This window comes from Carettochelys insculpta, chromosome 7 (genome assembly GCF_033958435.1).
Source record: "Carettochelys insculpta isolate YL-2023 chromosome 7, ASM3395843v1, whole genome shotgun sequence".
NCBI lineage: Eukaryota > Metazoa > Chordata > Testudines > Carettochelyidae > Carettochelys > Carettochelys insculpta.
This window is the reverse complement of record NC_134143.1, coordinates 65990110-66233902: the sequence shown is the minus strand read 5'-3', so window position 1 is coordinate 66233902 and position 243793 is coordinate 65990110. Positions and strand designations below refer to the sequence as shown.

General features: G+C 43.9%; 2 protein-coding genes and 1 long non-coding RNA gene across 11 annotated transcripts; 2 read left to right on the top strand and 1 right to left on the bottom strand.

Annotated features, from left to right (window-relative positions):
* Positions 1 to 201: 201 nt before the first annotated feature.
* On the top strand, positions 202 to 135335 carry SHOC2 (SHOC2 leucine rich repeat scaffold protein). 8 transcript variants are annotated; one of them, XR_012646190.1, is made up of 11 exons: positions 202 to 261; positions 46279 to 47211; positions 67009 to 67146; positions 83800 to 83930; positions 89802 to 89990; positions 92057 to 92179; positions 95972 to 96109; positions 98243 to 98360; positions 99519 to 99540; positions 99990 to 100177; positions 100272 to 100408. XR_012646190.1 is itself a non-coding variant. In XM_074999185.1 (10 exons), exons 2-10 carry the CDS (start codon positions 46509 to 46511, stop codon positions 135290 to 135292), a joined length of 1629 nt encoding a protein of 542 aa, XP_074855286.1. In that variant the 5' UTR covers positions 202 to 261; positions 46279 to 46508; the 3' UTR covers positions 135293 to 135335. The 8 variants fall into 8 exon arrangements, 7 of the variants coding, with proteins under 7 accessions (XP_074855286.1, XP_074855288.1, XP_074855281.1 ...); XM_074999185.1 differs by lacking the exons at positions 99519 to 99540; positions 99990 to 100177; positions 100272 to 100408 and adding exons at positions 134085 to 134162; positions 135282 to 135335; XM_074999187.1 differs by lacking the exon at positions 99990 to 100177.
* Positions 117579 to 137883, bottom strand: LOC142015577 (uncharacterized). The gene is made up of 4 exons (XR_012646191.1): positions 137749 to 137883; positions 131845 to 131916; positions 117894 to 118051; positions 117579 to 117750 (listed from the first exon to the last, which is right to left on the bottom strand). It is a non-coding gene; the product is annotated as an uncharacterized LOC142015577 (long non-coding RNA).
* Positions 137884 to 139905: 2022 nt separating this feature from the next.
* Positions 139906 to 144267, top strand: ADRA2A (adrenoceptor alpha 2A). 2 transcript variants are annotated; one of them, XR_012646241.1, is made up of 2 exons: positions 139906 to 140364; positions 143344 to 144267. XR_012646241.1 is itself a non-coding variant. In XM_074999860.1 (2 exons), exon 1 carries the CDS (start codon positions 140735 to 140737, stop codon positions 142073 to 142075), a length of 1341 nt encoding a protein of 446 aa, XP_074855961.1. In that variant the 5' UTR covers positions 140733 to 140734; the 3' UTR covers positions 142076 to 143114; positions 143344 to 144267. The 2 variants fall into 2 exon arrangements, 1 of the variants encoding a protein (XP_074855961.1); XM_074999860.1 differs by lacking the exon at positions 139906 to 140364 and adding an exon at positions 140733 to 143114.
* Positions 144268 to 243793: the final 99526 nt, after the last annotated feature.

The window sequence follows — 243793 nt, the reverse complement described above, 5'->3', positions numbered from 1 at the left end:
TTGACCCTTTAAAAAAAAAAAAAAAAAAAAACAACCCTGACGGTAATTGCCTCAACTGTTGCCCATGGCAACAAAGGCACTTCCGCCCAAATCCAAGATGGCGGCGCCGGGCGGCGCTCTACTTGCCACTCTCTATGGTGCTGCGGAGGCCTGTGGGTGGGGAGTCCCGTGACGGGTTGGTGCGCGGTGACGGCGGCCGGCGGGGGGGTGGTGATGGGGCCGGGCCTGAGAGTAGCTGAGGAGGATGGCGGAGCCCTTACGGTAAGGGGAGCTGGGATGGGGAGGCGAGGCTGGGGGCAGGCCGGGAGCAGCAGGCAAAGGGGAGGCGGGGCGGGATGCTGGGAGAGGGGAGCTGGGGAGGGGGCTCGGGGGTGTGGACGGGAGGCAGTTGGGGCTGGGGAATGGTAGGGCTGGAACAAGGGGAGGAGGTGCGGTGGGGGAGCTGAGGCTGAGGCTGGGGCTTGGGGGGCTGCGGGTGGGGGGAAAGCAGCGGCAGCTCAGCAGCTTAAGGCAAAGGCCGGCTCGAGAGAGACGGGGCTGGAGAGGCTGCTGCGGTGGCGACAGGGTGGCTGAGTGTGTGCTGTAGCACCAGCTCCCGACGCTCGCCGATCGCTCGCTGCTGCCAGGGGGAGCCTGTGGGTGGACGAGTCGCGGCTCCAGGCTGGGCCGAGCCGCCGTTGCTGACAGCAGGCAGGGGCTGGGCCTAAAAGGCAGCAAGACAGAAGAAGCAGGAACAAGAGCCGAGATGGTAGAGAGCAGGAAGCCCCAGACACAAAGCCACTAAGGCCCCTCTCTGAGCAGGTAAAACAGGCTTATGGGGTGAAGGGGGGGGGGCGTGGAGATGGTGCCTCTTGGTTTTGAAATAAAATGCCATGGTGTCATGCTTTAAAAATATATCTTCTGCGTGTTCCCTTCCCACCTCTGCTATAAACAAAGTGAGGGGTGTTGTCAGCTTTTATAATTATTAGAGGAAACCCTTTCCAGTGACTTGTTATGGCCAAGTTCAGACTCTTGCAGGAGGCAAACATAGGAGTCATCGTTTAAAAATATGCCCCCTGCTCCCCAAGGAATAACGTTTATAAACCTTTGTTTGCATGTTACGGGATTGATCAGTTGTATAACTTCTAGGTTTGTGAGCAGGTGGGATGAACTCGTGTTTCTGTGTATTGTGTGCCTGTGTGTGAATTTGTTTAGTGTACAATTAGCACTTAATCAGTGGCGTACTGCCTCCCTACAACTTGGGATACTACTTGTATAATACATCTGGTTCTTCATATTGTGGAATGGTACTATATAAAACAAACAAGGAAGCACAGTTTTTACAACCCTTTCTTCCCTTGAACCTAATATCTTGAGCAGGCTGAAGAGAAATTGAAGATGCCTTATGTATGCGTATGGTTGCAACTAACATACAGAATAATGGTTAGCTAGCATTGAGTTATCATTACATCTACTGTGTGGTTGTGCTAGCTAGTACCACCCCCCCCAGTCTTTTCACATAGGTGTGAAATTCTTTTCCTGTTTCATTGCATTTATTTATTGTGGCCATTCTGTTCGAGCTATACAAGAAGCCTCTTGTTAAAACACCAATATATTCTGGAATCAAATACTTGTTATATTTAAAGTGTAGATGTGTTGTGAAAAATGCTTATTGATACTTCTGATACACGTGTAAAAAGTTTAACTGTGTGTATAAATTACACAAATATATTCTTAAATCACTAGATTAAAAGTAATCATAATTGTATTGGATTGTTACATATACTTGATTAGGGTTGTGTTTGTATGTGAACTACGTAGCAGTTCAGCATGACTGAAGTTTACTAGAGAAATATTGCAATCAGTCTACTGGATTTATAAGAGGAGAGTTTTTTTTTTTTTAAATCATCTAATTATGAAATAGTACAATATTATAATTGTAATTTTAGTTGATTTATTTGAAATCAATATGGATTTTGGAAGCATGCATTTTATGTAATTATGCATGTGTGTGCACAGATATTTTCACAACAGAATATTAATGATAGAGTTTTAATTGCATGTATTGTATGTAATTGCTGCAATGGTGACAGTCTCAGTCCTTTGGAACCAAATATTATGGAACAAAAATAGCCAGATTTTTTTGACAAATTACTTTGGGTGTGTGTGTGTGTGTGTGTGTGTGTGTGTGTATTTATTTACTTTGGTGTAGATATTTCCTGTTTACTTGTTTCTAATAGAAGAAAATCACATTTTTCATGGAAGTGTAGCTATATCTTCATGTATTATTGGATGCATCTGTTAAGGGAATAAAGAAGGTGGTGGTCATATTAAGTAAAACAACATGTACAGCCATATTTTAGGTACAGCTTGCATAATGATCTTAATATAACGCTAGGCTGATTCCTGAAAAAGATTTCTGCATCTTGAAAGTTAGTACTGTATTGTAGACACATTCGAATTTTTAAAAATATCCTGATATTGTTAGCTCTTATTTGAGTTTGAATATTTTGATTTCCTATTTGGTTAATTTTGAGCAATGAGCAAGTAAAATGAAAATGTAGTAGGCTCAGCTGGATCCGTTCAGTTCATACATTGTATACTGCTTTTGTCAAGGTGCAGGATTTCTGTGGATGTAACAAGTTAAATGATCAGGCAACAATCAACTACTTATAATTTGTTGATAAAGCAAATTGATTGAACAAAAAGCATCATTAATATCTTGGATTCCTCCCTTAGCTGGCTTTTCCTGTTTTTTGTCATCATCAGAGCAACATAAAATTTCTTGTTCTACTTTTTATAAAAATGTAAAGCAGAATCCCCTACATCTCATAACACCAGAGGCAGTGATGGTAAATAGTACTGATTGTGACTAACTGCTGATCCTGGTATAGTTCTTTTTCCCTGCATGACATATCTGTAAGGCAAGAGTATGGGGAGGGGCGTTCCTTTGTTATCTTGACAATTAAATAATGCTAATGGAAGTACTCTAATTTAAGAACGCTAGATTATCGAAGTGCTTCTGTCTGAGCATGGATAATGTCTGTAGCTTTCTGCATGTGCTCTTAGTTTACAATAACTGGTTTTCTTTTAACACTCTTTTGTTGTGTGTACTCCCATTAGGAAATCCTTGGCTTTATTGTTACATGACTGTGACATTTTAGAAATGAGCATTTCTACTGAAACAATCTGTGATCATCCTTTTATTTGAGTATTGTTCACTGGTACGTGTGTAATATATGCACGCTATGTCAAGGGCTGTGTAGTACCTTAACTGAATTAAGAATCACAGAGGGGTAGCTGTATTAGTCTGTAGCTTCACAAAAAACAAGCAGTCCTGTAGCACCTAACAAATTTATTAGGTAATGAGCTCTCATTAACAAATTTATTAAGTGGTTTTTAAAATGCTGCAGGACTGCTTGTTTATGGATGGAGAATGTAAAACTAGACATACATCAAATTTTATATTAGTATCAGCCTTGTGTAATAAGTATCTGAAGATTGGTGGGGAAGATGTCCCAGAGTCCAAGGAAACTGTCTTTTGGAAAGACAGCATTTTAAAAATAAGGGAATACAGTTGTCACTGGGAGAGTATTTGACATTTCAGATGTGGCTAAAATATCAGCCTTTATCATTTAAATTTGAATAATAATTAAAAACAGATACTTCTCCTTTGTTACTGGGTTTTCTGAACTTCTGAAGACTGAAGAATTACCGTCCACTCTCATTGTGCTTGGTGGGTGGGGCGTGCTGGGGATTCTCTCTTCACGTCCCTTCTCCCCTTCCCAGCTACTACAGTCAAGTATTCACTGAGTATTTCCTCTCCTTTCCCCCATCAGATCATGATGTCTGTTTCTCTTTCCCCATCCTCAGTTAACTAGGTGTTTGGCTTTTTGAGGGTGTTTCAGAAGAACTTAACCCATACCAGACACAGCAAGGGAGTGTCAGTTCGATTGTGTGGGAACAGTTTGAGGCTTCTGGCTACATTCTTGGGTAAGCAGGGGTGTTGTCAGGTACATGTTGATTCATTGCACTAGCCCACTCTAGTCTGTGCAGTACTTTACACAGATATTTGACCCACTGCTGGCAAGGTGTGTTAATGGGTCCTGATTGATCATCAAGTTTTTCAAGTTCATTATACGTACTTGTTTTGTTGGGGTGGTTGGTTGGTTGTGTATGCTTTTTGGATAGAACAAAGCCTTGTATTCTTTCCTTTCTCTTTTTTTAATATCCATATATTTTATTTTGATTACCCATGGAGTTTTGCTTTACCTTGGGGAGATTGTATTTTTTATGGAGGTATCTTGGCTGGTGAGGAAAGGGACTGTGTGATATAGAAGATTAACAGCCTCCCCAGCAAGCTTGTCAATCCTTGTTTACATTACAATTGCCCAGTCTGACAATACTGCATGTTTTCTGTGTGTCTGAAATAGTTTGGTGTGTTACAAAACATACTGAGATACAACTTGTAGCAATTGGTTATAAAGTCATGTTTGAGGTGCTAACATTTTGATTTTTGTGCTTACTGTGCCTTCCCTACTGAGGTAATATAATACTAAACCACTTTTTGAATAGGGGCATATTCTGGAATCACTCTGTTCAGCATAGTATTACTTTATAAAGAGATGGTTAATTAACAAGAGTTGTACAGTCATTAGCCTCTAGGTCAGGGTCAGCAATCAAAATAGCAAGAAGAGCTATTTTCTTCCAATTCTGTTAAAACACAATAATTCAAGAGCCGCAATGCATGTGAATACCAGACGATCCCCAATAAATAATGTTAAACCATACTTTTTGTAACCCCTATTTTAAGAACAGCGCTCGCACAATGATTTGTTATGTGCTACATGTTTACTTCACGATGTGCACAAACTTTTTACATATTCTATTTCCTCACACTTTGCATGTGTGTTTGCATCACTGTCTTCCTGACTTTCACTCCTGAAGCTTTTCTCTCTCTGGAGGATAGTGGCAGGAGTTATCTGATGTTTCGAGATCACATCGTTTGCTATTTAGATATGAGTTGTTCATTTTGGGGTTTTTAGTTGTTCACCATTTATCAAAAATAATCAGGAGGGTGTTTTGTTTTGTTTTTGTTTTTTTTTTTTAAAAACCTTGCAATTATAATGTCAGGAGCCACAAAGAGGTCCTTAAAAGAGATGTATGCGACTCCAGAGCCACAGGTTGCAGACCTCTATTTTAGGTAGTATATGTGCTTCTCTTTAAAATTGAGTAAATTGTGTTTTGTAAGCGTTTTTAAAAACCTCAGACTTCATATCAAATAGTTGATTTCATCCCTGTAAAGATCAGTACAGAATAAGAAGGATCTGTGGTGTGCTGTAGTGAAATCATATACAGTAATGTTTTCCTAAAGTGGTACATGCTGCTCAGAGCTAAAACATGCTAGGATACCCTGAAGTAGTGTAAATTGCTCCCACTGTGGCTGCTCAAAGAGCTTTTTAATGATTTTGGCATGCCCATTTACTTAGTTATTTTAGTATTTTATAAGCTTACTGTTCATTTTTTGGATGCATCCGAGTCCTTTTGAAATGTAAGAAATAGGAAAAGATTGAACAATTCTAATCTTTCATTCTGAGTTCCCTCCCATGTGTGCTAAAGGATAGCTTGTAGTCTGTGTGTTGGAGAACTTAAACTGCATTTTTATTTTCTAAATACATTTTAAGTTGTGCTATTAATATTACTGTAGTAAAGAAGATAATTCATCTTTGAAAATCATAAATATATTTTGAAAAAAGCTTATATTTAAAATTTGACATTTGTCTGACTGTGGCTATCATCTTGTTGAAAAGCAGTCTGGTAGCACTTTAAAGACTAACAAAATAATTTATTGTTAGTCTGTAAAGTGCTACTGAACTGCTTTTTTGTTTAGATAGAGCATAGACTAACATGGCTATATCTCTGTTACTATCTTCTTGAAAGAGAGATTATTTGTGACACAAGCTGTTAGGGAAATGTGATTTTTTCAGAGCAAACTGGATATACCTTTCTCACACCAGGCTTTTGTGTGCCTACGGTAGCCTCATGAAGTGAGAAACATCTCAAGTGAGGGGAGGGTATATGATGTTATCCATAAGATAATATGCCTGTGGAATCATGCCTGGTTCTAGGACCTGTGTACTTCAATACTCAGAGGCTTATCATTACATATGGCTGCTGATTGTTCTTTCTGTTGCCATTGTGTATAGAACCCAGAAGCTGAGAGTATTACACATTATAATGGCTGCCTAAACATTGCAGTACATCTCAGTTCATTCTCTCAATTCCCAGCCTGTTGGTGTGTTAAAATAGATTCTTTATGTGAACACAGATCTTGTCCATGGCTGGCAGTGTTTTAGAAGAGGATTCTGAAGCACATCATTAAGTGGTGAAGTCTGTGTGTGAAGTACAATTTTCATTTGTTCATGTTCTAGTCTCCAACCTTTTCTGCCCACGTGTTGATGTAGGCTCTTGGAGATTAATACAACTTTTTTTTTAACGCTTTGGTGATTCTTTTCAGCAACTGTTTCCAAAACTATCCTACATATGAGGTTGGAGAACTGTTTTTTTCTTGGAACCTGCTCCTGCATCCTTGGGGTTTTCCAAACTCCTATAGATTTCATTGGAACTGGTGGGTCTGCAAAGAATGCATAATCGGGCTTCCTCATTGTTTAGGTAGCACTGCAATAAAGTCTACATGACTTGGATTAACATTACTAGAGGCATTCTTACTTTTTGTTGACAGCATCTACGCACTGATGTGACTGAACCCAGGCATAATTTGTGAGAACTGAAAGATACAAATGCTTTTACAAACAGAGACTTTGTCTTCACTTGTGTCTGTTAGGAGGTTCCTTTTCAGAGCTCTGAAGAGATGTTAGCTAATGCGGTGGTTTTCAACCCATGTGCGGTGAGAACTGTCAGTGTGCCTGGAATTTTATCAGTTTCCCCTCACTGTGGCTCTTTGCAGAGCCACAGTGTGAGTGAGAGAGAGGGAGAGAGAGAAATTGACAACCCTGCTCTTGTTGGGGCTCACACAGCAAAACTGCCCAAGAACCACCTGATGAGGGGTTGGTTGTTCTCCCCTGTGGTGACTCTGCACCCTGAGGGGAAGTGCCAAGCCTGCAGGACCCCATTCATGTCATGAGGCAGCTGGAATGCTGCCTTCCAGCCCAAATGAACTGCTGGGGAACCCGTTCCCACTCTGTTGTGGCAAAGGGCAGGGAGAGCGGGAGCCTATTGGAGCCGGAATGCGCTTGATTTGTTGCATCCTGGCTCCAACAGGCTAGTGGGGAGGGAAGCCAAGCCTGCTTTTAGTGGCTACTCATTTATTCAACATCCTTTAGCATGCTGTTGAGCAGATTTTGAAAATGTGTCTGTACTCAGCGTCTAAGATGATGTGTTCTCTTGTGGATTAGAAATATTAATGCGTCTTATCCTTGTTTGGCTTGTTGTATGCACTACTACGTTGCAAACCTCTCTTGTAAGACTGTAACCATAGTGAATATAGGTAAATGACGTTTATGAGCTATCAATTCCACTGAAAAAAGTGGGTGTACTGTGGAATTTTTTGGCTAATTGAAGTGTGTTTTACTGAGAAGTCTGGGAACCACTGAATTATTGTCATTTACCTGACTGTATTGGGGAGCAGCATAAAATGACAGTTTTTGCCAGAGTTTGAATTTAGTTGTATTGTTGTAATCATCATGCCAACTCCCAAAGGGAGGTGGCCTCCTTGCACATCAAACAGCACCTGGCTTGATCTCTAGCTAGTTCCTTACAGAGGTCTGGTCATATGTTCAGTTTCTGCCTGCCAGTTTCTGCCTGGCAGTCTTAGTGCACCACTCAATTTTTTTGGTGCCCTCATGAATGCTGGCCACGTAGGAACACAGAACGTAGTTAATTAAAAGTTTGTTTTTCTTAGATACTACTTTGTTTGATGGTATAACAGTATACAGTAATCTCTGTTTTATTCTGGTATTTATCCGGAACTCTCAATGAATATGTGCCCACCCTAGCCATTTTATGGCAGCCTCTGAATGTGTGTGGCCGGCAGCTCCTCCTCTTTCCTGTCCAGTGCCTGTCACCCAGAGCAGCTGCCTGCCACCGGCAGTGGCTCCCTGAGAAGCTACGACTCCCCAAGTGGCTGTGCAGCAGCTGCCCCCAGAGCAGCTCCCCACACAGTGCCCACTGCCCAGTGCGACTCCCCATGCAGCACAGCCATGCCTGAGTCCTGCAAAAAGCTCCCTGCTGTTCCCACCAACAAAGTGATGGGGTACCAGCTGAGTGGGAGCCAGTGCTGGGGGATATGGGGGATGCTGAACTCTATCCAGCATATTTAAACATCCGGCAACCTCCTGGTCTTGCGGCTGCTGGTTATGAAAGAATTTACAGTATACGGGGAAATAGGATAATACAGGAAGTAGTAATCTAATTGTTTTGCTTAATCAACTATAATTTTAGGCTTTGCTGTTTCATATTGTCCACATAAAGTGATGTAAACAACACCCAGAATTATTTCATGTTTGATCTGATGAATTTTTCCTACTTCTAAATGTCTAACGTTAATAAATTGGCATGTTTAAGTTATATAAAAGCGACTTGAATAATGTGACAAAGAAATAGCTAATACATTTAATGAAACTAGGTTTAGACCTGTTGGAATTAAAGATGTTTAATTATAAAAATCGGAGGGGGCCTAAAATATTGCAAAACCATAAAATTTCTCTCAGGTATCTTGCAGTCAGGAACATCTTGATAGTGTCCTGCAAATTGCTGCCAAGCAAGTGTAAGAGATATTACTTGAACATTTCATTTTTAACTGTATTCATGATAGAAGACTCTTGCAGTGTGAATAGCAGGAGTTGAGATTAAGTAACTATGGTGACAACAATCAGTTCCATAAGTGTAAGATTAAAGAGTACTCAGTGAAGGAATTAAAATAATGTTGCAACCAAGAGACTGAGAAACTTGAGCCAATACTTCTGAATTTTCATTTTCATTTGGACTTTAATTATCTCTAGAGTGTAAAAAATATGACCTTCCTGTGGTGTCTTGAAGAACAAGGTTCTGCCATGGGATTTTCAGATTACTAGATCTAGACTATTAGTACTCAAAATTGTCTAAATCGTCACTGCTAGAAAACAGAATAGTCTCTTTAAATAAAAGCTTGACTTTTTAGAACCACCAGTCGCTGTAGTTTTTGCAGATTAAACTGTTTTTAAAATGAATTTCATGCAGTTGCAAAGTTTACAGGATTGTCAGTCAGGCAGTTTTCCATAAACTCTGTGCACTGTGTGGATCATGATGTTGCAAACTTCTTTCCTCTTCTCACCATCCCAGCTCCCACATTACCTAATATTGATAGAAAGGGAGTGCGGTCTCCATCTTTTAGTCAGGGTATGGCTTCTCTGCTGGCTTTGCCAGTAAATGCCTAACAGTGAAATCTGACATCTCTTAATAGTTGAGATTTCCACAGCCTTTTTATAGTCTTTAAATTATATCGCTTTGTGTTATAACCCATGAAATTAAGTGTTTACTAATAACAGAATGGAAGTAGAAACGTTTATATTCTCTCCATGTGTTTCTGATTATTTTATTTTAGCTTCCTTGGAAAAAAGAACTTGCATAGGATAGTGTATTTTTAACAAGAGAAACCAGTTCGGTGTCATTATAATATAAAGCTTGGTACAATAGTACAAAAAGTCTGTATTAATAGAATATTTCAGCATAATTGTCTAATGCTCTCTGTACAAAGTAAATGTGGGATTGTGTAGAACACAAAAGACTAATTCATCTCCTTAAAGAAGCAACAGATCTGTTTCATTCTTGTTTGTTACATGCATTCAGGTAAAATATTTATCTATTTCTTTTCCCTTTAACACATCCTTTAATCAAAAGGAAAACTTTCTTGTTTGGCGAAGATAAAAAGAGCAGTTGCTTGATTCTTACTGTTTTTATTGTATGAATTTTAGTATTGGAGAAGTAACTTTTTGGATTTTGTGCTCTCACACAGTTCCTTAGTATTTTTCCCATGGCTTCAGTGGCTCCATCTGAAAAGGAGAACCATGCATTAGGAATGTTTATTTCATCCTAAAGGATGAGTTAGGCACATGCCATTCCCCTTTATAGTTCCATAAATGTTAAATTCTTTTTAGACGCCCTTTGTTCCAGGGAGCTCACGGAATGTATGAGAGAGAAAATGACTTCACTAGCAAACTATATGGCTCCTGTAAAAGCTGGAGGCATCAGGTGGTTTAATGTATAAACAAAAGTCCATAGCAGCCTAAAATAGGTCTTCATTGAAATAAACAGTGCAAAAATACCTTCTAAACAAAGAAGTGAATAGCTGCCAGAGAAACTGTGTATGTGGTAGTATGTGTCCTAAAAAATACTGATCACAGATGAATGTAAGATTTGCCTTAAAAACCCACAGTCTGACTGTGACAGCAGAGTATTGTTTACATCTGTATATTTTGATGGACAATATGTGAGATTTGTGTAAAATAATTTTAAAACAAAATTTTCTGGTAAATATGCAAAATACTATGCTTCCCACTGTTTGTCCTGGGGAGTGGTGAAACCAAATGATGCAAATAAAAAGTGAATTCATGTGCTGTTGTTTGTTTGTAACAATTGTTCCTAAAACATTTTAAATTTTAATAGCAATCTTTGTATGGTATAGGACTGGCAGAATTTGATTTTTTTTTTTTTTTTAATATTTTCAGTAGATAATTGGTGGTTAATAGTTTTTATTTGTATCTATTTTAAATTTTCACAGTTGCAGGAGATTATGCAGACAATTATTTAACAATAGATGGTGAGATTAAAAAGTTAAATCTTTAAACACACAGTATCAAATGTCAAATTATACAAAGTAAATATTCTTTAAATCAAACTTTGCACCTCAAACTGCATTTGTCTTATTTTGCTTGTCTATAAACTTGTTATCTTCAATGAAAATAGTTTACAATGACATAGATATTTGTCATTTTCAGATAACAATCTAATCCTTTTGAGTTTAGTAATATGCAACATATATAAAACTTAAAGTAATTGAAAAGTGTTTTTTTTGCCAGCCAAACAAAATTTTGTATACAGTCAGTGTTCCAATGTTGTTGAATTTTAAATTCAGTACAAAACTCATGATCCAAAATAATCAGAGTTTTGTTATCTAAACTTTTGGTCAGTCATAAGAGAAGAGGGGTTTTAGTCAGCAAATTATTTGAATTATAACAGTGGGAACTTGCACTGAAGAGGGGCAGATGTTGTTCTGACTTGCACCCTGCATAATTCCATTAAAGATGCTTGAAATTTGTATGAGGTGCAAATTAGGGCGTAATGTAGCCTGTTTGGTTTGTATATCGTTGGTTATGTATTTGCTAGCTGGCATACTGTACAACTGATTAGTAGCATGCTTGATGACATGTGATGTGTTGTGTGGTTTTTACTTGGAAGTGGCAAGCCTGGTGGGGGAAGTAAAACTTTAATTAGTGCTGCCCTGAGTTGCAATTAATGCAACAAGTAGATCAAACTGGCTTATCCATAATTTTATTTTTCTTGTCTTGGGCAGTCATTTAACCACATGTACACAGTCCTAACCATGAGGAAAAAAATGTTCAGAGAAGCGTTGGTTGATTGTTATTACTGTCATAAAAAAAACTTAAGAGAATAATGATTCTAAAATGGCTCTATTCAAAGTTCATCATTCTAGAAAATTTCAATTATACACAATCAATCATTTTTTAGGCTTCAGCTACAAATACATTCTTGTGTTATGTGCAGTCAGATATTGATAGCTGCTTTTTTTCCTTTAACAGGCCCTTTAATCAAAAGGAAAACTTTCTGAATCAGACTACAAGGGAGATTTTCAAAACTAGAAATAGAAATTAGGTTGTCAGCTCTATTTGATTGTGTGCCAATGGGAGGTCAATGTCAAATTTCTATTTGTGTTTTTAAAATTTGCCTTAATGCGATTTGGGCTGCTTCCTGCAGCTCATATTGGCTGGGAATGGCAATCTATGCCCAATGGGAGATGCAATCATCCATACCTGGTGTAGGCGCTGTTAAATACAGCAGTGGCAGCCCACCACTGGCAGGGTTCTCCTAATTTTTCCTATCCATGGGCAGAATAAATTTTTCTACATGCCCCAAAGTATATGGGGATGTGCACCACCAGTAGGAACAATTGCTGCCGGCTCTGAGCGCTGTGGGCATTCTGCTGGTCTGGGATTGGCATGGCTCTCTCTTGGGCAGGTGCCCAAGCACTAATCTTACAGGGAGCACTGACCACAACTTAACCTTGGGGAACTAGATCCAGCCCGCGGGCTGGTATTGGCCAACTGCTAACTTAGAACATCTGACTGCTGATTGTGTGGTTTGACCACTACACAGGTTCACTTTTCAAATGAGTAAAAGCATGGCAAAGCAGCAGGTGTTAGATATTTCAGAGAGAACAGTTTTGTAAGTGGCATTATTTCTTAATGTCTGCATAAATCGGAAAATTTCCTGACAATATCCTGAGCTGGGAAGAAATAAAAATAAAATTTCTAGTTTTCAAAGTCTAGGAAAAATGTTTTGCAGTGTTTCCCTAAGGTGTGGTCAGTCACCAATGACGGGTCTCAAATAGGATCAATTATTTTAAAAAAATCACTTTTGCTTGTACATATATGTATATACACACACGTGGGGGAGGAGAGAAGGGAGAAGAGAGAGTAATTATTGGCCCTGTGAAATAATAAAAATAATGGTGGCAACAGTGACTTCAATGTAAACACTGAGGCTGGATCTACATGAGCCCCTTCCTTTTGGAAGGGGCATGTTAATGAGCGGGTTTGAAAGATGCTAACGAAGCGCTGCCATGAATATGCAGCACCTCATTAGTGTAATGGTGGCCACGGTGATTCGAAAGTGCAGCCAGGTAGGAAGAAGGGGCTTTTGAAAACTGGGGGGTCCTTTCAAAAGGTCCCCATCTCCACAGGCAATGTGCAATTTGAAAGCCGCACTTTCAAATTGCCATGGCTGCCATTTATGCTAATGAGGCACTGCATATTCATGAAAGGGGCTCGTGTAGCCACAGCAGTATGGTTTATGTATACACTTAACACAGAACACTTCAGGTGTATCTACACTCGGAACCAACTTTGAAGTTAAGCGCTACATCGAAGAAGCCAGCAGAGTCTCCACGTTATCCCTTACTTCAAAGCCCAGCTTTGAATGGAGTAGTGCCCTACTTTAGAGGTCGTCCACGAATTCATTTACCTCAGGTCCACCATCACTGACACCCTGTGGTTGGACACTGAGCTAAATAGGAGGATTGGAAAAGCGGCCACAACTCTGTCCAGACTCAGCAAGAGAGTGTGGAATAACAAGCTGTACACTCACACCAAAATGCAAGTCTACAGAGCCTGCATCCTCAGCACCCTCCTTTATGGCAGCGAGACTTGGACCCTGTATGCCCGCCAGGAAAAGAGGTTGAACGTCTTCCACTTGCGCTGCCTCAGGCGCATCCTTGGAATATCATGGAAGGACAGGGTGACCAACACCGCCGTCCTTGAGGAAGCTGGAATCCCAACCATGCACACCCTCCTCAGGCAGCGTCAGCTCCTCTGGCTTGGCCACGTCCACAGGATGAATGATGGAAGGATTCCAAAAGACATCCTGTATGGTGAGCTAGCCTCTGGTAAAAGACCTCCTGGACGTCCCCAGTTGCTCTACAAAGATGTCTGCAAGAGAGACCTCAGAGAGGTAGACATCGAGCTGGACAACTGGGAAGAACTAGCAGACGACCGCAGATGAAGGCAGGGGTTACACAAGGGCCTTCAGAAGGGCGAGATGCAGGTTTGTGTAATGAGAACGGCTGTGTTTTTCTCAATTATGACTTCTGCGCTGAAAGATGTGACTTCTGGTATTTTTATTGAAAATTGTCTTTTTCACTATAGTCTCTTATTTCTGAGTAAGACCCTCAAGAATTTGTTCACAATTGATACTTTATGAAGTGGTTTATTATGCTTTTGAAGATAAATGTTCAATAGTAATCCGGATAATTTAAGGAAATGAATTTAAAAATCATTTCAGGTGCTAAATTCTTCTCCTCTCTATCAAGTTTTTTAGCTTTACAGTCTTCTTTTTTCCTCTCCATTGTTAGTTTGAAAGAGACAAACACAGAAAATGAGGCTGCACGAAGGGCCCTCAACTATTGGGAGGCCCAACCCTTGAAAAATAAATTCTTCGATAATATTCTCTTATGTATATCTTGGGTATTATAACAAAAGTAGAATAAAGTTTTCAGACTGTGTGTGTGTGTTCCCTTGTTGAAAGTGTCTTTTAACCAATGATGACGTTGATTGTTAGAATTAGAAGTTAATTGGATTCTTTTTGCTTTTGTTATGTTTTTTTTTCCAATGACAAAACACTGACTTTCCCCGTCTTTAGAAATTATGATGAAGTCATAATGATTAAAAGAGGCAGACTCTTGTTTGAAAGCAAACTGATATTAAAATCAATCTCTTCCTCACTATTTACGTTACAACACAGTGACAGAGTTGACACAATTTTGCCTTGGCTGTCTGTTTTATTGAGATTTTCCACTCAACTATGCAACGTATATAAATACACTGTTGAGGGAGTGTTGTGCATATTAAATAATAAAGTTGTTTAAGCAAGTTTCATTTTTACAGGTATTGTATTAGTTAACTGCCCCTCAGTATAAACTGCATGCTGTGTGAAGTTTTTGTGTATGCTGTATGAATGAACATTGTCAAGTGATTAATCACAATTTTTAATCAGGTGATTAAACAATAATAGAAAATTGTTTAAATATTTTTGCATGTTTTCCACATTTTCAAATATTTTTATTTAACGTGCTGCACAGAATGCAACATGTATAGTGACCACTTTATATTTATTTTTGATTACAAATATTTGCATCATCAAAAATAATTTTCAGTTCACCTAATAGAAGTACTGGAGTGCAATCTCTTTATTGATAAAACTAAACTTAAAAATGTAGAATTATGTTCAAAAATAAGTGCATTCAAAGATAGAACAATGCAAAATTTAGGAGCCTAGAAAGTCCACTCAGTTCTCCTTCTTGTTCAGCTCAGACAAGCAAGTTTGTTATATTTGCAGGAGATACTGCTGCCCACTTCTTGTTTACAGTGTCATCTTAGTGAGAATAGGCAATTGTAAACCACAAGCAACTATTGTTTTTTTTGGTGGTTTGGGTTCTGTAATTTCTGCATCAGGAATGTTGTGCTCTTAAGACATCTGAAAGCGTCTGCTACTCTTCATCCTTCTCAGATTTTGGAATGCACTTCAGATTCTTAAACCTTGGGTTGAATGCCCCAGCTGTCTTTGGAAACCTTTTAGATTTTGTCAAATCTGCAATGAAAGTCTTCCAAAAATGAACAACATGTATTTAGTCAGTATTTAATTTTTGTAACATGAAATACAGTAGGGTCTTCAGATTCATGAACTTAATGTTCGCTCATTCAATTATTTATGAGCGTCCATTTCTGCCCGAGGCACGGAGCGCCCGCAGCCGCTGCCACTTCCCCTGGGGCAGACTGCTACCGTATTCGTGAAATTCAACATTCATGAGGGTTTTTAACAGGGAACCCTCACGAATGTTGAGACACTATTGTATATGAGAAAATGTGGGTAAAACAGCAGGAAACATAAAGTTCTCCAAGGAGTTCAGTCATAAATTTAAATTAACACATTTTTTTTACAAGCTTCATTAGCAAGGAAGCATATTCTCTGGAATGGTGGTTTGAAGTATGAAGAGGCATATGAATGCTTAGCATATTCTGTCATATAAATACCCTGTGATGCCAGCTATAAAATTGCCAGCATTACCTCCCATAAATATAAACAAATGTATTCCTTTTAGTGATCAGCTGAACAAGAAATAGGGCTGAGTGGACTTGCAGGCTCTAAAGTTTTGTGTGGTTTTGTTTTTAGGTGTAGTTATGTAACAAAAAACCTCCTAGGTTTGTAAATTGTACTTTCATTATACAGGGATTGTATTACAGATTGAACCTCTCTTATTCAGAACTTTGGGTGCCTGACCAGTTCCAAACCAGAGAATTTGTCAGACACGGGAGGTCAACTTAGTTTAGCAGCATTATTAGTGCTTCCACTGTTTACTGGGATCTTAGAAGACATTTGGGAGTAAATTACGGCCAATTAACAGCCCAGAACATTGAGAGCCAGGACTGGGGGCTGTAAACAAATTTTATGGAACTGTGGGAAAATTGGCCACATCCATGATAAGTGTACATTTGGCCACCTAAACTCATGCCAGACTATGGATGCTACCAGACCAGACAGTGCCAGATTAGAGAGGTTCAATCCATACAGTCCCAGTATGGTGAATTGAAAAATACTATTTCTTCATAATTTCTGGAATGCAAATATTTGTAATAACAATATAAAATGAGCACTGTACAATTTGCATTCTGTGTCTTAATTGAAATTGACATGAAAACAAAAAAGCAGTCCAGTGGCACTTTAGACTAACAATTTATTTTTTTAGTCTTTTAAGTGCTACTGGACTGCTTTTTTGTTTTCATGGTATAAAGACTAGTATGGCTTTCTCTCTGTAATCAACACATTTGAAAATATAGAAAAACATCCACAATATTTGAAATATTTCAATTGATTTTCTGTTGTTTAAGAATGCAGTTAAAACTGTGATTAATTTTTTTAATCACAGTTAATTCATGATTAACTCAAAAAATTAACTGTGATTTATCAACAGTTCTAGTACATGTACATAAAATAAAATAAAGAAATGATTCAGTGACCACAAATAAACTAATTTTGAACACTGTTCAGTTGTGAAATTTAGTTTGTCCCACTGTAGAGTTAGGAACTAGCTGTGTAATTCAGCACTGATATTGGATTTTGATGTCCTCACTTCCAAAAGTCTATTTGACTACTATTGGACGATAATGTTTGGGATATTTGGGTGCATAATTACTTTCCCGCTACAGACAGAACCTTGACCACTTAAATGTTGAAGGACTGTCTCTGCTTTTGACTGCTGTTGTGTTGTAGGTCTTTCATTTGCTTTGCACCTGTGGCTGAGTATGAATTTTGTAGCAGAGAATAGCCAAACTTAAAAAATGTTGATATTCAGGAATGAATGGTTTTTATCTCAAAGCAAGAATAATATGATAGTTTTTCAGAGAACAGACAGTGAGTCTGTTCTGGTCTGGGTATGGTCTGAAGAAGTGGGTCTGTCCCACGAAAGCTCACCTAATAAACTATTTTGCTAGTCTTTAAAGTGCTACTTGACTGCTTTTTGTTTTGGTCCAGCAGGGTGATTGATTTCAGTTATTTACAAGTGAAGCTGCTTAATTACTGAAAATCCACTCTTTGATATCTGGTGCTGGAACTGTTTGTGTAATGTGCCAGTACTCATATAAAAGTGCCATCTAGTGATTAAATATACAGCAAGGTTGCGACACTAGTGAGTGCCACATTCCTGAATTTAATTATTTGCGAATGGCTAATGTGTCCCCGGGGCTGGGAGCGCTGGTGGCTGCTGTGTCCCCAGCTCCCTATGGCCCTGCCCTGGGTCTCCGCCTCCCCCCACAGCTGCCCGGGAGTTCGCCATATTTGCAAAATTCAGCAGTTGCGAGAATTCTCAACACCGAACCCTCGCAAATGTTGTGACCCTACTGTAGTCTTTTTAAGTATCTTAAGTTAAGCTACACTTGCAAAAGACTATATTGTGGTTTGTTCTCAACTTGCTTTTGATACTTACGATGGCCATTCAGTAGTTCTTGGTGAAATATGTACATATTACTCAAACAATATAGAAAAAAAATAACTAACAAATTGAGAGCTCTTTGATTGGAAAATTGGGGAGGAAGAAACTTTAATGGCAACAGATGGTATTTTTAAACCCACATAAGATTCACAGATTTGCTGGTTCTTTATCAATTTTTCTGTGGTCTTAATAGCATTTAAAAAAGAACATAAATTCCAAAATCTCTGACTCACTGGGATAATTTCTCATTTCTTGAAACACCTAAAATCTGTTGCTGTGTCGTGGGGTTGTTAAAACGCCTAAGCTAAGCAAGATCAGACTGTTTCAAAACAAAAAGCAGTCAAGTAGCACTTTAAAGACTAGCAAAATAGTTTATTAGGTGAGCTTCCACGAAAGCTCACCTAATAAACTATTTTGCTAGTCTTTAAAGTGCTACTTGACTGCTTTTTGTTTTGATAGTGTATAGACTAGCACGTCTTACTCTCTGTTACTATTCAGACTGTTTCACTATGTGGAAGGAAGTCTTAAATGGAAAATTCAGGTAGTGCTGAAGTTTTGATGCTGGAGATGCAAAGGTGTGGCTACTTGTGGTCATTCAAGATTTTGAGACAGTATTCTTTATCATATTCATCGTTGTGTCTTGCAATAGTTAATTTCCAATTCAAGCTATTAAAATCTGTGAACCAAAAAAATCTATGTGCAGCTTTGTGTGCATGCAGTGTTCTTTATTTTTTGTTCTACTTCCTTCTCTAAGTATGTTAGACAGCTATTGTGTTTCTTTCTACAGGCAATGTGGTAGAGGTGAATGGACATTCACATGATCCCTACATAACTATATCTGCAGCAAAGAGATGTCATGAGGGTTAATATTTGTGACGCTATTTTGAAACCCTCTCGTGAAAGTATTAATAATATCAAGTTTCACTTTAAGGAATAATGACAGGAAGTTTCATTTCAAAGGTTTGTATTTCTACTGCACAAAATGCACAGTGGTTATACCAGTTAGTTAATACTTAATCTGTGCTATTGATATTTTAGCTATATTTAGGGTTACCTTTCTCCCCATAACTTCTCCTCAGATTCAGTAAACAGTGGCCAGCAGTAGATGTATCTACATCATTGTATATTTGGAGTATATGTAAGGAATAAATGGTTGAGTTTACTCCAGGTTCAAGAGGAAAATTCAGGGGGGTTGAAAACTTGTGGTTTTCCTTGCTTGCATTTGGAGTTTTCGCTAGAGCAGCCCTACTGCTAACTGGCTCCTGCTTGCTGAATTTCAAGTGCAGAAAAAAAATACACCTGATTAATCAGTGCTTTCCTCTCCTTTTTTGTGTGCTGATCATCTTTTTCTGCAGTCCTAGTGTATGAGAGAAAATGAAACTGAAATGCCCGTTCCTTGTTATTTTTTCACTCTTCTCCGGCTATGGCTACGTCTACACTACCAGATAAATTTGATTTTGTTAAATTTGATTTTATAATGCTGGGTTTTATAAATTCAATTTTGAGTATCCCCACTTCCCACAAAATCAAGTTAAGTGCCGCCACACTACAGTGGCCAAACATTGACTTCCAGCAGTGCATTGTGGGAACCTATCCCACAGTTCCCTCAGTCCTGCATTCTGCACCCTCCCCATGGCCCTACTGTACCCCCACTACTGGCAGCAGTCACCCTGCTGTCTGGTTCCTGAGTCCCTGCCACTGGTGGGAGCTGGGAAACTGACCAGCAAAGCACCTGGTTCGCTGCTGCACTGGCTTTCCCTGGTCAGTTACTGGCTCCTGTGAGTGACAGGGAGCCAGGTGTAATAGCATGAGTCAGCCTCTAGAGGCTATTGAATTCAATTCAGAGATATGGCACTTCCACACTAGCCTTTGTTCAAATTGTTAAATTAGAACTTGATGTTATATCCACCCAGTTCTGATGATGATATGATATCGATATTAGTGCTCCCTAAATCAAGCTAATGGTATTTAAGGTGAAGACGGTCACTTGGTACAATCAAGCTAACTGCCTTAAATTTGAATTTATTTCGTAAGGTAGATGTAGCCCATGTCTACATGACAAAGCTATTTTGAAATACAGTAAAGTCTCAGAATACGCGACCTCCCTCTTACGCAGCTAACCCTGACTCCTACAGTAAACCCTGGAAATGCGCAATTTCCAGTTGCGCTTAACTCACTTCTCCTCGGCTCTGCACGACCCCGGCTAAGCCCCCCTCCAGCTCTGCTCACCACCTGCACGTAGCTCCTGCTCACCCCCCACCCCCACTTCTGGCTCTAGCTCACCACCTCTCAGGCGCAACTCTGGCTCAAACTCCCTGGCCCTGATTCAACTCCCCTGCCAGCTCACCTCCCGCATGTGGCTCCTGCTCACCCCCAACCCTTGCATCCGGCTCTGGCTCCAGCTCACCACTCCTCATGTGCTGCTCCAGCTCAACTCATCTGCCTGCCTCCCATGCCCTCAACCCACTGCGAGGCTTAAACCTCCACCCCAGGACTTACCTTTCTGCTGTTTCCCTGGCTGCAGGCTGTTCTGCTGGGGAAAAAGCTGCACCCCCACTTTACGTGAAATCCGGTTTATGCAAGGGCACATGGAATGGAACCGTCGTGTACTCTGAAACCTTACTGTAGCTACTCTGTGTCTTTCAACAATGCCTGTTATTTCAAAATATTTTTCCAAAATAACAGGTGCACTATTTTGGTATCCTTGTAGTCTTTGTTGTAGGAGGAATGAGGGATGCCTTGAAATCGTGCTTTATTTCGGCATTTGATGCTGTTTAGACACTTGAAATAAACTAAGCATTTAGGCTGTCAAGTAGATGTAGCCTTGCAGTCTTAAGTATTAAAGCACGAAAATATCTTCAAGCATCCAGTTTAGGATTAGGCTCGTCAAATTCAGACTTCTGAAAATGAGGATAAGATGTAGTCTCTTAAGCTTGATTTTGGAACTGATAATTTTTCAGTTTAATTTCTGCTTAAGTTGCCTATGAATCTCTTATGCTGCTTTACTTTCCCTCATTCACTTTTGAAAATATCAGCAAAGATATGGTAATTTATTAAGATTTGCTTAACTTTATGGTATTTGTGTTTCGTTTAATGCTTCAATTTTTGCTTCCCTCAAGAGTTTCAGAAATCTATAGCAGAGTGGGTTGAGTTCTATCAAGGCAGTTTAAATCTTTGATTAAAATTGCATGTATGCATGCATGCACCCACACGCAGACACACACACACAAAGGTTTAAATCGAGTTACCGAAAAAGCGAAGACTGTGCTTAGAGTGCACTTAATTTTGGAGTAAGCCCCATTGAACTATTTTTTTTGAGGGGGGGGAGGGGAAAGGAAAAAAAAAACCCAAACCAAACCAAACCAAACCAAAACAAATTATAGAATGGGGTTCCTTTGGAAAAGCTGATTTATTCTGAAGTAAAATAGGGAATAGACTTAAGGTATCACCATTATAGTCTGTGGCCCTGATGTTCCAAAATAAGGGGAATGTATTACCTAACATAAAATAACAAAATGGCACATTGTCAACTGGCAACTCTAGATTTCTCTTAGTGCAGCTTTCTGTATTGTATACTTGAGTGATAGATTATAAAGTGTGTTAACTAATTAAACAAGCCATATGGATTAGCTAAACTAAACCTTTTTTTCGAGCAACATCCAACACAGGAAACGGCTTGGGAATTGTCTTGTCAAATCTCACTTATACAGATAGGCATAGAGAGAGTCTTAAAGAATGATGCATTGAAAATTGAGTTATTTAATGTACTAACCAGTTGATCCATTAAGCGTGGTGACCATCCATCCTGTACTGGGGGGGCAGTCCCATATTTGGGATGCCAAAAAGGCATCCTGACTTATTTTTTAAAAGGGACTCATTGTCCTGTATTTGGGGTGTGCCGCTGCCCCTGCCCCCCAGCCAAACTTTTCCGACAGCAGCTGCTCAGGCGAGACTCTGGGAAGCAGGGGGAACAGTTGCTGCTTTCCTGGGACTCTGGGGGATCGCTGGTGGCTGCTGCCTCCTTCATGGCTCTCTGGGGCTTGGAGGAGCAGCCTCTTTCCCCCTCCATATCTTCCTGTCCCATATTTGGGACAGGGAGATATGGTTGCCTTACCACTAAGCTGTATCCCCATCTTGATCCATATCATTTTCTCCCAATAAGGTAAACTGCTTATGATATATCATTCTTGTTACTGAGCCCTACATGATCTTCTTGCGTTGCTGACGCTTGTCACTCTTTTGTTATCCAATTTCAATTGAACTAATTTCTTCAAAAATACTCCCAGATAGGGTGTCTCTTATGCCCAGAAGCCATGATGTTTTTTCTGTGGTAAAAGTGTGGGGGAATGCAGGAAGCTGTGTGTGTACTGAATAATGTCTTCTCTTTTTCTTTCTAGTCCATTCCACTGTTCTTTCCAATGCTGCCTCCATCCTTTCCTGTATATTGTCCCTCTATCTTAAAACAATGTCTTACTAACTCCTCTCCTGTGCTTGTGCAAGGTGCACCAGCACATAAGCACAAAACAAAAACAATCCTATCCAGCTCCTGTCTGTCTTTGCAGATGTTACTTTTTAGGCTGAACAGAAAGAGAAATTGAAAGCCCACAACCTTCAAGAAGCAAGGGTTAGGAGGCAGGCTGGACAAGCTAGAGCCATTAATTTATTTTTGAGACTGTAGGTTTAGATTTAGCATGCTTATGATGTGATTTAATTGTAACTAATTTTTATATGATAGTTTAATCCATGCCTCATTAGCGTCTTCCGATCGGCTCATTACCATACTCCTTCTGGAAGTGGGGGAGCAGCAAGTGTAGATGTGGCTTTAGAGAGTGACTATTCCACAAGTTTAGGAACTAGGAATAAAAGTCTTCTCTCTTCGAGTCACATAGTAAAAATCTGGTCAGTGCTACTCTATTCTCAACACCTGTACAGATATTCTGTGTTTTGGGAATTGTTTAGAAATTAAGACCTAATAAACACTTGTAGTGAAGATCGGGAACAGGAGGTGTGATAGATGCAGGCCCACAGCCAGCTACAGCACCCTGTGGGAGGGGAGATATATAGGCAGCTGGGTGTGCCCTTTTATGTTCCCTAAGGACTAAGGCCCAGGAAGCACCAGCATGCAGCACCAGGGTGAGCCAACACCTGGGGCTGGTTAAGCAGCTGCAGCCAATCAAGGCCTGTGGAGCCCTTAAAAAAGGCTTCCCCCAGGAAGGAGTGGGGGAATGAGATAGAGGACGGACTGGGGAGAGAAGACTCACCAAGGAGAAGAACTGCAGCTATCAGGGGAAGGTACTGCTGTTGTGTTACAAGGGGGTCTGGCGGAAGTGGCCCAGGGAGGCAGGCTGTGGCACTGGGAGGACCAAGAGAGGGAAGCCCCTCCTGCCAGAGCTGCCTAGGGTCCCTGGACTGGAGCCTGGGACGTGTGTGAGGGGACTGGGTTCTCCCCCAGACCATCCCATGCATCAGGCCAGCCCTAGAGGGGCAGCGGGTATGGAGTGAACCTCCTCCCCAGAAGACTGTTTTACGACTAGCCAGTGATGAGAACCGTCCAGTGATGCTGTGAACCAAGCCCTTGCGAGCACAGGAAGCAGTGTGAGGGACACAGCGGGCCTCCGAGGCTGCTTTTAAACAGCCACGTAGTGCAGGGACCCACAAGGACAAGCCTTGAGTTGTCACAGAGAATTCTATATTTTTATATTAGAAAGCCTTTTTAAAAAGGAAGCTGGCAATCTCACAAACTAGATTTTCTCATTAGCTACCTCTTCATAAAGGAAGAGCCACGATCCATTTATTTTTTGTAGCTGCAGCCTTCTGTTTGGCCTTGGATGAGTAAAGGGAACTTTCCCATTTGATTGCAAGAGATTTCTTAAAAACTTGCACTGTTTTTGGAACTTACTATAGGTTGAACCTCTCTGGTCTGGAGAATTGGATGGGCCACAGGAGGTCAGTATAGTTTAGCAGCACTACCAATACTTCCACTACTTACTGGGCTCTTATAAGGCATTTTGGGGTAAATTACAGCTAAATAACAGCACGGAGCACTGAGAACCAGGACTGATGGCTGTGAACAAACTTTGAGACCATGGGAAACTTGGCCACACCCATGATAGGAGGTTGTCCAGCTAACTAAAATCATGACGGATGTTGCTAGATGAGTAAATGCCAGACTAGAGAGTTTCAACCTGTAGTTGAACTGAATAACTGTAACACTTTTTTATTAAAGCACTTATTGCATTTAAACTACTGTTAAGTTCATAATATGTAGCACTGTTGGGTAATCAAGTCAAATTCTAGAGAATGACTTCAGTAATCTTTTGCAGAGACAGTTACTGACTTTGGCATGTGGGATATCTGTCTGTATTTTATCAAACCATTCTTGCAGAGGGTTTGTGCAGCAGTAAACAATTAACTTTTAAAGGAATGTAAAACATTTTTCAGTGGTTCCAGGCACATTCCAGAAAGAGATTCCACCATTATATAGAACTCCACAAAGCAAACATGATTTGTCCTCCTTGCTTACTGTTTTTGGTTCTCTGTGCCTTAAATATTGAATCTGTTCTGGTCTGGCTATGGTCTGAAGAAGTGGGTCTGTCCCACGAAAACTCACCTAATAAACTATTTTGGTAGTCTTTAAAGTGCTACTTGACTGCTTTTTGTTTTGAAAGCAAACATGATGTAGCATTTTTCCTAAACTAAGAATAGTCATTTTGTAGTCTCCTAAAATTTGAAGGTGGTTTTCCCAATATATGCAGCTAGTATTTATCTCTGAGCATCTGCAGATGGGCAAAGTTTTTTCAAATCCAATGGTTTCATAAGTTGTGTTTTATGTGCTGTAGTTGCAAGGTGTCCATGTAGTATTAGTGATAAATAGTATTACAATGGAAGTAAACCATGTGGAACAGGGAGTGAAATGTTGAGTTATATACTTGGAGCACTATTTTTCTTTGAGGAAATACACCTGACACAGATCTATGAAGAGTAGAACTGTCAAGTGATTAAAAATAACTGCTATTAATCATAAGATTAAAAAAGTTACTTGTGATCTTAAACATCAATAGAATACTGTGATGGATTGGATCACAGAAATCCCTTTGGATGTCTCCCTGTGTGCAGATCAAGCTGCTAAGCCTGCCTTCTGGAGTTCCTCACAACTGGTTCTGCTGGGCTAGAAGTTCTGGCTCCCGCAGACAAGGCACAGAGTTGTCCCCCAGCTGAGCAATGCAGACACTGAACCAGCTCTGCTCTGGGAAGGCTCAGCACTCCAGGAATACAGTCCCCAGAGAAGTCCAAAATCCCAAATACATCTGTCTTATTCTGCATTAAAGTTTTACACAAGGAAACTCAGATATTCATCTTCTTATCAATGAGAGAGATGCTGCACAGTGGTTTCTTCCTCTCTCTGCTTCCCCTCCTCCCCTTCACCTCTCTGTAACACTTATTTATACCGGGCTTGATGATAAACATAATGTTTAAAAGAAGTAGGATTTAAGTGATTCCAAATGAAAACAGACAGATCAAAGTAAGTTACTAAATCAAAATAAACAAGATGCCCCTAATTCTAATGCACTAAAAACTTGTTATATGAAAAGTCTTACCCTAAACAGTTGTTCTTATCTTGGGTGAAATGCTTCAAGTCAGAAGTGATCTTTACTCTGGCCTGGGTCTATAGCTTTTTCCAGAGTTTTTTTAGACTTCTTTGTTTTCAGGTTTCGTAATATACATCCTCTTAGAGTGGGCAAGTCAGTTTCAAAGGCCACCTGAAGATGAAGAACTGATTTTCTATTCCTTAGAGACTTTTTCTGCCAGGGCGAGAGCATTTTGGAAAAACACATTCAAGATAGATTCCAGTACCAAGTGGCATGGTCATGTGTCTTTCTAGGACCAACCACAGTTTGGGATTACAGGAAAAATAAAAAAACTTTTGTTAGTGTATAAGGTGCCACAGGACCCTTCGTTGCTGTTACAGACCCAGACTAACACGGCTATCCCTCCGATATAGGAAAAATAAAGCCCTTCATGGGTAGTTGGTCTGAGTACTGAGCCAGTAAGTTCCTTAATGCCTCATTAAGTAACACAAATGGTCCTCATTAACACATTTAGTATTAAAACCAAATCACACTTCATATACCAGAATGATACGTGCACAAAATAAGATACAAAGATTTATGAGGTTATAACTTCAGAATGCCATGTTACATGCTCTGTTTTGAATAAAGCATTTTTGAGTCATGCGTGTTCATATTCATCAGCCAATTTTCATAAAGCATTCTGTGGAACTTGTGGAAAATACCATTTATTTATTTTTTGTTGATGTTTTCTACTTTTTAAAATACAGATTGGACTTCCCTGGGCCAGTCAGGCCCTGAGGGTGCAGGTCCCGAACTTGCCTGACCAGGGGAGGTCACCTGTCACCAGCCTTGCTGCTGGCTCAGCTTCCAGCCCCATACAGCAGCCATTGTCCCAGCTTGGCCCTGCTGCAGCTCCAGTCCCTGCTCCAGCTCTGTCAGCTTTTTATGGCCTGGCTTGCTATGTCCTGCATGGCTGCCCTGGCTCTCCTGATGCAGCTATTATGGCCATAGCCCTGGCTTTCCTGCCATGACTCCCACAGTCCTGACTGTCCTGCTGCGGCTCTGACTCCCAGGCCAGCTGGGCTCTGGGCTGCTGGCTCTCCTGCTGCCTGACTCCTAGTTGCTGTAGCTCTCTGACCCTGGAACATCTATGACTGGTTGCTGGACCAGAGAGTCCCAATTTAGGGAGATGCAACCTGTATATCGATTTCAGTTACTACATTGAATACAAAGCATGCATACTCACTTTATATCTATATTTGATTACAAATACTTGCGCTGTAAAAAAACAAGAATCTTTTTCAATTCACCTAGGACCAGTACTGCAGTATAATTTCTCTATCATAAATGCTTAACTTTTTGTACATAAAGCTACATTTGTAACTACATTCCAAAATAAGTCTTCAGATTATCTCAGTTCTATTTCTTGTGCAGCCAATTGGACAAACAATTTTGGTTACAATTTGAAGGAAATAATGCTGCTAGTTTCTTGTTTATAATAGCATGTGAAAGTGAGAACAGACAATTGTATGGCACTGTTACAACTGGCATCGCAAGACATTTGTGTCAGATGCATTAGATTCACGTGCCCCTTCATACTTCATCCACCATTCCAGAGGACATGCGTGCATGTTGATGATGGGTTCTGCTTGATAAAGCACCAAAGCAGAGCAGACCAATGCATGTTCATTTTCACCATCTGAGTCAGAGGCCACCAGCAAAGATTGATTTTCTTTGGTGGTTGGGTTTCTTTAACTTCCATGTTGGAGACTGCTCTTTTAAAGCTTCTGAAAGCATGTTCAACTCCTTGTTCATTTCAGACTTTGGATGACACTTCAGATTCTTAAACTTTGGGTCAAGTCTATATACTGTCAAAACAAAAAGCAATCAAGTAGCACTGTAAAGACTAGCAAAATAATTTTTTAGGTGAGCTTTCATGGGACAGACCCACTTCTTCAGACCAGGTCTGAAGAAGTGGGTCTGTCCCATGAAAGCTCACCTAATAAATTATTTTGCTAGTCTTTACAGTGCTACTTGACTGCTTTTTGTTTTGGGTCAAGTGTTTGTAAATCTCACATTGGTACCTTCTTTGGCTCTGGTTATGCTAGTGAGTTGTGCCAACAAACTTCCAGTTTTGTCGACAAAACTTGTGGAACATCCACACACAAAATGCAATTTGTTGACAGTTTCTCGACAAAACTCAGGACGCTGGCAACATTCTGTGTCTTAGCCATGAGGCCTAACACTGCTGTAGACATATTCTGTTGTCAGAAAAGTTGTGGGGGGGTTCTGGGAAGGCCCTCTCTCAACAGATGGGGCATCCAGAAGAATGGGCAGCCCTGTCTGCTGTGCTTCCGGGTGTCTGTTTTGTCAAGAGAGCAGCTGGGCAGTCCTGCTGCTGTCGACAGAGGAGAGGCACTCTTCTGGTTGGGCTTTTGTGTGTGGCAACACACTGTCAACAGAAGTTTGTCGGGAGATCTCTTCTGAGAGTGACTTTTGTTAACAGATCGCTGCAGTATAACCTTTGTGTTTTATAAGATCTGCTGTAAAAGTGTTCTGAAAACAAACGTGTGCTGGGTCACCATCCAAGACTGTTATAACATGAAATATGTGGTGGAATGCTGGTCTACAGAGACCTAAATTTTTCTCCCAAGGAGTTTAGTCAGAAATTTAACACTTTTTTTTTTTTATGAGCATTATCAGCATGGAACCATGTCCTCTCAGGAATGGTGGCCAAAACATGAAGAGGCATCTGCGTGTTCAGCAGATCTAGCATGTAAATAGTGTGCAACTCTGACTACAAAAGTGCCATGAAAAAACTTGTTCTTGCTATCAGGTGACTTTGTCAATAAAAAGCAGACATTGTTATCTCCTGTAAATGTAAATGAACTTTTATGTTAATGATTGGCCAAACAAGAAGTAGGACTGAGTAGACTTATAGGTTCTAAAGTTTGACATTGTTTTACATGACTACGGTTTTGTAACAAAAAGTCCTATATTTGTTACTTTTACAATAGACAGAATTTTTAATTTTCCTCATTAGTATTGTAGTGCTATTTTCTTTTTTTACAGTGCAAATATTTGTAATAAAAATAAAATAAGTTGAGCATTGTACACTTTGTATTTTGTGTTTTAATTGAAATAAAAATACTTGGAAATGTAGAAAAATATCCAAAATATTTAATAAATTTCACTTGTTTAACAGTGCATTCACAGGGCTAGCTCTGAGAGACCATGATCCCTTTCAAAGAGGAAATCTGAAAGCCTCCTTCTTGGAAAAACTAACGTTCAGTTTTACAAATATAAAATGCTAGAAGGAGAAGGAAAAAAATCTAAAATATACGTGAGGCTTGACCAAATGCAGCCTGCGGTAAATGGCTCAAAATAATGCTGTAGAAGTCTCTGTTGTTAATTTAGTGATAGGATAAGTGGTAGTATAAATTGGTCATATGCTGGTTTACAATTATGCCTATTTTACCTTGCACAGATTTGGTATGCAAAGCAAATGTAAATTACATGCCTGGAGGTGAAGGTGGGAGTTCAGGAAAGCAGCTAACAAAGGAGTATATGATAAAGGCCTTCATTTCTCCCACACAAATTTCAGTCTACATCATTCCAAGCTGTCATAAAGCCAAATTCAGTGCTCATATAAGCAGGATTAATTTCAATTAATTTCTGTTGAAAGTGCCCTATTTATGCCAGGAAGCTAAACATGTTCCCCGCAAGGTATCATTCCATATGTTCCTCTTATTTTACACAATTTTCCCCTCTTCCAATAACAATATTTTTATAAAAACAAGAAGTCGTCATGACACACCTTATAAGCTAACAGGTATTTTGGAGCATAAGCTTTCTTGGACAAAGACCCGCTTCGTCAGACGTGTTTGACGAAGTGGATCTTTTCCCACAAAAGCTTATGCTTCAAAATATCTGTTGACCTATAAGGTGCCACAAGACTTCTTTTTGAAGATACAAACTAACTTCGCTACTTCTCTAATATTTTTACAGACTTTAGAACTTTAAAATACCAAACAGTAACCAGTTACAAGGATATTTAAGGCAAATACATTAAGCAGTGCACATTTGAGAATTATAAGTTTTTAGCTATGAATTTTGAGTGATGAATCCAAGGACTAACTTGATAGGAAGTGTTTTTTGTTCTTAACAAAAATGTGAACGTCAATCTCTAGAACATGTTTTCTTACTTTTGTTTGGGGTTCAGTTTTATCTCTGATGATCTTCAATTATTCCTTGCACACCAGAGTATTGTCATAGATTGTAAATCCACACATAAGTGAGGTCAGTGGTGTGTATATGTGTACTGTTTTGGATTGCACTTGTTCTGACCCAAGTCAGAACAGTTTAAGGCTTCACTGTTTTACTTCTAATGTTTTACTTCTAAAACTTCATAAGCAGTTTAGAATGGGAATAATCGTGGCTAGTGTGGAAGCATTGAACCCATATGGTCTCAAACTTGTACAGTGTCACTGGATCATTTCTCTAATACAGATGCTGTTTAATGCAAGTGCCCTTACTAGCAATTTTCTCATATGGTAGCATGCCCTGTTGTCCTGAATGGAAAAATTGTGTGGTCTTGGAATGGATTTTGTACTAGTGGTGAAATTCCACAGACCAAACTACATGTGCTGTTTGAATTGTTAATATCAGTCAGTCTTACCTCATTTCTTCCAGTTAATTAATTTAGAAAATATATGCTGACATGGTAGAAAAGTTGCATTTTTCCTTGTCAGTAGTTTCTTTGGTAATAATTTAAATGTTCACAAATAGATTTTTATAAACATGAACAGATTAGATTACTTCTTGCTGAATTAGAATATTTACAAACAAAACACCACTTTTTTTGTCCTTTGCATTAAACAAAAGCAAGTAAGAATAAGTGAATTCATTAAAAATCAGCATGTAATAGAATTTTCTTTGGTTTTTGTATGTCAATGACACCAGTCATATGAACTCCAAAGTAGCTCTGCGCTGCCCTGGAGTTTGAATTGTTTTATTCACTTTTGATTTTTTTTCCTTGGTTAAATTACCGGAAACTTTAAAAATATACAAATTTTGATACTGTTCAACTTTTTAAAAACAGCATAAAAATTATTAAAACATTTAAAGAGTTTTTAGGGCCCATCTGTTTTATAGCAAGAAGAAAATGTTTTTCTTCTCAGTTAACAGTAAAAATGTCACTGAAGACATTTGTTTTGTTTGAGAGGATGCCTCATCCTAGCGGACTTGGAAGAATCTGCTTGGAAAGAATCATGTGTTTTTCTTAAGAAGGAAGGCATCTTGTTCTTGTGAAGTTACTCAATTTATTGTGACAGCATTTTTCAAAATTGTAAGTGTGCACAAACTAATTTCATCATGCTCGTAGCTTGGAAAACAGTGTTCCCTACTATGTTCATCTAAGGTCTTTTTTTGACTTCAAAGTATTTTAATATTTGTTAAACTTCAGATAAAAATTCTGCTTAATGTTTAAACATTATGGTGTTATACTAGGCTTTATATCCAATCTTGAGTGCTAAAGTGGTTCTAGGCAAGAACGTTTTCTGTTGTCTGCATGAACGAGTACCTTAGTAGTGGTGTCAGGTACCTGACCAGTTGTAGGTCTCAGTCCTCCAGGGAACTCTTAAAATTTGATGAGCAACACACTCCATATTTTAAATTTCTAGAATCAAATTCTGCCCTGTTTTGGAATGATGATGGAAGTACAACACTGAGGCCTCAGGTGTTGTTCCCATGAAAGAATGTGGAAGCCCTTTTCTTCAGCTGTATGACTGTCCAGGTCTGTCTGAAGAAGAAGAAAAAAAAATTTGCACAGGTACGGACTGCCTCTTTGGTGTAATGACTTCTCTTTGCTATCTGCATTAAATTTTATGGTGAATATTCTTGTTAGCTTGCTAGGAAATGCCACATAGGCAGGCTGTCCCTTGCTGTGTTCCATTTGGCTATATTCTTATGTGTCATTCCACAGGGAAGTTTTCAGCACAAAAGGACGGCACTGCCAGTCTGACTCTACTTTCTGTTACAGTTTAGGTTTTTGGCTTGGATTTTCTGCGGCTTTCATCTGTTTCAGATTTAGTGGTAATGACCCCTAGTATGAAATGCTGCATGCATCATTTTTAAACCAGCATATCATTGCTAGAGTATTAACCTGCGCTCTCCCCCCTCCCCCCTTAAAAGAAAATACTGCAGATGCCTTACTAGTTCCTATTAAAATGTTCTTTCTCCACTAACGACTCTGTAACTCTCTAGTACAGTAGTTTTGTGGACATGGGTACAATAATTGTTCATAATGGTTTACAAAGCTGATTTGGTCTAAGGCCTAATTTACATGTGATAACTTCTGCTGATATAGCTGGGCTGGCCTCTTAATGTAGGATTTGTCTACTCTGTACAGTTAGGTTGATAAAAAGTTGCCTTATCATCCTAATTATGTCAGTGTCTACCCTACAGCCTTGTTCTTGCCAATATAAATTGTTACCAGATTTGCCTGTTACTTTGAGATACTCTTCTGAGGGGCTGAAAGATTGATAATTCTGTCAGTGTGCTGCTTGTGTTCCTTGTACACTCATATGGAGCTCTGCTTCTCCTTTCAGTTCCAACCCAGTGGAGCTATCTTCTATGACCTAGGTTCCTCAGGGCTGGAGTTTTCCCATCCATCAGAAGCATTCACACCCACTGCTAGAGCGCATCTGAAAGGACTGGCTGACCTGTTTATGCATCCCTAGGTTCAGTAACCTGGGTTGCACGGCAGTGCCAAACTGTGACTTTTGTGCCCTTGGACTCAGTAGCCTGGGTTTAAACAGCACTTTAAGCTGCCATCCTCATACACCCCCAGGTTCAGCACCTCCCTATCCTCATTTTCACACCACAGTTGTTCTGCTAATAATCCACTTGATGAGCAAATCCCACAGGATTTTTGGGTGATACAGGTATCTTTAGGTTGTTCACAGGAAACTTGTTGCAGTTTGAATGGGGAAGCCAAAAACAGCCCCAGATGGAAGGGAAAGAAAAGAGAGAGAGAGGGCAACAACCAGCTCCATCATGAAAGTTACTTATTTCTAGGTTATAACTGTACAAGGGGAGCAAACTCCTTCCCCTACCCCAAACCACCAGTTATAATATTAAATCTAACTTAAGTCTGATTACAAATGTTAGGGCTAGCAAACAGTAAACGATCACACAAGGCAGGGTCAGGAGGCTGTAACTGAAGGGATGGGAGGAGAGAGAAAGTGAGATCTCACCCTTCCATGAATCTTGACTTGATCAGGGTTTGCAGATGGGGATGGTAGTTGAGGGTCCAGAATGTTGGTGAGAGGCAGAGTCAGACCCTCACTGCACTGAGTTAGGAGATGTCAGAACCCTTCTCTTGAATGTGGGTAGGGTTTGTTTTTTTGTGTGTGTGTGTGTGTGCGTTTAAACAGGGGAACAGCAACGGTTCAAGAAGTAACACTGCATTTGGATGGTTCAAGGGAATATTCCAAAGTTGTTTTGTTTTGACTAGACAATAGGAAGTGGTCTTTCCTAGTTCTGTCTGGTGTTCCTTTGAGGGAGCTCATAGTGTATTCAGGCAGTTTCAATATTTTGGACAGCACTGGAGAATTTATTGCTGAACTTGGCCAGATAATTGCTGAGCTGGGTGTGTTTAGGTATGGATTCAGTAACGTCTGGAGCAGAGATTTCTCATCAGGTAATGCTCTCCTTCTTTCTGTGTCTCAGAGTTCAGTGCATTTCTTGCCTTGGAATTGTAGTTCTCCATTCTGTATGCTAATGGAAATGCCTTTTTGTCCCATCTTCCATGCAAATGAAGCTACAGGTGTTCCCTTAATCTTATCACCCTTGTCTGGAAGGGTTTTTTCCCACCATTGCTTTTTGTAAGTCTTCCCTCTCACCTGTTGTGGTTCCAGCAGAGGCTGCAGGGGGAGGTCTTTCTTGAGTTCTGTGCCCTAGCGCCCCAAGAACAGAGCAAGTAGGTAAGTGTCCTATATAACTCATCCTCCACAAGAGGCACATGGCTTATTTTGAATAGTAACAGAGAGGAAGCCGTGCTAGTCTATACAATATCAAAACAAAAAGCAGTCAAGTAGCACTTTAAAGACTAGCAAAATAGTTTATTAGGTGAGCTTTTGTGGGACAGACCACTGAAGAAGTGGGTCTGTCCCACGAAAGCTCACTTAATAAACTATTTTGCTAGTCTTAAAAGCAGTCAAGTAGCGCTTTATGTTTTGATGGCTTATTTTGGTATAGTTAGGGGGAGACAGTGATATTGATGAGAACTGGTCATCTAGAGCCCAGCTGCCTCCTCTGCTTTCCTGGAGTCCTGAGCTGCTATCTAATTCCCAGTTTGGGAGCTGGGCAGCTTCCCCCTGCTCGTTACCCTTCTTCCTTCACTCTGCTCCCAGTTGGGACCGTTGGCTGTCTTGTTAATTTTTGACAATACTGCCCAGCTACTGCAGTGTGGGTGAATGTGGCTCTGGGACAGCTGGATCCTACTTCTTGAGGGGCAAGAATCCCTGGAGATCTTTCCTCCTGCTCCCAGCAGGGTAAGGGGAATTGATGGGGGAAGCAGCCTTCGAGGAGTCTTTATGACAGCTGGGCTTCTGGCAGGGAGATTCTACCAGACTGTCTCTTGTAGCTGATGAGGATGGTTTATAGAAAATGAGGTTTGCCCGTGTTAGGATTCTACCCATCAGTTTAATGGTGTTTTTTTCTCTTAATGGGTTGATGAGTTTTCCTCTTCACAAAGCATTCCTTAGAGAACCAGAGAAGGTGTGAGTCTTGATTTGTGACACGAATATTCTGGAGATTGGGCTCCTTCTGATCTCACCTTCAGATAGTTGGACCAATCATTGAGAATTCTCTGCCCTTGGCTCCTCATTTTATACCTAATGGTGACTGCCCCGGTGGTGATCTGAAGAAGTAGCAGTTCTTGGGAGGGTGTCATTAAAGATGTTGTAAAGTAGAACACTTCAGTAGATCTTTTGGATAATGGGAAATGAGTGCAGGTTGCAGAGCTTTCGTAGTCTGTATTTAGCATTAAATATAACCTTGCCGCCTTGACGTAGGAGCTAAGGTGTCAGCATGGTGAAGAGGGTACATTAGTAAACTGCTTAATGTGACATACCTGAAATAAATGTCAATGCTTAATTAATTATCTCGGGTGTTAGCTGAAGTTAATTCAGGCACTCTTGCCTTCGTTTTAGTACCTTCAAATCGGACATATCAATGTACGTTTTTGGAAATACTGTTAAAGAATAGGTAAACTTTTTATTTCGTGTTTTTCCTACTTTAGCTAGTTGCTGTATGGTGATTGTGGAAGAGGTTAACTCCAGACCCCAAATTGGGAGTTATATATAATATTTGAACAGAATTCTTTTTTGTTACATGCTGGCATAAGGAGATATGAATACAGCAAATTAAGAAGCGGAACAGAAATAGAATTAGTCCTCAGGAATGTTTCTGTAGTGATAAAATGTGCTGTGATTTAAGCCAGTACTGCTATATGCTAGTATGATTTTTAAAAGATTAATGAAAACTTTACAAAGTGAAGAGTATTGCTGGAGCAGTGTTCTTCCATATGTTAGGAATGCCTGGGCTTTAAATATATTGGGATGAGATTCCCATGCCAATTAAAAAACAAAAAAAAGACTTTACTAGTTACAGCTGTATGAACTAGATAGCTTGGTTGTTTAGAATTGTTAGTTAAGATAAAAGCCCATTTATGTATGCTATCTTTTTTGCCCTCTGTATACACATGTGATTTCTGGATGAAAAAGGATTCTGCTGAAGGAATGTGTATACCTAATATAGCCTTAGATATAATGAAGAGAGTCAGCTACACTGGGAATTGGGTACCTATTATCAGTGCTTTGTTTTTAATTAACTTTTTATTTTAAAAGTACCTTATACATTTAATTATAAAATTAAGCATTAAATAACCTAATTAAAAAAAAGACAATAGGAAGGAAGCGTAGGTGAGAGTTGTATGAGAGCTAAAATGCAGGTGGATTGGGCCCAGGATTTGAGTGTTCAAGCCATTAGATGAATTGCCTACAGCGGAGAGGTCCAAAAGATGGCAGTAAAGTTGAAGACGATCCTTCATAAAATTGGATTGTCCATGCTAAAGACAAAGCTTTCTGTTAAATATTCTGGAATTTGTTCAGGAGATAAAGAATCCAGAAAGAAAAGGTAGTTGTTACTATTTGTTCCTAAAATGATAGTCCTATTTCTCACGTGCAAAGGTCCTGAGAAACTTGAAATATAGCTATCAAGGTGAGCAGACAGTGTGAAATTGTATCAGAAGCTATACAGACCATTGTAGTTGAGGTTGATTTCCATTGTAAACACCAGTATTACTGTTTATATTTTTTTATGGAAACTCACTTTTCTGACAGAAATTTTCAAGCCTTGGGTTTTATCAAATGCTACTGATTTACTTAACTCTGTTTAAACTTTAAACTAATCTCATACAAAGCAGGAGGGAATGGGTAGAAAAGCCTCCCCAATTTTCTATTAAAAAAATCCTCTTTAAAAACGAGCTCTAGAGCCCAAATCAAGGGAGAGCAAACTTTTTACATCGAGCCCCACTTTTGTCTCTACAATTAGCAGGGGCCTCCCAAGCTGTTGAAACTGATCAAAATTTTGGTTATGTTCATGTTAAAAAACAAACCCTTTTGGAATGCGTAAGAAAATAAGTTTGTAGAATGTGAACACTTTCTTAATAGCTATGCTCAGTTGCTCTTTGACAGCCCTTATGCAGTCTGGTTGTTCTGTACAAGTTGAGGGGCTGACACATGCTCAGTGCATGCTCTTCAGAGAGTTTAGTTGCCACGTTTGTGATAAGTCTCTGCTGAGCTGGTGCAAGCTGCAGTTTGTCAGAGTTTCATAGTTTTGCAGGATTTTAGTGAATTTTCAGATGGCTGGGAAAAGGCCCACACCCTTGACACCAGAAGACTCTCCTCCCTCATGCTCACCAAATTTCAGGTGCCCGCTTCAAAGTGAGATGATTTCTAGAGCTTCTCTATGAAATAGCTGTAAGACACTTTTTAAAAATGGGCTAAAGGTTTTTTTTCCAAATTTTATTTTTCCAAATTTTATTATTGGTAACATTTGAACTGTTAACTGAAATCCACTTTCCCCTACAAATTCAGTTATAGGCAAACACCAGACACAGAAAATTTCAGACCATGCAGTTTTAAGTATGGTAAAGTTTTAAGCAACTGAAAAGAGGGTCTTATGATGAAAAATGTTGAACTGTAACTTAGAATATTGCTACTTCTGTTGACTGTAGTATGCATGTGTCTGATCCTGAAACTGGGCTTTATTGCTTGTCAGTATTTTAAAATCTGCTTTGCTGTTAGTGACAAACATTTGGAGATTCTGAAAAAACAAACAAACAAATCTTGAGTATAATTTATTCTGGTACCTTCTTCTCACTGTTCATAACAAACCTATTTATATAGCATCTTATTATCTATGGAGTTTCTAAAGCTCTCTAGAAATTGTCTGTGAGGTTGCAAGTTATGAAATGTGGCAACTCTAGCAGAGCGTAGTAATGCTGTACATCAAATTAAGGACAGGAAGCAAATTATACAATATGCAAGTGAAACAGCAGTGAGAATCTAGATAGGCAAAATGTAATTGACCTCAGTGTGATACATCTAGCTGTTAAGATTTGTCCAGGATACAAGAGGTTACTAAAAGAGAGATGAGTTTTCTGTTGGCTACAAGTGACACAGTATGTCATTTTTCTGTCATCAGATGTGGGCACTGACAGCAGCACAGTGCCACTAATATGCCATGCAGGGGCCGTCATAAAATACAAACTCAAGGGAAAGACTACAGTAGTCCCTACTGAATTACCAGAGAGCCTTCTTACAGTTCCCTGATTCCCTTATCTCATCCAGGTGCTGATTAGGCTTGAATCAGTTTAGCTTGTGCAATCTGCTGAAGTCGTCAGAATTGGTGAGGCTGTGGGGAGGCTACTTAAAAATGGTGAGTTGAGCAGCAGTGGGGAAACTTTCTCCATTTAGAATATTCTACCCAGTTTTGATTGTATATAGTCTTAAACGTTTGCGTTTTCTAGATAAACATGAGAAAAGTGTTCAGTTCTTCAAGAAAATTATACTAATAGTAAGTGAAGGTTTCAGATACTCATGATGTTAACAGAATTAGAAATGAGCAATTACAGGGAAAACCATCCTGTGAAGACAGAGGCTTCTAATATATTTTCATATTCAATTTTTGAGTTGGTTCTAATGCATATTGAATATATTTCAATATTGGAAACAGCTGAGACTGGTAATGGTTGTCATGTTATCTTTAAAGAGGATCACAGAATCATAGAATACTAAGACTGGAAGGGACCTCAAGAGGCCGTCTAGTCCAGCCCCCTGCCCTAACGGCAGCACCAAGTACTGTCTAAACCATCCCTGATAGAAATCTATCTAACCTATTCTTAAATATCCCCAGCAATGGAGATTCCGCAACCTCCCTTGGCAGTTTATTCCACTGTTTGACCACACTGACAGTGAGGAACTTTTTCCTAATGTCCAACTTAAACCTCCCTTGCTGCGGTTTAAGTCCATTGCCTCTTGTTCTATCCTCAGAGGCCAAAAAGAACAAGTTTTCTCCCTCCTCCTTATGACACCCTTTTAGATACCTGAAAACCGCTATCATGTCCCCCTCTCAATCTTCTCTTTTCCAAACTAAAGCCTGATTCTTTCAGCCTTTCTTCATAGGTCACATTCTCTAGACCTTTAATCATTCTTGTCGCTCTTTTCTGGACCCTTTCTAATTTTTCCACATCTTTCTTGAACTGTGGTGCCCAGAACTGGACACACTACTCCAGCTGAGGCCTAACCGGCGCGGAGTAGAGCAGAAGAATGACTTCTCCTGTCTTGTTCACAACACACCTGTTAATGCATCTCAGAATCATGTTTGCTTTTTTTGCAACAGCATCACACTGTTGACTCATACTTAGCTTGTGGTCCACTATAACCCCTAGCTCCCTTTCTGCTGTAGTCATTCCTCGACAGTCTCTCCCCATTCTGTATGTGAAACTGATTGTTCCTTCCCAAGTGGAGCACTTTGCTTTTGTCCTTATTAAACTTCATCCTGTTTACCTCAGACCATTTCTCCAATTTGTCCAGATCATTTTGAATTAAGACCCTATCCTCCAAAGCAGTTGCAACCCCTCCCAGCTTGGGATCATCTGCAAACACAATAAGCGTACTTTCTATTCCAATACCTAATCATTGATGAAGATATTGAATAGAACTGGTCCTAAAACATACCCCTGCAGAACCCCACTTGTTATACTTTTCCAGAAGGATTGAGAACCATAGTGACCTGTTCAGATGTACCTTCGTTTCCTGGGAGCAATTTTGATTCAAAAAGTGTAAATGTTTAGTCCTGGAGAAGATGAGTCGCATAACTTGGAAATTCTGGTCTTTTCTTGGAAATCATGTTACCACTAAAACAGCTAGATTGTTTAGAGAAGAAATCAATTGCAGGAGCTTCATACATTTGTATTTAAGCCTGCTGTTAGTGTTGAACTGTTGCTTTAATCTGTTTTTCGCTGCTCCAAACTGATGATAAAGAGTAAAAAATAATTTTGGTTTCAAAGCATTTAATAATACGTGGGGGGAGGTGTATGTAGCTGTATTATGGTATTCATGTAGCACAGGTTTTCTCTCACATTTGTCTAGCAGATAGTCTTTATTTTTCTTGTTTTAATCTTGAGGTAGTAGGACTTGTTTGCATCTTTGAACACAGTTTTCTTTAAAATCCTTATTTTCTGAGAAAAAGATTTTCTTGCTTACAGAAACTTGCTAATTCTGAACAGAGCAGCGCTAAAAATTTTATGCAGTTCTGAACTGTGTAGTATAAGCCAAAACTTGCATTTAAAAGTATTTTGGTGTGGAGCAAACAGGATGTTAGTTAGATCAAACACTCAGATTGAGTAACCCATTTTAAAGTCATTATGCTTTTAGAACAACAAGAAGTCCTGTGGCACCTTAGAGATTAACAGATATTTTGGAGCATAAGCTTTCACGGGCAAAGACGCACTTCATCAGATGCAAAGCGGGTCTTTGCCCACAAAAGGTGCCACAGAACTTCTTGTTCTCGAAGATACAGACTAAGACAGCTACCTCTCTGATACTTGTAAATATGCTTTTAATTTTCTGGAGGAGAGTTTTGTAAACATCATTGTTGGTGGAAACCACAGGAGGATGCTCAGGGGGCAGGTGGCTGAGAAGTCAGTTGCGTGGAAGGTTGCTGTAACGTTTCATCAAGCAATATCTACTAAGAATTTTTTTGTTGCAGCCTTGTCACCATGTGGATTCTCGAATTTTAGAGACAAGGTGGATGAGGCAATCTTTTTTATTGGACTGACTTCTGTTGGTGAGAGAGACAAGCTTCTGAGCACTGTCTCTCATCAGCAGAAGTTAGACAAGATGGGTGTGAATTTTTTTATTGAACTCAAATTGTTTTAACAGTTTAGTCTTGTTTATGTACTTATGTTACTAGCATGGCAAGTCAGTTTTCAAAGAAATTAGGTGTATAATAGAAAGTATATTACGCAGCTATCACGTCCTTTTTTTCTTCCTCTTTCCTCATCCTCTGGTACACTGCTATGTTGTTCGGGGAAATGAATGAGGAAAAGGAAGGGATCTTCTTTTCCATGATAGATAAAGTTCTCTGTTTCCACATCCTTCATCTAAGGAAGCCAATGACATATGTATGCATTGCTCCCTCTTGAGACATTCATATTTAATGGTAGCAAACTAGTAAGTGCCTTATTTAGAGTAGTTGCAGAATCTGGTAACAAGACAATTTCTAGTGGTTTTGATGACTTTTTTCCTCCCACACAGGGACGGAAGAAAGCCTTGCTAAAGCAATATAGTCTTCTTTTGAAAGAGAAATTAACTGCTCTTATTAAAAGGTGTGAATTTTTACTTTTTTCAGTGGCCAAAGGTGACACAGCTTTGAATGATTAAGTCACGTATTCGCGGAAGAGGTACAATACAGGCAGTGCCAATATACTATTTTGTTCTCCAAGGTCCTAAATGTGCCTCAGTCATAGGCAGCACAAACTTAACTCATGCTTGATTAGCTATTGGTCTCTGCCGAGACTGTCAACAACATGTTACTGGTGATGTGTATTTTTATAGAGGCCCTGCCCAGTGTGGAAGGAAATGGTGAGAGAGGCATCAGACACCAATGGGTGCTGAGCGCACGGTTATTAACGATGATGCCCAGTGTGCTCCAGAATCACTTCACACGACAATTTTTACTTTTCGGATTTCAAAATTTATGCAAGATTACACGGTAGCACTACAAATTACCATGGTAACAGTGATACCGCACACTCAAAATGTACTTGTTGAAGAACCACATGTGCAGAAGTTATCAGTGTTTGTGCTAATACAAGCTGCTTTCAGGCATCAGATGCTAAGCACACGGAGTTCTGGTGTTCTGTTGCAAAGCAATGAAAAATGGTATTTTAAGACTGAAACATTGTGTTTGAGCCATGCAGGGTAATAGTTAAGAAAGGACAGAAGTGAAAATATGGAAACAAATATTTAGTAAAAAGATGTGAATGTATGTTAGATTAATACAGAATATATTGGTGCTGTTCTCGTATTTGTTTTCATTATAACATTCTTCATTTTGACAGTACTGGACTTTCCTCATTAGGTTTTTCATATGAAATGGATACAAAAGGGTTGTACCTGTAGAGGGTGAAATGCTTTGAAATTTGAGGGATTATCGTATGCTTTCTGACAAATGTGCGCACACAAATCCAGTAGAGCTCCCGTTCTGGCTTGGACAGTTTCCCAGCCTTTTGCATTTAGACCTTGTTTCAGGAGTGTGAAGCAATCCTGGGCTTGGCATCCCTAGGCATATTCTGGGTACGGATCCTCTGTGTAGCCCCCTCTTGTAAAACTAGGACCCTACTTTCCAGCTGCCTCATGCCTGGAGTTAGAGCTTAAATGTTTCCTCTCATTTTTCCATCCATGTTCAGAATGCCTTTCATTGTGTGCACTGAGGTATGTGTGGATATGTATAACGAGTAGAGTTAAAAAAACCTAGCTAGAACATATATTTTTAAGTTACCATATGGATAATTACTCCAGCTAGCATAGGTTAGGTATGAATTAAAGTGTATGAGAAATAAAAATTATGAATGCATAGAGCAGTCAAAAATTAAAATTAACACACTGCGAAAGAATAAAACTACAGAGAATATGTGTGTGTTGTGGGAAGTACCAAGTACAGTAGAGGGGTCTCAACATTCATGAACCTAAGGTTTGCAAATTCAGTTATTCACGAGTGGTTGCTTCCCGGCACTCTGGGGTGGAGAGCACCAGCAGCTGCTGCTTACCACTGGACAGGGAGCGCTGGCAGCTGGGTTCAAGGTGGGAGCGGCTGCTATACAGTATTCATGAAATTCAGCATTCACAAATGTTCTTAACATGGAACCCTCGCGAATGTCAAGATCCTACTTTAGTAACAATAACTGTAAATAAGTGTATGTTGGGAGGTGTGTGTGAAAGGCAACAGTGTTTGCACGAGAGGGTATTCAGTAAGACCGTAACTATGTGAAGCTGCTTCTACACGTGCCACCTCCCATCAGAGGTGGCATGGTAATGATGCTATTCGAAACAGGCTAATGAGGCACTAGGATGCGTATTCAGTGCCTCATTAGCAGAATGGCAGCTGTACAAATTTCAAAGTGCAGACTTTGAATTGCAGATTGACAGTGAAGATGGGGGCAGCTTTGAAATAAGCACCCCACCTCGACATTCCCTTACTCCCATAAAACTAGAATGGAGTAAGGGAATGTCAAGGTGGGGTGCTTATTTCGAAGCTGCCCCCATCTACGCTGTCAATCTGCAATTCAAAGTCTGCACTTTGAAATTTGCGCAGCCACCATTCAGCTAATGAGGCGCTGAATATGTGCGTTACCACCTCATTAGTCTGCTTCGAATTGCTTCATTACCCTGCCATCTCCAAGGGGAGGTGGCATGTGTAGAAGCAGCCTGCGAGTGACACAGAGAGAGAGAGAGAGAGAGACTAATGACTGCTGCTGGGTAAGTTGCTAAGAGACATCATGTACTATCTCTTTAAGTCAGTGAAAGCTCTTCTGTTCCTGAGCCCTGTTCTCCCCTTTCCCACCCTGTGGAGATGGGGTACATGTGAATGGGATAGAGACTCTGAGAACTGACCCCTGGAGAAATCTGAAACGGTGCACTGTATCTTTGTCACTCACCCTTACTATCTCAGATTGCAGCAGCTCCAAGTCCTCCTGAGTCAGGCTATCCACCCTTTTCCCTCTCCTGCAGAGATGGGGTGGGGTAGGGGGGAGCATCCTGACCTCAACAGTTCCCTTTCCTCCGCTACCCACACTGTGTGCAGCTGGAGGACTGAGTTGTGTGTGTGTGTGTGTGTGTGTGTGTGGTGGGGGGGGTGCACCTGACTAGGTTACTGCCAGTGCATGCTCTGCTTCTTAGCTGGGGGGCATGTGAATCTCTTCTGTGTGGTGACTGCCCAAGAGCTTACCTTACAGAGAACGCAGGAGCTGATACATCAGGCTTCTCCATAGCATAAACGTGCCCTTTCCCCAGATTTCCAGCCATGTGGGCACTCTGAGTTTATCATTTCTCTTCAGAGAAATGTAGCAATGAATGCAAAACAGGCACACTTGATACAGGATTCTAAAACACCACTTACTTTGTGGGAACTCACCTTGCAGTGAGAGAAATGCATGAAGGTGTGTGCTATGTTGTCTCAATACGTGCATTTCTCTCCCTAAGCTTCCTCTTGGTTCTAGAGAATTCTCTTCACAGCAGTCAATCCTATCTGCAGTAGGCCAAGGTCTGAGATTCTGCCATGAGACATTCACCTTACGATGCAAGCAGTATCTTGGCAGCTCTGAAGGGCAGGGGCAAAGTATTCTGATTTCTCCACAAGCAAGGCAGCATAATCATTGTAGTCTTGACTGGTGAATAATTTTTGACCAATCTTGATTCTGGTGCATGTCGTGGTGAGTCTTTATGTCCAGTAGGTAGCTTAAAGTACAGACTGAACAGCTCTAGTTCAGCACCCTTGGAACCTGACCAGTGAGGAATAAGAGAATTTGCCGGACCACAGGAGATCAATATTGTCTAGCAGCATTACCAATGCTTCCACTGCTTATTGGGCTCTTAGAAGATAATTGGGGTAAATTTATAGCTAAATAACAGCATAGAACACAGAGCGGGGACTGGTGACTGTAAACAAACTTTCTGGGACCATAACAAACTTGTCCACATCCATGATGGGTGGACATCCAGCTAACTAAAATTATGCCGGACAACTGATGTTGCTGTGCGAGAGTAGTCCCAAGGTAAGAATTCATCCCAGATGCATGCATGAGGTAGTGTAGAAATTCAGTGGAAGCAGTGAAGCAGTATGCATTCTCCCACTGGTGTACTTGTGAAGAACAGTGCACAAGATTTAGAAGAACAGTTGAGATGTCTATATCTTTCGGTGGGAACCAAAGTGCTGGCGTGTCAACTGCATCAAAAGCCACTTTGCTATCAAGAAATGCCATGTAAAGCAAGTGGCTGAATTCTCCATGCCGGTCAAACAGAAGCTGGAGAGTAAGGACAGAGTCAACTGTTGATTGTGATGGAATGAAATGTCTGTGGAACTAGTCATTAATATAAGATTGAGCATTTTACATGCATGAGTGTTCAGAAGTTTAGGACCAACTTTACCAAAAAAAAAAACCCCCTGAAATTATTGCATTGGAACATCCTGAAATTTCAGATGTAAATATCTGAAACTGTCAAATAGTTTCAAAAACCCTGTGACTGAAATTGACTAAAGTGGACAGTGAATTTGCCAGGGCCTTCTTTTAACCACCTGAAAGCAGGGTCTTATAATGGAAAGTGTCAAGCTATTTTAGTCATAATAGGTGCTACCAGCTCCACCTAAAATTATACTACTAGAGCCCAGAGGACTGATCAGGTGTCAGGGTCCAATTACATTGAATGTAATTTTCCAATATGTAAGATTCCAGGGTAATCAGACTTGGCAAAAGTGTCTGTGTACTCGGCTTCAATTCCTTATTTTTATTGTCTGCAGAACCTTGTTTCTCTACTTAACAGTATCTGTATTCTCTGGTTTCAGAGGCATGTTCTTTGCAAAGAACTTCTCACGAGCTGCTTCCTCTCTGTTCATTTTAACTTTGTCTAAAAATTGCTAATTGCAAATTATGATCAGAGCAGAATAAACATTTAATATGAAGAGTCTTGGCCTGAAAAGATGCAGTGTATTTCCAGTGCAACCTCCATTCTCAAACATAGATAAAATAAAATCCTTAATATGTGTGGCATATTTAACTTTCAACTTTTTCCCATTCTGTACTTTAAATTTACTGTTTTGAATGCATGTTTTTTTGTTGCAAATCTGGCTGTTAGTCTTAAATTTCTGCATGTCTCTTGGTTGAGCAATTGATTGCCTGTGGACATCATCATCTTTGAAGATTGATACCAAAGGTTGAATTTTCTGATAGTGACCCTTTATTGTGTTCTGATCTTGTTCCAGGAATACTTGAAAAAATATTAGATGTGAAAAAATTTAAATTGATAAAAATGAAGGATGTGGGAAGCTTCTCTAATGGTGAATGCGTGTATGTGTTCTTCATGGTTTTATATTTGTAATAAGATCCTTAATCTGCTTCTAAGCAAGTGAAAAAACTGATTTTATCACACACTTGCAAATAATTCAAATGTATAAAAAAAGTTTGGACCCTTCAGGTCAGCCCATCCCTTACACATGGAATGACCTCCCTGAACTATCTCCTCTTCCACATTCTTCTGAGATTCTTCTCAGCTGTGCTGCCTGTAATGTATTAGACAAAACATGTTTGCCATGTTTTAAATTTGATTAGATTGAAAACCTTTTTCTGGGTGGCAGGGACTGTGTGGCTTTTACTGCATCTTGTACAACGGGACTTGGATCCTAAATGGACCTGCAGTATTAACAAACAGATAGTTTTCTGTATTTATGAAAACTTTGAAATAATATTTGATAGGATTGTGCCTTATGCCTCAAAAGGGTTTTATTTTATTGTAATTGTACTAGTAATAATTAACTGCCCTTTGAAACTTTATATTCTGATATTGAGGCAACAGAGCTCCACCTGGATTTGTGTAGATTTAGGATTCTGTCAGTAACTTCCGTGTGTTACCAACATAAAAGCATGCAAATTACATGGTGCTGAAAAACTGTTTAAAATGTAATGTAATGGTGTTGATATGCTAGCACAAAATGCAGGTTATTGCCTAATTTAACAGTCACACAGGAGTCTTTGTAACTGAAAACTTGTCTGATGTTAATTGACCCATTTGGCCCACATGCAGAGGCATCTACATTGGAGATACTTTCTATTACAATTGTGGTTTTTGTGAAGCCCAGGTATACTGTGTCCACTGTCTACATGCTTATTGACTTTAAGACATAGCTGTTCATTCTGATAGATTGATCAGGCATGATTTCCATGCATCATCTTCTCACCAACGTACCGTGTTTAACAGTGTGTCTGATTGTTCTGTTCTTGTCTGTAGTTTCAACTGGTTTGCCTGGTCAGAAGTCAGGCTTGTTAGAATTGTAAGTGTCTCTGGAGTCTTTCTTTAAATATCAGCATTACATTAGCTATCCTCCAGTTATGTGGTACAGAGGCTGATTTAAGGGATAGATTGCATATCAGTCATTCTTAAGCAATCGCTTTAAGCGTTGAATGTTGGGATTTGTTTTTATGTGAAATACATGGGGCAGTTCTAGACCTGATTAGGTATCCACATATTTGCTGTTGAAATACTCAGTATTTAAAATAAAAATATATTATTTACATTGACATTGGTTTTTTTTCCTCTTGTGTTGCAGACATTCTAAGAAAGACTGTTTGACCCTCTGATCTCTTTAAGTGGAACTTTTTGATGTTAAGATTAGGAACAAGTTTCTTCAGGATCATTATGTAGCAAATGGATAGCACTCAACTGAAGTTGGTTCCTAAGACCAACATATTTGTATTTTAAGGACTTTCAGCAGTGAATTGTTTTTTGTTAACCGGAAAAAGTGGGTTTCATGTGGTGCTTGCTAGACATTGAATCACCATGAGTAGTAATCTAGGAAAAGAAAAAGACTGTAAAGAGAAGGATCCAAAAGTCCCATTGGCAAAGGAGAGGGAGAAGGAAGCTAAGGCCTCTGGAGGATTCGGGAAAGAAAGCAAAGAAAAGGAGCCTAAGACCAAAGGGAAAGATGCCAAAGATGGAAAGAAGGACTCCAGTAGTGCACAGCCTGGGGTAGCTTTTTCAGTGGACAACACCATAAAACGACCTAATCCAACCCAAGGCGCTCGCAAAAAATCTAGCAATGCTGAGGTGATCAAAGAGCTAAACAAATGCCGAGAAGAAAATTCAATGCGCTTGGACTTGTCCAAGAGATCTATACACATGCTTCCATCGTCTATCAAAGAGTTGACACAATTAACTGAACTTTATTTATACAGTAACAAATTGCAGTCACTACCTGCAGAGGTGGGCTGTCTTGTGAATCTGATGACACTGGCTCTAAGTGAGAACTCACTTACCAGTTTGCCTGACTCTCTTGATAACTTGAAGAAACTGCGCATGCTTGACCTGCGGCATAACAAACTTAGAGAAATTCCTTCAGTGGTGTACAGGCTAAATTCTCTTGCCACTCTTTATCTACGCTTTAATCGTATAACTACTGTGGAAAAGGATATCAAAAGCTTGTCAAAACTCACCATGCTTAGCATACGCGAGAACAAAATCAAACAGCTACCTGCTGAGATTGGTAAGCATTTAAAGTTTGTGGTACATCTTTTATTTATTTATTTATTTTTTTAAATTTCAGTTTATAATGCATGTAGATGCATACAAATCGCTGCTTTAGGGAATTGTTTATAGATACTGCCCTGTGGTGGTGGTGAATTATGAGATTAGCCACATTACAGCAATGGTAGATTATATGGTGGTATAATCAATATGTTGTGTGTATACTTGTTAATTTTAAAAAGATGTTGAGTTGGACTTGATATTTAGGATTAATTTATGAAGATAAATTATTATTGATATGAGCACATTACAGGCATGAATATGAAGCATTATAGACTATTACAGACAGATTAATAGAATGTATTATGGATGGTCACAGACTATAGTTACAAGAAACCTTTTGATCTATGGACACCGTAACAATCTATAATAATTGGTCAACCATTTATGAAACATCAGGTGCTTATGCATGGGCAACACATTTATTTATAAATGTAATCTGTAAGTGGTTTGACTGCTTATTGGATATATCATTGCTAATGTATAAACATTTTTTGTAGTAATGAAAAGGTATATAATTTGAAAATAACTGTTCTAAAGCTATTCAACAAACTTCATAGTAAAGGTATCAACTAACATAGTTTAGTGATTTCAAGTGGTGATTGATATAGTGATATTCTAGAATTGTTGAACCACCTTCCAACAGGTCTTCTTTATGAAAAGACTCCATTCAGAAAGACATTTTAAGCAATATCTTATAGTATTTTTGCACAAGCTTGAAGTGTATGTACGTGAGTTTAACAAGATTTTTAACAGTATCTCCAATTCTAAAAATATAAGTACTACTTAATGCAATTTTTAAAACCTGAAACCTCCAAGTGATTTAAAATATTTTTCTTCTAATAGTTTAGTCCTAGTCTTTAGGCACAGACTTGTAAAGGTATTTAGGTGTCCCTCCTGTCAGGGCTGCAAGGCCAAAGTTTCATTTTCATAAGTTACTTAAGCACTTTAACTCTTCCTTATTAGTAAACTCATAGTCTGATTTGGTTTAGGGCCATAGAAAGGATCCAAGGTTTCCATCTATTTCTGTACAATTCTGGAAATACAGTTGATTCATCTTCCTCAATGATCTCTGTCAAGGTAGCCTCTGTGAACTATTCATGCATAAGAACATAAGAATGACCATACTAGGTCAGACCAAAGGTTCATCCAGCCCAGTATCCTTCTTATCAACAGCAGTCAATGCCAGGTGCTCCAGAAGGAGTGAACTGAATAGGTAATGATCAAGCGCTCTCTTTCCAGCCAGCCATCTCCAGCCTTTGACAAACAGCAGCCAGGGGCGCCATTCCTTACACATCCTGGCCAATAGCCATTAATGGACCTAACTTGCATGAATTTATGCAGCTCTTTTAAAACCTTGTTATAGTCATAGCCTTCACAGCCTCCTCTGGCAAGTCATTCCACAGGTTGATTGTGTGCTGTGTGAAGAAGTTCCTTTTATTTGTTTTAAACCTGCTGCCCATTAATTTCATTTGGTGTCCCCTATTTCTTATATTATGGGAATGAGTAAATTCTTCCTTGTTCACTTTCTCCACACCACTCATGATTTTATACACCTCTGTCATATCCTGCTTTACTCTCCTGTTTTCTAAGATGAAATGTCGTAGTCTCTCTTAATCTGTGTTCGTATGGGACCCATTCCAAACCCCTAATCATTTTAGTTGCCCTTTTCTGAACCTTTTCTAATGCCAATATATCTTTTTTTTTTTTTTTTTGAGATATTGTACTGTATGCAGTATTCAAGATGTGGAAATACCATGGTTTTATGTAAGGGGAATAAGTTATTCTCTATCTTTTTTTAATGATTCCTGTTTGCCTTTTTGACTTCCGTTGCACACTGCATGGATGTTTTCAGAGAGCTATCCTTGATGTCTCCAAGATCTTTCTTGATTAGTTATAGCTAAATTAGCTCCCACTGTATTGTATGCATAGCTGTGGGTTATTTTTTTCCAATGTGTATTAGTTTACGTTTGTCCGTGTTGAATATAATTTGTCATTTTATTGCGTAATCACTCAGTTTTGTGAGATATTTTTGAAGTTCTCCACAATCTGCTTTAGTCTTAACTATCAGGAGCAGTTAGTGTTGTCTGTGAACTTTGCCGCTTCACAGTTTGTCTTTTTAAGTATTACATTGTTTTAAAGTTCAAGACTCACATCTGGTGGTAATAGTAATATATTTTTTAAAAATTCAGGCCTTACATAACGTGCTGGCTGAGTATGCTCTGCTAGTGTCTGGTCCTTGGGGGATAAGACCCTATTGCAGCTGTCAGCTAAGGGAATTATTCATTTAGCAAAATTGGTAGAATCCTGGGATGAAGGTCTGAGTTGCATCTCTTCTGTTAAAATGTGGAAATAAGTGTTTTACACAATATGTTGGCCTAGTCAGGGAATAGAAACCTAATCTCCAGCATGAAAAGCAGGAGTCAATATTGTCTTGAAATCTTAGCCTTCTGAAGGAGGTGTACTACTTAGAAGTGAACTTAGCATATAGATTTTAGTTGAATTGATGGTTTGTTTTTTAAGAGTAAATGGAATTTAGAAGGGGGAAATAATATAGGAGTACATGACCTTTTCGTAGAAAAAAATACTCAATTGTAGTCAATATTACAATGTGGAAATACTTAGAAATAAACAATGTTAAACATTTAAGATGGGATATTTATCAAAACATACTTTAAATATGCCCACTTTAGAAACTGAAATTAAATTATTTTCCCAATACTCGCTCTGCAAACTCAACCTGTCCTGTGAAAGCTCATCACCCAATAAATTATTTTGTTTAGTCTGTAAAGTGCTACAGGACTGCTTTTTTGTGTTTTTGAAGATACAGACTAACATGGCTACCTCTCTGTGAAAATCATCCTGTTTCCTATTCCCCTTTTGAATTATTACCAATAAAAAAGATCAGCACCTAAGCCCTGGTCTACACTGGAAGGGTTATTTCAAAATAACGGGTTGTCTGATTTTGAGAGGAGTGTCTATTTTGACATAGCGCTAGTGTGGACAGCCAGGGGCTGTTGTTTTGAATTTATTGGCATCCAGGGGCCTGGCACATCTGCATACCTGACCACTCTAGGCAGAGCTATGGCCAGCTCTAGTACTTGTGTTCCCCCTCCCCCAGTCCTCTTCAGAGCTTAAAGGAGCTAGCCACAGGCAGATGATCTGGCTGCTTTTGGCCTGCCCTGAAGCCCTGAGCTGCAATGCAGGTTAGTCAGAGGGAGCCAAGAGCCAGGCCAGAGTTCCAAGCAAGTCCCTTACAGTTGACAGCTCTGCTGAAACTGCTCCTACGGCACCTAGTGCCCTGGGCTGCAGGCGAGTGATGGGCCTCATAGGGCTCTGGTGGGAGGAGAGCACCCTCGAGGATCTCTACCCTAGATGGTGAAATGCTGAGATCTACAAGCCAGATCGCCACCAGCCTGGCAGAGGAGGAGTAAGCTTGGCCCCTAGGGTAGTGCTGACTCAAAATCAAAGAACAGCACCAGGGCTACCACAAGGCCCAGGAGGAGTCCAGCTGTTCTGGGGCAGCACCCCACAAGTGCTGCTATCATGAGCAGCTGGACACCATCCCAGAGGTCATGGGGCAGGCATGTCACCCCCATCCTACACACACAGTAATGGAAACAAAGAGGAGGCCGTGCTAGTTGGTTCTCTGTGCCTTAAATATTGAGTCTGTTCTGGTCTGGCTATGGTCTGAAGAAGTGGGTCTGTCCCACGAAAGCTCACCTAATAAACTATTTTGCTAGTCTTTAAAGTGGTACTTGACTGCTTTTTGTTTACACAGTAATGGAGTCTGGCTGGGACAGACCAGACGTCACTTTAGATGTGCAAGGACAATGACTGGGAGGAGGAGGAGCCCAGCTACTGTACCATGCCTGCCAGTCAGGAGGTCCTGCTGATCCTACAGCCAGCCTCCTACTCTGAGGAGATCCCCCATGATCCCGGCGAGGGTATTTCAGATGAGTTAAAACCTTTCCTGTTGCCTAGGGGGCCCATGCAGTGTCTGGGAAGCCTCAGAACAGCCCGGTCACCTCTCTGCATGAACTGATTTATATGGTTTCATTCCAGCCCTGAAATTCCATAAGTGAGGAGTGATTTTGATGTGCTCATGCCATGGCAGCAGCGTCATCTTCAGAAGTTAGGCATGTACCTTTATATTTGGGGTTAGGAATGATCACAAGAAAATGAGATGGAGTTTTAGTATTTGGTCCATTCGCTTCTTTATTTCCTGTAGTTTTACTTTCTGGTGAGGTATTTCTTTCATCAGTATCTCTTGAAGTGCCTTCCATGTTTGGACAGCATCAGCAAAGCTGCAGCAATTTTTCTGAATTTAGGGCTGTGGATAATAGGTTTCAGTATACTCTACGTTCCTCTTTAATCGAATGTTAGACATTTTAGATGAGATCCTTCTGTCTAATCACAGTTTTCTTCACAGTATATTCTATGAAAACAGACAAATACTTAATAAATTGTTCAGAGCAATTAACCACAAAATTCCGTTGCACATTCTGAGGGAGACTTAGTTGGGATCCTCCTGCTCTCTTGGGTGAAGCTGATACAAAATAACAGAAGTATTTTGTGACTTCAGCACTTTCTTTTATTCCTGGAGAACATGTACTTCAGTCTTTGGCTAAAATATGCATATAAGGGCATTACGCTCACCCATCTTCTATTGTCACAGAGGCAAATATTACCGGATCATTGTTTACATTGCTTCACTCATCAAGGCTTAAACTGGCAAATTTCCCTTAAGTATTTCTTGCACACTGTTCAAGATCTTTCTCATACACTGTCTTCAGCAACCTTTCACCTCTGTTTGCTTTCTCAGGTGGGGTATAGAACTCATAAGAGCTCAACATATTATTTAAGGTGTTTATTATTAACAGTGTAAAAATGAGAATTTGTGACATAAATAAACTCCTCAGTCTTTTCACTTACAGTGTCTTAGTGGTATTTGCTGGTCCTTACTACAAACCCATCCATGGTGGTGGTTTTACAGGATAATTGAAATCTTTGGCTTGCTATTGATACTTTGTTCTCTGAAATATGTTTAGTTGCAGCACTGCTGCTAACAGTACCAACGGATGACTCTGAAATTGTTGTAGATAGTGTAAAGCTCTTTTGCTCAAGTGGATTTTGAATAGTCATTCTCAGTTCTTCTCACTTTATTATTCAGTTAATCATTTACATTTTTCCAGAAGGGATGCAGATCCGATTCCAAGTTACCAAGAAAAGCTAATACTGACTGCAGTTAAAGTGCACTTAATTTTGGAGTAAGCCCCACTGGCATTTTTCCTTTTTGAAAAAAAACAAGTGAAGGAGTGGGGTTCTCCAGAGAAAGCTGAGTTATGCTGAAGTAAAGTAGGGAGTAGACTTATGATATCTCCATTATGGACTGTGACCCTGAAGTTCCAGAATAAGGGGCACGTATTACATAAGAAAATGATGGTATCAGCCTGGCAGTTCTAGATTTTCCCTACTGCAGTGTTCTGTGCCCTGTACATGGATCTTAATGCTAGTTAACTAATTAAATGAGCTATAACAATTATCTAAGCTAAACTTTTTTTCTAGCAACATCTAATGTAGCAAACAGATTGTGATTTAACAGTATTCGAATTTACTTAAAAGGCATAGCGAGAGTTTTGAAGAATGATTCATTGCAAAGTGAATTATTTAAGTTACTAACCAGTTGAGCCACGTTGTTCTTCAGGCACATCTGTCTTCATCCACATCATTTGCTCCCAATAAGCAGTTTTCCTTATGATTCATTCTTGCAGATAGGCCCTGCATCATCATCATCATCTTGCACTGATTACACTTGACACATTTTCCTTTTTTTTACCCAGGGTATGAATTTCTTCAAATCATTCTCAAGCTATGTCTATACTATGAGAGAAACTCGAATTTATTAAAATCAGTTTTGTAATGCTGGTATTTTATAAATTTGAATGAGTGTCCTCACCTCCCCACAAGTTCTCCACAAAGTTGACTTATTGCTGCCACACTTAATCACCAAACATTGACTTTTGCAGCAGTGCATAGTGGGACCCTATCCCACAGTTTACTTATCCCCATAGCATTCTGGGTATTTTGGTTGGTGCAGCTGTGGAAAAAATGCCCTCAAGTGGTTGTGGGTATGTGATGTCATCTTCCCACATTGCATTGCCTTCATTTCCCTCCCCTGGAATGCAAACAGCCATTTTTCCAAAAGGGAAGAAGGAAAAGTGGGGCATCAACAAAGATCACCAAATTACCTGAAACCTCTTGCTTTTATAATGGAATTGTTTTTTATAACTGTAGCTGTAACTGAATTAGCAAAGATTTTACAGAAAGCAGGAGTCTGAATCTTCTCAACTGGGTCTTCAGCTACTATCCTGTTTTCCTTGATTACATATGATCCCTGAAAATAATACAGGAAAAAAGCAAAGCTTAATGAAAGAGTGGGATAGTAGAGGGTTTTTTTGTTTTTTGTTTTTAAAAAAATATTTTTGTGAGGCAGGGTTTTTGGCTTCCTAGCTCATTACACCCAGTTGTCTGACATGAGGGATGAGGCTTGCCAAATTTACACACACACAAATGCTTCTGTGCCCTTGGATCACCCAGGAGTCTGTGTCATTTCAAGTGGCCCTCCAGCCACTCACCCCTGCTTTAAGGGGGCCATTTGATGAGAAATTTGCCAAATAAATGAAGATTGGAAATAAAGCATTGACAAAGATCCCCAAATTAACTGAAATTCCTTTACTTTATAAGTGAAATATCAAAGATCTTACAAAAAGCAGCAGGTGTCTGTGTTTTCTCAGCTGTCCCTCCAGCCATTTTTCCCTGTGTTAAGGGGGCCAAAGCTTGGGAAAGAGGAGGATAGCAAATGTTAGGAAAAAGATTTTTGGCTTCTCACTACACTACACAGTGTTGTCCATCACAGGGGATGGAGCTCATCAAATTTCAACAATCAGTGTTGCTCGGGGAGAGGCAGCCCTAACTAGGGGGCTGGGCCCCCTCATCCCATGGGTGGTGTTTGGGTGGATCAGAGGGTGAAGGGCCAGTTGATGTGGTCCCTTTAGCGCTGCTCAGGCGGAGGGAGAAGGGGAGTGGATGGCTAGCCCCGACTGACTGTGTGGGGACCAGCCCCCCTCATCACCACAGGTGGGTATGGGGTCTGTGGCTGCAGAGCCAGCTGACATGGCCTCCCCCTTGGCAGTAAGCCCCCAGAAAGCTTCCCTGCCTTTAGAGCCCTCACCACACACAAGCCAGGATATGGTGCTGCCTGGCAGCATGGCATACACTGAACAGCAGACATGTCATCTTATTGAGTTGTGGGGGCAGCCATGTGATGTGGATGGGCATAAGAAAGACCCTGACTGCCTATCGCTTCGGGGGGGCCTTCACAAATGTAAACTGCAGAAAAGAAAGAGAGAAAGCCGTACTAGTCTCTCTACTATCAAATCTGATTTGTCAACCTTGATTACTATTTTTGGTTCTCTGTGCCTTAAATATTGAGTCTGTTCTGGTATGGCGCCGATCTGAAGAAGTGGGTCTGTCCCACGAAAGCTCACCACCTAATAAATTATTCCGTTAGTCTTTAAACTGCTACTAGACTGCTTTTTTGCAGAAAATAAGCTTCTCAGCCTCTCATACAAGCACAACACCCCCGCCCCCAACAGCTTATCTCCTTCGTAGTGCAGTGGGGTACTGGCTGGCGCCAGCACAGAAAATTAAATCTAAGTGCTCAGCTTGCAAAGGTAGAGACAGTATCCCGTGCAGGGGCTGTTATTAATGGGTAGATGTGCTCACAGTGCTCATAGCAAAGAATGGAGTTTTCAGTCTCTCATAAAAGTATGACCCCAGAACCACAGGCTTTCTGGTGCAGTCTTCCTGGTGCCGAATTGAAATTTGTGGGCTTCCTATTACCTCATTTTTCTGCACCTGGAGAGTGGTGGAGATGGAAGCGGCCAGACTGGAGGACTGAAGGGCTTTGTGGGATACATATGGGGCACCTCTGGAGGCAAATCAAGTCTGTGAATAGACATGGCACTTCCACGCTAGCATTCATTCAAACTTTTAAATTCAAACTTGATGCTACACCCAGCTGCTATGTTATGATATCGACCTTAGTGCTTCCTAAAATGGAGCTAATGGTATTTATAGTGAAGACAGTGACATTGTAAAATTGAGCAGTCTTAAATTTGACTTTATGATGTGTTATAAACATAACCTCATGTAGGATCTCTTATGCCCTTTCCTACATATTTTGTCTGTCTTTAAGAAAATGTCTTTACTGACTCCTCTGCTGGGCTTGGCTGAGTTCTGCCACAGCATAATCATGGAACAAAAACATTGCTATTTAGCCTGTATCTATCTTTGTGCATGTTACTTTAGTCTTCTGGGAAACAGAAATTGAAAGACCAGAACTTTGAAGAAGCAAGAGCTGGCAGTTAGGCTGGAAAGAGAAGAACCAGGAATTCATTTTTGAGACTGCAAGTATAGGCTTAGTATGTTTGTGGTGAGATTAAATTTATAACTGATTTTAATGAGAACTTTTTAATATTTATTTAGAGTCAGATTTAAATAAAAACTGATTTAAATTAAAATAGTTCTTTAATTAAAAATTGTCCACTCTGGTCTTTGTGGATATAGATGAATTAGTATTTATGGGAAAATGTGCAAGGTGCTTTGTGTACAGAATGAGACAGGTCTTTGCTGGTTTGCATATAGTACCCAGTGCATTGAAAATGCATTATGTACATTTTCACTTGCGTACTTTGTCAGCGTACTCTGTATGCCAGGGATGGGCAACCATTCACAGTGGCTGGGCTGCATGAGCTGCCCTCAGTCACCTCAGCCGGCTGCACCTGCAGCCCCGTGGCCCCTCTTCAAGAGCCTTTCACGCATCAGGGAACCAGAGCCTCCCATTTACCTCCTCTTCTACTGTCCTTCCAGAATTCTGGGAGCATGTGAATTGCCTGATGCATCCTCTGTCCCCACTGCACCCCTTTTCTCCTAGAGCTGGAACTCTGAACAGCTGATTTGGGTCATTCCAGCTTTGTGAGGGAGGGGAGGGATAGTGCGCAAATCACACACTACAAAGGTGCTGGCAGGGAGAGGAGCAGTAACTGTGGGGCTTTGGTGACCCTGTGCATGACAGGCACCTGGGGGAAGGGGGCAGCCAGGGGTCCACACGCTGCAGAAAGAGCTCTAGTGGGCTTCTTGTAGCCTGCTGGGCTCAGGTTGCCCATCACTGCTCTATGCCGTTATCCAAATTGCTGATGAAGCTGTTGAACAGAACCGGTCCCAAAACTGAGCTGTGAGGAGCCCCACTTGTTATGTCCTCCAGTATGACTGTGAACCATTGATAACTACTCTCTGGGAATGGTTATCCAACCAGTGTACCCCCCTTACAGTAGTCCTGTCTAGGTTGCGTTTCCCTAGTTTGCTTATAAGAAAGTCATGCAAGACTGTATGAAATACTTTACTGAAGTCTGGTAGACCCCCACATCTACTGCTTCCCTTACCTGCAAGGATTGTTGTCCTATCAAAGGAAGCTATCAGGTTGGTTTGATATGATGTGTGCTTTACAAATCCATGCTGTTACTCATCACCTTATTATCTTCCAGATGTTTGCAAATGGATTCCTTAATAACCTGCTTCATTATCTTTCTTGGCACAGAGGTTAAGTTAACTGTCTGTAGTTTCCTGGGTTGTCCTCCTTTCCCTTTTTATAGATGAGAACTATATTTGACCTTTGCCAGTCTTCTGGAATCTCGCCCATCTTCCATGACTTTGCAAAGATGATAGCTAACGGTTCAGCTATCTCCTCAGTCATCTCCTTGAGTATTCTAGGGTGCATTTCATCAGGACCTGGTAACTTGACCTCCTAACTTTTCTAAGTAATTGATGCCTAAATAAATTACGTGAATTGATTTTACATACTCAAAGAATTGTTGTAGATTAGAGACAAGTTTATTAACAGAACAGTATTGTGTTGACCATCATATCATATCACAGTAGAATCTTGAAATTATGAACAGCAAAGTTATGACCTATCAATCACACTCTCATTGTGAACTAGGAGTATGCAATCAAGAATGCACATGCACACATGCTGTACAGTACAGTGTTGTGTTAAGCATTTTAACACATGGGTACCTTCCCTGCCCTCTATTTCATTCATAAGTACTGAGTTTATACCATCTGGTCCTGATGACTTCTTGCGTTCAAGAATTGCTCCTGAACCATCTCCTCTCGACAATTTATTTTCCATAACTACTGTTTATTACCTGAAAAAGTGGATTCTGACTAGGTATTTCTTGTATTTGACAACTGATGTTAGGAAATAAGTTAGCTTCTCTGCCATATTCTTATCTTTCTTCATTTCTTTTACCCCAGCATACTCAGCAGTTGTCTCACTGCTTTGAAAGAGGCTTAAAGATTGCATTCTTTATTTTTATGAAAGATACAAAATTAGCACACATGCCTTACTTGCTTTTCAAAATTATTCTTATCTTTAAATTTCCACTTTACATTTTACTGACTATAATTTATATTCCTTTGTTTCTCACTATGGTTTCTTTTTTTTTTTTTTGTAAAACACTTGGGGCAGGTCCACATTGCAAATGAAGCTGCCATACACCCTGTCTGCTGACACTTGTTCACGTGGTTCGGACTGCAGGACTAAATATTACGGCGTAGACTGGAGTGGCCAACCAATTAGGGACTAAAAGCCATAGGGATAGAGTGCAAGGAACTATATATTCTATAGATAGATAGGTACAAATAAATATATAATACATGCCTTAATCCTCCTCTCCTCCCCCAGAGCCAGGCACACTCAGTCCCCAGCTCAAACTCCATGCCAGTGACTCACCAGAGCCGCCACCACTCTTGCCATGTGCTTCTCCCACCGAGTGCTGGGGTGCATGCACAGAACAGTCGACAGTACTCACTGGAGTATGTCTCTGGGCAGGAGCTGCATTTAATTGCTCAAAGAACCACATGGGGCTTGAGAGTCATGGTTTGGCTGCCATCTTCTAGATGTTCAGGCTCAGGATGAAGCCTGGGCTCTGAAACCCCTTGATTGCGACCCATGTGCCATCCAACCCCAAGTGTCTACGCTGCTATTTTCAGTCCAGCAGCCTTACCCGCTCGAGTCAATTGTTCCGAGTGGTGAAGCTTGTTTTTTATTGCAGTATAAATGAATCTGGTTTAGGTAAAATTGTGAAATATTGCCTTGACTGATATAGTCTTCTGTAAAGAGGTAAAGAAACGAAGGTCAGTAAAAATTGCCCTGCAGGGTGACTCCAAGGAGGGTTCATTTTCTTTTCACCTAGCTCTTGAATTGTTTGTTTTTCCATACAAGAATCATACTATTTGAAAATTTTCCTGCCAATAGCTAATGTTGAGGTCTATAAACTTCCAAATGATAACTGTGTGAGTCTGGTTCCAGGGTGAACTCCAGCTTATTCTCCATATTTAGCGCATCTCCTTTCCCTTGAGGTCAGGGTGATAAAAAGTGAAATAGAAAATGCAAAATAAATAGTGAGTTGGGTTATGTACGTGAGAAGTATGAAGAGCCAGAGGAAGGGTGTTAGGGGTTGTCAAGGAAGCATTTCAGTTTGCAATTCTGTTACTTAGGCTAAGCTTGTGCATTCCTTTGTTTGTCATTTTTATTACATTTTTTCCATGTTGCTAGTATAGGACTGTCTTGCATAAAAATATTTATATTTCTCTTTAGAGTGAGAAAATGTGACATTTTATAAAATCTACTTTTCAGTTTACCATATAGATGGCCACGGCTACACTACTCCCTTTCGGAAGGGACAGGTAAATGACAGGGATCGGAACTGCATAGTGAGGTGCTGATATGAGTATTCAGTGTGTCATTAGCATAATGGTGGCCTGTCGCTCTATGAAAGTGCTGCTTTCGAAATGCAAACTGGCAATGTAGATATGGGTGCTTCGAAATAAACCACAGACTTTGAAATTCCCTTATTCCCAATTTGTTTTGGGAGTAAGGGAATTTTGAAGCACACCTGCATCTACATGGCCAGCTTGCATTTCAACAGCTTGAATAGTCATATCATAAGCAGTTCTGATCCCTCTTATTTACATGCTCCTTCCAAAAGGGAGGGGTAGTGTAGCCACTGCCAGATCAGTAGCAAATTTTCAACACAATTGAAATTGCTGTTACATAGCTTCTGGCCTTACGGGCACCAAATACTTTCTCAGTGAATGAAGTATTTGTGCTAGGCTGAAGCTGGCCTGATTTTTGCTGCAAGGGAAATATTTTTGGATTGCACTTTGGGAATCATAGGGTCTGCTTACTCTAGGCCAGGAATGCTTTTTCTCTTGATGCACTAAGTTCACCAAGATTTTGGGCCCATCCCATTATTACACCACTTTGCATTTGGTTTGCATGTGGTCTCTGCTACACCCACAGTCTGTGTTTCTAGAAACTGAACAGGTGGGCACATTCTTTTCCATCCTGATAGCAAGATATCAAGTACTACAACTGATTTTTAGATCAATTCACTGATGGAAAACGGTTATCCTGGGCTGAGTATCTCAAAGTGGGGCCTTTGGTTTCTGTGTAAACTTACAACTCCCTCCCCACCCGACTCGCTTACCCAGGCACAAGTGAAGACTTATTGACCTCTTTCTCCTGTTACCCATCCTAAACCCTGTCAAAAGCCTCTGGTTAAGAATGTCTTCAGTTAAATATTTCATACCTTTAACACATGAACTTAGATTTTAAAATGTGGTTTTGTGAAATGTTTTGAAATGCTTAATGAATGAATTTGAGAACTCAGATTAAATAACTATGCACCAATTGTTTTTCTTTAATTTGTGTATACGGTGTTAAATTAGCTTTGAATATTTTTAAAGGAAATTCCTAAAGCAAAAGTTGACTTACTCCCTTCTTCCCTCCCACTTTCCTCACACTTGTAAGTGACCACTCTGTCACTTCAGATGTCCTTCATCTGCCTTTCCATTACGAACATGAACTGGTTCTGGGCCTCTGTGTGTCAGATGAATTGGAAATTCACCTTTTCTGGTTTCTCATTGGAATTGAAAATTCCCTGTTCCATTCCCATTACAAGCTGGGAATGAATATGCATTCAGGTATATTTAAAGAATCTATTTTGTGCAAGGTTGGTATGGAAGAGAGGCTGATTTGACTGCAAGAAGATGGAAGATTGGTATGAGGACATCAGTGGAAAATTTCCTAACTTGTCTAAATTTTTCAGCCTTCACTTGAACGTAACCGATGTCTTTGTTTACATAGTGCATTCATATAAGCTTTCTCTACCTCAGGTTTCAGGTGAGGAAACAATTTAGAGATTTTAGCATACCCTTCCCTCCTCTCCCCTCCCCCCAGCCCCCTGTTAAGTGCTATTATTAATTTGTTATAAGTTGGGAAGATCTTAAACAACAAGAAAATATTATTCAAGTTCTCTTAAAATATGTATGAAATAATTTTACACAAATGCTATAACCATTGTACAGAAAAAGGTAAAAACAATTATAACTGATTATTCAGCTCATTCTACATTCTTTCTATTCAATGTTTTCCACATAAATGGTATTTATTAATCAAAACCATTAATTTAGAGTTAGCTGTTTCTTAGGATAGTCAGCAATAAACAGAAAGACTCAGTCTATCAACTCTAATGAAGCACTTAAATCAAATGTGGCGGGAGGGGCTAAGTATGTTGTGCTGAAATTATGTGATTACTTTGTAATGCTTTCTATGGTCAGAACTTGTTTGTATCTTTAATGTATCTTGAAGAGCTTTTGGCCAGAGTAGATTATTTTGCTTTGTTCTTTAGCCAGAAAACCTGGTGAGGAATTATTAAATACCACAGCCATGGAAAATATTTGTAATCTGTTGCTGGCACTAGTGAATGTAGCTTATGTACTTTAAAAATAAATTTGAAAGCAATACAAAGTGATACACTGCTTAATAAAACATAAATTTATACTAAAATGAAAAAAATCACTAATACTAGCTCTATCTTCTTTCTTGTGCTATCCATTCCTTCTGCTCTTATGTCATCTGGGCCCGGATTTATCATGTAGCAGAGGATTTCAGAATTTCAATCTTCTTAGATATGGGAAGAGACAGAGGGGACAGTCACAACCTTTAATCCAGTGGAAAAGGGGCTATTGCAAATTGTATGGGGTCTGGAATGGAGGTTGGGTGCAAACAGGAGCTTGGGGTAGGGGATCAGGGTGCAGGAAACTACTCTGACCTAGAAATGGGCCTGGGAGAGGGGATGCAGGGCCTGGAAGGTGGTTGTGAGCAATGTACCCTGTAAGCTATGTGCATGGGTAGCTGCCAAGAGAGATTCAGATACTGCTCAGTTGATTAGGAAAACACCCACACCTGGCAGCTTGTGTTTTTACCAGTCATGCACATCTGCACATGCATGTATGCATATAACAAAATTTATTCCACACATGGATGGAAGAATTATAGGGAACATTGGTTGTGACCTGGGGCATGAGTGCAGTAGGGTATGCAGAGGGTTGGGGTTCTTGTGACCCGGGGTGAGTGGTACATGGTTTGGTTTGTGACCTGTGGGTGAATGAGGGGATGCAGAGGATTTGGTTTGTGACCTGGGGCACAGAGGTGAGCTAAGGGAAGGGGTTGCATGCCAGATGCAGTCTCTGGGCAGGGGATACTTACCTGTGGTGGCTACCAGCCAGCAGCCCAGTGGGACCTTCAGGGAAGCTGGCTGCCTGCCATATGCCTGCATGCTATTCAAAGTATCAAGCTGTGATGAGACCGTCTGTATATCTACACGCCATGCACCCCTGGGGAAGGGCTCTGTGTGTGCTGAAAGCATGGGCCAAGTACCCCCCCATTGGTCAGTTTCCAGTCAGTGGGAGCTGTGAGATTGTGCTGGGGGTGCTCTGTGGAGCCAGCACATCAGGTTTCCTCTCCACCCCACAGCGTGTGCCACACAGAGACGCACACGACCTCTGTAGCCAATTGTTTTGAATGGCTTCTGGGAAAGTGACAGGCCCATTACACAGTGGCAGGCTGAATCCTGTAGTTTGGCAGTCTGGATCTGGCCCCTGGGATGTATTTTGCCTGCCCTTGTGCTAGATGTAGCTGCAAGAGTAAGTTTACTTCACAAATAAGAAGCAGTCCTGTAGCCCCTAAAAGACTAATAGTTCACTTCAATTTGCATGAGTAGGTTTTCTTCCTAAGCCAGTCATTTTACTCTCTTGCTGACTGTTACTGTCCAAAAATTCTTCACAGGTGGAAGTTATTCTAGGTCTTCATCAGAAAGTAATGGGAGCATATCAATTTCCCATGCATTAAAACGTTGTCTCCATAAGGCTAATTTCATTTTCTAATCATCAGACCTGGAATGTTGATAACTCGCGTGCTTGTGTTTGATTCAGATACTGAACATTTCGACAAAGTAATCCAGTTTAGCACACCAGAGTTCACATGAGAGCCAATAAAAGTTGATTCTTCAAGTCCAAATATCAAATTCTTATCTCATCATCCTTTCTTCTGAGTTTGTACAGGAATCTTTTGTTGAGAGAAAGCCATCTTCTTCATGATTCAATATCATACTCACAATTATCTGCCTGGAAAGGCAAAGATCCAAGAATTCAGTTATATCCGAATGAAGTTTATCATCTTCACAGTGTAGTTCACTGAGCATTGTTTAGGCTACAAAAAATTCTTTGTGAAGAATGTAGTGAGATATTGTTACAGTGATAGAATTTTTTTTTTTTTTTAATTTAACCAATGACATAAATACTGTTACTTGTTACCAGAACTACTCTGTGCAGTGTATTTGGGCCAAACAAATGTTTGTTGTTACAGCTAGGTATTTGTCATAACAATGGCTGACCTTTTGGTCCTCCTTTCAAGGGAGCTTCTTATAGGAGAGCATCTGCCCACAAAGTAAATTGTTCAAATTTAGAGCACAACTACAAGTGTGGCGATCTTTGAGTTCCTATTGGACACCACTGCTGTAGGGTATCAGCAGCCTTCACTTAAGTTTTGGGATTGAGTTTACTTAATGAAATGAAGATCTATGGCACATGTCACTTTTTGTACTAACAGTTTGTCTAAAGTAAAACCTGTCGTTAATCCTACACAAGCGAAGCAGCGTCAGTTAAGTCAGACTGCTAGATAGATACTGATACTTAGTTTTCTTGCAAGACTTAAAATCCACATATTCTTAGCACCCAAGGCAGCCATGTCAACAAGAAGAGGGAGAAGAAAGGTCAGGGCTGTATGTGTTGTTGCAAACATATGTCTCTGTCGCCAAAATTCTCAGGAGGTACAAGGAAATGAGTGGAGAGAATGCTGCTCCCCATGTCAGCATTCCTCCGACTTGCGTGGGTTTACGAGATCCTTTCCTCCTACAACCATAGCCATAGAGAATGAGAATTAGATATGATGAAATAGACATTGTTTCACAGCCGGAGCTTGACTTAGTCATTAGTTATAACTTTACTGTTCTGTCTCACAGAACATGAATCTTGTTTCAAACCTGAGCTTTGCTGTTGCTAAATTGAGAACTCGTGCCATAAAATGCTGCCAAGAATCTCCGATTGCCTTTAATTACACATTCAGTATGGTATAAAAACAGGTTAAAGTGTTCCCTCCCTCCATTTTATATTTCATCATAGAAAAGGGAATTGTATTTCCCAATAATCGAGTAGGTGCACAGACTCCCAAAATGTTGGGGGCGCTGTTGCCTACCCTCTTTCTTTGCTGTTTAATTCTTTTCTGTGTATTGTGGGATTGTTGCTCATTGCTCTTGTGTTACTGGCAGGCCTGCTGATTGGGGGGCAGCTTTTGGGGCCCAGTGATTTAAAAGGGCCTTCAGTTACAGTAGTGGCATCGACTGGAGCCCTGGGCCCTTTAAATCACCGCTAGAGCCCCATGTGGTGCACTCTGGAGAATACTGAAGGCTGCCTGTGGTAGGTGCAGGATGCTCTGAGTAGAGCTGAGGCTGCCTGGGAACAGCCAACTGCCTCGCCCGCCAGCTTTGCCCAGGGGTCCGGCAAAGGTGTCAGCCCCACTGGTTGCTCAGTTCATTCCTCTCTGTTTTCATTGCAATACTCATTGGCTGTAGTTCGTAGAGCTGGAAGGGACCTCGGGGTCATCTAGTCCATCCCTCTGCTTCAAGTAGGATCAACCCCCACTAAGTTATCCCAGCCAGGACCTTGTCAAGCCAGGACTTAAAAACCTCGAGGGATGGAGAATCCACCACCTCTCTAGGCAACGCATTCCCATACTTCCACCACCCTCCTGGTAAAGTAGTTTTTCCTAATATCTAACCTACCCCTCTGCCTCTTCAACTTCAGGCCATTACTCCTTGTTCTGCCATCTGACACCGAGAACAGTTTCTCATCCTCCTCTTTAGAGCTCCCATTCAGGAAGTTGAAGGCTGCTATTAAATCACCTCTGTCTTCTCTTCTGCAAACTAGGTAAGCCCAAATCCCTCAGCCTCTCCTTGTAGGTCTTGTGCTCCAGCCCCTTAATCACTTTTGTTGCCCTCCGCTGAACCTGCTCCAGCACATCCACATCCTTTTTATACTGGGGGGCCCAAAAACTGGACACAATATTCCAGATGTAGCTTCACCAGTGCCGAATAAAAAGGAATAACTACTTCTCTAGATCTGCTTGAAATGCTCCTCCAGGTGCACCCTAGTATGCCATTAGCCTTCTGGGCTACAAGGGCACACAGTTTACTCATATCCATCCTTTCATCCACCATAACCCCTGGCTCCCTTTCTGTCGTGCTGCTGCTGAGCCATTCAGTCCCCAGCCTATAACAATGCTTGGGATTCTTCCACCCCAGGTACAGGACTCTACACTTCTCCTTGTTGAACCGCATGCATCGTGGAGTGCAGATCCACTGATGTAGGAGCAGTATAAGCAACATTTTTCACATTTGATGTTGAGAGTGTTTTTGTCAGAATAATGCTAGATTAATAAAGTAGGAAGGAACCTCAAGAGGTTATCAAGTCTAGTCTCTAACACTCCTAGCAAGATCAAGCACCACCTACAACACCCATGTCAGGTGTCTGTCCAACCTGCTTTTAAAAGTGTCTAATGATGGAGATTCCATAACTTTCCTAGGTAATTTATTCCTGTGCTTAATCGCATTGACAGGAAGATTTTCCTGATACCCAACCTAAATCTTCCTTGCTGCAATTTAAGACCATTGCTTCTTGGTCTATCATCAAAGATTTAAGGAGAGTAAATTTTTTACCCTCCTCCTTGTAACAACCTTTTAGATACTAGGAAGCTGTGGTCATGTTCTCCGTCTTGTTTTCCATGTTTAAAAACCTAATTCTTTTGGGTTTTCCCCATATGTCATTTTTTCGACATCTTCAATAATTTTTTGTTGCTCTTCTCCAGACCTTCTCCAATTTGTGCACATCTTTCCTGAAATGTGGCACCCATAACTAGATGTAATACTCCAATTGACGCATAATCAGTGCAGAGTAGAGCAATAAAATTACTACTTATGTCTTGTTTACAATACTATTGTTAATACATCACAGAATGTTTTTTCTTTTTTTGCAAAAAGGTCACATTGTTGACGACTTACACTAAGCTTTGGTCCCGAAGGTGCCAGGTGAGAGAGGTTCAACCTGTAGTATAATTTATGGCATCGGCTCTTACCCCAAGCTAAACCTTGAGGTCTGCAAGGAATCCTTAAAGGGATGGAGATGAATAAAACAGAAGTGAAGTGGGGGGGGGGGTTAGTTCCTAAAACAGGCAGTCTTTCAGCAGCGTCGATTCACTTTCTGTTCCAAAAATTGTCACTCATGAAGTTAGTAGAAATTGAAACTATTAAAATAAGCAGCGTTAATTTCAGCTCAACTGAAATCAGAACTTTTTAAAAAGGTGTTAAAACTATTTTGGATCTTTCGTTGCTTACATTGAAATCAGTCAGAATTTATCCTTGTAGAGATTTGTGCCTTATTCTTACCATCCATACATCAAGGTAAATCAGGCAGGAAGCTTTGCTTGTTTGAAGCAGATAGAAATCAAAAGGGAATCCAGGGCCTTTTAATGTAAGACATAACAAACTACATTTTATTTCAAACTTCCTTACATTTGTAGCTTTGATTGAGTATATAAAATGCATTATTTCAAAGGAATAGCTTTCTTGTATAATTTTACAAACTGTCATTTATAAGTCTCAATCAACAGTTTGGTTTTCCAGCTTGTCAGCAAAATAATTGGTTCTGTTTTGATGTTTCACAAGCTGTTCTTTTCAGCTTGAATGTAATTCTAAGTGGTTTCTTTACCTGTAATTTACTGCAATGATGATTTTAATTAGAATTAGATCTGATTTTTTCCAAAATTCAGTACAAATTGTTTACCTCTATGATGTTCCCAGCTTTGAGAAAGCTGAAAAGGATGAAGGAAAAGAATAATCAAGCTCTTACACTCATGTCATTCCTGAGCTTACACTACCAAATCAAAAGTTGGGATAGCTATCATAGTCTTTTTTTAATTGAGATTCATTCAGATATCTGAAATATGTACTTTATTTTCAAAGGATGCTGATGTGACTTTGAATTGGATTGTACTAGATTGTGATGCTGGTATGTCAGAAATATTACGTGTCCATAATTTTAAGGTACACACAATCATTTATTTAAAATTGTCGCTGTAGTGTATCCGACCATGTATTTTAATTTCCATGTTGCAGTTTTCTTTGTTAGACCCAGACATTAAAAATAACTTAGTTTTTTGGTGTATTCACAGGTGAGTTGTGTAACCTCATAACTCTGGATGTAGCGCACAATCAGCTTGAACATCTTCCAAAGGAGATTGGAAATTGCACACAGATCACCAATCTTGACTTGCAGCACAATGAGCTCTTGGACCTGCCAGAAACAATAGGTATGTAAAGGTGGATTTGGGGAGAGAAGACACTGCTTTCCAAATGTTTAAGTCACTGAACAATAAGAATAGAAAATCCTGAGAATGAAAGATGGTCTATAACTATAGAAGGGATAGGAATTTTGGTGTGGACATTTTCACTATCAAGAACTCAGAGGGATATACACTTTAAAATTTAAGTTCTTGCCAACTCTGACATTGTTAATCTTAACTACTTCAAAAGGTGTTCTGCACGTAAATGGTTCAACCCAACTATCTCACATGGGAGTGTGAAAAATCCACACCTCTGTGTGACAGAGTTTGGGCAACCCAAGTCCCCCTTTCAGCTTGCTAGGTTAACAAAACAATTCTTCCTTGGACCTAGTTACCACCTCATGAGGCTTTACCATTGGCGTAAATATAGTCTACGCTGCAGGGCTGTGGCTACACTAGCCCCCACGCACCCCTTGTGAAAGGGAGATGCTAATGAGACACTTTGGCAGATGCTAATGAGGTGCTGCTATGAATATGTAGCACCTCATTAGCATAATGACAACCGTGTGCATTTCAAAAGTGCTGCTTTCAAAACGCACGCTGCCAGTGAAGCCAGGGGCCTTTTGAAAGGACCCCCAGGATTTCGAAAGCCCCCTTCTTCCCAAAACTGAATGGGAAGGAGCTTTCAAAATCTGGGGGGGTCCTTTTGAAAGGCCCCTGTCTACACCGACAGTGTGCGTTTCGAAAGTGGCACTTTTGAAATGTGCGTGGCCACCATTATGCTAAGAAGGCACTGCATATTCATAGCAGCACCTCACTAGCAGCTGCCAAAGTGGCTCATTAGCATCCCCCTTTTGAAAGTGGGGGGCTAGTGTAGCCACGGCCCAGCTGTTTTGCTGTAGCATTTAAGTTGGGATATACTTTGAGAAGCATGGTCTAAACAGAAGTCTGAGAACAAGAAAATGCTGGGTTTTCTTGGACCTGAGAAAGTTGTTTAATAGAAACACTGTTTGCTTATCTACCACATAGTGAACTTCAGTAGCGAGTAGTTCTTTTTGTTAAAACTATTTCCAGATGAATAGTGTTATATAAATGTTAAAATTTAATAGTTTAAGTATATGTGCTAGCTTGTATTTCAATATTTGCTTTGAGTAGAGAAAAATGGAGATTTACACAATCAATTTCAAGTACTGATTTATTCTTTATTTTCTACTTTTTAATAATATAATTTGTATATCTCTTCCAAGTTCCCAAACTTACTTTCACACTCAGTAAAATACAGCTTTTGGAGTTGGGATTGGAAGTAAGAATACTAAAATGAAGCAGTTCTTTCCTAATTAGCTTCAAAATCTCTCACAGGAGTGCATGGGTGAGGCCTTTTCTGATTTAATTAAATATTTGCCGAAGAGATGCTGGAATAAAACCAATAAGAACATATGAATGGCCATTACTGGGTCAGGCCAAAGGTCCATCTAGCCCACTATCCTGTCTGCTGACAGTGGACAGTACCAGGTGCCCCAGAGGGGGTGGACCAAAGACAAAGATGAAGTGACTTGTTTCCTGCCATCCATTTCCAGCCTTTGACAAGCAGAGGCCAGGGACACCATTCCTACCTTCTGGCTAATAGACTTTTATGGATATGGTATTTTTATTTAAAAAACCAGCCCATCATGGTTGTAAGTTCTCTCAGCCTTGTTGGGGGAGCAAACCACTCGTGCAATATCTAATATTAATAGAGCATTTCAGTATTATTTTTCTGTATATAATGAGGATATAAATAGATGAGGAGCAAACGAGTAAAGAGCCATTTAGAAGCACTATCTTTAGCAGCAAATTATTCACCAGGAAGATATTGGGTCTTTTTACCCAAAGAGTTCTATCTGAATTGAGTTCACATGAATGAAATATGTATTGTTCCTGGTCTTCTCAACTTAATTTTATATTTTAAACCTAAGACACCTCCCTCTAGTTGGAATTTACATCTGATTGTACAATTTGTAAGCAGAGCTCTAATTTCAACTCTTTCATCAAGACTGATGTTGTTACCAAAATAAAATTATCTTAACTTCAGTTTAGAGGTGTAGTGTTCATGTCAACCAGATTTTGACCTTGACCTTTCCAAACTCCTGATTACCTCCCTAATGTACACTAATGATTTACAAAATCTCTTCTGTGGAAGAGGACTCTGTCCATTTCTTTTTTTAAAAAAAAGCTATGAATGTTTCAGACAAAATAGTCTCCCTGCTCCTCTTTCTGTTTTTCTTCTTTGCATCTGTAACTTTTTGTTCCTTAGGTATGAGGCCAATAAATGTAACCCACATATCTAGGGGTATGGTTTACTGCCCTATGTTGTGGCACTTAGAGCATTTACACAGACAAAGAGTGAGTCTCCTCTACAGCCTTACCTCAAGATGTAGAGGCTCATACTCTGAGTTCCAGAGATCTCAAATTTGACTCCACCTGTTGAAGTTACACAGTTTGCGGCTGTTTGGTTTTAACATTTTTTTGTGTATGTTTGCCTAAATAACTGTCTTTTTGTGTTGTATTGTTTTTTACTTTCTACCAATAAATGCTCTTCTAATTGACATCAAAGATGACTCAAAGATTTCTATACACAACTTAGAAATTATAACTGACACACAAATTCCAGAAAATGAGCTTGGATGTCTTAAAATTAATTTTTTCACATCACCGTAATAGAAACTTACCATTTTATACTTGATATTTATTTGTGATTCTCTCGACTTAAGTATGTGGTTCATTCTTTGAAAATTTTTTTACTTTATTTTTTCTATTATTTTTAGACTTTGCTTTTTGTCAGTATAAAGTGTCCATTGAAAAGATTGCTGAGCAGAATTATATTTAAGAGAAATTTTTCTGCCTTAATAGTCTGATGGAAACTATTTGTAAGGGTTAGTAGCAGCTTGCCACCTATAGAACTAAGGAAAGAATTGTCTCCACTTAAATGGCTAATGCCTGTGTGTAATAGGTGACTGCCTACATTTGCCAGCTGGCTACTCTAGGTCATTAGTATTATTTTTGGTACAAAATATTGATACACTAGATCAAGAGATTTATTGAAAGGCAATCATTATCGTTTTTTTAGAGCAGTGTGTGTAAAACTTTAAAATAGGCTATATGTGAAGACCATGCCTCCAGAAGATAGTCTTAAGTGGATATGAAGGAGTCATACAACTTTAGATAATCAGTTTATAGGTTGAGAGGTTTGGAAAATTACTGATGATGCAGTTGAAGTAGCTTGGGCCTCTTTATAGACATGTGGTTTACTGAAAAAATGATAGTAATCTTTAGTATGTTGCTGTCAATGATTCAACTCATCACTTTGCCAAAGAGAGTTTTTTCCTGTATGTTTTCTCGATAGCTTCCCAATGGCATACTTTTGGCTTTTCAAGATGTTTTGTAGCCTCTTACAGATATTTATGTTCTTTACCTAACTATATAGCCATGCCCACATGGTGCTATCTCTACAGAACATCAGTGCTTTGCAGCTCAACAGTCTGCCACGTCAGATGCTGACTAATGGAAGATTACATCACACTTTGCTAACTGTTTGTTTTTGATTTTAGTCTGATTATGTTTTTGCACCAATGGAAGAAAAATCTGATTACTATCAGCCATTATCAGAAAGTTGTATACAAGTGTTTCTGATAGAAGATGAAGCGGTCATTCAAAATGCATTATTTGTTACTATATATAATAAAGTTCAGTATAAGTCTGTTAAAATATGAGGTTTTTCTGGTGGGGGGGCAGAGAATGAAACTCTGCTGTTTGATAATGATCGACCTACATTTATGCATAGTACAAAAGAGGCAGTCTTAGCAAGTTCAGCAGCACTGGCTTTATTTTTTAGCCCTGATGGTTTTGTTACAACATGAAAGCAAGCTGTGGCTTGAATTTTTTAGGTTATAACTTGTTTTGTGGTTAGAATTGTTAGCATGGAGACAGAAATATAGTAAGTTGTCTGTGGCTTTGGAATCTGAAGCTTGGCACTTGCTTTATTTCAGACTTGTATTTTTTCTTAGCTAAGGAACTTTCCAGCTTTTTAATCTTTTTCTTAGTCCTCTTTTGCTCTCCTTTTTTCCACTCTGACGCTCACCTGTTGATTGAGTGCAATGATTTTCTTGCAACATCCACACATTGCCAAGTTCTAGCACATCTGATGTCTAAGCATTGTTAAAGTTTGACTGGTTTAGTCAGTGCAAAAAGAACCTAACCAAAACATGCTGATCATAAATATTTAATTTAGAATCAATCCGTTGTTACTATTTATGTTGCCTTTTCAGTTTGCTAGGCCTGTCTCTCTCCTCACCCCCCCAAAGAAAACATCTTCTAATAGAAACTGATTTTGTTCAGAAAAGGGAAGGTTTGTCAACTTTTGTGTTTATTTGCTGGATGCTTCTTGGGTAAGAAGCATTTACTGCTTGGTTAGCTAGGTGAGCCTTCACTTACCACAAACAGCTTTGTGGGCGTGCACTGAGGTTTCTAATAAAAACAGAAAACTCTTAACGAATATTTCCTCAGATATTAGTAAGTGTACTGGAATGATGAGGAGTTGCTATCAAAAGGGCACCACTGTAATGGTGAGAAGAATGGCAGTGAATGAACTGCACAACACCCAAGATGAAAAAGGACAGCAAAGCCAATTTAGTCACTGTTTGTGTGTAACTGTTACACGTAACACTTTCTTCTAAGTGCACTTTATACTATAACAAATGGCAATTTAGATATTTGTTTTCAGGAAGTGACCTAATGTCTTGTTTGGCAGATATTGGCTTAATGAATTCATATCAGTATTTGTTTGGAAGTAGTAAATTACTTTACATGTAGATCACTTCCCATAAGAAAAATGTGCTTTGTGCAGCAGTCTAGCATTTTCTAAGCACCATAAAGCAAAAGAGAGACAGTATACAGTCAAAATTGGTTATACAATGTGATTGTTTTTAATGAGTCAGTGGTTTTTTCTGAAGAAATATTTGGAAAATACACTTTTTTCTGCTTTTAGTTATGAAGCATCTCATGCCAACATGCAGTGCAGCTAACAACCTGGGGGGAAACATACAAAAGAGGCGTTAAATGAAGGCGAGAATAATTTATTGGCTCTTTTGAGACGGAATGAAATAACGAATTGTCCACTAAAATCCATATTACAATTATAATTTCTCTTCAGCAGTCTTAAATAGTTTCATGCCCTCTATGTAAATTTTGTTAACTTTTTTAAAAAAATGAGAAGTCTGAAAGAGAAATTCAACAGGTAACATTGGAATTCAGGTCAGAAATCGTTTAAAATTGTTTTTCTCTATCTTTCCATCTTTCTCTCCTATTTTCATCATTCTACACTTACACATGTTCATTTAAAATGTGTTTAGCTTGATCATAGTCAGATGTCTTATTTATGAATATTTAGAGCAACAGCCATTTTAATAGGAAAAGAACAGTGAGTAGTAAGTGGAGTAGAGGTAGTGCAAAAATGACTCTGAGAACATCACATGATACATTACTGGAGACATTTTCCATTTTTTGATTTCTGAAGGATGGTCCATCAGTAAAAAGAAAAATCTTCTGAAATTAGACTCTGTTTTACTCCATTGCATTTGAGCTCCCATGCTAAAATGGCAACTCACATGGAACCAAAAATTTTAAGAGGCATCATCCTGAGAGACCGTTAAAATTCTGCTGGTTGCCACTTCAGGATGTTTTAACCTCAGATTTTTATCTGGAAGACTTACAATTGCATCTACATTCGATTAGAGGGATGACGAGAACCAAGTAAAAACAGAGAAACAAAATTAAATTGCCTCAGTGTAGGGTATGTTTAGCTAACTTTCAATGATTATTAATTCCTTTGAAATTCTAAGTAGTAGTCCCAGGTTGTGTTTTACAGTTCGCTGTGGAATTCTATGATATATATTCTAAAACATTTTTAGTGGCTCCCTCACCATAATTTTGCAATGGAAAGGTCAAACTTCCCATATTTTATCTAAAAGTAATCTCCCTATGCAAACAGAATAAATAGTTAATATTTACATATTGTTCATTTGTATAAATTAGATTGACTTCTAGCATCTTAACTGTGGTTTACTAAATGTTTCATTTGCTTTATGTATATATTTTTGATGTTACTTCACATATTATCTGTGTTCGCTTGTTCATACTTGTATGTTAGGGGACAAGATTATTATTTAGTGCGTGGTAGGTACCATCTTATAGATATAGGCATTTAAGCTGCAACTCAGCATTTTTTAAACTGTTTATGCACAGTATGAAGGAACAAATCCCCCAGTAGCTTAATTTAGTCATTCAAAGAGGAGGCATCAGGTGAAGTAAGACAGCTCTGAAGGAACAAGACAGGTAGAGGAAAAGCAAAACTTATATGTCTGCGTGATGCCTTCCAGCAAGCGAGGATTAGGTTGGACATTAAAAAAAACTTCCTGTCAGGAAGGTTAAGCATTGGAATAAATTGCCTAGGGATATTGTGGAATCACCATCATTGGAGATTTTAAAGAGCAGGCTAGACAAACACCTGTTGGGGCGGGCTAGATCATTGGTTCCCAACCTGGGGTCTGTGGACCCTTGGGGTCTGTGAGGGTCTTACAGGTGGTCCATGAAAAGAATAAAAATATAGCTAAAAATGATCATAGAAAATAAGCTTTAAATAAATTGCAAAGTTACAATCCATTATTATTTTTAAGTTAAATATCTTCCAATAATATTAATTGCTGTCCAGAAGTCTATGTTGTGGTTTCCTTTTTCATTTAATGAAGTGTACGTAGCAGCTAGAATTGGCTTTGGGTGTCCTCAGACAGTTTGGGGAATGAGATAGGGGGTTTGTGAATGATTTGGGAGGCTAATCGGGGGCGGGGGGGCAGGGGCGCACTAATGAAAAGGTTGAGAACCAGATTTAGATAATTCTGAGTCTTTCCATCCCTGGGTCTACACGAGCCCCTTCCTTTTGGAAGGGGCATGTTAATGAGCAGGTTTGAAAGATGCTAATGAGGCACTGCCATGAATATGCAGTGTCTCATTAGAATAATGGCGGCCACGGCGATTCCATAGTGCAGCTTTCGAATCGCGCGCCACCCGTGGAGATGGGGACCTTCCGAAAGGACCCCCCAGTTTTCGAAAGCCCCTTCTTCCTATCTGGTGTTTAGACCCAGCCCATGAGCTTAAGGGATTGGTCTAGATGACCTCTCAAGGACCTTCTAGTTCTATGATTCTGTTTGAAGAATGTTTGAATTACAGATCAAGTCTTGTTTCCGTAGCTGTAAAAATATTCCAGAAGCATGTCTATGTCCCACTCCATTACAATCTGGCAACATTGTAAAACTGTAACACAAAATGCAGAGTCCAGTTTTGGCTTTTGGGAGGCTTAATTATGTGTGAGCAACTTATTGAAGTCCATTGCATATGCACACACTTTGAAGTTGACAGTCTTTAATGAAAGTTATAAAGTGCTAAGCAGTTCATGAATCTGCTCTCTTCCTTCCTTTCAAAATTTCATAATTGGATTGTTGTATTATTGGCTTAAATATATGGGCAAGAATATTCTTCTGCTGTATCCTTCTATTTGTATGGGCAAGAATCTTCTTTTGCTTCCTCGTAACTGACACAGTGATTGTGGATAGTGTTTGCTTGACATCTGCAAAGACTAAAGTTTGATACCTACAGACTAAATATTCTTTAGGCAGATTCAAATCTACAGTGCGCCTCACCATGACTGGGAATATCTGAATCACGTTTAAATAGAGAGCTGTAGCCTACATATGTATTACCTCTAGACTGTTCATTGGGTATCTGAATAGACTCTTCACACTTCACCATGGTCCAGTTTTTTTATTTCATGTGAAGCTACCCAACATCTGCTAGAAGGTACCGAACACCATTTCTCAACATTTTAGAAACGCTTAGGTCTTGTCTGCTTCAGGTTTTGTCATCAACTGTAGCATCTTAGTTTGTCCAAACCTGTGTTGCTTCTCTTCTGTGTTGCAGCCTTATACTCTGCAGTGTTCAACTTAATGAATTATAGGTTAGTTTGCTATCCAGCATTTTTCTAATGCAATGGAAGCATACAGACCAACATAAAATAAAACAGGTTCACAGTTCATTGGAACAAGTTACTCTCATATAATTAAAGTACAAAGGTTTACATGATCATAAAACCTGTGCATTTAAGTGTTTCCATTATAGTTCTCTACCCTTTAAGATTTATTGATTGTCAAAGGATTTAAAGCCCATGGTACTTTGCAATAGATAATTGCAACAATACATCAAAGAACATTGAGCTCTATTGAACAAAAATTGTTAAGGGAGCACACTTTGAATTCTGTAATTTTTATAGATATTTTGTGTTAGAATGCACTATCATGCATTGTCCAGGATCACTCATAGATATTGCACCTATAAAAGAGCAACTGATGCCATCTTAATAATAATAAGGAACTAAAGGCACAGATTGAGACAAATTGCATGACATTTTTCAGATGACAAAAATGTGGTAACCGATGTATGACATGTAGACTGAATTCAGTGGACAAACTAATCATTACCCATCTTGTTGTGATGCTTTGCACTTCTGCACTACCCTTACTCAAAAGTTCTGAAAGGGCTTAGAACAACAGAAGGTAGGGGAGAGGGAAGGATGGTGATGCTTCAGTAAGGAGGGGCCTTGTTCAGTACCATAGTGTGTAACAGAGTTGTTGAGTAAATTCAGGAGTTACTACTTCTGTGCTGAGACTTCTAGATCTTGTCTCTTTAAATTCTGAAAAATTTTGAGTAGAATATTCTTCTGTCAAACAGAAACTGATGATGTAGCCAAAACTGATGCACCACCTTAAATAGACTTTCTGCAGATCAGTAATTATGCATATGTACGGTTGTTCATTCTCTTCAGGCCTTCCCTCATAGCAATTGGCTGACAGCAGAAATCATTTTTCCATGTACAGCTGAACACTGAGAGAATTTATTTTACAATAATCTGTTTAGATTTAGATTTCTGGTCATAGTAGCAAATTGGATTTAAATAATTTGAGAGATTTTTGTGCCCCCCCCCCCCCGCAGTTTTTAAATTCACTTTTGTATAAATTAAATGGCCACCTCTTTGTGAAATGTGTAATGCCTGGTTTTGTAGCCGCCCTAATGAAGTGATTGAGAATTCTGTGCTTCAACTGCTGCAAAACTACTACCCCATGAAAAATAAGTAATCCTGAAAACAAATGGAGCCTATTAAGAAGAATGTTATTCTCTGACAATGACAAAATTGGCATTTAGTAAAACAGAACTGAAATAATTGGTACGAAGGTGAATATTTAAAATGTGATTCCCCCAAGGCAATCTGGATCTTGCATGAAGAAGGTTAAGCAAAAATACTTTTGCAGAAGTTTTCTTCGAGTCAGCATCTTGCATTTGAAGAAAAACAAGCTGAAACTTAAAATGGCTTAGACATAATACCTTAAGTTGTATCAAAGATTACAAAATTTGGAATGTAAACATTTTTAGAAGACATTTATCATGGAGAGGAGTTGTTTGTAATACTTCTATTTGCCAAACTAACATGCTCATATGTATCTAATTTTGTTCTCCTTTGAAACATTGTGTGCATATTTTGCAGGGTCATGCCTCAAAGAATTGCTGTGATATGGTTTCAATGATAACTGACTATGAACCTAACCATTCTATAGATGCTGTTTGTTTCACATACTCATCTCCAATAAATGAAGTGGGTATATGACGTTTTTTTACTTTCCATTGTTAGTGATCCAAGGTAGCAGTGTATCAGGCAGATGTCCTGAATATACTGCTGTATGGCACAGAGTCATGGACAATATATCACTGCCATGTTCTGAAACTTGATCAGTTCCATATGTGCTGTCTGAGGAACATTGCCCACATGAATTGGTGGGACAGAACCTCTAATATGGAGGTTCTTAAGCTGTGTGGTGTCATGGGCATGGAAGCAATGCTCATGAACAATTTTGCTGAATTGGTTGTGTTATGAGGATGGATGACAGAAGACTATCTTTGATATCCATTTATGGCCATCTTACTCATGGAAAGCACCCTATCAGTGGTCAGTATAAATTATCTAAAGATATCTTAAAGGCCAATGTGAAATCATGTGGCATATCTCCAAATGATCTGGAAACTTTAGTTCAAGACAGATTGTCCTGGTGGCAAACCACAGTACTGGCTCTTAATAGCTTTGAGAGTCAGCATGTCCAGGCCATACAAGAAGAGTGTAGGATCCAAAAAGAACGTACAATACCTTGCAGCTGACGGTTTTTATGTGACATCTGTAATCGACTCTGCCAATCAAGGATTGGTTTAGTCGCTTACCAGCGGCATCATAGAAGATGATGTCCATCAATCAGTCAACTTAGTGATCATGTGGGATGTTAGCCTTTCAGCAGTCTTAATTCTCATTTTTGTATTTGTAAGGGATATATAAACTATCATACTCCCAGGTCAAGTCTGACATTAACTCAGAGGGGTTAAGAAGAAACATTTCTTGTGTCAAGACCTTGAAATTAAATCATGTCTTAGGGTATTTGGTGCCTTAGATGAACCATGACTTCGGAGCCCCACCTCCCATTCAATACTGAGAAAAGTGAGAAGCGCAGAATGAAATTTCACCTTTATTTACTAGGCATTCAAAATGAGCAATGTAAAAAAATTAATATTGTTTTTTTCACCTTTTAATTAAATCTAACACAGTTATATGGTATAGGATAAACTGTTCAGTAGCTGGCACTTTGAAGTTTCAACTAAATTATCAAAATGGAGAAGAATGATAAAGTAGAATGCTATTTATGTTAAACTAAATGGTAAACGAATCAAAATGGTTAGTAAGAATGATTACATGTAGAGTAAATGACACATGGAAAAAGAGAACTTACGAATTTGCGATGCCACTGGACAATAGAACATGTAGCTTTCTATCTAATGAAACGTTTCCTGGTGCATTGTTATAAAGGCGTTGACATCATATTAACATAAAACTAGTAAACTTCAATTTATTTTCTTTCCAATGTTCACTTAAAATGATTTTCGAAATTAAACAGAAGGTGGGAATTTCTATTAACACTAACAGATGTACCTGGTGTTGCTCAGCTCTTTAACTGAAGTGATTTTTATGAAAATAAATGAAAAATATACATGCTTGTTTTTCAATGACCATGGTTTTTCAAAAATGAAGACAAATGTAGGCTGGGGTGAGGAGGGGCAGGCATTTGGTGGCTTAGGGTAGTGGGTTGATGGGGAGTTGAAAGTGGGGGGCTCAAGGCAGGGGGTGGAGGTGCAGAAGTCAAGGCATGTTGGGGTGCAGAAGTTAGAGCAGAGGCCTCAGGGCAGGGCTGTGGAAGGTGGAGTGGGGGTGTTACTAGCAGCCACCAATGGCAGTAAGGGTAATGCTGCTACGGCAGCAGCTCCATACAGGGGGCCAAGGCAGCCTCCCCCAGCCAACAGCTCTTCCTGAGGAGACAGGGGCTGCGTTCCCTGTCTAGTGACTCCTCCTGGGAGGGAGGGATCCAGGACTCCGTGCTTGTTGCATGGAGGTTGGGGCTCTGTGGGCTGAACTCGGCCTCCAGCTACACCTACTGGTCTGTAGTCCAGACCTGTAGTCGTAGCCTGCTGCTCCCCAGGCCTGCAGGTTCTCCAAGGGGTCTTTGCTTGGGGTAGTGGGTATCCCATCCTGCAGCCCTTTAGGGGGCAGGGCAGCACTCTGTGGCTAGACCCCATTATCTAGCTGTCCCCTGGCCCTGCACCCCCTGTCTATACCCCAGCTTCCAGCAGCCAACTCCATCTTGCAGTCTGTTTGGGGTGTTCCAGGAGCTGACCAGCTTCCAGGCACTGCCTCCCAACTCCAGTGGGGGGCACCAGGCTCTGGGAGAAAGCCTACCTTACCCTGCCACCCTGTGGCCTGCAGGCTTTCTGAGTGGGGAGCCAGGCTCCAGGGGTTACCCCCCAACGCCAGTGCCCTGTCACCTACAGGCTGTTTGTGTAGGGGGGAAAGGTTCTTGGGGCTGCCCGTCACTCCTGCAAACACCCACCCCCATGGAATGTTGATGTGGGGTGTGGCTTTTGGGGCCCCCAGCTTCCTGTGGGCTTCCCTTCCCCTGCAGGTGGTTGACAGGGGCAGGCTCTGGGAGTGGCCCTCCCCACCAGCAGCCCCTCCACAGCCTTCAGGCTGTCTGGGGCAGAGCCAGGCTTCAGTGGCTGCCTCCTGCAGGCTGTCTGGTTGCGAAGAGATAAGCTCAGGGATGTTGCCCCACTCCAGCTGGTCCTCTACACTCTGTAGGCTGTCTGGGGAGGCAAGTTTGGGTGGATGCACACTTCAGCTGCCCACCATGGTCTGTAGGCTCTCTGGGGTGTTGCCTCCCTCCAACTGTTGTCCCCTGACCTTGAGCAGACCCTCCCACAGCCTGTATGCTATCTGGGTACGTCCAAGTTCTCCCCCAGTCTCCAGTGCCTCCTGTGGCCTGCAGGCTGTCTAAGGGTGAGGGAGCTGCCTCCCCTCCAGTTCCATGTCACCGTCCTGGCCCCCACCAAGTCTGCAGGCTGTCGGGATGAGGCCAGACTCTGCTGGCTGGAGAGCTACTTAACGGGGCTTGCCACGCTAAGTATCATGTCCCTTCTGTTTGTGCTTCTCCCTTTCACCTCCCTCATCTTTCTGCCCCCTCCTTTTACGTGTTCTGGGGAATCTTGGGATTTCAGGCATTTGCAACTTTCCAGGTAAAACCAAACACTGACCTTAGTTTACATTAGGGTAAGAGGAAGCAGCACAGCAGATTTTGTGATCATAGCTCTTACGGTTTTGAAGGAGTTCTTGAACAAATATTGCACCAACAGACAGATGGGTTAGATTACTGCAAATTAGAACGGAAAGGAATGTGTAAAGTGGTATTAGTTAACATCAGTCAGGAATTTGAAAATCAGGACTTTACTATTACTTCACAGGCTCATCTACACTAGCCTCCTCCTTTGAAGGGGGCATGTAATTGAGCCCAGTCAGTGAAGAGCAATGAGGTGCTGTGCTGCATATGCAGCACCTCATTAGCCTAATTCTTGACTCATGAACTTTAAAGTTGCCAACTTTGAACCGCCAGCAAGCAGTGGAGCTGCAAGCACTCGAAGTACCCATGCAGCTTCGAAGTTCCCCTACTCCCAAAATGTGTATAATATCTGCAAAGACGAAACTGTGGATCTTCAACCCAAATGTGAAGTGTGTGCTCTTGTATGGATGTCATACTAAAAAGTCTTCAAATCACAAGCTACAAACATTCATAAACAGATGCCTAAAGTACATCCTTCGCATCAAATGGCAAGACTGTCACAAATGAGGAGCTTTGCAACAGAGCAGGGCAAGAACCACTTGACACTGAAATCAAGAGAAGGAAGTGGGGATGGCTAGGCTACACTCTCAGAAAACCATCTTCCAGCATAGTCCATCAAGCTCTTCCATGGAACCTGCGAGGAAAATGCAAAAGAAGACAACCTCGGACAATGTAGAGATCTACTGAGACTGAGGGACAACTGTGGTACTCCTGGAATCAGCTAGAAGTTTTGTCCCGAGACACACGGGAGGAGACTTATAGATGGCCTATGTTCCACTTGGAGCACAAAGGTTTAAGAAGAGGAATCTTACAAGTACTTGTGATTCTTCTTCTACAGTCTTGTTGAAGCCTTGTGCCAAACTTTTCAAGTCGAACACAACACACATTCTTTCTGGGCAAAGTATCTTTGGGATCATGGCGCACAATACAGCAGAACTTAGTCCAAAGTGTCTTTGAGTTATACAAATGCATAAGCCCATTTTCAGAAATTATATGGGGCCCCATGATGATATATTAATATACAGATTTTTAGAGTTTTAAAAAAGCACTTCTCTTTAATTTGGTGTTCCTTAAAGCCTCACTGCCTAGGTGGTCGCCTAGTTCACCTATATGGTCAGGGCAAGCCCTGCTTTAAAATAATTCCGGTGACCATTATGCTTTCCCCTGTGAATCCTACGTCAGGGTATGAGTTAGTGACTCTCCACGTAAAGAGGGTAAAGATGCTAAAAGAGGTATGTAAATCATTAGGACCTTTATTTTCAAAGGTTCTGAGCACCCACCAATGCAGTTTTAGTTAAAGGTACTGCCACATGCTAAATATTTCTGAAATTCAATCACCTGAACTCCAGCCATTCACCTAATCTGCTGCTGAATTAATTTTTGGAATGGAGAAGGGAGGAACATAATAAATACGTGATATTTAAGGTCTTTTATCTACCTCTTTGGATTAAAAAAGCCTTTAGTAAACTGGTGCAAATGTTATGATAACCACTTAAGGTTTGGCATGTCCTACTTCTGAACTAACAGCCATATTGTTCGCTTTGGGATAGCTGCGTGTGCTGATGCAGGAAGGATATTGTGAGCTGCAGAGTCAGTTCCAGGGTGTGATATATTGCAGCCACTAGTAAATGTCTGCCTTTCTTTAGGAGAAGATACATTAATGGAAATAGGTAGAAAGAAATAGGAGATTTGGAGATGGTTTGACAGGTGGTATTTATTTTCATAATTTAAAATTTTTTCCTACCTTATTTTCTGAAAAAGTGTATAATTCTAATCTTCTGACAGAAGCTGCTCTGAGGTTCCATTTTGCCCAAATTGCTGGTGTAGATAGAAATAGTACACCTTGTGTTTACAATATTGTCATTGGCACAGCCTATATTTGTATTACTAATGTCAAGTCAGCAATGTGTGGCCTTTACTCTGCTCCGTATTACATTCTCCTCCATAGTGCCTGGTGACATAATTTCAAAGTATCTCAAAAAGCAAGTCAGAGAGCAAAGAACAAGTGATGGATTTTTGTATTTTGTATGTTTGCTTGCTATTCATTTAGAAATCATCTTGTTAAATGTTAGTTCATTTCTGAGAAGAACTGTTAGAATATATTTTGACTCTACCCTCAAATGGAAAATCTTAGTGCATTATGATAGTGGTACAATGATATGAGTTGTTTCCTAATACATTATAAATTAGGGATGTAATTGAGTATCCAATTACTTGACTAACCAATGAGCATTTGCTTATCTGTAGTTCTACCAGGGACTGGCAGTTCCGCCACTACCACTCTGCATTTAAAAGGCTGAGCTGCACACAGGCTGGCTCAGCTTCTGTTCCCCCTCCCTACCCTATTGCTCTGCATTTACAAGGCTGAGCCAGCACACAGGTTGGCATAGCTTCTGTTCCACTGGCTCTTCCCCCTCTGCTCTCCCCTGCTGCTCTGCATTTAAAATCAGGGAAGAACCTGATCCCGCCTTTGTGTGGGTTCAGCCTTTTGAATGCAGAATACCGTGGTGCGGGGAGAAGGACAGTAACCAAGTAACTGACAGAAATTTTGGCTGTTAATCAGTTACTGGATTACTCGCCCTTTAACATCCCTATTGTAAATGACATTAGGACTTACTAACTCTGCATGTAGTTAACTATTTTAGTTTAGAAATAGAGTAAATATGTAAATGGAATAATTTCTAGAAGAGAATAGACAATTATTTAGTTTTACCAGCTGCATAAAACTGGTTATAGAATTTCTACCTGTATAGTTTACAGTTTGCACGTAGAAGAGCTGTATTGGTAGTACAGATTATTTTCAAAATAAAAAAAATTCACTGCTTTTGCTAAGGAAAACCTCTAGAAGAATTGGTCATTTTGTGTAGAAATAATTTTTAAAAAGAGAGGAAGATAGCTATAATTATAAACTTGCAACTAGCTCAGTCACTATTCCTTTCATTTCCCTAATTTTCACTTTGTCTTCATTAGCAACAAATGAAATATTTTCCCATGCTCTTGAGCAAAATGCCATAGATATCCATTGCAGACATGACTTCTGATTCGTTGGGACTTAAGCCCAATATCTGCAGGGCAAATATTTCTCCTACAGTAAGTGTCTCCTTCAGAGACTCATCACAAAGTCTCTATAGAAATTATGTTGAATCAGAGGTTACAGATGGGAAAGACTTATTAGATCACTTGGTCTCTCTCCTTGACAGTACAAGGACAGGTCCTTTATAATTCACTTTGCCCAGTCTGGTTTCAAAAGTTTAGTGCAATAAGGCTTTCACCACGTTCCTTGGGGAAGTTATTCCCCAGCTTGCAGTTGTCACTGTTGGGGATATTTTCCCTGATATTCAGCCTCTTTTTCTTTTTACTTAACTTCATCTCATTATATCTAAACTGTAATAGTTTGTAATAATAATGTAGTAAAATGACTACAACTGCACTGTTTCTAGTAAAAATACTGTAACTTGTAATTATTTTGGAGAAAGAATGGAAAACTACAAGTAAAAGTTTGACTTCCTCATGAAAAGACCAAAAGGGAAGAATATCAAAAAAATGACTGTTGTGAAACTTCTAGAAAAACACATGCATGTTCTGTTTCTATTGCATATTTCATCTGTGGATCTGAAAATACGTTAATATCAGCTAATATCCTCGGTGTCCCTGTGAAGGAGGCGGTAATTTCATTTTGCCCAAGGGGGAGACTTGAGAACTGGAGAGGTTAAATTACTTGACTAATTGCACACAGTAGAAGAATCAGAAATAGAACAAGACTCCTAATTCTCCTTTTTGTGCCCAAACTACTAAATGACATATACATTAATAACATTTTGTTTTGCATTTGTAGGAAATTTGTCCAGTCTAAGTCGTCTTGGCCTAAGGTACAACAGACTATCAGCAATCCCCAAATCTTTAGCGAAATGTAGTGAACTTGATGAACTGAATTTGGAGAACAACAACATTTCCACTTTACCGGAGGTGAGAGACACAAGGCACTCACTTTGAGGGGAACATTGTAATAGATTCTTTTTAAGTTTTGTGAGCATACCAAGCTATTTCAGATTGATTTTTACATCAAAAACTTTAAGGAATGAGCCTCATTTTAACCTATATTAGTGCGTGTGTGTGTGTGTGTATAACATTGAAGATCTATAATTACTTCAGTGATGCCAAATTGACACATCTATCTAATCAGTTATACAGTAATTCAAATGACACATAATCAGGCATCAAGACAATAACTCATTTTATCTGTTTTCTAAATGTTCTTATGATACAATTAAACAAGGAAGCCAGGGGATTATCATTTTAGCCAGATACGATGCTCCTGTTGCAATTGCGAAGGGGAAAAGGAGGTGGAAAACTAAAAGTAAGAGGGGGGGTGTCTCTGCCCTCTTTACCATGAAGCAGGATTGTTGTTTTGATAAACATATGGTCCAAAAGCCCCTGTATTTGCTTAATTTTAACATTGCAGTGCAATGTAGGAGTTTGTAATTCACAGCATTGTGCTACCAGTGCAGTGCAGCCCTTAGTTGGTGACATACCATGTGGAATCCAAGATAGGTCTGTGCAGGGACCAGCTCTCTTGCTCCTTGCCTTTTTCTACTACACCTGCTAGTCCTGTGCCGTGCCCTCCTTCCCCAGCTGAGTCACAGGCTATTCCACCCTCCTCAGCCCTGTAGAACTGGCAAGTGTTTTAGGCTTTCATGATAAAATGCACAGTTTATTCTGTGTTTTTTTTTTTAATTAGAGATCCAAACATTAGTACAACTTTGTTTAGTCTACCTAACCTGTTCTCCAAGGCCTCATCTGACATTAAATTTGCAAATATCATATAATTAAAATCTAAACCTGATGAGAAAAGAGAGGCTCATGTATAGGGGGGAGGGGGAAAATCTGAACATAAATTAGAGGGCCATTAAAAGCACCCAAGTACAATAATTGCTTTTGTGTCTATGAATTATTAAATTGAGCAACAACTGACTGGAAACAAAAGATAATTAAATATTGAGGTAGAATGGTGTGGAGACAAGTTGCTCAGCTGCTTTTAAGAAAGAAGTTGAACCACCCTACCGAGGAATGTTTTGAAAGTAACTACTATGTGATTACACATGCAAAAGCAGTTGACTGGAGAACTGATTACTTAGCCTAAAATAAGTCGCCTACTAAACAAAATCTACTTTAACAAATAGTGCTACACTAACAGATTTATGTAAAGTAACAGTAAGTTATATCTTGCAACAAAGAAGCAGCTCAAATGTTCATGTAGTAGGGTAATCCATTTAAAATTAAGCTTTCTTGGCTGCAATAGAAAGAAAATTAATTTGCAGAGAATTGCTGAAATGCAAAATGAGCAACAGCTCATGATGCAATGCATAATAAATATTGTACCTTAAAAGGGTAAGTTGGGAAGGGCAGTGATCCCACAGCTTTCATAAATATTGAGTTCATTGTTTTTCTTTAGACCATGTAACTAAGCTCTCCATCTTCCCCTCCAAAACATTTTAATTGCTAGTTACTTGTGAGCTATTAGAAAAATTATATGCACTCAGATAATACATGTAGAATCAACACTTTTTATATAGTCCCAGTCTTTAAAAAACAGCCGTTGCAAATTACAAGGTCAACTTGAAACAATAAGGTTTAAGTGTGAGGCTATCCCAGAGTAATTATTGGAATGTACAGAACGAAAACTTCCTGTTAAATAACAAAATCACTAAATGCAGGATTTCCTCTTTAAAAAAATTATGCTTATTTTAATATGACATATCTTTGCATTTTAAAGTTTTGTTGTTTACAGTTTTAAAGAAAAATGCTGGAGTTGGTTTTGCTGAGAGAACTTTTTTTGTGTTCAGAATGCCATGACGTGTAACACACAGTTGCAATTTGATGGTTAATTATTTAATGTATGTGAAGTGACCCTTAATTTAAAAAAAAAAAACAAAAAACTTTCATTCCTGAAACAACTGTACTGTAAAAATGTTGTTGTAATATTAAAACTGTAACTGGGGTAAAGTAGATATTTCGAGTTGATAGAATTTTTTGTGACCCTGCTGCTATTGTGTCTGTGATTGCAGCATCACGCATGAATCTTTGATCCCCACAGTACCTAAAGATATAGGGCTGAATTAATGCTTCCATAGTAATCAGCAAAAGATAAAATTTCAGCATTACTTTGTGATGGTTATTTATTTCTGTTGTGCCAGCAGTGTGTCTAGTGTTTTACTGAAAAGTAGAAACCTAAGAAACCATCCTGAAAGACCTTACAGTCCAATTAGACACATTTTATAAAACTCGCAGGACTAAAAGTAATTTGAATGAGAAACATTTAGGACCCAGTTGTTTAATTCTAACTTTTCTGTTTTGAACCTGTGATTTTTTTTTCCCCCATACTGGTTTGTCATAAAAAGACTGAGTAACTTTTTAGATTATTTTATGGTAAGAATAAGATAAAATGAACATCACTAAACCTTTCCATGCTGCAGAGTTTAAAGTCACATAACTTTTGCCAACAAAAGTGCTTCACTTAAAACTGTTGTTGCATGTCCACACTAGGTCCTTGTGTCAGCAAAACACATCCACCCTGACCACTGCTTTTGCCTCCACACACAGAGCAGTGCACTCTGGTGGCTATCCCACTGTGCAGTGGGCCACATAGTGCTTTGGGAACAGGTTGCAATGCCCCATGGTACAGATACAGCATGAAGTCATGCAGGGTTCTCAGTTCCTTGATTCCAGGGGCATCTTAGTAGGTGGTCAGCCCTGGGATGCAGAGTGGAGACAGGGGTAGACAGCTGGATTAGGTTGGGGGACACTTCCCATACATCATGCCCTGGCTCTGCTCAGCATAGCCGTCTCTCTCAAAGCAGCCCACTTTGCCTGCCTGCTGATGGGTCTGTATTTCCCCATCTTCTTCTCCCACAGCCTTCTCAGCTGCCAGGGGCGGCATCCTGAGCAGCTCTGTGAGTTCCCAGTGCTGAGAAGTGTCCAAGCAGTGCAGCAGTCGCTCCCACCTCTCCCCGCAGCAGCAGTCTGCCTGCCATTGCGTTCCTGGTGCAGGGCAGAAGAGGAGTCTTTTATGCTAATGTTTTGTTCTTTCTTCTCCAAATGCAGCAGCACCCTCAGCTGCCAGATATTTCCCGTAGCTTTAAAAGGGGTGGGGCACATGCCTGCAGGGAAGCAGAGATTTGAAGAGTGGGCATGGCAGGCAGTCGTGGGATACCGGTGGAAGCCACTTATGTCGACAAAACAAGCAACAGTGGCTATATCAGGGCAGGCAACATACAGCTTGTGGGCCAAATCCGTCCCACCAAACCACTGGATCTGGCTTGCCATCATCCTGCAAGCCTGTGGCCCAGTGAGAGCCTTGGCCAGGCTACTTGCCTGCTGTACTCCTGCATGCTGCTTAAAGCAGCAGGGTATGGGGGTTACATGCTCTCTCTGTGTGTTGCACACCCCTCATGGAGGTGGTTTGCACACTGCCCCCCCCCCCCCAAGCACAGTCTCACAGCCCCCACTGGCCAGGAACCAGTCAGTGGGAGCTGTCTGGTCTGTGCAGGCATTGAGCAGCTCCCCCACCACCCAGGGCTGCATCTTCCCCAGAGATGCACATGGGCTGCACAGCCAGATGCTGTGAGCAGTACCTGGGGGTGCAGTGGGCAAGAAGTCTGTCTGAAGGTCTCACTGGGCTTCTGGCCAGGAGCCACCTAAGGTAAGTGTCCCCTGGCCAGTGCCTGCACCTGGTTCCCTGCCCCAATATTCTGCTCTCCCTTCCCTCCTGCATCCCTGTCCCTTGTCATAACCTAAAGCCTCCGCACCCACACTTCTGCACCTGTACCTTCTCTCAGACCCTGTATCCCAAACCTCTATTCCCCAGGTCACACTGTCCTTTCAGACCCTGCCCCCCCGCCCCACAAACCTCCTTCAGGTCAGAATCGTCTCCTGCACCCATACATGCTCCCAGAGTGTGCACCCCCTCCTTCACCCCAATACTCCGTCCCAGGTCACAGCTCCCTTCTTCACCCAAACTTCTTTCCAGACCCCACACCCTCTCCTATATCCCAGTCCCCTACCCTGAGGTCCCTTTTGCACCCATCTTCCATCTGAGACCCTGCATCTCTTCCATTGATAGCATGGAAGAGTGTGGCCCTTACTCAACCACTTACAGAATTTTTGGAATGTGACCTCCCTACCCCTCACCCCCATCCACAATTATTGCCCACCCTGCTCTACCTTGAAGCTTTGTAATTTTAATTTTGCCACAGAAAGCTTTGTGTCTCATTGAGGTGGTTTTATTTTATAGGCAAAACTTCAGAGGTTTGTTGCTAATAGTGGCTTTGTAGTGTGCATACCTCCATTGTTTTTTCAAGTGTGTTTGAATGCTGAGGGCATGTTTGGGCCTATTTCTGTTAGTATGTGTATCATCCGAATTTCAAGCTGCTTTTAAAGTATTCATCTGCCATACGTCAATGGCTGAAGCTAGAGCAGTAATTACTGTAGCCTATAAAGGGAATTCATGCTTGGCATTGTCTATTTATAGCATAGACTTTTATTGCATCAATACAGGTTTATAATTTTTGCAAAAATCTTATTGAAAAGTAGTGTACGGGGCTCACAGCCACTCCCACCCATTTTCAACTAGGCTGTTCATCAAAGTGAGGATGAGTTTGGTCTCCAGTTCTCTGAAGGACAGACAATTGCCATATTCATAGATTTCACAGTCTAGTCTGATTGCCAGGGTTTCACATGGAGGTAGCATGTACCCTCTCTTCCCAAGTGCATGGGTGGGAGGAACAAGGGGCCAGAGCAGGGGACTAATGGGGGGGTAGGCTGACACCCACAGCAGGGCTCAGGTCCCCCTGCACTCACCGGCAGTCCCAGGGGAAGCAGAGTGACTTGGCCTTAGCTCACTTCGCTCCCCCGGCTCCTGGCTGAGTCGGTTGGGAGAGAGGACAGCACCACTAAACCCCCTTCCCCATTCACTAGTAGGAAGCGGATCAGTGCAGCCAGGTGGGAGCAGAGTGGGCTAGGACCATGTTACTCCACTTCTCTCTGCTTCTGCCAGTGAGTGCAGGGGGTCTGACTCCTGCAGCTGGCACCAGACTCCCCACTAGTTCCTAAGCCTATGTTGCTTGGGGGAAGGGTGTTGGAGGCAGATGAGGGGTCGGGGGGGGCAGGGCATGGGGTGGAGAGGGAGTTGTCCCAGCCCTCCCTGAGCAAGGGGTTGCATGAGGAGGTGTGATGAGGGGGCAACCCTTCACAATGCTTGCTAACTTGTTCCAGTATTGGTTACATCTGATTTCCAGTTTGCATGTAACTTGCATCGTTAGCGGCTTCTTTTCTACACAATTGTATGCTGTGTGTCATGTCAGCACTGGTTGCATTTCCTCCAGTACTGATGACGCTGGTCAAGACTGATGTGATTTTTGGCTGAGCTTTCCAGACAACTTCTGTCTGTACTCTAGGTAGCTTTAGCCAGTGTTATCCGTGTTGCTCAAAACCATCATTTTTTAACAAGTAGAAGATGATTACAAAAAAACCAGCTGTGATTTCAAATGTTGGCACTCTTTAAATACTGGGACCATATATGTGTGTGGAGGGTGTGGGAAAGAATTCTATTTTTCCCTGGTGATTGTAGAAGAGAATGTATGGATGGGAGAGCTTTTTCTGAAGGCTGGTTTATATATTGCAATACTTACCTTGTTGGGTGGTCTGGGGGAAAGTTATTTTTAATGCATCCCAACACAGCAAAAGAGTAAGTGTTCAAATAAATCTAAACACAAATTCAAGTGAAATGATATCTTAAATGTTTGTGTGCGTGGCTCCCTGCCACGCTCTCTTCTTTTCTAGGGTCTTTTGTCGAGTCTCGTGAACCTGACTAGTTTAACATTGGCCAGGAATTGCTTTCAGTCATATCCCGTGGGTGGCCCCTCACAGTTCTCCACAATCTACTCTCTAAACATGGAACACAACCGCATTAGCAAAATTCCATTTGGAATTTTCTCGAGAGCTAAAGTGTTAAGTAAGCTGAACATGAAGGTAAGCCATAGTGATGCTCCACAGTTTGCAACATCCAGAGCAGATTTTGTGAATGGTAACAAATTTAATGATGTAAAGAATAAATGTGTAGGACACAAAAGAGACACGTTCGCACTTTAGTCTGATATCAGACACGTATCCTGTATTAATGTATCATTGATCCATTTCTTTTCTCTTTTTATTCTGTTAGTTTTCCCATTGCCTTCCATTTTGTACCCAAAAAAAAAAAAAAATCAGTGATGCTGCTTGAATTTTGCATGTTCAGGAACTTGAACGGTTGAACTGCAAAGACTGCAGGGGAATATTTTGTTTTACAAGAATTTCATTTCACTTAACAACAGTCATAGAAATATTAAATGACCTTTTTAATCTTAGTTTTTACAAAATCTAAAATTGAAACCTTATTTATTACTATTTTTGGTATGGTAGCCTAGAGACCTCCATAAGACCTCATGCCCCATTGTGTTAGATACTATATATTCTTAGAGAGTTTACATCCCCTGAAGGTCACAATATAAGCATATGATGACAGATTACAGGTGAAGAAGATAGCCTCGAGTGACCAAATACACATTCAGAGATTTTCAATATTTCTTGAAATTTAAAAAGTAGCCTCTCCCATTTCTTGATAAATGCATTTTGTAAAATTTAATCATATCAATAAGTGAGATCTGTTATTGTTTATTTCTAATTGTGACAGCGCCTATAACAGACAAGGCACTTCAAGCTATGAAAGATGGTCTCTTCCCTGAAGTGCTTGTATTCTGAAATACAAAACATAGACTCATAGATTCCAAGCCCAGAATGGACCATTATAATCTAAACTGACCTCGTGTTTAACACAGGTCATAGAACTTCCCCAAAATAATTTGCAGAGCAGATCTTTTAGAAGAACACCCTGTCTGTTTTAAAAAAACTGTCACTGGTGGAGAATCCTTCACAATCCTTCATAAATTATTTTAATGCTTAATTACTTACACTGTTACAAATTGATGCTTTTTTCCCAGTCTGAACCAGATGAAAAGTGCACAACATAAAATAAAGTGGCTGGTGCACATTTTAGTGGTTTCAGAGGGGTTGAAATTTTAATTTTATAGTCAAAACTTACTCTTAACTGTCCTCCAATTCATCTTTTATTAGATGGCTGAACTTTTGCTGGTGTCCTTGTAACAGAAATTAGTCTTGGGGAAGGATTTGAATAGTGAGAGGATAGTGCTGGCACATTATTTGGAGAGAGTTTCTCAAGTGTAGGGGCTATGTGGAAAGATCCAACAAAAGGGGCATCGTCTTTGTTTTTATAATGATCAAAAAAGCTGTCTACAGGTGTCCTTTGGTCTTAAACCTCTCACATGTACCAGTAGTTTGAACAGCCTGCTGTCTTAGAATTTGGTGTCCACTCTTGACCAAATTATATCACTGGCACTCTAAATAGTGTGAATGTCTGACTTCATTCCATTTGGGTTTAGTTGCTAATTTAAACAATGTACCCCTGCTGTCAGCAAACATGGAGTCTGAGCACTGCTAGTCAGTGTTCCAAATACCTGTCCTAGGCCAGATCCTGCAATAATGTCTGACACTTTGTATTATTTCATAATGGTACTGGACCTTTTAGTATTGGGCTATTTTAACACCTTGCACCACTCATATTCTTAAAATTGCAGAACTGTTGCTAGCATTTTTACATGATGTAGTGGTTGCTGAGTTTTTTATTCATGTCCTGTGTGTTCACATTCTGTCCAATAGTACATAATGTTGAAAAGAATAAGAAGTCAAAATTAGCTATTGGGACCTTTTGAAATGTCAAAAGTTCTGCCTTTGTCATATGTTGTTTCCATTTCAGTCCATCGTATTGGTAATACAAATCCAGCTCCACATGTCTAGATTGGGTAGTGTTCATTACATTCTGGGAATGCATTTTAAAGATTAAACCATTTAGCAATTTTTTTTCTTGGTTTATATGAGAACAAATCAGAAATTTAATCTAAATACTTTGTCTTATTTAATCTCCAAGCTACCTTGAACCTTTTGCATGCCAAAACCTACATATTTTATTTGTTAAATTGCAGGACAATCAGCTAACCTCACTCCCCTTGGACTTTGGGACTTGGACCAGCATGGTGGAACTGAATTTAGCCACTAATCAGCTCACAAAAATTCCTGAGGATGTGTCAGGGCTCGTTTCTCTTGAGGTGAGAGGAATACAGATGACCTCTGGAATGCATTATTGTTGTAAACAAAACATGAAACGTAATTCTTCTGCTCTTGTCTTCACTGATTAGACCTCAGCTGAAGTATTGTGTCCAGTTCTGGGGCCACATTTCAGGAAAGAGGTGGACAAACTGGAACAAGTCCAGAGAAGAGTGACAAAAATGTTTAAAGGTCTAGAAAACATTACTTATGAGGGGTGACTAAAAGAATTACATTTGTTTAGTTTAGGAAAGAGAAGACTGAGAGGAGACGTAACAGCTTTCAGGTAGCTAAAAGTGTGTTACAAAGAGGAGGGGAAAACATTTTTCTCCTTAGCCTCCAATAATAGGATGAGAAGAAGTGGGCCTAAATTGCAGCAAGAAAATCTTGTTCATCATATAAAAAGTAATACCGGTTGCAAAGAAATATTTCATATCTTACCCAAATACAAACTTGAAGCCTATTCTTAACTAAAATTTATTTAAAAATAAGAGAGAAAGTATGGATTACAAGATGTTTATGTATACATATGGAATAGAGTTTTAGAGCCATAGCAGATATGGTGAACTAAAGAGTTCTTTCAGAGTTTAGTCTAGTGGTCCAATATCAGGGTGATCCAGATGGGACTGGAAACTTCAGTCTTGCGTCTCAGACTCCCTCAATGACGCTTAAGCACCTCTGAGATGAAAGAATCAGGTCTCAAGAGCCCTTTGTACAATTCCTGGGCAGCCTCTTGACAGCATTCAGTCCTTTGGGTAAACACCAGGCAATTATCCTAGCTTTGCTATAGACCTCTAATTTCCTAAGCATCACTGGTAATTAGCTACATGGATTAACATAAGGCAGTTGTCTATTTCCCATCATATAGTTTGCTGCAAACTTCAGTGAAATGGACAGTTCTTTTAAATGTTAAACATTTTCTTTTGTTTTTGAATTAACAGAGTACAGCCATAGACAGGAACTGTTTGGTTCCATGGTTAACATCTAACAAGATATAACGAAACACACTTAATTAGAATTACTTCTGATTCTCTAACCATACAGGTTTGCATTTCAGATTCTCGTCTAACACAAAATGGTCTATTTACATGCACTTTAGTAGATCTCTAAAAGTTGAATCTGGATCAGTTACCCTTCCTGGCCCTGTGTCACAGTAATATTATCTGTTCTGTTTTTCTTTTAGATACACAATCTATATGAATAATAACGTATTAAATGTGTCTTAAACCATTCAGGATATGCAACACGGCCATATTGTTAATGTCATGCTGACCTTAACTTTGGGGTTTCCTGACTTTAACCGTGCAACTCTAACCTGATTAAGTTTCTCAGATCTGAAGAAGAGCTCTGTGTGAGCTTGCAAGCTTGTCTTGCTCACCAACAAAAGACATTACCTCCCTAATTTTGTTTCTCTAATAATTGAGACTGATGCAGCTGCAACAATACTGCATACAACCCTAATGATGCATTGTTGTAGAATCTTGCATTAACTATTAAACTACTTGTTTTGAGGGTGTTTTTTAATACTGTAAAACAGGGTAGGATTGGAAAGGGGATATAGTGGTTATAGCACTGGATTGAGATCAGTTCTTAGACTCAGGTCTGTCTGGCCTTGGTGATGTCACAAAAGGTATGTGCCTACATTGCAGCAGGGAGTGAGCCTCCCAGTCTAGTTAGGCAGACTTGTGCTAGCAGGACAACAAGCTAAATATGAGTCAACAGTGTGATGCTGTTGCCAAAAAAAGCAAACATGATTCTGGGATGCATTAACAGGTATATTGTGAGCAAGACACGAGGAGTCATTCTTCCGCTCTACTCTGCGCTCCTTAGGCCTCAACTGGAGTATTGTGTCCGGTTCTGGGCACCACATTTCAAGAAAGATGTGGAGAAATTAGAAAAGGTCCAGGGAAGAGCAACAAGTATGATTAAAGGTCTAGAGAACATGAGCAATGAGAGAAGGCTGAAAGAACTGAGTTTGTTTAGTTTAGAAAAGAGAGGACTGAGAGGGGACGTGATAGCAGTTTTCAAGTACCTCAAAGACGGTTACAAGGAGGAAGGAGAAAAATTGTCCTCCTTGGCTTCTGAGGATAGGACAAGGAACAATAGGCTTAAATTGCAGCAAGGGAGGTTTAGATCAGACATTAGGAAAAACTTTCTGTCAGGGTGGTTAAACACCGAAATAAGTTACCTAGAGAGGCTGTGGAATCGCCTTCGTCGGAGATATTTAAGAGCAGGATAGACAGACACCTATTGGAAATGGTCTAGATGGTCTTTGGTCCTGCCAAGAGGACAGGGAACTGGACTGGATGACCTCTTGAGGTGCCTTCCAGTTCTAGTGTTCTGAGTCTATGATTTAAGCTAGCATGTTAAAGTAACAGTGTGAAAGATTTGGCTTGGGTGTCGTCGTGGGCTCTCAAGCCTGCCCGGCCCCCCACATCTGAGCCTAAATGGCTAGGACGAGTCTCCACCAGTGTTCCAACAGCCACACTGCTTAGTGTGTGAGATGGAGTCCCAGTAACACACATCTGTCACTGTCCTGCAGGGCTATGAGGCTTCCTGCCAGCTGCAATGTAGACATAGCCTTTAGTGTATGGATTATCTAAGCACCTGGTGCACTGTTGCTTTAACAGGGATTTGTGAGTGTTCAGAACCACTAAGAATGCATCTCTTCACTTCTGTGTCTCAATTTGCCATTACTACCTCACAAAGATGCAATGAGCTGCTTGTAAGCAACTTTGAGCCACCCTGGAGAAAGATGCAATCTTAGTGCGAATGATTATTGAACTATTTACTTACTTGGGTTCCTCGGTGGCCCTGGTACTTTTACAGCATAGACAAAAACAGATTTTCCACCTGGAGGAGTTTACAATCTGCAATCTTGCCTACATGGCAACACTCAAGAAAATTAATCCAAATAAACTTTCAAAATGGATTAGTTAAAATTTAGTTGAGAAATGCCTGTGTGGACATGCTTATTGAGAATTAAAGTGGACTTAATGTCATGTATTTTGGAAGTGAATTAAGCTAAATGGAATTAATGACACTTGAATTCTCACTAAGCATGCCCACACAGGGATTCAGTGCAGTTTAATCCTCTTTAAATTTACACCCTCATAAATTTTGATTAATTTTTCTACATGTCCTCCTCAGAGCAAGCTATAAATTAAAACGAGAGCCAACAGTAACTGAGAGCACCAGAAGAATTAAAAAGGGGATTGATGAAGGAGGTCCATTATAGGATATCAGCGCATGTGTGTAGAGTAGCCAAGTAATTTTTGTTATATTAGTCCCTTCTCAAAACCCAGTTCTTGAAGTTGGCATATAAAGTAAGAGGCGGTGGGACAGTTTGGCACCTATGGATGGAGTTGGGGTGGTGAGCACAGGAGACGGTAAAGAATATAATATTAAGGCACTGTTGTGAATGGAAGCAAATAATGGGGGATTGTGCAGTAGTCTTTTTCTTGAGTCATTTGGTTAAAATCGGCTCCTGAGCCCTGTTTTCCCACAGTTTATTTTAAAATAAAGTACATTTTTAAATAGTCTTGTTAATCTGAAGTCTATTCTGAATTTAAACTTCAGTTCTGTTACGCTCCATTTCGTAACCTGTTAGTTTTGATTCCCAGTTTAACTTTATCCTTTAGTTCAATTTCACAGTAGTTTTGTAGAACTTACTAAATAGCATGTTAATTTTGCATTGTATTGAATGCTACTTATTTCTGAAGTGTAAATGGATTCCATTTTAGTTAGTACTTGCTTGCTGCATTACTTAACATTTTCCCTATTTTTCAATCCAGGTTCTTATTTTGTCAAATAATCTTCTAAAGAAACTTCCCCATGGCATTGGAAACTTACGGAAATTAAGAGAATTGGATCTAGAGGAGAACAAACTGGAATCCTTGCCAAACGAAATTGCTTACCTTAAAGATCTGCAGGTGAAACAATAATGAGAGGAGATAAACATATTAAGCCTTTTACTTTCAACAGGCTAATTTGTACTTTCCCCTTCCAAATTGCTTGTATCTAGCTCTTTATGGAAAGTTAACCAAAGGAGTTTATTGTTAGCAAAGAGTTGAAAGACTCGGGACTCCTGATTTTTATTCTCGGTAGTGCCCTCTACTGTGTTTCACCTTAGAAACGCAACATTTAATTCAAGTGCAGGCTCTTACATTTATTCCTCATATGGGTACACATATGTGCCATGCCCCTGAGTCTGGCAGTTTTTTCCAAGCAGCAGCCATTGACCTTTTGTGTGCAGCATGTCCACTCTTGCTCCTGACTAAAGGTATAAGAGGTAGTGCAGGTTGATGCCACTCCAGTTCCCTCTTCCCACCACGTGGCCTGAGTTGAAATCCTTTCTTGTTTCACTCTTCCAAGTCTCTAAAAGAGTCTTGTGTATGTTTGCTGTCGATAGGTCTTTTTAGTTTTGAACTACTAGTTGTATGTATAGGATACCATGAGAAAACTCCTCTGTGCCCTCTGCACCAACACTGGGGGGGAAACTGTCTTTATCCTAGGCACTGCACCCAGTTCATGGATTCAAGAACTGCCTCTTCTGTCCTGGCTCCTTTTCCATTGTCAGCAAGGATCAGTGTTGTCTCTATTGTCTGGGCAAGGTGCTTATCTTGGTGAAGTGCAGCATCCGTAAGAGCTTCCTCTCACCCACACATGCACCCAGAATGAGAGAGGCCCAAAAACTCAGCATGAGTAAGTACCCGATGAAAGAGGCTACGCTTAGTGTCATCAGCAAACTTTCTGAGGGTGCCATCCATCCGCTCATCCAGGTCATTAATAAAGATGTTGAACAAAAACAGCCATAGAACTGATCTTTGGAGCACACTGCCTGAAACCGACCACCAACACGAGGGGAGCATGAGGAGGGATACAGTGTGAGTGCAGGTCTACAGGCAGTGCTTGGAAAAGCTTCCAGACTTATTTGCATGTGTTTCTGTGGCTACATCTACACTAGGGGAAAACTTCGAAATGGCCATGCTCATGGCCAAATTGTAGAATACTAATGAGGTGCTGAAATGAATATTCAGCACCTCATTAGCATGCTGCTGGCAGTGGCACTTTGAAAGTGCCATGTTTTGCTCACGTGTGGCTCATCTACATGGGGGGGGTCCTTTTCGGAAAGACTCTGCAAATGTCAAAATTCCCTTATTCCTATCAGCTGAGATTAATAAAGTGATAGGAGTTAGGGGGATTTCAGCATTTGCAGAGTCTTTTTGAAAAGCACCCCCATGTAGGCGAGCCACACGCGAGCGAAATGCAGCACTTTGAGTGCTGCGGCTGGCGGCATGCTAATGAGCCTCTGAATATTCATTTCAGCGCCTTATTAGTATTCTATGATTTGGCCATTAGCATGGCCATTTTGAAGTTTTCCCCTAGTGTGGTCAGAGCCTATATATGGAATACAGGTAGAGACCATACACCTCCAAGAACCTCCACTTACCTTTAGCGGCCTTCTTTTCTCTGACTTTGTTTGATCTTGTATAAACTGAAATAAAACACAGATTGAATCTCTCTTGTCCGGCAACCTTGGGACATGACTGGTGCTGAATGAGAGAATTTGCCACACCACAGGAGGTCAATATTGTTCAGCACATTACCAACACTTTCACTGCTTACTGGGCTCTTAGAAGACATTTAGAGGTAAATTACAGCTAAGTAACAGCACAGAACATTGAGATCCAGACTGGTGGTTGCAAACAAACTTTATGGGACCACAGAAAGCTTGGTCACACCCACGATAACTGATCATCCAGCTAACTAAAACCATGCCAGATTATAGATGTGGCAGGACGAGAGTATTCTGAAGTAGAGAAGTTCAACCTGTAATACACTTCACAGGGTTGTCCTGAGGTTTTAGTAAAGTCTATAAAGTGATGTTATGTTATATCCTTGGAAAAAAGCACTGCCTATAGTTACTTTTAATAATATTTGAGAGACTTTGAATGACAAACTTGTGATAGAGAGATAATCTGTCAATTCAGTACCTATTTTCTGATGTCACCTGGCTCTTTGAAGGTACAGTTAGTAATTTTAAGAACTTATTTCTCCACCAGAAATTGGTCTTGACTAATAATCAGTTGACCACCCTTCCAAGAGGAATCGGTCACCTCACCAATCTGACACATCTTGGCCTAGGAGAGAATCTTCTCACCCACCTTCCTGAAGAAATTGGTAAGATACTGTTTCTTATCAATATGAATATATAGTATGGTTAAGGGAAAAAAACCCTCCAAATACTGCTGGGAAACACAAAATGATAGGGACCAACTGTGCTGATAAACAGAAGCCACAAAATTCAAGAAGGAACTATCGTGAGGAGCTCTGCAGCATTGCTTGAAATTACTGCCCCAATGACAAATACTACATGGTTTCTCTATTCTTCTGAGAGGTGACTTTTAGCTTTTTCTGTTTAGTTACCATGTATATAAAGAACCTGTAGAGGGAAACTGTTTTGGATTAAGTAGTTTCCTGCTCTATCGAGCTCTTGGCCTTTCTGCTAAAGACAAATGTATAGGATTGGGCAATATCAGTTGGTTTTAAGAAGCTTATCTTTCTAACCATTTTCTTGTAAAGACTCGGTAGGAAAAGAATCTGACTAATCCTATGACTTTTGTTTCTGGCAACAATGCAGAAGTAAAATTTTGTATGAGTAGGTGCTGCAGCAGGAATCTAGAAAGAGGCATTTTCCTTCTACAAATCTTTACCTTTGCCTATCATCACACTGCTGCTCACCTTGCTGAGACAAGAGAAGAGGGGAAGGAAATGAAGGGAAAGGAAAGAAGAAAAACACAGAAACCTAAACAAGATGAAAATGAGTGAGAGAGACAGTGCCACACAGCGTGGGAAGAGGGAGGCAGAGATACTTCAGCTGTCCCAGCACCGCCAGTGAAACACTATCGCAGCCAGTGCAAATCTTGCATGTGTGGCTATATGAAGGGCCAAATCTCAGCTAAACCTGGCCCTGCCCCACACATTGTAGATCATAAATTATTTGAGCTCAGGTGTCTTATGGTTTAATCAATATTGTTAAAATAAATTACTGTGTGAGAAGTGTGTAGAGATGGGTTATTAAAGTTTTCAAATTGGACTGCTTCATGTAGAATTACCAGCTACTGCTGAAAGTTCTGCTCAACTATGCCCTTTCTGCTTTGCAGTTGTCCACCCTGGTCCTCAGATTCTCCATGTAGTTCCCTTGCTTGTACCCTGAACCTTTTGCACGCTGTCCCAGGCCCCCCCCCTTCCCCCCCACAATGGTCCTGCAACTTTTCCTTCCTCAACACGCTCTTTAACCCTCTAATACTCCTGTCACCCTCTCTGCTTCTCCTCTAGGTCTTTGATGTGTCACCAAGAGGTGAGTGTTGTAAGGCAGCAGGAGTATTCAGTAGAGATTTACAGAGTCTCATTACTGATGCTATGACTGAACTATTACATGGTAGAAAAAAATTTTGCCAAGCTTAATTACAGTAATACAAATAATACTGAGAGATTTCTGACAATACCCTGCCAGCGTTTCCGTGCAGCATCACTGAGAAGCTTTGGCAAGTCAGTAGTATAATACTCTTCTTCCATTATGAAGAACAATTTATTTTACCATTTTAATTCATCTAAAGTGGAGCTGATCCTCAATCAGAGCAATGTTTATGGTATACATGATCTGTAAGGAATGCAAAGAAAGGACCTCTGTGCCAGGTGTCCTTTTCAAATATGGTTATCTAGTTTGGCCTCTAAGGTAGGTTAGCATTGGCAAAAAAGAGAATGTTACTCTGCTCTCTCTTGTATTGTATTGGTTGATTTATATAGCAGTCACATTAATAAAGGCAAGCTGCCATGTATGCTCTGGGACATCTTTGAATGGAAACCTTGCAGTGACCGTCACTACAGAGAATTGAGGTGAATGTGGTTATACCTGTGGCAAGGAGGCTTCTATGCTTGGAAGTAGAAGTGGACATGACTTGTTTCCATTATGAATTTCCGGTTAAATTTCCCTTGTGAGTTTGAAAACTTCTACACAATTGTTATAAGCCATGTGAAACAAAAGGGATAATTGATTGTATAATATTTATGAATGTTTTTCTTAATCAGGTACACTGGAGAATCTGGAAGAACTATATTTGAATGACAACCCCAATCTGCACAGCCTTCCCTTTGAGCTGGCGCTCTGCAGCAAACTGTCAATAATGAGTATAGAGAACTGCCCACTCAGCCACCTTCCACCTCAGATCGTTGCCGGGGGACCCTCCTTCATCATTCAGTTCCTAAAAATGCAGGGACCATATCGTGCCATGGTCTGATGTAAATTGGATTGTCCCATACACTGTACAAAATACAAACTGCATTGATGTTGTCATTATATATAATATAATATGCATAAAATATTATATTATATATAGACATAAAAAGGCAAATTTAAGACTGCATTATGTGTTTCTGCTAATAGAGGAATCATAGCCATTTAGATTTTTTTTATATACTGTAAAAATGCTTGCCTAAGTTTCATTTGCTGAATTTGATGGATGTTTGTCTGAGTAATCTGGAAATGCCAGTTATCTTAAAACAATTGCCTACGAATTCAAAAGTTGTTACGTTTAAGGGACAAGACTAGTTTTAATTAAATCTACTTACAGTTGGGAAAAATGCTCAATCTTTTTATGATGAACTTATTTCTGTTTTTCTCCTTCTCCTTTGTGTAAAAACCTGGTAGGGTCACGCATTCTGAAGTTGATGGGATTTTCTTTAATTTATTTTGAGATTTGAAACAAGCGGTGTTTTTATATTGTTTACAGTCAGAGTAAATCACTGGATTTTGTTTTGTTTTGATTTGCTCTGTTTTAATCAATTTAGGATTTTATATGCTTCCGTTGAAGAATTTTATCAGCAGGTTTGTATACGCAAAATGTTTAATCATCAAAACAACTGGGAGGTGGAAAAGATGCAGTCAGAAAAGCTTGAATTCTTTTAAATCTTGCTTCCCTGGGTTACCAGTTGTGGGCATAACATATCTGAACTGAGCCTTTTGTGGTTGGTCTTTTCTAGCACAAATAACCTTTTTGGATTGGTAAAAATATTCCATAGTCTCAATGAAGAGCAGTTCTTGTTTTGTGGAGTTGCAAATTCATAAAGTCTAACAGTACAGTTGAATGGCAAGGGAATAATATATATGATCTTTTTGTTTTAATGTGGGGTCATAAACTACAACAGGCAAATTTAAGGATTCCTCATAGTCCTTGTACAATAAATGAATGTCTTACTTTTAAACACTGCAATATATGAAAGTTTTAAGGTTAGTTAACAACGTACCATGGTTTTATATCTTGACATGCCTTGTACCTTCTGCCATTGTCAAATTTCTGTTTCCAAGCACAAATCTTCACACTGTGCTGTTTTGCTGCTGAACTAAATGCACTTTTCCCCCCCACAGCTGGGGCTCTTGCTTCAAAATATTCAGTTCAGTACCATGTTCATTCTTTTTTTAACTTCATCCTGTCAATTTCAGTATTAAAGAATGTTCTCTTAGAAAGAAGCACCTTTTCATTTGCGCGCAGATGTTGATAGTTCAGTAGAAATACTGTAAGTGATTCACTTGAGATTTTATTTGAATTTGCTTGGCTGCTTAGAAAACTAAAGATGCTGCAATTAAATATATCACTCCACTTGCAGTGCCAGTTTAAGATAACTTTATTTTTATTTTTTTAAAGAAGATGGAAACGCTTAAGGGCAGTTACATTTCAGATGTTGACTAAATTGCATGTAAATCAGACATTATAATGGAATTGCTGCTGGATTGTTGTGACTTAGGGAAAACTGTATCTTTGAACAAAATTAAATCAATTGATGCCAGAAAAAATCTGTTTCACATGCAGAAGTTTGGGAAGTATAATTTTTGGCTTTGAAATATGCTTAATTTTATGTACTTCCTTAGTCTAGTTTTTCCAGCATTAACAGTAATTTGTATTCTGTTTTCTGATGTGTTTTCATTAACAAGGAACAACTTTTAAAGGAAAGGCAGGTGGAGATATAAAACCGTACAGGGCTCAAACATGCTGTAAAAGTATTGTAGATGTCACTGGATTTTATCAAGTAATGTCTGTTCCCCTCCCTTATTTTTTTACATATACTGTAGCTTTTCAGTTTAGATTTTAGTTCATAAAAGAAACTAGTTTATTACAGCTCTGCCTGGATTAATCTTTCTCAGCAGTAAGGTGTTAGAAGTATGAAGTTGCAGAAATGTGTTTCTTTAAAGACTGTCATCGAACTTGTGAATTTACTTCTGAAGCCTATTTCTTGCTTTCTCAGTTCACATAAGAAACACATTTTGATTAGTATGATTCCTTAAAGCAAAGGTGGCTGTCCCTGGATCTTAAAACATATCAGTTGTGTTTCCCATTTGCATCCTCAATTGCATTTTGGATGAGAGCATTTACTCTTTACTTTATAAAACTACTTGTGTCAATCTGTTACAGTAGGGTAAGATTTTATTTGTGTAGTACAGTAGGAAACTAGCCCAAGAGAAGTCATTTTGGATGCCTCCTTAAAAGTTTCAAGTAATGTTGCATCTGTTAGCAGGTTGCCTCTTCCTGAAAAGTTCCCGTTGCCACTGCTAGACAGTCTGGTATGGATACTGTTGGGCTGCATTTATGGAATTAAAGTTGTTTAATATGTAACTATTTTGAGCTGATGTAGTCATCTTGCGAAGGTACATGGATAGTGACTGTACAAGTGGAGCTGGCCCCCTCTTCCAGAAAGCTTGGTTGGATGAGAAGTACTTTTTACACTTGAAACAAAAAAAGTCTCTTCATTACACTTGTAGGAATAAAGTAATTAACATTAATGGTTAAAAGCAGGATATTTTTTCAAAGTATCCTAGTGCTAAAATAGTAACTTCAATGCCAAATATACGTACCCGTATCCTGTTTGGGAGTTTGTATTTTTGTATTTTTGAAGTGAATACTTCTTGCAGTGTCCAGTGAGAGTTTGAGTAAAACAGCATGAGATATTAAGGTCTGATGCAAAGAGTTAACTGGAGAAATCCAAGAAGTTTCCTTAGAAAATGAGTTATTTAATTTTAGTGTTCAATGGGTGTGTATTATTGCTTGGAATAAGCTTTAATGTGTAAGTGTGATCAAGCTCTCAGCTGTTTATCTGACACCTTGATCATTAAAACAATTCCACAACCTGACATGACTTTTTTCAAATTTGCCAGATGTGGCAATGTGCATCTGTCAACTCTAAGTACCGATTTTAGGTTGTCTTTAATGCCAGATGTCCTTGTGGCATTTATCTTGTTTGTGTATGTGTTTAAGAATTTTGGCTCACGCTAATTAAATTCAAAATGCGAACAAAGAATTTGTTTCTGACAAATATTTGACATTGAAGCATGAACAAGACAGATGAGTAAGGCTCTAAGGAGGTACTTTTTAAGACTATGACGGTCAAAGGGGTATGCCAGATTTCTGTTTAAAGCTTTTGTCCGTTGCTGTCCTGTTCTGGGTAGTGCTATCTCTGAAGTATATTAGATGAGATTATAAGGAGTGTGACAATCTTTAGAATCAGGGTACAAATCAAATGATGACCTCTATTGCCTGCCTGTGGAATGATCACTAGTTGTATTTATAGGGCACTATCATGAACCATGCCTAGTCTAACACAAGCAAAATACCATGTTATGGAGTATAATATAACAGTAATCTGATGCGTATAATACTGATTGTAAGGGTTATCTATTTAAATGTTGATTAAATGTAAAGGAAGAATAATTGGCAGTGTGACTTAGTTTTGAAACAAGTTATATTGTGTTTAAATCAACTAAAATAGAAATTTTGCTGCTATAACTTGTGGCTTTGAAAAATGCTTGGTTTTCATAAACCAAGTTATAAAAGTAATAATGTTTCCTCTCTAGTTGCCTCACATTTAATTTCCTAAACAAAAGCATCTAGCTGAACACAACGTGTGCAGTTTGGTCAGATGGTTGCATACCTGGCCTTTTTTAAAATTTTCCAGATCTATGGGAAATGCTTCAATTCATGTTACTTTATTTTAAAACGACTTAGTATTGCAGGATATTTGATGCTTCAGTGCCTCTTTTGATTTTAGATTTTTTGTGCAGTTTTGTTCGTTAATGTTGTGTAAGAAATCATGTGTTCCAACTTCTAGAAAGAACAATAAAGGGTTTATTTTTCACTTTAATGGTTTAAAAACACAGTACTTAGAAAAATTGTCCAGCTGGTGAGCCCTTGATCTCATTGCAGTATCTAAAAAGCAGCAAATTCAAGTACCATCTTATTCCTGGAAGTCTGCAAAATACCTTTTTAATGGAAATCTTTTATCAGCTGTTTTCTTCCTTTCTTTCTTTCTCTCTTAAGGATCAATACAAAACCATAACATATCGAGGGACGACATGTCTTTTGTGTTACTAAGGAATCTGAACGCAGCAGAGTATTTTCTTATAGTCTATATTGTACCTCAATTGTATCTTTAATTGGCATGCCAGAACTTGCTTTTAATTAGACGTACAGTTGGCAGTAATTTGCACAACACAAACTTAAAAGGCACAGTTAGGACAATTACAAACAAATGATAGTATCTACAAACAGTATCTAATGGTTTTTGTTTTTATTCTAGCAAAGGTCAGAAGATTACGTTTATTATTCTGTTGTTTAGGTCTTAAAAAGCTCTGCACAGGATTTTTACTGTGGAAAAATACCGGATCACATTAATTTGTGGTCAGAAGCTAAACAAAAGAATGTAAACAGTCTACAAAAATGTACTTTTGATCTGAATTATTGTAATGTTGATTGTTATGTCTATAATATAAAAGATTGCCTTGCTTTTTTATAAATGTCATTATGTATCAATGCATTCATTATAAATAGTATATTTGTAAATGAGCTGCTACTGAGTCTTTTGGAAGTTTTCTAGTGTTAAAATCTAACTTAACCTGGATGTAAATCATACTTTTGCAGTGTCCAAATGATTGAGAACTGCATTTTCATTATATACCTCTTCACTCTTTTGAAGATGTTTTTCCGAGTAAAATATGAAGTTTAATGTATACTGATTTCAGGAAACTTCAAAATTTGCATGACAGTAACTGCTCTAAACAAAAATGTAAATTGCACACCTTTATAAAGCAAATGTTGGTAAAACCTTTTACTTTCATTTTATCATCATTATACAGTTTAAGGCATAAAGAAAACAATATACAATCATTCTCTTTAGAAAGAAAAAAAACAATGGCTATAAATTGTAGTGCAAAATGAGTTCCAAACAACATATAGGAAAATAGATGTGGAGCTACAGTTCTTAGACAAGATATCACCTGGATTTAATATTTGGTTTAATAAAAAAAATTTCCAATGTGACATTATGTAGCTTTGAAAGTTACCTTGCAAGTATGTCTACTTCAAATGATACATGTTCAGTGTTTCAACTAACAGATATTTATATCATGTTGTGTAAATGGAAAAGAATGTGCCTTAATTCTTTGCAATGAGAACCACTTGTGGTTTCAACTTTGCAGCTGTTCCCTACTCCCCAAAATCCCCTCTAACTGCTTATTGTTGTAGGGGATCTTTAAAATAGTGAGACAGTTTCTCAACTAGCATAAGGGTATCACTGTCACTTATCCCTGTATCAGTGCTGCAGCACTGAAGTCAATGTAACTGTGCCAATTTACATCAGCTGAGGATCTGGTCAGTATCTAATAATCATTACATCTTTGATTTATATGTCAATCTGCATACCATGGTTGATCTAGCAACCTAAGCAGAGTATAGGAGACAGGGACTCTTGTGTTGTAATCCCAGCTCTGATCCTTTTCACCCTGGTGGCCTTCAGCATGTCATGTCATCTCTTGGTGTGTCAATTTCCCCATCTTCAAAATAGGGATAATACAGGTATTTCATGAAAATGAATTAGTTAAAGCTTGTAATGGGCTCTGAAGATAAATGCCAAGTATTATATTAGTGGAAAATTATCTCACTATGAAAGGATTAATGTTTAATTTGGGGATAAATCTCTTATACAGAAACTACTGCAGCAGGAGCTATGCTTTTTTGAATTGCCTTAACAGGAAGAATCACACAATCCCCCTCAGTTAATTTTGAGACAAATAGAAATTGCCTTCATTTTAAACAACTTAAAATATTAAGATAGTTAATTGATTTAAAACACAGGGAGAGGAAATCTGTATATTAGTAGTTAAAGTACTTCTCCATATGATTGATGGAGAGTCCATTGTGCTGAAAGATGAGGCTGACGTTTCTTAAGGTTTTAATATTCAGAATGTTTTGAAGCCATTTATAAAGGTCCACGACTGCTGTTTTCTCTCAGTTGCTCCTTTTCCATGGTGGTGGTTTCTCACGGGGCATCACTAAGTAGTTTTGCATTTTCTGTGTCTAGGGATCCCTTTCAGACCAATTCTGTATTTGAAATGTGGCCACTTAAAACCACCATGAAAATAGTAACTGACTGCTGATAATTTGGCATAAGCTAGACTATCCCCAATAACCACTGAGACTTAATGGAACTCAGGAAGGAACAACCTTCTCAACCAATCACGATCTGCTTCTTTAGTCAAATTAGTTTTTTTAATACTGGTAAATTAATAGTAGTAGTAGGCATCCTTCAGTCTACGTAGACTATGGATTGCGCCTTTCGTAGTTCCATTTGGGATCATCATTTGCAGCGTTGACTGTGACTGTGAAGGACCACACGAGAGTGACAGTCCTTGTGCATCTCTTGCATGTGTAGTGGGTGTCTGGCAGGTCCTTACTGTGCTTTCTGTGGACTCGCCTCTCCTCTGCTAGCTGTCTGATCTTCATCTTGCCCTTCTGAAGGCCCTTGTGTAGTTCCTGCCTCCAACCGGTAAATTAATGGGTAATGTGCTCTGAATGTCGAGAAACTGCCTTTGCTAGTATGAAAAATGGAATGAAGTTCCAGTTTCTGGCATTCTGCATCATAAAGATATTGGCATAGAAAGTACACTTATTACGTTTGCAGATGATACCAAGCTGGGAGGGGTTGCAACCTGCTTTGGAGGATAGGGTCATAACTGAAAATGATCTGGATAAATTGGAGAAATGGTCTGAGGTAAACAGGATGAAGTTTAATAAGGACAAATGCAAAGTGCTCCACTTGGAAGGAACAATCAGTTTCACGCATACAGAATGGGGAGAGACTGTCTAGGAACGACTACAGCAGAAAGAGAGCTAGCGGTTATAGTGGACCACAAGCTAAATATGAGTCAACAGTGTGATGCTGTTGCAAAAAAAGCAAACATGATTCTGGGATGCATTAACAGGTGTGTTGTGAACAAGACACGAGAAGTCATTCTTCCACTCTACTCTGTTCTGGTTAGGCCTCAGCTGGAGTATTGTGTCCAGTTCTGGGCACCGCAGTTCAAGAAAGATGTGGAGAAATTAGAGAGGGTCCAGAAAAGAGCGACAAGAATGATTAAAGGTCTAGAGAATGTGACCTATGAAGAAAGGCTGAAAGAATCGGGCTTTAGTTTCGAAAAGAGAAGATTGAGGGGGGACATGATAGCGGTTTTCAGGTATCTAAAAGGGTGGCATAAGGAGGAGGGAGAAAACTTGTTCTTTTTGGCCTCAGGATAGAACGAGAGGCAATGGACTTAAACTGCAGCAAGGGAGGTTGAAGTTGGACATTAGGAAAAAGTTCCTAACTGTCAGAGTGGTCGAACAGTGGAATAAACTGCCAAGGGAGGTTGTGGAATCTCCGTCTCTGGAGATATTTAAGAACAGGTTAGATAGTTGTCTATCAGGGATAGTTTAGACAGTACTTGGTCCTGCCATGAGGGCAGGGAGCTGGACTTGATGGCCCTTCGAGGTCCCTTCCAGTCCTAGTATCCTATGATTCTATGATAAACACTGCCAGGGGTCTGTTCTTGCTCAATTCTATTTAATATTTTTATCTGCAATCTAGATGGCACTGTAGAATGTCTGTGGGTCACATTTGCTGATGAGATAGTAAATAATAAGGTAAGGGGGGGGTTACTGCTACTGAGTGATCTGAACTGCCTAATTAAATGGTCACAAGCTATAAAAGCACATTTTAAAACAGCCACATGCCAGGTAATTCAGCGGGGAATCAAGGATGCAGGTTAAACTCCACTGGATGGATACTATCCAGGAAAGCCGGGACTCGAGAAGGATTTGGGAGTCGTCATGGATATTCACATCAACAGAAGTTCTCAGTGACGTGCTCAGGCAGAAGGGACGTAAGATCATAAGAATGGCCATACTGGATCAAACCAAAGGTTCATCTAGCCCAGTGTCTGTCTTCTGACAGTGGCCAATGCCAGGTGCCCCAAAGGAATGAACGGAACAGGTAAGCATCAGGTTCCCTGTCCTGTCACCCATTTCCAACTTCTGAAAGTGAGCCTAGGATGTATAGACAGAGGAATATCATCTCAAGTACAGAAGTGGTCTTTGTTAGACTGCGACATTCATGTCCACTTCTGGGGTTTACATTTGAAGAATTTGGAAGTACTGGAGAGAGTTGAAAAAGTGTCACAAAAAATTAACTCCGGAGTAGGAAAACAAGAGTCAATTTATTCAGCTTATCAAAGAGAAGCATGAGAGGTGATTTGAGCATTTTGTCTACATTCTTACACAAGGAAAAGAGCTCTGATAGTAGGAGGGTTTTCCACAAGATCCTCTGGCTGGAAGTTTAACTTTGAAATAAGGCAGTTTCCTAGCTGTGAGCAATGGAACAGTTCATTAGGGGAGATAGAGAAGTCGTGCTTGTGTGGAGTCCTTAAAACCCACTTAGATACCTTCGTAAAGGATATGGTTTCATTCAGCTTCTGGGAGGAATCCTGTGGCTTGTATGGATTTGGTTTGAATGGATGATTCTGTTGGTTCTTTCTGGCCTTAGAATCTGTTACTCTATGATGTCCTCTGCTCAGTCCCTTCTGTTATGGGGAGAATGATTGCTTGCCTTACCCTTAATATGCTTGTAACTCTTGTAGCTTTGTGTTAAGAAACTGACTATAAGCAAATGTCATGCTTCAGGGCTTCAGCTAGTCAATTTAGGAGTCTGAAAGGGATTCCTTCCAATAATGCACACTTGGTGTTGACAAGGTATATTCTGATGAGGTTTTTTTTCTTTCTTTGAAGAACCTGAGATTGGTCTTAGATGGAGATAGGACACCAGCCCACCACAGTGAGGTGCTACAGACAATTGTTTTTCCAGACACTTGGCTGATGTCCCTTGCACACATGCTTGGAGTCAAACTGGTCACCAGATTTGGGGTTAAGAATGGATTTTCCTCCTGGTGAGGCAGGTGGGGACCTTGGTATTTTTTTGCCCTTTTTATCAAATGTGAGTTGCCTTTTGGGGTCATTTGGGCATATCTGACCTACACGATTGATACTTGCAGGGGCCTCAGACATTGTTAGCATCTCGTTCTTTCTTGTTCCCTGCCTGTGGCAGGTAACAATTTAGCCTCCTTTGGATTCCAGTGCTTTAGTATAATATGGAATCACTATAAGGGTATCTGCATGAAATTGCTTGTGAGACACAGGAGATTGGACTAGATGCTCTAATTGAACCTGCTGGCCTTTAGGAAAGCTGCAAAATGCAGCTGGTAGCAGGCTGCTGTCCCCAGTCAGAAGCTGCAGGTAAATGGAGGAAGGCAGCATCTGGTCCTTGTTCTTGGAGCTGTTAAAGTTTCCACTAACGCGATATAGGTGTATCCATTTTATACCCATTTAACGTGTGTTCCAAAGCTACCCTGCTTTTTTAAATGCACCGTAGTAAATAACCCTTCAGAGGGGAGTAGATATGAGAGCTTCCTGTGGCTTCATGCTAGTCACATGCCATTGTCAAGGCTATTCTCTAGACCCAGTGATCCTCACAAACAGCCTCGTGTTCAGCTACCTATGCCAGAGCAAAATAGTTCAGAAGCTAGCTCAAGTCTCCTCTAATGTACCTGTCTGATGGGGGCCCAGTGATGGGCATCATGCCACAAACCTTGATGGACAGACGCAGAAAAGATTTGCATATGATTTCCTACCTTTGTTGCTAATTCACTGATACTTGATTATCATGATACTTTTAAAAACACTGTGCTGCCAGGCTGACCAAGGGATGGCAAAGACATTAATCTAAGTGAGGGTGTTGGTGGATTATTGCAGGCCTTTTTGGGTAAGTGATTCAGTGTAGGGTAGATAATTACAGGTGTCTCTGCACTGTAATCTTACATTCTCCTAGTACTTTCTGAGTTTGCTGTTGTCCACACAACTCTGCTTCTATTGGTGGGACACAATCTCACCAGGAGCTCTTCCACCATCCAAAGAGGGACTGTGTTTGGGGGAGTTAGGGGAGGCTGAGATGCCAGTGCTGTCAGCTCATGCTCACCGCTAGGAACCCAGCTGCTCCTGGGGCTTCTTGTCTCTGCTGGGTAGATCTGCACCCAGCATTTGGTTAATGCCATGTTCCCCAGGTTGGGGGACAGCAGTGCTCCCATCAGGGAACCCGGCCAGCAGCCCAAGCCAGAAGCCTGGATGGCAATCTAGCCTGGAGACAGGGACAGAAGGTGAGCTGAGAAACCAGGAGATGGGCTTTGTCAGTTTCATTGCTCCAGTGTAACAGCCAATGTGAAGTAACAGTGTCTGCATTGTCATTGTGTCACACTAACTACAACAACATAAGCCCTACACCTCTTGTGAAGATGGACTTATGTCAGCGTAGAGGGCACTTTTATCAATGGAAGCAAGGCACTAGCAATGTACACTGACATAGTTAGGTTGACACAAACTGCCTGATGTCAACCCAAACTATGACCTAACTAGTGTAGACACAGGCCTAAGATTTGAATAAGACAGAATTTGGGTTAAACAGCAATTATTTCTATGGTCACTCTGTATCGCTACCAATTAGTCATCAGAAAAAAACATGAGTTTTAGTACCCTAAATGACACAGAACATTTTCCATTCCTTACGGAGCTCTCAAATAGTCTGATAATTATCATTAGTTTTCTTGAAGAGCAAGTCACACAATCCCACTAAAAAGTTGTAATTTGTTAGGAAAGTATTAACAAAGCCTACAGCCTGGCCAGTTCACATGTGCATTTCATTCTCGCTTCCCAGTCCCAGAGAATGTTTCATTGAGACTTAGGTTTTTCTGGAGTAGGAGCTTGTTAAATTTGCTGCTGGTACTTGTTGCTATGGTCTCACAACTCCCTAACTGAAAACCCACAATCACTTTTGGTGCAAGATTTACTACAATTTTCAGGAGCTAGTTCAATTCAATCTGATTTTTATGTGACTGACCAGCTGTGCTAATAATAGGAGCCCTAGGCTATCTGTCAGGAGTGTTTGGCTCTGCTGAGGATAGGGTTACATACTTAGGCGGGCAGTTCCATGTGTCCATTTGCCATCACTGTCCAGTCCTGGTCTGATGGCAGGTTGCTCTGTAGTCCAGTAAGTAAAACAGGCTTATTTTGAATAAATTAAAACAGTCTGCCATTTTGGGTGGGGGTGAGCTTTCAACCTGTCCATACAGTCAGGCCTCTGTGTCTGACTTAGGGTGTTCTTTTTCTCAGTGAATGCCCTTGTCTTTTACTACTTTCCTTTGGTTTTCAGTCACGCTTGGACACCATGTGGCAGTTCCCATTTCATTCCTGCTGTAACCCAACAAATCATTCAAGCCCTGTAAGCGGAAAGCCAAGTTCAGGAAAAGTTCAGCTGTAGGCAGTTTTAAGCATTTCTCTTGAAGTTTTTTTTCTTTTCCTTTTTAATCCTCCTGCCATTAGATATGTTACACTGACATACAATAAATAGCATAAGTGGAGGAATAATGTCTCTTCATCCCTGAATGGCCTTGCTCCCAGAATGACTGGGGTGGTGGGAGAGAGAAACAGACCAAATGATTTGTGATCTTGGCAGCGAAATAATTTGATGGGGGTTATCCACTCAAGATGGTATTCACCTAAGTGCAAAAGTAGAAGTGGGGCTGGAGGATTTTGCAGAGCTCTATGCTGGGGTAGAAATGCACACCGTGGGAAGAAGAGAAGATGTTGACTCCAGAGCAACAGAGACTCTTATGTGGTGGGCAGACAAGCAACTGCTGGGCGAAATTTTTTGCACTGACGTTTTCTTTTAAGGGGTGGGAAATGCAGGTGCGGCAGCACAAAGCGTTTGGGGAAATCTGTGTTGCTTTTGCCAAATTGGTTCAGTCAACCATAACAAAATCCATAAGGAACGTGATGAAAAATTGAAAATTTCATTTTTCAATGATTCTGTAAAAGAAAGAAATCAAAAGCATTTTAAAATAGGTAAAATCTAAATAAAATGCTTTAGTTTGTGAAATTTTTCCCTCATTTATTTCTAATTTTTGAAATGGGAAGCCCCACAAAACTATCCACTCTCACCTGGCTCTAACTCACTGTCTTAATTGTTCTGTGACGTTTACATATCTGAGGTGAAATCCTGGCCCCATTGAAGTCAATGGGCATTTTGCTATTGATTTCTGGTGGGCCAGAATTTCATCCAAGGATTTCAGAATTTGGAGAGTTGGAAGGGGCAGGGAGAAGAAATCAGTATCAACAAAATGTGTGAAAATTGTAATGCAAAGCAGTGTCCTTTCTTTATAACCCTTCCACCAGCCAGCCCTGCATCTCTGTCTTCAACAGCAACGAAGGGTCCTGTGGCACCTTATAGACTAACAGAAAAGTTTTGAATTTTCTGTTAGTCTATAAGGTGCCACAGGACCCTTCGTTGCTGTTACAGATCCAGACTAACACGGCTACCCCTCAGATACTCTGTCTTCAATGTTACGCATAAAACACCCGCTGCTGTAGAATCTATCCATCACCCCTTGAGGGCAAGGAGCTGGGTTAGACAGTTGAAAAGCAAGCAGTGATGCTAAATATATGATAAAAGCAGGAAGTCAGCATTAAATTTCACTGGAGCATCTTGTTAAAATAAATCCCTTCAGATCTGTGTGGTAATAAATTTAACACTAGACAAAAAAATTGCACATAATAGAAAATATTTTTTTCTCTGACAATGTATATGAGGTTGAAAAAACCAACACCTGGTCAGAAGATGCCGGTTTGAGACGGAAGGTTTCCCCCACTTTGATCTAGTGTGTAATGTGTTTATCTGTAGTTTGGATATTGTCATACATCTGCTGTCCAGGCCATTCTTGCAGAGATGTTGCCCAGCTTTCAGTCTATCTCCTCCTGCAAGTTTTCACCAGAAGGTATAGCTGCTTGCCTTCCCCTCTCTGAGGCTCCGTCAACACTGTGAGATAAATTCAAATTTCAAGGCTTTAGCTCGATATTAAAATGTGACGGTCTTCAAAAGTAATACTGTTAAATCAAGTTATTGAGCCATAATACCAATTACAGAATATCGATATTATGGGACTGATACAGTCTCTTGAATTTAAAATCTCGAATCAAGGCTAATGCGGAAGCACCATGTCCTTAACTTGAATTTGTTAGCCTCCAGAAGTGTCCCGTATGTGTATCTCAAAGCTATATGGTGACCCTCCAATTATGGCCGCTTCATTGTGCACTGCTGCAGGAAGAAGGTCAAAGTCAGCCCGCAAAGTTTGGATTGAATTAGAATGAAAATTTGAAAGGGAATGTAGCAGCTCAGCCCTGCAAATAAAAAGAGCGTCCATTAGTCCCCTGCATTGCACCACACCAGTAGCCATCGCACTGCACAGGTAGCAATTACTGGTAGCCCTGTACTGCAATCATGAGCAGTCAGGGTAATGATCTGACTAGCACTTCTCAGGCTCACAAGACAGGCCTAGGTTGGACCCACCAGGCGATTCTGGCTCTCATTGACATTTGGGGAGACCAATCGGTGGTGAAGAGACTTGGGGTGGCCAAGAGAAACAAGACCATCTGTGATCAGATGGTGCACAAGATGGCAGCCCGAGGTTACTCCCAGGACTCTCTGCAGTGCAGGTGAAGGTGAAAGAACTCCAGCAGGCCTATCAAAAAGTCTGGGAAGTCAACCAGTGATCAGGGGCAGCTCCACAGATCTGTTGCTATTATCAACAGCTCCACATGCTTATGGGAAACAACCGCACCATGGAGCCCTAACTGAATTACGATACTTGTGGAGGCTCTGGTATGGATCCTGGGTTGAGCACGGAGGAGCAGCGAGGACCGCAGGAAGAGGCCAGTGGAGAGGAGGAAGGGAGCCACAAGCAGAGGACAGAGGATGTCTTTCTGGACAGCCCTGAGCTCTTCACCATGGACTTGGAACTGGACCCTCCACACCCATCCCCGAGCCCTCTGCAGCAAGCGGTTCAGATGAGTCTTTATTCTGCATTCGAGAAGGAGGTTGGGGGTGGGTATAGCTGTAGGGTTTTGCATAGGTACAGGTTTCCTCGCTGTGCTTCTGTGCCCCTCAGAACAGTGTGTTAGTTTCTTGGGATGGAGCGCGTCTCCTTTTTGGAAGTCTCCCTGAAAGCCTCATCCAGTCACTCTTGTATTTTTTTTTCACAAGGTTCTTGGGCAGGCCTGACTTGTTGCGGCTTCCACAGTAGCACGCCTTGCCATGCCAGGCAACCAGCTAGCGATCTGGTGCCATGGCACCACACAGCATTGTAGCAAATTTTCCAGGCTTTTGGTCATGCAGCAGGAGTTGCAGAGGGAATCCCAAACCAGCAGGGCATCAGCTAATACCCACTGGCAGGAGTCCCCTGAGCAGAGGGCACCCACCCCCCTTCGGCGTGGTCCACGCGATGAGTCCCCTGAGGGGAGGTCTCACACACCCCATCAGCGGGGTCCCCGCATGCAGGGAAGGAGGGGAAGGCTACCCTGCCACTCCAGCCCCAAGAGCCATTGCAAAAGGCTATTCAAGCACCCTTGAGAAGGCTGCTTTTTCTGGCCACTTAAACACCTCCTAACCCCAAAATAAAATCATTCCTTTGAGCTTGGTGTGCTTTCTCGTCCTGCAGGAGTGGGTGGGGGAGGGACACAAATCAAAACGGGCGAGTGGGGGGAGCTGAGTGCTGCCGAAGGCACAGCTGGGCAGTGAAACTCCCTTGCTTGCAGCAAACGCGCAGCTGAGGGAATTGGGCATGGTGGGAGGGGCGGTGAAACTGCCTTATCCCACACAAAATGCATTCATTCTTTATGGCATGGTTGATGCATTGGCCTTATGGCAGAGACATACATAGGTAGTATGTGCATTACAGATCATTCATAAAGCTGTTTTTCAAAGTATCCCGTATTACTGAAGCCTGAGGATGGGTAATGCGGGATGGCAGTGTAGATGGCTGCGAGTAAGCCCTGCCTATTGTCTCTGCTTCAGAATGCCATGTAGATGGGAAACTCTCCTGCCTTGATTCACATATGTTGCGCAAAATAACACATGGGCTACGTCTACACGTGCACCCAACTTCGAAATAGCTTATTTCGATGTTGCGACATCGAAATAGGCTATTTCGATGAATAACGTCTACACGTCCTCCAGGGCTGGCAACGTCGATGTTCAACTTCGACGTTGCTCAGCCCAACATCGAAATAGGCACAACGAGGGAACGTCTACACGGCAAAGTAGCACACATCGAAATAAGGGAGCCAGGCACAGCTGCAGACAGGGTCACGGGGCGGACTCAACAGCAAGCCGCTCCCTTAAAGGGCCCCTCCCAGACACACTTTCATTAAACAGTGCAAGATACACAGAGCCAACAACTAGTTGCAGACCCTGTATATGCAGCACGGACCCCCAGCTGCAGCAGCAGCAGCCAGAAGCCCTGGGCTAAGGGCTGCTGCCCACGGTGACCACAGAGCCCCGCAAGGGCTGGAGAGAGAGTATCTCTCAACCCCCCAGCTGATGGCCGCCATGGAGGACCCCGCTATTTCGATGTTGCGGGACGCGGATCGTCTACACGTCCCTACTTCGATGTTGAACGTCGAAGTAGGGCGCTATTCCCATCCGCTCATGGGGTTAGCGACTTCGACGTCTCGCCGCCTAATGTCGATTTCAACTTCGAAATAGCGCCCAACACGTGTAGACGTGACGGGCGCTATTTCGAAGTTACTGCCGCTACTTCGAAGTAGCGTGCACGTGTAGACGCAGCCATGCTGTAATAACGGGTGGGGATGTTAGCTTCAGAAACATACAAAGGGGTCAAGAAACATTCGAAACTCTCTTTCAGATGTCCCGAGGTGCATTCCACCACTGTTATGCACCTGCTCAATCTGTAATTAAACTTCTGCTTGCTGAGGTGCAGGGGCCCTTTGGAGGGTTTCATCAGGCAGGGTTGTCCAATATAACAATCGGCATCTCCACATCGCCAATCCTGATTTTCTGATCAGGGAAAAAAAGTCCCATCCAGGAGCTTTTGGTACAGTCTCAAATTTCGGAGTGTGCACGCATCGTGAACCCTCCCTGACCCGCCAGTGTTGATGTCGGTAAAACGACCTTTGTGATCTACCACCCCCTGCATGACCATGGAGAAATACCCTTTTCGATTAATATCCTCCAATGCCAGATGAGCTGGGGCCATGATGGGGATGTGCGTGCCATCTATTGCCCCACTGCAGTTAGGAAAGCCCTGTGCAGCAAAACCATCCACTATGGCCTGTATGTATCCCTAGGCTCACAGTCTTCGTGAGGAGATGCTGACAGATTGCATAGGCCACCTCCATCACCACGGACCCCACGGTAGATCTACCCACCTCAAACTGATTTGCCACTGACCGGTAACTGTTGCGGGTTGCAAAGTTCCACAGTGCAATTGCCACTGAATTCTGTACTGTTAAAGCCAGCCTCATTTTGGTGTTGCTGCACTTCAGGGTGGGCGCCAGTGTATCACAAAGGTCCATAAAGGTGGACATGTGCACGGGAAAGTTCTGCACCCACTGCTCATCATCCCAGGTCTCCAAAACAATGTGTTCCCCCCCTCCCCAGTTGACACAACTGCTGATCCAAAATGAGGACGACGATGTCGGCAGCAGCATCGCTAGGCTAGACAAGCGCCATTGAGCTTTGGAATTGAAGGACAAGTTGTGTGACAGCCACTGTGGTTGCTGAAACGATCTGTGCTATGAGTTGGAGCGTTCGTGGATCCATGGTTGCGCTGGAATGCTGCAGCAGGAAATGGCGTGATCTCCAGTTCTCTTTTTGTGCAGTTACTGATGTAATGAATCATGGGATGGGGTTGGAATTCTGGGATGCCAACATGAAACACCACAAGCAACTGGGGCTAAGGCACTGTGGGATAGGTACCCACAATGCAGTGCTCATGCTGTCTAACATGCACAGGACAATGGGGATCCAGAGATTCAACAAGGAGAAAAGGCAGGTCAAATTTCAAGAAGCTCTGTGGACACTTTATTCGAATTCATGATATTGAGATTAAGTATTTGATTTTATTGTATATCGAATTTATCTTGTAGTATAGATGCAGCCTGAGTGTATCACCTGCAGCCTTTATTATAGGCCCTAGGGGTACTCTGCCCCAGGGCTGACAGCCCATCCTCTTCAGTGGGGTGGGAGCATTCCACTTTGGTCATAAGTGACGAGGTAGAAATCTCTGGATACTGATTCGTTCCAGCATCCCCTGCTGCAGGCAATGAGAATGACAAGGAGTGTTTAGTGTAATATGCATATCAAGTCTCTATTGCATGCCCCTTTAGTGCCGGGGTGAGCAAAGTCAGCCCTGGTGCTGGATCCAACCCAGCCGATTAGCAGAATGTGCATACTTACAGCCAGCAGCATGTGTTCAGCCGCCCCTCCAGCCACCTTGTTCTGTCTGCAGCCGAGTTGCCCCTAGGAGCCTCCTGCTAGCTGTGCAGAGGGAGAGGAGATGGAGGGAAGAGGGTTGTGTTGAAGTCATGGTGCTCCTCCACCGCTGTATCCCATCTCTGCAGAGCAGGGACCGGGGAGAGGGAAACGGTGTGAAGCATGGATGGTAAGTGACTCTCACAGGAGTGCAGACGGGGTTGGGGGGACAGAACAGATTTTCCTTCAAGAGCCGGAGGGTGGCTTCTCTCAGAAACGGCCCCAGTCGCAGCCAGCACACACTGTCGTACATACCCCTTCCATGCCGCAGTCATGGTCACCTGCACACTGCAGCATGCACTCCACCTGTGTCACAGTCTGCCTCTCTCACATGCAGTGTTTGTCTTTCATACACGCTCCCTTGGGCTCTCTCTGTACCCCCCGCCTTCTGCCCAAGGCCCCGCCCCTTCTGGGGGGTCTGGAACCGACCTGTGACCAGCACCATAATTCATAGAGTGGCCCCTCTGTGAAAATTATTGCCTGCCCCTGCTCTAGTAGGTAGTTCACACAGAGAACAACCTACTACTGGTGCAAATGAATGGAATTATCCCTGCAGCCCATTAGGCTCCATATGTGGCCACCGAGACACTGTTTACTGTTGCATGGAGGAGGGTTGCCAGAGGCTGCTGGTTTCTGTCCATGTTTTGTTTCTTACTGGTATTAAAGTGACACATGCATAAAGCTAGGACATGTGACGTGAGGGGTGTGTTGATTGCCCACAACATTGACTGAGAGGGCTGTAGCTCCCTCTGCAGCCAGTCGGAGGGCTGCTATAGTTCAATCAGCACACCCTAAAAGTTCCAGGCATAGAAGTGCAGTTAGCAAAGCCACCTGATCCTGGGAGCCCCCCTTGCTTGTGGCCCACTGAGGTGAGGCCACTTACGCAGCCCACTCCCTAGCCTAGCTTGCATAATGGTGGGTCACGCAGTAGCGATCTATCCTTTCTGATGGATACAGGTGTTGTGGAGCGTTCAGGTCACCAGGGTCTGCATCCCCATCCGCAGTCAAATGCGACTTCTTCAGTAGGTAAAAGAGAAGTTCTACTGGTTGATGGGGACACAGTGTAAAACAGATTTATCAGGACAGAAACCAGAAGCTATCAGTTACAATCCATCCTGGGGAGAGGGGCCCAGAGGGGATCCCTGAGCTGGGGCCCTGGCCCCCTCCTTCCCTCTCCAGCCACACAAGACTCCCCAACTCAGCTGCCCAGTTCCAGTTCAGGTAGCCAGGCTCCTCCTCCTCCTCCCTATTTTGTCCTGTTCCCCTGGGAAGAAAGGTGTCACCTGTTGCCTAGGTTCCAAAGAGCATGGAGGGCCACTGCCTGCGTGCGAGAAGTTATCACACCCGTCACCAATCATGCCCTGGTACTGGGCCCAGGGAAACTGAGGCACCCACTTCCGTTTATGGCCAGACAGTAGGAAACAGGTGAACTAAAATCCTCACACCTCACTTTGTCATGACAGGTTAATTTGCATGTGTGTTGTGGGGGTGGGAACTGGCAGAGGGAGGGAAATGCATCCCATCCCCTAGCAAAACTGCCTTTGTAAAATCCACACACAGAACAAGCCCAGAAAACAGAATAACTCCTGCTCCTGCATGCGGCTCCAGCTTCAGGTGTACACATGTGACCCACCTGCTTGTCCTGCTGCGAGTGGTGTTTTGGCTTTTGGTTTGAAGAGGACAGAAACGCGGGGAGGAGTCAGGCGCTGTAGCTGGTTCTCTGTCTCTGCACACCTTCGTGGGGCAGGGCCAGAGGTATCGGGACAGTGTCTGCGTTTTTCCAGATACTGGACCCCGTGAATGGTCTGGTGTGCCCCCCGCCCAGTGTTACCTCATTTAGACACAACTTGCTTATGTAATCAGGCATGGAAATACACAAGTGTCACAGCCAGAGTGTGGCTGAAAAATTGCCAACTTTCCTCCTTCTTCACTATAATTGTAAAATAAACCAGTTGGAGTATGAATCCCGTGTTTCAGTGGACAGTCTATAGAGCAGGCCAAACAAATCATTCTGTATGAAACTGTAGTTTGTACTGACTTGGCAAATATGATTTTATGTAGCTTGTTATAAAACTAGGCAACTGCCTCAGTGAGGTTATGGATGACTTCTGTGTACCTCCAGGGGTTTGTGGACCTGTGGGTGAGACCCGCTCCTTCAGAGGCGAGGGAATGGTAGTAACTGGACATGCTTAGTAGCCGTCTGGTAAGCCTGCTGTCTGTTACCTTGGTCCAGCAGCTCAGCACACTCCTTGTGGACACCAGCTGAGAGCTGTAGATCAGAGCTCAGCAGGAAAAGGTTATAAACAGAGGAGTTAGAGCCCGCCCTGTGAATTCAGCTGCTGAGCAAGGTAAGGCTGAGATACATCTGCTGAGAAAGCTGTGTCTCTGACCCTGTGCCACTTCAGATCCAGACTGCTGCCTTCCTGTTTTACTAGCAGCTGAGATGATGCTGTGGACTCAGGGCTGGAGTTACTGCTGACCATGAGGCTCTTTGGGCTCCTTTTGCTGGGGAGTTCTGAGGGAGCTGTGGGCCTGTCCTCTGGCTTGGAGGAGTCCAAGTGTGAGGTGCAACCACTGAGAAGTCACACGTGGGCATGTGCATGTATGCCCTGGGTTGGGGGTGGTTTCTTCTGTGACAATTTTAGGCACCTGGTTCTACAGCTTATGAATTATGGCCAATGTTACGAAGTTGGTCTGAAAACCACTGTAGCTTGAAGCCCTCTCTATGGGTGTCCACCATGCCCTGCCACCTCCAGCCTGAGGACAGTCCTCAACTCCTATCAACGGCTCACGGAGCTATGATGGGAATGTGCCGAGAGATGATTCTTCCTCCTCTTATGTGAGTGGCGGGGAGTGATGACAGCAGTGGACACTCGTGAGCCACAGAACAAAGGATGTCTGGTGTGGGCAGGACTGTGTGTCAAAAGACTCACACAGCTACAAAGAGGGTTGGAGTGAAATGAGAAGGAAGTTGGGAAAGGGATGGTTGCTCCAGGCTCAGGAGAAGTGTCTCCATGTTGCAGGAACCCAAGTTGTACTCACAGCAGAGGAACTTGGATGCCCCTGACCAAAGCATTTGGGGGAGTAGTGAGGAAACTGAGGCAGGGGGCTGTCTGTCTTGTTTTGTGTGGAGCGGTACCTGTCTCCTGGGATGAGCTACAAGAGTGAATCACATGTTAAAGTCTGGGCACAGGGCCTTGTGTGTAATGTGCTTCCCAATGCCATTTGCCTCCTATCAAAACAAAAAGCAGTCAAGTAGCACTTTAAAGACTAATTAAATAATTTATTAGGTGAGCTTTTGTATCTAATAAATTATTTTGTTAGTCTTTAAAGTGGTACTTGACTGCTTTTTTGTTTTGATAGTATATAGACTAGCACAGCTCCCTCTCTGTTACTATTCAACATGTGCCTCCTGAGTGTTAAATGATAAACCAGAAGGGTTCCACCTTTAATAGAGTTCAGGAAGAGGGTATGTTAAGCTGTGTGTGTGGGGAGGAAGGGTTAGCAGTGTCTAGGCAGTGGGACTATAGCAGCCAAGTTCTCAGGAAGAGTAACAGAGAATTGCTTTACACCCCTACATGCACCCACACAAAATGCTGCTTAAGGAGCTTCAGCAGAGAGGTGGGATGAGATGGAGGAACGAGGGGTGTGAACAGTTGTACATAATATAGCATCCTTGTAACTTACAGCATATGAACGTCACATCTGTGTCAGCTCAACCTGAGCAAACCATCCTGAAGGAGCCCCATAGCTCACAGGCTCCAAGACGCCATGTATCACCTTCAGTTCAAGGCTAGCAGCATTCTACCCTACCTGGCAAGCTATCACCTCCAACAAGTGGGTCTTAGTGATTGTACATCAGGAATCACTCTCACGAGTCCATGCTCATGCAAGCAGCACAACTTCTTCTGCAGCTAGGAGCCATAGAGGAAGTACCCACCGAGCACAGGGAAAGGGGCTTCTACTCATGCTGCTACTTCACACAGAAGAAAACAGGGGGTCAGAGAAACAAAAAACAAACAAGGTCTGTGAGGTCTTTGAAGACATCTCCTTGAAGAACTTGATTTCGAGCATGAAGCAACGTGCGCTCGCTGCCCTGGTGCGGTTCCTGTTGGTGATCATTTGCCTCTGTGAACTCCTAGGTGTGGTTTCCATTGGGCAAGACACTCTTGCCTTGCTGTCCTTTTGGGGAGTGTTGCTGTGTGGGGCTGACAGGGTGATGCCATCTGCTGGAGAGATGGTGGAACTTCCGTGGTGGTTCAAGTGAGTCACACCAATCATTTTACGAATTGCTGGGTTGATGTCAGCTGTTTTTATGTTTGAGTTTATGGAGCTAGCCAAGAGGAGTTTATTATGCCTACAGCATACATGCAGAGAGGATAGACAAACAGAAAATGCTCTCTCTGGAAGATTGCAGCATGAATTCTAACACATGAAAACCAAGAGCAGAGAGAGAGAAAGCAGGCTGCTCACTCAACTCATCCCACCTTGCTTTAGGCTGTCCCTGCAGCCTAACTTCTCAAGATTCAGAGTGCACCCTTCCCTTCAAAGCTCCCTTGTCTGCGTGCAGGCACAGGAAACACCTTACCACCAACAGTGCTAACTTTTCATCCAGCTAGCCCTTGGAGAAGTATCACAGGCCGCATGCCGTTGGCAAGAGGTAACATTGCCAATATGATTTGTATTAACATAGACCTACTTGTGAACAAGGCCCCACTGTGCCAGGCGATGTATGAACATAACAAAAAGCTGGTTCCTGCTGCCGAGAGTTTATAGTGAGCCATAAAATGAAGCTGAGACTTACTTGAAAATGGCTGCTGTTTTAACAGGTGAGGGGCAGCTCTTCACAAACCCAAAGCAAGGGTGTTCCAAAGCAGTTGGTTTAAATCTCACTCAGCTGAATTTCTTGCTTGAAGTATGTCGTGTCTGAGGGCTGTCAACACAGCCAAAAGATGTGTTTCACCTGCGTTAGCTAACTCAGGTCAATGCTGAAGTGTAGACACAGCCTCTTGGCTTTTAACTGGAGCTGTCTGCTGGAGTTAAAGCCTTCAGAGGTTCCACTTGAGCACGAACCTGACTTGAAAGCCAAGTTGTCGTGCATGTGCTGCTATTTTAACCCCGGTAAACTGGCCTGAGTACAGCTGGTTTTGCAGTGTAGCCACAACCTGAATGGTGGTAGCCAGATGCCTTCAGCTTGCCCAGTGCAAAAGCTGACACAACGTGGGTGAAAGGGGAGGGCATGCAGCAGCAGAGCTTTGCGACAGCCCTGACCTCTGCACACATGGGTGTGCACGAGGGAGCCTTCTCTTTTCGTCCAGCCTGCTTGCTCCTCCTTTGCTATGGTGTCCCTGCTCAGAGCTTGCTAGCGGCAGACGTCTGCCTGCTTCCAGGGCACCAAGGCTGCGGAAGCAGCTCCCCACTCCCCCTTCTAGCCAGGGCCATAAGTAAGCGCTTTACCCAGGCCGGAGAGAGGGCTTACTGCAGCAGGACCTGCAACAGCGCAGGTAAAAAGTGGTCACGTCCCCTTTTGCAGCACTTCTAAAACCAAGCAGGGGTGGAGAGTCCAGGAAGTGAGAAGAACAGATGAAAATCCCTGGCTCATTTCAAGCAGGAAGGAATCTTAAACAGCACCACCCCTACCTCCCTCGCCACTTTCATATTATGGGGAAAATCCTAGTAGGGCCAAATGCTGCCAGGCTTTGAAAGCCCTGGCCCTGCCTGCCATTGGTGCTGGTGGCAAGCAGAGTCCTCAGCACCTCTCAGAATCAGATCTGCCTGTGTACAGAGTCATGACGCCACATGGGCTCTGATATGTGGCATCAGAGAAATGCATATCTGGTATCACTGACCTCATCCTTTCCTCCTCATTCTCCTTCACCCACAGGCCCTCTTTTGCTGCTAGCGGTGGCGGTTGAGTGCCCCTCTAGGATGTAAGCATGTGCTGGAGATGTTATTGCCAGCCTGTCTACACAGCAATTTATTTGCCTCCCCTTGATGCATTTCCAATGAATTCGGTCCCTGGGAAAGGACAGTGTTTGCAGGGCTGGGCATGTGGGGAGGTTTTACGAGCAGGTTTGACAGCTGGGTGATCCCGCAGCATTATTTCTTTTTTGCCACTAGATGGGGAAATAAGTAATATGCGAATGCACCTGAGCCTTGTAATGTTCAGCTGTGGGGCCTCCTTGCTTGTAAAACAGCTCAGCTGTGCTCTGCTTGCAGGGAACCTGTGATTTCAGCCAATTCTCCTGCCAGAGCTCAGCTGGGTCAGTGGCTGCTGCATCAGCACACATCTGGCTCTTTGATCTTTGGAACCTGACAGCAGTCAGGCTGGAGCTAGTGAAATGGCAAAATCTGTGCAAAAGGTGGCCAGAAAGGCAGGGGGAAACAAATGCCTCTGTCAGTCCAGCTCCGCATGCTAGTTTACGACAGTCAGTGGTGATAGGTGGCCTGTGCCTTTCGGTCAAGGGTTCCGAGGCTGTTCTACAAGGCATAAATTAGGTCCTCGTCACTCCTTTCAACGCCTTCCCCTTCTTGGGATGTGATCCTGGAATTAGAGTCATGTGCAGGGGGGCCAACAGCCGCAGCAGGTCCCAGGGCAAGGTGGGAGGAGTGTGGCTCTGCTTCCTGGAAAAGGCAGGGCTTTGGTGAAAGGGGTGGAGCCAGGGGGCAGCCAGTGCTCACAGTGCCCAGACTGCAGCATTGGCTCCACCCCCCAGCCCTCAGAGGCTCACGGAGTACCTGGCATGGTGGTTCCAAGGGGCCCAGGGCTCCAGCGACCACCACGGATGCAGGAGCAGTGGTAGTGACCTGGAGCTGTAGAATTGCTGGACCCCCAGAGCAACCGCCCCCTTTGTGCCCTCTCTTGCTTCTCAGTGGACATGGTCATGTGGGTGGAGCCACTGGAGCAGAGGTGCCAGGATCCCAGGGTAGGATGTTTTTACCCCTCAGCATGGTCCCCTTTCAGCCTTTGAGACCTTCTCTATTTAGCTTAACAAAGAGAAGTTTAAGGGGTGATTTCTACCTTATGGTCTGTAAGTGTCTACGCACAGAAGAATGATTTAATAATGGGCTCGTCAAGCTAGCAGAGAAAGGTAACACCGCATGTGAATGAAAGTTGGGAATACAATGGACCCCAAGATACGTGTGCTTGAGTTGCACACATCTCAGGTTAACACAACTCTGAGTGGTGGGAGCTGGTGCCTGGCTTCAGGCTGCAGACCACTTAGGGGAGCCAGGAAACTGACCAGTTCTGGTCAGTTTCCTGGTTTCTGTGCATAGCTGTCAGCTGGGATCCAGGCACCCACTCACAGGAGCAGGGAAACTGACCAGCGCTACTGACCCGGCTACTGTCAGGGGTGGCAGCTGAGAGCTCCTGTCCAGGGAGGCAGCCTCCCTGCTCCTGCCAGGGACGGCAACAGTCAGGCTGCTGCCCCTGACAGTAGCCGTTTCCCAGCTCCTGTCAGGGGTGCCAGCCTGAATATTGGCTGCCCCCACCAACAGGAGCCAGGCTGTTGGCTGCCCACCACTCACAGGAGAAAGGAAACTGACTGGCGGTGCTACACTGGTCAGTTTCCTGGCTCCCCCGAGTTATGCAAAATTTGACTTACGTGGGGTTGTGCAAGAATGCAACCCCCACATAAGTCGGAGATCTATGGTAAGGTGTAAATTGTTAACAGTGAGAGCAATTACCTGTGGGAACAATTTACCCAGAGTCCTGGTGGCTTTTTCACCACTGGCCGTTTTTAAATAGAGTGGAGGTTTTCCTAAGCAATCTGCTCTAGGAATTATTTGGGAGCTATTTTATGCCCTGTGTCATGCAGAGACTCAGACAAGAGGAGAGGGATGGTCCCTGGGGTGAATATGTCATCTTTCTAGCTTCCATGTCAAAGATATTTCCACCTGATCCTTTGTGTTTGAAAGTGCACTTTTCTAGAGATGAAACTCTTTACTAGCCTGGGCTGGGCAGAGGTGTTTGGAGGGGGCGTGGGGGGACAGGAAAATGTCCTGGACAATTTGTGTTTGAAATATTTTGGCTCTTGCTGGTAACTGAATGATTATTCACAACCTCAGCTTCTCAGCAGTAGGCAAGTGGTATCATCCCCAATTCAGTTAGGCTAATCTACCTCTGTCCCTCAGAGATGTGAAAAAGCCACATCCCTGAGTGAAGCCAATCTAACCTCTAGTGAAGAAAATACTAAGTTGGTGGAAGAATTAATTTATTGACCTAGCTACTGCCTTTCAGAGATGTGCATTTACCTAGGCTGAGCGTTGGCAGGAGTAGTATGTACACAGATGTTAGAGGCACTATAGCTGTGCCACTGTGGAATTAAGTGTGGATGAACCCTGAGCAATAGTGATAATAAAGGACTTGGAGAAGCTCACAAATGAAGGTTATGGCAGAAGGGGACCTAGCACTCAGGTTTCCTGAGCCATCGGTGACTTCTTTGAGTGCTGACCCATAATGTGTGACGAATACAGACCTCTTCCTTTCCTTAAAAATGAACATAGAAGACAACACTTAGGTCAGGTCAGAATAAAGTGTCCCGTCATTCATTGCTGGAGTGCTTGATAGTCTTGGCATAGGCACCTCTCAGAACTGGGTCTGCATTGACCAGGAGTGGTAACTATGAGCGGGAGGCAGAGAAGGGTCAGGCAGGTGAAAGCGTGTGGTTTCCACACTCTCAAGCTGTGCCATGGAAGCAGCCTGAGAGTGGCCCAAATGCAGCTAGCCCAGACTCATGAGTCTCAGCGATTCAATATCTTTTAAAGCGGAAATAAAAACGAGAGACGGGAGCAGATTTTGAGTTCTGGGGCTGAAATAAATACTAGCAAATATGTAATAATAATGAATTTATAAGATAAATACTGTATGATGCAGCCTTAGAACTCTTCCCTCTCTGGAGTTGTAATCTCTGCCATGGAGTGATTTCTACTGCCCACAAAACTGCTAGTTTCATCTTCTGCCCTGTCCTGAGAAAAGCGCCACTGCAGCCAGAAAGCCCCATGCAATTAAGAATCGTGCCAGGAGAGGTGACCAAAGCCAAACGAAACCTACTGAAATAGGAAACTTGCCAAGAGCAACAGAAAAGCAACGTACAAAAATTGAGAGACTGAGGCCTGACAAAACAATCACTCTGCCTACGTGTCCTCGGCAGGCTCCTGTACTAAGCTGTTTTCAATGGTAGACAGACATGAAAGAGTGGGTAATATTCAGCAGAACAGCCCTGCAACCTGATCTAGACTCCTATGTATGGGGGTCAGAGACAGTTTGCCGGCTTGCACATCAAAACAACGGGCTTAGACATCAGCTCAGATCGCTACATTAAAACGTGTGTGCGTACTGCCTTACTCAAATACCATAGAAAGTACCGCCAGCAGCTCAACAGCCAAGCTTGGTGGAAATACACGGCCACAAACAGGGCTCAGATGCTGTGCATGAATAAGCAAATAGAGTAAGATTAATATGAGAGAACCAAACCCCAGACTAAGTCACGTCCTGCCCAGAGAACACACAGCTGGCTTCGTCCAGTGTCACTAGTTTCTGACAGGACCGCAATCACCCGGCCAGTGCCCTGAATGGGACATGTACAGAGTGTGATGGTTCCTGAGCAGGTGAAGGTTTGTAAAATGAAAGAGAGTTCAAATAATGTCCCCCTTAGACATGACACCTGCTCCTGTTCTCTGACTACGGGCCCTGGCCTAAATGGGAAAAGCTGGATTTTCTTTGCATCATCAGTGTGTGCTCATGACCTGGGCTACTCTGCGTAACCACCACCTCCTGCCAGGCATCTTGCAGTTGTGTCATTAGGTGATGTGCCATTGATGTTCATGGGAGTTCTCCCTGAGTAGGGGCTACGGGATCTGGCTCCAGGAGGGAAAGCTCACAAAAGCCCTGCTTGACAAAAGGAGTCCCTGTTTCCTTTCCCATTGACTTCCATGGGAGAGAGCTGGGCAAGACCTGCATTGCCGGTGTTTAGCTGGCCCTAGCTAGCCTATGGCCAGAGGCCTGAATGGGACAGTCAGCCTGGTCATAGATTTTTAAGTACAAAGGGACATTGGTGAAAAGGAGCCTCTAGATATAGAACCTGGCCCTGGTTTCTTCAGGCCCCACCTGGCCTCCTAGCAGAGCCATCCTTAGGCGGGTGCAGGGCCTGGGAACACCCCTTCCAGCCCAGGCCCACTCATCTCACCCTGTTCTTGCTCTGCCTCATACCACCCTTACACCCTCCCTGAAGTGATCCTGGGAGCCAGTGGAATGGAGCAGGCTAGAGCTCGGTCACTCCACTTCCTGTCCCTGCTGGTGAGTGCAGGGCCCGACCCTACCTCTGATGTCAGTGCCCAGTTCCTGCTAATCCCTTAGGCCACAGCTAGCCCCACACTTTTGTGCCCCCCGGAGCTTGGGGCCTGTGGTAGTTTCCCCCAAACCATCCTCTGGCTCTGTGCAATACAGGCCAAAGCATTCCATCCAGTTACCCCTTTATTGTGCTTAATTACTTGAGTTATCAGTGGTTCCCAACTTTTTCAAGACAGGGACCCATTTTGACAATTCAGTAAGACTTTGCTACCCAAGGCAATTCAAAACTGGGGGTTGGGTGGAGAAAACACGCCCCCACCAGCCCCCAGCTTAAACCCCACTCAGCCCCAACCCTGCCCTCACTGCCACCAGGTTTAATCACCTTTCAGCCTTGTGGGATCCCTGGCTGGGAGGTGACCCCCGCAGCCCCGAGGCTGGGAGCCAGCTGGGTGAGGAGCCCCGATTGGCTCTCAGCCCCTTCCCCACCCACCTCACACAAGTTTCACGAACTGCCCCCCCACTGCTCCTTAGCTGGGCTGCTGCCACAGCTGCTTCCTCTGAATGGCTCCCAACAGCTCTCCTATTCCCGTCGTCTACCTGCAGTGTGGGCACATCCCTGCCCTGCCTTGCTAAAAGGGGTTTAATTGGTTTAATGGCTGGATCCCTGCTCCTAGCTGTTAAGCCCATTAAACTGAATTTCATTTCTGTGCGGTAAGCCAGGGCAGGGACTGGGAGCCTTAGGAATGAGCAGTAGCCGTGGCAGGAGCTGCAAATGGCTCCTTTAAGAGCAATGAGTCTCAGAGCCACCCAGCTGGCGCTCCTTACCCAAATCAAATCATGACCCATGTTTGGGTTGTGACCCGTAGGTTGAGAATCTCTGTTAGATGAAAGCATGTCTTCCAGAAAGGCAGCCAGTCTTGAAATGACTATTTCAAGCAATGGAAAAATCTTCTCCTTCCCTTGGCAGTGTGTGCCAATGGCCAATTATTCATAAAACATTTCTCAGGGAACATTTTGTACATGCTTATCAATAGTTGCGTTGTTCGGATAAATTCTGGCTCCTCATCTAGTCTTCAGCTAGGCCACAGATCGGCCTCAAAAAGGTGTCTGTGCATTCTCCCATCAAGAACTGTTTTCCCCAATAGCTAAGCCCTGATTTGTATCTAGCATTTACAAAGCAGAATAGGTTTGAACCCTTAACTATTGATTGTCATGTTCCCTTATTCCGCATGTTGTAATTCTGAAAACCAATATTTCCTGGAACTGATTGTACAAACTGCAGACTGTTTCTTGCACATGTTCTCATAGTGATTGTTTTTGTGGACTAGCTTACCCTTCATGATTTTCTTTATGGCATTAAGTTAGTAGATGGAAGACAGGTGGAGTGTTTTCATTAATTATAATCCCCGTTTGTTGCTCAGAGGCAGGCCAAGAGCCCCAGTTCACTTGTGTTCTCTAGAAACAACCTCCTGACAGAGCTCATAGAGGAGAGGTATGCACACTGAACCTGCTTGCCTGATTAAGCAAAGGGAAGCTGTAGTTCACCTTGTTTGTGAGGTGTGTAAGAGTGCATGTTCTGAGGGAGGGAGGCAGGGAGAGCTCAGTGGTTTGAGCATTGGCCTGCTAAACCCAGGGTTGGGAGCACAATCCTTGAGGCGGCCATTCAGGGCTCTGGGGCAAAGGAAGAAAAAAACATGTACAAGGATGATGCCTGGTCCTGCTACAAGGGCTGGGGACAGGTCTCAATGACCTCCTGAGTTCCCTTCCAGCTCTATGAGATGTGTGTCTGCTTATGTTTGTAAGCAGGGTCTGCAAGGACTCTCTCCTGAGGGCTGGTGGGTGGGAGGGGTGACTTTAGGAGCAAGCACCTACTTTGCCTAGCTACCGAGTAGACAAAGCTGTGTTGCTTAAAGACAGAAACTTTGGCTGGTGTTGAGTTACAGCTACAGATCACTTTTGTATCAAATGCAGGGGGAGCGAAACGATGTTATCAGTGTTGTCATCTTTACTATACGAGTAAATGGGGGCAGAACTCTGCTTAACTTGCCCCAGATAAGGGGGCCGCTCTCTCTTGAAAGGACTCCATTAAGCCAGAGCTTTGAATGCCAGACCTTGTAAAAGTAAAAATGTGGGGACCGGTATCCTAGCCAGGAGATGTGAACCCTCCCTAAGGATCCCTGCTCTGGTTTAACCTGTTCCTTCTAACTGTCCAAAGACAGAGCTCAAAAGATTCCATTAGGAGCCTTTTGTTATTTTAAGAGCTGACCATCGCTTAGAATCATGGAATACTAGAACTGGGAGGGGCCTTAAGAGGTCAAGTCAAGTTTTCTGTCCTCATAGCAGGACCAAGCTCTAGATTCTAGAGATTGTCCCTGCTAGATATTATCTATGTTGTTAAACATCACCAGTAATGGAGATTCTACAACCACTCTAGGCAATTTATTCCAATGATTGTAGGGGTACAGTGTCTGGGTCCAAACGAAGAGCTGAAAGTCACTGAGAGCTGGGTGGACCCTCAAGAGACTGGCTTTTCAGCAGAGGTTACAGTGGAGAGGCAGGTGGCAGAGTGAGTACAATGGAAGTTGGTGAAGCACTAAGTGGGGTGGAAGAAGTGGCTACCAGGGCAGCCAGCAGAGGGGAGCCATGGTGGACGGCCAGACCGAGTGCTCAGATAGTGGAGCAAGCCACGTAAGTGCCTTCTTCCCTGGGTCTGAGGTGAACCTCACCTGAGTCCTCACTGACCAAAGGCAACCACACAAGAGTGGGTGTCCTGCTCACAGTTTTATGATTACGAATCTTGCTTGTCACAGTTTCCGTGATCTATGTTGGGTGATTTCCCTTCTTTCCTTAAAACTGTCTTTTCTACACTCACAGTGGGTCTACACTAACCTTAAAGTTGATTGTAGATACTCAGATCCAACTGCTGCACTTGAATAGCTGGAGTTGATGCATCTGCGATTGACTTATCTGGCTGTCTTTACTGAGGGAAGTTTTTGATGGGAGAAACCCTCCCACTGACCTCCCTTACTCTTCACGAGAATGAAGAGTAGAGGGGTTGACGGCTTACGCTTGATAGTTCAATTTTGCCCCACTAGGCGTGCAAAATTGAAGCCCGGAAGATTGACCGTGACTGGGTCAATCTCCTGGATAGTGTAGACGTACCCTCAGATCTCTTGCAAGTGGGGAGGTATTGCCTCTCAGAGGCACCCAAAGTGGTGTGTGTTTCTCCCATGTCACTGGGCTCATGCCAGTTCTGTGCTATCCTGTTGAAGAGGAACCCCTAGATATTGAAGTTGGATATATTCTGGCCCCACCTGCAGAAGGGTTACATGTTCCGAGAACTCACCATTCCCTAGCACACGTGCAAATGCCATTGGAATGGGGGTTGGAGGAATCGGCTGATGGCAATCAGCTTTCTGTGGCCCTGACACATCAATAATCTTTGATTTCACTCATTAGCGAAGATAAGAATATGCTCAAAAAAAAGTAATGGCCCCTTCTGCTACTGAGCTGCTCAATGGGTGTCTCTGGGGGAGAAATCTGCTTACTATACCGATAAAATCAAACTCTTTTGTCTCTTACCTGTGTGGCTCCATTATAGCTGTCGGAGAACAGCTGGATTCTGATCCGGAACTGAGCAAATCTGAGCTGTTACTGAGAGAGAGAGAAATAAAAAGGGATTCAATATTCTAGAGTCCCTTTAAAAGCACGCAGCTGAACTCTGCTCCCAAAAGCAACCCCACAAAAGCAAAGGAGAAAAAGGGGACTAGGGTGGCCATCTCCCACCAAGTGCCAGGATATTCAGAACTGGACACTTTGGGCCAGATTCATGATGGCCCTTAGGCTTAGTGTGAGGATGCGGTCGGCCTGTGATATACAGGAAAGCAGACCAGCCGGTCTGGTGGTCTGTCTAAGAGGCTGCTGTGACCCAGCTGGCTGATTTCAATAGGCATTAGGTTCCTAAGTTCAGTTGTGAACATGGCCTTCATTCCCCAATGTTCACTTCCTGGTGTTTGCATCATCTCATGTGATGGAATTTCCTTTCCCTTCTTTCTGGCAGCTCCTGATGTCAAAATCTTGCCCTTTCTGCTTTTCACCCCTTGCTCTGGGTCCCCATGCAGCCGCAAAGGGTGTGATTTATTACACTTGTGCGTGGTCTGGGGAAAGGACAATAATGTTGTCTGTGCATCACAAAGGAAATGGATTCGCTGTCCCATGTGTTCAGCAGGTCAATTAAATTAATGTTGCATTATGCAGTAACGCTGGCAGAGCAGCACTAAATCAATCTGAACAGGATGAAATGAACAGCGAGAAAGGGCGGTGAAGGAGGCTCTGTGTCTTACTGAGTCACCTGTGCACTCTTGGACAAGGGGAGCGACAGTTCTGTGCAACACAGTCAGGCCTGGACATGCTTCCTGGGATGTCACTGGTGCTCCTTCTAGGAGAAACAAGACCAGGATGCCTTGAGTTAATAGTACAGCTCTAGGGCCAAAGGGGTTGAGGTGGGCCCTGCTAGATCCTAGATGAGCGGCATAAGGCCACGAGAGAGTACACCAGTGCAGTTTAGAGACAACATACGTGTCCCCATGCTGCCCTCACTCCCTCCTCACCCACCCACCATGCTGTGCAGGTTGTGCCAGGAGGGCACAAGTCAGGGAAGGAAGGTAAGTGGTCTCAGTGCTGCATCTTATGGGCTGGGATTCTGGGCTGCAGAGCAGTTTCTGGAGTTGCTCCAAGTCACGTTCTTGGAGACTGTGGCCTCTGCCACAGCCCAGAATCTGGGCATCCCACTGATGACATAAAGCCACTTTCCCTCCCACCTTGCCAGGCGCTGCGTTCTTTGTGTTGGGTCGCTCAGGAAGCACTTCACAGAATCTCGGGGAAAAAAGCTATATGCCTCAGTTTCCCCAATGGAAATGGAATAACTTGGCTTTTCTCTCAAGCCTTGTCCATCACATCTAATGATACTGTAAGCACGTGGGGAGTGGGCTGTCTTTTGCTAGGTATTGATACACTGCTCAGTTCAATAGAGTGGTACGTTCATCTGGGCTCGTAGGTGTTTCTCTGTAATAAATAAAAAAAGCGCAGAAATATTTCACCACCATTCCTCACCTGTATCATACAAGCAGCAGGATGTGAATTCCTAGATCAATACCTCCCACCTTTGAATATAACAATTTTGAAAACACACAGGGCATAGCAAGCAGTATGTGTAACAATAAGCCTAGCTTATGATTGTCTACCGTTCTTTCTGTGTTCTCTCTCGGTCCCTGTATTTCTTGTCACCTTTCCTGAGTTATGGCTTTATTTAAATTGTAAGCTCCTTGCAGCAGGCATTTTATTTATCTGTAATTCACCACAAGCACCTGTGCAAACTTGAGCAGTACCGGCAAAAGCATATAATAGCAGCCTGTTTGTAGACATCATGTGAGCTGTACGATACTGTGGTTAACAGATGAGAAGGGGGCTGTGGATTTAACACATTGATTTGTATCAAATTTCCTGTGTCACCAGCAAATAATTTCAACTTTTTGGCTTGCAGTTTCCCATCTGTTAGAATGTGGCTCCTCAGGGTTCTCACTAGAGTAAAGACAAAATATTTTTAAATATATGCTTTGTGAAATGGAATGGTATCACAACAGCCCTTATCAGATGGACAAAGGCAGGTTTTCCATGCAGGTCTCCCTCTCTCTCTCAGGGACTGGAAGATCCACCCAGCGCCTCAGAGATCTTCTGTCAAAATCTTTCTTGCAGTCAATAAGTCTCCACTAAATTGAAATATTCTGACTAGTTTTACTTTCTCTCATGTTTCATCTACTTAGACTGCAAGCTCTTTGGGGCAGGAGGGTGTGTGTGCATGCGTATCTACCGTAAAGAGGCTTTGATCTCTACAGAGAGAGGTAAGCTCTTGAAATTAGTGCAAAATAATGATAAAGTGCTTTCTTTTGTGGCCAAGAAAGTCATCACATTATTCTGGTCACTCACCAAAACAAGATGGAGAGAGATACAGTTCATATCTTTATCGCTTTGTGAAGTTCTATTGTGTCTTGAATATGAAACATACATATGCATTAGACTTTAGCCCCAGATCCTCAAAGGAATGTAGGCACCTAACTTGCATTCAAATTATTTGTGTTCGAAGTTTTTTAATTTATGTGTACCTGCTCTTCAAATTACAGCTGTGACCTCACCCACTAAACTAAACACCAGAAATCAGAGCTTCCTCCATTTGCAGTCTGGAAGGGTTTTAGCCTTAAAAAAACACACCAAACCTGAAATTTTACCTGCAATAGCTAATACGGCCAGTAGGTGTCAGTGCACCCTCACTCTGCCCCAGTTCTTTCTAGCTCAAGCCATCTCAGAGCTACTTGCACAATATCCTCTATTTACACATGCACCAACCAATTCAACTCAAGACATGCTGTGAAGTCCTTTAAAACCAAACAGTATTGCCCTGGTCTGTTCACTCCCTCTGACGTGTCTGGCATTGGCCATTGTTGGAAGAGAGGATATTGGATTAGATGGACTGTTGTTCTGACCCACTACGGCTGTTCTGATGTTCTCTAAATTCTTCCCCCACCCTGTGTTCCCTGCACAATGAGCACTATCCAGATGAGCATTGTTCTAGGTTAGGATTTGCCCTGCATGCTTGCCTCTATAGTTTAGAAAGCTGGTTTCCATCTCATATCACCTCTGACTTCCTCCCATCCCTCCACACAAGCACACTTTGTGGGGTTGCATGGAAGAAAGGAGCCTCACGTGAATCTCCACCCTTGGATTCCATGTACCTTGTTAATTAAATTTTTCAGTGGCTTCAGCTGAACATAATCAAGAATGCTGGAACAACTTGATTGGGGGCATGCTGAGAGCCACTGAACGAAACTGTATATAAAGGAAAACCCTTCGGGGGGAAGAAGCTCCCTCCCCCCACACACACCCTAGTTCCAGCATCTTTGGAAACAATGTTGATTAGTAGTTCTGTGGATTTATGTATTTGTGTGTTTGTATTTCTATTACAGTACCACTGTAAGGCAGCAGTCTGAGCGCTGCTGAAATTCACAGTAAGAGTGCGTATATCTACATTACAGCAGCCAAGGAGGAGTAATTCCCATCACTGGTTCAAAGCTGCTTGCTTTGCTTGAGCACTGGTGACACAATGGGACTATATTTGGGGTGCTTGTCTCAATCGTGGCCCATGCTGGCGGGCGCATACTGCTAGCTTCAGGCATTAGCTCAAGCAGAACTGGTCTGTGTATGCAGTGTCCCTGAGCTGGGAATTACACCTCCTAGCTGCTATGCAGACAGGCCCTAAGACACACTCCTTGTCCTGAATCGTTTGTAATCTGAATACATTTGCAGTAAACTCTTTCATCTCTGGAAGTCCTGGGACTGGGACGTTGTTGGATATTCAAATAGTCTGCATAATAGAAGGTATACCTAGCAATGCATCATGCTAAAGAAAAACAAGATTCAATATTAAGAAACCAGCAAAAATATATGCAAGTTCTTTATTTACCAACAACAGCAGTATTGTACCCTGTAAACTTACACTACATTTGTTGTATTTATTTGCATTTACTTTCACTCTACTATACTTATGGAAAATGTAACTAAAATTTACTTATGGCTAAAAACCTTAGTAATCTGAGAGTTCCAGATAATAGAATACCAGACATGAAGGAGTTTACTGTATTATCCAAGCTCGTTCATACATCACCACTTGGATCACATACTCCATAGTCAAATTCTTTTCCTCCATAATGTCGCTGGGTGGAAGCGGGAAAATAGCAGCTTCTGACACCTGGCATGCTGTCCCTGGGAGTCTGAGTTGATTTAGTGCCAGCATGCAGCACCTGAGAAATGCTGCCAGTTCTGTGCACCTCCCCCTCTCCCAGCCTTTCAAAGGCTGCTGTCACAGCAGCACCCACAGCATGACAGCTAAATCAAACAGCTGTTCTAGGCACACCAGGCAAACTGCCTGGCAAAGCGCCACATGGAAAAGGGCAGTAGTGGACATAGCCAGAGGGCAGCTCCAGGAAGCATTGGGTGTTCTGTAGCTTTTGGTTATACCGGGTTAAAAAAAGTGTAGTGGAGGCACCTGTGATGGTCTGGGGCCCCCTGGGTGAAACACCTACTGGAGGTGTGCTGAGCTCCTTGGGAAAGTGCTGCAACTTAAAGGTGAGGGCAGAACAGCCTCCAGGGGAACTTGGTGGGGGTGAGGGGGTAGAAGGAGGGAGTGTGAAGTGGTTTCTTCATACAGGACTTCTGCTTTGATTCAGTAGCAGAGAGGTAGCTGAGTTAGTCTGTATCTTCAAAATCAACAAGAAGTCCTCCGGCACCTTATAGCCTAACAAAGCTTATGCTATAAAACAAGTGTTAGTCTATAAGGTGGCACAGGACGGCTTCTTGATTTTGCTTTGACTCAGTGACTCTCAGTACCCCCACTATAAAAATTGTTCCAGTGCCCCTGAGGTGCAGCCTCCTTCCTTTGGCTACCTACCTTCACAGAGAGATTGTCAACACACACACAGGAGTGCAACACCCCCTCCAGCTGACACCCACAGGATTGTAACACCTGCCCTCCACAGAAACACATAGCAGAACAACCTGTCCCCTGCCAACACACATAGGATCCCCTCAATATACACAGGTGAGCAACACCCTCACTAGCACACACAGAAAAGCAATACACCTCTCCCTCGGCATATACACGGGAAAATAACCCCCCAATCACACACATAAGGTATCAGAACACCCCCCATCACACACACAAGCACAACACCGCCACTCCTCCCCAGGACTGCACTCCCACGCTAAAACGCACGGCAGAACAACACGCGCACGTGCACAAAGGGGATGAACAGTTCGGAGTAGCCACACGTGCATCCGAACACACCGGCATTAGCTCGCTCAACGCTCTCTCACGACTAATCGCCCCCCGTCCCCGCTCCCAATGCGCGCACACCGCACAAGCACAGTTTTAACAACCCTCCGTCCGCGCCCCCCCCGAAAGACTAACCATCCCCGCCTCCCCCCGCGCTCTAACTATCCCGCCCCAGCGCGCGCGCACCATGTTCTAACAGCCCCCCCCCACCACCCGCCACTGTTCGAACTCCCCCGTCCCCGGTGTTCTAGTTAACACCCCCGGCGCGCGCACTGCTGTAAGTAGCCCTCCGCCTTACCCCCCCCCCCAACGGTTCTAACTGCCCCGGCGCGCGCGCACTGCTGTAAGTAGCCCTCCGCCTTACCCCCCCCCAACGGTTCTAACTGCCCCGGCGCGCGCGCACTGCTGTAAGTAGCCCTCCGCCTTACCCCCCCCCCCCAACGGTTCTAACTGCCCCGGCGCGCGCACACACACACACACGAGAGTGCTAATTACCCCGGCCCCGGCGCGCGCACGCTTAGGTCATGAACAGCTCCCTGCCACCCGCTAAACCGTGGTGTAAGGCCCCCCCTGCCCCCCCCCCGCAGCCCCTCCGCGCTTACCAGGCCTCCTCGCCGCCCCTCAGCCGGCGGCTCGAGGGGCACAGGGCTCCCTCAGGCAGTCGGGGGCCCTCCGGGCGCCGCGCCGGTCTTTGGGCGGCGGCGGGGCCCGGGGCAGGAGGTGTGTGGCGAGAGCGGCGGGGGGCGGGGGGCGGAGGGCGGAGGGCGAAGTGAGCAGGGCCGGGAGCCAACGCTGTGTGTGAAGGGGGATGAAGTGTGTGTGAGAGGTGACCAAGGCTGAGGTGTGGGTTTGTGGTGACCAAGGGGTGTGTGTGTGTGTGTGTACGTGCTTCGTGAGCAAGGATGTGGTGTGTGTTTGTGATGCCCAAGAAGGGATGTGTGTATACGCATCCACCCATAGCAACCAAGGACAGTGTGTATGTGTGTGTGTGTGTGTGTCCGTGCGCATACACCCACATAGTGACCAAGAATGATGTGTGTGTGTGTGTGTGTGTGTGTGTGTGTAGTGACCTGCGCTTTGGTGTGTGTTTGTGGTGCTCAAGGAGGTGGTGTGTGTGTGAGAGAGAGAGGGAGAGAGAGAGAGACCAAGGAGTTTGTGTGTATGCGCGTGTGCACGCGCACGTGCCTGTAGTGACCAGTGACAGCGAGAGCGAGTGTGTGTGTGTGTGTGTGTGTGTGTGTTGTGACCACCGAAGCTGTGGGTATGTGTATGCGTGGTTGTGGTGACCAAGGAGGGGATGTGTCTGTGTGTGCACATGTGCATGTAGTGCTGAAGGACAGTGTGTGTGTGTGCATGCACACTTAGCGACCAAGGAAGGTGTGTGTGTGTTTCACCAAGGAAGTGCGTGTGTGTGGGGGTGACCCTGGACTGTGTGCATGCATGTGTGCACATAGTGACCAAGGAAGATAGGTGTGTGTGTGTGTGTGAGAGAGAAAGAGAGAGAGAATGGTGATCAGGGAGGAGTGGGTGCATCTGTAAATGGTGACCACCAATGTTCCCTCTTTTTTTTCCGTCCATGGATGGAATAAATTTTGTTCTGTCCACCAAGGCATGTGCGGCTGTGCACCACCAATAGAAACACAAGCTGCCAGCTGCGGGTGGCTGTGGCTGCTCTGCTAATTAGCTCGGCAGCCCCTGAATCTTTTGTTGGCCCAAGTAAGTGTTCAGCTTACAGGGAACACTGGTGACCAGGGGTGTGTGTGTGTGAGAGAGAGAGAGAGCGAGAGAGCGAGAGCAAGAGACTTGTGACAAGAGACAGATGTCTGCGAATGATGACCAGGGACAAGCATGAATGTGAATGGTGACCACTGGGATGTGTTGTGTGAGTGTGCGTCTGTGAATGAGGACAAGGGACATGTATGTGTGTGAATAGTGACCAGGGACATGTGTGTGGATATGGTGATCAGGAGTGGGTGTGTAGATGAGTGTGAATAGTGACCAGGAAGAGAGAGGTGTGTGTGTGTGTTTGTGTGTCTGTGAATGGTGACCAGGAATGTGTGTGTGCAAATGATGATGAAGGAGGGCTGCGTGGGATGTGAATGGAGACAAGGGAGAAGTGTGTATGGGTGTGAATGGTGAGAAGAGAGGTGTGTGTGTGTTTGTGAAAGAGAGAGAATGGCGACCAAGGGTGTGTGCGTGTGTGGAATAGTGACCAGTGTGTGTGTGGGTTTGAATGGTGACCAGGGAGGGATGTATGAGAATTGTGAACTGGGAGTGTTTGTGTGTGTTGAATTCTGACCAAGAAGGGGTATGCATGAGAATGGTAACAGGCAGTGAAGTGTGTGTGTGCGGGATGTGTATGTGTGTGAATGGTGACCATAAAGGGATATGTGCGTGTGCTGACTAGAGCGGGTGTGTGTCGCTGTGTTTTTATCGCAGTCAGGGAGGGGAATGTGTGGGTGTGAATGGTGAGTAGGAAGGTGTGTGCATGTGTGTGTAAGAAAGTGTGTATGTGTGATGACCAAGGCGGGGTGTGGGGGGGAGGGGTGTGAAAGGCGCCCAGGGCCGGGACTGTGTGGGTGCGAATGGTAACGAGGAAGGGGTGTGTGTGTGAGATGCCCAGGGCGGGGTGTGGGTGGGGTGTGAATGGCGACTAAGGCGGGGACTGTGTGGGTGTGAATGGTGACCAGGGAGGGGTTTATGTACGGGCGGGGAGGGTAGTTTCCCACGTGGGGCTGACGCCGGCTGCTCAGCAGCACTGGATTGATCCTGGGGCTATAAAGTGAGTCCGCGGCGAGGAAGGCAGAGCGGCGGCGGGCGCGGCTCGACACCCGTGCGCACCCGGGTTCTAGTGGAGCGCGCTCCGAGTTGCACGAGCTCTAGCAAGAGGCAGCTGCGGGGGGCGAGCTGCTGCTCCGCGCCGGCTGCAGCCGTAGGGACCAGCTCCAGAGCGAGAGACCGGGACCTTAGCGGAGAGCTGCCGTGGGACTCGGAGGGAGGCCTGCCGCACCCCCTTGGCTCCTCCACCACTTGTGTCGCCGCCTGGCTGTGCAGAGCCAGCGCCGTCCTCGGTCCTTCGGCTTGCCTCTGATTTGCTTCCCTGGGGGGGCGCGGAAGATCCAGCCAATCGCTCCACCTGGACAAGCCGGCCCCCGCCTCCTTAGCTGGGCTCTTGGTGTAGTATGTCAGACCCTTCCGCGCCTGCCCTGGCTGCACAGGTAAGATGAACTTTATTTCCGAACTCTGGGCTCGTGCAGCTGCTTTGAACAGTCACTGAGAATTCAGGGTTTGGGGTGGAAAGCATCTATTCTCTCCCCTCCCCCCCAGCGCCGGTTGGACATGAAGTAGACTTTGACACCAGGGAGGATCGGTTGTTGGCTGCTTATAAAAGACTCGAACAAAACAGAGAGAGACGCCTGCCTTTCCCTGCTGCTCCTTCCGTGGCTCTAGTAAGCAGAAGTCATGGGCGCTGGAGGTTGCTGCTGCTGATTGAATTAAGCTAGCTCTGCTGGCAGGAGGCTATAGACGTGGCAGGTGCAACAGCAGGGGCTGAGTTTCTCCTTGACGCCAAGCAGGGAGTTGGGTTTGATGTTTAACCTGGAGAACCCGTTCACGGAGAGGGGGCACGTCTTCTCTTCCATGGAATACCAGCATCAGCTGGAAGAGGAAGGCTACCCGCCTCCAGGCAGCAATGGGAGCCTGAATGAGAGTGACTCTGGGCCAAGGGGTGGCACCCCTTACCCTCTCCACACCACTCTGACTCTTATCAGCCTGGCAGGGCTGCTCATGCTTTTCACCATCTTTGGCAATGTGCTGGTCATCATTGCCATCTTCACCAGCCGGGCACTCAAGGCACCTCAGAACCTCTTCCTGGTCTCCCTGGCCTCAGCTGACATCCTGGTGGCCACGCTGGTCATCCCCTTCTCGCTGGCCAACGAGGTGATGGGCTACTGGTACTTCGGCAAGGTCTGGTGCGAGATCTACCTGGCCTTGGACGTGCTGTTCTGTACCTCCTCCATCGTGCACCTCTGCGCCATCAGCCTGGACCGCTACTGGTCCATCACCCAGGCCATTGAGTACAACCTCAAACGCACGCCACGCCGCATCAAGTGCATCATCTTCATTGTCTGGGTTATCTCAGCTGTCATCTCATTCCCGCCCCTCATCTCCATCGAGAAGAGGAATGGGCAGCAGGCTGACCAGAGGGTGGCTGGGTGCAAGATCAATGATGAGAAGTGGTACGTCATCTCTTCCTGCATCGGCTCCTTCTTTGCTCCCTGCCTTATTATGATCCTGGTTTACATACGTATTTATCAGATTGCCAAAAGAAGAACACGGGTGCCCCCCAGCAAGAGGGGCGAACACCCTAGTAAGAGACAAAATGGCATGTCAGACAAGGAGGAGCTGCCAGCCGCAGCCAAGCTTAATGGGGAGAAGGTGACCGAGGGAGGAAGAGGGGAAGGAGGGCAGGAGAGGGAGCTCAATGGCATAGACATGGAGGAGACTTCCTCTTCTGAGCACCATGAGGACGACCAGTGCAAGAAGCAGGGGAGGCCACACAGATGCAAGGGCAAGACCAAGCTGAGCCAGATTAAGCCTGGGGACAGCTTGCCCAGGAGGGCAGAGGAGGGGAGGAATGTCAAAGCCTCTCGGTGGAGGGGAAGGCAGAACCGGGAGAAGCGCTTTACCTTTGTGCTGGCTGTAGTGATTGGGGTCTTTGTCATATGCTGGTTTCCCTTTTTCTTCACCTACACCCTCACTGCTGTCTGCAAGAGCTGCTCTGTGCCTGACACCCTCTTCAAGTTCTTCTTCTGGTTTGGTTACTGCAATAGCTCCCTCAACCCTGTTATCTACACAATCTTCAACCATGATTTCAGGAGGGCCTTCAAAAAGATCCTCTGCAGGATAGACAGGAAACGGATTGTTTGATGAATAGCTCCTTCTCAGTCAGCATGACTGGTGATTAAAGACCCCACCATGTGAGGGTGATTGCATGGCTCCTGTGGGCTGGATTTGCAAATGAATAGTTTTCTCTGACTTGCAGGTTGTACCCCTTTGAAAACTGAGGTGAAACTATGAAAACACTAAGCAACATTAACAAAACAAGCAAGTCAAACACACAGCCTCAATATTTCGGTTTGCAAGTGGACCATTTCTGACTTGCCTTGGCTTTGGATGGGTTCATGACTTGGTGCATGGATGGGTTCAAGCTTGACTCATTAAACTTAATTACATGTCCAAAAACCCAGCTCATTTGGGCCTGTATATTTTCTCTTTGTTGCTGACTTTTGAATTTCATTTATGTTTTTAAATGCCTTGTAAAAATACAGCTCTGAGATCCGTCTTGATATTTGTAAGACCATCATCTTTGAAACTAAGAATGTTTTAAATAGGTTGGACAATTCTGAAGCATAAAAACAATTAGAGCCATCTTATCAACCTTGCAGTTTGATAGTATTACCAAAATTTCCAATGTGCTATTGGATTTTTGGCTATAAAGCTTGTAAGTGAAGACTTGATCTTGCTGGATTGGGTTTTTTTTTTATGTGCCCGATTCAGTTTCCTTTTTGTGCTAATATTTGGTGTTGCTGAAAAGGCAACATTCCTCTTTCACTGCTAACTGAAAAAGGAAAAAAAAGACTAATGGTTTCATAGTACAATCAGAAATGATCCAAAATATTGAAAACAATGAGCTCATTTTGCCTGCAACATGATGCTGTAGAACAAGCAAGTTCTTGAAGGGTTAATATAAGTATCCTGTTACCTTACAGCACGGAAATGTGTTCAATGCTAATTTGTTTTTCCCACCACTGACTGTAGATAGCTAACGCTTTAAAGTAAATACCAGGGTTACATCTATCATATTATCTGATTTGTATTGATTTCTTACATTTTAATTCCTTCTGGGTTTCCAGCACAAGAAACTAGGTTTCGTGCACAAAAGCAATTCGCCTCTTTGAGTAATCTGGTAAGATTTAAGTTCTTAATTTTCTAGTTTCATCTTCAGTGCAAGCTAGTGAACGATCCATTTTTGATGTGAATCTTATACAGCAAAAACCTTTAAAGCAGGAGAAACTTGTATACAGGTTCTCCTATATTTTATAATGTAATTATACTTTTCACAATGTGTAAATAGCATTGCAGCAGATTGGGAAAGAAAGAGTTAAAATTAAAATACCTTTTTTTTTTTTTTCCAGAAGTATCTGCTATAAAACAACAAAGCTAACATCCTTGTGCCAGGAGGAAACTTCCTGAAGAATATTAAAAATGATAAACTACTTTGCCATTCACAATAAACTATGGGGAAGCCTTTTAATATTATAAAAGAGCTTGATTTGAACACTGACAGGTCACAGAAAAGCTGTAGAAAATGAAACAATTTGTTTAAATCACTCCAGTGTAAGCAGAATTTGACTAGACCATCAGCAGCTATGAAATATACATTAACAGGTTTAAAGGAGAAAGAGACCTTTATTTCTAAGAGTATTATATTCCTTTTGTTCTTGTTTTTGACTTTGTAATTAAATCCAAAAGTTCCATGGTGAATTGTGGGAGCTGGATACCAACGCTTACATAAGTTTTCAAAGCTGAATCTTTGAGAGGTGGGAAGAGAGGGAAAAAAAAGAGAATTTTCCTTTCTTTTTTAAAAGTAAAAGTCACAAAAGTTGGTCAAAGATTTTTTTATTAAATAAAAAAGTTCAGCATCAATGTGAAATAAACTTGAATGAACACTGTTATCTATCCTTTCAACAGTTACCTGTTTGGGGAGGCATAACTCAGTGGTTTGAGCATTGGCCTACTAAACCCAGCATTGTGAGCTCTGCCCTTGAAGGGACTATTTAGGGATCTGGGCCAAATAGATTTTAAAAAAAATCTCTCTTAGTGATGGTGATAGGTCCTGCTGTGAAGGCAGGGGACTGGACTGGATTGCCTCTGAAGGTCCCTTCCAGCTCTATGAGATAGGTATATATGCATATTAAATGTTTCAAAACTGCATTGGCTGTGGTCTTGACCCCATTCAAGGAGTCTATTAGATGAGCCTCTTAGGTTGTCCAAAGGATATTGCTGTACCTAATGCTAAAGCCTGGTTTTACCTTATTGCACAGACATATAATATGATATGCTGCTTTCTTTTTTCACACCACAGTAAAAGCATTTCTGTGCTTCTTAAAGAATAGGATTTAGAGTTAAACTGTGAGATTTGTTAACTTATCAAGACCTTTTTCCTCTCAGTTGAAATAGCTATATGGTACAGTACAGTAAACCCCCAATTTAATGGGCTAATTGGGGGGAAGTGGTGTCTGTTAATGCTGAAAGTCCATTATATCCGAACAGTTACACTGTATGATGATGTACTGACCTTCCCAGCCAATCACTCACTCCTGTCCCCTGCCCTTCCCCCCTCCCAGCCCATTCTTCACCTTGCACCTCTCTCTCCCTCTCCCAATTACCAGGAGAGGAGGTGAAAGCCTGTCTGGCCCCTTCAACCTCCTGCAGCGCTCAGCCCTGTGACTCCTCCAGCCCCCAGCTCCGAGCTACATGCATGAGGGCAGAGTGTGGCTGTCGTCAACCTGCCAGCAGGTAGCAGCTTCCAACACCATGGCTGTGGCTCAGTGCCATTGCAGGCAGCGGTGGCCAGGCACCAACATACTCCATGCACACGGGGCTGAGGGAGGATCGCTCCTGCCCCTCCCCGTGGCAGCCGCATCCACTGGCTCCTCTGGCCCCAGAGGCCGCAGCTCCTCCAGCCCCAGTGGCTGCTCTGTTGAGTCTCCAGCATTTTTTGGGGTGGGGGGCGGGTCCAGGAGGGCTGGCAGACAGCATCCGTTATTTCCAAAGTCCATTATATCAGCGGCCATTAAATCAAGGGTTTACTGTACTTAAAAACAAACAGTCAGGATGCTAAATAATTAGGTCATAAATGCAACCAGAAATGGTAAAACTAGAAGAGGATAATTGTTGGGTTTAACTGAACTGGATTTCGTGTTATAAAAGACAACACCCCCTGTCCCAAAGAACTGTTTTTGTTTGCTTCAAGTTTATTGGGAGCAAGATGAGGTGCATATAAAAGTGAATCAGTTAAACCTTGTCCTTTTACCAGAGTGTAGAACAAATGAAAAAATATCTTTCCCTGGTTTAACATGATGTTACTCTTGCTATCACTGCAACACTCAGAGAACCCAAATGAGAGATGAGCATTAGCAAGTTCCTGTACAAACTTAAAAGACAATCTCTGCTCCAAAGTAATTAATCTCGTTAGGCACCAATCTGGCAAACAACTAAGCTGCAACTACACTGCCCCTCCTTTTCGAAAGGGTATGCAAATGTGGCCGATCAAAAAGGCAAACGAGGCACTTATTTGAATATTCATGACCTCATTTGCATAATGACAGCCACCCACCATTCTGGAATTGCTGTTTTCAAAATGCAAAACAGACTTGCAGACAGGGTTTCTTTGAAAGGAAGCCCCCCCTTTTAAAAGCACTCTTCTTCCTGGAAAAAAATTAGGAAGAAGGGTGCTTTTGAAATGGTGGGGCTTCTTTTTGAAGGAACCACATCTACATGGCTGTTTTGCATCTAGAAAACAGCACTTCTGGAACAGCAGGTGGCCATCATTATGCAAACCAGGCAGTGAATATGCAAATCAGTGCTTCATTTGCATTTTCAGTGGGCTGTATTTGCATGCCCCTTTCAGAAAGGAGGGGCAGTGTAAATGCAGCCTTATGTATATGCTTTGCTTTGTTCACATTAAGTCAGTGGGATTAGTCACCTGCTTCTAATTAAAGATGTGCATAAGTGTTTGCAGGATCAGGATGGCTGACAATGGAAAGTTTTAAAAGTGGCTACTGATTTCAGTTGTCTCTGGTTTTGGGCACTCAACCTGAGACTTCTGAACATGTCTGTTGCTATCAGCTGGCGTTTGGGTGCACCGCACTTTAAAAAGCTAGGGCTTCCCTATAAGTACCCGCAAGTTGCTGCTGATGTGGCTCTATAGTTTGTTTTGCTTTATAAACATAAGATCAACAAATGAAACATCTTAATGAGTGGCTACTATAGTTTTGCAGATAACTGGCTGACAAGCTTTGGAGAGCTGCTTCGACAGGGAATGTAGCTCCCTTACCCCTGTGAAGACTCAACGGCCCTTGGTAAGCTCCCAAATTGGAATAAAGCTGGAAAGCTGAAGTGTCATTTTCAAATTCTTAATTCCTTGCTGTGATCCTGAGACTGGGGAAGGAAAAAGGGGCAGTTGAGAAGGAATAAGAAGGAGCATGCCAAAGACATGGGGATGTGGATATCTGGAGAAAATGAGCAACACTAACACCTGAAAAAGCCTCGTGTAAAATGAAAAGCCAAGTGATCAAAATGCTGATGTTATTGAACTGCTGTAGCATCTATTTTCTTTGGGAGATACCAGCTTCCCCACTATGAGCCTTCTCATCCACTGGGAAAAAGCACGTGTTCAGGGCTGTCAAGAAAGCAAAAATCACTGGCTGCGCACAGCTACTGAGCCCACTGAGAATAACCTTGATTGAGATGCTACAGCACTTCCTGGGAGCTGGAGAAGTTGGGTGGCGTGTGGAGCTGGACATGGTTTATCTCATTACTTTGATGACCCAGATCACTTTATCTTCCCTTTCCTAAGTCAGTGTTTCTCCACAAAGGGCATGTGTACCCTTGGGGGTACAACGAGGTCTTCCAGCGGGTACATCAACTCATCTGTATATTTGCCTAGTTTTACAATAGGCTACATAAAAACTCTAGTAAAGTCAGTACAATCGAAAAGTGCGTCCAGACAATGACTTGTTCCTACTGCTTCATATGCCTTCTGCTGAAATATAAGTACAATATTTCTATGTTTATGGCAGAACAAGGAGTAATGGTCAGAAGTTGAAGAGGGAAAGGTGTAGGTTAGATATTAGGAAAAACTACTTCACCAGGCGCGTGGTGAAGCATTGGAATGCGTTGCCTAGAGAGGTGGTGGATTCTCCATCCCTTGAGGTTTTTAAGTCCTAGCTGGAAAAGGTCCTGGCTGGGATGACTTAGTAGGGGTTGATCCTGCTTGAAGCAGGGAGCTGGACTAGATGACCTCCTGAGGTCCCTTCCGGCCCTGTGATTCTGTGATTCCAATTCATTTATTTGATAATAAGAGAGCAGACAGTCAGCAAGTTTTCAGTAGGAGTCGTCTGTGATATTTTTGCAAGTAAATAGTTTTCAAGTGAGGTGCAACATGGTCCTATGTAAAACAAATCTGATTCCTGAAAAGAGCACAGTAATCTGGAAAGGTTTAATGGCACTTGTTTCAAGATCTCAGATTACTTTAGGACCATGTTTCATATCTGGTGGTTGGCGTACCCCTAAGGGGTACACGAGAGAAGTCTGGGAGTACTTATAATTTTTTTTTTCTAATAAGGGGTACTTTTTAAAAAAAAAAGAGGTTGAGAAGCACTGCCCTAAGTAATCAAAACAAAAAAGCAGTCCAGTAGCACTTTAAAGACTAACAAAATAATTTATTAGGTGACGAGCTTTCGTGGGACAGACCCACTTCTTCAGACCATAGCTATACCAGAACAGACTCAATATTTAAGACACAGAGAACCAAAAATAGTAATCAAGGTTGACAAATCAGAAAAAAAATTATCAAGGTGAGCAAATCAGAGAGCAGAGGGGCAGAAGGGGTGTGTGTGGGGGGTCAAGAATTAGGTAAAGCCAGTTATGCAAAAGAGCCCCTATAAAGAGCTAGACAATTCCCATCTCAGTTCAAACCATGTGTTAATGTGTCTAATTTGAATATAAAAGAGAGTTCAGCAGCCTCTCTTTCCAAACTGTTGTGAAAATTCCTTTTTCGTAAAATGCAGACTTTCAGGTCATTAACAGAATGGCCCACTCCATTAAAGTGCTGGCTGGACTGCTTTGTTGTTTTGATAGTATATAAACTAGCACGGCTTTCTCTCTGTTACTGCCCTAAGTGCTAGGACCCAAGCAACCAAAGCAGTGACTGACTGTATAAATTCGCAGGGCTGTGAATGTGGATTCCAGACCAGGGAAGCTGCTGCAGTGTGGACTTCTGGGACAGGCTGGATCTGGGGTCCCATGTTGGTTTGTACAGCTCACGCTGAAGCCTCTGCTGCCCCAGCATCACTAGTTCATACATACCTGAGCCAGCAAAGACAAACTATCTCAGGTATGTCAGCTAGTGCTGTAATCACACCCAGTGGTTCCAGTACAGATGTACCCGGAGTCTGCTAATCAACAGAGAAGGTTTAAATCATGGGAAGGCCTGGGTATGATGCAGCATGTCAATGCTCTGCTTGAGGAGGAGAGTGGGATGTACCGTGTCATTGCAGTGTAGACATACAACTGTCACAAGCAGCATGTGGTGTTGGTGCTGTCAGAGAAAGAGGCATTGCAATGTTGTCAAGCGCTAGAGTCCAAGGCGTAGGAGTGATGCCATGTGACAAGTTCCTCCAGCACGACTTTGGAAATTGCTACACTGGAGCACAACCGTGATTCATCCAGTCCGCTCTTCGTCCACATGGGTAGGTGTGATGCTGGTTTTATGTGCCTTTCCCTTGGATTCTCACCCATTTCAGTAGGGGTTGTACGAGGGCTGCTCACTCAGGGCTACCTCTTGTAAAGTGCTTTGGGACTGCAATAAGCTATAGCAATGTCAGAGAAGCATTAATAAATAGCATTGCCAGCTCAGCCAAGATTTCTGGTAAAAGAATTAGAGGTAGAGCTGGCCCAGTTTACAGCACAGGCAGAGGGAGGTTCACCCACACCAGCAGGGGTTCTCTGTGGCACATACCTCCAATAAGCCATGTTCTCTCAGGATGGGGGAAGAGGCAGGTTCTGCCTGGCTGCTGCAGTTTCCACGTGTAGGCTACAGGGCCAAAGCCCCATGCAGGTCCCACTGAGATTGGCGGCTGCTTGTGGGGAGGAGAAAGCTTTTTTGGTCGAATAAAGCTTTTGCATTTACTGTTCATTCGGCGCTTGAAAAGTCAACATTTGCAGAGATTACTTCTTTATTACAGCCGGAACCCTGGCAGAAGTGCTGCTGCCAGAGCTGTCACTGTTTCTATTGGAAATGACATATCTTAGCTGGATTCTAATAACTTATTTGGGATTTCTGGGTTCAATACTTGTAGCTGAAATTGTTCTGGATGTTTTCAAGCTGTAGGAGAGGAGAAAGAGAAGTGAGTTGGCTGAAAATTTCCTCTGGTCCAGAACTTTAATAATTCACAAGGGCTGCAGTGTCAAGGATGATGATTAAAGCTGGAAAGTGAGTACTGAACTCTATCTGCATATGCTTCCCAGAGAAGTAAACAGGCAACATTCTGATCCCATCTAAACCTATGATACAATTCCCATTGATTTCAATGAGACCAAAGGCCTGGGTAGTTTTTGGCAGCAGATGATCTAACGACTGTTGAGACCTGTCACCTTGAGATGCATTGTTCTGGCTGCCTGCATTGCCTGGCTCCTTTTTATTTTCTCTCAGTCTGTATTTGAGCTGTGCAGTGAATCAGGAGGGTTAACCAAGTGGGGGTGATTAGCAGCTTAACAGGAGAAAGGCTCAGGAGGAAAAACCAGTAGGGAAATAAAGTCAGACCCTGGGACCCAATGTAGTTACCGCTCAAGCCTGATGTTTGGAGTTCCACAAAGTGGCCAGTTAGTGTCTCCTCCGTTCTGTTTCATTTCTGAGTGTCTCTACATTTCTAGCATGCAGTCTTGGCGCAGACACTGGTGCCCTTTAAAGGTTCTTCCTGTGCTGTGGGTAGCTCAGTTAGAAATCCCTGGAAACCTTTTCTGTAAACTTCTGCGCAAAGTTTTTCAGACCTCCTTTGCTTTCGAAACACCAGCCTCCTCCAGGCACCCCTAACTTCTGGCTGCTGAACTGAAACAGACATCCTGAGGTGCACCTGTGCCTGGGTCTGATTACAAATGGCTCCTGGCTGCAAAAAGTGGAGCTAAGTTAAAACTTTTCTAAAAGTTGGGGACGTTCATGGATTTTTTGGTTCTGACCCGTCACTGGACTCAGATACTTAGGGAGCTAATGCTCATAGATTTCAGTGGGAGACAATATACCCTATGTGAGACTCTGCGCTCTCTCCCCAGTTTTGTGGGGAGTTTGTTGCTGTTGTGCATATAGAATATTGCTCACAATGGGATTTGGGGGATTTGGACCTTAATCGTTATTTATGCAAAATGCCTACTGAAATCAATGGGAGTTTTGCCAGTATTAAGTGAGTTCAGCATTTGGCTTCCATTTCTAACTGGATCTGGACTGGTTCTTGGCTCATTCTTTGTAATTAACACTCAAATAATACAAGGCCAAATCACCAGATTCTTACTTAGGAAAATACTCATTGACACTCTGGTGCCAACATCCCCATGGCCTATATGATAATCTTCTTAGGAAGGAAATACCAGCTCCTAACAGGCCCTCTAGCTTACAATGGAAAGATATAGCAAGGCCCAATGACTGGAAGTTAAAGGCTGACAAATGAAAATTAGAAATAAGGCACATTTTTATTAAATAGTGAGGGCAGTTAACCATTGGAACAAACTATCAGAGGAAGTGGTGGAGTCTTCATTTCTTGAAACCAAAGCAAGCCTTTGGATGTCTTTCTGGAAAATATGCTTAAACGCAGCACAATTTACAGGGCTCAGTACAAGCATAACTGATAGAAATTCTGTGGTCTATGTTATATAGGAAGTCAGATTAAATGATCTCATAGTCCCTGATGGCTTTTCAAACCATGAAATCCTTCAGAATTTGGCTCACGTGGTCAAAATACAGATCTAGGAATTAAATCTGCAAAAGCCGCTTTATACTACTTTGCAAGAAAGAGTTGGCGTTCATGCCTACCCTTTTATAAACATTTGTTTTAAATCACCTTGTTTCTTACATAAAAGATTCACTCCTCTGTCATTTTAAACTGTTATCATTTATCAGACCATGCAGTTTTTATTTTTGATATTTTAGCTTTTCATAAGAATTTCTCACCATGGGGTGAACATTTGTGATAAAACAATTCATGCTCAGGCAGTACTGCATTCATTTGCAGGCCGCATACTGTTGCAGTGCATTTGCTTGACACCGAAAACCTCTATGTATACTAGAAAAAAAATAACGTTGCTGGCCTATATGATTTTATATAGAGAGACATTAAACACACTAGCATAGGGGTATGCAGCCAAAATAGAAGAACCATTTTTTTCAAATTCAGTTACAAAATCAATACTACAAGAGCCACAATGCATGCGAATATGAGCCAGTCCTTAATAAAGAACGTGAAAAGGTACTTTTTGTAGCCCCTATTTTAAGAACAGTGCACGCACACAATGATTTGTACCAGTTAGAAAGTTTAAGTTACTTTCACCCCTGGACTGGAGATCAAAAGAGGACGAGGAAAATGCTGTACCTAAGGATAGGCTCTCAAGCAAGAAGGAGCAATGTTTGCATCAATCCTCCATGCTGAGGAGGAACTGGACAACAAATTCCTTGCAGGTGACACTCAGTGTCACACCCGCTGTCCAGGACAGAGAGAAGTGCTGGCCCTGTTTGGAGTCCCAGGAACTGCTGCTGCTGCTGGTTCGAGGCAGCCCAAGTTCCTGTGCTCCCGGGAGCAGCGCTACACAGACAAAGCAGCTGCTTTGTATGAGACCCAGTGCCAGCTCCCTGCTCACCCACCAGACAGCAGCAGCATGTCCTGCCTCCTCCATGTGCTGCCAGAGGCAGGGTGAACCCACCGGAGGTGAGCTCTGTGGCTGGCCCATGCCTGGCGGGCGCTTGTCACCCAAGCAAAGGCAGGCAGAGGGGCCGATTCCCCTTCCATCCCCCATGCCTGTTCTGTCTTCCCCTCCCCTCTCAGCCTCAGGATCTGCCGACCTGCACTGAGCAGAAGGAGGGAGGAGCCATCCAGAGCTGGCCAACATGGAAGGCATAGGTGGGCAGGGGAGGGAGGACATAGAACCATCCCTTCTAGTTTCTGCCTCCAGGGCCAGACTGCTCTCTGCTGGGGCCTGAATGGAGTCTTTGCAGCTCTGGACCCTGCCACTGCTGTCCTAGGGAATGTTAGAGCAGTCGCAGGAAGAGCAGAAGCCCACTTTACTTCTCTATGGGGCGGCCATTCCACCACAATGGGAACTAAGAGACCAGAGTAATTCAAACCTTTAAAAGGAAATGGATAGCTTGAATGCAAAAAAGCCTCCATACCCAAGGGGGCTAACTTTTCTCCCCTATTCCCAGGCTTTACCCTCTTTGTCCACAAACCCACCCCCCCATCGCTAGTCTTTACCCGTCTCAGCACCTAAATCCACTTCCTATCCCCAAGCTTTACCCCCCATTCTGCAACTCTGCCACCAACCCAAGGCGTAACCTTTCTCAGCCCTAAACCCACCCCTATATCGCCAGGATTAACCTATCTCAGACCCAAATCACCCCAACAGGACTAACCCATTCACCCAAAGAGGCCCCTCCAGCCTAACCCTGCTTGAACATACTCTGCCTGAGTTAGCTCCTCCCCATTACCTCACCCAACATGGCAGACAAACCTACCGTAGCCACTGCTGCTCCTCCACCTCTAGTTCTGAGGGCCTGATTTCATTGGCCACCCTATGGCAACATGAGAGGGCAGTTGCAGCCAATGAAAAGTGGGGATCATACAGGAACTGCAGGACCCATCTGGCTTCCCTTTCAGATGGCCATTGGTCGCCCTTACCCTGCCCCCACTGCAAATGCACTGGCTACTTTGCACACGTGCAGTCACTTAAGCGTGTCCAGTCCTCTCCTAGCTTTCGACCTACAGCAGGTTCAAACCCTGTGTCCTGCTTGGTGAGGTGTGGTTGTTGCTTGGTAGCAGCGGCACTGGCTGGGGAGCTTAAGCCGGGTGGCCACATATGCCCAGCAGAAGGAAAGCTGGCTTGGAGGTGCTCCACTGGCAGGTGTGAGCTAAGCCAAGCCCACCAAAGGGGTGTGGCTATTCGAGTAGCAGGGTGATTGAGGGGCTCTCTGCAGCTGCTTGCCTTGGTACCACTGAAATAATGGAACTAAATTCAGTTGTTTTAATGGCTGGATCCCTCCCGCCACCCTGGTGGCCATTAATAAATCAATTAAATTTAGTCCTACTATTTCAGCGACGGCAGGGCAGGGATCCAGAGAGGATTCAGTGGCAGAGCCATGCGTAGCTCTGGTGCTGCAGGTTGCTGCCCCCACCCCCGCCACCCGGCATTGTAACATATTAGAGGGAAAGCTGTGCTAGCCTATATACTATCAAAACAAAAAAGCAGTCAAGTAGCACTTTAAAGACTAACTCACCTAATACATTATTTTATTAGTCTTTAAAGTGCTACTTGACTGCTTTTTTGTTTTGATATTGGAGATAATATCCAAATTTTCATTTGACTTAACAAACCATTAGGAACTGAAACACCAAGTGCTGACTTATGTCTGTGAAAGTGTTTAGGATTAGGATGATTGATTTAAATTCCTGAATAGTTTACTCCTGGCAGAAATTTATAGGGCTACCTTTTAGCTGCTAGTAATCAGCGTGACTATATTGACTTCAGATACACCAGATGAGGCTCTGGCCCTATAGCAGAAGCTATCCATGAATTCACAAGCTCAGGGAAAACAATTAGCACTGGTGTTCTTGTGTGAGGCTGGATTTTGGAGAGATGGTGGTGGAGACACAAAGATTTGACAGGAAAATGGGGAGAGTAATGGTCTTTGCTGGCATTACAAGCCATGAAATCTTTCATAACCGTACTAGATTATTTCCCTTTAGCCTCAGGATGTGCAGTGTTGCAGTCTGTCCTCAGCAAAAAACAGAGTTCACAGGGCCATGGGTCTATGAAAAATCACAGGTAAGATGAATACCTAACTGTTCACCTGTAGATCTCAAAGGAGTTTATAAATGAGGTCAGTTTCATTATCCCCAATCTTACAGGCTTTCAGCGCTCAAGTGCCAGCCTGATCCCAAACGTCTCCACTGCCATTTTATAGCCCTGCAGCAATCTGCATGTGCCTCCTGGGCCCCAGACAGCTGGCCCAGACCAGCTTTTATTGTGATGTAAGTGTGCCCGGTAGGGCTGGATCCTAGTTTTTAATTAGTAAATAAGATCTGACTCAGAATACACAGGGGTCTTTTGAGTAATCAGGGCCCAGAATCTCGAAGGCATTAAGTGCCTATTGCCCTTCGATTTCAATGGGCATTAGGCACCTGATTCTCTTTGAGGTTCTGGACTCAGGGGCCATTTTGACCTACAATAGAGTCTTTTCTCAGCATAACCCCATTTGAAGGTCTAAACAATGTTCACTAGAGGTCACTGGCTTTTCTCTGAAATATCATAGGAGCTGTTGTCACCCGGGCAGTGAATGTAGCAACCTGCACAATTCCACACACCAGGATCTTCTTGCATTGAGGCTGTCATCATGACATATTCTCAGTGGCCACCCAGGGGAGATTCAGGTGCTGCTCTGAGGGGCAGAGTGCCCACAGTGAGCAGCCTGTGTTTCTACTGGTGGTGCAGAGCTGCACATGCCTCAGTGCACAGAAGACGTTTTTCTTCCTGCTCCATGAATGGAAAAAATCAGGGGGAACCCTGTGCCCAAGATTCCCACGTGCCATCCAAGAACGGGATTTATGCCGGAAGGTTAAAATACTGGGAGGTTTATTCCTTTACTGTAATAGCTTTTCCTATGCCTTCAATTTCACGGCTCTGATGTAACTTACCAAAAGGCGGGGAGGCACGGTGGCCCAGATCCTCGACAACATTTAGGTGCCTAACACCCACTGACTTCAATGGAATTAGGCACCTAACTGCATTTGAGCATCAGGACCTTTGGGCCTAGTAAAGGCCCGAGGGCAAAATTAAGGTTTGAGGTACATTGAGTCAAGAGGCAGGTGAGACATGATACAAGCACACTGAACACACAGCTTTTTGAACAGGGCTCAGCTCTAAATGAAGCAGATGGAGGCAAAGAAATTCCAAACCTAGAAGCCATACAGACGACAAACAGTATAAATTCTCCTCTCCATCTCAACTAGGGGTTTCCAGCACATTATATTTTTGGCAGAACTGGGTGTATTCGATGTCAGTCCCGTGTTTATCCACACCAACCTTCAGTTCAAAAAATATGTGCATATACGTGCATCGTCCACTGGTGTCAGCTGGCACATACAGCTTAATGGGGGTGATGTAGTTAGAGCCTCTTCTGAAAGACCCAGCGGGTCAGCAGAACATTTGAGGCAATGGTGGGCAACCCTGTGTGGCCTGCAAGACATTACTGTTGCCCACATCAGGGTTGGTAGTTCTGCTGAGTTCCAGCCAGGTAGGTTTTTCCCTACTGGTATTACTAATGTGACATGCACGTAATGCAAGGGCATGTGACGTGAGCTGTAGGCTGATTGCCCACAACATTGTGAGGTCTATGTGTGCCCCCTGCATCCAATGTAAGTGCTGTTACAATTCAATCCACACACCTACACGTTCTAGGTGCGCAAGTGCAGTTACCAAAACTATCCCACCTCTGGAGAGCATCTTGGTTATGACAATCTTGCAGCCCACTGTGGTGGAGGAGGTCACTTATGTGGCCCGCCACTAGCCTAGGTTGCCGATCACTGCATAAAGGAGACTAGCAACACCACCATTGAATGTGGATAACATCAGACTGATATGGAAGCCGTTGCTGTAATAATTTATTCCCCGTGTTCTCTATAAGATGAACACTTGGGCAATCACCCAGGAGAGTGTCAGATGCCGCCCAGCTGATTAGCAGAACACCTGCAGCCAGCAGCATATGAATTTACCAGTGGTGCACATATGTGCTGGTGCACATAACAAAATTTACTCTGCCCACGGATGGAAAATCTTAGAGGAACCCGGGTACTGACTCTACCCCTTGTCAGGGAGGATTCGTTTTTGCATTATGTTTTCCAGGGTGTTGCCAACTGTTACTCTAAGAGAGAAAGGTGTGGGAGGGTGTAGGTGGACAGCCACTGTTTGAACGCAGGCCCAGGGAATATGAAGGCCGCTGAATTCTAAGCCAAGCTGGTTGGAATTTTTGTTGACTAAGCATTTCCCTGCAGAAATGGTCTATATCAATATGTGAATTTAGGTGAAATTCTGGTGGCAACCAGGCAGGTTTATAATGGCCCCCATCTGGCAGAGACCAAAGAGCCTGGAAGCCCCCTTCCCCTCCGGCTCTCAAGCTCCTTGGTAGCCTGGGGCTTTAGGGTCACAGGGCTTGAGGCAGTCTTGACAGCACAGGTGCCCAGATCTGCGTGACTGAGCATGTTAGGGGCCAGGGCTCAGAATCATTTTGTCCCTGAAATTACACGAACCCCCTCATAGCCAGGTCCCTTTTCGAACCCTTCACCACACAGGTAAGCACGGGTGTAGTTAGCACAGCTCTCATCCCACTGTGGAAAGGGCTTGGAAGTGTGACTCTAAAACAACCCTGCCCATCGTTGGTGAGTCACAATGACAAATCAAGGATCTTGAAGGGAACACTTAATGCAGCCAGCTATGGACTCTAAATGGAACAGACTGGTGACAGAATGAGTTGAGCAGTCTGGCTAGCATACGATATACTGCATGTCAGTGCAGTCATAGTAAGCAAACTGACAATATAAAATGTCATCTTTGTATGCTGTGGCTCAGTTACATGTGTCTTTTGAGTCAGCTCTAATTTGCTTTAGAGATGAGAACAAGTTCTTACGCCTGTTAGCGGTGTCAAGCTAACACAGCTACAGGAGAAGGAGCTTGCTGGCATCTAAATGGGTGTACCTGTCATTAGCAGCATTGCTAACTGCGCCACAGTGGCAGGCTCTACTGCTGGAAATGCTGCGTGTGCCAGAAGGCACCTAGCTCGCCTTTCACAGTGCAGGTGGGGTTTGTGGTGCTGGTACGTGACCAGTTGGCATGCTGGAATTATAGTCTCAGAAGGGGTAGCTGTGTTAGACTGCAGCATCACAAATAACATGCAGTCTGGTGGCATTTAGACACTCACACAATTATTAGGTCATGAGCTTTCCTGGGTAAACCCCGTTTCCTCAGGTCTGTGAGGCCTACAGCAAAGGGCAAAGTGAAGCAAAGTGTTGGGGGGGTGCTCCATGCTCCCCCATAAGGGGTGGAGCCAGGTACAGAAGGGGTGGGGCCAAGGGCAGATGCCCTTAGCAGCTCTGGCACCGCAGAGCTGGACCACCCACAGCCAGAGGCAGACCCCCTTGAAAGGCTGGGTCCCAGGCAACTGCTTCCTTTGCAACCTCCTCCCCTGTTGGCAAGCCTGCCTCAGATGAAAAATGGAGAGGAAAAACAGAATCCAAGGTTTATATAGCAAGGATGAGAAGGAAAAATGAATTACATGTGACTAGCAGGGCCAGTTAACTAAGCAAATTAAGAAGGATGTGTCCCATTCCTGTGAATATCAGGTGGGGCAATTGCCTTGGTAATACATAAGATAGTGAAGATCTCTATTCCCGCCAAGGTTAAAGGTGTCAAATTTGTAAATGAATTCTAATTCAGATCTCTCACTCTGTAATCCTGTGGTAAAATTCTCGTGAAGAAGCATGGCTACTTTTAAATGGGTGTCCGGGGAGGCTGATGCATTCACTTACAGGTTCACGTGTGCGCATTCTTGATGTCAGATTCATGTCCATCCTTTGGTGCAGAAATGCCCAGTTTGTCCAATGTACACGGCAGAGGGGCACTGCTGGCACATAATTTCCATGTCTCCTCCACACCAGTTTCCGTCCTCTGTTACGTGTCTTCTCTTCTAACGCCTTTGGGGCAGGACCATTACTTGCTACACATCTGTGGTGTACTTAGGACAACTGGGCTCTTCTCTGGTTGGCCTGTCCCACAACATAAACATGAAGTGACGAGGAGATCCTCCTGTCAGCTGCAAGAAGACGAGGAATGAGTGGTTCATGGCAAAAATAAACTGCCATCTCAACTCTAGGAGGAATCCCATCAGAGTAACATAGAGGTACAGATTACGATGCACTCAACTGCAGCTCCCTGGTCTGGTCTGGCCGATAAAGAAAGAACTTTATTTCCTAGCTCTTTGATCCTGCCTGCTTCGCAGCCTGACTTTGACTTTTCACGCCCATCCCTATTTTCACATTTGTTGTCCTAATTAATCTGTTGCTTTCTGGGCTGGCTGGAGTGTGGGCTTTCAGTTTTGATTGGCGTGTCCACCCCTTCCCTGAACTCAGACAGGCCAGCATCTTTCCAGTGTGGCGCTCCCCCTGCTGGAAGCTCTTCAGGCTGTTATCTCCGAGCCTCACACACTGGACCTGCGTGGTGTTAGTCTTCCTTTAGTCTGAGTGTGCACCAGCAATGTGTGTTTCCCTGGTGCCTCTGGCATATTTTGTGGGCTCTCTGTGTGTCCGCTACTCCTCCATGGAAATGGGACCTCATAGTCCAGCTTCCCTAGACCCAACGCTTGCAATAACAGAGCAAGCCCACCAAGGGATCTGGGCACATACTCAGAATTCTAGGCCATACAGAGGCCCATGCCACCAGAGCTACACTATTGTTATTACCTGTTCTGGTTAAATTCAAGGTGGCATGGGTAAGTCTGCCCAGATGATCCTCATAACTTCACTTGAGGTGTAGGCTTTGTGGGTTTTCAGACGCAGTGCTAACAATACCTGATCTCTCTGTTCTGCTTCTAGAAAATTTCCATTACTTCAACCCCAGCTTCCTGCAGAACAGCTGGAAAAAACTGGTTTTTATCTAGACTGCTGTTAGTCTTTTGTTCTGCCAGGTCAGATCTATTCAGATACTGATGGTCTTAAATGATCCACTTGTCCCAGGACAGAGGGTGCCACCACACCATCCCTATTTCCTTGGCACAGGGAGGGAGAGACATTGCGCAGTAAAAGACAGCCATAAAACATAGGATTCACGGTGCATAAAATCCAACCAGAATTTGTAAGTATACAGAGTCCTTAGACCATCTTATCTACCATTCCCCAAGCTTGTCAGCTTTAATGCACTAGAAACATGAATATAAATAATTTAATTAAATAAATGCCCTTTTGTTACCAATTGGACATGTATCCACTCCTGTGGGAGCTAAGTGGATTTATTTGTCACGACTGATTATAAATCAGTGTTGGGCTCTTAAGAAACAAGGAACGGGCTGCAAAATTTATAATGTATCTGAATATTTTTAAAAAGAAGTGAGTTCCCATCTCAAAGAAAATTTGAACTCTCCACCAGACATCTTGACAGATTGCTGATACAGCTGGGGGAATATGCCAAAACCAGTGTTCCAAGATTAATTCAGACTCCAGAAAAGTGGGGCACAATCAAATTTAAATTCCTTTTTTCCCAAACATTCACATAACTATTCTTTTTTCAATTCTTCTGTCTCATTTGTACTGATGGCCTCAAACAAAAGTGTTGACATAAGGGTAAGAGAACTTGACTTTCAACCCCTCATTATTTGCATTTTTAAAAAAGTTTCTGTCCTCCAACTAAGTAGATGAAGTAATACCATGTGATTAAATGGCCCAGTCACACACCACATAGTGATAGGTTTGCAACAGTCCATACACTGAAATTCTCTAACCTAGCTGTCTACAATCAGGAATCTAAACCAATGTTTAGGCATCTCCATAGATCTCGGTGTTCACGGGTGCTGAACAATTCTAGTTCCCACAGATTTCCCCGAACTTTTGGGTAATCAACACTTTGGAAAATCAGGCTACTTCTACTGAGGCACCTAAACATGGAGATCCAACACTTGGCTTAAGAAACATAGGTGTGAAGATTACAGCCATTAATTCCTCAATGATAATTGAGAAAAACCATAAAAATCAAAGCCTCCTCCAAAGAGACATGCAAACAGAAAAAAAAATAATCACAGCCAAATTTGTTGGATAATCAGTTCAAGAGGTGTATAATTGGAATGGCTGTGACGAGTGAAATGCACAACAGTAAATACTGGAGGCAATTGGGGTAGACCATAAAACACATTGGTACTCTTAGCACATAATGAATTTTCCAACATGCCAGTTTAATCTCTGCATGATGAAGTTCCCCTGCAAGCAAACCGCTAAGGAGTGATACAGTTTGTTTTTCCAGAGCTAGGGACAAAGGAAATTTCATCTGTGCGGCTGGAGAGGTTTTATTGGCTGTTTTCCTCCCTAATTAAGCAATAACCACCCATGCCGAGAGCAGTTCCCTGAGTAATGACTAGCAGGGAATCACTGATGACCTGAGGGTACAGGGGAGATTAAACATAGTTGCTCCATTCATAGCCCTGTATTGAGCCATAATTACCCCTGGAAACTGAAAATGAAAGAAAGAAATCGTAAGCTGGGTGATTTATTTATTTTTTTAAAAAAAAAGGTGGTTGTGTTTCAGGTGCAAGGAAAATAACATAAAGAAAGATTGACTCTGAAAAATGACTGTAAAATGTCATTGTGGGGTTGCATATTAACTATATTATATTCTGGGCAATTGGGCTCAGTGTATGAGAAAGTGAATTGTAATTCTTGCATGAGCTAGGTTGTGAAACCAGAATGCAATTGACTGCTGCGCTGCTGTTGCATGCGCATGTGGCAAAAGACTAAAGAAGTTAGCCAGGAGGCTGCATGGTGTCCATCAGGCTGAGAACGGTATCTGATAAAGCAGAAGGGGGCCAGACGAGTGTGTCATGACCTGGTTACCAATTATGGCTGTATTTATACTGCAGCAAGGGACCTAGTGGGCCTGAATCCAGTGAAACTTTATCATTGACTTCAATAAGAGCAGTGTTGGAACCAGAAAGAGCCGGGGTTAGAGACCATCCAAGAACTCATCTGTGGTCACCAATGGACACTGCTGGATGAGAAATGCCTCCTCCAAGCAGAAAAGGTTTCCTGGAGGAGAGATGAATTCTGTCTGCACATTAGGAAGCAGGGAAGAAGAGGTAAGGAAGAGCAGGATAAAGCACTTCCGGTCCAGGTCCAAGGTTACATGCTGCTCTTTATGTGAAACAGAACAGCCTTGTCATTGGCAGAGCTAATGATAATTCCTTCATCTCATGGCTGGCCACACTACTGGTTATTATCCTGTAGGGGATGGACTGTGTTGAGACCTGTTGAGATTAGGTTGCCAGCTCTCCCGGACTGGAGCAGCCAGACTCGATTGCTGCAAGTGGCTTCTGGTCCATCCGGCTTGGGAGAACTGACAACCCTCACTGCCCCAGGCTGGGGCCACAGCTGGGGCAGCTGCAGAGCTTGGGCCAATTTGGGACTCCCCACCCCTGGGCTGGCAGGGCTGGTGGGTGCAGGACCCTGTGGACCAGTGGAACCCATAGATGGGCAGGCAGATTGCAGGACCACTGGGGGACAGGTGGAGCTTAAGGCAGGGCAGGTGGGAGCCTGGGGACCTGTCTGGAGCTTGGGACCCAGGGATGGGAAAGCCAGCAGCATGGGTGGCCCTGAGGTGCAGGGAAGCTGGGTGCAAACCTGGGAGTGTTGAAGCACTCCCTATGGGGATGAAGTAAGGTGTTCTCTGCTTTGTGAAGCTATCAGCTGCCCTCATGTGGGCCTCAAAGTTAGTTAATTTGCTGTCGTTCTCTGCTCCTGCCCTGCATCCTGTTTGTGGGGGACTGGCATGTGTGGGGAAGTCCTGCTGGATTTCTTACCATGACAGCAGATACAGCAATTGACTTTAAGGCAACAGTTATTTACTTGTTTCTGTTGGTTGGTGACAGACTACAGAGAAGGAACACTAGCTGTCGCTCATCTTTGCCTGAGCTTCCAGATGAGACCTCTCGATAAGGGTGCCTCTCAAAGCCAGAAATATTCAGTGGGAGAGATAGTTTGTAAGTGTTGAGTGACAGTATATGTTTGCTTTCTGCCTAGTCTACACTACACAGCCACATTGCCCCAAGTGAGGTAGTTAAGACAACTTCACCCCCAGAACAGACAGCGTTAGGTTGACAGACAACTTCTGCCATCCACCTAGCTACTTCAGGGAGGTGGCTTAACTACAGCCACAGGAGAATCACTCCCAATACTATAGTATGTTGTAGCTGTTTTAAGAATACATGTAGTCTGAGCACTGAGGAATGGGCAAGGCAGAAAGAATGGAAGGTGCAGTGGTAGTCACTGGAGAGCATTGAAGGACCCTGTTTCCAAATAATAAAATCCAAGGTGACATCCTCTTGTGGATCTAAAGAGCCACATATTTGTAGGGGTGGAAGGCACCTCAGGAATTCAAGGCCAGCCCCTTGCATTGAGGCAGAACCAAGTAAACCTAGACCATCCCTGTCAGGTGTTTGTCCAACCTATGCTTAGGACCCTCCAATGATGGCGATTCTACAAGGACCCTTCGATGTCTACTCCAGAGCTTAACGATCCATTACAGCTACAACATTTTTTTCTGGTATATAACCTAAGTGGACATTGTGAGGTTGCTGAAGATAAGCCCATTGCATCTCATTTTATCTCCAGCACACATGGAGAACAACTGAAAACAGCTCTTAACAGCCCTGAACTGATTACTATTACCGGAATCTCTCTCTGCCCTTAGTCTTGTTTTCTCAAGACTAAATATGCCCAGGCCTTTTAACTTTTCCTTCTGGATCTGCTGTTCTAGGTCTTTTATCATTTTTGTTGCTCTCCACTGGGCTGTCTCCATTTGGTTCATCTCCTTCCTGAAGCACGGCACCCAGAATTGGACAGAATAATACAGCTGAGACCTCCCCAGTGCTGGACAGAGTGTGAGAATTATTTCCTGAGGAGAGCAACAAAAATGATCAGTCTTATTTCCTGTGTCTTACATATGATATGCCATTTACTGTATTAAAAAGCAATGTACTTGAAATAGATCAAGGATTTCTTTTAACCAGGCACAAATCATAATTAACCCGTGGAACTTGTTGCCTCAAAATATCACTAAGGCAAAGAGCTTAGTGGGATTAGATGTTTATGTGGCTAGTGGGAACATCCACAGCTACCTTAGCTCGTGTGACAAACTCAGGCCAGGTGGCTGCAATCAAGTGAGGGCAGGCAGTCCTAGAAAGGGGAACAGGCCCACTCCACTGGTAACAAGACGTGGGTTACTGCAGTCAGAGGTGGGAAAAGTACCCAAAAAGTTACTTGAGTAAAAGTGCAGTGGCTTTCACTTCTGGGTACTTGAGTGCAATAAAGAGAGGACATGTGTGTTTGTGTGTGTTTCCATGTGTGTATTTTTACTCGCATAGTTTCCCATAGTTCTTAAGTACACTCCCTCCTCTCAAGACAGCTGTACTTTTAATCAAGTAACTTTCTGGATACTTGTCCCACATCTCACAGCAGGTTAGTTAGGATCAGTTGAAGCAGAGCTAACTTGAACCAAATAGGATCAGCTGGTTCCATTTCAGGACTTCCCGAGACCTTTTTAAACTCTCCCCTGTTGGAAAGATGAGTGGTGGAGACATACACTAACAGCCATTAAGCTAGAAACAGTTAGGGAGTGAACAGCTTTGGGGGAGCGACTGAGCACCCTACTTCAGGGGAAGCCCACAAACCTAACCCCCCTGCTTTGGAGGAGGCTGTCTTCCCAGACACAGCAGATAGGGGATGTGTTACCCCTGACCCATCCCACCAAGCAGGGAGAAGTGTAGAGGTGGGGAAGAGAGGCAAGGGTCCTTGCCACCCTAATTACCTCCATCCTTCTGACTACAAGTCAGTCGCTTTAGTGGTGGAGGAAAACAAAATCCTTGGATGTATTTGGCATTTCCAATTGTCAGAGGCAAGATCTGGGCTCTGCTGTACCATAGCTCTGAGCTAAGGTGGCATTTCTTAAGTTCCCAATGATTATGAATGAGAATGTCTTGCAGGAATAAATTCTTGCTTCTGCGAGGCTGGCAAAATGGGTTCGCTTTACTGGGGCCACTTGTGTAAGCGTCACGCTGGGTGAATAGGGACTGCAGAATCCTCCACTTTCTTTGGGAGACAGTGACGTGTGTTTAGCATTAACCACCAGTCTGCTCTCCACTGGGCACTGCTACTAACCTGTTCCAGCTAAACACAGCTCCCAGGGTTCTCAGCTGAAGCACAGCCTTGCAGGGCTGGTTCACTGGCGCCAGATTAACTATGTGACTTCCAGGGGATTAGAGAAACATAAAATCTAATGGTGTTTAATGGGGAATTACCTCGCTGCTGTCCTGTTCTCACATGTACTGTTTTGTCTTCAGATGGGTCTGAAGGGCTTCCCAAACGAAGAAATACCCAAGGAACGTTGCCTGAAGAGTGCTAGGGTCCAGCTGGTTAAAAGAACATGGGGTTTGCCTGAGTGAACTGAAAATTCAATAATGGCCATTAAAAGATGGCTATAAATGGAGTGACCACTCAATTGCCCCATGAAATGAGAGGCAGAGGAAATACAGCTGGCTGTGCTCCTGGCAGGACCTGTAAATTATGCAGGTAGGGGCTAGCTTGTTTGACCTCCTAGCCCAGGGGTCAGCAACCTCCAGCAAAGGGGCCAAGAGCGGCAGGTGAACTGATTTTCATTGGCATGCAAGGCCAGAACTCAGCCCTGTCTCTGCTCCCCACTCAGCTGGGACCTTGCCCAAAGCCAGGCTGCCTGTGATTTAACAAAAGACCAGCTAATGCAACCAACCGCCACCTAAACGGTAAAGCCCTGCCTCTTTATTTACTTATTAATGGCGCTGTGGTGAACAGGACTATTAGTGACTTTAAAAAGTATCACTGGCACTCGGCCTGTACATAGAGGTCAAAAGGTCAAATTTCAGCACTCTGCCTGGGAAAGGTTGCTGACCCCCAACCTAGACAGTCTCTTGGTGTAAAATGCCACCGTTCTTTCCAGCGGTTCAGCTTCCCCAGCACTAGCTATGGCGGGAGTACAGGGTGAACCAACAGCTGGCATTTTTCCCACCCAGCTATCCGACCCTACTTAGAGATTCAGGCTTCCGAGAGCCTGGAGGGTGTTTTGTTATCATGCTGGGTCCATGGTGCTTAAACAAGACCCTCTTTCTCCAGAGCATAAGTTTCTGGAGCAGACCCCACCCCAGGTTTGCTCTCTGGGCAGCTAATCCTCTTGAAGGTGCAGCTCTCCTTGCCACATTGACTTCCCACTGATTTTCAATAGGCGTTGGGTGCCTGTCTTGCCTAGGCCCCTGTGAAAATCCCAGGCCCTAGCCACACTGTCACTCCACCATTGCCGGCACGCCTTGAGCTGAACCTTTGGGAACCATACTGAGAAGTTTTCAGCAGGCTAAAATTTTCAGACACACCTGGGTAGCTTATAGCCAAAGTCCCATCATCAAAAGCAACGTCAGCCCTTAGGGTCAGACTTTCAAAAGGAGTTTAAGCCCCAAGAACTGCAGCAAGGTGCTTTTGCTGAACTTGGATGGGAATCGGTGGCAGTTAGGGGCCTGACATGTTTGTGTCCCTTTGAAAGTCCCACTAGGCGCCTGTCAGTATCTTTCAGCACCCAAATATCTTTGAAAATGGGGATCTTGGGCATGCAAATCTCATTGGAGATCAATGGCCGTCTAAGTTAGTTTTGAAAATGGGACTTGTCTTGTGTAATTTTGGCTCCATGGTCACGAGTGAATAAACTTGTGATCCTACTCAGCCTCTGCCCACACCCACACACACAAACAGGTGATGCTAGTTTTGGGGTCTTTAAGCCTGCTCATGGTATAGGCTGAAACCCAGGTGAGGCCTTCCCTGAGTCTGCACAGTGGGGATCCAGGCTAACCCCCTCGAGTACTGATACTCCTCCAATGCTTTCCTGGTATCCCCTGCCAGCATGTGCTCAGCCAAGTTCTCCCAGAGTTTACTGGGAGAGTAGCTCTCAGGTAGCACAGAACCAGGGGCCGTACCCACTGTTCCCTGTAAGCTGAATGCTTGGGTGGCTGCCCAGGTGAGATTCAGGTGCTGCCCAGTGGATCAGCAGAGCGCTCACAGCTGCCAGGATGTGTTTCTATGGTGGTGCATACCTGGCCATGCCTTGGTGCACAGAACAAAATTTAGTCCCTCCACATATAGAAAAAAAATTAAAGGGAACACTGGCTGTGCCCCCCAGAAATCCTAATCACACCCCTGGGTTCATGCAGCACCAGTAACAACACCATTGCTGTGTTCGCCAAAGCTGGGCGCTCAGCCCCAGGTGCCATCCCTGGAGCTGCAACAAAGGAGTATTCTTAAGGCCTTTTACCCCACCAAAGCCCATCCTAAGCCCCAGGCACATGGCATTGTGCTCCCCCCTGCCTGTTACTGAGGGGTTCCAAGGACGAGCCACTGAACCTAGTGTAGCCATCTTCCGAGCCACCTGCCTGTTGAAACTCCTCTGCCGTTGCAGCCGGGTGCTGTTGTTCCACCCTAGAAGGTACAGGGCTGCTGTGCTCCCAGACAGCTCCTAATTTTTCAGGGCTTCTGGTACATTCTGAAGCAAGCTGGTCTTGTCCAGTCTTTGCAGCAGCACCCTATGGTTTTCTACCGGCCAAACAACTGTTGGTTTAATAGCACCAAGCAAGTGACAAGTAGAGAAGCTTAAGTCTGTGGTTTCTGGGCAATCCTGGGGTGGATTCTCTAGTACTGAGATGCTAATTTCTTCTGCCTGGTCCACCACAAACAATGCAACTGCAGGGTCTCACAGCCATGCCCAGGGTGAGGGGCTGGGTGCTGGCCGACACCCCTCTGGAATTGCCCATTATGGAGTGTGACTTACAGTTTAAAACTATGCTGGACCATAAGCCCCACACCTTGTGTCACCAAGTCTGGGGTCACCAGGTCCTGCACTTCCATCTGTAGTCCAAAATGGCTCTCATTCAGCAGGTAGAACAGCAGGTATATTAAGATACTGGGACACAGTGTAGACCAGACTTGCCAGTGCAGAAACCAGAAGCTGCCAGTACACTCCATCTTGGGAATATGGGCTACGTCTACACGTGAAGCCAACATCGAAATAGCTTATTTCGATGTAGCAACATCGAAATAGGCTATTTCGATGAATAACGTCTACACGTCCTCCAGGGCTGGCAACGTCGATGTTCAACTTCGACGTTGCGCAGCACCACATTGAAATAGGCGCTGCGAGGGTACGTCTACACGCCAAAGTAGCACACATCGAAATAAGGGTGTCAGGCACAGCTGCAGACAGGGTCACAGGGCGGACTCAACAGCAAGCCGCTCCCTTAAAGGGCCCCTCCCAGACACAGTTGCACTAAACAACACAAGATACACAGAGCCGACAACTGGTTGCAGACCCTGTGCCTGCAGCATGGATCCCCAGCTGCCGCAGCAGCAGCCAGAAGCCCTGGGCTAAGGGCTGCTGCCCACGGTGACCATAGAGCCCCGCAGGGGCTGGAGAGAGAGCGTCTCTCAACCCCCCAGCTGATGGCCGCCATGGAGGACCCGGCAATTTCGACGTTGCGGGACGCGGATCGTCTACACGGTCCCTACTTCGACGTTGAACGTCGAAGTAGGGCACTATTCCGATCCCCTCATGAGGTTAGCGACTTCGACGTCTCACCGCCTAACGTCGAAGTTAACTTCGAAATAGCGCCTGACGCGTGTAGCCGCGACGGGCGCTATTTCGAAGTTAGTGCCGCTACTTCGAAGTCGCGTGCATGTGTAGACACAGCTATGGAGCCCAGAGAGGGTCTCACACCCAGGCTGCTTCCTTCCCCTCAAGTCAGCTGAGTCTGCCCAGTTCAAATGCAAACCAGCCAGGTCCCTCCTCCCTCCTTTGTCCTGGTTCCCAGGGAAAAATGGTCACCTGGTTGCCTAGGTTACAAATGGCTGGAGGCCCACTGCATACGTGGGGAGAAGTTATCACACCGAAACTCCCATCACCATCTATACACTGATGCTGTGCCTAGGGAAACTGAGGCACTCACCTGGACAGTAGGACACACATGCAATCTAACCAGGGGAATGACAATCCTAACACATCCCACTTCACACCGTGTCATGCACATGCTGGTTGGTGCTCTTTGAACTAAACAAATTATTATTAGGGGCCTGATTCGTAGCCTCAGTAAGGCTGCTTAGCACAGCTCCAGCAGCAAAAAGCAACCTCAACATTGGCTGCTGGAAGGTCCCCTACCAAGGAGAAATCAGTGCATGGCATCTGGACAGTTTAGTGGCTCACATACCTGTTCCGCCACAAACTTCCAGTGTGACCTTTGGTAAGTCACTTAACTTCCCTTTAAGGGGAGGCCTGGCCAGAACACCAGCTTCTTAACAGCTGCCTGCAACGTTGTGCACTGATGTGAAAGTGGCCCTGTTGGGAGTGAAAACCTTTAGTGAAGCAACACGTGGCTGTGTTCAAGATGATCCTCTTCCTCCATATGCTTTGGGTGGACTGGTTCCCATGCTGTGACGCTAACAGCCCTTTTCAGGAATGTGTGCCTAAGCGGTGACTGAGGTTTTTTTGCTCGGTTGTGACGCTGGTATGTTATTCTTGTCCCGCTGCTTTGCTTTGTCTGTGCCGTCCTTGCTACTTAAAATGGTCTGAAAACAGGCGATTTCTCTCCTGGTCAGCTTGACTCAAGGTTCGTCATTCCTATTGCTTTTGAGTAATGCTGTATTCTTTGAATTCTAAAATATTTTCTGTTGCTTTTATGCTATTTGTGTTATAGGCATGTTACACTGGGTTGTAATGTGTTTGTGTACCACCCCAGCAGGCATGCTTTATAAATAATATTGTTATAACGTGGCATCTTGAGCCAAGTCCCCCTATAAGGCATGAGCCTAAATACAATCCTCTGACAGTCCTACTTGGCAGGTCCGGTTGCCAGTGTCTAAGTGCTTTAGACGCAGTAGTGAAGGACTGTCTAGCTATGCCTGCCAATATGGTGACATTGGAGGGGAACTTTGCCCAGCTGCTCATGGTGTGTCTCACTGATGCATGACCGTTGCTCTCCCTAAATAAGGAGCGGTCACACCTTTGATTGAGAGGGTCGATATATAGCTACAGAGTATTAAATCTATAAATGAATAGCAGTCAAGTAGCACTTTAAAGACTAGCAAAATAGTTTATTAGGTGAGCTTTATTGGACAGACCCACTTCTTCAGACCATAGCCAGACCAGAACAGACTCAATATTTAAGACACAGAGAACCAAAAACAGTAAGCAAGGAGGACAAATCAGAAAAAGATAATCAAGGTGAGCAAATCAGAGAGTGGAGGGGTGGGGGGAAGATCAAGAATTAGACTGAGTTAAGTATGCAGACTTACTTACTGTTTTTGGTTCTGTGTGTCTTAAATATTGAGTCTGGTCTGGTCTGGCTATGGCCTGAAGAAGTGGGTCTGTCCCACGAAAGCTCACCTAATAAACTATTTTGCTAGTCTTTAAAGTGCTACTTGACTGCTTTTTATTTTGATAGTGTGTAGACTAGCACGGCTTACTCTCTGTTACCATTCAACATAAATGAATAGATTGTTGTTAAGGAACCTGCCAAGGCCATTTGGTGGAGCTGCTTGGGTTCACACCTGATGAGGCACCTGGCATGAGACCTGGAGCACACATCAGTTTCACCAGCCCTGAATATATGTCCACTGTTAATTTGTACCTCAGGCATATCTAGACCAGCACTTTTAGGGTGATGCCACCAAAGCAGCTCTTCCTGGGGCAGGAACATGACAGGTATTCTGCTTGCCAGCTGCGTTTGGCTTAGATAATGTGGACTGATATAGGTCTCTGCTAGTAGCCTTGTGAGGTGTCTGCCAGCAAGCCTGAGAAGCAATCAAATATAAGGCATTTGGGTTTGCAATTGGTCCCCAAGTACTAGGGTTGCTTTGATGCAGCATCTTCAGGGGCATGCATGGAGCACGGCCAGCATGTAACCAGCTCCAACTGCATTCCTAGATCTCTCATCCCTCCTGGAGTCATTGGAGTTCAGCTCTTACAGGGAAGGAGCTCTCATGGGAGGTGGCCTGACCTTGTCTTCTGCTTGGTAGCATCACCTGATCCCTCTGCACTGAGCTGGGAGGCAGTAGAACTTTAAGGGGACATAGATCACAACTCTATTTTCCAGGATCAAGGACCCCGATTAAAAATGCGAACACTTGATTGCTACGACCTGGGGGCTGTGGATGTGTGTCACTGCCCTCTGCTGGCTGGAACCAGACCTTCTCAGCTCTGCGTCATGGGCACTGTACTGCTAGCAGAGATTCTGTGTTAGCTTACGTGGGGGGCTCTGTGCTGTTGGTGCAGGAGTCAGCAGGGGGGCATGCTGGGTGGTCATGGTGCATTATGCATAGCAGGGCTAATGAGAACAACACAACTAAAGTGCATGGTGGAATGGGAGCTGCCCTTCCTCACAGAAACTGCAGCTTGCTCCTGGATCTGGGCCTGACCCACAGCCTGAGCAAATACAGTGGGGAGCAGCAGGGTCCTGACTCAATTGGTGCCTCATTTGGCCAAGCTGGTGCACATGGGTTCTTTAGCAGCTTCTGGTTAAAGATGCATGGTACCTCCCATCCTCCCATGGGCATGTCTGAGGAATCTGCCCTTTCCCCGGAGCTCATGATCCACTTCAACCATCTTATTGCCTCACGCTCAACACCTGCCCAGCAGAAGACACACCATGGCCATTGTGGTGTGCAGAGATCTGGTTCCCTCCCTCCCTGGTGCCAGGCTTGCCAAAGAAGCAAAAAACTTAGCCAGGCAGGAGAAGTGATTTCTGGAACATGTTTTTGGGCATCTGTGTTTAATGCAGCCAAGAGCTGCCACTCCATGCTTGGCAGAGCTCACCCTTCAACCCCAGCCAGATGGCTCCCTGCCCGCAGCTGTTTCCTTCCATTTCAGTGGTGGTAAAATGTTTTCTTTTCATCAACAGAATCCATACTTAAAACTCCCATAGCTGGGGAAAGATTAAAATGCCACCCTTGCGGTTAGCCGTGGTGTCCACAGAACTTGGGGAGCTGCCTCACGGGTTCCTTGATTTCAATGGCACGCAGCTGATGTCATGTGGACTAGCTAGCTCCCAAATAGGAGATACTTTTGCAAATCACCTTGGCAACTCATTCCCAGGGATAGCAGAGCGGAAGTCAGACTAGCACTGGGAAGGTCATATTTGTATCCTGAGATAGGCTGAGAGCTGGGGGACTTCAGAATCATGACTAAAGTAGGAAATAAGAGGTTTGTATAGAATAAAGCAAAGGCAGCTATTTTTTGCATGTGGCATCTTAGCTTCTTCTAAAGATACAATCTTGTAAGTCCGTTACAAATGAGAACCAAATGTGATTCAGCATGGCCCAGTGTAGCCTGGCATTTTATACGAAGAGCAAGACGACTCCCACTGCAGGAACAAAATGCATTCGCAGGTGCAAAAGAAATCTTGCATTTATTCAAGAGATACACAAGGTATAGGGAAAAAGGGACTTGGCAACAGGGGTGGACCAGTGTACCGACTCTTTTGCTGTGCTTTGATGAGAGACTGAGTCCATATTTCAACCTCCCTCCCAAAAAAACACTAAAGCCAACCCTCCCAGCCATCGAAACAAACGTAACCCAGTGACACATTCAAATGATAAATGCCTGCTCCATTCACCCCGTGCGTGCCTCTCTTTCCTCCTGCTGATCAGGGACATTTGTGCAAATGGGTCTTTGGTTGGCTACTGGGGAATTGCTGCTCCTTTGGCTGCTTTTTGTTTCTCATAAAGATTTGTACGTCAGAAGGAGGATTTGGTCTCCTTTAGTGTCCTGTTCTTTTTTAAACAAGTGGGGGCAAAACAATGTTAAGGGTCTGGGATCAAGGTATAATCTCTCCTTCTGCAGAGGGTCAGAAGAAGAGAGATGCATCATTTAATCCCAGTTTTACTCCAGAGGTTTAATGGGGAGAAGGGGGGCGCTGAAACCTGCGGCTCTGGCGCCTCATGGTGCCCATTACAGACTTCATTGTGGCTCTCAATGAAGTTAAAAAAACCCTCAAGATTATTATCAATAAATGGTGAATATCTAAAAGCCAAAAAAAATGAACAACATGAACGTGTATCTAAATAGCAAACAATCTGTGATCTCGAAAGGTTGGATAACTCCCCCTGGCATCCTCCAGGGAGAGCGAAGGTTCAGGCGTGAAATTCAGGAAGACAGTGGAACAAACACACATGTAAAGTGTGAGGCAATAGCATATGTAACACATTTGTGAACATCCTGCGGTAAAAATGTATTGCATTACAAATCGTTGTGTGTGCGCTGTTCTTAAAATAAGGGTTACAAAAAGTCTGGGTTGACATTATTTATTAAGGACCATCTGGTATTCACATGCATTGCAACTTTTGAATTATTGATTTTTTTAACTGAACTGGAAAAAAAATTTGCTCTTCTTGCTGGTTTGGTTGCTGGCTCCTGGCTTAGTGGAACTAGAGTTGGTAGTTCTATGTCAACCCTAACAGGAGTAATGAGCGCCATGCGACTAAAGTGCAGGATGGAATGGGAGCTGTCCTTCTTTACCCTGATCGCAGCTTGTGAGTGGATCTAGGTGGGACCTGCAGTCTGGGGCAAATACAGAGGCAACTCAGGATCCTGCCACATCCTCTGCTCCATTTTGGCCAGCTGGCACACATGGGCAGCGCTCGAGCCTTCCATGCACTTCTCAGGAGAATAAATGGAAAAAAAGAGCATCCAGGCAACCAAACTTGCTGACGTTCCCTTCTGCCTCAGGGTGGATTTTGAGGCCTGTACCCAAGAATTGTGGTGTGTGGGAAGAGTGCCTCCCCCGTAACTGTGGACCACAATTTTTTAAAGCATACGTGAGTTCAAAATAGTCATGCAAGGCACGTGCATAAGAGAGGTTCATGAAAAATTGGAGTAGAAACAGTGATTGGTAAAATGATTTTGTGCTAACATACTAAAAAATTATACTGGAATAAAATTATACAGGAATAAAGGTTTTATAGAAATGACCTTCTGGGCTCTTGTTGTAATATTGTAAATGAAAAACCATATTCCCTCGTCCCCCTCCCTTTCCTGTTGCTAGAATCCAAAGGCATGCTGGGAAATGCAGTCCCTTTCCTGCTCCAGAGTCAGCTTTTTTCTAGCCAAGGAGCTGCCAAGGAACTACAGCTCCCAGGATACCTCGTGTTTCCCCATCATGTTCTGCAGGCTGTCCAGCAGGGAGGAAGGGAGAGAAACCGGCTGGGGAGCAGGGGGTTGTGCATTCACACCCCCTCTGCATATGGGTCTGATTTTAGTACCTGATTGGTGCAGACGGAATTTCAGCCTCACCTGAACTGGTCACTTCTGCTGCAGGTTGTGTCTACAGTCACCTTTTTGTTTTCATGAATGGCAGAACACTTTACTAGACCACATGGATGGAAAAACATTGCTGCTCAGCCACCTGCCTGGTCCTTTGCTGGTGCCTGTCTCTGGCTCACCATTTGTACCCAGCTTTGATTAGCCTGGGAGAGCAGAATCTTTTCCTCATCTGCATGTGCAACCCAGCTGGTGAAATGAAAGGGACTTGCCCAGTCTCATTCCATCACAGGCTCTGACCCTGAGCATGTACCAGTCGGTCTGTACACAGTTTGTACACAGTTCTATTTAATTCCATCCATGTGTAGAATAAATTTTGCTACATGTACTGAGGCATGTGTGGATGTGCACCACCAAAATAAACACACGCTGCAGCTGTAAATAGCGGTGGGAGCTCTGCCAATCAGCTGGGAGGCCCTGAAATTTTCCTGGGTGACCACCCAGGCATGCAACTTACAAGGAACGCTGCTCCTGAGCACAGCTGCTGAAGGGAATACTCCCCCTATAAACTAGCTGCTAGCCATAGACAAACACGCATATGCATCAGTTGTCCCCAGATGGTGGGTTTCAACCTTTGGAGCGGGAGTATCCTGGGAAGAGTCCAGGTGGGCCACTTGTCATGGCCACCCCATGCTGCCCCCACATATCCCACCTGCCCTGGAGGAGTTCTCCTGCTCTGCTAGGCCAGCAGGCAGCATGCGGGAGTGGAACTGGGCCCAGCTGTGCAGAAGAAGTGCACAGAGCCAAGGAGCAGACAGTCTGCAGGCTAGCTGCAGTTATCGCCCAGCCACAGGGCGAGGGGGTAGGGACCTGTGGGGAGCTGCGCTGTGACAAAAAAAATCAACCTCCTTGTTGTACCTCTAGCTGCAGACCCACATGTGGTGCCGCTAGTGGCACTGGGAGTGTCAGCTGTGGCAAGGCTCATTAGTTGGTCAACGGGACAATTCAATGGTTTCCCTTCTCACAGCCCTCAGTCTGATGCTTCTCCTGTTGGTAACCGGTTTCTGCCTTTCAACAGGACCAGAGCAGCTGCTGGGAAAACAGTTGGCCCCCAGGCCAGTTATTTGTTTCCCTGTTGGAAAGTCAGGTGGTAAACACGGGCCCCCAGAACCAAAGTGGTGTCCGTAATTGACAACCTGTCCCAAATGGATTTTTCTCACCACAAAGACCAGGGAGGAGATCATGAGATTTCCAGAACATTTTAGTGGATTTACTTGACTTCAGGGTTTTGAGCCTTTAGCTGTTATATTTGCAAGATTCTCCTGCAGTGAGGCAGGCAGCACACTTACTTTTTGTTTCAAATGACAGCCAAGAGTCTTGCATACTCACATGACTCCAGGAGGTGGGGCTTCAAGAAAATGACCCAATGTGACACCAAAAATTTTGAGACTAAGGCTGTGTCTGCACTAGCCCAAAACTTCGAAATGGCCATGCAAATGGCCATTTCGAAGTTTACTAATAAATCGCTGAAATACATATTCAGCACCTCATTAGAATGCCGGCTGCCGCGGCACTTTGAAATTGACACGGCTCGTCCAGATGGGGGCTCCTTTTTGAAAGGACCCCGGCAACTTCGAAAACCCCTTGTTCTGATAGGAATAAGGGGATTTCGAAGTTGCTGGGGTCCTTTCAAAAAAGGAGCTCCCTCTGGATGAGCCGCGCGGCGGCGAGCCACATCAATTTCGAAGCGCCATGGTTGCCGGCATTCTAATGAGGTGCTGAATATGTATTTCAACACTTCATTAGTAAATTTCGAAATGGTCATTTGCATGGCCATTTTGAAGTTTTGGGCTAGTGTAGACAGCCTAGGCAACACTTCCTATGTCAAACACAAACATTTGGGTCATGGTACTTATTCATTTCAGAGGTTAACCTGATATTTTGTGAGTTCATATGTAACACTTAACATCAAGTAGATGAAGTCTTTAAAAGGATGCATGGTCTCACTATTATTTAATTACACACTGTAGATGTGTTTTCTCTTCTTGATGTATATGTAACCTCTGATTATATTTTTAGTTGATACAAGTGTACTGCCAACAGACCTGGGGTTGCTGGCACCAGGGATAGGCCCTGTGTTGGCAGGCTCTAAAGTCCTGCACTCTACCGTATGAGCTAAAGGCCAGCTGCCTTTCAGGCAAGGCTGTAGAGCAGAGACTTCACTCACCGCAGATGAGGTCTCAGTGCCTCTGGGTACTACACAAGCATGGTTTGTTTTTCCAATGCACAGTGTTCCACCCATGAAAGCAGGCTGCACCTGCTAGTCAGTATGTGCCCATTCTGACATCTGTCATGCCCCATTACTAGGTTGCACTTCCACGGGAATCTGGAAGTAGCAGTGCTTCATTTCAGGTATTCTCACCAAGCTGCTTTCTATCATGATCTCTCTGGTATAGGTCTGTTTTTTTGCAACAGGGTTTTTTAAAGAGACAGTGTCAAGAATTTTGGCTCCAAATGGAAGCCAAAAGAAAACTGGAGCTCATTAAATGTTACTTCCCTTACACAGATTTAACATCAGCTGGATTGAGAGAGCCTGGAGACTTTTAATGATCATTAAGTATGATCATAATCAAAGACATTATTTGTATCAAAAGCAGAGAATTTGTCGAGGGTGTGTGGAAATAATAAAAAGATGTTTTTCATCTCAGCAGGGTGTTCCTGTTTTGTAATCACAGGGCGTGAGTGTAGTGAATGGTAATATAGTTTTAATTTAATTAGCTCTGTTACTAGAGCAATGAAACAGAGAACTCTGGTCTGCCACAGCTTCAATGCATTGGTACTTTCATTAGCTAGATCGACGCTGGTTTGGGTTGTAGGGGAGTGTAGCGCCAACACAACATAGGGATGTAGAGAGGGCCAGGACAAGGCCTGCACACCTCACGATAAGGCATAGAAGGGACTTTAGAAATGCAGAAGGTTTGTTCTGGCCTTCTGCTTGGTGGGCAGGGAAGGGAGCACTGTGATTTCAATGGTGCTGAGGGTTGACTGCCCTAGGCCCTGCCCCTTCAGCCCTTGGCCCCACCCCTTCCAGGGGCATGGAGCCAGACCCCCCCCTTCCCGCCTTGCCCCAAAGCCTGTAGGTGCTGTCAGCCCTGCTGCGCCCACCTCTTCCTCTGGAAGCACCACACCACTTCTGGTGAGCACAGGGACAGTCCATTCCCACCCTGGAGCGGTGTGGTGTGATGCTGATGGTGTGTGTGGGGGGCAGCTGGGTGCTGGAGAGTGCACGCGACCCCTTGTGCACCTCCCCACATCGCCCCGATCTCTGCTTTGAAAGGGCGAGAAAGCAGCTCACGTGAGCCATAAACTCACACTCAGCGCTCCCTGCGAACAGCTGGCGGGGCCACCTCTGCTGAAACGGAGGTCAGGGGGCGATTTGTTTTTTTCCCAGAGTCCTATTTCTTAGCCGCAATCGGTGCCTCTCTCTTGGTTTTGCGAGACAAAGTGCCCTCTGTAATGGAAGGGCAGGCAATGGTTTTCTTTCTGTTCTCCATTCTGGATTCTCTTCCTTACGCCAGCATAACGTCCTCCAGGCTGAACATCTTCTAGGCACTGGGTGAAATGAAGGTGCTGTGCGGTTTTCTTCCCCTGTGTGATCCACCCCCGATTAACGCGCCATGAAAGTAATCAGCTCAGACCAGTCTAAGCTGCAGTATTATTAAAGAGGTGATATTACAGGTGCAGCAGATGATAGATTTTTGCTGCTCTTATTAAATTTGCTGGTAAGGCCTTTAGATGCAGCAGGGATAAACGGGGCTAGATCGGATCACATGCCTCATTGTTAGCAATGCCGAGAGTAAAATTAGTAATCTTCTTAAAGGGGCGGGGTCACCATAAACATCGAACTATTCCACTGTTTTCTCATTTGTGTTTGGGCCCAGGTTGGGAGAGGGGGGCCAGTGGGGCTGACAAACATGCCAGGCCCCAGGGCAAGCTAGGAAGTGGCATAGAGGCACAATGCTGCTCCAGCCCCTGTGAACTGCTCCTCTCAGCCAGTCAAAGGGGCCAGAGATCCCAGACGCCTTTGAAGGTCTGGCCCCAGGGCAATTTCCCCTCTTGATTCCTGCTGTTGTATGTGTATGTGCGTGTCTGAGTTCTCCTCTTCCCTCTGGGGTGTGGGTGTGGCTATGGATGGGCTCCCCCTTCCCTCTGGGACATGTATGTGTGTGTGTGTGGGGGGGGCTGGGCTCCCCCCTTTCCTCTGGCGTGAATGTGTGTGTGTGTGTGTGTGTGTGTGTGTGTGTGGCTGAGCTCATCTCTTCCCTCTGTGTGTGTGGGCGAGGCTCCCCTCTTTCCCTCTGTGTGTTTCTGCATGCACACCTACTCTAAAATACCTCCATTAGTAACTGAGGGGTGCAGTGCCATGGTGGCACACACCTGAACAGGCACACATGACCTCAGGATTGGTGCACAAGGCAAAACTCACTCCACTCATGGATTGCAAGATCTTAGAGGAAACTGTACCCCACACCCCATCCCCCTGCCTCCTGAACTCCCCTCCACAGTACATCGTGCTGCCCTGAACCCTCCCACTCCACCCAACACTTAAATTTCTTCCAGGCACTGTTTTATTGAAGCAGCCCCCCAAGGGGAGTTGGGACATAGGTAGTGTACTGTCACAGCCTGTGAGAAATTTGTTACTTTCACCCCTGGTTATGACTAAATACAAAGGATTGGCAGGCGAGTCCAATCCTAGTGTTTCTCTAAGGATTTGAGAGTATAAATGTCGCCTCTGTGACCTTCTCTGAAGGTACTCATGTTTGAGAGACTCTGCTACCCCCCAGAAATATTAAAAAGCTATCAGGAGCTAAGATTACTTATGAGCTGGATGAGAAGGGTAGTACAGGAGACACACAGCTATAAAATGGCTGGCTGTTTAGGGCAAGGATTTGTTGTTTCTGCACAGTAAGCAGTAGCCAAGGTGTTCTGGGAAAAAGTCTGTAGAGTTCAAAAATGCATTGGCTGTCCCACTGAGGACTCAACATTTGTGCATAACCATGTGGGCCCTATCTGGTAATCTGACCCAGCCCACTGTAAGGGAAAGAGTTTCTCAAGCAAGTGTGAGGTGGGACTAAATGGAAGACTAGATGCCCCACCCTGGGTTACCGTGACTCCCCCCAAAATTTGAGAGCTGGGAAAAATGGGAAAGTTTTAAGTGTAATTTAAGCAAAGTTTGTGGTGTTAGTTTCTTGACAGCTGGGACGGGAGGCCATTTTTAGCGCTGTTGCTTTTACAGTGAAGCATTCCTGGGTGATAACATAGCCAGCCTGGGGAAGAGGGAGGAGAGAGGACTGAACGAGCTTTTCAATCAGTGTGGCTGGAGCAGGTGTGGGAAGCCTCAAAGAAACAGCAGAGCCAGTGACAAAAATAGTGTCCTACATTCCTCACACTCTTGAGCAGAGGGGAGGCAAGAGCCAATGTCCTGCAATGGTAGAGTTCTTGGAGGGGGCTGTTGCCCTCATGTGACCTCCCCCCCAGTGATGTCCCTGTTTGAGACTGAACGGTCATTCATTGAGTGACCCAAATGCCCATTGAGTTGGTGCAGGCATTTGATAGCAGGGGTTCACCTCCCTGCCTACAGAAAAGTTATTCTGGATAAAGAGGTTTGCCCCAGAACTCATAAAACTGCATGCTCAGAACAATTTTTGCATGTGGGGTTTTTGGTGGACAAGCACCCAAACCACAGTCTGCATGTCGCTGCCTGCTTGAGGACAATCTCAGCTGTGAGGCCAAGGTGCCATGGCCCTCCAGCGTGATCCCTGAACATCAGGTGTGACGTGTTCGAGCCATACTGGTGAAAATATGGCCACCCCCAGGGTAACTATCTGGATGAATGACAGTTTGGGCCTTGATCCTGAAAAGTTCTCACCAGTCAGGTCTCGATTACATTAATGGGTGTTCAGGGCACTCACAGACTCCCAGAGAACCCTGGGCATCTCTCTTCAGGCCTTCCAGACTTCTACCAGAAGGCTGGGATTTTCACAAACATCAAAGTGTTTTACGCACGAGTCCCATTGACTTTCACTGGTCCTGACTCACTTCTGGTGCATTGTTAAACAATCCAAACAAACATCCTTAATACCCCTGCAACGTTAACAAGTGTCGAAGTGACGTCAGCCGGAGAAGTTGTCATTTTCAAGACTCCTTGCTGGGCATTTCACACCTCCAGAAAGTTTAATGCTATCTTGCTTAGAAGCAGGGAGACCTGAGTGAACTGCTCTGTTACAATTTCTAGTCTACCTCATTGGTGAGGCAGCGAAAGGGAAAAACGGGTTAAACAGACCTCTGGCCTACACATTTCTGTTCTACTGATAAAGTATGAATAGGTTGTCTAAGGTCACAGGACAGAACTACTACTTTCTCCACAGCATGGACTACTAGGTTACTGAAGTTAGAGCCAGCTAGGGCCAATATTGACCTTGCCCCAGTGAACTGCTCAGATGGTTGTAAAATCAAAGGTTAATTGATACAAAAATTAAAGGTAGAGGAAGAGAGTCAGGCCCTTCCTCACGGCCTGTAGGGTAGAGGATCATTCCCATGTCCTATGACATAGTCAAGCACCACCTCTGGGCTGCCCACTGGGCCACACAGAAGAAAGTTACCTGTGAGCTGACTTGGAGTGCAAAGGGTTAATGTCATTTAACATGAGCCCAATCTTGCCAGTCTTGCTCACCCTGTGTGATCCTCTGGGAGTCATCCCATGGTGGGGGACAACTTAAAGTGTGGTCAGTTTAGCTCAAGACCCAGCTGTGTTGGATCACCAGTACAGCTGGAGATTGGGGGTGCAGGGGTCTGGGGAGGCACAGATAAACAACTCTGGAAACCTGGAAGTTTTGAGGCCATGCCCACCAGGCGCTGAGCTCTCTCCATTCCTAAAGAAGTCAGTGGTGCTCAGCACCTCCCTGCAGAACCATGGATGGAGATAATGAGTCCATTCAACTCAAGGTTAAGAACCTGCCTGGCTGATGAGGCGTACGCCCCAGGCATGATCGGGATTATCCTGGCCTCTGCTCTGATTCCAAGAGACAGGTTAGCCTCAGGGCCACTGCTGATCAGGTCCCGCTGCTGGGCTTTTCGTGGGGTCTGGTGGTTAATTTTTCCCCAGGAGCGGGCTGACACAGAGAAGGAGCTGCTGGCTGTCACACAGCACTCACACGGTGGAGGGCATGACATTTGAATGGGCCCACAGTCTGAACGCAGGCCTAGGTCTGTTCTGCCCATAGACACTGAAAAGCTCCAGCCAATAGCTCTTTCAGGTGCCTGGCAAATGTTTGTAGCTGGCTGGGGGCTCCCAGGGGCCTGGGCAATCACATGGCAAGGGGAGCTCCTGCTTCGACAATCAAACGTTCAGCAAAGGGCATGGCCCTGTGAGATACTTCCCATGCTGGGACTTGGAGTGAAACTGAGCAATCTGTAATGGGAGAGGCGGGGTTGGAGCTCCAGCCAGAGCTTCTTTTGCTTAGTCTTGGAAGTCTTCTTGAGTGCACAGGGTGTGTCAGCAGTAAACAGACTGTGCCTCCTTACTGCATTCTCCATCGCCACCCACTAGCCGCATTTTGCTTGTTACTCGGCTGCAGGAAGGTGGGCAGCTGACACCAAAGGCTCTGAGCTTGCTGATCCCAATACCTCCAGGGGATATGGTTCTCCAGTGATTTCTTCTACGATTGTGGCAGCTGGTCCTGGTGAGACCTGGCTGCCACGTGGGCTTGGATCCCTCCCAAGGCAGGAGAAGCCAGAGCAGGGGAAAGGGAGCAAAGCTGCAGATTTCCCATAGAAGTGAGTAAATTCATGGAGATGCACAGGAGTGGTGATTGCACGGGATGGCGAGGCTCTGGGCTACCCTGCATCAAGCCCATGTAAATTACAGATCCTGGCCCCTCCTCCTGGGCTTTGGGAAGTGCATTTGAAGGCTACCTCGGTCCAGTAGCCACAGTTGTGGCTCCTTTCCAAGGTGTGCGCTTGGCCATGTTGTCAACTGCTGCTCCTTTGCCCTCCCCCAACCCATTTCTGTGTACAAAGCCCCACACAGTACGACGTGGATCTGGGGCAAATGAGTTATGTAGGGAATTGGTTCCAGTGCAGAAGGCGGGGGCGGGGGCAGGAGCGGTCCTTGGAAGTTGTCCTTGTCCCAGTTCTGTAATGAACCTTGGGTCACAGAAACTATATCTCAGTTGTATCTTTATACTGGTGAGATCCTGGGCTACCTTCTGCGCAGGCCTGAAATCTGGCCACGCGCTTGTGTGGGCAAACAAAGGCTGAGATGTAGAAAGAAATCGAACGCCTGCCTTTAGGCACCTAATTCTGTATTTAGTCCCAACAGCCAGTGGCCTGGTTGTCCACACCCGCTGGGCCCCCAGCTATGCCCGTTTCCTCCAGCAGAGGCACTGGCTCCCCAACTGAGACTGAGTTCTGCAGATGTGAAAGGCCGGCACATGTTCTGCTGGTGCAAACTGCAGCCACAGGAAGGGAGGAGGCCCTGCTGAAGGAGTTCCTCTTAGAAAAGGGCTTTACTACAGACGTAACTTTAGAAGAATCATATAATACTAGAAATGGAGTCCAGTCCCTGCCCTCACAGCAGGACCAAGCACCATCTAGATCATCCCTGGCAGAGGTTTATCTAATCTGCTCTTAAATATCTCCAGTGAGAAGATTCCACTGATTCCCTAGGCAATTTATTGCAGTGGTTAACCACCTTGACAGGAAGTTTTTCCTAATGGCCACCCTAAACCTGCGTTGCTGCACTTTATGCCCATTGATTCTTGTCCTACCATCAGAAGTTATGGAGAATATTTTTCTTCCTCCTTGCAACACCCTATTTGAAAGAATTGGGTTTGTTTAGTTTGAAAAAGAGAAGACTGAGAGGGAGCATGATAACAGCGCTCAATTGTCTCTCATTGGTCATGTTCTCTAGACTTGTAATCATTTTTGATGGTCCTTCCTGGATCTTCTCCAGTTTTTCCACCTTTGTTCTGAAATGTGGCACAGTGCAGAGTAGAATGGAAAAATTACTTCTTGTGTCTTGCTTCCAACACTCATGTTAACACGCCCCAGAATCATGCTGGTTGTCTTTGCAACAGTGTCACACTGTTGGCTCATATTTAGCTTGTGGTTCACTATGACCCCTAGGTACTTCTCTGCAGTACTCCTTGCTACCCAGTCGCTTCCCATGTTGTAGCTATGAAACTGATTGCTCTTTCCTAAGTGAAATACTTTGCATGTGTCCTTATTGAACTTCATCCTATTTTCCTCAGGGTTTCTGGGATCTGGCAAATTATCGAACAAACTGACGCCGAGGGTGGCAGCCACTGTGGGCCCAGGAACAAGGTGTAGGGGGGCAACTTGACTTTCGGCATTAATGGACACTCCCTCCCCTCATTTGGCCATTAAATTGAGGGTTTACTGTAGTGCTCCCCAAAGTGTGGGCCGTGGCCCAGTACCAGTCCTTGGAAAAATACTAGTCCTTAGAAAATTTACAAATTTTCACGCACATTCCTATTAATTTGTAATTAATTGTAATTAAGGTAATAACAATAAGTTAGGCACTTAAGTACTTTATATCAAGATTTATATTATTATATACTATTATTATTGTGCATAAATAATAAACAGTGAAAATGTATTCATTTTTCATTGTTTGTTTTTTCATATGCGTTTATATTTTTGGGCTAAAAAAAGGTACTGAAAAAAACCGGGTTCCAAATATATAAAGTTTGGGATACCCTGGTGTACTGTATTTGCCATACACACAAGGCACTGTTGGCTAGGTGCATCCTGGAAGTGAGTGCCTGGCTGTGAAAATGGTGCTGCCAGGAAGGCTTTGGCTTCCTCGACCACGGGATGCTATTCCAGGAAGGACTGCTAGGCAGAGATGGTGTTCACCTTTCGAGGAGAGGGAGGACCCTATTTGGACATGGACTGGCTAACCTAGTGAGGAGGGCTTTAAACTAGGTTCAGTGAGGACAGGGTAGCAAAGCCCAGGGGTAAATGGAAAACATGAAGACCTGGGAGATGGGTCAGAAATGGGAGGGAGCACAGGCTATACTGGCAGAGAAAAAGGAGGGTCAGGGCAAAACTGGGAGGCAAGATCAAATCAATATCTCAGATACCTATATCCAAATGCAAGAAGTATGGGTAATAAGCAGGAGGAACTGGAAGCACTAATAAATAAATACAACTATGACATGGTTGACATCACAGAAACTTGGTGGGATAATACACATGATTGGAATGTTGGTATGGAAGGGTACAGCTTGCTCAGGAAGGTCAGATGGGGAAAAAGGGAGGAGGTGTTGCCTTATATATTAAAAATGTACACACTTGGACTCAGGTGAAGATGGACATAGGAAATGGATGTGTTGAGACTCTATGGGTTAGGCTAAAAGGGGTAAAAAACAAGGGTGAAGTCCTCCTAGGAGTCTACTACAGGTCACCTACCTACGTGGATGAGGCTTTTTTTAAACAACTAACAATATCATCCAGGGCCCAGGATTTGGTGGTGATGGGGGACTTCAATTATCCAGATATGTGAAAACTAACAGCGGGGCACAGACTATCCAGTAAGTTTTTGGACTGCATTGGAGACAACTTTTTAGTTCAGAAGGTTGAAAAAGCTACTGGGGGGAAGCTGTTCTAGATTCGATTTTAACAAATAGGGAGGAACCAACTGAGAATTTGAAAGTGGAAGGCAGCTTTGGTGAAAGTGATCACGAAATCATAGCGTTCACAATTCTAAGGAAGGGAAGAAGGGAGAACAGCAAAATAGAGGCAATGGATTTCAGGTAGGTGAATTTTGGTAAACTCAGAGAGCTGGTAGGTAAGGTCCCATGGGAAGCAAGATTGAGGGGAAAAACAACTGAGGAGAGTTGGCAGTTTTTCAAAGGGACATTATTAAGGGCCCAAAAGCAAGTTATTCTGCTGCATAGGAAAGATAGAAAACATGGGAAAAGACTGCCTTGGCTTAACCAGGAGATCTTGCATGATCTCAAAATAAAAAAGCAATAGTATAAGAAATGGAAACAAGGACAAATTACAAAGGATGAATATAGGCAAACAGCACAGGAATGCAGGGGCAAGATTAGAAAGGCTAAAGCACAAAATGAGCTCAAACTAGCTACAGGCATAAAGGGAAACAAGAAGGCTTTTATAAACACATTAGAAGCAAGAAGATGACCAAGGACAGGGTAGGCCCATTGCTCAGTGAGGAGGAAGAAACAGTAACAGGAAACTTGGAAATGACAGAAATGGTTAATGACTTCTTTGTTTCAGTCTTCACCAAAAAGTCTGAAGAAGGAACGCCTAACATAGTGAATGCTAATGGGAAAGGGGTAGGTTTAGAAGATAAAGCAAAAAAAAAAAAGAAGTTAAAATCACTTAGAAAAGTTAGTAATAGAGAGAAAGCCGTGCTAGTCTATATACTATCAAAACAAAAAAGCAGTCAAGTAGCACTTTAAAGACTAAACAAAATAATTTAAAGATCACCTAATGAATTATTTTGTTAGTCTTTAAAGTGCTACGTGGCTGATTTTTTGTTTAGAAAAGTTAGATGTCTGCAAGTCACCAGGGCCTGATGAAATGCATCCAAGAATACTCAAGGACCTGATGGAGGAGGTATCTGAGCCTTTAGCTATCATCTTTGGAAAATCCTGGAAGACAGGAGAGATTCCAGAAGACTGGAAAAGGGCAAATATAGTGCCCATCTAAACAAAGGGGAAGAAGAACAATGCAGGAAACTACAGACCAGTCAGTTTAACTTCTGTGCCAGGAAAGATAATGGAGCAAGTTATTAAGGAAATATCTGCAAACACTTGGAAGGTGGTAAGGTGATCAGGAACAGCCAGCATGGATTTGTAAAGAACAAATCATGTCAAACCAATTTGATAGCTTTCTTTGACAGGATAACAAGCCCTGCAGATAAGGGAGAAGCAGTGGATGTGGTATACCTAGACTTTAGTAAGGCATTTGACACAGTCTTGCATGATACTCTTATCAATAAACTAGGCAAATACAAATTAGATGGGGCTCCTATAAGGGGGTGCAAAACTGGCTGGATAACTGTACTCAGGGACAACAAGAAATCCTGTGGCACCTTATAGACTAACAGATATTTTGAAGCATAAGCATAATAATATAATATCATATATGATATTATATATCATATAATCATATAATGTGTAGTAGCATATAATATCTGTTAGTCTATAAGGTGCCACAGGACTTGTTGTTTTGGAAGATACAGACTAACATGGCTACCTCTCTGATACTCATACTCAGAATAGTTATTAATGGTTTTCAATCCTGCTGGAAACGTATAAAAAGTGGGGTTGCGCAGGGGTCTGTTTTGGGACCGGTTCTGTTCATTATCTTCGTCAATGATTTAGATATTGGCATAGAAAATATGCTTATTAAGTTTGCAGATGATACCAAGCTGGGAGGGGTTGCAACTGCTTTGGAGGATAGGGTCCTAATTCAAAATGATCTGGACAAATTGGAGAAATGGTCTGAGGTAAACACGATGAAGTTTAATAATGACAGATGCAAAGTGCTCTACTTAGGAAGGAACAATCAATTTCACACATACAGAATGGGAAGTGACTGTCTACGAAGGAGTATGGCAGAAAGGGATCCAGAGATTATAGTGGACCACAAGCTAAGTATGAGTCAACAGTGTGATGCTGTTGCAAAAAAAGCAAACGTGATTCTGGGATGCATTATCAGGTATGTTGTGAGCAAGACATGAGAAGTCATTCTTCCACTCTACTCTGTGTTGGTTAGTCCTCAGTTGGAGCATTGTGTCCAGTTCAGGGCAGCACATTTCAAGAAAGATGTGGAGAAATTGGAGAAGGTACAGAAAAGAGCAACAAGAATGATCAAAGTTCTAGTGAACATGAGCTATGAAGGAAGGCTGAAAGAATTGGGCTTGGTTAGTTTGGAAAAGAGAAGATTGAGGAGGGACATGATAGCAGTTTTCAGGTATCTAAAAGGGTGTCATAAGGAGGAGGGAGAAAACTTGTTCTTCTTGGCCTCTGAGGATAGAACAAGAAGCAATGGACTTAAACTGCAGCAAGGGAGGTTTAGGTTGGACATTAGGAAAAACTTCCTAACTGTCAGGGTGGTCAAACAGTGGAATAAATTGCCAAGGGAGGTTGTGGAATCTCCATCACTGGAGATATTTAAGAACAGGTTAGATAAGTGTCTATCAGGGATGGTCTAGGCAGTACTTGGTCCTGCCGTCAGGGCAGGGTACTAGACTTGATGACCTCTCGAGGTCCCTTCCAGTCCTAGTATTCTGTGATTCCAAGAATGCTGTCTGAAGCGGTCAGGTTGTGCTAGTCTAGTTAGGTTCTCGTGCTCTGTCTGGCACTGTGGATGTACTGGGGTTTCCATGCTCATGGGCTGGTTGTTTTTAGTGTCTCCATTTTAACGGGTAGCTGTGAAACAGCTTCTATGTTTTATTTCAGATATTAACCTCAGGAGACCTTGAATTCATGCACAGAGCATGCACCTGGTACAGAGCCCACAACTTACGTAAATATGCCGCATGCTCAGGGAGCTGTGTGCAGAGCTGGGTTTGCATGGAAGGGCTCTGTTCATGAAGCAGGGCTCCAGAGACAATTTCTTTCCTCAAGACCTTACTATCCAGGCCCTTCCAGGCAGTATGCTGGCTAGTGCTAGACACTGGCTATTTTATTTTGAATGGACAGAGGATGAGGTCAGATTAAATGAATCTGATAAAGTGGGTCTTACTCATGAAAGCTCGTTATCTAATAAATAAAATTGTCTGTCTTATAGCACTGCTTACTTTGTTTTGTGAAGATACCGACTAACACAGCAACCCCTCTGACACTATAAAACAGGGAAGGTTTTCTGGAACAGAAGAGCAAATGCATCAAAAGCAGTTTTAATATACACTTGCCCATGTAGGTTAAGAGAGGATTGTGCAACTTTTCTGTGCACAGTTATTATCCGCTACCAACAGGTCAAACTGCAAACTCCTTACCTGGTTTGTACTCATTTCTTACTCAAGCAGATTCCTGAGATTTTTTTTTTCAGTCGAGCAAATGTGTTTTGAGTTAACTGTGAAAGTGAACTGTGATTGACTGGTATCAGAGGGGTTGTCGAATTAGTCTGTATCCGCAAAAACAATGAGAAATCCTGTGGCACCTTATGGCTAGATATTCTGGAGCATAAGGTCTCATGGGCAAAGACCTGCTTCATCAGATGCATCTGATGAACTGGGTCTTTGCCCACAAAAGCTTATGCTCCAAAATCTCTATTAGTTCATATGATGCCGCAGGACTTCTTGTTATTTTTGTGATTAACTGACAGCCTGAATGAATAGTGCTGCCTCTCCTGTCCACATAGCACACTGGTGAGTGTGTGTTACAGGTCCCGCTGTGTGCCACAGACAAGGGACTTCAGGATTTTAATGGCACGAAGAACGGACTGTTGAAACAGACAAGTGGTGCCTTGTCCCTCCCTTGGATTCTTTAAGTTAGGGTTGGACATCCTTCAAGAAAGCAGCTTGTGTGGTCTAAAACAGCATTTTCCAAACTAGTTTGGCCACAGAACACTTTTGGACTTGGAGTATATTGGCGGAACACATACATGCTGGTCAGGGGGCAGGGAGCGTTTCGTACTGACAAATTGCCACATGTAAGGCTCAAAAGTTGATTTAAAAGAGTTGGTTTTTTTAGATGTCTTTTATTTTACAAAGAACAAAAAAAACCCAGGAGAAAATCATCTGAATGAACAACTAATTCCTGCTGATAGGAGGAGGGTTAGCAACCCTATAATTAAGTATAAAAATTAAAAATTAAGTGCAAACCCCAAACAAAACATCAATATAACAACTGAAAGAAGGAAGGCTAGTGTCATTCTTTTGTAAAAAATAAAAAGGACAATATGGTTCAAAAAAGGGTTGTCCTTCCCTAAAGCTTGAAAAACGTTTTTATGAAAAACACAAATCAAATTAGGTATAAAAATATTTTAAAATGTTGTGTTTTTATAAATTTGTTATTTTTACAGAAGACTACTGGAAAATAAAATAAATAACGTGACAGGTTTTTTTTTTACGGGAAGAGTGTTTTTGCACTTGATATGAGGAATGATGTTGGAGAGGTGGATCCTCATATCAGGTGCAGCATTGTATGATTTCTCTGAACATGACTCTTGCTGAAACAATCCCAACTGACTCTGATTGTTTCAGCACAAGTTGCAGAATAGCAACTATCCTATTATGAATGTGCTATACATTTTAATATACCCCACAATTCAGATTTAATATTTTAGAAGGAAAAATACTGCTAGCCTCAATATCATTTCACAGAACATCTATTCGCATTGCATGGAATACCTGTGTTCTACAGAACACAGTTTGGGAAATGCTGGTCTTAAGCCTACTGGACTCAGCGCAGGACTTACCAGAGGCCTGCAACCAGAGCCCAGAGTAGAGAATCATAACATACCTTTAGCTTTAAAATCAGCAGCATTTAAACAATCCAACTGACATTCACCAGTCCTGTTGTGTGGTTACTTTTTCATTTCACTCGGTGTAGTGATCCTTTCACTTCCTGCAGCCACTTTCTGGATCTCATGCGGTGGCACATGATGTTGGTTAGATTTTCAACACATCAGGAGGATTGTTGAATAACCCCAGGGGAAAGAGAAATGTCACATATTTTTATAACACGCTGCCTCTCTTCTCTGCCTTTCAAAAATATTGTAAGACAAATGTGGCACATAGTTTTTAACACATTCTTGGGATCTTCGATAGCAACAAACTAAAATACAGCAACAGATCTGATCATAATGGAAACTGACTATTTATTTTTGCAACAGGAAATAATACTCAGGTGCCTCTTAGCTTTACTTTTCATATGTGCATCTTTCCGTTTTTTCTGTTTGCAATATGAAATGAACATACCCTTTACCTTGCTGAGGTTATTTCTTTCTCCCCTCCCCCAGCATGGGTTTTGTTTTGCCATGAAAGTTTCTGATGGCACCGGTAACTGATCAGAGCTCTTGCTGCTATTGAGGGACTGATTCTTTGCATGCTCAAAACTCCCATGGAAGGGGTTCGCTGCTGATCTGAAAGCTTTGGTCTTTTACTGCTTTTGGAAACTTGTTTCATATTGGATGTAGAGTAGACACTGAACGTGGAAGCCACTGTGGGCCCAGGGACAAGGTGTGAGGGGCAGCGCCACTCCCCAGAAGGGATGAAGTGTCGGATGGAAGAGGAGGGACCAAGGGCAATCAGCTCTTAGTGCTGCCCTGAGCATGGCATTGGTCCCCTGCCCCAGCTCTCAGAAGCCACATGGAGCGGCAAAGGGACATCCCATGGTGTTCTGAAGGGGCCTGGAGCTCCCAGCCACCACCCCTGTTATTGCAGCAGTGGCCATGCTGGCAGCTCTGGGTCTCTTTGAAATGCCAGGCCCCTATGCAGGTGCCTCCCTCACCCCACCGCATTTTCAGGACTGAGCATAGACTTTGGCCCAGTGTGCAGTGGCACAAGGGGACACGTCTCAGAGGTAGCAGAGTGAGGAGAACTGTGTCTACAGGGCTGCTACTTTCCCTCGTCCCATTGGGCACATGGGCAGGAATGAGCATTGGCTCGGCCCGCTGACATGCCAGCTACAGGCAGGGCTGGTGCATACTTCCCCTGCAGAGCATGGAGAAACACGGTAGTAGGTTGTGACTGAGTCCCAGACTGCTCTTGGGCTGGTGCAGCCAGACATGACCCCTTGCTTGAGCAGCTAATGGTAGGGCCACAATTAAACCCTCCATGACTATGAAAAGTCAGGGGAAAAGCTGTTTTGCCTTTAATAGGTTGGCTGTAATTTCAGCACTCAGATGAGAGAATGAACGCTTGAAAGAGTTTGTTGCCACTGGCTCATGGCTAGCGTCGAGGAGACAGGAGTGCCAGTTCTGCTTCTACAGAATCAGTCATGAGAGGCAGTAAAATAAACTTGCTTTGGGACTTGGATGATGCTAACAAACCTGAAGAAGCTGAGGGAGCCAGATGGGCACCAGATGTGGCTGGCATTGATAAAACAATGGGGAAAAAAGTGTCCACATAGAATCGAAGAACGCTAGAACTTAGAAGGGCCCTCCAGATGTCCTCAAGTCCAGTCCCCTGCCTTCACAGCAGGACCAACCACCGTTTAGACCATCCCTGATAGGTGTCTATCGAACCTGCTCTTAAATATCACCAGTGATGGAGATTCCACAACCTCCCTAGGCAATTTATTCCAGTTTTTAAGCACCCTGACAGTTAGGAAGTTTTCTCTAATGTCCAGCCAAAACCTCCCTTCATACAGTTAAGCCCAACCCTTCTTGTCCTCTCCTCAGAGGCCAAGGAAGGTCTTGTAATACTCTTTTAGATACTTGTAAACTGCTATCATGTCCCCTTTCAGCTTTCTCTTTTCTAAACTAAACAAGCCCAGTTCTTGTAGTCTTCCCTCATAGCTCATGTTCTCTAGACCTTTAGTCATTCTTGTTGCTCTTCTCTGGACCTTCTCCAATTTCTCCACATCTTTCTCATGTAACCCTTCTATTAATGCCAGGTGACTGCCAGAAGGGCCAGGTTCAGCTCCTAGGGGTTTTCTGTCAATGATACAACCAGCTGGCTTGAGGCCTCACCCAGTGGCCTGGGACAATCTCACCCCACTTGCTGGGTGCCTGTAAGGCAGTTCTTCCCCTCTCGCAAGCACAGAGTCTAAGATAGAAACAGCTTATTTAATAACGATAACCTAACCCAAGCTTCCACAGTGACATATGCAATACATCTAAACAAAGGAGAGATAAACCCCATTAACAAGATACCATCCCAATACTTTATAGAACCAAGTCTCTCGCTGAGGGCTCTTTGCCTTTACCACCCCCCACCCCCACAGTTACAGGGTGTACCTCTCATGGTTCTGTCCAAGACCCAGAGTCCACAGATACATCACCATGGCAGTGTTAGTTGTCCACTTGCCTGCAGTATCTCGCTGACTGCCACCTGCTGGCTGCACCTCCTACAGGCCGTCCCCCCGTCGTGCCATCCGCTGCTCCTCCTACTGGCCGGCCGCTGTCCTCTGCTCCTCCAACTGGCTTTCTGCTGGTCGTGCCATCTGCTGTGGGTTTGGCCTGAGGCAAAACCCTGTGATTTTAGCTCTTGGTGATCTCAGCTGCCACTCTCCCTGCATCCACATGAGACCCTTCCTTTTGAAAAGGACATGTTTATGAGCAGGTTCAAAAGATGCTAATGGGGCACTGCCATGAACATGTAGTACCTCATTAGCATAATGGCAGCCACAGTAATTCAAAAGTACAACTTCAAAACACACACTACCTGTGGAGATAGGAACCTTTTAAAAGCACCTTTTTCCTACTTGGCATTAGGAAGGTATAGGCAGGGTCAAGGCCCTCAGCTAGCTGGCTCAACTAGTACCGCCCCCCCCCGCCACTTTACAATGGTTTAGAACAGGGGAGCCCTGTGCCATCTTTGTCCTATGTAGTTCTGATGACTACCCTGTCCCCCACAATGACTTCAAGCATTGGTGAGGTTTCACAATTCTTATGCTGAGTGTTAGCATAAATTGTGATTTTACAACAATGTATTTACAATAAAAGAATTCCATTGCTTCCTTGCTACCCACCAGGCTTTGTTTGCAAGGTATCACATATGCACACCTTTGCATTCTCATGCAAATAATCTCTGGGATACACATTCCTCCCAGCCTTCAGCAGCATTGAGCTCCTGCTGGCACATTCCTTGCACTTGAAATGTGGTGCCCAGAACTGGACACAGTATCCAATTGAGACCTAATCAGTGCTGAGTAAAGTGGAAGAATGACTTCCCATGTCTTGCTCTGAACATGTCTGTTAATGCATCCCAGAATCATGTTTGCTTTTTTTGCATCACTGTTGACTCATATTTAGCGTATGGTCTGCTATGACCCCTAGATCCCTTACTCCAATGCTCCTTCCTTAGACAGTCACTTCCCCATTCTATGTGTGAAACTGCTTGTTCCTTCCTTAGTGGAGTATTTTGCACTCGTCCTTATTAAACTTCATCCTGTTCACCTCAGATCATTTCTCCACTTTGTCCAGAACATTTTGAATTATGACCCTGTCCCCCAAAGCAGTTTGCAATCCCTCCCCTTCATATCATCTGCAAACTTAATAAGCTTACTTTCTATGACGGTACGTAAATTGTTGATGAAGTTATTGAACAGAATGGTCCCAAAACAGACGCCAGTGGAACCCCACTTGTAGTGCACTTCCAGCATGATTGTGAGCCCTTAAATACCACGGGTGTTTATGTAGAAGCACCAGGCTTGTGTTACTTCCCTAGGCAAAGCTCCCATCGGCACTCACACAGCATAGTTCCATCTTCTACAGGTGCGTAAATAGAAAAAAAAATTAGCACAGGGCCCTTTCCAGAGGGCTGGATTCTGCTCCCACTGCAGGAATGAAATTTTGGTGTCCTGTCCCTAAAGCCAGTGCCTGTGTCCTAACCTACCTTGAGAAGCGGGATGTGAAAGGACAGAGGAGGCCAGTACTAGCAGCATGGAAGGAGCAGGAAGGGGAGGAGAGGTAGTGGAACAGAGACGAGAACCACCTGGATCTTCTGTCCCACCTGTGTTGCCAGGTCTGAGACACCTGCACTATCAAAGAGTCCTGAGCAGATTTAACATCACATAAACCATTTGCTGTACTGACAGGATGGGAAAAGAGACATTATGTTGAAATTAGGATGGTTTCTATTTGTCCTGACACCAATCATTGTTGTGCATCTCTTATGTCAGCCGGTGACGCCTGCCAATCGGCTGCAAATCATTCAGAAAGGTATAAAGTGCCTCACTGTCATTATCACTTATGTAGCAGATTTCGGAGCAGGGGACACAATATTCCCATGGCAGCTTAGAAACAGGCCCAATATGTGTTTTCTGTTATGACATCACTTGTGTGGCTGGCAGACGATGGAGATACATGAATTAACATTAGGCTTTAGGATTTACTAGCAAAGGCTCAGAAGCTTTAGAATTCATGAAATCATATTGCGCCGAGCTCTCGAAGCTGAGCCTTCATCAGACTTGTATCAGCTTTCAGCATAACCTGATCCTTTTTTAAAATGCAATTCTTCAGTGTGGGGAGGTCGGGTTAGGTTGGAGCCTTTGGAAATAGGTGATATGTTTTTCCGTGCTAGGGACACTGGCTCAGGTGTGATTCCCGGTAGTAGCAGTTTGCCTCACATGGATAGTATCTGATCATCTGACAGCTGTTTGGTGGCTGGTCCGAAGAGGGTTGGTGGTTTGGCTTGTTCTTTGTGGGCAACTGTCCAAAAATTACACAGAACAGCCCTTAAGGTCATCTTCAGCAGCGGTGCTAGAAAAGGAACAGGCCATGCATGAGGGGGAGGGAGGCGACAGAATTGCTGGCCCCCGGGCAAGGTGTGGGAGGGCAGTTTCATGCTCCTGGAAGGGGCAAGGCCTCAGGAGGAAGGGGCAGGTCTCAGGGCTAGCTTCCTCCTGCCAGTCCTTCGATGTCACCTGGAGTGTGCCACCTGGGGCTCCCCCATTGATTTAAAGAGCCCCGGGCTCCTGCCACTACTGCCACAGTAGCAGTTGTTGGAAGCCCCAGTCCTTTTAAATTGATGGCCTCTGGGGCAGTTGCCTCTTTACACACACACGCACACAAACACACACGCACACACACACACACACAGTGGTAGATCTGGCCATGGAGGTTATTGCACGTGAATTTTTTGAAACCAGGGGTGCTGCTCTCTCATTCTGTGGATAAATGAATATCAGCTGTTGTTTCCAGAAAGGTTACAGTCTCATTTTCTGCACACGACAAGGGACAGATTTTTAAAGGCATTTGGGCACCTAACTTGCAGGTGGGTACGATGCACGCGTACAAGCCCAGTTCCCATTTTGGAGAGAGTCAATGCAGCTTGCCATTGGCCAAAAAGGTATCCTTATGCCAAATCAGGTTCCACTGCAAGGCGCTTCTTGGGAACTCACTCCCTAGCTTTGAAAGTTTTCTGTTGCTCTTTGGATGTTACTATTGGTTTATCCCTTGCTAACTCCGCTCTGCCCCAGCTAGCACAACTGCATCTGGCCATGTCTACAGAACCCACCCAGGGTCAATCTGGGGTTCAATTTCTCATCTCTGGTGGGGACACGTGAAATAAACTATCTGCGGTCAACAGTCAACCCCTGTACGTCTCAATATCATGAGGAGTACAGGAGATTGACAGGAGAGTTTCTCCCTTTAACCTCCCTCTGTGTGCACAGTCAGATAAGTCAACTGCAGATAAGTCGATTCTAGCTATGCAATTGCTGTAACTAGAATTGCATATCTACAATTGACTTAGCTGCATAGCGTAGACTTTCCCTTAATCGTCGACATAAAGGGGAGGATGTTAACCCCTGAGAGCCCGAAGTAGATTGTAACAGTACTATGTTGCTTTCAGGATTTCCTATTTTGCAGTTGGATTGCCTCGGCCTCAGCAGTACCTGACAACCACCCATGTGACACCTTAAAAAAGTAGAACAAAGACAATACAAATGTAGGATCTTATTGCTAGTCTCCCCTTTTAATTTGAAACCCATTTTCTGCTCATTTCCTGTTTATGCTTGAATGCCTCCTTGAGCTCATGCTCTGCCTTTACGAACTTGTGCTGTACCATTGCAGCCTGCTGCTGCTTCACAGAACAGAGCAATTTACCCACATTTCCAGGCTCCTGTGAAGTGTGATGGAAAAGATAGCTCTGATGTGCCTCAAAGAGTGGTTTGTGATCATATTCTTCTTGTTACAGTTCTATGGACTGTGAGGTCTCTGGCTGACTTTGTAGTTATTTGAAGCAGTGAATAAATGTGTTCCTCCATTGGTATAATTAATGTGCAGAAATGGACAGCAATCAAGAGTGTGAGCTAAAGGAGAGACAAGTGCAAGAGGTATTTGTGGGCATGGAGCTTACAGTCAGGATAAAAGATGAATTGTACACACACTATAATTCACTTGCTGTTTCACTTGGGTACATTATTCACATGCTCTTGGGAGCTGTTATGTAGTGTTGCTGTCAGTTGTTTAAAGGCTGTCATGTTAAACCTCAGAGCAAGCTGCATTTCACTGTGGGTGGAATAACTGCTGGAAACAGTGTGGTCTGGTGAACAGGGCATTGGATTAGGATTCAGACAACTTGATTTCTAGCTTTGTATGACTTTAGGCAAGTCAGTTCCCCACTCTGTGCCTCTGTTTCCCTTCCTACCCTCCACCTTTCTTTTCTAATAAGACTTGTAAGATCTTCAGGCCAGAGATCGTCTCTTCTGATGTGTTTTTGGTTGCCTGGAGTACTGGGGCCCCAGTGACAGCTGGGGACTTTGTGCACCCCCGAAACACAAATATATAATAATTTACACATCCTAAAAATCTTCAGATTTGCTTGCCCAGCTAAGCAGGCTCCTCAGAGACAAAGCTGGGCCCTGTCAATTGGTGGGTCACAGAGTCGAACACCAGGGCAGTGCTGTTGAGTTGGGCGCTGTGGTGGAAGCAGGCCAGACACACAGATGGATTTTAAGCAGGAGGCCCCAAACCTTTATTCAACTTAAACCCCAGGGAAGGGTGCTCCCCCCAACCCCACTATCGCCTCTGTCAGGCATTTAGGTGGTTGCAGTGTGGAGGTGACAGAACTTGTACCGAATAACCCACTTCTGGAACAGAGCAGGAGGTGGGTCTGCATGGCCTCACTCCAGGCCAAATCCCTGGAGCTGGGGGATGTTGGCCGGTCAGCATCCCTCCTCACCGCTGGCCAATGGGTACCAGAGACTCCAAAGGGGAACTATGTCCTATTCCCCAGCCAGCGTCTCCCTCTCTCCCTGCTGAGGCTGGCCACTTTCAGTGCTGGCCCTGCCGAGTCCTTCTCCTGCCTGGCTGAGGCAGGTGAAGAGTATTTGCATCCATGGAAGGTTCCCAGAGCACTAAATAGAATACACACATGCTGTGCTTGGGAACTCAGGACTCAGGCTTAAGGAAACCTTTCTCTTGACCTACTCTGGAATCGTCCTGCGAGCAGCTTGACTGATTCAGCCACGCTGGACTTTGGAATCTCAGTCACGTGCATGACATTAAGATGACAAATGTTTGTAAGTAGCTATCAGTTATTCCAGCCATAATTTGCAATTCAAAAAACAAAGCCTTAATTTTGTGATTGCTCTTCTGTTGAGCCTGCAAAGAGCTAGACAAAATATTAAATGTCCTCCACCATGTGATTATATCTGTCTGGCTGCAATCAATTTCACATAGTTCTCTGCTGCTTGTCTCGTCCCCTGTTTTGTTGTAAATGACAATTCTCATCACACCAAAAGGACTGCATTGGCTAAGGGGGACTTACCCCTGATTTATACAGGGCAAGTTTGTAAACAGAGGGGCTCCTTGATATACGTCGGGGATAGGGACTGTAAAATTGTGACTTAAAGCGAAATGACATTTAATGAGGAATGTTCTCCCATAAGATATAATGTAAATAGTGGTGGATAGAGACTGCAAAAGTGTAAATTTTGCCCATGTGACCATTTAAAGCCTAATGTACCACTCACTTGCTGTACCATTCATTTAAAGCATTTTAAGCAACATGATGAAATGATCCTAAGCCAAAATACATGTTTAAGCCATTTTTATCTTATGTTCAGTATGAGACAGAGGAGCATTGCAGAGGATGCTGGGAGGGGATGCTAATTTTCCATTTTTTTAACGGCTTAATGACTTCAGTGCAAGGAATTTTTATATCACGTTCCTCAAAGTTTCCATGGCGTGAGTGCGAAACAACTTATATCGGAGTGACTTATATTGATGACAGACTAACATCTCAAGGCAATAAAATCTCAGCAGCTATTTCACGCTGGGTAGAGGTAACAGTAGGGAAAGATAATATTGGTGGGATTGTAATGAAAGCACAAGTTCTTTGCTTACTGATATATGCTCCATTATTTTATGGCTTTCCTCTTCATATAATACCAGCCAGTGCTTTTCAACAATAGATCAGAAATCACAGAATCTGGAAGATTAGGGTTGGAAGACACCTCAAGAGGTCATCTTGTCCAGCCCCCTGTTTGAAGCAGGACCAACCCCAACTAAGTCATTCCTACGAGGGCTTTGCCAAAATGGGACTTGAAAAACTCTAAGGATTCCAACACCTTCCATGTTCCAGTGCTTATGAAGGTGGCCAATGCCATAGTTTCCATTTATACAGATGAGGGATGTACAGCACAAAGAGAGGACATGGTTTGAGGAAGGTCAGCTAGGTGCTCAGTGGAGTTAGAAACTCCTGAATGCTAGCTCTGTGCTCTGTTGGGGGAACCACAGTTGTGTTGTTGTAGTACTACTCAGTGTGTACATCCTGCAGTCTTCTTGCTTGGTTAGATATTTCAAAATGATCTCTTAGCAGTAACTGGAGATAGGCATCTCCTAGAACTGGAAGGGGCTTCAGGAAATCATCTAGTCTAGTCCCCTGCCTTCTTGGCAGGACCAAGCACCACCCCAAATACCCATTTGTCCTTGCCCCTAAATGGGCTCTTCAAGGATTGAGCTCACAACCCTAGGTTTAGCAGGCTGATGCTCAAACCACTGAACTATCCCTCCCCCCCTCCTCTTCAAGGGCATCACTTGGGAAGATACTCAAAAATACAATAAGCATGCTGCACCATCCACCCAAATGCAGAGACGGAGGGTATTAGTCATAACCCCAGCTTTGCCACTCTAATTTTTAATAGTTCACTAAACCCCAAGAAAAAGTCCTATTGCAAAGCTTGCAATCCAGCATTCTAATTATGCAGCAGTTTTAGTCAATCAAGGCCAGGCTTCACATAACCATTGATTAATAATCTAGATTCTGCCACTCTTGCTCATTGAAACCCTCAGGTATTGCCAAAATTTGGTCTTCTGGGTCTGCTTCTGCTGTTTACCGTGGAAGGGCAAATGATTAAAGAAATGCTCCTGCAGGGGAGAAGGGTTCCAGGGTTTTATTACTCATTTCAGGCCCTGGTCTAGCAAAGCACTTAAGCAAATATGCAACTTTAAGGGAGGTTGCCATGTCTATTCCTCGGCTTATAGTTAGGACCTTGCCTAAATGTTTTGCTAGATCGAGGCCTGACCTCTTTTGAAGCTTGGCACAACCAATTAATATGGAAGCTAAATGGTCTATTTTGCTTTTTTCCACAATGTTTCCTTTATTTATTGGGAGGCAGTGTTACCCAGGTGACAGGGGGCTATGGAGTGAGGAGACAGTTTATTCAGTTTATTTGACACTGGCAAGGCTACACTTGGAATTGTGTGTCCACTTCCGGGCTCCCCCATTACAAAAAGGATGTGGATGGATTGGAGAGAGTCTACCAGAGGCAACAAAAATGATTAGGGGGCTGGAGCACATGACCTACTAGGAGAAGCTGAGGGATTTGGCCTATTTAGTCTACAAAAGAGAAGAGTGAGGGGGGATTTCGTAGTAGCCTTTAAGTATCTGAAGGAGGATAACAAGGATAATGGAGAGAGGGTGTTTTCAGTGGTGACAGATGACAGAACAAGGATCAATGGTCTCAAGTTGAAGTGGGGAGGTCTCTGTTGTTTATTAGGAAAAACTATTCCACCAGGAGGGTGGTGAAGCACTGGATGGGTTATCCAGAGAGGTGGTGGAATTTCCATCCCTAGAGGTTTTTAAGTCTCTGCTTGACAAAGCCTTGGCTGGGATGATTTAGTTGGGGTTGGTCCTGCTTTGAGCAGGGAGTTGGACTCGATGACCTCCTGAAGTCTCTTCCAGCCCTCTGATTCTGTGATTCTATGACAGAGCTTCTAATCATGGCTTTGCCGCTGATTCACTATGAAACCTTGGAGAGATGACTTCATCTCTCTGTCCTCTCCCACTCTTATTGTGCTTGTTGCGTTTCAACTGTAAACTCTGTTGGTCGTGAACTGTCATTATGTATGCAAACAGCACCCAGCAGAAGTCTCAGCTGGGTCTGCAAAGCATAAATATAAATTAATATTACTAAAGACAGTGACACACTGTTTGGAAAACTGATGGAATTACTCACTACCCTTTGCTTCTTTCCTCTAAAGCCGGAGCCCTGCAGCTGGCTTTGCTTTAAAACGATGTGAAAGCATTTAATGTGTTTTTATTTCTGGTGCAGGTGAAAACGAGACAGACATGCCGTTTTTTCTCATATAACTAGCATTATCTCTTGTGTTCTAAAGTTTTTTAGAAGATTGGCAATAACCCCTTCTTTGTGCTGAAGAAATTGCTTTTACTGTAATACCAACATGAAATAACTGTTCCAGACGCTGTGCAGTCAGTGAAGCACTCGGTGTATTTAAGGCTGGAAATTTCTGGAGGTAAACAAGCCTGCAAAACCGAGGCTGCCAATCAATTAGTTTTGTTTCTTGTTTTGAACTGGGACAAATACATATATATATATATATATATATATATATATATATATACACACACACACACACACACACACACACACACACACACACACGTTATTCCTTGACTAATGAACCAGCCTAGAGTGACCTGGGCACACCATTTGGTGGCTAGGATGAGTAAACCAAGGAGAATGGTTAGAAGGGACAAGCAGACTGGAGACAAGCCCACAAGTGACAATCCCATGCATGACCCTGAGTCTGAAGTTTGCTCTTTGCCTTTTTGTTTTTGATTCCAACCCCTTGGAAGGGGTCAGACCTGCTATCGCTGGAGGGCTGAGGTGCCACAGAACCTAATCTGTGAGGGGCAATGCTTGGGAACCTGCAATGGAGTGAGTTGTACCCTGGCAGCTCACAAGGGGTCACTGCCTAGACCACCCAGTTATGGAGACATTTACATTTTTAACTAGACTTACAAAAGTGCAAGGGGAACTTACGAACCAGAGGTAAAGTGTCAGTGCTTGAATGAACTCAGAAGCAGCAGGGCTTGATACAAAGACACTGTTTTTGTTTGGCTTATTTGCAGGCCCACTGGCGGGGGGGGGAGGGTGGCAAAGGGGGCAACTGCCCCAGGGCCCAGCAATTCAGCAGGGCTCAAGACTCCAGGCCACCACTGCTGCAGCAATAATAGCAGCAGCCAGAGCCCTGGGCCCTCTAAATGCCTTCCAGAGCCCCACACAATGCACTCTGGGTGGCTCTGAGGCCTAGCTGGGGGCATGCTCCAGGCCGTGCTGAGGGCTGGCTGCCCCCCAGCTCTGCCCCTTCTGCTCAAGGTATCACACATGCACTCCTTTGCATTCTCATGCAAATGATCTCTGGGAGACACATTCCTCCCAGCCTTCAGCAGCATTGCCTTCCTGCTGCCACTTTCCTGACATCTGTATTTCTAAACCAAAACCCCAGCACTGGTTGCTCCCAAACTCTGTATCCAAACTGCATTATTTGAAGCAATCAGCCGTTTAAATCACACATCTTATCTCAGTGTTTTGATTGAGTCATCCCTTCGTGGATTTCTGCCTTCAACAGCTTTACTCTTTCCATAATGCACCTTTGGTTTTCCTATCATGGACGTGTACACACAGTTGAAATAGACTATGTAGCTGGTCCCATGCAAGGAGCAGCGCTAAACTGATTTCTTTTCCACAGTGAGGCGAATCTGTCAAATTGAATATTGCTTTTAGAATGGCTGAATGACAAATTAAAGTAGGTGTTGAAAACCTCATAAGAGCTGTAATCAGAGGCTTGTTTGTATATAAGATACCAAGTAGCTTGGAGGGAGGTTAATAGGTTACAGAGTCTTTTACCTCCAGGGCACACATTTGAATTTTGAAATGCTTGCAGTGAATTATTCATCTGATGAGATAGCTCCTTTAAGGGCTTTTCAACCCAGTAATTTTGTAAGCTCACTCCATTTCCCAATAATCTGGTGTCCACCTATGATTAAAATCACCATCACCCCTTGGCCTTCTTTGCTGGCATAGGGAGGCTAAGAAATTAATGGACACAGAAACCCAGCTGCCTTTTTAACATTACTTGTCATCCCCCTGACAAAGCCCTGAGACATACTGGTCTGCTGCAGTGGTGGGGAAGTGTGAGTTTTTACTGCCTGTGTTGTACCAGTTTTGAGGGCAGGGGACACGGGTCTGAAGTTATTTTGAAATAATGGCTGCTATTTTGAAATACCTTTGCTAGTGTCTATACGATGCAACCACTACTTCTAAATAACAGACAGCTTACATCAAAATATATAAACCTCACTGTGTGAGGAATAGCGTCTACTGCAAAATAGGTATTTTGAAATAGGGGCTGCATAGAAAGGGAATAGAGCCTATTTTGAAATAAGCTATAGTGAATCCAATGGCTCTATTGTGAAATAGGCTTTGTTGTGTGTAGATGTTCTATTGCTTATTCCAGGGCTTCCCTACAGTGTAAACACATTATTCTGGAATAATAATTCCAGAATGAACTGTTCTGGAATAACTTTGCTGTTTAGACATACCCTTGGGCTTTCAACCCTCTAGGGCTGTCGATTTCATTACTATGAAATTCATTAACTTCCTCCCATTCCTCCCCTAAAGAGTTGTCTGGTAAATTACCTGCAATCAAACATCCTGCTTCTACAACTGCAATGTCTGCATTTTAAACAGAACCATTATGGCCTTTAGTTCTGCTTTTTTTAAAAAAGCCTTTTCTTTTGGCCTTTCTAAGGACTGGAATGTATTCGGAACACAGACGGCACCAACAGGAAACTGATCTATCTGTCCCTGGGCAGTACTAAAACATTTAAACAGCATTTGAGCAATGTGGAAGTACGTGTTTAGAGCAGCGCGAACGTCAGTTCCAGAAGTGTTGAATGCCATCATCTCTGCAGGCTCTGGTAAGCTGCTAGACAATCAAACGGGGCTGCACCATCTGGTTCACTCTCTCGTACTTAAAAAAAAAAAAAAAGAAAACAGGAAAAACGAAAAAGACCATTTAGAAACCCAAAACACATTGGCAGAAAGTGACAGATGCTCTGAAAGAAAGAAAAGTCACTGCTAGTGCTGGGATCCATTTCCCAATGAACGGACGGCAACTGACATAAAAGGAAGCTGTAATTTACATGACCTGAAAATGGCATTTGAGAATTCCTAGTGCAGATTGAACCTTTCTAATCTGGAACTCTCTTCTCTGGCAACATCTGTAATCTGGCGTGGTTTTAGTTAGTCTGATCTCCATTCATTATGGGTGTGGCTGTTTCCCACAGTCCCATGAAGTTTGTTTACAGCCACTAATCCTGGCTCTCAGTGTTCTGTGCTGTTATTTAGCTGTAATATATTCCTAAATGTCTTGTAAGAGCCCAGTAAGCAGTGGAAGTGTTGGTAACGTGCTAGACAATACTGATCCTGCGGTCTGGCAGATTGTCTCGTTCAGTACCAGTCTGGTCTCGAGGGTGTTGGAGGAGAGAGGTTCAACCTGTACTGCATTGCTCTGGTCTTCTTGGGAGTCACAACCTCATACAAGCACTAAGGGCAGATCTACACCAAAGAGGAAGGTCAAATTACTGTACACTACTCTAGCTAGAGTTGACGTACCTTAATTTGGGCTTCCACGCAATCTCCACTGTGGGAGGTTCACTCCCACTGAGTTCCCTTACTCCTCTCAGGGGCAGGAACCGGCACCTATGGTGGTTACCCTGTGAGTTCGATTTAGTGCATTTCAACCAGGTACACAGACCGAACTCTGAAAGATCGACCACGGCAGCACTGATTTTCCTGGTAGTGAAGATGGACCCTAAGATAAACTTGCGGTGTACTATAGACCATAACAGTGGCATATGCTGCTTTTTTCCTTCTAACAGCTTATTTCCCCTCTTACTGCTTAGTGATACTTTTCTATTAGTGCATAACACAGGGATCTGCAACCTGCAGCTCTTTACAGACTTCTTTGTGGCTCCCAAGGCTATAACTGCAAAGTGAAAAAAATATTCTCCTGATTATTTTTGATAAATAGTGAACATCTGAAAGCCCAACAATGAACAATTCATATCTAAATAGCAAACAATATGTAATCTAACAACATTGGATAACTCCCCCTTTAATATGTGCAGTGCATTGTGGGACATGATACCATATCTGTGTTTGGATCATGTTGCTAATAAAGTTTTGATTTTGAAAAAGAAAGGAAGCTTGCAGCATTCCTACTGTGAAGGGCAACACGCATTTTAAGAAAGTAATCTGAAATTAAACATGAAGTGAAATTGGCATAAGTGAAGTAGGTAGGAGTGAAAGTCAGGAAGACAGTGGTACAAACACACATGTTAAGTGTGAGGAAATGGAATATGTAAAAAGTTTGTGAACTTCCTGCAATAAACATGGATTACACTACGAATCATTGTGTGTGGCTCACATGATTTATTAAGGGCCATCTCGTATTCACATGCATTGTGTCTTTTGAATTATTGAGTTTTTTACCGAAATTGAAAAAATGGCTCTTCTTGCTATTTTGGTTGCCCTTGGATTCAGGTGCTGCCCAGCTGACTGGCAGAGTACTGGTATATTGTATTAATTAGTATTTTAAAGATGCATCTAACTCATTTTCAAAGCACTCTGCTAACTTCCTCATGCTGCAGAGGGGCAGACAGGTATGGAGAGGAGAAGCTGTGGGTCAGACTCTTAACAAACACTACGGAGGAAATCATTATTGTTGGTGGTACCCTGGTAGCCCCTACAGGCACCAGTTAAGGATCTGTGCCCTACTGGGCTATGCACTGTACCCACTTATTGTTAAGAGCTGATGAAAACTGCTGCAGGTGAAACCACGTAGGGCAGTGTCTTCCAAATTTTTCACTAGTGCGGACCCCCAAACACCCCCCAAAACCATTCACTGACCCCCATCCATCCTAGCCAATTCTAGCTGCTATGTATACTTCATTAAATGCAAAAGGAAACCACAACAGAGATTTTCGGACAGCAATTCATAACATTATTAGGAGAGATTTAATTTAATAATAATAATAATTGATTGTACCTTTGCCACTTATTTAAATCTTAAGTTCCATGGTCATTTTTATTTATCTTTTATTTTTTTCTTGGACAATACCTTCAGAGAACCCCAGGGGTCCCCAGACGTCAGGTTGGGAACCACTGATGTAGAGTGATCTCAAGTGTGAAAAAGGGGGACAATTTTCTTTTCTTAGGGTTAGGATATGTAGTTGCACATATACAACAAAGCTCCTAATATCAGGATTGTCCCAATAATACTGGGACATCCAGTCACCCTAAAACCATGTACAGTGCACACCAGTGACCAGGAACTATCTCCATATTCCTGGGTACCACTTACTGGCAACATATTTAATAATACATCTTATAGTGAACTCCTGTAACATAAAGGACAAAAAGATGGTCCTTACACTCTACATGTCAAACCAGAGAGCGCAGCAGGTGGCTACAACACATAGAAGGTTGGGGGGTATGAGGTAGCAGTAAGATGGTGCTAACGTAATAAGCAATGATCATAGCACACCAGCTGCCTAACCAAAGATCCAAGCCAAAGCAGAAGTAGATCTCAAGAGTTACAGCCCTCTTTCACAGGTAATGAATGACACTGGCCAAGCTTCCTTTAGCCCTGTATTTTTCCCAAGGCATCTGCTATCTGAAATGTCCCAGGTAACTGAGCAGACAGTCACTGGCAAGCAGTTCAGTTCACCTATTATTTCGCTTTTCCCTTGTATGAAAGGCTTTCTGCTGCACGGCACGTGGCTTGATTGTCTCTAAGAGAGGCTCAGGCGGACGGAATCAGCACGTCTAAGCCTCATGTGGTGCTGATGACAGCGAATAAGATCCAATTTTTGCACAGATACCGGGGAACTATCACCCCTGCAATAGCTGTGTGTAGGCTGATTCTTATCCCACTGGACCTATTTCGCTTTGTCACCTGAAGCATTTCTGCGGGGAGTTTTCACTGGAGATTGGCTATTAACCCCACAGAACAGCACTGTCGGTGCAGCATGGCGCTTGTTAATCCCGCAGATGGAGAAGGTACGAAATGTTCCCTTCTGAGCATCGTTTTGAGCCAGACGGAGGAGGGCACGGAAAGCAAAGTTCCAAACGGTGAGCAAGGAAGCGGCTTGTTGGATTACTGCGTGATGCACGAGGAGGTAATAATTGAAAAGTGCAAACGGTGGTTAAATAAATGAGCTATTTTTATAGATTCAATAAAATGGGCCCCGCAGCATCTGTTGGGTCTGCGCTGTCTGATTGTTCGATTTGCCTTAGCTCTGTAACTCTAAGACCTTGTTCTCTCTTAAGCACTTCTATTTCAAAGTGGGTATTAAGAACATATTAAACAGATCACAGGGCAAGCTCTGTGCTGGTTTTGCCACAGTGGAAAGTGAAAGACCTTCTCTGTCAGATCCGCAGCAGCTGTTGGCCTTTGGCCTGGCTGCACTGGCTTCAGTAGCGTTACTCTGGTTTGCACCAGCTGAGGAGATGGCCATGTAATCACACTATGCTGGCCCCTTACAACAACGGAGAGAGAGCTCAGCGGTTTGAGCACTGACCTGCTAAAGCCATGGTTGTGAGCCCAATCCCTGAAGGTGCCATTTAGGGATCTAGGGCAAATAAACTTAAAAATAAAAAGTCCATTGGGGATGGTGATATGGGTCCTGCTGTGATTGTAGGGGACTGGACTCAATTAATATGGAGATATACCTATCTCATAGAACTGGAAGGGACCTTGAGAGGTCATCAGTAAGTCTCCACCAGCTCCATTTTGAAGGGGCCATGTGAAAAGGGGAGAGCAATTTAGTTTCTATGCCAAAAGGGTGCCCATCTCAGTGGGAAGAGGTGAAAAATTTCTATCAGGCCTTATATGTGGGAGGGTCTCCTCTGCATGAAATGAGAGTTCATTTCTTTAAACCAGGAGAAACCAACTGCCCCTCATCTCAAGCCTGGGCAATCATGAGGGAGATAAATGAAGAGCTGCTACAGGTTGAACCTTTCAAGCCCGTAACTCTCTCATCCAGCAACATCTGTAATCTGGCATGATTTTAGTTAGCCAGATGACCGCTTACCATGGGAGTGATTAAGTTTCCCGTGGTCCCATAAAGTTTGTTTGCAGCCACCCATCCTGGCTCTCAGTGTTAGTGCTGCTGTTGAGCTGTAATTTACTCCAAAATATGTTCTAAGAGCCCTGGAAGCACTGAAAGTTTTGGTAACGTGCTAGACAATACTGACCTCCCATGGTCTGGCAAATTCCCTCGTCCAATACTGGTCAGGTCCCAAGGGTGCCTGACGAGAGAGGTTCAACCTCTAGTGACGTAGGTGGACAGGGCAAGAGCCTTTCCAACATGAACACGACTGCTGGCCCGATGTTCACTGGAGTATGTGGAAGTCCGTTAGTTCAGCAGAAAAGGCTTTGGATTAGGTTATTATCTGACCTCTCAACTATCCCCTGTTAGACGAGAGCTTCCTAATGTTGGACCTAAAATGGCTTCCAGCATGGTCATGGGTTGTAATCAACTTATTTTTTGATAGGAGAAGAAGAGGTCATTTTTGGCACAGATGCAGTGAGTGGGATTCACGTGATTTAGGTGCTCAATTCCCATTGATCTGAATACTTCGAATCCCCTTCATTTTTGAAACCTTTGTGAATCCCATTCAATGTGGGTTGGGTGGGGTTGAAAACAAAGATGGAAAGCAGCCTCTCTTAAATCCTGTTCTCTGTGCCATTGACTCAATGTGTGTGACTTTGAACAAGTCACATAGGCCTTCATCTACAAAGTTGTTGAGGCTGTTAGGTTTTAAGATCTGTGCCTCAACTTCCCTGCCTGTTAAATGGGCATAATGCTACTGCTCTCGCACATGGGCATTGTGAGGATTGCTTAGTTAACCCTTTATACAGTGCTTTCTTAGCGGATGTGAAGTGTTAATGTTAATGTGAATAAAATTTCCTGTGCTGGCTCTTCCAATGGGGCATTTTAGATATTCTCCAAACCCCATTCATTCATATTCCTTCTTATCTTCCTTTGGGCATATTATACATTAACATGATCCACACTTTCTGCTGGCAAGAGATCCTGGCTGCTTTTCTCCAGCCTGTGTTTCATCAGGTCTTGTTAAAAAATGGTTTGCTCTGTGGTTTAATTAATACACCTTGGACTGAGTTTTGGCTTCATTAATACCACTGTAAATCTGGAGCCATGCCACAGAGAGCAGAACATGGCCCCTCTGTTAATTGTCTTACTTTGAAATTGTGTTCCTGAAACAGCTTGATATCATGAGCAATGAAGAGGAAACCTTGGTCTAAACACAAGCAATTCTACTGCAGTGTTGATGGCCCAGCAACAGGTATTACTTTAGTTCATTACAGATGCCGCTATGGGCAATGGCACAGACTATGTATGGTTCTGAGCAATGTTCCCTCTAATTTTTTTTTGACATCGGTGTGTGGAATAAATTTTTTTCTCTTTGCCAAGGTGTGGGCTGATGTGCACCACCAGCAGAAAAAAACACGCTGCCAGCTATGGGTAGCAGTGGGTGCTCTGCAAATCAGCTGGGCAGCACCTGAATTTCAACTGGGCGGCTGCCCAAGCGCTCAGCTTACAGGGAACGCTGGTGCCGAGACCACAAAAGTCAGTCCTCAGGACAGCAAAATACTTCTGTACCTGCCACAATAGAGAGGGCACATCTGATCAGATAGATTCTGCTTCAGATAAACTAGCTCCCTGGTGTGGAACGGAGAAGCACAGCCTTATCTGCCTTGTGGAAGATACACGGATGGCTCGATATATGAATGGTAGAAAAGGTCTAATCAGAAGCTGGCCTGGGTGCAGTATCAGTACGAAACCAGCTGCCAGTATGTGCTAGTACACTTGATGTTAAAACACTGCTGCAGCAGCACTTTAAGGACAGTCCTGGCAGAGCCGCTGACATGGTGGGGAGATGGGACAAAAGGTGCAGCAGCCTGGGGGCCTGGCAATTTCACAGGGCCCAGGGTTCCCAGCCACTGCAACTGGGGTAGCAGCCAGAGCACCAGACCCTTTAAATCACCACTGGAGCCCAGGGTGGGATGGGCCAAGCAGTGCTAAAGGGATGGCTGGTGGAGCCTTCACCCCCGCCCCTTCCACTAAAGGCCCTGCCCCTTCGAGGGCCCAAAGCTCAAACTCAGTGCCAATAAGGCTTTCATGTTATTCCTCCCTTGGACCTAGCCGAGAGGAAATGGATGCAAGGGCTGAGAACTCAAGGCTTACTCAGTAGTGCTGAGAGAAGAAGCTATAGTGTTAAGAGCGAGGAGAGCAGAGGTATTCAGAATATATCAGATCTTCTTTGCCAAGCAGTTCGAGATCCTGAGCTGTGCAAAGCAAACCTGCCTCCAACAATAACAAGTCTCCTGCAGTGATGATAGGCCCATCCACAATACTGTTTTAGTCTGTTGTAGAGTCCTCCCTGGGCAATGGCACAGACTAGATTTGGTCATGAAATGTTGGCACACAGGTACATTCCAAATATTTCATCAAAAATTTATCTAGGATTTGTGTAAGGGGAAATTTTTCATTGCCTGAGCGATCTCCGTGTTGTCAAGACTCTTTCTTATCTTGAGTGCTGTGCCAAGGAAAACATAGCACTGGAGGCAGGAAAAACCCCCGGTGGAGTGGAAATGAGATGATGGACACTGTCTAGCAGCACCCATGAGAGACACTCTAACAGACAGGCATTCCTAAAGGGGCAGAAAGGTCAGGAAAAGATGACATAGGACAGACGACAGGAGCAAAGGTCTTAAGTTGCAGTGGGAGAGGTCTAGGTTGGATAGTAGGAAAAACTATTTCACTAGGAGGGTGATGAGGCACTGGAATAGGTTACCTAGAGAGGTGGTAGAATCTCTACCCCTTGAGGTTTTTAAATCCTTGCTTGACAAAGCCTTGGTTGGGATGATTTAGCTGGGATTGGTCCTGCTTTCAGCAGGGGGTTGGACTCAATGAGCTCCTGAGATCTCTTCCAACCCTGTGACTCAATGAGTCTATGAAAAGGCCACCTGATCCAGCATGCCTGTATGGTCCCTAATTAAGCTTCATCCCAGAAGGAAGAAAAGACATAGTCAGATTTTGCCAGGGATGAGCATGATCTTTGTTTCTCAGGGCAGTGTTGACACAAAGGAAGGAAGGAAGCAGCACTTAAAAAGGGGTTGAGATCCCAAGCAGAATATTGCCAAGCAAGAGAAAGATCATCCATTGGTAAAGGTCAGGGTAGGAAAACCAAGATTACTCTTCATTCCTATTAGTCAAATGATTTGATTACATGTGTACTACAATAGAGCCTAGAGGGCTTAGTTGAGACTGGGGCACCATCATGCCTGATAATGCTCAGCTACATGGCACATAGCCCCTGCTTGATGGAGATTAAGCCAAATGCGCAAAAGTGACTGGGAAAAAAAATGTCAGAGGAGTAGCCGAGTCAGTCTGCATCTTCAACAGCAACAAGAAGACCTTTGGCACCTTATAGACTAACAGATACCTTGGAGCATAAGCTTTTGTGGGCAAAGACCTGCATTTGATGAAGAGGGTCTTTGCCCATGAAAGCTTGTGCTCCAAAATACCTGTTAGTCTATAAGGGTGCCACAGGTCTTCTTGTTGCTCGGGAAAACAAAGAGAAGAGATGACTTGTGCAAGATCACAACAGCACTCACAAGTTATCAAGTTTCCCTTTATTATAAACCTGACTAGAGTGACAATCTGTGCTACAGTTATAGTTTCATAAATGATGATGGACCAATACCATAAGATGTCCAGCATCAGTGCCATTATATGCACACCCCGAAGGTTACTATCAAGATGAGTGGCTCTTTCAAGAGGTGGAGTCTTTCTCCCTCTTCATATGGAAAGCCCCTGTTATGCTGACTTGCACTTATACCCATAACACAAATCCTGTGGCTGCTGCAGACTTTTCTTTATGATAATCATCTGATAATTTTGCAGATACAGCTTTATTCTTGGGTGACCTACTGATCTCAACCCTTCTGTAGGGTTGCCAACTTTGTTTGGATGAATTCCTGGAGGCTGCATCACATGACGTTATCTTTACATAAAATGAATCTTTAATTCTTGGAGACTCCAGGCCAATGCTGGAGGGTTGGCAAACCCACCCATCTCTAGGCCTGAGGCCTACTGTGGTTAAGCTAAAATTATATGGCATCTGCCTGTAGGCGTTGCATTAAAACCTTACTTGTCTTATATGCCTAATATACACTCATTATTCAGAAACCTTTCTCAGCCATATTCCCCATCCTACTTATTCTTGTACTGAAAAAGTAAACCTATTAAATGACATATTTACCACATATGAATTAGTTGTAACTCTACAGGATGAACTTCTCTAATCTGGAACACTCCCAACTGGAAAACTCCATAATCTGGCATGATTCTAGTTACCCAGGTGACTACTTATCATGGGTGTGGACAAGTTTCCCGTGGTCCCGTCAAGTTTGTTTCTAGCTGCCAGTCCCGGTTCTCAGTGTTCTGTGCTGTAATTTAGCTGTAATGTATCTCAAACGTCTGCTAAGAGCCCAGTAAGACATGGAAGTGCTGGTAAAGTGCTAGACAGTATTAACCTCCCATCTTCTGGCAAACTCCCTCGTCGAGCACTGGTCAGGTCCTGAGGGTGCTGAACGAGAGAGTTTGAACCTGTAGTTAATATAATTAAAATATTTCAGTGGGAGTTAAATGTCTTAATACCTTCGAGGATCTGGGTTTTAGGGTCAAAACAAACACCAGGACCCAACAGGGAGCCGGCACCTTTCTGAAAGCTCAAAATAAGACATAGTGTTAAGTCTTGGAATGCTTAGTCCAGTCGATACCAAACAAGGTAAACCCAATATGCACATAAGCAACAATATGTTTAGTGGTGTCAGCCCTTTAAAAAAACCCACACACCAAAGCAACTGAGAAGTCAAATATAAGAAATTAAAATCAATAAACATCTGGTGTCATCCATGCTACAATAAAGACTCATAAACAGAAGTGTCCACTAAATTTCCTGGGCTCTGCTCCTCTATTATTGCACACAGTAAGAAAGAAAGGGAAAGATTTATATGGAACATTTGGTTGGGCACAGGAATCAGTTTTCTTAACATAATATTGAAAAGGAAATATGAACTCATTTAGAGATCGACCGGATACATTCACTGTTACATTCCCAACAGTATCATAGCTATTCTTACAGCTGTCTAGCAATTGAGAATTATGCTCTCACTACATTTAATAACCTCGCTATCCCTTCCTGGATTATCCATCACAATGAGACTATTGGGATCAGTCAGTGGCTCCCCATGTAGTATTGAGCACACATAAAACACTTATCACCCTTTACCAACTTTTGACTAGACATAACTGCGATTTGGGAAGGAGAAGTTGGAGCATCTCCATTTGTGGAGTGAGGTGGGTAAGATGCGGATACATGCTTCTTGGGTGGCTTCCAGATCTTAGTTCACCTTGCTTCAGAAAGCAAGAGAGATGCCTGCAAAAATGATAATGCTGTTCAGATAACATGGTATAAGCATGTGCGCAGACCAATCCTGCTGTCCTTACTAACGCAACCAGTCCTGTTGATGTCAAGGGTGAGTTGTTCCAGTAAAGCAAGCAAGATTCATGCCCTGCTTCTTCAGCCTCATTCAACAGGAGCCTGGTGCAGGCCCAAAGGATAACTGGGTTTGAAAAAGAACCATACAAATTCCTGAGGGGTTAAGTCCTCATCAGTAACAATTAGCCAAGATGGTCAGGAACAAAAACCCACTTTTGGGTTGACCCTAACTCTCTGCTTGCCTGAAGCTGGATGGATCTCTCTAGCGTTTCCAGTATCAGAAGGGTAGCCATGTTAGTCTGTATCTGCAAAAGCAATGAGAAATCCTATGGCACCTTATAGTCTAACAGATTTATTGAAGCATAAGCTTTCATGGGCAAAGACCCGCTTCATCTTGCATTTGTTGGTGCCCCACAATGACACAGGCCCAGGACAGACAGTTAGCTCACTTTACCTAACCATAGCGAGATAGTTTGGCTTTCCAGCAACCTGGAAGTGGATCGAGAGGCTGGCACAATCTAGTACAAGACACATCAGTGCTCAGAGATGTTAAAGAGTTTAGTATAGAAACAATGCCGTGGTTAGCTGAAACTACTGGGGCAGGCAGAATGCAATGTCTCGAGACGACATTTACCTGAGATGCTCAGATTAACCTCCATTTTTTTTGGGACTGGCAATGGTCACAAATAACCTGGACCACAGTGTTATATTTAATCTAAGCAAAGCCATCTCCACTAGCATAGTGCTCCCTGTTACTTCATTAGCAGCTTCGGGGGTGGGGGGTTGGGAAACAGAATGAAGAATCTTAGAGCATCCTACACATTCCTGTGATATCTCCCATTGGTCGTGGACTCATACCTCCCCTGTGCTTAGCTTTTGACAGAGATTTGTTGGCAGCACAGCACAACTGGCATAGATCCACACCACAGCTTAAGATAAAGAAGAAAACAAGTCTTTAGTAATAAAAAGGCCCTGATCCAGTGAAGCATTTAAAACTGTGCTTAACTTGAAGTGCATAAATACTCTCAATGACACAGATGTGACTTAAAATTAAGCATGTATAGATGTGCTTTCCTGGGCTATGGTCTTAATCAATAAGCGTAGCATACCAGGCTAGAACGTGAACGTGGGAGCTTATTGATTTTCTAATAAAAATAAACAGCAGCACTCTTCACTGCTGAGCGGCCCTCCTCTCGCAGTATGCGGAGTGTAGTATTTTTCTGATCAGAAAACCACAGAATGGATTTCTTCCCAGACGCCTGATGTCCTGTGAATTATTTCCTTAATCAAACTTTAGATGCAGCTAGCACGTATTTAACTATTGCAGCCACAGTTTTGCGTCTTTCCTTAAGGCATACTATGGTTTTGTTTCATTATAGGACCACATCAAGCAAACTTTGTTTTGTATTTTCCTTCCTCTAAATCAGTGTTTGTTGAACTTTTTGAGACTGTGGAACACAAAAAATAATATTTTTTTATGAGGAAGACCTATGAACATGCCACACATGTGCATTGGCTGACATCAAGCAGCTGACTGACAGAGTAGCTGCCACACCGGCTTAGTGCATGCTTCGCACATCCATTGTTGCTGGCTGCTACACCACCATACAGGTAGGAGAAGAAGCTCAGAGGAGAGGGGAGGCTACCACAACGTAAGTTGACCTTGCTGTGCCACCAGACTATGACCGCTCTTGCGAGGTGTAGAAACAAAATTATGTTTCAGTATTTGCCATTACTGTTATCATTGTATAATGGTTGTTTATTGTAAAACTTTGAATTATTTTTCCAAACGCTCGGGGCATACCTCCAAGCTGTTCATGGAACACCAGTGTTCCGCTGAAGGTACCTTAAGAAACACCGATGTAGAACGATTGCATGCAATGAAAGAAAAAAGCTTGCACTCAACAAAATATCAGGTGCTGAGTCACAAACCAGAGAGGGAAGGGAATACCAAAATCACAAGCTGCAGGGGGAATGCTTTCGGAGGAATGGGAGTTAGGGTACATCTTTAATCACCCAATTAGTTTGAAATGGATCAGCGGAAATCTCATTGGATTTGGTTTGCAAGGTAGTTTGTAACCTATATTGGGAAATTTGATTTTGAGAGGAGGTGGATTTGAGACAATCTTTGCAGGTTTTCTTGGAAAATGGAGTGTCAAAAACCACCCAGCCTATCCCTGTCTTCATTGCAGTCAACAGCAAATAAACCATTGATTAAAATGGGGATGGAATTAGGACATTTCTGAGACTCCTTACTCCAAGTCTGATAAATTCAGATTGCAAAGGAACCAACCTCTCCACCTGTTCCTAGTCAGCTGAAAACCACTACCTCATGCCAGCTCTGACGAGGCTCTGGGTGCCCTTCCATACCTGGCTGTTTCTTGTGATAGAAATGAGATAGGAAGACAAGCAGAGTGACTTTGGGAATTAAAGGAAAACAGGATCTGTCTGAATCCAACAGTCTCAATAAAAAGCCCAAGTCCTAAGTGTTGACCTTCACCAAGGGCTTGGTGAGGATGCTACACTTTCCATTATTGCCAGTGGTCCCCAGTGCTGTTTATGGCTGGGTTGTCCTTCCTCAGTCTTGTATGAGAGGGTCTTCTGGGGAAGGGGAAGGACATAGCCAGACAGCTCATCTTTCTTCCCAAGGTGGTCTATATCTCATGGTGCTGCAGGCATGGTGGCCTGAAGTACTACCTAGCTATCAGAGCCTAGGCATTTTAACTTTTCATTTGTTATCCATGCTAAAACTCATGATTATCTACCCTTGTGCTTAGTCAATGTGTCCTGCAATGAGAATGGAAGTATGTTTTACTTAACCTCTAGCTAGAGTAAGATCCCAGACATTTCTGGAAGATCCTGCAGCTATGGCTGGAGCACACACAAACCAAGGTAGGAAAGAACAGCCACTAGATCACCACTGGGGGTACTGGGGTGTGGGGTGTGGGCAAAGTCAGGCTCAGGAGACAGAGGGAAGACAGCTCTCTTCTTTGAAAATAGCAACAAAATACTTTGGGGCTTGCTGAGGAGACAGGGGGAAATTAGCAGGGGGCAGTGAGAGAAGGAGGGCTGAAGGCCATGGGGAAGAGATCAGAGCAAGATTCATGAATTTTCTGCAATATGGGAATCTTTGTCCCTAGGATTACAAGAAGTGTCAAACTTCAGACCCAGTTGTAATCAGAGTTGGAAGTTGAATGAGTCTATTTTCCAGAGCTCTGATCAGTGGCAAGTAGATGTTTGTGTCACCTAACAGGGCTCATTTGTCTGTGTGAAAGGAACTGATGGCCTCCTCATCCCAAAAGCTGGGAGTGGGTGATGGGATGGACCCAGACACGAACACCATTGGGGACCACTAACAATAATGCGACAGGGAATGGATCACTTGATTGTTGCCATGTTCTGTTCATTCTCTCTGAAGCATCTGGCAATGGGAACTGTTGGAAGACAGGCTGGATAATTGATTGGCCTAACCCAGTCTGAATGATGTCTTCTGATGTCCTAGCAGAGCTGGTGCTATGCTAACACTTTGAATCTAGACCTTCTAGAATTTTGAGGGGGTTTGAATCCAGGCCAGGATTCCCCAGCTGCATTATGCAGTTCAGAGTTATCAGTAATTTCTAAAGAAAAGGAGGGTACGCAAGAAAATGCCCATGATGGTGGGAACTGAATGCACTTGTGGAGGGGTTCCCTCTGCAGCACGTTCTTGTCACCCCTCAGGGTACAACTCTCCCAGCCATGGGTCTCCACGGTTGCTGTCTCTGCAAAGGCTGAGACAGTTGCACTTTGGCCGCCAGCCATAACCCATTTCAGTCCTTCCCTTCCAGAGACTAAAAGAAAGCAGGAAGCTGCAAACAACAATTCAAAGCCAGGTCACCTGGTGGAACCCTGTTCTGCTCCTTGGCATTTACCACCAAACAGTCCATGCTTCTGTCGACTCCCACAGGGTGTGATCACCCCCTCTAGAAGGAGTCTATCTGGCTGGTAAGCTCAGTCTCTGGGCAGCCAGGCTTCTCTCACATAAGGAGAAGCAGAACTTCTTCCTAGGCAGCCCTCAGTTGCAGTAAGTCTCCTAAATTCTATCTGCAGGCCTGGCATTTGCTGCAGGTGCTGGGGAGAAAAGTCAGTTGGGTCCACAGTCTCTAATTAATGCTCTCATTGCTGGTGTGGGACCTATCTACCCTACCACACAACACTGTTGATCAATTCAACAGGGAGGACACCAGTTAAAGAGAATTGGGGCACAGACTGGAGCCTGCCCCTAGAAATGGTCCCTTTATGATTGAAGCACATTGACAGGGTAGTACATGTACCAAAGCTTTTGTGCTGCTGAACCATATACAGGTTGTACCTCTCTAATACGGCACCCTTGGGACTGACCAGTGCCAGACAAGAGAATTTGATGGACCACGGGGGGTCAATATTGTCTAGCACATTACCAACACTTCCACTGCTGACTGGGCTCTTAGAAGACATTTGGGGGTAAATTACAGCTAAAAAACAGCACAGAACACTGAAAGCCAGGACCGGTGGCTGGAAACAAACTTGATGGGACTATGGGAAACTTGGCCACACCCAAGATAACTAGTCTTCTGGTAACTAAAATCATGCCAGGTTATGGATGTTGCCAAACATCAGAGTGCCAGATTAGAGAGGTTCAACCTGTACTTCATTCTCCGGGGCAGGTAACCTGGGATCTCACGCCAGCCCTTACTGCTCTTTATCACCCTGCCTGTTATAAAACCATACTGTAATGAATGACCTCTGATCCATGTGGGAATAGTAGAAAGTCTGTTTGCCTCCTTTTGCCACTACTGATTCCTCAGGCTTGGCTGTGACAGTTCTTCCAATGTCTTATCAATTAGGCCAATCAGTAAGGTTGGTTCAAGGACATTTAGTAATAAAACAAACACATCAGACAAAGCACCTGCCTGGTCAATACCCTGAACGTTTAGGGTGGCAGGTAAGGTGAGCAAGTCACTGACAAGGCTGTGTTCTGTATTTGCAGATGAGTTACACGTCAGTGAGTAAATTAGACAAAGGGGGTTAGTTCAGGGTGAATTCATGCCCCTGTGGTTATATTGCTTCGTCTCCGGAGACCTGCCCTTACGTGCTGCCTGTGCATTTAAAGTGCACCTGTTTGACCTGTCAGTAGCCTGAATAAATTCATTACACTTGTCATGGAAAATGACTCATTTGTGCCTTTCAAACTCTTCCCTGTAAATCTTATATTGGTCACTCAGCTGAACGCTGACTGTTGCATCACTACTGACAACTCACAGGGATGGAGAGAGGGGAGCATTAAGCCGCTTTTGCACCCTCCTAACCCTGTGCTTCTTTGGGGGCTGGAAAATCCCCCAGGATAATTTAGACAAGGAGCTTGTTTAAGTCACAGCAACCTTCTCCCATTGGAGACAGGTCTTTAGGGCATAAAGGGGTCAGAGCTGGCATGAAGACCATAGGCAAAAACAGATCTGCTGAGGAAGAAGGTGCCATTTTTACATAGCACCATGCAAAATGGCGTTGTCCTATAAGAAGAACTCACAGCAGGAAAATGGTGCCAATGACAGGGCAGCAGGGCAAAGAGCTATAGAAATATAAGGGGAATGTAAAGATCAAGTTCCATTTCTGTGCCCGAGCTTCTCTTTAGGCCAGTGGTGTGAGATGTGCCTGAGGGCAGGGAACTTGCCAGCTCTGTATGCGATAGCCTCATAAAGAGAAGGTGAATGTGTAGAAACCTCAGGTGTGATATTTGTCTGCAGTGCACAATGCTTTTTAAATGCATCTAGGGAGTCTCATTACTCTGTCTCACCTGATTCCACGGGAAAGTATGACTTTAAACACTGTGAGGGAAAGAGCCTGGAGCTTGGGCCTGGTGTAAGCTCTGAGGCCTGAACCCAAGTAAGCAAGAGTTATACTGTCAAAAGCAGACGTTTGCTTGCAAGTCAGTGTCCAGGACATGAACTCAGCATTAGTACTGCCAAAACATATGGACTAGGTAAATACACTCCACTAGGACAGTACAAGGACAACCCAACATAGCACACAATAGACTAGTTTGACAAGTGATATTTTGTCTGAAACATCAACAGCAAAAGCGCAACAGGGAGTGAATAGGAATTCTTTGTCTGAAATGTTAGGAGGCAAGTATAGAGGGAGGTAACAAATGTGACATTAACGTGTAAGATGATAGATAAGAAGTGTATCACAAATTGTTTGTCTCAGTCTATAAATGCTGGGGTACCTCGACTTAATTCTTTGTCCAGGCTGGGGACAGTGTCACCATCATGGCACTGACTGAGCTGGTCCATTGTTAGGGGGTACTTATGCGTAGTGGTTTGGTAGAGTCTGCTGAAAACTATTATTGTACCTTGTTTAACAATAAACCTGGCTTGGATACCTTTGTCACTTACCTGATTTGGTGGTCTTAGGGGTCTCTCTCGAAATTTACCCCAGTAGCCATCTGTACTGGGTTATTGTGATATACAGTGGGAGTGAGGGAAGCAGCCAAAAGATTATCATCATTAACAGAGCAGGAGACCTGTCAGGAACACCGTACTGGTGACTTCTGATTACTAGAAACACCACATTTCCCACTGGGGTTAGACTGATGCTTCAAGGCATAAGCCAAGCACTAGCTACTGGGTACTCGAAAGGCACCTCCCCATGGGCAGGATATTACAACACTGTCCATTATAAGGTACCTCACTCCTTTCTTTGAGTCATCTGCTGCTGGCTGCTGATGGTTTTCAAACAAGAAAAAAATTATCTCACACTGGGAAGTGGACAGATTGTATGAGTGCTAATGAACATTATGACTATTATTATCATTTAACATTTATAGTGAAAGAAGGCCTAGAGTTTAAATAGCTGGGACTCCTCTTTGCTAGGTGCTGAACAAGTAGGGACAGAGCTCCTTTGCCAGTGGAAGTGGTTATAGCTCCACTGACTTAGCGGGTCTGGCAGGAGCAGATGTGGGCCAGTGCAGGGGCTGGTTAGCATGTGAAGAGTCTTGGACTAGAGTAGGAGCAATCAGCTGGAATTGTTAGGCAAAGTAGTTTAGTTGGGGTTGGTCCTGTTTTGAGCAGGGTGTTGGACTAGGTGACCTCCTCATACCTCTTCCAAACCTAATCTTCTGTGATTCTACAGGGAGTCAGGCAATAATGTTGAACATATTAGAGACACTGTGGCCCTTAGAAGCCTATATACCTGCCTCGGGAATCACCTGGCTAGGTCCTTGCCCTAGGATTGGCTCAACCCTGGTTGAATGGCATGGGCTCAGGCTCAGTGGGCACTCAGGTTTAGACCAACTCAGCAGTAACACATAAGATTTGCCCCTTACTGCCTCACAGCCTTTGTCCCAAAAGGCACAGCACAGCACAGCACAGCACAGCACAGCAGGACATGACACAGCCCAACAGGAGTGGTGTGGTGTGACTGTGATGGGATAACACACATAATGCATATGCAATTGTTAACCAGTTTAGAGCCTTAATCACAAGGCACTACCTGCTCCCTGTCAGATAGCAATTTGCTTCATCCTTCATGGAAGAGTTGAGTGTTGATGCTTGGCTTGTAGGAGGATGAGCAGCAGTACCGTTGACTGGTGGTAGCATTGAAAGGAAAAGAGACAATTGCTTTCCCTGGCAGTCCAATGAGGTAACATGCACATGTAGAAATACTCTGGCTTTCAACAGAATGCCTGGTTAATCAAAGGAGAATATTCTGAGCGTTGGGAAATGGGGCTCAGGTGAATGCATGTAAGAAAAATTGGGAACCGAGGCCTTTCCCTGGGTAGATGCACTGTGATTTATTCTAGTCCAGCTCCTACTAAGCAAAGTGTCATAAAGCTCTTAAGGCAGAGAAGTGTGTTCTGGGTTAAAATATGAAATAAAATGTTAGGGAGAGCTTTACAGAGGGGAAGTGACACACTGTCTTAGAGGAAGAAAGGAGTAGAGACATGGGGTCTGGATCAATCAGGGGGTTGGTAATGGGATGTAATATAATATCTTTCTAGCTATAATATCTTCATAACACATTGCAAACTGCTGTGTCTTTACAAGGAATCATGTCATCCACTAAAAGCGGCAGAGTCTGAGGTGGGACGTGGCAGCTGTTTAACAGAGCAGAGCAGTGCTAAACAACGTTTGAGAATGGGTCATAAAGAATATTGCACCCATTTGAAGTAGCCAGGGGAACGATAGGCGGCAGCGTGTAATTTCTAACCAGGCTGTTAAACCAACCTAATCCTCAGTGTAGAGAGTGTTAGATTGATGACAGTGTTCTCCCACGGACCGAGCTATCGTCTCTTGGGGAGATGGAGGATCTACTCCGATGAGAGAGCTTCTCCCCTCGGCGTATGTAGCATCTTCATTGAAGCACTACAGCGGTGCAGCTGCAGTGTTTTAAGTGAAGATAAGTGCCAAATGAGACTCCTTGTGAGCTATTGACTTTCATTCTGCCAATGTCTAATGGAGTTGGAGTAGTTTTAACTTGATTGCCAAGGAACCGGGAGATGCCCAAACTGTATGTTAAAATACACTTCCTCATATCTTTTATTAGACCTTCTTTTGATGGGGAGAGAGACAAGTTTCAAGCTGCCATAGAGCTCTTTTCTCTAATATCCTGGGACTAACTTGGCTACTTCATCTCTCTTCTGGCTTCTCAGCAAAACTTTAGATCTCCTTGGATATCAGCAACAAGGATGCAAGTAGCTCAAAGGGAAACTGAGGAAATTCAGGGGAAGGGGAGGCAGGATTTCAAATGTGGGCCACTGAGTTTGGGCATGTCTGTGGATCAGTTGTAGAGGCAGCAATATAGTCAATAGTGCAGGTTAACCTCTCTAATCTGGAACTCTGTCGCCTGGCAACAGCCGTAACCCAGCATGATTTTAGTTAGCTGGATGACCACTTATCATAGATGTGGCCAAGTTTCCCATGGCCCTGGCTTTCAGTGTTCTGTGCTGTTTTTAGCTGTAATTTACCCCTAAATGCCTTCTCAGAGCCCAGTAAGCAGTGGAAGTGTTGGTAATACGCTAGATAATATTGACCTCTGCCAAATTCTCTTGTTTGGCACTGATAATACCCCAAGGGTGCTGGACAAGAGAGATTCAACCTGCAATTGTCATTACCCTCAGAAGAAGTCATTATATGTTTATTAGTAATTTAATGACACAGGAGAGAATTAATGATAAATCATTCTAATAGCGATCTGACACCCACAAACTTTAAGGTGAAATGGTCAGAGAAGAACTGGAGGTGGGGACGGGACAGCCATCCAAAAAGATTGTACCACAAGGGGAAGTCCATGGAAAATTTCTCATTTGATGTAATTTAACTATTAAGCAGCGCTCAGAGCTCCTTAGCACCAGAAGGAATAAATGGCCTGTGTAATTTTAGTACTTTATTCCACATTGTTAAGCAATCATCACCGCAGCTAAAGCAAAAGCCTCCTCACTAAGGCAGGTGGTGTATCCCCTTTGTCAGTCTAGTTACGGAGGAGGTATCTGAAGGAAAAAGCCTCATGAAAGTTGGCCAGTCTTTTCAGGTTTGCGTCTTTTCCAGCTCAAGAATTTCCTTCGTTACTTACTGGCATTTGCCTCGAATGGATTAGGCTGGTTAGTTGTACCAAGCAGGTTGAGGCTGTAATGAACCAGACTCACTACCTCTCTGTTACAGACTCACTCTGGGCAGATAAAGCAGCAGCAGCAGCAACAGCACTTTAGCAATCCGGAGAAGAGCAGAAGAGCGGGACTGAAAAGAGTAATTTTTATTTGACAGATTTAGTTTGAAAAGCTATAGGAAGCTAATGGGGAAACAATTTCCTGGATAGCAAACACAAATTGCCCCCAAAGTATGTGATTAATCATTCCTGGGAAATGAAAAGCCTTCTGCACGCACAATAAAAAAAATCTATTGCTGCTCTGTAGCCCCGTCACTGTGAGGAGCTCAAACATGAAAGGTTCCATCTTTGTGCATGCCCCTGTGAGGAGAAGAAATATCACAAACTACCTCTCACTTTTCAGCTGTCAGTGACTGGAATGCTGAGCACTCATAGCCACAACTGGCCGAAGATGTTGTTGACTGGGATGCCTACATTTTTGGGTCCTCAGCTTGACAAGTGCATCCCCAACATTGAAGACACCTAAAATTACTCGTCACCTTTGGTCTAAATGACTCACCCAGAGTCACACAGCAAGTCTGTGAAGATCCAAGAATGCAACCGAGATCTCCTGACTCCCAGCCCTGTGCTTTAGGCTGTGTCTACACTATGGCTTATGTCGGCATAGCTTATGTCACTCTGGGGTCTGAATATATCACCCCCCCAAGTGACATTAGTTACACTGATATATAAGTGCTGGTGTGGACAGAGCAATGTTGGAGGGAGAACTCCTCCATTGACATAGCTGCTGCCTCTTGTGGAGGTGGTTTTATTATGGTGATGTGCGAGCTTACTCCAAAATGTGTAGATGGTCTTCACCCAATACGCTGCAGCTATAGTGCTTTATTAATTGACAAACCCTTAGCCATGGGACCTTCCTTCTGTTCTCAAGAAGTTTGATTAGCTCCAGAGATTCCAAGTGTCAAAGAAGAGGCAGGAAAAGATCTGCAGAAGAGAAGGAGGGCTGGAGTGCCATTTGTGGTGGGAACTGGCAAACTCCAGCAGAGCTTCTGGAAGGAAACTTAAGCCTCTGTATGTGAAACAGAAAAAGTTCATTGCACTGACAGGAGGGACCATGGCCCACTTTACACAGTGCTATGGAGAGTGACTGTTGAATGCATCATTGGGCTTTTGCAGAGTCAGTACCCAAAGTCCACCCTGATTAATGGAGAAAGTGCTGCTGCTGGTACCACAGCCGGAAATGGGGAGGGCTGAGCTTTCCAAAGGAAATGGGTTTTCATGCTCTAGGTCAGTTACTTACTGGAATAAATCGCCTAGGGCAGTTGTAAATCTCCATCACTGGAGATAGTTAAGAGCAGGTTAGGATAAATATCTAACAGGGACGATATAGATAGAGCATGGTCCTGCTGTGAGGGCAGGGGACTTGATGTGATGAAGTCCCTTCCAGTTCTCATACTCTGTGATTCACTCCCCAAGTGCAGCTGTAAAACATGGGCTACGTGAACACGAGCACTGTTGTGGCCATTCTGGTCAAGCGAGCTGATGAGTGCCTCCAAGACAGGCTCCTCCAGGGAAGGTCCCCTGGATCCTGACTGGATTCCCAAGCTGTCTATCCCAAGGGAGCCAAGGAAGCCAGGGAAGTTGTGGGTAAAGCCACCACCCCTCATGAGGCTGTTACCCCTGAATCTGACCCCAAATAGTAATTAACATAGGATGTGAGCAAGTGGGGAGAGCCGTGTGCACCCCAAAGAGTGGGCTGCAATCCCCTTCAACATGAGCACTACATAGAAAACACAGTTTTCATCTTGGATCCGTTTAGATCCTGCAGCCCATCCTAGGCAAAATTTTTGGTCGAGGAGGCATCCTGTGAGCCATAACAGGGATACCAGTGAGCAATATAAACAATCAGAACGGCCCCTTTGAGGAATCAGTGCAGCAGCAGTCTCCATTATTTATTCTATAGAGTGCACCAGCAGGCCTTTTGCTCTGGGCTTGGTTCATGTGCTGTAATTATTCTCATAATTCTCGTTTAGTGCATGCTCCCTTAATATTGCAGGCACAGGTAAGAGTTATTCAAATCAATAAAGCAGAGTATGCAGATTTTCCCTGTCATGGTGGCTTAGCAATTGCTGGCATCACACAATCATATGGGCCTTTTTTTGTATGAATAATTTAACCAGGACAATTTTGCTGATTTCTTCTGTCCCGCCCCAAAGCTGCAGTATTTTTTGAGAACTGTATTTAACAGCTGTGGGAGGCTACAGTGATTTCTCACAGAGTTGTGCTGCTGTAAACCTGTTTCCTAGGCACTTGTAACAGCTTTTGTTTTTTCAGAGTAAGCCTTTGAGAGCTGGGAGTTAGCTTACAACTTCCTCCCATCCAGTGTATTAGGCCACTACCCAGACTGAAAAACAACCCTCAGAGATGCTCACCTTTAAGTTCAATCGTAGGAAATCCACTCGTAGAGAAGCAATATTGTCAGTCCCATGCCATAATGCAGGATGTTACAGGTTTTGATCTCATTCTATGCTAATGCCAACAATCAGAAGGAGTCACCACCCAAGGACCTTGTGAATTAGTGGATGCTGATTTCAGCTGAGATTTTGGAGCCGTGGGGAGAGAAAGTGGTTCCATCTATATTCCTATAATTTAATCTCAGCTAGGCGGGCCGTGCTTCTCTCCCCTTCCCTCCCCTCACCTCCTGAATGTTGTCAACAAACTGAAATTGGACAAAAACATGTTTAGCTCCTGAAAATCAGAAAGGACCATTTTTCAGCAAAAATCTGACTTTTTAAATGAAAAAGTCATTTTCTCAAAACAATGTTTTGATTGGAAACACAGTTTGATGGACATTTTTGACCACAGCTATGTTCATCTCTCTCTCTCTGTCTGGGAGGCATCTGTTGTTACTGCTGTTTTACTAAGACAGAAACTGAAGCACAAATATGTTAAGTGACTTGCCCATGGCCACAATGTGAATCAGTGGCAGAGCCACAGTGTCCTGACTCCTCATGCATGCTCTGCTCTAACCACTCGATGACACTGTCAGTATTTCTATTGTACCAATATTTAAAGTTTTCCACACACATGTTGTTCTCTGGTATTACTATTTTCTCTTTGAAGGGAGTAATTCTTGGACATCACTTAGCCAGATGGTCCTTGTTTCCCATTATAGGAGTGACTAGATTTTAGAACAGCAATTTGGCGTACTTTACCCTTTGGAGGTGCTAGGTTGGGTGAATGGCCTCTAGGTGGCACCCTTGCTGGGATAGATTAGAGCAGCCCTTGGGTGGCTCTAACTCATGCTGGGTGCTAACCCAGCCTTTTGATGCCCTTTGAATAGGGTGACACTAGGCCTCCATACCTCTCTCTTACACTGAATCCTGAGCAAAATAGACTTCATCTGGACTCCAGAACCTTACCTGATATCACCAGATAATATTTGAAACTTCCATACCACCCTACCATCTTAAATGATGGAGGTCCCCAATATCCCTGGGATGACGCAGTCTCATCTTCATTTTAGGAAGGGGAAACTGAGTCATAGAACATTTATGTAACTTGCTAACTCTGACACACACAGCCTGGATGAGAACTGAGAACTGGACTGATGTCTGACTTCCACGCCTGTGTTGTAACCGTAGATCATCCCTCCTGGCATGACTAGTGAAACGAACCTTTAAATCTCAGCTCTGTCCAATCATGTTTATGAGACTGCCACAAAATTATGCAAATGGATTTCAAATGTGGTGCACTTTTAAAACGTCAGTTTTGTGCAATGACTGCCCAGTGCTGCCATGTAACCTGGTCTAGCCAATTTCTCTGCTTCCCACCTGATAGTTACCACCAAACAGGCCAAGCACAGCAGCACTCCTCAGCTGGAATCTTTTAGCAGCTGGCAGTGCCCATTAAAAAGTGAGGTAAAATCACACACTTTCAAAATCAACACTTTATTTAACATCAGGTTTTCACTTCTCCGACCCTCAGGCAAACAGTCAACACACCGCGTTTGATGTTGCTCCCTGTTTTCTCCTTCTGGCTTCTCATGCATTGTAATTACACAAAGTTACTTCTCAAATCTTATATATTATCGAGCCATTGATTCCCACCTGGGCTGTGCCAGCGAAGCAAACGTCTGTCACTCGTCAGGCCAGGTTGCTTGTGAGGAGCTCCCCTTAACAATTCGCAAAGCTAGTCTGGTGTCCTCTTGGAAATCCCACCTCAAAACTCCTGTTTGATCTCAGGTCTGTAGAACCTAGGAAAGTAACAGTGTGGCTACACATCAATGCTATTTCAGAATAACAACCGCTATTCTGAAATAACTTTGCAAGTATCTACACAGCAAAACCACTGTTTCAGAATAATTTTGAATGATTTTTGAAAGAGTGGATGGCTTATTTTGAATTCTGTAAACCTCATTCTACAAGGAATAGCACTACTAAATAAGCTGTTTTGGAATAGGTTATTCTGAAATAACTCTGCTGTGTAGACATATCCTATTTTGGATTACAGCCCCTGGAAACACACTACTTCCCTCTAGGGTAGATGCATTATTTCTGGAGTATTTTATTTCGGAATAATAACTCCAGAAGAAGCTATTCCAGAATAACTCTGTAATGTAGACATACTCAAAGACTGCGTCTACAAATGCTGCTGAAGAAGTGGCATGGTAATGAGCAGTCCAGAAGATGCTAATGAAGTGCGGATGTAAATTTCCTACACCTCATTAGCATATGGCCATGTGATTCGGAGTCTGGAAGAAGCTCTTCTGGACTCTAAACTACACGTGCAGATGCATGGTCGGCAGGGATCTTTCGGAAGGAAACCCTCCTTCTGGAAGCCCCCTCTTCCTCAAAATCTTCCTTCCAAAAGATCCCCACGTCTGCACGTCCACATGTGTATTTTGAGTCCGGAAGGGTAATACTAGTTAAAGGCCTGATACTACTATACAATCCACTGAAGGCAAAGGAAAGACCTCCCAAGGCTTCAGGGGGCTTTGGATCAGGCCCTTAAAAAGTCAGGTAAAATCCTTGCCATGCACTCCTACTGCTTCCCTCTTCCAATTAGCACCGTTTCCATCTTACCCCAATCACAACTCTGCTAGCAAGCCTTCAGCTGGCCCCATCTCCGGCAGTCACTGATTGAGGCATCAGCTCCTTTGGCACTAAATGGTTGTATCCTGGCTGGCAGTCCCAGCTGAAGCCTATTGCTGATTTGGAGACAGTCACCAGACTGTCAATGAATAATTCATGCCTCTACTTTCACAATGTTTTTCAAAAGGGCAGTCAGCATGTTTCCTTTAGAGAAATGGTCACATAATAGGGGGTGAGAGGCAATGTTCCCTGTAAGCTGAGCACTTGGGTGGCTACCCAGGAGACATCCAGGTGCCGCCCAGCTGATTAACAGAGCGCCCATAGCCAGCAGCAGTGTTTCTATTGGTGGTGCACATCCACAAATGCCTCGGTGCACATAACAACATTTATTCCACACATGGGTGCTCAGAACAAGGTGGAATTCAAACAAGTGAGGCCAATTTTGCAGCCCAGAATGAAACAAATGTGTCATACCACCACTGCCATTCTTTTTCAGGTGGATAAAGTGAGAACTTGTCTTCCCTGGGTTATCAGTTTAGCAGTGAATTTCATGTCACATTTGTTCTGGGTTTCTTTCCAAACCCCACATGTTCGTATAAAAGGAGCTGGTGATTTATCACATTGTCTATTCCCTGCTTTCCAGCACGAACACATCCTATCACTCAGATATGCTCAGAAAGCAGAGATAGCTTTGGTGTTTAATCCTGCTTGAGCCATAATGGCTCTAATCTCCTGAACTCAGATGAAATTGTTCCTTTTTCTGAAAAGGAAATTCCTCTGCTGGTCTTGTGGCTGTAAAATGACAATAGTGCAGTTGCCATGTGGCTGTTTACAAATTATTATTATAGCGATGATTGCAGGCTTGGCTTGACATAAGTAATTGGACATAGGGGAGTCCTAATTTCTTAGAAGACAGGATTAGAGAGGTAAATAGATTAGCAGGCTAAAAACGGAATGTTTGTGCAAGTTAAAATAGGTCACTAAACTAAGAGACAGACTGTCCAAACTAGCTAAGATAAGAGGAAGAACAACTTGTGGAACTCCTTGCCAGAGGATGTTCTGAAGGCCAGGACTTGAACAGGGTTCAAAAAGTAACTAGATAGATTCATGGAGGTTAGGTCCATCAGTGACTATTAATCAGGATGGGAATGGATGACAGGGGACAGATCACTTGATTTTCCCCATTCTGTTCATTCCCACTGGGGCAACTGCCATTGGCCACTGTCAGAAGATAGGATACTGGGCGAGATGGACCTTTAGTCTGACTAGTATGACCCTTCTTATGTTCTTACACACAGAGACTCCTGTACAAAGGACAAGATAACAATCAACAAGATAATCCAGGAACATAAGGAGGAAGTAAAGAGTAGATTGTACATGGACAGAACATGCTGTACAAGGGTTGGTTCCTGCAAAATAACCCAGCCAATCCCCAAACGTGTGATACAAAGTCATGTGATGTGTTAAATGTACGTAAATGAAGAGGGTTTCTGTGTACTTTTGGACGTGTGATATGTCCTGCTCTCATTCGCTGTGCCCAAGTTGGAGCTAATCTGTGTAGCCGTGCTAAATGTCTAGTGAAGACCCACCAAATCAACCTTAGATCACTCTCCAGTTGACCCCAGTACTCTGCCCTGGACAAGAAGAGTAAAGGTGATGTTCTGTGGTGCACGGGTCCACATGTACCTCCCTCAGCATCGGATCCCTCCATACGCCACACTGTCAGAGTGGCACTGTTTCTGATGAGTGTGGGGGCAGCCCTGCTCCTCCCCTGGAGCAGCACAGCCTGAGCCTAAGCCGCACCACCCCTGGGGATGGCGGAGGAATTGCCCCTGTTTGCATGGAAGCACCATTGTGCTTCCGTAGGAAGAGGCAGGTGGAGGCAGAACAGGGATGCATGGAGGGTGGGGCATGGGTGAGAGTGGGAGGGCATGGGCAGGGAAGGGGTGGGTGGGGCCTGGGTGGAGTCTGGACAGGGAGTGGGTAGGGCTGAAGCACCCCTCTAGAATCCTTGCACCGGTCACCTCTGTGTGTGACTGCCATTAGTACCTGAGTTCACAATGTGGCAGTGCTGTAAGCTATGCAGCAGCTGCCAGAGGAGAACCTCAGAGGAATCAGGTTGATGTTTTCCCCCTCTCTGTCTGACACGATGATTGCCACCACTCAGCTGAGCACTTTGCTACCATGGGTGGTGTCCATGCCTAGGCCACCTCAAAACTGGACTAACACGAGAGGTACTACATAGGCCCCATCTTTAAACCAGCTTGGGAATAAAAACTAGTGTCGTTAGTAGTGGCTGGCTCGTTAAGTGAACATATAACATCAGGGCTGCAAGCTGCACTAGTCTGATGGTATTTTTAATACAGGTTGAACCTCTCTCATCTGGAACACTCCCATCTGGCAACATCGGTAATCCACATGATTTCAGTTAGCCAGATGACCCCTTATCAAGGGTGTGGCCAAGTTTTCTGTGGCCCCATAAAGTTTGTTTCCAGCCACCAGTCCAGGCTCTCAATGTTCTGTGCTGTTATTTAGCTGTGTGATGGAGTAGGGGATACCTCTGTGTGTGTGAGTGGCTCACAGAGGGTGTGGGTCTCCTGCTAAGGGTAACCTCGAGGACCAGCTAACACCTTTGTACTGGAGACAAAGAAGGAGGTGGAGCCTGAGGGGTTTAAAGTGGAACTGGGAGTTGGGAAGCAGTAAGTCTGGGCTGGAAAAGAGAAAGACAAAGGAGGGGGCAAGTCCTTGGCTCTGGGGGCCCCTTGGGGCCTCCTCTCCCCACATGGATTAGACTGGCTGTCTCTGCTGGCTGCACTAACTCCTCTGTACGATGCTGTGTCCTGTCGGCTAATAAACCCGCTGTTCTCCTGCTGAGTGAAAGTCACTCCTGCCTGTGGACGGGGTGCAGAGCTTGGGGGACCCCAAACCCCATCACAAGCTGTAAGGTACCCCAAAATGTCTGCTGAGAGCCCAGTAAGCAGTGGAAGTGTTGGTAATGTGCTAGACAATATTGAACTTCCATGGTCCAGCAAATTCTCTTGTCTAGCACCAGTCAGGTCCTGAGGGTGCAGGACGAGAGAGTTTTAACCGCTATGTGGAACAGGTGCCCATTACTCTAAATTAAATAACAAACCTGTGAATGGGAGAGAAATACTCTGCACTGTATGTGTAAGCCAGTGAAGGAGATGCTAGGGGTTTGCGATGGGGACATATTTTTACAGTTTGTGTTGCAGCAGGGCTCAGGAGACCCAGTTATGGAGCAGTCATTGTGCTAGGCTCACTGTACAAACTGGAAACAAATAACAGATGCTCCTTTCCCCAAAGAGTTTACATCTAAGTGTAAAACAAGAGGTGGCTGTAGTAAGATGAAGGGCTGAAACATAAACTCATATATCACAGGCCTGGTGTGAGGCATGAGGCCCGGCCAACAGTGGTCAAGACTTTGCTAAAATAAGGCGGATTGAAGCTATGAGCAAGAAGCAGGCTCTGCGAAGAGAATCCGGCACACACAAGGTTAATGGTGTAAAACATTAAATGGCACTGGGCACAGGCTGGAAGCACATTCCAGAGAGGTCATACCACAACACCCTGTGACGAAATGTCTTGGTACAAACACATGCCTCCCAAGTAACAGACATACTGACAGGGTCTCGACTGGCAGCATGATAGATTGTGATCGAACCCCCACTTACAAGGTAATGGGTGGTATTTAGGTAATGTCAGAAGGTGGCAACTTGATATGTCTGGAGTGAAGTGTAACTTGTTTGTAGCTGTGCACAAAAATGTACCCTCAGGGAGTTAGTTGTCTTTGTCCAGCATAGGGGACGGTGAGATCTCTCACTGACTGAGCTGAGTCATTGTCAGGGGGCACATATGTAGCTGTACAGTAGAGTCTACTGAGAACTACCACTTGGTTTGACAGTGAACTTGGCCTGATGCCTTCAATCCTCTCTGATTTTGTAAACTTTGGGGGCTCTCTCAGGGCCAATACAACATGAGGGGCAAGTATGAAACAGAATGATTATCATTATTAAATGGGGCAAGATACCTGTCTGGATGTCACACAGGTAGGGTTACCATATAAAAAAGAGGACTCTCCTGAGACAGAGTGTATTTGTATCAGTATCTACCAACTCATATTGTATTAATGTGTTATAGTATATATCAGTGTTCCTCAACCAGGTGTATGTGTACCCCAGGGGTACACCAAGGTCTTTCAGGGGGTGCATCAACCCATCTAGATATTTGCTTAGTTTTACAACAAACTGCATAAAAACACTAGTAAAGTGAGTACAATCTAAAAGTTCATTCAGACAATGGCTCGTTTCTACTGCTTCATATGCCTGACACTGAAATGTAAATCCAGTATTTCTACACCGACTCATTTATTTGATACTAAGATGGTAAAAATCAGCAGGTTTTCAGTAGGAGTCTTCTGTGACCTTGTTGCATGTTTTCTAAGTAAGTCATTTTTACGTGAGTTGTAACTTGGCAATTTGCAAAACAAGTCTGCCTCCTGAAAAGGGCACAGTAATCTGGGCAGGTTGAACGGCACTTGTTTCAAGACCTCAGATTGCTTGAGGACCATGTTTCTCAACTGGTGGTATGCATACCCATAGCGTATGTGAGAAAAGTCTGGGGGCACTTATAATTTTTTAAGAGGGGTTCTTTATAAAAAAAGGTGGAGAAATACTGCTATTTGTAGTACATTAATACAGCATGATACATATACGGTGGATACAATCAGACAAATGGAGGATTACCAGGAAACAATCAGAGAAACAGTTTTTGACTGGATATTATCTGAGACTATAAGCTCATTTTACACGAGATGGCCGTGGACTGTAATAACTGTGTTTCTACTGATTCCAATGGGAGTTGGCCCAGACTCTTGGCCACTGCTGAGATAGGTTATTTAAATACAAGGCATTTTGAAGTGAACGGCTCCATAACCTAACACTGTCCTTACCCAAGCAATATTTCCTTGCTTCTGCTAAGCAGAAATTTGCTACTAGTTCTTGAAATTGAACTGACATAAGAGATCCCTGAGAAATGGCACTACAGAGTATTCGGTACACATAATGTTTTCTGGTTCAAAGAAAGATCTCATGTCAAAGAGTAAAGCTGTGTCTGTGCTTTGCTTCTTCCACAAACACACAATTGTATATGTTAATTGATGAACTGGAAATCTAATTATATGATTATTAATCAGATGTGTTTTCTCAAACTCAGAAAAAAAGAAAGCTTCCAGGCAAGTCCACTGGGATATACAGGCATGCAAAGCAATTAAAAGGGAATGCGGAATTCTTATTTTGTTCACTTGCCTTTAAAAGTGATTGACTGGGCATGAATCTCCCTGGGACCAGGCGGCAGGGCATTGATTTATTTATGAAACACACCACCTTCTGTTTTTCTGCATGGAAATTAATTAATTTCCTACCTCATGACCTTTGCTGTAGTACGATATGAGTAGCTGATCAGAACTGAAAATATTTGACCAGGTTAAGCCAAGCCTATCATTAAACGTTCCCAGTCACAGAGGCAAGCACTTAGTCCTGTAGACAGACAATCTGACAGGTGAAGTGTAGCCAGTAAATTTCTTTTCTATTGGTTGCGGCTTGTAGCATAGTATATTAAGGTAATTACACCATAAATATTCTTACCAGCAAGTTTGAAGCTGCTACGTATACACATAAAACAGTTTTGGCAGGAAATAAAAGCTATGCTTTATATATAACCCTTCCATAACTTTTCCAGGTTAGGATAATCTGTTTAACTGCAATGCATCAGGGACAACACTAGGGATTTTGACATTACTGCCTTTTAAAGAGAGATAGGCGATGTTAATTAACTGAGCTGGACTGTAGTTGGCCACGCGCCAGCTAGTACATTACAGCTGCCAATAACCTTCTCAAAGGTTTTTCACTGAAGGCCGGGCTTTCCCTGGTCTCCTGTAACAGCTAGAGTGGGAAGCACATGGACATTTGTTAACGCCTTCTCTCTGTTGTAGGCACTTTTGGAGCACCTGATGGAATTTTGGGGGCATGTCTACGCGATGGCTCTTTCCAGAGTTATTATTTCAAAATAATCTTTTCCGGAATAACACGTCTACACTACAGGGAAGCCCCAGAATAAGCAAAACTCATTCTGAAATAGCACATCCAAACACAAAATAGCCTAATTCAACTTAGAGCCCCTGGAAGCACTCTGGGGCTATGTCTACGCAGCAGTGTTATTTCGGAATAAACTACGCTCTGCTGTTCTCTCAGGAAATTAACCAGGCTCTCAGTAGCCGGGGAGTTATCATGGCAGATGTGTCCACAGCAGTGTGCAAGGTATCAGTAAGCCCTAGGTAGGGTGACCATCTCCCATGTATTAGGCAGGATGGTCCCATATTTGGGATGCCAAAAAGGCACCCCGATTTATTTTTCAAAAGGGACTCATTGTCCTGTATTTGAGCCTTCCCCAGCCCTTCCCAGGGGCTGGCAGGTGTCATCTTCCTGAGCCTCGGGGAAGCAGGGGGAGCGTGGGCAGCTGTCGCGTCCCTGCTGCTCCCCTGGGGCTCTGGGGGAGAGCCAGCAGCTGCTGCTTCTCTGGGGCTCGGGGAGAGCTGGGGGCTGCCGCTTTCCTGGGGCTCCCAGGGAGGGCCAGTGGCTGCCACCTCCTTCCTGTCTCCCTGGATCCAGAAGAAGCCACACCTCTCCCAGTATCTCCCTGTCCCATATTTGGGAGAACTAGACAAATTCATGGAGGGTAAGTCCGTTAATGGCTGTTTTCCAGGATGGGTAGGAAGGGCGTCCTGAGCCTCTGTTTGTCAGAGGTTGGAAATGGATGTCAGGAAAGAGATCGCTTTGGTGATTCACTGTTCTGTTCACTCCTTCTGGAGCATCAGGCATTGGCCTCTGTTGGGAGACAGGATACTGGGCTACACGGACCTTTGGTCTGACCCAGTTCTTATGTCTCTCACTCTCGAGATGTATGTGGTAGCAGTTAAAGGCAATGCATTATTGTAGGATCTTGGCCTCATGGCTTGAGGCAGGCAGGCAAGCAGAGAATTAATGCTAGAGGTAGCGTGATCAAAGTGTCAGGTGGTAGGGGAGGGGGGAAGTCTGCATTGGGAAAAGGCTTCCCAATTCTTTTCCTATTTAGCCTTCTTTTTTCAGACTGTGGCAGTGTCTGTTCTACTTTATCAGCCTACAGGGAAGATTTAGGGCAGTGATACACCCAAGCCGGCAGCTTAAATAAATAAGCCAACAAGGAGAATCAGTGCAGGAGCTGATGAAATGACTAGGCTGAGCTGATACCTATTTTGTTCTCCGTGTAACTTGGCTGAATGATGAGGCAGAGTCATTCATGTGCCTTCTTGCCATTCCTGAGCAGTGATGCCTTGTTAGGGTAGGCACCGAACTCTCTGCCAGGGATGCCGAGCTCAGAAAACGGGAGAAAGGTGCCACAGAGTGCTGTTTAAACTTGACCAGAACTGCTGCGGCTGGATATGTTATGCTAAGTTGCCCCCGCCAACGTTGGCCACCGTGCATGGAAGTATGGGATGAGCCACATAAAGGAGAGGACTTGATCCTGAAGGTTGCTCAGCCAGCCTCAAAAAAGGAGTGGCCACCAGACAAGAGGAAGTACCATCCTGTAGCCCTGATTTGTCGTGTGACAGAGGGTTAAGGGCAGTGCTCCTCTAACTTTTCTCCATTTGTGGGCAGAATAAATGTTGTTACATGCACCAAAGCGTGTGTGGATCTGCACCACCAACAGAACACACGCTGCCAGCTGTGGGCATCCTGCTAATCAGCTGGGCAGCACCTGACTCTCTCCTGGGTGGGACCGCCCAAGTGCTCTGCTTACAGGAAACATGGGTTAAGAGGTTTCCTCGTTCTTGTCCTTTGGCCGTATTCCTCCCCTTTATTGTATTTTAAAATGCAAATATTGTGTTTACTTCCTCCACATCCCCACAGAGTGCTGATTACTGGACTGAGATAAAGCCCTTGATAATTAACCCTTTCATAGCTGGCTCTTTTTCTACACTTTCTGGGTTGGGTTGGTGGGCTATTGCCCACTGAATATCCCACTGAACCTGATAAAACTTTGGGCTGCATCTAAAGAGACTGACTGCATGTCAGGGGCACTCTGTCTGTTGTCTGCATGTTGTATGCGGGATGTTCTTGAGCACAGGCAATCAGGTCTAAAAGGACACCTTACTACATTATGTGCATTGTATTTGCTTACATTCTGCTGCATGATCAGCCACACTTTGCCTTAACACTAATGCTGTCATCTCAACTGTTCCTAGAGCTCAGATATTTAAACCTCATTGTTAATTTCCAGCTCTTTGGTTTGTAACTTTCTGTTAAGCACAGGCTCGCAACCTGCATGGTGTCTCTCTGTCACTTGCTCAGAAAATTTTGATAAGTGAATGCCTTTCTAGTGAATCTGTTTCTGGCACAGGTGGCCACACTTCTGTTCATTTCTCATTCCATTCTCTACATTTCCTCATTCTCAAGTTTCTTTAAGGTGCTTGTCACCTAAACGATAATTATTATGCCACTCTGGTAGCCCAGAAACCTGTTAAAGTGTCAAAGGGCTTTAGCTCAGGAACCTCGGAACGAATTTCTATTCTGACACTATGTTCCCAGGAACGGCTTATTCTGAGAAACTTTTGAATTTTCTTTAATGACCTTTCAGATTCTGTTCGTCCACCAGGGAGTTCTTTGCACCTTTGGATTCATTTTATCTCACATACCACATTAATTTTTTTCCCTTCTGCTTGCTAAAGGGTCACATTCCTGATCTCATTATTTCACTTACAACATATTCCTTGACTTTAAATTCACAACCACTAACTTTCTTTGACCACTTGTGTGTTGTTCTTCAGTTGGCACTCTCCGATAGAATGAATAAGGAAAAAAAAAAACCTAACAGCTTTCTAGAGATTTTAAATAGACTCTATATACATTACTTTATAATTGGTCTAATTTAATTAAGAATTCTGTCCTGGTCACATGTTTTTAAATCCTTCTGTAGAATCATATAACATGGCTGTCATTCTCTATTTCATACCATAGAGCTGTCCTAAAGATTTTCATTTTCAGTTAAATTCTATTGGACTCTTTAGCTGCGTCTACACGTGCACGCTACTTCGAAGCAGCGGCACCAACTTCGAAATAGCGCCCGTCGCGTCTACACGCGTCGGGCGCTATTTCGAAGTTAACTTCGACGTTAGGCGGCGAGACGTCGAAGTCGCTAACCTCATGAGGAGATAGGAATAGCGCCCTACTTCGACGTTCAACGTCGAAGTAGGGACCGTGTAGACGATCCGCGTCCCGCAACGTCGAAATTGCTGGGTCCTCCATGGTGGCCATCAGCTGGGGGGTTGAGAGATGCTCTCTCTCCAGCCCCTGCGGGGCTCTATGGTCACCGTGGGCAGCAGCCCTTAGCCCAGGGCTTCTGGCTGCTTCTGCGGCAGCTGGGGATCTATGCTGCAGGCACAGGGTCTGCAACCAGTTGTCAGCTCTGTGTATCTTGTGTTGTTTAGTGCAACTGTGTCTGGGAGGGGCCCTTTAAGGGAGCGGCTTGCTGTTGAGTCCGCCCTGTGACCCTGTCTGCAGCTGTGCCTGGCATCCCTATTTTGATGTGTGCTACTTTGACGTGTAGACGTTCCCTCACTGCGCCTATTTCGATGTTGGGCTGAGCAACGTCGAAGTTGAACATCGACGTTGCTGGCCCTGGAGGACGTGTAGACGTTATTCATCGAAATAAGCTATTTCGATGTTGGCTGCACGTGTAGACGTAGCCTTTAACAGATTTATTTGTTTTTTTAAATATCATCTTTTGGTGGCTGGTAAATCATTCATGAGAACATCTTTTTAACCATTATTTTCTAATTTAGCTGAATTTGAGCCACAAATTGACTTATATTACAAAAAATTGATAAACATCTGAAGAAGTGAGTTTTATACACAAAAGCTCATAATCTAATAAATTTGTTAGTATCAAAGGTGCCATAGAACTGCTTGTTTTTTATGGGCTTATAAAGAATAGGAGCCCTGGAAGCAACTGTTGTGCCTGCTATGTAAAGGACTGAAAAAATGATGGCAAGATTCTAAGTATCTCCTTTGTTCAGCATATGGACAAATCATAGAGACATTTGTCACAGAGAGATGAAAAACGCTATTCCTTTGAATTCCATTCATCTCCCCATGTAGAATCAATGTATGTCTTTGTCCACCTCTGGCCCTGGGCCCAATCCTGAGTGGGGCTGATTTACACTCCAAACAGATTCTTTAAATCAAGGCTGGAAATCTTTCTAATAGATATGCTGTAGCTGAGTCAAGGTTTTAGGCTTGTTGCAGGACTCACCAGGTGAAACTCTATGGCCTGCATTATGCAGGAAAGGAGACTAGAAGATTGTAGAAGTCTCATCTGGCTTTCAGATCTGTGAGCCTAATTTTTATTAGTACCCCTCTAGCAATGGAAAGGCTCTCTAAAGCCGTGTCTACACGTGCACGCTACTTCGAAGTAGCGGCACTAAATTTGAAATAGCGCCCATCACGGCTACACGCGTCGGGCGCTATTTCAAAGTTAACTTCGACGTTAGGCGGTGAGACGTCGAAGTCGCTAACCCCATGAGGGGATAGGAATAGCGCCCTACTTCGACGTTCAACGTCGAAGTAGGGTCCGTGTAGTTGTTGCGCATCCCGCAACGTCGAAATTGCCGGGTCCTCCATGGCGGCCATCAGCTGAGGGGTTGAGAGACGCTCTCTCCAGCCCCTCAGCTCAATGGTGGCCGCATGGAGCGGCCCCTTAAAGGTCCCCTCCCCCCCCGGCCTCTGCAGGAAGCTGAGGGAACGTGCAGGTGGCAGCCCAGACACGCGGCCAGCCTGCACGTCCCTCAGCCACCCACCCAGCTGCGATGGCTGCCCGGCAGCGCCCCCAGGGGACCCCCCCCAAGGGGAGCCAGGGCAGCCAGCCCAGCCAGAAGGGCAGCCAGGCTGGCAAGCGGCAGCAGGGCCCCTCCTAGACAGAGGCTGAGCTGTGGGACGTGCTGGGGCTCTGGAGCGAGGAGGAGGTGCTCCAGGTAATGGGGAGCAAGAGGTGGAACGCGGATGCGTTCGCTCGGCTGGCCGACGGCCTGGCTGCCCGGGGTCACCCTGCCCGCACTCCTGATCACATCAGGAGTAAGGTGAAGGAGCTGCAGCAGGGTTACTCCCGGGCCCGGGATGCGGCCAGCCGATCTGGGGCCGCCCCCGTCACTTGCCCCTTTTACAGGGAGCTCAGGGACATCCTGGGCCCCCGGCACACCTCCTCCCCTCCGGCCACCCTTGATACCTCGGCCAACGAGCCCCAACAGGCCCTGCAGCCGGAGTCCACCCCGGAGGTAAGCCCCGTACCCCGGGGACCCCCCCCGGAGCCCACCCCTGGGACATCGTGGCAGGAGGAGGAGGAGGAGGAGGAGGAGGAGGGGGGCTCCTCCTCTGCAGAATCTGGGCTGCAGATCCTCCTCCTGCCATCCCGGAGCAGCAGCTGGGCCTCCGCCCCCCGGGGATCTCTGGACTGTGGGAGCGGACCGACAGGTATGTACCCCCCTCTGGTGTACACCCCTGGGCTTGAGGGGCGGGGGGTAATAGATATGTGTCCAGGGCCCCCCACATGCTCACATGGCCATGGCCCCAAGGACAGCAGGGCCATGGCCCTCACAGCAGTGCATCAGCCCCTGCCCCCCACACCCCGCACGACAGTGCCATGCCCCATCCCCGGGGCAGGGGGGAGCGGAACCTCGAGGGGCCCCCGGGAGGAGGGGGTGGGACACCCCACAGCAGCAGCAGCAGCAGCATGTGATGGAGTGGGGGGAGTGCAAAAGGGAGACTCAGGCTACATATGAGCAACAAGAGCCGAATAGCTCCCAGGGGCAAAGGATGATTGTGGGGCTGCAGCTGGCAGGTGACACGTCTGCCCTGAACAAAGAGGAGGGAGGAGCCGAGCTGGCTTGGAATTGGGGGGGGAGGGCAGGGGCCACAGGTAGAGGCTAGGGGAAGGGAGAGCTGGAAGGCAGCCAGCCTGAGGAGGGGGAAAGCTGCATCCCAGAGGGGCACCCCTTGGGGTCTTCTCCCCACGACGGGTTGGAAGGACTGTCTCTTCCGACAGCTGGTGCTGTCACTCCTGCCAGAAACTGGCCATCTGTGGCCTAAGAAACCTCTCCTGCTCTCAGACCCTGCTGGGTGAAGTGAGAGTCGCTCCCACCAGGGGACGGGGTGCAGGGCAGGGGGACCCCTGAACCCCATCCATCACAGCAGCATCTCCCGGGGACGGGGATGGGGAACCTGCAGCACAGGGCTAGGGGGACAAAGGCCGCGGCTCGGGGCCCACACTAACGCCTGTTTCCATTCTTCTTCCCCCCCTCCTCTCCTGTGTCCCGCACCTGCACCATCAGAAGGACCGGAAGAGAGCGCCGGCGAGGCATCAGTGGTCCCAGAGAGCCCGCCGGGGCCATCGCTCCAGGCCAGCCCCTCGGCCGAGGACCGACCGGCCCCATGGCAGACCAGACGGCGGACCCCGCGCCACCAACAGCCGATGGCGACGGACCCTCAGCTGCTGGCCATCCACCGACGGCAGCTGGAGGTCGCGGAGCAGCACCTGCAGCTGCAGGAGCGGGCACTGGCCTGGTGCCAAGAGGCATGGGGGGGCCTACATGGAGACTTTCAACCGCCTGGTGGACTACCTGGCCCCCATGCCGTGCCGGCCGCCGCAGCGCCCGACGTGCCTGCTCCACCAGCCGCACCGCCAGCTGCTCTGCCAGTCGCCGTCCCATCCGCCGTCGCCCCGCCACCCACCGCCGAGGGCCGGAGCGCCGAGGGACCCCTGGAGCCAGCTGAGACTCGCCGGGCATATCTTCCTGTCCGGCCCGCCCCCAGCCAGCCCAGGACAGGGCTGCGGCCACGGCGGGGCTCCCGGCCGCCCACGCCCGGTGCCGGACTGTAGGGGCGAGGGGCCCAGGACGTGGCCCCCCCCTTGTATATAGCTTAAACTTATTAGTTTGTGCCCCCCGTTTGACCCGTCCCCCCATGTAAATAGTTCTCCCCTTTATCCTCCCTGGTTTTCTTTTTATTAATGAGGACACTTGTTTGTTACGATTGTTTTATTTGTACATATGACTTTGTTTCCACATGTTGTATATAGTTTGTTCTTGTTTTATATATTTACAGTTAAAAAAAAAAGTTCTCAAAGAAAAAGAAGTTTAAGTTCAGCCACAAGTGCGTGCTGTCATTTCTCCAGGAAAAGTGGGAGGGGGGTGTGGTGGGGTGCTCCATGGTGTGGGCGTTGGGGCAGGAGTGTGGTGGAGGAAGTGGGGGGCCTGGGCAGAGTTCACCTCGCGGCCTCATCATCGAAGTGGGCCCGCAGGGCCTCCCGGACCCGGGTCCCTTCGGGGTCCACCTGCCGACTGGGGGCAGCAGGTGGCTGGATGTCGGCCCTGCCGGCCTCCACAGCGCAGCCCTGGAAAAAGGTCTCCCCCTTGCTCTCCACCAAATTGTGCAGGGCGCAGCAGGCACCCACAATCAGGGGGATGTTGTTGGGGCCCGCATCCAGGTGGGTCAGGAGAGATCTCCAGCGTCCCTTCAGGCGGCCAAATGAGCGCTCCACCACCTGGCGCGCGTGGTTCAGGCGCTGGTTGAAGCGCTCCTGGCTAGCGGAGAGATGGCCCGTGTACGGGTGCATGAGCCAGGGCCGGAGGGGGTATGCCGCATCTGCGATGACGCAGAAGGGCATGGTGGTGTCCCCCACAGGGATCTCCCGCTGGGGGATGTAGGTCCCCGCCTCCAGCCGGCAGCACAGGCCCAAGTTCCGGAAAACCTGGGCGTCGTGGGTGCTGCCAGGCCAGCCCACATAAATGTCCTGGAAATGTCCCCGGCTGTCCACCAAGGCCTGCAGGACGACAGAATGGTAGCCCTTGCGATTCAGGTATCGTCCTCCACTGTGATGCGGGGCGCGGATGGGGATGTGAGTCCCATCCAGAGCCCCGAAGCAGTTGGGGAAGCCCAGGGTGGCAAAGGCCGCGATGGTGGCATCTGGGTCCCCCAGCCTGACAAGCCTGTGCAGGAGCATGGCGTTGATGGCACGCACAACCTGCAGAGAAAGCACATGGGACAGCCCCAATGAGGGGTGAGCAGGGTGTGCGTGGCCCTGCCCTGCCCTGCCCTGCCCGGGTCCCCCTCCCCTGCCCGGCCCTCCTCTGCCCTCCCCCGCCCTGGCCTCCCCCGCCCTCCCCTCCCCTCCCCTCCTCTCCCCTCCCCTGCCCTGGCCTCCTCTCCCCTTCCCTGCCCTCCTCTGCCCGGGCCCCCCTCCCCTGCCCTCCCCCCGTGGGTTCTCTTATCTCCATGAGGACAGCCCCGACGGTGGCCTTGCCCACACCAAACTGCTGCCCCCACGGATCGGTAGCTGTCTGGAGTGGCCAGCTTCCAGACAGCGATGCCGACCCGTTTCTCCACTGTGAGGGCACGCCGCATGGCAGTGTCCTGGTGCCTGAGTGCGGGGGTGAGCCACTGGCACAGCTCCATAAATGTCTGCCGGCTCATCCTGAAGTTCCTGAGCCAGCGGTTGTCGTCCCACTCCCCAAGCACCAGCTGCTCCCACCAGCCAGTGCTGGTGGGGTAGCTCCACAGCCGCCGGCATGTGAGGCGGGGGTGGGGGCGGGGTGCTGCAGGGTTGGGGGTTGAGCCCTGCTGCCCTGGGGGCAGCTCCTCCTCTGGGGTAGCAAGGAGGTGCTCAGCTGCCTCCCGCATGGCATGGAGCAGGGCAAGCCCTGCTCCTGCCGGGAGGGCTGGGTGGACCTCTGGCTGCTGCTGCTGCTGCTGCTGCTGCTGCTGCTGGGGGTCCATGACTGCGGTGCCCGGGGTCTGTGTGCCTATGGCTCCTCAGACCGCGTGCTGTGCAGGCTGAGTGTGTCTGGGAGGGGCCCTTTAAGGGAGCGGCTAGCTGTTGCCCCGGAAGCGCTAGTCCGCCCTGTGACCCTGTCTGCAGCTGTGCCTGGCATCCCTATTTCGATGTGTGCTACTTTGGCGTGTAGATGTTCCCTCGCTGCGCCTATTTCGATGTTGGGCTGCGCAACGTCGAAGTTGAACATCGACGTTGCCGGCCCTGGAGGACGTGTAGACGTTATTCATCGAAATAGACTATTTCGATGTCGCTACATCGAAATAAGCTATTTTGATGTAGGCTTCATGTGTAGACGTAGCCCATGGCAGCTAGTGGGGGATCCCTTTAAAACTCCTTTATATTGCCAGGGTGATGCCAGGGCTCTCAGTATCTATGAGATTCAGCTCCTATGACTCTGTGAACTCTTTGGATATCGAGCTGTCCTACAATAGATCATTTTTGCTTCTCAGATTTTTTCCCATCTTGGCTTAATTCAGCTTAAATGATTCTGCAGTGTTTTCATATAGGTCGGTGGGGAAATGTGGGATGTGTTGGAATTCTTTATCTCTGCTTCTTCTGAGCCAAGTTATTATATTTTGTTGGTTTTACAACTGTTGGGAATATATCGTTTTTTTTTTTGTGGGGGGAAGGATTTTCCTTTGGGTAACGTGTGTCAAGGTCACAAAATTATATTCATGGAATATAATCAGGTCCTAGCTGTGACAAGCTAAATAGTTTGTTGTCAATGTCTGCCATGTAACAATGAACTGAGAGAAAACAGAGGTAAATGCCTATGTATTTCAACTGATAAGCAGTCTCAGCTCCTTTAGAACAGCCAAATTCATCACAAATACTTTAATCAGAGAGATAGCTGAGTTAGTTTGGAGCATAAGGTGCCACAGGACTTCTTGTTGTTCTCGAAGATACAGAGTAACATGGCTACCTCTCTGATATTGAGTTAGTCTGTATCTTCAAAAACAACAAGAAGTCCTGTGGCACCTTATAGACTAACAGATGACAGGTCTTTGCCCACGAAAGTTTATGCTCCAAAATATCTGTTATTCTATCAGGTGCCATAGGACTTGTTGTTTTAAAATATTTTAACAACACCCTGGCTGTGTTTACACCACAAAAATAACTTCAAAGTTGCTTACTTTGGAGCACAGCTTCAAAGCTGAGTGTCCTCATACCCTTGACTTCAAAGTTAAACTTGGAATGGAGTAAAGACTCCAAAGTTGGGCTACCTACTTCAAAGTTAGCTTGGAAGTAAGGGAAAATGTGCGTAGACTCTGCTGGCTACTTTGAAGTAGTGCCCAAGTAGTGCCCCTGAGATTGAGGAGGAAAGAAATTTCACGTGAGACTAGCTGTTCATTCACATGAACCTAAAAAACAGTAGAAAACAACAGGCATTTCACAAAATGAAATGTCTCTCTTCTTTATGGTCCTAGCGGCTCCTCGGAGATTCTGCAGTGTGAACACAAAGTAGTAAAGTGCTTTATTGAAGTTTAGGAGACTGGCAAAGACATATAGAAATCATTCTCTGAAGATGGGTACAGAGAAGCAAAACGAACTTATTTAACATAAAGACTGTCTGACACTGTGCCCCCATATTTTTATGGAAATGTGTTTTTGAGCTGGAATAGGCATAACTTGAATATGCTTTATGGAAAATAGGGTACATAAACTGTCATTCAAGGGCTTGTAAGCCCCAACTGTGTACGTTCTATCTGTGTGCACATATCATTCTTGCATGTGAAGCTGGAAATATAAAGTGAGTGGTACTTAAGAAACTTCATGGCCCAGTGCTCAAGACAAGGATCTGCAAGTAATGTTCCTTAACCTCTGAGATGGGACAAGAAACAATGTCTTTAAACTGCAGTAAGGGATGTCTGAGTTGGATATTAGGAAAAACTTCCTAATTCTCAGGGTGGCTAAACACTAGAATAAATTGCCAAGAAAAACTGTCGAATTGTTAGACAACTCCTGTCTAGACAATGCTCAATCCTGCCTTGAGTGCAGGGGGCCGGACCAGATAATGTCTCAAGGTTCCTTCCAATTTTAGGGTTCTGCAGTTCTCACCAACAGTATCCATGGTTACAAAAAATCAAAACCAAAGCAAATCAAAACAATCCCTCTCATGATGGCTGCATCCCAATTTAAGGCTCTCATCTTGCAATCATGGAGCCTTCAATGGCTCGTCCACATCTATGCAATTGGGGCTGAAATATGGATGATTCCATCTAGGTTCCTATTTCCTTTACTGTTTGCACAGC

Excerpts from the sequence above, each read along its gene's own strand:
- ADRA2A (XM_074999860.1), top strand. The coding sequence starts at position 140,735 with ATGTTTAACCTGGAGAACCCGTTCACGGAGAGGGGGCACGTCTTCTCT.
- SHOC2 (XM_074999180.1), top strand. The coding sequence starts at position 46,509 with ATGAGTAGTAATCTAGGAAAAGAAAAAGACTGTAAAGAGAAGGATCCA. Across the intron at positions 67,147-83,799 it reads GGACCTGCCAGAAACAATAG|GAAATTTGTCCAGTCTAAGT; the intron begins GTATGTAAAGGT and ends TTGCATTTGTAG. Across the intron at positions 89,991-92,056 it reads TAAGTAAGCTGAACATGAAG|GACAATCAGCTAACCTCACT; the intron begins GTAAGCCATAGT and ends GTTAAATTGCAG.